This window comes from Odocoileus virginianus, chromosome 3, assembly GCF_023699985.2.
Source record: "Odocoileus virginianus isolate 20LAN1187 ecotype Illinois chromosome 3, Ovbor_1.2, whole genome shotgun sequence".
NCBI classification, from domain to species: domain Eukaryota; kingdom Metazoa; phylum Chordata; class Mammalia; order Artiodactyla; family Cervidae; genus Odocoileus; species Odocoileus virginianus.
The window spans coordinates 37,661,066-37,949,423 of NC_069676.1; the positions used below are offsets into that span (position 1 = coordinate 37,661,066).

The window sequence follows — 288,358 nt, forward strand, 5'->3', positions numbered from 1 at the left end:
TTACTTTACAGTATTGTAGTGGGTTTTGTCATACATTGACATGAATCAGCCATGGATTTACATGTATTCCCCATCCCAATTCCCCCTCTCACCTCCCTCCCGATCCCATCCCTCTGGGTCTTCCCAGTGCACCAGCCCCGAGCACTTGTCTCATGCATCCAACCTGGGCTGGTGATCTGTTTCACCCTTGATAATATGCATGTTTCGATGCTATTCTCTCGAAACATCCCACTCTCGCCTTGTCCCATAGAGTCCAAAAGTCTGTTCTGTACATCTGTCTCTTTTTCTGTTTTGCATATAGGGTTATCGTTACCATCTTTTAAAATTCCATATATATGCATTAGTATACTGTATTGGTCTTTATCTTTCTGGCTTACTTCACTCTGTATAATGGGCTCCAGTTTCATCCATCTCATTAGAACTGATTCAAATGAATTCTTTTTAATGGCTGTGTAATATTCCATGGTGTATATGTACCACAGCTTCCTTATCCATTTGTCTGCTGATGGGCATCTAGGGTGCTTCCATGTCCTGGCTATTATAAACAGTGCTGCGATGAACATTGGGGTGCACATATCTCTTTCAGATCTGGTTTCCTCAGTGTGTATGCCCAGAAGTGGGATTGCTGGGTCATGTGGCAGTTCTATTTGCAGTTTTTTAAGAAATCTCCACACTGTTCTCCATAGCAGCTGTACTAGTTTGCATTCCTACCAACAGTGTAAGAGGGTTCCCTTTTCTCCACACCCTCTCCAGCATTTATTGCTTGTAGACTTTTGGATAGCAGCCATCCTGACTGGCGTGTAATGCTACCTCATTGTGGTTCTGATTTGCATTTCTCTGCTAATGAGTGATGTTGAGCATCTTTTCATGTGTTTGTTAGCCATCTGTATGTCTTCTTTGGAGAAATGTCTGTTTAGTTCTTTGGCCCATTTTTTGATTGGGTCATTTATTTTTCTGGAATTGAGCTGCAGGAGTTGCTTATATATTTTTGATATTAATCCTCTGTCTGTTGCTTCATTTGCTATTATTTTCTCCCAATCTGTAAGGCTTGACATGTATTTTTTTATAGTAATTAGCAATGTTGAGCATCTCTTCACATGCTTTTTGGTTACCTGTATGTCTTCTTTGGAGAAATGTCTATTTAGATATTTTACCTATTTGTTGGTTGGGTATTTTATACATATATATATATATATATATATGTGTGTATATATATATATACATATATATGTATATATATATATATATATATTGAGTTTCATGAGCTGTTTGTATATTTTGGAGATTAATCTCTTGTCTGTCACTTTGTTTGCAAACATTTTTTACCATTCTATGGATTGTCTTTTTGTTTACTTTGCTGTATAAAAGCTTTTAATTAGGTCATATTTATGTATTTTTATTTTTATTTTCATTACTCTAGGATGTGGATCTGAAGAGATCTTGTTACAATTTGTTTCAAAGAGTGTTCTGCCTCTGTTTTTTCTAAAAGTTTTATAGTATCTGCACTTTCATTTGGGCCTTTAATCCATTTTGAGTTTGTTTTTGTGTATGGTGCTAGAGAATGTTCTAATTTCATTCTTTTACATGAAGCTGCTCAGGTTTCCCAGCACCACTTAGAAAGAGACTGTCTTTTCTCCACTGTATTTTCTTGCCTTCTTTGTTGTATATCATTGACCATAGGTGTGTATTGGTTTATTTCTGAGCTTTCTACTGAGCTCCACTGATCAAATGTCTTTTTTTTTTTTGGGTCAGTACTATACTGTTTTGATGACTATAGCTTTGTTGTGATAACATAGTCTGAAATCACAGAAAGTACTTCCTCCAACTTTACTTCTTTATTCTCAAGATTTATTTGGTATTTGGGATCTTTTGTGTCTCCATACAAATTTTTAAAAAATTTATTATATTTTTGTGAAAAATGCCATTGGCAATTTAATAGGACATCATTGAATCTGCTTTGGGATAATAGTCATTTTCACAATCTTGATTCTTCCAATTTAAGAATATGGTACATCTTTACATCTGTTTGTTTAATGTGCATTTACTTTCATCAGCATCTTACAGATTAAAGAGTATAGATCTTTTGTTTTCTTAGGTCAGTTTTTTCCTAGGATTCTTATTATTTTTGATGTGATATTAACTAGAATTGCTTTCTCAGTTTCTCTTCCTGAATTTTCATTGTTTAGTGTATAGAAAAGCAACAGATTTCAACATATTAATTTTGCATCCTGTGACTTTACCAAATTCATTGATGAACTGTAGTAGTGTTCTGGTAGCATTTTTAGTTTTTTCTATGTACAGTATTATGTCACCTGCAATCAATGACAGCATTACTTCTTTTCCAATGTGAAATCTTCTTATTTATATTTTTTTGTCTCTGATTGCCATGGCTAGGAATTCCAAAACTATATTGAATAAAAGTGGTAAGGGTGGACATACTTGTCGTGTTCCAGATATTAGAGGAAATGCTTACAGCTTTTCCCTGTTGAGTGTAATGTTAGCTATGGTTTGTCATATATGGTTTTTAATATGTTGTGGTATGTTCCCTTTATGCTCACTATTCAAATACCTTATGATTATTCAGTATAAGTGACAAATAGGTTCAAGGGATTAGACAAGATAGACAGAGTGCCTGAAGAACTAAGGACAGAAGTTCATAATATTGTACAGGAAGCTGTGATCAAAACCATCTCCAAAAAAAAAAAAGAAATGCAAATAGGAAAAATGGTTGTCTGAGGGGGTCTTGCAAATAGCTGAGAAAGGAAGAGACATGAAAGGTAAAGGAGAAAAGGAAAGATACAGCCATCTGAATGCAGAGTTCCAAAGAATATCAAGGAGAGATTAGAAAGCCTTCCTAAGTGAACAATGCAAATAGATAGGGGGAAAAAACAGAACGGGAAATACTAGAGATTTCTTCAAGAAAATTAGAGATACTAAGAGAATAGCTCATGCAATGATGGGCACAACAAAGGACAGAAATGGTATGAACCTAACAGAAGCAGAAGATATTAAGAAGAGGTGGCAAGAATACTGTGAAGAAGAATTATGCAAAGAAAGAGAAAAACTAAGCAAAAATCTTCATGACCCAGATAATCACAAAGGTATGATCATTCACCTAGAGCCAGAATGTGAAATCAAGTGGGCCTAGGGAAGTATCAGTACAAACAAAGCTAGTGGAGGTGATGGAATTCCAGCTGAGCTATTTTGAATCCTAAAAGATGATGCTGTGAAAGTGCTGCACTCAATTTTCCAGCAAATCTGGAACACTCAGCAGTGGCCACAGGACTGGAAAAGGTCAGTTTTCATTCCAATCACAAAGAAAGGCAATGTCAAAGAATGTTCAAACTATCACACAATTGCACTCGTCTTACACGCTAGCAAAGTAATGCTCAAATTCTCCAAGCCAGACTTCAACAGCACATGAACTGTGAACTTCCAGATGTTCAAGCTGGATTTAGAAAAGGCAGAGGAACCAGAGATCAAATTGCCAACATCCACTGGGTCACAGAAAAAGCAAGAGAGTTCCAGAAAAACATCTACTTTTGCTTTATTGACTACACCAAAGCCTTTGACTGTGTGGATCACAAAAAACTGTGGAAATATCTTCAAGAGATGGGAATACCAGACTACCTGACCTGCCTCCTGAGAAATCTGTATGCAGGTCAAGAAGCAACAGTTAGAACTGGACATGGAACAACAAACTGGCTCCAAATTGGGAAAGGAGTATGTCAAGGCTGTATATTGTCACCCTGCTTATTTAACTTCTATGCAGAGTACATCATGAGAAATGCTGGGCTCGATGAAGCATGAGCTGGAATCAAGATTGCCGGGAGAAATATAGATAACCTCAGATACGCAGATGACACCACCCTTAATGGCAGAAAGTGAAGAACCAAAACGCCTCTTGATGAAAGTGAAAGAGGAGAGTGAAAAAGTTGGCTTAAAACTCAACATTCAGAAAACTAAGGTCATGGCATCTGGTCCCATCACTTCATGACAAATAGATGGGGAACAGTAAAAACAGTGACAGGCTTTATTTATTTGGGCTGCAAAATCACTGCAGATGGTGACTGCAGCTATGAAATTAAAAGATGCTTGCTCCTTGGAAGAAAAGCTGTGACCAACCTAGACAGCATATTAAAAAGCAGAGACATTACTTTGCCAACAAAGGTCCATCTAGTGAAAGCTATGGTTTTTCCAGTAGTCAGGTATGGATGTGAGACTTGGACTATACAGAAGGCTGAGCACCAAAGAATTGATGCTTTTGAATTGTGGTGTTAGAGAAGACTCTTGAGAGTCCCTTGGACAGCAAGGAGATCCAACTAGTCAATCCTAAAGGGAATCAGTTCTGAATATTCATTGGAAGGACTGATGCTGAAGCTGAAACTCCAACACTCTGGCCACCTGATGTGAAGAACTGACTCATTTGAAAAGACCCTGATGCTGGGAAAGATTGAAGGTGGGAGGAGAAGGGGACGACCGAGAATGTGACGGTTGGATGGTCACCGACTTCATGGACATGAGTTTAAGTAGTCTCCCAGGGCTGGTAATGGACAGGGAAGCCTGATGTGCTGTAGTCCATGGGGTCGCAAACAGTTGGACACGACTGTGCGACTTAAATGAACGGAACTGTGTTGTCTAACAGGAACTAATGTGGAATTGTAGGTCATTTCTACTTCAGAGTAAATTTAAAAAATACTTGTAGAAAAGAATATGAGATTTGTGATTGCCAGAGGCAGAGAGTGTTGTGAAATGGAACTGAATCGAGGTAGTCAAAATGTATAAACTTCCAGTTATTAAGATAAATAAGCACTGGATGTAATGTACAACATGATTGAATTACTGTGCTGCATGTTATATATGAAAGCTGTTAAGAGAGTAAATCCTAAGAAATCTCATCACAAGGAAAAAAATTTCTATTTCTCATATTTGTATGTATATGAGATGACGAATGTTCACTAAACTTATAATGATAATCATTTCATGATATGTAATTCAAATCTTCTACTCTACACCTTAAACTTGTACTACAGTGCTGGATATCAATTATATTTCAATTAAGTTGGAAGAAAACGAACAAAATGATTTAAGGTGACAGCAAAACACATGACACAAAACTGTATGGTTTGCTAGTAGACTGTAGGTTTCCTAGAGCTTAAATTATACCAGTAACTGTAAGCTGTTAACTAGCAGCAATTTTGATTTATTTTTTGTATTAATTAAAGTCTATGATACTTGTATTTAAAGTAAAGCCATGGATTAAAATATAGGTTTAAATATATATAAAACTTTCCAAAGCAGAAGCCTTCAGGCTCACATACTCAGTAATTAATTCTGTCAAACCTTTTAAGAATAAGTTAGTCATTATCTCCAGAGATACTATTGAAATTTTCTAGGCTATTAAAAATGTTTCAAATGACAAAAAAATATGACTTTAGGGACTACAATGAATTGTTCTCCTTGGCCATCTTCTGTTAATAAGTATTTCCTGGTGGGGCATAGTATCCCAGAGGACAAATGCATGATCTCTCTCTGTAGTATGCAAAGCATCCACACCAGGAAAACTGATAAATTTTTAATAAGTTGTGTCTATTCTCTGAACACCACGTGAGGCAGAACATCTTTACATACTCCAAAGGTTGTGCTACTCTAAATATGCATTATTCTTAAGATAACATGCTTTTTAAATAGCTAATATTTCCTCAAAATTTAAATGTTACAATATCTGGAAGGATAACTGCTAAATATGTTTCATAGAATTCTGTTTGAACTATCATGTTGACCAAATAAGAATGCCCATGCTTTAAGAGTTGGATAAAGTGGGGGAGTTCATTTACTTGCTACCAAATTATAATCATAAGTTTATTACTTCAGAGCGATTTCTAAAGCATTTATAGTAGCTTATTTTAAGAGTCATAAATTTGGTTATAGTCTGTCGACTTAAAAATCTTTTTAAAATTAAACTTAAAAAGTATTTTAATCTTTCTTTAAAGCATAGAGATATTTTAATTTTCATTCTTTTTTTTTTTACAGAGGTGGCAACAGAAACATATAAAGATGAAACCATGAGTTCAAGGATCTTTAATGAGTTGGCAGCAGATAATTTTGGACTAACGTCACCACTAAGCAGGGAAAAGGTAACTGGGTAATGCATTTCTAAAGAAGAGATGTCAACTAGTTTGTAAGAGATTGACTACTGTGTGGCTTCCAAAAGTTCATTGGTTTGGTGTACTCATGAAAATGCAGGGTTCTTTCCCTGCTTTCTGGGCTTAAAATGTTATATTTTAAGTTACATTTCCTTAATAGTTGATACTCAGCATTAAAATTATATAGCGGCAAACTATCTCCTGGACAATACTTAAATTGGGGTTATAATAAGAATTAAATTTGTGTAGCCCAGCCCTTTCACAGTTCAATTTTTCTCCATTCTTTCATTTCACTTTAGGGAAAAGGGAAAATTAGTAAAAAGGGGAAAATGACCTACTATGATCAAACCAAATGAATAATGCAGGAACGGTGCAAGTCTCCTATGATAGAATGATAACTATGAACTCCACACTAGGCATCTCAGAAGCAATTATACATAAAATCTTTATATCAGAAACTTTATGGGTAAGTTTTGTAAGATTTTTCCAATACTCTTTACTCTCATAAGCAACATGTAAACATTTCACAATATCTAATCAGATAACCCCAATGCACATTTGATTGTAGTAAGCTATGCTTAGATCTACTGGTTTAGGGTTCACTCTATTGAGCAGTAGAAACATCTGTACTGCTACCTCTTTCCCCACATTCATGTGTGGTGTGTACTTCTGAACCAGAAAATATCACCCTAAGATTAAACTCTAAACATTGGCTTCATTCATGCCCGGTTTTGCTCATCTGACTAAGTGAATATCTCTAGCTCCAAAAGCTGCAAAGATGTATCATATAAGCCAGTTTCCCCACAATTGTATTTCTCTTACTCCTTGTATTCTTTCTCAGTGTTACTCTCTGTCTCTATCATTTGTCAGAATGCCACCTGCCACCGACTCTGTCTATATGTTCTTATTAAATTATCCTTTCTCTCTTCACCTCAGAGCAGAACACACGGATATGTATATATGAAATAGGTTTTGGTATACCACCATCGTGACACTGCTTTCCATCCGTGGTCTTGGAGTGTTTGAATGTAAATATCTGAGAGCTCTCCAAGGTATTAGCACAGCCTGGAAGGCTTGAAGCTAAAACTCAACACAGGGCAGTTTTCATCAAAATTAATCTCTTAGCAGAAAACAAAGTACTATGAATGAGACACTAAAGAGATGACTTAAAAGGTAGAGGTAGTTGCGTAGCCAATACACGTATGTCCATTTCTTGCATCTTAGCAAGAACCCAGGAGGCCAGCACAGTGTGAGGAGTTTGGGAGTACAAACACCTGGGCTCAGATTCTGGCTTTGCCACTAAAGTCTCCATGAACATGTTGCTTCTTCACTCTCAGTATCAATTTTCTCACCTTTGTTGATAAAAAAAAACACTTTGTTGATAGTAAAAACCACTAGTCTCATAGAATTAAACAGGTTCACAGAATGCACATACTCAGAACAGAGTTTGGTGTATGATGAGTCCTCTGTGTCTCACTCATTATGTACTCATGATTGAATTACTGACTTTCAGTGATACTTATAAAACATATTTTAATGCCTCATGGCAATATATCTTAGATGCATGGAAAAAACTGATGGTAATATCCTAACTTTATTTATAAAGACACTTAGTTCTAGGGACATAAAACCATTTCCCAAAGTTAGCCAGGTAGTCAGTGATCACCCTTAGAGAAAATGCCAAATCTCATGTTTTATCTAGTGAATTCCTAAGCAACTACACAGATTGTAGTCCTGTCCTGGAATCCTCTCAGAATTGATGCAACATAAACAGCCAAGACACTTTACTCTATTTCAAAAATGGTAACAGCAGGCAGAAACTTTCTGCAGCAAAGTATTGAGACCAGGTAATGCATTTTCTTTTGTAAGCGAGAAGCAGCTTCCAAACTTAACTATGAGAGGCCCGGTTCTCTGTATATTATGTAACAAGCATTTGTAGATAAATAGAAAACCCATTTGGAATTCTCTTATCAGAATGGCCTGTTTAGTAGTACCATGAGATAAGTTTGTTTTTATTTTCAAAGACATGAATTGCATCAAAGACAGTGGAAGGTAAAAGTCAGCAGACATTTACCTTTTCCTTCTTGTTGTTTTAGATCCCATTTCTATCACCTAGCCTCTGCTGAAGTCTTCAGAATAATTTCTTGACATTTCTATTCATAAAATGACCCATAAAATGGTTGTCATAGTTTGTAAAAATGCAGTATGGATTTCTAGTACCTGAATAGCCTAAGATCAATCAACAGCTGGTTGTAGCTTCTCTATCCCTCCGCTCTCTCCAGCTCTTGCACTTTAAGCTCCAGGCAATAATTTTCAGCAGTTACTGATGATACCAGTCTGTGTTTTTTCTTTTTTTTTAAAAAACTATTTAGACTGCTGCTTCTTGAAATAAACTTGTGCAACTCAAGAGCACTCTATAATCTTAGAAGCTCAACTCAAATATACTTTCTGAGATCTTTCTTTCATCTCCATTTTTTCTCCCCTCTATTAGTTATTGGAGAATGGAATAAGATTTGCTAAGTGTAGCTAAAACTTCTCATTGTGCTTACTTTTTGAGTACACTTGTGCTTCTACTAGCCAGCAAAATTTTGGATACAAAATTCATGCTTTTTAAAGTGTCCTATTCCCCTTATATAGCATAGGATGTAGTATATATACAATAAATTTTGGTGGATACATTAGTTGATATAATGTCTAAGAGAAATAGTTAATTTGTAGTTATTCACTTAACATGTATAAATACCTTAATACATGCTGTTAAAAGGATAAGAAAACTGGTCCTCAATGTGTTTATGACTGAATAGAGAAGAGTATAAAAATTAAGTATATATAGATTTGAAATTGATGAAAAAGAGGTGAAAACCTCAATCTTGATTCATTCTAAGTTGTTTTGTTTTCAAGGTAGATGGAAAATCTCTGATCAATAGACCAGGTATCATGGGATAATTGATGATATTACACACTGGTATTCTCTACTTTAGCCCCTTCCCTTTATTACAAAGTCTTCTTTCTGAATATTTAGATCTTTTTCTTTGTCATTTATTATATTATAACGTAACACTTGAATATGTATTATAAGTTCATTATTCTAGATCTTCTGTCTTTTATTTCATATATAATGAAGCATAATATATAATTATATATAATGGAATAAATAATAAAAATATATTACTATGTAAATATGTAAAAATATTTCATATATTAAATGATAAAAGATAGATATATTATTAGATAAGCCACAAGCTCTTCTTTTAAAATTTTATTTGAAAGTGAAAGTGTTAGTTACTCAGTCATGTTTGACTCTTTGTGACCATATGGACAATAGCCTCTGTCCATGGAATACTTCAGGCAAGAATACTGGAGTGGGTTGCCATTCCCATCTTCAGGAGATCTTCCCAATCCAGGGATCAAACCTCGGTGTCCCGTGTAGGAGGCAGATTGTTTACCATCTGAGCCACCAGGGAAGCCCAAGTTTTATTGATACATAATTATATATTCATTTTGACTTCACGATCATTTTTTGGAAACTATGCTAGATATGAAGTACATCAAGATAATAGACATCACATTCAATACTCTTTAATGCTAATAATGTGTAAGCATAGAAATACAGAGTTGTAGAAATGAATTGCAAAAGTGACTTCTGTAAAGATTCGCCAAAATGTTGATTAAATTGAGTCTTAAAGAATGTAAATATATCTAAGCAGATGTGGTATGAGTGAATACTATTAAAAACACAGTATGCAATAAAACTTAACAATGGAAAACCACATTCTAAGTTTGGAGAACTGAAGGTGTTTCCTTCTGAGGCTTGGAAGGAGGTGTCGAAAGCCACCATGTTTGGCTTAGGCATGATTATTGAGGGGCTGGTAAACTACATGAAGGACTTTTGACCTTGCATTTTAACACTCTCACCCATACATGAAATACAATATTTATTCACATCTTTATCCCCAACCAAAGCACTGCCATTCTAGATCCACTATCTCAAGCAGTCCTTACATTATCCCTGTAAATTAGAACTATTCGTCATCTCCATGTTGCAGTCAAGCAAACCAAAGCCCAGTGATATCTGGAGATTTATTCAAAAGGTATACAACTAAGATGTGAAAGACCAGGACTTAAACCTTTTATGCCTCTGAAATCCTTGACTTTTCATCATGCTCTATAGACTTCCATTAACACAAGGAGAGGCAATGATTGCATGTGTGTCTAAGCACAATAAATATGACTTTGGTGGTGTCTTGGTGGATTTTTAATGACACAAAAGAGAAAATTTGAAAACTTGTGCTGAAACAACATACTTAGTGGTAAAAGAGATATGGTTTAAAAAATAAAAAACTTGACAGGATTGTTTTTAAATAAATACTTTAGGACAAAAATTTAAGGTCTTAAAGTGTTACCCCTTTCAGTTGCATTTGTATTTTAAAAGAGACTTGAGGAGTGATAATGGTTAATTTGCCATAAGTTCTTGAAACATTCAGAGTTTTGACACTTGGCTGGGGATAGTGCTTATATTCATTCAGCTGTCCTAATCATATTATTATGCAATTTCCATAGTCATAAATGTTATATGTATGTGATTTATGAGTTTATATAGGATCTTATTATGAATGAGTAGCTGGTAACAATGTGTCATAGGTTGGGTGGGACTCTAGGTCAAAGTCTTTATGACAAGAAGGTCTTCAAAACAGTGGTTTTTAATTTTGTTCTTGAACATTGTAGAAATTATCAGTCTGATTTTTCCAGGCATCAACTGACTTGGAACTGAATTGATGCACACTGTTCTTAACTACTCAATCTTATTTCATTATGTGCACAACTTCAGTAATTTTAACTTCTTCCTATTCATTGGCTCAATATCCTAATGGTAGTCAAATCCTAATAATTTTTACTTCATGTTCTGAAGCATTTCTTGCATTCTATTGATATCAACTTCACTGTCTCTAATTGTGATTGTCTACACTGTTATTTTATGGACTTCCCAGGTAACACTAGTGGTAAAGAACCCGCTGCCAATGCAGGAGACACAAGAAATATAGATTTGAGCCCTGGGTCAGGAAGATCCCCTGGAGGAGGGCATGGCAACCCACTCCAGTTTTCTTGTCTGGAAAATCCCATGGACACAGGAGCCTGGCGGGCTATAGTCCATAGAGTCACAAAGAGTTGGACACTATTGAAGTGACTTAGCATAACACTGTTATTAGCTGCCTACATAGTTTCTGGACTAGGCTATCTTCTGTTTTAAATGATTCTACACTGTGCAGGCATACTTATCTTGCAAAGGAAAATTTAAAGCAAATCAAAATCCTCCTACAAAGCCTAGGCTATGCAGATAATGTGTATTGATATTGGTATCTTTGAAAAAGTGACTGAAATTTACCTTGTATCCTATTCTGTTATGTAGCATAGTCAATAAGCGATAATCATGCTTCAAGTCTTTAGTTCCTTTTTTCTATGCCATCCTATAATGTACTCTCCATTTCTATTCTCATTTCTTTGTAAAAAATAATTTTATTTATTTTTGGCTATGTTCAGTCTCTGTTTCTGTGTGAGCTTTACTCTCATTACGGAGAGTGGGGGCTATTCTCTAGTTGCAGATGGACTCAGTAGTTGCGGCTCCTGAGTGCTAGAGCACAGGCTCATTAGTTGCGGCGCATGGGCTCAGTTGCTCTATGGCATGTGTGATCATCCCAGATCAGGGATCAAATCCATATCTCCTGCATTGGCAGGTGGATTCTTTACCAGTGAGTCACTAGGAAAGCGCTCTATATTTATATCTTACCATCAAGACATGCTTTCCTCTTTGATTGTTCTCATCTTTTTGAGAGCACAGTTAATTCAATCTAAGCCTTGTCCTTTATAGATTCTTCTCTCTATTATACATTCTCATAAAGGCACTGCTGACACAGATAATAAGATACATATTCTCACATGTTTCATCATGGCCCTACCTTACTTAATCTATTTGGTTGGTTCTGAGAATGCACTTTGATGTTTATGATTCCTACATTTTCTACAAAATTCCATTACTTTTATATTGAAAAAAATGATATTGATGAAAAGGTGTTGAGAATTTCAACCTTGATGCATTTTAAAACTTTTGTTTTATCCTCAAGATAAATGGAAAATCTATGATCAAAAGGTCAGGCATGCCACTTCACAAGATAACCAATAATATCACACTCCAATATCCTCTACTTTGGCCCTTTCTCTTTACCTATATCCGAAGTCTTATTTCTCAATATCTAGATCTTAATTCCCTGGTGGCTCAGATGGTAAAAGTGTCTGCCTACAATGTGGGATACCCAGGTTTGATTCCTGGGTCGGGGAGATCCCTTGGAGAAGGAAATGGCAACCCACTCCTGTACTTTTGAAAAATCCCATGAACAGAGGAGCCTGGTAGGCTACAGTTCATGGGGTTGCAAAGAGTCAGACAGAACTGAACAACTTCATTTTCTTTCTTTCTTTCTAGATCTTAATTGCCAAGGGAATTGCTGTAAAATTCTTTCAGTTTCTGTTTAATGTGACTTCATCATTTTGGAGTGAATAATCAAAGCAATAGTAATGCAGTGGACCAATGAGAGCAGACTCCGTGGGTTCATCCTGGTAGGTTTTTCTGACCGACCTCAATTAGAGCTCACTCTCTTTGGGGTAATCTTGTTTCTTTACTTCATGACGCTCCTCGGCAACTCTACCATCATCCTTGTATCCCTCTTGGACTCTAAACTCCATTATCCCATGTACTTTTTCCTCTCCCATCTTTCCTTCCTGGACCTCTGCTTCACCAGCAGTATTATTCCTCAGCTTTTAGTCAACCTGGGGAGTTCAGATAAGTCTATCACATACGGTGGCTGTGTGGTCCAGCTCTATGTCTCCCTTGCCCTGGGATCCACGGAGTGTGTCCTTCTGGCTGTTATGTCCTATGACCGCTATGTTGCAGTCTGCCGTCCTCTACACTACGCCTTTGTCATGCACCCTCGGGTTTGTAACATCCTGGCCTCTATGGCATGGCTCAGTGGGGTGACGACCACCCTTATACAGTCCACCCTCACCCTACAACTCCCCTTTTGTGGGAATCGCAAAGTGGATCATTTCTTCTGTGAAGTTCCTGTGCTCATCAAGTTGGCTTGTGTGGACACCACTTTCAACCAGGCAGAGCTCTTTGTGGCTAGCGTCTTATTCTTGGTGGTGCCGTTGTCACTCATCTTGATGTCCTATGGGAACATTGCTCAAGCAGTTCTGAAGATAAAGTCAGCCATTGGACGCCGTAAAGCATTTAGGACCTGCTCCTCCCACCTGATGGTTGTCATCATCTTCTATGGAACCATTATCTTCATGTATCTGCAGCCAGCCAAGAGTAGATCCAAGGACCAGGGAAAGTTTGTGTCCCTCTTCTACACTGTGGTGACGCCCATGCTTAACCCCCTTATTTATACCCTGAGAAATAAGGAAGTCAAAGCAGCACTGAAAAAAATTCTGGGGAAAACTTTATGATTTAGTGAGGCATGGCTGTCAAAAGATATTTAAAAGAGCATTATTAGGACAGTAATTCAATGGATGATGGCTCAACAAATAATTCAGTTATGTTCATAACCCTATAAGTAAGTTTCCATAGAAAAATTTTAAACAAAGCTTGAAATTCTAAGTAGGACGAACTTCAGTCTGAATGCCCATTTCAAGACAGAACAGCTAGGTGACCCAAACAATTTGCATAACCTTTACATCAGCTATAAATATAAGCTGGAATGAATGATATTGAGCAGCTTAAATTAAAATTAGATTATTCTAGGTATTTTATTGCTTATAAAGTTTATTCATAAATTAATTTATTAGTCATAACTACATGGGTATTACACTTTTTCTTTTGCATGGATTGAAATATTTTGACAGATTACTCATGTCAGAAGGAACAAATCCTAAACATCCACAGTATTGTTCTTTCAGCTAACCATGGATTCCTGAATCCCTCAGGTTGTGATCCCATTATACACCAAGCTCATTATTGCTGTGCTTTCCTCCTGTTTGACAATTTTCTGACTTTTTAGTGTTCTCTTCCTAGTAGATTTTTAAGAATGGCAACTATGCTACGACTGGATCAAAGTTTAAAGTAAAATCTGTACAAAATCTGTACAGATTTGTGCTTCAATATATATATTCACTGTCTATATTTTCATGTTCAATTATGTATTTCACTTCTACACCTGGCTATATTAAAACAACCTCAGAATTAGTACATCAAAACTAATAAAAAAAACTCTCTGGTTTTTTGGTTATTTGTTACTATTCTCAATATCACAAAATGGAACATATATCATTCCAACTCTGTCTCCTATTTCATTTGCTGTTTGTAACTTATATACAATCTTGTGGATTTTACCTTTTAGTTATCTCTCTTGTCTATCCACTTCTTTCCATTTTAATTTTCTACCACAAGTGTACTTCTAAGATGGCCTCCTTACTAGGCAGAAGATATTTATTTAATGAACTAATCATGTTTTCCATTATGTATGTTATTAGGTACATGCAATTTTTAACTCCTCATGAAACTTATATTTGTCTTATCTCCTTTACGAAGTACATTTGTTATCAACAATTATTCAGGCATTGAGGACACAGATGTGAACAGAACAGCATCCACACTTGTAAAGGGTTTATATGCTAATCGTCCAACTCAGTCAATGATAGATTTTCACTGTGTGATGGTATCTCTTGTCAAACAATAGAAGTGAATGTTAGAGGGAGAAAAACCTCACTTTCATCAAATTGATTGTAAAATCAAATCTATCTCAATGTAATATTAATGGCTATGTGTTTTTTTATTTTTTTTGGATTTTTGGTATTAAGCTGATACAGTTGCAAAGCAACATTATCTAGGCAGTAGCACCTCACCTTGAAGAAGGAAGAATGAGTTAATACTGTTATTTGCTAAATCACAACTATTTTAATGTGTGTGTAAGAAAGGAAAGAATTCATGGGTAAATTTTAAAGGGTCTGACAGCTTATAATAGCCAAATAGTCTTCAAGTGGTATGCTTTTGGTGACAGAGAGGACATTTTTCTTTAAAATGATTAGAAGACTTACATGATATATACACAGATATAACAAGATATAACTGGAAATAGAATGCTTTCCACTATATTGAGGAAGCTGCAAGCATCTCTGAAATCCAAGTAAACTGGAGCTTAATAATAGAAAAATGAAATGGAAAACAAGCTTATGCAGCATAAGCCCTGGCAGGTTTTTTTCTTTTTTTTTTTTAACATAAATGCCTGACTTAAGGGTTGATTGCTGAGGCACCCGTTTCAGTGGTGAAGCCACTTCACAGATGGCTGTCTCTGACAAACTGTTGGCCATCTGACTTGATAAAGAGACAGGACACCTCCACCCAAGAAGGCTCTTTTGTTTCAGAGATCATAGGTCACTTCAACAACTGACCTTTTGGGCTGATAAGGACTTTTCCTCTTTTGGCTTTTTTCCTTTCTTTGAAGTACAGCTGATATACAATGTCATGTTAGTTTCAGCTGTACAGCATACTAATTCAATATATATATACATATGGATATATTTGAATATTTCTGTTTTATAAATAAATGCTTGTGTATCCTTTTTTTTTTCAGATTTCACATGGAAGTGATATTATATATTTGTCTTTCTCTGGTTTGGGCACTTTAAATTTCTACTCTCGTGTTTTAAGTTCACCTACAAAGAATGAACTTAAGAATTCCTAGGTTCCTACCCATGATTTCAATAAAGTCAGAACTCCAAGCCTGCTACTCTTCCCCCCAACCTTATGTGGTCCCATGTGTGCTGGGTAATTGTTAAATCTTGTAAATAATAAAGCTTTATTTTCCAAAGTTTCCTGAAAGTTATTGCTGAAGGGTGTCTTGCAAGTATATGAGAACTACAATTGTGTCCAGCCACAACATTGATTATTGATAGTCTGACATCAGCACAAAACAGCTTAATTGGCAGGATGTAGAATCTGGAGATTGTTGGTAAGCATGATCAGACTCAGAAGATCAAGGAAAAATCGGGACTCTTTGGTTTTGAATAAAAACAAAGCAGCAATTAATCTTTTTTCTACAGAACAACTAAAGTATTATATGAATAGAGAAGAGAAATAAGAATAGAATTATTCATTTGTCTGCTCAAAATGTAAAGTGGCATTTGACAATAGTGAGAACAGAGCAGTAAATAAATGCTTGACATTTGTTGTTCAATTGTAACTCATTCTATAGCCACCTCAATATTGTGGGCCAATTACTTTAGAGATCTGTTCTTAAGGTTATTTTTCTGAGAGGGTGTAATATTTCTGAAATCTCTGTAATTGCCAAATTAGTATTTTTCTATTGTCCATGCAAGCGTAATAAAAGGGTTCAGTTCAGTTCAGTCGCTCAGCCGTGTCCGAGTCTTTGCAACACCACGAACCACACCACACCAGGCCTCCCTGTCCATCACCAACTCCCGGAGTCCACACAAACCCATGTCCGTTAAGTCGGTGATGTCATCCAATCATCTCATCCTCTGCTGTCCCCTTCTCCTCCTGTCTTCAATCTTTCCCAACATCAGGGTCCTTTCAAATGAGTCAGCTCTTCACATCAGGAGGCCAAAGTATTGGAGTTTCAGCTTCAACATCAGTCCTTCCAATGAACGCCCAGGACTTATCTCCTTTAGGATGGACTGGTTGGATCTCCTTGCAGTCCAAGGGGCTCTCAAGAGTCTTCTCCAACACCACAGTTCAAAAGCATCAATTCTTCTGTGCTCAGCTTTCTTTATAGTCCAACTCTCACAATCATGACCACTGGAAAAACCATAACCTTGACTAGACAGACCTTTGTTGACAAAGTAATGTCTCTGCTTTTTAATATGCTGTCTAGGTTTCCTTTCCTTCCAAGGAGTAAGTGTCTTTTCATTGCCTGGTTGCAATCACCATCTGCACTGATTTTGGAGCCCCCCCAAATAAAGTCAGCCACTGTTTCCACTGTTTCCCCATCTATTTGCCATGAAGTGATGGGACCAGATGCCACGATCTTAGTTTTCTGAATGTTGAGCCTTAAGCCAACTTTTTCACTGTCCTCTTTCACTTTCATCAAGAAGCTCTTTAGTTCTTCTTTGCTTTCTGCCATAAGGGTGGTGTCATCTGCATATCTGAGGTTATTGATATTTCTCCTGGCAATCTTGATTCCAGCTTGGGCTTCTTCCAGTCCAGCATTTCTCATGATGTACTCTGCATATAAGTTAAATAAGCAGGGTGACAATATACAGCCTTGACACACTCCTTTCCCGATCTGGAACCAGTGTGTTGTTCCATGTCCAGTTCTAACTCTTGCTTCCTGACCTGCATACAGGTTTCTCAAGAGGCAGGTCAGGTGGTCTGGTAACCCCATCTCTTTCAGAATTTTCCACAGTTTATTGTGATCCACACAGTCAAAGGCTTTGGCATAGTCAATAAAGCAGAAATAGATGATTTTCTGGAACTCTATTGCTTTTCAATGATCCAGTGGATGTTGGCAATTTGATCTCTGGTTCCTCTGCCTTTTCTAAACCCAACTTGAACATCTGGAAGTTCATGGTGCATGTATTGCTGAAGCCTGGCTTGGAGAATTTTGAGCATTACTTTACTAGTGTGTGAGATGAGTGCAATTGTGCGGTAGTTTGAACATTCTTTGACATTGCCTTTCTTTGGGACTGGAATGAAAACTGACCTTTTCCAGTCCTGTGGCCACTGTTGAGTTTTCCAAATTTGCTGGCATACTGAGTGCAGCACTTTCACTACATCATCTTTCAGGAGGTGAAATAGGTCAACTGGAATTCCATCACCTCCACTAGCTTTGTTTGTAGTGTTGCTTCCTAAGGCCTACTTGACTTCACATTCCAGGATGTCTGGCTCTAGGTGAGTGTGAGTGATCATACCATCATGATTATCTGGGTTGTGAAGATCTTTTTTGTACAGTTTTTCCATGTATTCTTGCCACCTCTTCTAATATCTTCTGCTTCTGTTAGGTCCATACCATTTCTGTCCTTTATTGAGCCCATCTTTGTGAAATGTTCCCTTGGTATCTCTAATTTTCTTGAAGAGATCTCTAGTCTTTCCCATTCTATTGTTTTCCTCTATTTCTTTGCATTGATGGCTGAGGAAGGCTTTCTTTTTTTTTTTTCTTTTCCATTTATTTTTATTAGTTGGAGGCTAATTACTTTACAGTATTGCAGTGGTTTTTGCCATATATTGACATAAATCAGCCATGGATTTACATGTGTTCCTCATCCTGAACTCCCCTCCCACCTCCCTTCCCATCCCATCCCTCTGGGTCATCCCAGTGCGCCAGCCCTGAGCATTTGTCTCATGCATTCAACCTGGACTGGTGATCTGTTTCACACTTGATAATATACATGTTTCGATGCTGTTCTCTCAGATCATCCCACCCTCGCCTTCTCCCGCAGAGTCCAAAAGTCTGTTCTATACCTCTGTGTCTCTTTTTCTGTCTTGCATATAGGGTTATCATTACCATCTTTCTAAATTCCATATATATGTGTTAGTATACTGTATTGGTCTTTATCTTTCTGGCTTACTTCACTCTGTATAATGGGCTCCAATTTCATCCATCTCATTAGAACTGATTCAAATGTTTTCTTTTTAATGGCTGAGTAATATTCCATGGTGTACACGTCTCTCTTTCAGTTCTGGTTTCCTCGGTGTGTATGCCCAGGGGTGGGATTGCTGGGTTATATGGCAGTTCTATTTCCAGTTTTTAAGGAATCTCCACACTGTTCTCCATAGTGGCTGTACAAGTTTGCATTCCCACCAACAGTGTAAGAGGGTTCCCTTCTCTCCACACTGAGGAAGGCTTTCTTATCTCTCCTTGCTATTGTTTGGAACTCTGCATTCAAACGGGTATATCTTTCCTTTTCTCCTTTGCTTTTCGCTTCTCTTCTTTCCACAGCTACTTAGGATAAACTTAATTGGCAAATGTTTTGGAAAGTGCCAAGGTAAGTTCCCGGCGTTCGTGTTAGTTGCTCAGTTGTGAACTATTCTTTGTGACCCCACGGAATATAGTGTGCCAGGCTCCTCTGTCCATGGGATTCTCCAGGCAAGAATATTGGAGTGGGTAGCCATTTCCTTCTCCAAGGGATCTTCCCAACGCAGTGGTTGAATCTGGGTCTTCCACTTTGCAGGCAGATTCTTTACCTCTGAGCCATCAGGGAAGTTCCTGGTGTCTTACCACACAAACCCTTAGGTGATATTAACAAATGATGACCACAGGGCATTTTTTTCATGATCATATCCTGGGATCTTCTGTTATGGACATTTTAATGTGCAACACATTTTCCATAGAGGGAAAATGGTAATTTTCTTATCCTTCTGGGGACATTCTGAGGCCATATTAACAGTCTTTTTTTTCCCCCCTAGTATAAACCAACTCCTAAAGGAGGAAATAAGTCACTGGGGTTTTACCCTTTCAAGTTCATTCTTTTCAGAATTGGAATCAGCAGGGATCTCTCATTTTCTCCTGGCATGTTTCTATGCAAACCCCAGCATATAGTTTAGAAACTATTTACTTTTTCATTATTTGCAACTGGCATTTCCATATTGTACCAGAGACTGCATGAGAAGGAGAAACATCTTTCTGAGCTGTTGCAGAGAGATTCAGTTCCAGAGAAGTAGCTTTCTAGCTATTGTGATATTTCTTACTCATAACTGAGGGTCAAAACTCATTCGTATAGTAAACTCCCAAAGATAGTTTCAGTATTCTTGCATACTCTTCCAGGTTAGGAAGAAAGATTAGGTATTATCTTTGTGGGCATACTGACATTTGTTTAGTTGGTACTCAGTGACAGGACTTTACAACAGCCTGAATGCTTCCTTTTCTCGGAACCTCACATTTGGTTCCTAACTAGCACTGTCTTGAACAGTTCCTGAGGCTCTGGGACCTTAATCAGGAATACCTTTATATTTCCTCTCAAGACACAGGCACCTGGAAATACTGTGGACAAAGAAGTAACTCATGAAGCTAGAATGCATGCTCTCAGCCTGAAACAGGTATGTTGACAGATGGTACCTGCTGTGGTCATCATAGTCTGGTTGTATGTTTTACTGCATGTAAAGCAAGCTATGAAAACAAAGAAACTCATCTGGCTCAGATGGTAAAGAATCTGCCTGCAATGCAGGAGACCTGGGTTCACTCCCTGGGTTGGCAAGATCCCCTACAGCAGGGAATTCACTCCAGTATTCTTGCCTGGAGAATTCTGTGGCAGAGGAGGGCCTGGTGGGCTACAGTCCATGAGATCACAGAGTCAGACAAGATTTAGCAACTAACACTTTCACTTTCTTTTCAGAATTGAGAAGTCTCTGGATTTCTAATTGTACTTTCATGTTGTATTTGACTATTTCAAAAACATTTTTCCTCATAAAATTGACTGGGCTTCTTCCTTCCTCCCCGGCTCCTTTCCTTCCTTTCTTCTTCTTCCTTTTTTTTTTTTTTTTTTTTGATGCTCAATATCACCTCTGCTCAAAGACAGCAAAAAATGAGTTTAAAATAGATCATTCCTGATCTTTTTATATTCTTCAAAATGAAAAAATGACCTTTGACCCAAATATTTTTGCACTTGATATACATTTGTGAAGCACCTAGTCAAAGTCTGGAGACAATCTCATTGACCTAAAAGGGAATTAAGTCAGTATACACATTATCTGCTTAACCAACTGATATTACTTGTAAGTACAAATACATTTCCAGAAATTCATTTCTAAAAGATTAATATGTGCCTCATTTCTTCACTTACCACCCTGCTGCCCCTTTATTTAACAGCAATCTCAGTCTCCTAATTTCCTCTGGATTGACCCCATAGACAATTAAAATGCTTGTTTTTTATATCAGAATACTGCCCTCTCTCATGATACATCCCATTTCTCTTCTTTCTATTGAAAGGACATTTGAACCCAATTTTTAAAAAGTATTTTAGTTAGTGGACAGTATTTGTGATGGTTAGCCTAGAGTTATCCCTATCCTATGTGGATGAGAACGTCTTGTTTAGTATATTTACATATAAAATTTAATTTTTTTGTTTTTTGTCGTTGGATTTTAGAAATGTAAAAAGAGTTTACCAGAATTGAGTAGAAGATTGAATGAGTCATAGCAACTTTTATATACTGGAAAGTATTTTAAGGAGAATAATAGTTCATGGGCTAAAAAGTAGGACAAAATTTGAACTCACACCCTATAATCACAAAGTGAAATAATGGATGCCAGACTACTTTCAAAGAGAAAAAACTTTCAGTGTTAGAGAAGCACAATATGAGAGTTTAAAACATTTGTTAATACAGGTGGTATTTCTAATAACTCAATCAAGAGAAACAAATTGGGGATATACACTAGAGATGAAGTCTCAGCAGATAGCAGGTTCTTGAGGGATGGAGGAGCTCCAGATACATGTATGTCCGGCACAAAGAGGAGGAACTCCCTCAATGCTTATGTTATAGTCAGGATAGACTCTCTGTGATATGAAAACTAAAGTATAGAAAACTTCTGGATGAAAACATCCAGAGTTCTCCTGGAGGTACACCCAAGACAACGTGAATTATGAATATCTCATTTCCTGAGGATGAAAATACCCTGTAGATGGTTGTGTAAGGCAGATGGGTTGGGCTGCAGGTAACAACATTGATTGGGTGACAATTCAAGACAACACTGATTATGTCATTTTCTGAGGGTAGCACAGATAATCAGTGGTCTTAAAGGTGGTAGCATCTGTTGGAATACAAGAGCGCATTATCTTCAAGGGTTTAGAGAACTGTCCCATGGGATGCCCCTTGTCATGGTGGATTGGTTCAAAACAAAGGGACCAAGAGTGCCCATGTTAGGAGGCAGCTATCAAATCCAAAAGTTAGTTTCATACAATGATTTAAGGCCCATACCATAGCATGTGGGGAGCCCAAGGAAGAGTGGGTTGCACAGAAAGAAGAAACATAACTGCAGAGCAGACAGTCAATATTTGCACGGGAAGCTGGAGGGGATGTCTGGCTGAAACTTGAGAGATACTCCTTAGGTATTGGTGGAAGGAATGATTATTAGCATGATTTATTTAGCCCCGATTACACAGCCTGGTTCTTCACATGATATTGCTTGCATGCTCAGTCATGCCCTATTCTTTGTGACCCCATGTACTGTAGACTGACAGGCTCCTTTGTCCATGGAATTTTTCAGGTAAGAATACTGGAGTGGGTTGCCATTTTCTACTCCAGGGGATCTACCCAAACCAGGGATTGAACCCACATCTCCTATGTCTCCTGAATTGGCAGGCGGATTCTTTACCACTGAGCCACCTGGGAATCAGAAATGTGTCTTTGTTTACAAGTATATTTCCGCCTTAATTAAAAGCTTTAATGATGGTATTTTGCACAACAGATGATCAGCAGTTTTATAATAAAGCATAAAAATTGTTCACAATCTAGCCTCCATTTGCTGTTTTGTATGAAAATTCCTTTGTGAAATATAATTTAGGCAGCAACCGTTATACATTTTCCTGATGTTTTTCACATGATTCAGACAGTCCCTCTTTTAAAAACTACTGTTGATTCGAATCATTTGTTTTGTAGCTACAGGTTGTCTTAAATTCTTAGAGAGTGAGGAGGAGTACATTTTACTTCCCAAACATGTACCTTGTTTCTTGGAGAAATTCTTCTTCAAGTATATATGTTCTTCATGTAACTTTTGTCTCTTAGAGACCTTTACTTCATTGTTTTTCTTTGTCTTTGGTTTTTGTTGTTGTTGCATTTTATTTTGAAAAACATAAATCTTAGGCTTCCCTGGTAGCTCAGCTGGTAAAGAAAGGCACCTGCAATGCAGGAGATCCCAGTCTATTCCTGGGTCCAGAAGATCCGCTGGTGAAGGGACAGGCTACCCACTCCAGTATTCTTGGGCTTATCTGGTGGCTCAATTGGTAAAGAATCAGCCTGCAATGTGGGAGACCTGGGTTTGATCCCTGAGTTGGGGAGATCCCCTGGAGAAGGGAACAGCTTCCCAATCCAGTATTCTGGCCTGGAGAATTTCATGGACTGTAGAATTCATGGTAGAGAAGGAAATGGCAACCCACTCCAGTATTCTTGCCTGGAGAATCCCAGGGACAGAGGAGCCTGGTGGGCTGCTGTCTATGGGGTCACACAGAGTTGGACATGACTGAAGGGATTTAGCAGCAGCAGCAGCAGAGTCCATGGGGTCGCAAAGAGTCCAACTCGACTGAATAACTTTCACTTTCAAACACTAGGTTCCGTGTTTTATACTTCTTACATATTCATCATCTTTTGATGTATACAGTGATTTAGACTTGTCTTTTCCCAAATACAGCAGAATCATTTTGTCTTGTATTTTCCATCGTCCCACCCCAGCCCCCGGTGCTATTTTAGTGGTATTTTTAGAATATAAGAGGGAGTATTAAATGTTGGTAATTTAGAATTTGTATTCTGTCCTTCAATCATTTGATGGGAAAGTACAGAGAGAATCTTGAATGTTCACTCAAGATATATAGTTTTCAGTCATTTCTTCCCTTAATAAAATGTCTACTCTGGAACATGCCCAGCTCAACTTGATACTTGACCCTGTCACTCAATTATGAAACTAGCTAATCTTTCCAGCTATGGAGCCATCCCTTATATGGGCTATACTTTCAGTACGATATACATTTTCATGGCCCTCTATGTTTTATACTTTGTTTGTCCAAGATGAGACCTACATAGAATGTGCCTAGTGAAGAGAGTTTCACTCTCTGTTCATGTGATTTTGTTAAATTTCAACATATCAGGCACATAATATGTGGAATATATAATATAGGCTTATAAGCAATTCATAACTTTTATAACTGTTCCTGCTTAGAATAGTATTCATTTTCTATTTTCTGCCATTTGTGTTTAAGCTACTAGTTTTAAAGAGAGAAGTGGAAATACTGCATTCATGGTCAATATTTACATCTTAAAAATGTTTTTCACAACTTGTTTTGAAACTTTCATGTTTAGTAATGCACAATGTGTTCTTAATGAACAATAAAGATATTTTACTTGCTCAGAAAAATACTGTTACTTAATGAGTCCAAGTCAGTGATATCTATAATTGGAATTAATTGCTTCCTGTGAACAACAATGTACATTTGGAAGGTGTTTGGACACTGCTGCTGTTCCCTCTAAGTCCACTCACTCATGTTTATTGTGAAGTTTTTAAAGGTTCAGATGAAAGAAAATGCAAACTGAAGTAGTAATTGTTTACTATGCAAATAAAAAGTCAATGAATTGGAACATTGCCAGTGAAGTGAAAGGTAGACATTTTGCAGGGCACTGATCTGAAGTGATAGAGAACTAATAATAGTTAATACTGCATAATATCTACTAAAAATATTTGAAAAGGGATCATTTGCTTTAGTATTAAACATAAAGTTTATGGTATTTCCTACTGAGAAAAGATGAGAAAAAGATGAAACAGGTATGTCAGAGTGCTTCAATTTTGTAGTTACAAGACTGGGATAGAGTTCATAAAAATCAAGAAGAGGGCCATGTGTGGGTTTGATCCCTAGTTATGACATTACACAGAGAAGGCAATGGCAACCCACTCCAGGACTCTTGCCTGGAAAATCCCATGGACGGAGGAGTCTGGTAGGCTGCAGTCCATTGGGTTGCTAAGAGTCAGATACGACTGAGCAACTTCACCTTCACTTTTCACTTTCATGCATTGGAGAAGGAAATGGCAACCCACTCCAGTGTTCTTGCCTGGAAAAGCCCATGGACGGAGGAGCCTGGTGGGCTGCAGTCCATGGGGTCGCTAAGAGTCAGACACGACTAAGCGACTTCACTTTTCACTTTATGACATTACAATCCACTTTCCCAGCCTCATGCTTTTGATAAAGCCATGTTCAAATAGATAGCAGAGCCATATATGTTTGAGACATCTCTAATTTGAGGGAAGGTTGGTAAGTTCTGATCATTCATTTGGTAGTGATAGCTACTATCTACTAGTTGACTAAAGATATGTTAGTTTCCCTAGGGAAAAAGAAAGAGGTATAATACAGTGGATACAATATGAGTGAACTGCTGAATAATTTTTGAAAGGCTACTTTGTGCTGACCACTCTAAGGGTTAGAGACAGAAAAGTCATATTTTATACGACTCCTGGCCTCATGAATCTCACAAACTGTTGTGAGTAGATACATATACCACTTAGTCAAATGCAAAAATATATTTATCCATTATCAAGTTTCCCAGATAGTTAAAAACAAAGTTTTTTTTGGAGTGTATGGTAGTAAAGTATTCTTACTACCATAAGGATAATAAAGAATGTTTTATTTACCCTTAATAACTTGCTTTCAAAATATGAATTACATTTTGCACTCATACTTTGAGTCGAGAACAAATATGCACATGATTATAGGAAAAAGAAATAAGAAATCATGGCTAGCATTTCATTTCCTAGAGACTTCTTGGAGCCTGGAGGATCCTGGGACTCTGAAAAAAAGAGAATGAGCAATTTTTCAAAAGCACATAAACAAACACTAAGGGAAAGAAAAAGAAAGATAGGTAAGAGTATAGAATTAACTGGTTGATCATAAGAAATAGATTCATATGTTGCCTTAAATACTAAATACATATGCTCTTTTGACTGAGCATATAGCTCTGAGTAGTTGATTTTTAATTAATACCAGACTCATCTGGTAACATTACATAATGTTACAACTAATTTCCACTCTTTTGGGGTGATGAAAAATGGCCTTATTCTTACTTTATTGAAAGTTGCTTAAATAAACCTGCTTTTTTCTCTAGTTGAAATTAACTGAGTAACTGAGTTTCCCCTTCATGTGACTAGAGAGACATAAATATAAAGGGGGTACATTTGGTTGGATGGAAATGATAATAAAATTAATTTCCTAAAACAGATGATGGTGCTTCTTTTTTACAGCTTTATTGAGGTAGAACTGATATCTAAGTAAATTCACAATTTATTTAACATATGTAAGTTCATGTGTCTGGACATATGTGTGGATCCATGATACAGTCACCACAATCTAGGTAATACATTTATACGTCTTCTCTGAAAGTTTCCTTGTGTTCTTTTGCTTTTTGTGTGAATGTGTAGTAGGGACACATAACACGATTTACCCTGGTACCAAATGTTAAGTACATGATATAATACTGTTAATTATAAGCAATATGTTGGACAGCAGCTCTTTAGAACTTATATTGTATAGCTGCAATTTTTTAACCATTGAACACCTCCCTGTTTCCTCCTCCTCCCATCCTCTGGCCATCACCATTTTATGTTTCTATATGGCTGACTGTTTTAAATGCTACATATAAGAGGGGTGTTTGTCCATTTGTGTCTGACCTATTTTACATAGTATACTGTCCTCAAAGTACATCCATGTTGTTGCACATTGTAAGATTTGTTTCCTTTTTAAGGCTAAATAAATTCATCAATATTCTAATAATACTCCATTAATTAAAGTTGACTAAAACACCATAAGGGGCTTCCCAGGTGGCACTAGTGGTAAAGAATCTGCCTGCCAGTGCAGGAGGTATAAGACACACAGGACGCTCCCCTGGAGGAGGGCGTGGCAACCCCTCCAACATTCTTGCCTGGAGAATTCCCAAGGACAGAGGAGCCTGGCAGGCTACAGTCCATAGGGTCGCACAGAGTCAGACACAACGGAAAGGACTTAGCACGCATGCATGGAATATGCTGTATCTTCTTTATTTATTCATAATATTTTATCAATATGCTAATAATACTCCATTAGTTAAAGTTGAATAATAAATCATATCTTTCTTTATTTGACCATTATTAGATGGACACTTAGGTTGGCTGTTGTGACTAATGCTGCAATAAACACAGGAATGAAGTTATCACTTAAAGATCCAAATTTCAATTCTTTTGGGTGTATACCCAGAAGTGGGAATGTTGGACCGTATGATAGTTATAATATTTTGAGAAACATTGATTCTGTTTTTCATTCCTACTAATACTGTACAAGGATTCTAATTTCTCTATAATCTTTCCAACATTTGTTGTCATCTGTTTTTTTTTTTTTTTTTGATAACAGCCATCCTTACAGGTATGAGATGATATCTCATTGTGGGTTTATTTGCATTATCCTGATGATTAGTGATGTTGAACACTTTTTCATATGCCTACTGGACATTTGCATGTCTTGTTTTGAGAAATGTCTGTTCAAGTTCTTTGTTCATTTTTTAATTGGGTCATCTCTTTTGTTGTTGTAGACATTTGAATCTCTTACATATCTTGGATGTTATATGTATAATTTTATATATTTTCTCCCCTTCCAGAGATTTTTGCTTTTGTTGCCTGTGGTTTGGTCTTATATCTTTAAAATCATCACCAAGACCAATACCATCAAGGTTTTCCTCCATGTTTCTTCTAGGAGTTTCAGATTATACATTCAAATCTTTAATCTAAGTTGATTTATGTAGATGGTGTAAGTTAGGGGTTCAATTTTATTCTTTTGCATGTGGATATTCAGTTTTCCCCAAACTGCTTATTGAAGAGACTGCCCTTTCTACATTGTGTATTCCTGGTCTCTTTGTTGAAGATGACTTGTTTATATGCAAGCGTTTATCTCTAGGTTCTCTATCCTGCTCCATCGATCTACACGTTTACCTTTGTGCCAATACAATACTGTTTTAATTACTATAGCTTGATCATTTTAAAAAAATCTGTTCTTTTCTATCTTGCAGAGCATCAGAAGACACCTATACCATTGACAGAGTACACACTATTTATTTAGAATGCACACAATAGGAAAATAGATATACGTTATGAGGTCTTTTTTGCACGCTGACTCCTCAGTACCATCTTAGGAGCGGAGATGCTGGGTCACAAAGTACATGAATGTACGAGTTTACAAAATTTATCCATACTGGTTTTTCAAAGTTTCAGAGACCGTAATATTCAGTGCTGTCAAACTTTTTAAATTTTCCAACTGAATTTATATACACTGTCAAAACCACATATAACTTTGGGGAGAGATGACATTGTCATTTATCTGACCTTAGGTAATATATAATCCTTCTCAGCTATGACTCAGCTTTCTGGAACATACTTTGCACATGGGGATGGTGAAGAGCACCAATGAGGGAAACATAACAGGTTTTATCCTGTTAGGGTTTTCTGATTATCCTCAGTTACAGACGGCTCTCTTTGTGGTCATCTTGATCTTATATTTACTAACCATTTTGGGGAACACCACCATCATTCTGATATCTCATCTGGAACCCAAACTTCAGACACCGATGTATTTTTTCCTTTCTCATCTCTCTTTCCTGGACCTCTGCTTTACTAGCAGTGTTATTCCTCAGCTCCTGGTAAACTTGCAGGATCCCATGAAAACCATTACCTATGGTGGCTGCATGGTTCAGCTCTACGTCTCTCTTGCTCTTGGATCTACTGAGTGTGTCCTTCTGGCTGTGATGTCCTATGATCGCTATGTGGCCATCTGCCGTCCCCTCCACTATGCTCTCCTGATGCATCCTCACCTCTGCATGGCCCTGACATCTTTAGCGTGGCTTAGTGGGGTGGCCACCACCCTGGTACAGTCCACTCTCACCCTGCAGCTACCTTTATGTGGGCATCACCAAGTGGATCATTTTATCTGCGAAGTCCCTGTACTTATCAAGTTGGCTTGTGTGGACACCACCTTCAATGAGGCTGAGCTCTTTGTGGCTAGTATCCTCTTCCTTGTTGTGCCTATCTCCTTCATCCTCGTCTCCTATGGTTACATTACCCAAGCAGTTTTGAAGATCAAATCAGCTAGTGGGAGAAAGAAAGTTTTGGGGACCTGTTCCTCCCATGTGACAGTTGTCATCATGTTCTACGGAGCCATCATGTTCATGTACCTGCAGTCAGCCAAAAGTACATACAAAGATCAGGGAAAATTCGTCTCTCTCTTCTACACAGTGGTGACGCCCATGCTTAATCCTCTTATTTATACTCTGAGGAACAAAGAGGTCAAGGAAGCACTAAGAAAAGTTCTAGGGAAGATTCTGGTAATAAAGTTTACATGATTGTCAAAAAATTGTTTAAAGCACTACTATGATAAATACTGAATTTTTGTGGTTAAAGAAAATCACATAATGTTTTAAAACTATTTTTTCCCATTTCCTTTGATTAATTTCTTCTAAAACATTCTGTAATATACTATGGAATGTATGTGTCTAGTCCCAACCTTACAATTACAAAGTAGTAACATAAGTCCTTTGGCTCATGTCTTTCCCCCAAAATATATTATATATGCAGCATTTGAGGTTTAATTAGATATTTTATAAGAAATATATTTCTTGAAAATATTCAAGAAATATTTTAAATTAGCCATTTAAAAATTTTTGAATAATATATTCAATCTCTTACCCTTCATGTTTCTCTAGATAGATGTATGGCTTACTTTTTTGCAAGGCTGTATCTAAGATGGATGAACCATAGGCAAGCTGTCATAAAGCAAATTCTTTTACTTCACCTATACTCTATCCACTTAAAATGTGGTAGACATATACAGAGTTGCATAAACAGCTTGAAGACAAAAGCCACACATTAAAGGTGGAGAATAAAGCAGAAGCAGAAACTTGGTTTTATTATGTTGTAGTTGAACCAACTGAACCACTTTGAAATAACATCAGACTCTGATTCCTAAGAAAAAGCATATCCATGGACTATTCTACAGATTGCAAAGCCATATAAAGAAAAACATTATTGTTGTTAGTATAACCATGCACTTCTTAATGTGTTGTTGATTATTTCACTTTTTAAAATATACAATAATATACTTTCTTTCTTTACATTTAGACCCCTACAGTTCTATATATATAAACATATTTTTATAATTTGGAAACTCATTTTCCAGATGAAAGCTTATCAAAACTCCTTTTATTATTTATGCTACAACACTGATTTTTTTTACCTATAACTTCATTCTGAAAGATCTTTGCTTATAACATTCCTTTTCTGAAAATTAAGACTTTTGCACCTTGATTCTGAGAAATTTTGTACAAACACATAGCATTAAAATCTCACTGCACTGTAGCAAACATCAGGTTGTACAGCCTATAGTTGGCAAAAATACTCTACATTCCATAGATTTTGGAAAATTGTATCTCCATTTTTATTGCCTCAAGGCATTTTAAAAATTTCCTCTTTAGTTTCTTTGCTGATCCATTAATTGTTCAATAGAATGTTGTTTAATCTTCACATGTTCATGTTTTTTTCAGTTTTGTTTTCATAATTATTTCTAGTTTCATAGTGTTGTGGTCAGAAAAGATGTTTGATGTGATTTTAATCCTCTTAAATTTACTGAGACTTGTTTTGTGGCCTGACATGTAAACTACTATACAGTTTTTAGGTAAACTATTTTGTATATATTTATTAAGACAATCTGGTTAATATATAAAGTCAATATTTTCTTATTGATCTTCTCTTTGGATGATTAATTGATATAAGTGGGGTATTAATGTTCCCTACTATTATTGCTTCCCTAGTGGCTAAAGAATAAGAATTCATCTACAATGTGGGAGACCTGGGTGCGATCCCTGGGTTGGGAAGATCCCCTGGAGGAGGGCATGGCAACCACTCCAGTATTCTTGCCTGGAGAATCCCCATGGGGCAAAGAAGCCTGCTGGGGTATAGTCCATGGGATCACAAAGAGTCAGACACTACTGAGTGACTAAGCACACACAAACACTATTATTGCATTACTCTTAACTTTTCCCTTTATATCCATTAATATTTCTTTGCTTTATATATTCAGGTGCTCCTGTATTGGGAGAGTTAGTATTTATGAACATCACATCCATTTTTCAGATTGACCTCTTTATCATTATGTAATGCTATTCTTTGTCCTTTGCTACAGTCCTTGTTTTAAAGTCTATTTTGTCTGATATGAGTATTGCTACTCTAATTCTCTTTTAATTACATATGTGAATAACTTTTTCCATTCTTTCACTTTTAGTCTGCATATGTCTTTGTATTTAAAGTAAGTCCCTTATAGACTGCATATAAATGGATCTTTTAAAAAAATCTGTTCAGTCACCTTATGTCTTTTGATTAGAGCATTTAGTTCATTCATTTACATTTAAAGTGATTATTGAAAGGTGTGGACTTACTATCATTTTGTTACTTGTTTTCTGTGTGTTTGTTGTAGGTTTTTGTGTGTGGTTATCATGAGGTCCATATAAATCGACCTATATGTACAGCAGTTTAAGCATATAGTTGCTTAAGGTTGAATGCATTCCAAAAGCCCTACAGTTTTGCTCCTCTCCTCACTGTTTTTTGTTTTTAATAGCATATTTTACATCTTTTTATTTTGAATATACCTTAAGTACTTACTGCTGCCGCTGCTGCTGCTAAGTACTTACTAGTTACAGTTAATTTTACTATTTTTGCTTTTTAGTTTTGTAAGTGGCCAATCCACTGCCTTTACGATGTATTTTCCTTTACCAATGAGATTTTTCCTTTCATATATTTTCTTTTTTCTTATTATGGCCTTTCCTTTTATGTTGAAAGAAGAACCTTTAATATTTGTTGTAAGAGTGGTTAGTGATGATTAACTCCTTTAGCTTTTCCTTATCTGGAAAATTCCTGATCTCTCCTTCTATTTTATGATAACTTTGCTAAGTATTCTTTTTTTTTCCCTTTTAGTACATTAAGTATGTCTTGTCATTTCTGTCTGGCTTGCAAACTTTGTACTGAAAGACAGCTGGTAGCCTTATGAGAGTGCTCTTGTATGTTATTAGTTATTTTTCTCTTGCTTCCTTTAAATTTTTCTTTCTAACTTTCACCACTTTAACTGTGATATGTCTTGGTCAAGATCTCTTCGGGTTCATCTTGTTTGAGACTTTCTTACTTCCTGGACCTGAATGCTTGTTTTCTTTCCCATGTTAAAGGAGTTTTCAGCAACTGTTTCTTCCTTTTTTAAAATAAACTTTTATTGGAATACAGTGCTTTAAATTCAGTCATTGTTTCTTCAAATAAGTTTTCTGCTCCTTTCTCTCTATCTTTTCCTTTTTGTGAATATAAGTATGCCTGGTATTACCTCAGAGGTCCCTTAAACTATTTTTAAAATTCCTTTTTCTTTTTATTGTTCTGATTGGGTGATTTTCACTAGTTTGTCTTCCAGATCACTTATTCATTCTTCTGTGTTGTCTATTCTGCTATTGATTTCCTTTAAGGATTTATTTTTCATTTCATTTATTGTATTATGTAGCTCTGATTGATTTTTTAAAAATATTTTCTAACTCTTTGTTGAAGTTCTCAATTCTTCTCAGTTTGGTGAGCATCCTTATGATGATTACTTTGAACACTATCAAATAAATTATTTCCATTTCATGACAATCCCCCCCCCCTGGGGTTTTATTTTGTTCTTTTGTTTGGAACATAATTACTCTATCTTCTCATTTTGTTTGAATATCTGCAGTTTCATCCTATAAGTTAGGCAATATAGGTACTCGCCTGGTCTTAAAGTCATGATCTGGTGTAGGAGCATCCCCTATACATTGTGTATACTGGGCAGCTTTTCCAGATCACATAAGCTCTTAGGAGTTAATTTTTAATTAATGCTAATCACACTTAGTGTATTTCAATCATGTAATCTGATAATTATTTTTCACTATGGATGACGAATATCTTCTCCTTTAGTTGAATAAAACATTAAAATCTAATTAAAAACCTAAGTTTTGTGTCCGTAAATGGAATTATCCGAGTTTTCCCTTTCTGTAATGAAGAATACACTAATAGAAGGGGTTAACTTTAGCTGACCCTACTTCTACTCCTGCTTTATTGACTGTGCCAAAGACTTTGACTGTGTGGATCACAATAAACTGTGGAAAATTCCCAAAGAGACAGGAATACCAGACCACATGACCTGCCTCCTGAGAAATCGGTATGCAGGTCAAGAAGCAACTGGACACAGAATAACACACTGGTTCCAAATAGGGACAGGAGTACGTCAAGGCTGTATATTGTCACCCTGTTTATTTAACTTATATGCAGAGTGCATCATGAGAAAGGCTGGGCTGGAAGAAGCACAAGCTGGAATCAAGATATCTGGGAGAAATATCAATAAACTCAGATATGCAGATGACACCACCCTTATGGCAGAAAGTGAAGGAGAGCTAAAGAGCTTCTTGATGAAAGTGAAAGAGGAGAGTGAAAAAGTTGGCTTAAAACTCAGCATTCAGAAAACTAAGATCATGACACCTGGTCCCATCACTTCATGGGAAATAGACGGGGAAACAATGGAAACTGTGACACACTTTATCTTTTTGGGCTCCAAAATCACTGCAGATGGTGATTACAGCCATGAAATTAAAAGACGCTTACTCCTTGGAAGAAAAGCTATGGTCAACCTAGACAGCATATTAAAAAGCAGAGACATTTCTTTGCCAACAAAGATCTGTCTAGTCAAGGCTATGGTTTTTCCAGTGGTCATGTATGGATGTGACAGTTGGACTATAAAGAAAGCTGAGGGCTGAAGAATTGATGCTTTTGAATTGTGGTGTTGGTGAAGACTCTTGAGAGTCCCTTGGACTGCAAAGAGATTCAACCAGTCCATCCTAAAGGAGATCAGTCCTGGAGTTCATTGGAAGGGCTGATGTTGAAGCTGAAACTCCAGTACTTTGGCCACCTCATGCAAAGAGTTGACTCATTGGAAAAGACCCTGATGCTGGGAAGGATTGGGGGCAGGAGGAGAAGGGGACGACAGAGGATGAGATGGCTGGATGGCATCACTGACTCGATGGACATGGGTTTGGGTAGACTCCGGGAGTTGGTGATGGACAGGGAGGCCTGGCGTGCTGCGGTTCATGGGGTCTCAAAGAGTTGGACACAACTGAGCGACTGAACTGAACACATATATGTGTTAATATATGGTATTTGTTTTTACTTTTCTGACTAACTTCACTCCGTATAATAGTTCTAATGGCTCTAAGTTCATCCACCTCACTATAACCAACTCAAATTCCTTTTTATGACTGAGTAACATTCCACTGCATATATGTATAACATCTTCTTTATCTATTCACCTGTCAATGGACATCTAGGTTGTTCTGATTGCCTGGCTATTGTAAATAGTGCTGCAGTGAATATTGTGGGGTACATGTGTCTTTTTGACTTCCCTGGTGGTTCAGAAGGTAAAGCATCTCCTTACAATGCGGTAGACCTGGGTTTGATCCCTGGGTCTGGAAGATTCTCTGGAGAAGGAAATGGCAACCCACTTCAGTACTCTTTCCTGGAAAATCCCATGGATAGAGTAGCCTGGTAGGCTACAGTCCATGGAGTTGCAAAGAGTCGGACATGACTAAGCAGCTTCACTTTCTACACTTGATCTTAGCCAAAAGGCCAAGAAGCGATAGCTTCACTTTCAACTTCACTTTCTCACAGTATATGTCCAGTAGTGCGAGTGCTGAATCATATGATAGTTTTATATCTAGTCTCTTTTTTTTAAGGAATCTCCATTCTGTTCTCCATAGTGGCTGTACCAATTTACATTACCACCAGTGCAAGAGGGTTCCCTTATCTACACATCTTCTCCAGCATTTATCATTTGTAGATTTTTTGATGATGACCATTTCATTGTTGTGAAGTGATGCCTCATGGTAGTTTTGATTTGCACTTCTCTAATAGTGAATGATGTGGAGCATATTTTCATTTGTTTATTGGCCATCTGTATGTCTTCTTTGGAGAAATGTCTGTTTATATCTTCTCCCCATATTTTGATTGAATTGTTTGTTTTTCTGATATTAAGCTATATGAACTGTTTATATATTTTGAGATTAATCCCTTGTCAGTTCCTTTGTTTGCAGTTATTTTCTCCCATTCTGAGGGCTGCCTTTTCATCCTGTTTATAGTTTCCTCAATTGTGCAAAAGCTTTTAAGTTTAATTGTGGCTCAGACAGTAAAGAATCCACCTGCATTGTGGGAGGCCTAGGCCGGATCCCTGGGTTGGGACGATTCCCTGGAGAAGGAAATGGTAATCAGTCCTGTATTCGTGCCTGAAGCATCCCCATGGACAGAGGAACCTGGCGAGCTACAATCCATGAGGTCACAAAGAGTCAGACATGACTGAGTGACTAACCACAGCAAGCCCCACTTGTTTAGTTTTGTTTTCATTTCCACTGCTCAAGAGGTGGGTCAAAGAGGATACTGATGCAATTTATGTCAAAGAGTGCATTGCCTGTGTTGTCCTCTAAGAGTTTTATAGTTTCTGGTCTTAAAATTTAAGTCTTTAAACAATTTTGAATATGTTTTTGTGTATGGTATTAAGAAGTGTTCTAATTTCATTGTTTTACACATAGCTGTCCAGTTTTTCCTATACCATGTATTGAAAAGGCTGTCTTTTCTCCATTCTATATTCTTGCCTCCATTGTTAAAGATAACATGCCCATAGATGGATGGGTTTATCTCCCGGCTTTCTATCTTGTTCCCTTTGTCTAAATTTCTGTTTTTGTGCCAGTACCACACTGTCTTGATGACTGTAGCTTTGTAGCATAGTCTGAAGTCAGGAAGTTGATTCCTTCAGTTTTGTTTTTCTTTCTCAAGACTTCTTTGACTATTCAGGGTATTTTGTGTTTCCATATGAAATTGTAAAGTTTTTGTTTTGTTCTGTGAAAAATGTTACCTGGGTTATCTGGGTTCTGTAAAAAATGTTACCTGGTTATGTTACCATCATTATCTGAGTCATTAAGATGCTATTGTATAGTTCCCTTGTATATTCTTGCCACCTCTTCTTAATATCGTCTGCTTCTGTTAGGTCCATATCATTTCTGTCCTTTATTGTGCCCATATTTGCATGAAATGACCCTTGGTATCTCTAATTTTCTTGAAGAGATCTCTAGTCTTTCCCATTCTATTGTTTTCCTCTATTTCTTTGCATTGATCTTTAAGGAAGGCTTTCTTACCTCTCCTTGCTATTCTTTGGAACTCTGCATTCAGATGGGTGTAGCTTTCCTCTTCTTCTTTGACTTCAGCTTCTCTTCTTTTCTTAGCTATTTGTAAGGCCTCCTCAGACAGCCATTTTGCCTTTTGCATTTCTTTTTATTGGGGATGGTCTTGCTCCCTGTCTCCTGTACAATGTCACAAACCCACATTCATAGTTCTTCAGGATCTAATCCCTTGAATCTATTTGTCACCTCCACTGTATAATTGTAAGGGATTTGATTTAGGTCATAGCTGAATGGTCTAGTGGTTTTCCCTACTTTCTTCAGTTTAAATCTGAATTTGGCAATAAAGAGTTCATGATCTGAGTCACAGTCAGCTCCTGGTCTTCTTTTGGTGATTGTATAGAGCTTCTCCATCTTTGGCTGCAAAGAATATAATCAATCTGATTTCAGTATTGACCATCTGGTGATGTCCATGTGCAGAGTCTTCTCCTGTGTTGTTGGAAGAGGGTGTTTGCTATGACCAATGTGATCTCTTGGCAAAACTCTATTAGCCTTTTCCCTGCTTCATTTAGTACTCCAAGGCCAAATCTGTCTGTTACTCCAGGTATCTCTTGACTTCCCAATTTTGCAATGCAGTCCCCTATGATGAAAGGGACATCTTTTATTGGTGTTAGTTCTAGAAGGTCTCTTAGGTCTTCATAGAACCACTCAACTTCAGCTTCTTTGGCATTACTGGTTGGGCACAGACTTGGATTACTGTGATACTGAATGATTTGCCTTGGAAACAAACAGAGATCATTCTGTCATTTTTGAGATTGCACCCAAGTACTGCATTTTGGACTCTTGTTGACTATAAGGGCTACTCCATTTTTTCTCAGGGATTCTTGCCCACAGTAGTAGATAAAATGATCATCTGAATTAAACTTGCCCATTTTAGTCCATTTTAGTTCAATGATATCTAAAACATTGACATTCACTCTTGCCATCTTCCTTTTTGACCACTTGCAATTTACCTTGATTCATGGACTAACATTTCATGTTCCTATGCAATATTGTTCCTTACAGCATCCAACTTTACTTCCATCACCAGCCACACCCACAACTGGGCATCGTTTCCTCTTTGGCTCCGTCTCTTCATTCTTTCTGGAGTTATTGCTCCTCTTTTCTCCAGCAGCATATTGGGCAGCTGCCGACCTGAGGAGTTCATCTTTCAGTGTCCTCTTTATACTGTTCATTGGGTTCTCAAGGTAAGAATACTGAAGTGGTATATTACAGAAAATATAATCAATATTTTATAATAAAATTAAATTGAGTAAAATGTATATAAACTTTGAATCACTAGTGACATTGTATACCTGAAACTAATATGATAATGCAATTACTATACTTCAATTAAAAATAAATGTTTTGAGACTGAGATTTGAAAAATAGATTTTTTAAAAAAAATTCATAATCTCACAAAAATGTCAGATCTAGACATGTCTTCAGATGATCTTAATTTTAAAGTTATTAATACTTTGCAAGTTAATTTCAAAATTATTAATACTTAACAAGGACAGATGCTCAGAGAGCAAGTTATATGGTTCATTGAACCCAATATTCAGAAGGAAGAAAATTGCTCTATTGATCTCTCTTGCAATTGGGGGCATCCCTCATAGCTCAGTCAGTAAAGAATCTGCCTGCAATGCAGGAAACCTGGGTTCAATTCCTGGGTCTGGAAGATCCCCTGGAGAAGGAAATGGTAACCCACTCCAGTATTCTTGACTGGAGAATCCCATGGAGAGAGGAGCCTGGCAGTCTACAGTCCATGCGGTTGCAAGAAGGGGACATAACTTAGTGACTAAACCACCACCACTACCTCTTGTAATTGGAATAAAGAAAGAAAAATACCCAGAAGTAGGCTATTTTTATTTATTTATTTATTTTATACTGGGCAAGTCTGATAACTTCTATTTCCTTAAGAAATTATAAGGCCCCAAAACAATATTCAAGGAAGAAAGGAAAATCTCACAGTTGGGAACTAAGTGTATCCTGTCTCCCTGGATGATCCTCAGAATTAGGCAGTGCCTTGACTAATTGCCTGTTGGGGACACAGGTTTTCCCCAGAAGACTTTTAACTGTAAACAAGCCACGGCCTTTTTGTGATATTGCCAACTTCCCTTTTTAGGATCCCCTTCTGTCATAATTCTCATTACCACTAAAAATTTCCTCATGGTTGGCTTCTGTTGGAAATATGACTCTTTGATAGACACCATTTTGAAGCCTGTCATCTTGTGGTCAGGCTCTGGGTCAGACATGTAAACACACAACTAAGAAAATGCTGTGTAATGAACCTCCTGAAGATGTGAAAATTTCAAACAGAACAAAATAGCCATAACAGTAAGTAAGGACTGTCTGTTCAGTCTTAATTGAATACACTTGGATCTTGAATGGGTTTATAAAAGTTACTGAGGTAGCAAGTTTTTGGTTTCTATTATTGCTGGATTTGATCTATCAGTTAAATAACAATGGTTTCTGATGAGACAGAAAAGCTATCTGCACTCAGGTTTGCCTATCAAATAAGGGAATAGAGTAATTTATGCTATTCTTCGTAGGTATAAACCATTGTATTGACTTGTTTAGATGGCTAATATTTTTTGAGTTAATTGTGCTTTTACAGGAACACTATAGATGATTATGATGATAGACAACAGATAAATAGATATAGACACACTCAATTCCACATCAATACAACTCCACAGCTCAATTAGAGCACTTCAATTCAATGTAATTCAGCTTTCTGTAAAAATTTACTCATGTGAATTACCATAAGGAAACTTTCATTAAATAGGGAACCACTACAAGCTTTTCAACTCTGGAGCTCTCTGCCATTTTCGAAAAACGGCTTTAGTGGTGGAGAATCTGCCTGCCAATGCAGGAGATCCCAGAATCACAAATTTGATCCCTGGTTTGGGAAGATCCCCTGGAGGAGGAAATGGCAACCCACTCCAGTATTCTTGCCTGGAGAATTCCATGGACAGAGAAGTCTGGCAGGCTACAGTCCATGGGGTCACAAAGAATCAGAGATGACTGAGTGACTAAGCACACACAAATGCACAATTTAATCAAAACAAAGGGAGGGTTTGCTTTATTGATTGGATTTCATTGAGAAGAAATGTTATATTTTCTAGAGATCTATTTTTTCTTAATTCTAATGACATTATGGTCTCCTTTTTTTGTTTTTCCCTATAGGATGTAATTTATTTTACTGAAACTTGAAGGTCAGCAAGAATACAAATCTTCATGGGTAGAGGGCACTTGATTACACCTTAGACCAGGAACTTTACTCAGGAGAGCACTTCCAATCTGTTTTTTAAACACATGAACTGAGAAATCTACAATCACTGAAACTGAATTTTCACCAATAGTGCTGTGCTGAGTCAGTCAGTCACTCAGTCATGTCTGACTCTTTGCGGCCCTGTGGACTGTAGCCCACCAGGCTCCTCTGTCCGTGGGGATTCTCCAGGCAAGAATACCAGAGTGGGTTGCCATGCCCTCTTCTCAGGGGTCTTCCCACCCCAAGGACTGAGCCCAGTTCTCCCACACTGTAGGCAGGTTCTTTACTGTCTGAGCCACCAGGGAAGCCCGACAGAGTGGCCATGAAGGAACACAGCACATGGAAAATATGCTAGATCAGAAAACTTATGTCTTACACTGAATTTCTCCAAATGGAGACAGGACAGAATTATGATTTTTTAGACTGTCCCAAAGCTTTCTACAAGCAGGCAGTTGAGGTGATGAACAAAGGCTGAGTGGCACAATAGCACAGGTGACAGAGGAGCTGATTCTGGCTATGCAATATTCCATTACGTATATGTACCACATCTTCTTCATCCATCCCTCTGCTGATAGGTGTTATTCTTCAACCCTAAATTTAGGCAGTTACAAAACTTTGCCTAGCAGGCTTCATGGGAAAATCTGCCACCTCCACATGAGACTCGCTGCCTAGCCAATGCACTGCAATCTCTGAAAGGCTGCAGTCAGACTCAAGCTCCTGTGGCTAGTCATGTTCTTAGATACCTTGGTGTCTATGTCCCGGGCACCTTCATTGCCAGGTCTGTTTGTCTGAAGCTTTGGAAAGAGGCTTTCCTCCTGTGGCCTCCCCACTGGCTCAGTGGTAAAGAGCCTGCCTACCAATGCAGGAGGCACAGGAGATGCTGACTCTATCCCTAAGTTGGGAAGTTCCCCTGGAGAAGGAAATGGCAACCCACCCCAGTATTCTTGCCTGGAAAATCCCATAGACACAGGAGCCTGATGGACTATGGTCCATAGGGTCACAAAGAGTCAGACAGGACTGAGCAACTGAGCACTTCTTCAGGTACTTCTGCCAATGCCTCCTTGTAGGGGGAGAAGGGGAAAACTTTAAGACTTCTTCCACTCTGATTCAGTGCTCTATTTTTCCCTACCTTGTCCTTTTCTTCTCTCCCTCCCCTTGGTTTTAGGATCATGAAATTGCAGGAGCTACATTTTTTAGGGCACCCTCAACAGTGATGCCATTCCATAAAGGGACAAAAAACACGGAGGAGTAGGTGCTTTCTCCAGCTTTACACTCATGTTATCACTGTAAGTGGTTAAGGGCTTCCTGTCACTTTGTTTTGTCTCATTGGTTTTTGCTTTTTCCTATATATGCAGTTCAGCTCTCCCTCTCAGCTCAGCTTATCTGACTATAACTTATTTTTCTTATATTTTCTGTACAGAAATTTTTTTATTTTAAAAAGAATCAGACTGTGGGAAACAGGACACCTGAAAATGCATTCATTTCTTCATTAAGCTGTTATTGAATTATTATGCCTCAGACATCATAAAATTACATTAAATATCAGTAAAGCATGACCCTTCAGTTTAAGAAGTAGCTTATGATTGGGCAGGACTAAAATTAGGTCAGTAGAGTCTTATACTTTCTATTAATACGATAGAAGTACATTTAGAGTATAGCAGTGACACAAAATAAGTCTTGTCAGCATGGAGAGTGGAGGTGAGTCAGAGTCAAGGGGGAGTTTGTATATTACAGATCAGTGCCGAATTTTGAAAACCATGGAGATGATTTTCAGGTGATGGATGTTGGAGAGAATACTCTGGTAGAGGAATAAGAAAAGATATAGCTAACTGAAGACAGGAGATTGCAAATTGCTCAGCATGGCAGGGTAATGAATCAGCTTGTGGGGGCAGAGGCAGAGGCTAGGTAGGGCATAGACCAGCAGAAGGAAGACCTTGAGTACTTTGCATGTGGTATCCATTCCTCTGGTTGGTGGTTCATGCTTAGTTTGAATGAGAATTAAAGGCAAAGATCATGACACCCGGCTACACCTCATTTATTGATTCTTGTATCTGCTTATCACTTTTTTTCTTACCCAATCAATTCTACACAGTTAGATAAGATATTTTAAAACAGTCTTATTCAAAACTGTCAACATTTCTAGTCTCTTTGTCTGGATTTCAAAGTCTTTCACAATTTCAACTATAGAATACAATCTTGATTATTTCTCCTTTCACCCATATGCAATAGCTTGTTACTTTTGGAGTAAGTAAGCTGGAGAAGACTCTTGAGGGTCCCTTGGACTGCAAGGAGATTAACCAGTCCATCCTAAACGAGATCAGTCTTGGGTGTTCATTGGAAGGACTGATGCTGAAGCTGAAACTCCAATACTTTGGCCACCTGATGTGAAGAGCTGACTCATTGGAAAAGACCCTGATGCTGGGAAAGATTGAGGGCAGGAGGAGAAGGGGATGACAGAGGATGAGACGGTTGGATGGCATCACTGACTCAATGGATATGGGTTTGGGTGGGCTCCGGGAGTTGGTGATGGACAGGGAGGCCTGGAGTGCTGCGGTTCATGGAGTCGCAAAGAGTCGGACAAGACTGAGAGACTGAACTGAACTGAATTGTTACTTTAAGAAAATACAAGGAGAATCCCCCATTTTAAGGTCTCCTGCACAATTTGGCCCTGCTTCCAACTCCTTTCTTGCTTTTTGATTTATGTTTTTCTTAAAAAATAGCTTGTTTCTGCCTGCTTCTTGTGTTAATATCTGTATTTTCCATATTTTATTCTTTTGTCATGTTTAGCATAACAATTTTCAATTATAGAGACAAATAGACATTAGAAACTTCTATAAATGTCATCATGAGCTAACACTGGAAAATATTTTTTCTACCTCTTTTGGACTGAAGAAAAACACACCTGGCTCACACCTGGCTTGGGGTATATAAATAAACACACTAGAAACAATCACCTCATTTTAAGACTCTTATACTAAAATTTCACAATCAGTCAAGAAGAAAAACTTTGACCAAAGGCATGGTAGAGGAGAATGGAATGAAACATGTTTTGAAATGGGAGTCTTGGTAAGTTGGGCAAAAATCTATCAGAATGGGAAATACAGTCTGTCATTTTACACTTCTTGTTTTCTCATTCTGAAAGCAAATTATCATAGAATCATCTTATAATCCTTCTCTTATCCCCCTTTCCATAACAAAATCACTATTCAATTAATTTTGACATTTTCATTCAATTAATTTTCCTCCAACTAATTTTTATTAAACTGCTGTCATCTTTATTGAACTGCTGTCATTTCCAAGAGTTTTCAGTCCATTTGCATTACAAGGCCACTAGTTTATATGATAACTATAAAAATGTTCCTCACTGAACTCCCTGACAATAATTTTTCCACATCCATTTATAAATCATTACCAGGCCAATATTTCCAAAACAGAAATAGATAATATCATTCTCCTGTGTGCTCATAAGCCTCCAAAGACATTTCATTATTTGCACAATGAAGTTAATAACTACCTTGCTCAGAAATTTCTACAATTTGGCTTCAAATACTTTTTTTCTAGGCAAAACTTTAACATTCACTTTTTTGCTTCTTATAAAGGCAACTGAATTATCCACACATGTTCTACTTGTGTTTACCAAGTGATCTTGAAATTTCTTCACCTTTCACATAAACTCTTTTCATTTTTGCTTTTAATCTGTTTTATGATTTTATCATGTTGAAAGTTAAGGAGTTTTTCAAGGTTTATCTGACTCTTTCGAACAAGCTACATTTATAGAGCTAATATATTTAGCTCTTCATTAATAATGTATATTCTCGAGTATGATATTTTCTGCATTGAATATTAGGAAATTTTAGCCAGCTTGTTTATATAATGTTGCTTTAAAATATAACTAAAAAATACATTTTATTTTTGGCACTACAGTCATTGAATGAACATATATAATTTGATTTATATTATATAATTTGGCTCCTCAGACATACCTTTTTCATCCCCTCCTAGTTATTTCTGATGCTTTCTCACATGTCAAAAATTGATCTTATATTCCTTCCCATCCTAGTATTACCTATTTTTAAACATATTATTTTAGTTAGTTTTATACATAAAGACTCCTAGACTTCATATTTCAAAATGATATTTTTTCAAGTATTATTTTGCAAAATCTATTTGAAAATTATTTACTTATATCATACTTTTAAATTTATTTTAAAATTTGAATTGTTTATCACTTAACTATTCAATTTTCCTTTGTCTCTCTAGATATACAATTAAACCCAAGACTATCTTAACTTTCTCTGTTTAGGCAGTGACTCTGTTTAAGAGTGCCATCTCCATTTGTGCCTATGATAAAACCTGAATATCACATTTTGCATGCAGATTTTGTCAACAGTTAAAAACCATGATATGCTGTTCACTTTATTTTGAGAGACACTTAATTTCAGAAGTAAAGTAGATCATCACACATTTCTTGACATGCATACAAATATCCACTTTGAATGAATTTAATAATCAGTTTCCAGATAACCCCAAAGCTGAAAGCATTTATGATTTTTAAAGAAAAGTCACTGGACTGGAATGAAGTAACACGGATTAATGTTCCGAGTCAGTAACACATTGCTCAGTTGCTTCAGTCCTGTCCAACTCTTTGCAACACCATAGGATCTTCTCTGTCCATAGGATTTTCCTGGCAAGAACACTTGAATGGGTTGCCATTTCCTTCTCCATGGGATCTTCCCAACCCAGGGATCCAATCCGAGTCTCCTGTGTCTCCTGCACTGTAGACTGATTCTTTACCACTGAGCCACTAGGGAAGCCCAGTAACACATTGAGGATGAAAAATTAACAGGTTGGACAAGTCAGTCTTCTTAATCCTTTCAGCTCATACATTCTGTGATTCTGGGATGAGCTATTTCACCACTACTATTCAACATTGTTTTGGAAGTTTTGGCCACAGCAATTAGAGCAGAAAAAGAAGTAAAAGGAATCCAGATAGGAAAAGAAGAAGTCAAATGAATCTGTTTTTATTCCTCTTTTAGCAGGTGCAGTTCCCTCTAGAGGATGGAAAAAGCCAATGAGAGTTCTCTGATTGGTTTTGTCCTTCTAGGATTCTCAGACCACCCTCGCCTAGAGGCTGTGCTCTTTGTATTTGTCCTTTTGTTCTACCTCCTGACCCTTGTGGGAAATATCACCATTATCATCATCTCATACCTGGATCCTCCTCTTCATATCCCTATGTACTTTTTCCTCAGAAACCTCTCCCTTCTGGACATCTGCTTCACCACTAGCCTTGCACCTCAGACCCTAGTTAACCTGCAAGGACCAGAGAAAACCATCACTTATGGTGGTTGTGTGGTACAACTCTATATTTCTCTAGCACTGGGCTCAACCGAGTGTATCCTCCTGGTTGTGATGGCCTTGGATCGCTATGTTGCTGTTTGCAAACCTCTTCACTATGTGGTCATCATGAACCCACGGCTATGCCAGCAGCTGGCATTTATCTCCTGGCTCAGTGGTTTGGCCAATTCCTTGATTCACGCAACCTTTACTTTGCAGTTGCCCTTTTGTGGCAACCACAGGCTGGATCATTTTATTTGTGAAGTACCAGCTCTCCTTAAGTTGGCTTGTGTGGATACCACCATCAATGAGTTGGTGCTTTTTGTTGTTAGTATCCTGTTTCTCCTAATCCCCCCAGCACTCATCCTTATCTCCTATGGCTTCATAACTCAAGCAGTGCTGAGGCTCAAGTCAGTGGAGGCAAGGCACAAAGCCTTCAGCACCTGCTCTTCCCACCTTACAGTGGTGATCATTTTCTATGGCACCATAATTTACATGTACCTACAACCAAGCAACAGTTATGCTAAGGACCAAGGCAAGTTCATCTCGCTTTTCTATACCATGGTGACCCCCACCTTAAATCCTATTATTTACACTTTAAGAAACAAGGATGTGAAAGATGCTCTGAAGAAACTTCTCACAGGAAAACTGTGCTCTCTACAGACATGATGTGAAAGGAAGTGATCACAAGTCATGTAGTTACTCAGTTTCTACTTAGCCAAAACACTGTTCTCAGTTTTACACAAATTATTGTTCACTTGTTTTATCTATATAAGGAATCTCCTCTTCTTTTATATGTAAATAACAAAATGTATATATCTTTATTTGTTGAGTGCTTGAACCATGGGAAACAGAATTGTGCATGGGTATAAATTGTGACCTCACCACAGTCTGTACTTTACTTCTGACACTTATTCCCAAGGATTCAAAAAAAAAAAAAAAAAAAAAAGCAAACCATTAAGTATTTACCAACTATTCACTGAAAGTTAAGAAATTTTGAAAGACTTTTCTAAGACCACTTTCAAATAAAATTTATATTTTTAAAATAATTTTTATCAGTTAAAGTAATAAAGAAGTCTCAGTCAAAGATTATCCAATGAATCTTAGTACATCGAGAAAACATTACAGTTATGAAAAGTTGGGTCACTTTTGGTATAACTTTTTTCTTTTTTGCATTGTACGGATCCCACTCCATAAACAAAATATGATTCTGTATAGGCTACAGTAGTAATTCTGTAAATATATGTGTGTTTAAGTGTGTGTATGTGTGTTTGTGCTATACTAGTTGGAAGAGAACAGAGCAAATATGAAAGTATAATGATAAGTAGCAGAAAACAGATTAAATTTGATTGATAATTAATTCATTGTTCCAAGTACATTGTCTCATAAAGAGGGCAATGGGTTATCAAAGCTTTTCTGTTGTGTCATTTTCAACAAAGCAGTAAAATTTCTGACAAATCAATATTTTTTCCTTTTCAAAACAGGCATCAATGATGTGCAATACTATTCTACATTGAAATTTATAACTCTTATCATTTTATGTGGAGAATAAATCATTCCTTATAGCAAAAATGGGTAAGCTACCCATTAGAAATGGAAGTTTCTATTAATATGAAACTTCTAAAACTAGATTGGAGGCTTTCCAAGTGGTGATAGTGGTAAAGAACCCACCTGCCAATGCAGGAGATGCAGGTAAGAGGTGCAGGTTCGATCCCTGGGTTGGGAAGATCTCGTGGTGGAAGGCATGGCAACCCATTCCAGTATTCTTTGCTTGGAGAATCCCATGGACAGAGGAGCCTGGCAGGTTACAGACCATAGGGTGGCAAAGAGTCGGACATGACCGAAAAGACATATCATCAAAACTAGATTTCAGAAATATAAATATAAGCTATTTTCAACTAGATATAAAAAGATAATGTGGAACTTTGCACAATATCAGTAACTTAAATATGGAAAAAATGATTATAAAACTGAATGCTGGCAGATAAGTCAAAAGTAACTATGTGCAGAGTAAACAACTCTTGATTATGTGTGGTATAAATAAGAAGCAGCTTGAATAAACATTTTCTTTACCATGGAAAATTCAAGTTACAGAGTAGTATTTCACTTTATTTCTTAATGAAGTTAAAGTTGGTGTTATCTGTTGAATATGGCAAAGACTGAAAATGTTCCTTGGATAAGAGGTGGAGGATCAAAATTGACACAAATATTGTGTGTTGCAAGAAAATGAAAGGATTTGAATTAATAATGCATTTTCATTCTGGTTAATGAACAGACATTTATAAAGACAAGATTTTCAATACTATGATTGTGACTATGCTTCCAAACTAATGAAAATAAGAAAGTTTCTGGATTTGATTAAACCAATGTCACAGAATATTTATCTTTAGAAAATTAAGTTAAAGAGGAAGTTATATATTGACAGTACTTTTTTATTATATCAACTTTGCCTAGAGAAGAAAGGAAACAAAAAGGCATAGCTATGATCATAAGTGTCCTAGCTCAGGGATAACTTAAATATTTAATTATACTTAGCCAGATAATATGACCACAAATTTGAAAAATCACGTTTTAAGGTTGAGAATTTACCTTTTTAATCAGATAATTAGCATGTGGTATAAATAGCTTGCTTTCTGTGATTTAAAAAATAAGCCACATTTTGACAATATTTTCACTAATTGGGCTTTAAAATTATTTGACTATCTTATAAATATCATCCAAACAAAATTTAATCTTAGCATACTACAGAACATAATTAAGAACAACCAAATTAGTTTGCCAACATCTCTGAACAGACTATTTCCAACTTCAGGCATATGATTTAAATGTTTTATTGACTTGTAACTGATGAAATAGAAATAATAGCCTATATTGGGAAATCTCTCCCTCTTTATGGATTTTTTGATCAATCTAAATTTAAAAAGCCATTAATACTTGTTTCCATGTTCAGAAACCTATAAATTTAGAGTAATTTTTTAAAATTTAATAAGAAAAATATACAAAATGTTTAGCTTAAGCTATTTTTTAGCAGAATATTTTATTTAATTTTAATTTTATTGGAGTATAGTTGATATACAATGATGTGTTAGTTTCAAGTGTACAGCAAAGTAAGAGTTATACACATATATACCACTCTATTTTTGGATTTGATTCCCATATAGGCCATTAGAGAGCACTGATTGGAGTTTCCTGTGCTATACACTAGGTTCTTATTAGCTATCTATTTTAAATATAGTACTGTGTATATGTGTGTATATGTCAATATCAATCCCCAGTTGATCAGTACCCTCTTACCTTCTGGTAACCGTAAGTTTTGTTTTCTATATCTACTGTCTTTTTTTGTAGATAAGTTCATTTGTTACCTCCCTCCCCTTTTTAAAATTACACATGTACGTGATAGCATATGGTATTTGTCATTTTCTGTCTGACTTACTTCACTCAGCAGGACAATCTCTAAGTGTTACCACAAATGGCATTATTTCATTCTTTTTAATGACTGAGTAATATTCCATTGTATATACGTTCCACATCTTCTATCCATCCTTCTATTGATGGACATTTAGATTGATTCCACGTCCTTGCTGTTGTAAATAGTGCTGCAGCGAACATCAGGGTGCATGCAGCTTTCCAAATTATGGTTTTCTCTGAATATATGCCTAGAAGTGGGATTGTGGGATCATGTGATAGCTATATTTTAGATTTTTAAGAAACTTCCATATTGTTCTCCACAGTGGTTGTACCTACTTACATTCCTCCAACAGTGTGGAGGGTTCCCTTTTCTTCACACCCCCTTCAGAATTTACTATTTGTAGATATTTTGATAATGGTCATTCTGGCTGGTATGAAGTGATACATCATTGTAGTTTTGATTTATATTTCTCTAATGATTAGTGATGTTGAGCATATTTTCATGTCCTTTTTAGTCATTTGCATGTCCTCTCTGGAGATAAGTCTATTTAGATTTTCTATCCATTTTTTTATTGGGCCGTTTGTTTTGTATCCTGAATTGCATGATCTATTTGTATATTTTGGAGATTATTCCCTTATCAGTTACTCTGTTTGCAATTATTTTCTTCTATTTTGAGGGTTGTTTTTTCATCTTGTTGTTTATGGTTTACTTTGACTTCCCTGGTGGCTCAGAGGGTAAAGTGTCTGCCTGCAATGCTGGAGATCTGGGTTTGACCCCTGGGTTGGGAAAATCCCCTGGAGAAGGAAATGGCAACCCATTCCAGTATTCTTGCCTGGAGAATCCCATGGATGGAGAAGCCTGGTAGGCTACAGTCCATGGGGTCACAAAGAGTAGGACACAACTGACGACTTCACTTTCACTTTCTTTAATGGTTTACTTTGCTGTGCAAACCTTTTAAGTTTAATTAGGCCCCATTTATCTTTGTTTCTATGACTCTGGGACTTCCCTGGTGGTTCAGATGGTAATGAATTGGCCTGGAGTGTAGGAGAGCTGGGTTTTATCCCTGGGTCAGAAAGATCCCCTGGAGAAGGGAATAGCTACCCACTGCAGTATTCGTGCCTGGGAAATCCCATTGACAGAGAAGCCTGGTGGGGGTACAGTCCATGGGGACGCAAGAGTTGGACACGACTGAGTAACTAACCTTTCACTTTCACTTTTAACTATTTTTAGTTTTTGCCAGTCTAGGCAGTAGATCCTAAAATATCTTGCTGTGATTTAAGTCAAAGAGTGCTCTGCCTATGTTTTCCTCAGAATTTTATAGTGTGAGCCTTATATTTAGGTATTTAATGCATTTTATTTTTGTGTATGGTGCTAGAAAGTGTTCAAATTTCATTATTTTCCATGGAGCTGTTCAATTTTTCCAGCATCACTTATTGAAGAGACTGTCTTTTCTCCATTGTATATCCTTGCCTCCTTTGTCGTAGATTAGGTGACCATAGGTATATGGGTTTATCTCTGGGCTTTCTATCTATTCCTTTGATATATATTTGTTTTTGTGCCAGAACCATACTGTTTTGATGACTGTACACAGAAGTTTTGTGTAGCACAGGCAATAACACAATTAAAGTAATACAAAGGACTATTCAATTAATGTTTCTGGGGTGACTAATTATTCTTTGGAAATAGACTAGAGCCATGTGCCCACACCTTGCCTAAAATTGACTGGCATTTAAATAGGCAAATGTAATAACTAAGAAAACATAATAGACGAAGTGTGCTTTGAGTATGGTCAGGGGCAACTTTACATCACACATGTTATTTTTAAAAATTCTATTATGTGCCTTCATCATATTTTATTATTTGTTTGGCCTTAGAGCATTCTTTTTGTTTTTTTTTTAATAGCAACTGATCATCCTATTTATTTGGCTGTATTGGGTCTTAATTGAGCATGTGGGGTCCTTCACTGAGGCACGCAGACTCTCTGCTGGTATGTGGGCTCAGTGGTTGCAGCATGTGTGCTCTCTCATTGTGGATCATGGGCTTAGTTTCTCTGTGGCATGTGGGATCTTAGTTCCCTGACTAGGGTTTGAACCCAAGTCTGCTACATTTAACCACTGGACCATCAGGGAAGTCCCTCTTCATCATATTTTAATAATAAAGGGAAAAATCTTTACTTCCCTAGAGATGTGTTACCGTTTCAGTGTGTATGTAACTAAATATCTGTGTATTTAAAAAGTAATTTAGAGTAATTAAAAATAATATGCTTCCATTATGTTAGACACTTTTTACTTAGACTGTTAAAATGAAATTTTCAATTACTTTGTGTATGTTTAAACAAGTTTATTTTACTTTGCCCTAAGTGATAATTATGGAACAACAGAAAGTAAATTTATAGAGCCTATGTCAGAGACATGATATATATGCTATGTTCAAATTGTTCTTCAAGTGTGAATAAATTATGAGCTAGATCAATTCTTTACCTAGGCACACATACATCAAGCAAACCACGGGTTTTACAATATGCCCTCATGAAACATAGCCCCACAAAATACATTTGAGTGGTCAAACAAGTTTTAATAGTTCAAAACATCATACTGGCAGTCTAATTGTAAATTTTCTGTTAACAAGTTTGATGTCTTTTCTAAAAATAAATGGGCACTTAACAGGCTGAATGACTAATTCCTGGATAGTATGAGTTGCTTAATTTTTTGAGTTGCTGGAAATGTTGCCAGTAATTTAGCCCCAGGGAAATCTAAGCTATCCACTCTGGCTTGCCTAAGGTCTAGGGAATAAACTGTAGTCCACACTCTGGAATTGCAGATTTTTGGTCTTCTACTGATTTTAGTAGCAGAGTTTAAATAATAAAAGATCCTGATATGAAAGAGATGGGTAATTGATTTATTCACATTGATATCAGATGAGAAAGAAAATTTTCAGAATTTTTCCTACAGCATCCAACAGCTGATTGGAAAGAATCCTTGTGCGTTCATCTAAGGTCATGGTCTACCAGCTTGAGGAGTCTGAGTGAGTTGATTGTGAGACTGATTTCTTATAGCTTTCATATAGAGGTCTTTGCCCCTACTCTGCCTTATGCTTCCAACTCCTGTTCATAATTAACTTTCATCCTTAGAATTTTTTTTTTATCTGATCCATATCACCATCTTTGTCTTAGTACAGATTTCTGTTTTGTTTCTGTTGTTGTTGTCTCATCTTTGATTATTTTATTCTCATGATTTCTTTCTCTATCTACATGATAAATCAATGCAATGATTAACCATTAGAATGAACCATTCAGGAAGTACACCTTTATTCATTTTAATGTATAAACTTGTATCTTTAAGACTTAGTAGACCGTCTTTGGAGAGATTGTTGACATTTTGTGAGGAAGACACTTTAAACTTACTTATCTATGAAATCAAGTTTATTTTTAATTTTTTAAAACTATACTCTTTAAGAGTCTTTATTGGATATGTTACAATATTGTTTTTGTTTTATATTTTGGGTTTTTGGCCATGAAGCATGTGGAATCTCTGCTACCTGATCAGGGACTGAACTTGTACATTCTGCATGGGAAGGCAAAATCTTAACCACTGGACCACTTGGGAAGTACCAGAAATCAAGTTTAATAATACGTCTTTATTTACAGGTTGTTGTGATGAACACATGAGGTAATGCATTGCAAAACATTTAGAATTCATTCATGTACTGTTTATATGATACCATTTCTTAGTCAGTCATCCATTTTATTAGTTTTTTCAAAATAATTCTATAAATTGCTTAACCAAACTGATTTTACTGGTCTTGGTATATGTTGTGTATATGGAGAGTGGAGAAGAAGAGAACAAAGACACTAAAACACAAATACTAAACTAAATAGATGTTTAGGATTTTTTAATGAAGTAAATATGGAAGATAATGATATTTTTCTTTTCATAAGTGAATGTATTAATGGTAATATGTAAAGATAAAAAGATAGGTAAAATATTAAAAAAATAGACTAAATTAGAATCTGTATAAAAAATATAGAATAAGTGTGAGTAACACAAAGTGGAGTTTGAAATAAGACTAAAACTACAGATAATTGGAGTTGAGAATTGGTGGACAGTATGTCAGAAGTTCAGAGAAGGCAACAGCACCCCACTCCAGTACTCTTGCCTGGAAAATCCCGTGGACGGAGAAGCCTGGTAGGCTGCAGTCCATGGGGTCGCTAAGAGTTGGATATGACTGAGTGACTTCCCTTTCACTTTTCACTTTCATCCATTGGAGAAGGAAATGGCAACCCACTCCAGCGTTCTTGTCTGGAGAATCCCAGGGACGGGGGAGCCTGGTAGACTGCCGTCTATGGACACGTGTCCCAGAGTCGGACACGACTGAAGCGACTTAGCAGCAGCAGCAGCATGTCAGAAGTTAAGCTAAGGTAGCAACTAATAAAAGCAGAAAATCTTTGGACTTCCCAGGTGGTGCTAATGGTAAAGAACCTGCATGATAATGCAGGAGATGCAAGAAACATGAGTTTGATCCTTGGGTCGGGAAGATCCCCTGGGGTAGGAAATGACAACCCACTTCCAACATTCTTGTCTGGAAAATTCCATGGACAGAGGAGCCTGGAGGGCGACAGTCCAGAGGCCGCAAAGAGCCAGACACGACTCAGCACAATGAACCTTTAGTTTTGTTAGACATCTCTTCTAAAGATCTCAAAATATAGATGTACTTCTTTCAGTAACTGGATAAATATTTTATTAAATCTAGAAATGAGCACACCAAGAAACCAACTTTTGTGGAAGTTACATTAGGACCATTCTTTTTTTTTTTTTTTTCATTTATTTTTATTAGTTGGAGGCTAATTACTTTACAATATTGTAGTGGTTTTTGTCACATTAGGACCATTCTGGAAGGGGAAGGGCAGATGATCATTGATTTAGTTCAGTGAGTAGAGAAGTATGATTTTTTATTTTGCAATGTTATTCTGAAATGTATTCCCCTAAAGAGAACTGAATCTACATTTATAAAGCAAAAACTCACTGATTCAACTCCATCTTTATTCCAAATATTGATCAAGCACTTCCCAAGGTGTGATTTTATCCAACTCTTCCATACAAACCTGTCAAGCATATACTATTATTGTGTGACTCATATCTTTTGAGAATTTGACTAGTACAATATTTTGTCAAAGAATGCTTTGTCTTCAGGAAACACACACACACACACACAAATTAATGCTTTGAATTGGTGAACTAATTCAAGTTTACTTTTGATCAAATTAAATTGGTTAATTACCAAAAGAACATTCAAAAAACTGATTGGAAAGCCATTTTTTCCCTCTTTTTAAATCAGTACAGTTAGTTTTCCAAATCATTATTAAAGACACAATTGTGCCCTAAACAAAGTAACTACTCTTCTCTTAGATGTATTATTCTTTTTTAAGTCTAACAGGAAATCTTAATAATAAAAAATATTGTTTGAATATTCTTCTTTAGTTGAAACATTGAAGTTGCTTCTATAGATACATAGTAGAAACCTGGAATTATGTAATCAAGATGTTATTTATGCAATTTTAACAAGTCATGGTAACTTGGGTCTCCTTTAATACTTTTATTCATCTACAGATTATACAAATGCTAACTTCACATGTGTGTTATTTACAATTCCATTTCCATAACTCTGCATTCTTCCTCCACCTGGAATCTGGATGCTTTCATTCATTCAAAATTCTTCGATTCTTCATAAGCCAATTAAAAAATTTACTTCATCAACAACTCAGCTTAAAATGTTTTCTTTGGTATCTAAATTTCTGTGGGACCTGTTTCTGACAACTACATCCACTATATAAATATAGAGGTGTGTGTTAGTGACTACTGATTTTCAAGCCTCACAATGTATTTCAAAGGCATATATAAAATAATAACATATAACACAGTATACAATAACATAAAATATAACATTATATATTGCATAATACATAATATCTGATAATACATAACAATTACAGAGATTATATAATATATAATATGATAATATGTAATATTATGTAACAATATATTATATATAACAATATAATATATAATTACTTTATCTATACCTTTAAAAAGCACACGGTATATATATAGATTATGATATAATATTGGGTATTAATCATTGGAAATATTTTATTCAATAATTTTGTATACCTTTGTAAAACATTATGGGCACTTGAAAGGCAGAAATAATAATATATTTATTTTTATACTCCAATGATGTTTCCTAAATGTTTGAAATATTGAATATTTTTGTTCCTAAAAAAAAAATTAAAAAGACACTATGGTCCTGCAGATTACCTCATGCTCATATTTGACCTCAGGAATAATACTTTATTCACAATAAGCAAACCACAGCATAAAAACAGATGCTATGAAGAAAATAAATAGGAAGGAATGGATTAGCAGTGAGAATGATCATGCTAAGTGCCAAACATAGTTCCTGTCAAAGAACAGGAACATAGTAAGTTTGCAGAAATTAGTCAGTGAAAACATACGTTTTATACACAATTATAAATTCTTCTTTTTGGTCAGAATACATGGCTCTTTGTTTTTATTATCTTTTCTATAATCAGTCTTACCTGCTTTTGTATTGGTCATTCAAGAGAAATAGTAATATTATGGATATCTATATTACTTAATTGAGCTACTTATAATGAACAATGGGGGCAAGGTATACACACTATTTCTGCCTGATATGTGAAGAAATTTACAGAAAGGTGATGAAACTGGTCTAAAATCAGTCTACTGTAAGGACAGAACAACTATTAGTTCTATTACCAGTATGCATTAGATTCTTTAGTGATTCTTCATATGGTTTGCAAAGTTCATCAGCTTATTTCTTTGGATTCAACAACCACCAATATCAAAGTAAACCAGGTACAATGGTACACTCAGAATTTTGAGAAATAATTGACTTTAAACTTTTCTGTATTGGCCTGATTCCACAGGGCATATTAGAGCCTGGTAATAACCGTGCTGTCTGCTAGTCTGCATATACCGGTATTGGAACTGTCCCACGTGTTATGTGCTCAGTCACTCAGTCATCTCTGACTCTTTTGTGACTACATGGTCTATAGCCCGCAAAGCTCCTCAGTCCATGGAATTTTCCAAGCAAGAATACTGGAGTGCGTTGCCATTTCCTATTCCAGGGGATCTTCCTGGCCCAGGGATAGAACCAGGGTCTCCTGCATTGGCAGATTTTCTACAGAGCCATCAGGGAAACCCACTGTCTTGCATATAATGAAACACTCATTCCAGTGTTATGCAAACACAAGGATTCACCAAATTAATAAGGCCCCCTGGCCTATCAGGAACAAGTTCATCTTATTTGATGAATCATAATTTAAATCAATGCATTAGTGCCTGAAAATGGCTAGAATAGAAGTAAGCATATTTCAATGATATAAAAATACTTAGTTTTAAATCCAGACATCACTGGCCAAGAAAACAGCTTAATTATACTGTGATGCAAGTGACTGACACCAGATTTCTATCATCTGGATACGAAGTGATGGGAAGGAGTGATGAGTCAGGCAGAGGTCCAAGTGAAGGAAGGAGTCAGTTCCAGCAGAAAGCACAGTGGAAGCAAGCAGAAGTGCCAGAGGCAAGTTTTCTCTTTTCCTGTGGCTTCTCCTGGACATTCTGCTTGATTCTAACTCATTTAGAATCTGAGACTATCAGGTCAAAATGGAATCTCAATGTCATTGTGTCCAAACTCCTTCATTAGGAAAATGAGGAAACATTGAGCTTGATTACACAACTTCACTGACTCTCAAGACAAACTTAGGATATAGGCATAATTTTCTTAAATGTTGAGAAAACTATGCTTAGTGTTTAAGTAATGTGAATATTATTAGCTGTGCTGAAACCAGCCACCCTAAGGCCACACTTCTAAGGCATCCAAAGTACATTATTTCAATCACTCTCACTAAGTGCATATTAGAGTAAACCAGGAAAAGAAAAAAAGTGAAAGTGTTAGTTGCTCAGTCATGTCAACTCTATGCAAATCCATGGACTGTAGCCTGTCCTCTGTCCAGGCAACAATACTGGAGTGGGTAGCCATTCCCTTTTCTAGGGGATCCTTCCAAGCCAGGTAGCGAACCTGAGTCTCCCTCATTGTAGGGTAGATTCTTTTATCTTCTGAGCCACCATGGAAGCCCAAATCAGGAAAAGAACACTCTTACTCTAGCAACTCTTACAGCAGAGGTGGCTTGGATCATGCTGGAGGGCAGATAAAAGCTAATCCAAATAAGTCAGTTTTCTCTGTCTTTCTTTGAAAGACACCGTCACTTTCATGGAGATCAGGGAACCCTTCCTACACTTCTTGTCTTGGACCAGATGAGCAGTCCTTAGACATCCCAATCTTTCTTCCACAAAGATAAGTTGTAGTATGCTTTGTTTCTTATTAACCATTATAAGTTGAATTGTATCCCCTCCAAAATTCATATGTTGAAATCCTCACTCCAGTACTCCAATTGTGACTTAGTTTGGAGACTGGATCTTTAGAGACAGTTGAGTTAAAATGAGGTCATTGTGGTGGGCTCTAATGCAATATGACTTCTGTTTTTATAAGAAGGGGAAATTTGGATACAAAAATACCCAGAAGAAAGTCCACTGACATTCTCCAAAATTTATTCTTTTTCTCCTTCATGTCTTTATATCATAATAAAAATATTAGAAAAGCAAAATTCTTAAATTGGTTCTTGAAATAACTTTTAAAATATTTTATTATTTAAAAAGTAATATTATAATGGGCTTTCCAGGTGGCTGAGTGGTGCAGAATCCGTCTGCCAAGTAGTAGACACAGGTTTGATCCCTGGGTCTAGAAAATCCCTTGGAGAAGGAGATGGCAACCCAGTCCAGTATTCTTGCCTGGGAAATCCCACGGACAGAGGAGCCTGGTGGGTTGCAGTCCATGGGGTCACAAAGAGTTGGAAACTACTTAGCACCCAAACAACAATGAGAACAACAAAGATTATAATATTAACACCAATGTGTAATCATTCTAACTGTTGAAAAAAAAATTTTCTCATTCCCAGAGATAACCACACTTATTGCATATATGTTAGAGATTTTTTTAGGTCCTAAAAATCTTTTATACTAAGAGATATATTAAAAATTCATTTACTCTAATGACACAAAAATTATATTATGAACAATAAAAGTTGTAGAGGTGACAGATTTAATCAAAAGATAATTTAAATTGATGTTTAAAAAGTCAAAGTTTAATGGGTCCCAGATTGTTTTTATAGCACTGTTATTGGTTAAATACAAACGTTTTGGGGGATCGTTTCTTAGAGTAACTCTTTCCTTTTATTTGAACCACGTAGGCAAACAGGTTGTCTCTTCCTCAAGTCAAAGCTTTTTGCTCCATACTCACTTTCCTGTTCTACTTAAAATATTAGGTCCTGTGAAGATATTGATGACACCTTCCAGGTGCAGTGAGAGTGATGTACCATCAGACTCTCAAGTATCACAGGCAAAGTCAATCTTCAGTTCTGGTAAGTCCTAAAACAAGGCCAGTCGTGTGCCAATATTTCAGGGCACTGTCCCACATGCTCTTCCTGGAACATGACTTAAAATGTGACTTTAAAGATCATAGGATAGCAAGATTTCTACTGGAAGAGAAGACTCAGAAACAGGACACAGTCATGTATTTAGCAGAGACCACTAGGTTAAATCCAGGCCACAGTGCTGTTTGGAACATTAGTAAATGTTTTGCTAAACTCAAGTTTATTTCTACTAAAAGCTGTGAAAATTTGACATCACAGTAACTGAAATCTCATAGGGAAACCTGCAGCAATTCCAGCACTACAAGCTCTTGACCTGCTAAGATATTTATAGTACCTACTCAACCTTTGTGAGTGGTTCTGTTACAGCCATTTCAGTGCCCCCCACCCCTGCCAAAAACTCACAAACTGCACTGTACCTAGTGCAGCAAATTTATTAATAGTACTTGTTGAGTGGATAATTACTGAATGAATACAATTATTTCACCTTTTGCATTAGTTTTCACAACTTGTTATTATGCATGTATATAACCATAGTATCTGAAAAAATATGCTTATTTGTTCATTTATAATCTGTTATTGCTCAGACTTAACAGAGAAAGAGCAAAAGAAAAAAGAAAAAGTTAGTGGGATCCATGAAGTATGCAGAGAACCAGATTTACTTTTTACCATCTTTATGGACAAATCTGTGAGCGTGTGTTCTGCACTAACTATCACTAAGACCATATCCATCTTGAATATTCTCTGACTATTGCTTTTCATGATCTGGGAAGGAAATGACAAATGAGACAACTGTAACTGAATTTATTCTAAAGGGCTTCTCAGACGTGCCTGAACTGAGGCTCATTAGCACCGTCTTTTTCCTTTTCATCTATCTCTTTGCCATCCTGGGAAACAGCTCCATCATTGCAGCTGTGAGCCGAGACAGCCGCCTCCACATCCCCATGTATTTCTTCCTGAAGAATCTCTCTTTCTTGGACATGCGCTACACCACAGTCATCATCCCCAAGGCACTGATTAATTCACTCATGGGTTCAGAAGTCATTTCCTTTTGGGAATGTGTGGCTCAGCTCTTCTTATTTGTAACGCTATGTGCTTCTGAGTGCTTCCTGCTCACCTCTATGGCCTATGACCGTTGTTTGGCCATCTACAAGCCTCTCCTTTATGGTATCATTATGAGCAGAAAGCTGTGTACAGAGCTTGTTATGGTGGCCTGGTTCAGCGGAGCTCTCTATGCCATCTTTCATACCATCAACACCTTCTCCCTCCAGTTTTGTGGGCCTAATGTCATTGACCACTTTTTCTGTGACAGCTCCCCTATTATGAGACTCTCCTGCAGTGACTCCCACACCAACGAGGAAGTTGGATTTGTGGTGGGTGGGTGTACTATCCTTGGTGCCTTTGCCCTCACCATCATCTCCTATGTTCTCATCATTGCTACCATCGCTCGGACCCACTCTGCTGGTAGCCGTTGGAAGGCCTTTTCCACCTGCTCCTCTCATCTTACTACCATCACTCTATTTTATGTCACTGGGAGCATTGCTTACCTGAGACCTACTTCTCATTACTTCCCCCTTCAAGGACGGCTAGTGTCTGTATTTTACTCCATTCTAACACCTAGTCTTAATCCTGTTGTTTACTGTCTGAGAAACACAGACATGCAGGCGGCCCTAAAGAAACTATTTGTTCCACCCAAATAGGCATATTTTTCATATATTAAGCATATTTCTCTGAACATTAACCTAGATGAAAGTTTCTCGAAACACATAATCTAGTCAAGTGAATAGTGAAGAAATAGAAAATGTGAGCAGATTAATAACAAGTAGGGAGATTAAAGCAGTAATAAAAGGCCTTCCAACAAAGAAAAGCCTTATATCATTGGTTTCATTGGTGAAGTGTACCAAACACTTTAAGAATTAATGCCAACCCTTCTAAAATTCTTCTAAAAAAACTGATTATGGAATACTTGCAAACTAACTTTATGGGGCCAGAATTATCTTCACACCAAGGCCAAAGACACTACAAGAAAATAAAACTGTATGAACTTGGATGAACATAGATGCAAAAATCTTCAACAAAATACTAGTAAACCTAACTCATCAGCACATTAAAAGGACATAACCATGACCAAGTGAGATTTATCCTGGGATTCCAAGCAGCATATGCAAACCAATAAACATACTGCACTGCATTAACAGAAGCAAGAGTAAAATTGTATGATCATTTCTATAGATACAGGAAAAACATTTGACAAAATACAGTTTTTCATGATAAAAACTCTCAATAAACTGGGTATAGAGGGAACATATGTGAACATAATAAAGCCCATATATACCAAACCCACAGCTAACATCATACTCAATGATGAAAACCTGACACCTTTTCTTCTATGATTAGGAAGAAGACAAGGGTGCCCACTTTCACCTCCTCCCTCTTATTAAACACAGCACTAGAACTCCACCCAGAGGAAATAGGCAAGAAAAACAATATTTTATGTATACTTCATTACAATAAATAAATACATGAAAGAAAAAAACAACTACAAGAATTATTGTGATCCCAAAATAACCAATAGTTTCTGCTTCTCATGGATAATCTAAGCTATTTATGAATCTGAAATACTAATTATATATCCCCCACTATCCCTTTGAAACTCTATAAAGGAAGGAAAAAGGCAAATAATTGAATCAAGTTTACAGGAGAAAACTTCAGTTTTACAAGAGAATTGTGCTATAACTTCGTTTTGTTGATCTTATTATAATGAAGTAAACTTCTGCAAAAATTCTCTCCATTAGCTCTGTCATAATATAAATAGGCATTTACTTCTAACATTCAGTTCAGTTCAGTTCAGGTGCTCAGTCGTGTCCAACTCTTTGTGACCCCATGAACTGCAGCACGCCAGGCCTCCCTGTCCATCACCAACTGCCGGAGTTTACCCAAACTCATGTACATTGAGTCAGTGATGCCATCCAACCATCTCATCGTCTGTCATCCTCTTCTCCTCCTACCCTCAATCTTTCCCAGCATCAGGGTATTTCAAATGAGTCAGCTCTTCGCATCAGGTGGCCAAAGTATTGGAGTTTCAGCTTCAACATCAACATCAGTCCTTCCAATGAACACCCAGGACTGATCTCATTTAGGATGGACTGGCTGAATCTCCTTGCAGTCCAAGGGACTCTCAAGAGTCTTCTCCAACACCACAGTTCAAAAGCACCAATTCTTCAGCGCTCAGCTTTCTTTATAGTCCAACTCTCATATCCATACAAGACTACTGGAAAAACCATAGCCTTGACTAGACGGACCTTTGTTGACAAAGTAAAATGTCTCTGCTTTTTAATATGCTGTCTAGGTTGGTCATAACTTTCCTTCCAAGGAGTAAGCGTCTTTTAATTTCATGGCTGCAATCACCATCTGAACTGATTTGGAGCCCCCAAAAATAAAGTCAGCCACTGTTTCCACTGTTTCCCCATCTATTTCCCATGAAGTGATGGGACCAGATGCCACGATCTTTGTTTTCTGAATGTTGAGCTTTAAGCCAACTTTTTCACTCTCCTCTTCAACTTTCATCAAGAGGCTTTTTAGTTGTTCACTTTCTGCCATAAGGGTGGTGTCATCTGCATATCTGAGGTTATTGATATTTCTCCCAGCAATTTTTATTGCAGCTTATGCTTCCTCCAGCCCATTCTCATGATGTACTCTGCATATAAGTTAAATAAGCAAGGTAACAATATACAGCCTTGACATACTCCTTTTCCTATTTGGAAACAGTCTGCTGTTCCCTGTCCAGTTCTAACTGTTGCTTCCTGACCTGCATACAGATTTCTCAAGAGGCAGGTCAGGTGGTATGGTATTCCCATCTCTTGAAGAATTATCCACAGTTTATTGTGATCCATACAGTCAAAAGCTTTGGCATAGTCAATAAAGCAGAAATAGATATTTTTCTGGGACTCTCTTGCTTTTTCAATGAGCCAGCATATGCTGGCAATTTGATCTCTGGTTCTTCTGCCTTTTCTAAATCCAGCTTGAACATTTGGATGTTCATGATGCATGTATTGCTGAAGCCTGACTTGGAGAATTTTGAGCATCACTTTACTAGCATGTGAGATGAGTGCAATTGTGTGGTAGTTTGAGCATTCTTTGGCATTGCCTTTCTTTGGGATTGGAATGAAAACTGACCTTTTCAGTCCTGTGGCCTCTGGTGAGTCTTCCAAAATGCTGGCATATTGAGTGCAGCACTTTCACAGCATCGGCTTTTAGGATTTGAAATAACTCAACTGGAATTCCATCACCTCCACTAGCTTTGTTCATAGTGATGCTTCCTAAGGCCCACTTGACTTCACATTCCAGGATGTCTGGCTCTAGGTGAGTAATCACATCATCGTGACTCTCTGGGTCGTGAAGATCTATTTTGTACAATTCTTCTGTGTATTCTTGCCACCTCTCTTAATATCTTCTGTTTCTGTTAGGTCCATACCATTTCTGTCCTTTATTGAGCCCATCTTTGCATGAAAGATTCCCTTGGCACATGGTTATAGAGGTTGGTCCAGCTTCTGCTTGTACAAATATATCAAATAATACTTGCTATCAATAGTAAAATAGGTTTAAGGATTTGACCTAAATTGGCATAAGCCGTCTAAATGAAAATTTTGTGAAATCTTTAAGCAAGTAAGCTAGTTCTAGAATTCTATCCTAATGACTCCAACATGCACTTAACCATAATCAAAGGTATTTACTAAAGTATTTGGGTGAAATAATGAGAACTGGAAAGAATTTATATGCTCATTTACAGAAGTTTAAACAAATTATGACTCAGCTATACAGTTGATGAAGTGAAGTCGCTCAGTCGTGTCCGACTCTTTGCAAGTCCATGGACTGTAGCCCACCAGGTTCCTCCGTCCATGGAATTTTCCAGGCAAGAATACTGGAGTGGGTTGCCATTTCCTTCTCCAGGGGATCTTCCCAACCCAGGAATTGAACCCAGGTCTCCCACATTGCAGGCAGACACTTTAACCTCTGAGCCACCAGGGAAGTGTTATTCGCTCAGTCATGTCCCACTCTTTGGCGACTCCGTGGATTGTAACCTGCCAGGCTCCTCTGTCAACGGGATTCCGCAGGCAAGAATACTGGAGTGGGTTGCCATTCCCTTCTCCAGAGGATCTTCCAGACCCAGGGATCCAAACTGGGTCTTAAGCATTGCAGGCGGACTTTTTACCATCTGAGCCACCAGGGAAGCTGGCCAAGCGCGCACAGGGAGCTGGGCGCGGGTGGAGGGCGGCAGGGCGGCAGCAACCCACGAAGAGAGGAAGGGGGAGACGATCACTGGGGGCCGACTGACCCGCCTCACCGAGGAGGGCGCACCTAGCCACGCTTGGTCCACTCGAGGCGCAGAGCATCACAGCGGCGGCGTGGAGGAACGAGGGGGCGTCCTCCGTGGCAGGCACCCTGCCCCGGCGGCCCGGGAGCTGGTCAGGGGACACCCGCCTGTCGCGTCGGGACCTGCAGATGCGCTCTCGCTTTCTCCCGCACGGGGGCGGTCGGCGCGTGCACGCGGCCGGCCCGTGACCGCTGGCGGGGACCCAACCCGCGCTCGGGAGCGGCCGGAGTAGGGCGCTGTGGGGCATGGCGCTCCCTCTCGCCCAGCACTAAATGACGTCGGCGGACAAGCTTCGGCGTCGGGCAACGGAGCGGAGCCGCGGCGGCTCGCGAAGCGAACAGCACCGGGCGCGGCCCTGGGGGTCGGCGGACGGACTGACGGAGAAAGGGACCCACAGGGTGCAGCCAGATAGGCCGGCGTCGCGAAGACGTGGCGGCGGCGTAGAAGCGGCTGTTGGGTGGGGCTGCCGCGCGCCATCGCGAGGGGCCCTGAGACGTTCAAAACGAGTCGCCACCGGGAGTCGGCCGCCCCGGCACGCCACGGGGTCTCACCGCCAGAGGCCTCTAGCACAGGGGCGGTCCCGCGGCACCCAGGACGCCGACTGGCCTCCCCGGCCACCAGGGGAGCCCTTGCGGGTCTCTCGACCACCACCGCCAACACCCAAAGTCGCAGCCAGCGCGGGAGAAGGCTCTCAGTGCGCGTACCTGCGCCCTCACGCCCCTCACGCGCAACCCGGCGTCCCAGCGTTCCCAGCTTTGAACCGAGGGCCCTCCGCCCGGGGGCGCCACAGGCGACGGAGGCCGAGGGACGACATCCAGGTGAGGCGTGGCCGGTTCGGTCCCTGACAGCTGAAGGGGGCGCGGGCGGTCACCCGTGCGGGACAGGGCAAGGGCCAGCTGCGACAGGGAGGGGCGGCAAGCACTCACAGCCAGGGCCGTGGCTCAGGGGCACAGGCGCTGTCCAGGGAACAGAAAGACCGAGACACGGCCAGACCACCAGGAAAACGAGCGCGGGGTCCCACCGCCACACACACGAGGGCGCTTTGGCAACGCCTGGTAGGCCGGCCGGCCGCCGCCACCGCGCAGCTTCCCGCGACCCGGCTCCGCCGCCGGGGCGTCTTACCTGCGGCCCCAACGCGTGCCGCCGAGGGGCCCCGTCCACTCAAATCATCCGCCAGTCCTTGGCAGATCCGTATTCATCTAGTCCGACTCAAGACTCACGTCCTAGGGACAAGTTCTCCAGCGAGGCGGCCCAGCCCGTGCCCGCACACCAGCAGCGGCTGCGGCTCCTGGCGAGGGCAGGCTCTAGGGGCTTCTAACCGCCGCGGGACTGGGGAGCAAGGACCCGGCGTCCGCGTCCTGGGCTCACCACGGGGTTCGCTGCCCGCACACAGCGCACGCGCGGTCTCACTTGCCAGCCGCCCCGTGGGCCCAGCGGGACCCTCTCCCAGCTGGAAGTGGGGAGGCGTGGGCCCCAGATACTGTTGACAGATCTCTTAATTTAGGAATCACTTGATGGCAAATAAATGGGGGGTGTGTGTGGGATGGAAACAGTGACAGACTTTATTTTCTTGGGCTCCAAAATCACTGCAGATGGCGACTGCAGCCTTGAAATTAAAAGACGCCTGCTCCTCGGAAGAAAAGCTATGACCAATCTATTGAAAAGTAGAGACTTTACTTTGCGGGCAGAGGCCCATCTAGTCAAAGCTATGGTTTTTCCAGTAGTCTTGTATGGATGCGGAGAAGGCAATGGCAACCCACTCCAGAACTCTTGCCTGGAAAATCCCTTGGACGGAGGAGCTTGGTAGGCTGCAGTCCATGGGGTCGCTAAGAGTCGGACACGACTGAGCAACTTCACGTTCACTTTTCACTTTCATGCATTGGAGAAGGAAATGGCAACCCACTCCAGTGTTCTTGCCTGGAGAATCCAAGGGACGGGGGAGCCTGGTGGGCTGGTGTCTGTGGGGTCGCAGAGAGTCGGACACGACTGAAGTAACTTAGCAGCAGCAGCCATGTGTGGATGTGACAGTGGGACCATAAAAAAAGCTGAGCGCCAAAGAATTGATGCTTTCGAACTGTGGTGTTGGAGAAGACTCTTGAGAGTCCCTTGAACTGCAAGGAGATCAAAGCAGTCTATCCTAAAGGAAATCAGTCCTGAATATTCATTGGAAGGACTGATGTTGAGGCTGAGGTTCCAGTGCTTTGGCCCCTTGATGTGAAGAGCTGACCCATTAGAGAAGACCCTGATGCTGGGAAAGATTGAAGGCAGGAGGAGAAGGGGAGAGAGAGAGGATGAGATAGTTCATCACCAACTCCATGGACATGAGTTTGAGCAGGCTCCCGGAGTTGGTGGTGGACAGGGAAACCTGGCGTGCCGCAGTCCATGGGGGTCGCAAAGAGTCGAGCACAACTGAGTGACTCAACTGACTGACTGAACAGGCTTTACTGTTATTTCTTAACAGGGTATCCATCTCTGTTATCCAAAGATCTAAAAGATGAGGGTAACATAAATAAATTTAGGTTAAAATTTATTTTGTAAAGTACAACAGAAACCATGCGAAGGTCTAAAAAGAGATTACAGACCTTCTAAATAGTCAGTAAACAAGCTAAAGAAAAAAAGGAAGAAGCAAACAGAGAAGTCCATGTAACCAAATTACTCTGAGTAAATGGGAAAAGTCTATCTCCAAAAGAAAATAGCATAGAGCTAAAAGTAGTTGCTATTTCATAATAGCAGAATGGTTGAGTAGGCATGTGAATATCAGGTTAGATGGCAAAACTGACTTTTCCCTGTGTCATGTTTTATGTTTGTGTTTGATTTTCCCCCAACACTTTGTTTTGGAAAGTTACAAAGTTATACAAAAATTGAAATTGTATGATGAACATCTGTGTACCCTTCACCTGTATTCACTAAACACACATAGAGAATGAAAGTATGAGTTGCTCAGTTGTGTCCAACTATTTGTGACCCCATGGACTGTAGCCCTTCAGTCCTGTGGAATTCTCCAGGGAATACTGGAGTGGATAGTCATTCCCTTCTCCAGAGAATCTTCCCCACCCAAGGATCTAACCCAGGTCTCCAGCATTGCAGGTAGATTCTTTACCATTTGAGTCACCAGGGAAGCTGCCAAAACACATAATATGCACATATATTTTTTGAAATGTATGTATCTGAATTTTTAAAATTAAAACCATTCTAGAAAATTGAGTTTGCAGTTATAGGTTGAAATAAGTTTGAAATTCCATGCAATTTGAATCTCCAGTTCAGTTCAGTCACTCAGTCGTGTCCAACTCTGCGATCCCATGGACTGCAGCATGCTAGGCCTCCCTGTCCATTGTCAACTCCTGGAGTGTACCCAAACTCACATCCATTGAGTCGGTGATGCCATCCAACCATCTCATCCTCTTTTGTCCCCTTCTTCTCCTGCCTTCAATCTCTCCGAACATCAGGGTCTTCTCCAAGGATTCAGTCAGGTGGCCAAAGAATTGGAGTTTCAGCTTCATTATCAGTCCTTCCAATGAATATTCAGGACTGAATTCCTTTAGGATGGATTGGTTGGATCTCCATGCAGTCCAAGGGACTCTCAAGAGTCTTCTCCAACACCACAGTTCAAACACATGAATTCTTTAGCACTCAGCTTTTTGAGGTCCAACTCTCACATCCATACATGACTACTGGAAAAACCATAGCTTTGACTAAGACAGACCTTTGTTGGCAGAGTAATGTCTCTGCTTTCTAATATGCTGTCTAGGTTGGTCATAGCTTTTCTTCCAAGGAGCAAGCGTCTTCTAATTTCATGGCTGCAGTCACCATCTGCAGTGATTTTGGAGCCCCCCAAAATAAAGTCTGATCCTGTTTCCATTGTTTCCCCATCTATTTGCCATGAAGGGATGAGATCAGATGCCATGATCTTAGTTTTCTGAATGTTGAGCCTGAGGCCAAATGGTTATAATAAACAACTTTTCACCTGGGCAGTCTTAGCACCATAAAAAATATGTTTAATGCATACATGTATTATAAAACTTTATCTATCTTGAAAATGCAAAATATAGCAAGTAGATTGTGTAACCATGTTTTGCTGAAATGATTGATTACAGAAAAAATTCAGTAACACTAACTTCCTCACTTTTATCTGGCAGTTTAATTCCTGGAAAATATTTTATTTAATTGTATTCTAGACAATTATAAGGAACAAAATTTTCACTCTTATATATTGTAACTTCTTTTTCAACTTAGATTAAATTGGCTAATTATACATTAAGTGCTTGTTACTATTAATAAATGTCCATTATTATGAACAGGTGTCCATTTTTAGGTAGGTAATAGATGAGATCATGAAGAAGAAAAGTATATATTCTCCGTAGTCCTTATTATTGTTTTATCCTCCCTAAGGAAGAAGAGGGCACAATATAAACCATAGGATAAATTGCAGAATGCATGTTATATAGAGGTGGGTAAAAGTGTTAGTCACTCACTAGTGTCTGACTCTGCAACCCAGTGGACTGTAGCCTACCAGACTCCTCTGTCTGTGGAATTTTCCAGGCAAGAGTACTAGAGTAGGTTGCCATTCTCTTTTCCAGGAGATCTTCCCAATTCAGGGATTGAATCTGGGTCTCCTGCATTGCAGACAGATTCTTTACCCTCTGAGCTACTAGGGAAGTCCATAGACCTGAGTAGTTTACTTTAATTTACTGAGCTTGGGTGGCGGGTGGGTGGGGCATGTTAGATCATTTTACTTTCTTCTTAGTGAATGTTCATATATGTAATGAGTTTGCTGAAAAGGCTAGAAAGTAGTATGTTAAATTCTAGACTTTTAAACTAAGATTAAAAAATAGGATGTTTGTAAAAATGTTAATATGGTGAGAATATGTACACATGTTAAAAATTAGTTAAAACTAAATGCTAGATGGGTAAGATAAAGTGATAAATTTCACATATTTTAAAATAAGTAATTTTATAAAGGTTTTAAATTGTTAATTTCAGTCCTGAAAGTTGTGCATTCCCACACAAGTGTGTATCCAAAACTTCTCTATGGGAAATGCTGCTCTATCTAATCAATGTTTCTGACCCATAGACATGAATGTATGTTCTCTAGAAACCTAGGTCCCATGAGCCCTACAGGCAACAAAGATGTCACAAAGCAGATGAAACTTGGTAAAGGATATATTTTTAAAATTTATTTAGTTTATTAGCTGTCAGTTCATGAGTTAAAAATGGTTTTCGAACTTCTCTAGAAATTTATCTTTAACAAAAAATCCTGTTTAAATGTAATTTTTCTTTGATATTGATATATAACTTAATTATAATTATACATTTTCAATTATCTTAAGATGTAATAGTTTTAAATGATTATTCCTGCTTAATTAACTAATTTTCTTTTTCTCTATATAGTGGAATCATCAAATAACTGCTAAAGAAAAAAGCTTATACACTTGATTACACCATATGCAAATATAATAAGAAAGGTTGATTTCTGGGCAATTTCCAAGAAAGGGCTAGTTTTAAGCCACTCAGTTCTACTTCCAGTTCTCATTATTTGGCTGTTTATGATAAAAAACTGATTTTAACCTGGATTCTTCAAAAAAAACTCATATGCTTATATTTATACCAATTAATTTCACAAAGCAAGTGAGATTTTATTTTCTAAGAATTTCTTTGATTTTTTAATATACTGCTACCAATCTCTTGGGTTAATAAGAAATGTTATAGAACCTCTTCCTTAGCAATGTATTATTAAAAAAAATTATTTTCTAATCAGATGAGAAATACCTAAGCTTTAACTGTGTTTGATTTAAGATATGTATTGTTCGCATGAGTAAAAGTTTCTTCCCTTCATTAACAAATTCTGTATTCTATGTGCCAAGAACCTAAACTTGACTTAAAAGTGATAAAGTACAAAATTTAGGAAAAATCTTATATTTTAAAAGATGCATGTTTATTATGTTTCCTGATGTAGAACTACCTTATGTGTCTGTCAGGATGTTTTTGACTTATTTTTCATAATCCTCACTAAAAAAATTAGTCAAATTAATAAGTGTGGGTATAAAGAAAAATGAGTACTTAGCATAGAAGTTAATATCTCAAGATACTAATTTTCTTATAAAGTATCTTCAAAAGTTCCATAAATTGAATATTATTTTAAAACTATTAACCTTATTAAGGTGTAGACTGAAATTGAACAATGCAGTAAAATATTGAAAATTTGAGAATTTGAGAACTGACATGGTAGACGCTGTTGTTTTGATATTTTTCTTACTTATTAAACATCTTCTATTGATTGACTAACAGTATCCAGACACTGTAGTTATCATCAGAATTTTCTTTCCTAAATTTCATGATTTGAGAATTATTGAGAGTCTCTCTCTCTCTCTCTCTTTTTTTTTTTTTTCTCTCAAGCATGGTACAGATCTGGTGCAGCTTGTAGAAAGAGAAAAAACATCTCCCAAAGTTTCTCAAAGATTCTTATTTAAATATTGCATGGGAAAAAAAAAAACATGGCAGAAAGTAATTTCATTTCACATGTATAAAGAAATCATTGTGCATAAATTATATCATTTCTACTAATATATATTATCTCAGTAAGTAAATCATTAAGAATGTCCAGTAGACAAAACAAATGTTGAGAAAGGGGGAACCACTGAAAATGACTTTGCATTTTATTTTCTAATCAAGTTTTCTGTTACACATATGAAATGAAAATAGTTAATTTCAAAGTGACAAAAAAAAAGTGACAAAAAATCCAGAGGTATTGATTTGTAGACCTTCAAGTAAAATCATTTTTTTGTAAATATCATAAACACTATGATTATGTGGACTATTAATATCCATGCAATTAAAATTAGAAAATTAAAGAATAATTAGTATTGCCAGTATGTTCAAGCATATATAATTTTGGAACCCCATATTTCTTTAAATATTCATATACACATAGTGATTTATTTAAGTTTTAAGAAGAAAAAATATTATTAATGAATACATTTGTTTTGTGTTAGGCTCACATTCAGACACTCTTAGCCTGCATGCATGCTTCGTTGCTTCAGTCGTGTCCTACTCTCTATGGACTCTAACCCTCCAGGCTCCTCTGTTCAAGGGGATTCTCCAGGCAAGAATTCTGGAGTGGGTTGTCATGCTCTCCTCCAGCAGATGTTCTCCACCCAGGGATCAAACTCATATCTCTATGTCTTTGACATTGAGAGGCGAGTTCTTTACCACTAGTGCTACCTGGGAAACTCAGACCAGGTTTACTTTATACTATGTAGGCAAATTTAATTTTATTGAAGTATACTTTCTGTGGGCTTCCATTGTGGCTCAGCTGGTAAAGAATCACCTGCAATGCGGGAGACCTGGGTTTGATCCTTGGGTTGGGAAGATCCCCTGCAGAAGGGAAAGGCTACCCATTCCAGTATTTTGGCCTAGAGAATTCCATGGGCTGTATAGTCTATGGGATCACAAAGAGTCGGACACGACTGAGTGACTCACTTTCACTATACTGTCTGTGGAGAATACATGTTAATGTTGATATTTATGATTCTGAAGTTATGAACACATCTCCATATCTATTTTTTACTTATAGAAACACTTTGTCAGAGCAAATTAAATGGCATTCATTCCTTTGGGCTTCCCTGGTGGCTCAGGAGGTAAAAAATACGCCCACAATGCAGGAGGCCTTTGTTCATTCCTTTCCTCAACAGTTATTTGGATGAATGTTCATATACAATATGTTTTCAAGTTTCTAGCATTTATTAAAATGTATATACCAAGAAATAATACACTACATCTAACTGCAAGGTATTTTATACTGAGATTGTGCATAAAATTGTACACATTAAGATAATATAGGCAAAATAAGGTAAATGCCCAAGGAGGTGTGGGAAGCACGTCTTAGCTTCACTGAACTGTGAAATCCCAAACAGGTCCACAGTGGTTTAAAGGAAGGCAAATTTTGAATTTTTTTAAAAAAAAAAATTTTCTCAGAGGGCTTCCTTTTGAAAATGAACAGAGAATGAATCTTCAAGAATTATGAAAGCAGGAGATTTTTATGTAGTAGTTATAATAATCAAAGGACTTCCCCAGTGGTTCAGGGGTAAAGAATCCACCTGCAATACAGGAGCCATGAGAGATGTGGGTTTGATCCCTGGATCTGGAAGATCCCCTGGAGGCGGGTGTGGCAACTCATTCCAGTATTCTTGCCTGGGAACCCCATGGATAGAGGAGCCTGACGGGCTGCAGTCCATAGCATCTTAAAGAGTTGGGCTCGCCTGAATGCACACACATAATAATCAAAATCTCTAATTAAAATGTAATTTTAACATTACCCACAACTGCTCACCAACTATCATGTAAGAATTTCTCATTGCTTACCTCATTGGCTTTTTGCTTTAATCTGTTTTTGTTTGTTACATTTCTTCCAGAAAGACCATTGTAGACAGACGAGATGGATGCCTACAATCAAACCACAGTGACTCATTTTATCCTCATAGGGCTTTCTGATCGCCCCGAGGTGCGCTACCCTGTCTTTGTGGTCTTTACCATCATCTATCAAGTCACCGTGGGGGGAAATGGGGCCATTCTCTTGGCCATTGGAACTGAGAAAAAACTGCACACACCCATGTATTACTTTTTGGCAAATCTGTCGCTCTTAGACATATCCTGCCCATCAGTTACTGTCCCCAAGATGCTGGAGAACCTCTTGACTGAGAAGCACAGCATTTCCTATATTGGGTGTGCTTTGCAACTTTACTTTCTGGTGGCCCTTGTGGGAACTGAAGTCTTCCTTCTCTCTGTCATGGCTTATGACAGGTATGTGGCCATCTGTTTCCCTCTTCGTTACACCCTCATCATTACCAAGGTTCGCTGTGTTCAGCTAACTGCTGGGACTTGGGTAGCAGGGTTTCTCAATTCCCTCCTTCATACAGTGTCCACATTCCATCTTTCTTTCTGCAAGTCCACCCAAGTTAACCAGTACTACTGTGACATCCCACCAGTGCTGGTCCTCTCATGCTCATCCACTTATGTGGCAGAAATGCTTATTTTAGTGGAAGGAGGTATCTTGGGGATCAGCTCCTTTCTGGTTACTTTTGTCTCATACTTCTACATTGTATCTACCATCCTAAAGATTCAGTCCGCAGTGGGGAAGCATAAAGCCTTTTCCACATGTGCTTCCCACCTTCTGGTGGTTTGTTTATTTGGTGGCACGACAGTATTTACCTATGTACGCCCCTATTCCAGTCAACACTTCCCAGCAAGAGATAGACTCATCTCCATGTTATATGGAATTATTACTCCAATGTTAAACCCCATGATCTACAGCTTGAGAAATACAGAAATGAAAGGAGCACTCAGAAGGGTCTTATGTCATAAAGTATATTCACTGCAAGTATAATATTCAAAGCAAATGACTCAAAGCTCAATTTATGATGATTTCATAGAAATAATTCATAGAATAATTTTCAATTAAGGTGAGTGTATATGGAATGCAAACTTGTCTACACATAGAAATTTTTATACATATATATGTATAGCATTAGTTATGTCTATAAGTCACTATCTTCATGAACTAGAAACGTTAATTTTATCATCCAAAAGTTGATATTTCCTGAAAGGAAGCAGGGAACTGTTAACAATTACACTCATGTAACAGGTATAAACCGAACCTGTCTAAGTTAACTTAGATCTATTACCATATTCATACCTATATATTGTATTTTTATCTTTTTTGAATCTATATTTATGTATAAATGGTACCTATGCTTCTTTCTTTTATTCATAACTACTTATGACATTTATCCTTAGTGTTTTCATTTCATTCTTCCTCCTCTTCAATTGCAGCTTCCGCTTATTCTGTATTTCTCTGTTTCTCTGTGTTTTCCCATGAGCCTTTCCATTCTCAGTTCTGCCTGTGCCTTCTAGGAGTGCACTTAGTTTTTTCTGTCTCTTATTTAGATATTTAATTCAGCTCACTGTATTATTCTCATCTTAGCATCAACATGGTCATTTACATAGACACACAGACACACACACAATCACATCTATTAGCTACCTTGTATTTTATTATAAATTTTACTCTGCTACTTAGACTGAAATTCATGAAACTAGACTTTGCTTTGCCTTAAATTCCAGTGCTTTTATTCTGTTTGCCTAGAGAGCTATAGTTTCTGACTGTAGGTAGCACATCATTTTCAGTGCATTCCCTTTTCTTGTCACATGTAGAATAGGAGTATTTCCTACTGCTTTAAAATCAGAAGTCATGTATAATTTTCTTAGCAATTTTCCCTATCCTTGATAACCTGAGAGCTTTTGAAATTTAGTCTCCAGTCTGGTGATCACAATTAGTATGTCACAAAATCTCTGCATTTCTGATTCTCTTTTCACTCTGTCACATAAGTGTCTTCTAGCTTTCTCTTATCTGGATTCTTTCTATTAATCACTAAGTGATGTGATAGCATCACTAATAAGGTAGTCTTACATAACTCAAAAAACATGTATCACTTCCTCCTCTGGATTGTCATTGATTTCTTAGTCATTTTCAAAATTATGCCAAATACAGCCTGATTATTTGTATTTATGCCGCATGCAATAGAGTAAAACACATTGAGATAACATTGTTTGGAATTAATTACATTTTCTAAGATTCAGCAATAACCTGATATACATCTTCCACAATATACAAGTCTGTTAATATTTGTGGTGGGTCAACTATATGTTACTTAATTTTAGAACAAGTGAGAAAATTCATGCATACCTGAAGTAAGAAATGAAGTAATAAATTACTTAACCATTATAAATTTAAGGCTTGTTTTGTTTCTTATTCCTCATTTTATTCTATATCTCCAAGTTTACACGTGGTATGAAATAACAAAGTTTTCTTCATATAGCAACAGAATGCATAGGATTTGTTAAGATATTCATTTAAAATTGAATAAAACATTGAGAATTCAACAAGTTGTTCATTTTACAATCAGATAACCAAATATTTATTTTATATTTTGCCACTTACTTGAGCACAATATTGTTTAAAGATACTGGGGTTATATCTCTGTTAGTAAATCTGGAAATGATTTCTATCCTGTTGAAAACAATGGGTCTCTCATCAATTTGCCGTGAATCAGACTTTAACCAATAGTGGAAACAGTTGAAAATTTTTAAAAAGTGAAAAAAGTTCCAGAATTTTCTATGCTCATTTAACAAAAAATTGTAATTTGAGTTTCTTCTTATTAAGTGAAGAAAACAATGTTCTTAAAGTACAAGTAAAACCCTAGACTTTGTCTTTATATTCCTTTGTAATATTTTGGATGAATTGTATAGTACCCAAGATCTTAAAATTGCAAGATATTGAAACCAATAAGCAAGGTGTAAAGAAAACCTTCAGAATGGGAGAAAATAATAGCAAATTAAACAACTGATAAGGAATTAATTTCCAAAATATACAAGCAACTCATACAACTCAATACTAGAAAAACAACCCAATTCAAAAGTGGGGGAAAGACCTAAACAGACATTTCTCTAAAGAAGACATACAGATGGCTAACAAACACGTGAAAAGATGCTCAACATCACTCATTATTAGAGAAATGCAAATCAAAACTACAATGAGATATCATCTCATACCAGTCAGAATGGCCCTCATCAAAAAGTCTACAAACAATAAATGCTGGAGAAGGTGTGGAGAAAAGGGAACACTCTTGCACTGTCAGTGGGAATGTAAATTGATAGAGCCACTATGGAGGACGGTATGGAGATTCCTTAAAAAAACTAGGAATAAAACCACCATATGACCCAGCAATCCCACTCCTAGGCTTATATCCTGAGGAAACTAAAATTGAAAGAGACACATGTATCCCATCATTCATTGCAACACTGTTTACAATAGCTAGAACATGGAAGCAACCTAGATGTCCATCAACAGATGAATGGATACAGAAGTTGTGGTACATATGCACAATGGAATATTACTCAGCCATAAGAAGAAACGCATTTGAATTAGTTCTAATGAGGTGGATGAACATAGAACCTATTATACAGAGTGAAGTGAGTCAGAAAGAAAGATAAATACCATATTCTAACACATATATACAGAATCTAGAAAAATAGTATTGAAGAATTTATTTATAGGGCAACAATGGAGAAACAGACATAGAGAATAGACTTGTGGACATGAGGAGAGGGGAGGAGAGGGTGAGATGTATGGAAAGAATAACATGGAAATTTTCATTACCATGTGTGAAATAGATAGCCAATGGGAATTTGCTGTGTGGCTCAGGAAACTCAAACAGGGGCTCTGTATCAACCCAGAGGGGTGGGGCGGGGAGGGAGATGGGAGGGAGGTTCAAAAGGGAGGGGATATATGTATACCTGTGGCTGATTCATGTTGAGGTTTGACAGAAAACAACAAAATTCTGTAAAGCAATTATCGTTCCATAAAAAATAAATTAATTTTAAAAATATTGAAACTGGATGAAGTTACTGGATGACATTGCTCTCCCCTGCTTGGAAGTATTGGACTGTTTAAGTTTATGGCTGGCAATACTTTGATGAAGGCATATCTTTTCTCTTGAACATATATCACAGTTTCTTGTCCTTGAATAAAAGTAAGGGATGTATATAATTTTTAAATTCTCTCTCCTCTGTAAAAGTAAATTTAAGAAAATTTAAATTGTATCAAGCATCTTTTCTGACCAAAAGAACTGTTGAGATTATAAATCAACTATAAGAAAAAAAATGCAAAAAGAAAAAAGAAACCAAAAAACTCCAAAAAACCACAAAGGCTAAGCAATATGCTATTAAACAACCGGTGGATTACCAATATAGTCAAAGAGGAAGTCAAAAAAATATCTAGAGACAAAATGAAAACATGATGAGCCAAAACTTATGGGTTGCATCAAACATGTTCTAAGAGGGAAGTTGATAGCAGTACAACAAAAATACCAAATGAGCAATCAAATATTACACCTAAAGCAAATAGAAAAAGAAGAACAAACAAAATCCAAAGATAGTAGAAGGAAAGAGATCATAAAGATCAGAGCAGGAATAAATGAAATAGAGACTGAAAAGATCACTAAAACTAGAAGCTGGTTCTTTGAAAAGATAAAATTGATAAACCTACAGCCAAATTGATCAAGAAAAAATGGGAAAGGACTCAAATAAAATTAAAAATGAAGAAAGAAAAGTTACAACTGACACAGCAGAAATATAAAGACCATAAGAGACTACTGCAAACAGCCACATGCCAATAAAATGTATAACCTAAAAGAAAGCAAGAAATTCTTAGAAAGATAGAAACTTCTAAGACCAAACCAGTAAGAAGGAGAAAATATAAATTGACAAATTACAAGTACTGAAACTTAAATTGTGATTTTAAAACTTTCAACAAATAAGTCTAGGACCAGATGGTTTCACAGGTGAATTCTAATAAAAGTTTAGAGAAGAGTTAACACCTATCATTCTGAAACTCTCCTGAAAAATTGCAGAAGCAGCATTCCCAAGTTCATATTGTGAGGCCACCATCACCCTGGTGCCAAAATCAGATAAAGATAGCACAAAAAAGAAAATCTGGCCAATCTCATAATGAATATAGATGCAAAACTACTCAAAGTACTAGCAAACCAAATTCATAAAAAGATCACCATGATCAAATGCACAAATCAGTAAGTGTGACACACCGTGTTAACACACTGAAGAATAAAAAAAATCATCTCAACTGATGCAGAATAAGCTTTTGTAAAATTCAACATTCATTTATGATAAAAATTCTCCAGAAAGTGAGCGTAGAGGGAACATGCTCACGATCAACTGCTCAGTAATGCCTGACTCTGTGCACCCTATGGACTGTGGTCTGCCAGGCTTCGTTTTCTTTCTTTTTTTTTTCCCATTTATTTTTATTAGTTGGAGGCTAATTACTTTACATCATTGCAGTGGTTTTTGTCATACATTGAAATGAATTAGCCATGGATTTACATGCATTCCCCATCCCAGTCCCCCCTCCCACCTCCCTCTCCACCCGGTCCCTCTGGGTCTTCCCAGTGCACCAGGCCCAAGCACTTGTCTCATGCACCCAACCTGGGCTGGTGATCTGTTTCACCCTAGATAATATACATGTTTCGATGCTGTTCTCTTGAAACATCCCACTCTCGCCTTCTCCCAGAGTCCACAAGTCTGTTCTATACATCTGAGTCTCTTTTTCTGTTTTGCATATAGGGTTATCGTTACCATCTTTCTAAAGTCCATATATATGTGTTAGTATACTGTAATGGTCTTTATCTTTCTGGCTTACTTGGCGTTTTCCATGGAATTTTCCAGACAAGAATATTGGAGTGGGTTTCCATTTCCTACTCCAAGGGATCTTCCTGAGCCAGGGATTGTATCCTGCATTTCTTCCATTGGCAAGTGGATCTTTTACCACTGTGCCACTTGAGAAGCCCAGAGGGAACATACTTCAACGTAATAAAGTGGGTACAGTCTTCCCAAGTGGTACTAGCAGGAAAGAACCTGCCTGCCAATGCAGGAGACGTAGGAGAAGTGAGTTCAATCCCTGGTTCTGGAAGATCCCCTGAAAGAAGGCATGGCAATTCACTCCAGAATTCTTGCCTTGAGAATCCCATAGGCAGAGGAGCCTGGCAGGCTATAGTCCATAGGGTCGCACAGAGTCAGACACGACAGAAGTGACTTAACATGCATTCAGGCACATGACAACACCTCGCAGCTAACTTCATACTCAGTGGTGAAAGGCTGAAAGCATATCATCTCAGATCAGGAATAAAGCAAGGAGGTCCACTCTTACTTTTATTCAACATAGTTTTGGAAGTCCTAGCCATGGCAATTAGAAAAATAAATAAAAACAGTACAAATTGGTAAAGAAGTAAAACCATCACTATTTGCATATGACATGACATACGTTTTTGTTGTTGTTTAGTCACTCAGTCATGTCCTACTCTTTGCAACCCCATAGACTGCAACACGCCAGGTTTCCCTGTCCTTCACTATCTCCCAGAGCTTGCTAAAATCATGTTCATTGAGTCAGTGATGACATTCAACCATCTTGTCCTTTTATCATCCCCTTCTCCTCCTTCTTTCAGCCTTTCCCAACATCAGGGTCTTTTCCAGTGAGTTGGCTCTTCACATCAAGCAGCCAAAGTACTGGAGCCTCAGCCTTAGCATCAGTCCTTTCAATGAATATTCAGGACTAATTTCCTTTAGTATTGACTGGTTTGATATCCTTGCAGTCCAAGGGACTCACTCTCAAGAGTCTTCTCCAACAGCACAGTTTGAAAGCATTAGTTCTTCAGCACTCAGCCTTCTTTATGGCCCAACTCTCACATTCATACATGACTACTGGAAAAACCATAACTTTGACTAAACAGACCTTTGTTGGCAAAATAATGTCTCTGCTTTTTAATATGCTGTTGGAGAAGGAAATGGCAACCCACTCCAATACTCTTGCCTGGAAAATCCCACGGACAGAGGAGCTTGGTAGGCTACAGTCCATAGGGTCGCAAAGAGTTGGACATGATTGAGTGATTTATCTTTCTTTCTTTTCCTTCTAGGTTGATCATAACTTTTCCTCCAAGCTATGATCTTGCAGCAAGCATCTTTTGAGTACTGCAGTCACCACCTGCAGTGATTTTGGAGCCCAAGAAAATAAAGTCTGTCACTGTCCCCACTGTTTCCGCATCTATTTGCCATGAAGTGATGGGACCAGATGCCATGATCTTCGTTTTTTGAATGTTGAGTTTTAAGCCAGTTTTTTCACTCTCCTCTTTCACCTTCATCAAGAGGCTGTTTCGTTCCTCTTCACTTTCTACCATAAGGGTGGTGTCATCTGCATAACTGAGGTTATTGATATTTCTCCCAGCAATCTTGATTCCAGCTTGTGCTTCATCCAACCCAGCATTTTTTCATTATTTTTCCCTGTATTCTATTTAGTGGCAGTAATTTTCACCATTATGTCTTTCAGGTCACTTGTCCATTCTTCTGTGTCAATTATTCTGAAATTGATTTCTTCTGGTGTATTGTTCATCTTTATTTATTTGTTCCTTCGTTCTTCCAGAGCTTTGGTAAGCATTTCCTGCATCTTCTCTATTCCTTTTTTGAGATCTTGGATCATCTCTTCTATCATTATTCTGAATTCTTTTTCTGGAAAATTGCCTATCTCCACTTCATTTAGTTGTTTTATGGGAAGTTTATCTTGTCTCTTCATCTGGGACATGACCCTCTGCATTTTCATTTTGACTAACTTTCTGTGTAATGGTTTTCATTCTAGCAGCTGTGGGATTGTGGTTCTCTTCTGTCTGCCCTCAGGTGGATGAAGCTAAGGGGCTTGTGCAAGCTTCCTGATGGAAGGGATTTGTGGTGGGAAAAACTGGAACTTCCTTAGGCCCTAGTGGTAAGGGACACTTAAAACTTTAATCCAATTGTCAGTAAAACTTTAATCCAATTGTCTGTTGATAGGTGGGGTTAAGCTTTCTCCCTGTTCATTGTTTAACCTTATGCTACCCAGCTCCGGGGTCTATGGAATCTATGGTAGGGTTAGTGGTGGCCACCAAAAGGATTTATACCATGGGGCTGCTTCAAGGACTGCTGCTACCAGGGCCCCCATGCCTGTGGCAGGCCATTCTTAATCCATACCTCCACAGGAGACCCTCCAACACTAGCAGGTATGTCTGGTTTAGTCTCCTCTGGGGTTACTGCTCCTTTCTTTTGGGTCCTGATGTATGCAAGATTTTGTTTGTGCTCTTTCCCCCAGTCCTGCGGAAGTCCTATAATCAAATCCCACTGACCTTCAAAGTCAGATTCACTGGGAATTCCTAGTCTCTTTTCCAGATACCCAGCCTGGGAACCCTGATATGGGGCTCAGAACCTTCACAATAGTGGGAAAACTTCTTTGGTATTATTGTTCTCCAGTCTGCATTGCTCACCCAGTGTACCAGGATTTGATTTTATCATGTTTGTGCCCCTCCTACATTCTCATTGCAGTTTATTCATCGTCTTCGAACATGGAGTATTTTTTTTTTTTTAAGTGAGTTCCAGCATTCTCCTGTCGATGGTTGTTCAACATCTAGTTGAAATTTTGGAGCTCTTGCAGGAGAGATGAGTGCATGCTCTTCTACTCCACCATCTTGAATTGAGATCTGATTCGTGGCAATATTTTTATGGCTTCAACTCCTGGAATAATAGAAATAAGAATAACAGTAAACAAATAAGATGTAACTGAACTTGAAAGCTTTTGCACAGCAAAGGAAGTCATAAGCAAACAACAACAACAACAAAATGTCCTACAGAGGGAGAGAAAAAGTTTGCAAATGACGAGACTCTCAATAAATTAATCTCCAAAAGATACAAATAGCTCATGCAGTTATTTCACATATATATATGAAAACACACCAAGCAAAAAATGGTCAGAAAGTTTAAAAAGACATTTCTCCTAAAAGACATACAGATGGCCAAATGCACATGAAGAAATGCTCAACCACTAATTACTAGAGAAACTCAGATCAAAACTACAATGAAGTATCACCTCATAGTGATAAGAATGGCCAACATCAAAAGTATACAAATGATAAATGTTGCATAGAGTGTGGAGAAAAAAGAACCTTCCTACACTCTTGGTAGGAATGTAAATTGGTTCAATCACTGCAGAGAACAGTATGGATGTTCCTTAAAAATAAAAAAAAATTGAACTACCATATGAATCAGCAATTCTGGGCATATATCCACAGTAAAACATAATTCTAAAAGACTTATGCACCTCGATATTCACAGCAGCACTATTTACAATAGTCACAACACAGAAGCACCCTACATGCTGATCAATAGATTAATTGGTAAAGAAGACATAGTTTATGTATATACAATGGACTATTTATTACTCAGCCATAAGAAGAATGAAATAATATCATTTGCAGCAACACAGATGGACCTAGAGATTATCATACTAAGTGAAGTAAGCCAGACAAAGAAAAATATGATATATAAAAAAATTCATGCAAATGAACGTATTTTAAAAACAGAAATAGACTCACAGACATAGGAAGCAAACCTGTGGTTACCAAAGAAGAGGGGGAAGGGTAAATTAGGTGTTTGGAATTAGAGCATAAATAGGGCTTCCCTAGTGGCTCAGATGATAAAGAATCTGCCTGCAATGTGGGAGACCTGGGTTCGATCCCTGGGTTGGGAAGATCCCCTGGAGGAGGGCATGGCAACCCACTCCAGTATTCTTACTTGGACAGTTCTCATGGGCAGAGGAGTGTGGTGTGGGGTCGCAGAGATTCAGACATGACTGGGGGTCTAAGCATTGCACATATACAAAATAGATAACTAACAAGATTTTACTATACAGCACAGGGAACTATACTCAGTATTTTGTAGTAACTTATGATGGAAGAGAAAGTAAAAAAGAATTTTATGGTAGTTCTAACTTTAGAGTTTAAGGAAAGAGTTGGACATGACTGAACTACTGAGAACACACCCACAACAAGGAATCTCCATACTGTTCTCCATAGTGGCTGTACCAATTTACATTCCTACCATTAGGACTGCAGCTTGCTAGACTTCCCTGTCCTTTACTATCTCCTGGAGTTTGCTCAAACTCATATCCATTGAGTCAATGATGCCATCCAAACATCTCATCCTCTGCTGCCCGCTTTTCCTCCTGCTCTCAATCTTTTCAGGCATCAGGATCTTTTTCTAATTAGTTGACGCTTCACATCACATGGCCAAAGTATTGGAGCTTCAGCTTCAGCATCAGTCCTTCCAATGAATATTCAGGGTTGATTTCTTTTAGGATTGACTGGTTTGATTTCCTTGCAGTCAAAGGGACTCTCAACAGTCTTCTCCAGAACCACAGTTTGAAGGCATCAATTTAGAAATGCTCAGTCTTCTTTATAGTCCAATTCTCACATCCATACATGACTCTTGGGAAAACCATGACTTTGATTATATGGACCTTTGTTAGCAAAATGATATCTAGGCTTTTTAATACGCTGTCTAGGTTTGTTATTGCTATCATTCCAAAGAGCAAGGATATTATAGTTTTATGGCTGCAGTTGCTATCCACAGTGATTTTGGGGCCTGAGAAAATAAAATCTGTCACTGTTTCCTTTGTTTCCCCATCTATTTGCCATGAAGTCATGGGACTGGATATCATGGTCTTCATTTTTTGAATGTTGAGTTTCAAACCAGCTTTTTCACTCTCCTCTTTCACCTTCATCAAGAAGCTCTTTGATTCCTGTGCACTTTCTACATTAGAGTGGTGTCATCTGCATATCTGAGATTATTGATATTTCTCCTGACAATCTTTCTTTCAGCTTATGCCTCATCCAGCCCAGCATTTCACATGATATACTCTTCATATAAGTTAAATAAGTAGATTGACAATATACAGCCTTGACATACTGTTTTCCCAATTTTCAACTAGTTTGTTGTTCCATGATTCATTCTAACTGTTGTTTCTTGACCAGCATACAGGTTTCTCAGAAGGAAGGTAATGTGGTCCAATATTCCCATCTAAGAATTTTCCACACTTTATTGTGATCCACACAGTCAAAGGCCTTAGCATAGTCAATGAAATAGAAGTAGATGTTTTTCTGGAATTCTCTTACATTTTCATGATCCAATGGACACGGGCAATTTGATCTCTAGTTCCCCTGTCTTTTCTAAATCCAGCTTGTACATCTGTAAGTTCTCATAATTTTGAAGACTAACTTGAAGTATTTTGAGCATTATCTTGCTAGCATGTGAAATAAGTGTAACTATGCAATTGTTTGAACATTCTTTGGCATTGCCCTTCATTGGGATTGTAAAACTGACCTTTTCCTGTAGCCTGTGTTCTGTGGCCACCTCTGTGTCTTCCAAATTTGATGGCATATTGAGTGTGGTACTTTAACAGCAAATTCTTTTAGGATGCTGAAATTCTATCTTTTAGCTCAGCTGGAATTCCATCACCTCCACTAGCTTTGTTTGTAGTAATGCTTCCTAAGGCTCACTTAACTTCACACACCACCATGTTTGGCTCTAGATGAGTGATCACACCATTGTGGTTTTCCAGGTCATTAAGAACTTTTTGGTACAGTTCTTCTGTGTATTCTTGCTACCTCTTCTTAATATCTTCTGCTTCTGTTAGGGCCATAACATTTCTGTCCTATATTGTTCCCATCTTTGCATAAAATATTCCCTTGGAATCTTGAAATTTCTTCAAGAGATCTCTAGTTTTTGCCATTCTATTGTTTTCCTCTATTTCTTCACATTGTTCACTTAAGAAGGCTTTCTTATCTCTCCTTGCTATTCTCTGGAATTCTGCATTCAGGTGGGTATATCTTTCCTTTTCTCCTTTGCCTTTCACCTCTCTTCTTTTCTCAACCATTTTCCCTTATTGCATTTCTTTTCATGGGTATGGTTTTGATCACTGTATCCTGTACAATATTATGAACCTCCTCCATAGTTTTTCAGGAACTCTACCAGATCTAATCTCTTGAATCTATTTTCCACTTCCACTGTATAATCATAAGAGATTTGATTTAGGTCATACCTGAATGGTCTTCATTCCTTCTGGAGTTGTTTCTCCACTGATCTCCAGTAGCATATTGGGCACCTACTGACCTGGGGAGTTCATCTTTCAGTGTCCTATCCTTTTGCATTTTCATACTGTTCATGGGGTTCTCAAGGCAGAAATACTGAAGTGGTTTGCCATTCCCTTCTCCAGTGGATCACATTTTGTAAGAACTCTCCAGCATGACCTGTCTGTCTTGGGTGGCCCTACATGGCATGGCTCATAGTTTCATTGAGTTAGACAAGGCTGTGGTCCATGTGATTTAGATTGGTTAGTTTCCTGTGATTGTGATTTTCAGACTGTCTGCCCTGATGGAGGAGGATAAAAGGCTTATGGAAGCTTTCTGATGGGATAGACTGACTGAGGGGGGAAACTGGGTCTTGTTCTGATGGGCAGGCCATGCTCAGTAAACCTTTAATCCAATTTTCTGTTGATGGGTGGAGCTGTGTTCCCTCCCTGCTATTTACCTGGGACCAAACTAATGTGGAGGTAATGAAGATAAAGGTGACCTCCCTCAAAAGATCCCATGCATGTACTGCTACTCTCAGTGCCCCTAACCCTGCAGCAGGCCACCAGAGACTGCACTGGTCATAGCAAACACCCTCTTCCAATAACACAGGAGAAGACTCTACACATGGACATCACCAGAAGGTCAACACCAAAATAAGATTGATTATATTCTTTGCAACCAAAGAAGGAGAAGCTCTATACAGTCAGCAAAAGCAAGACTGGGATCAGTCAGTGGCTCAGATCATGAATTCCTTATTGCCAAATTCAGACTTAAATTGAGGAAAATAGGGAAAACCACTAAACCATTCAGCTATGACTTAAATAAAATCCCTAACAATTATACAGTGAAAGCGAGAAATAGATTTAAGGAACTATATCTGATAGACAAGAGTGATGAACTATGGATGGAGATTCATGACGTTGTACAGGAGATAGGGAGCAAGACCATCCCCAAGAAAAAGAAATGCAAAAAAGCAAAATGGCTGTCTGAGGAGGTCTTACAAATAGCTGTGAAAAGAAGAAAAGCAAAAAGCAAAGGAGAAAAGGAAAGATATACCCTTTTGAATGCAGAATTCCAAAGAATAGCAAGGAGAGATAAGAAAGCTTTTCTCAGTGATCAATGCAAAGAAACAGAGGAAAACAATAGAATGGGAAAGAATAGAGATCTCTTTGAGAAAATTAAAGATACCAAGGGAACATTTCATGCAAAGATGGGCTCATTAAAGGACAGAAATGATATGGACCTAACAGAAACAGAAGATATTAAGAAGAGGTGGCAAGAATACACAGTAAAACTGTACAAAAAAGAGCTTCATGACCCAGATAATCATGATGGTGTGATCACTCACCTAGAGCCAGACATCCTGGAATGTGAAGTCAAGTGGGTATTAGGAAACGTCACTACAAACAAAGCTAATGGAGGTGATGGAATTCCAGTTGAGCTACTTCAAATCCTAAAAGATGATTCTGTGAAAGTGCTGCACTCAATATGCCAGCATTTTGGAAAACTCAAGCAGTGGCCACAGGAGCAGAAAATGTCAGTTTTCATTCCAATCCCAAAGAAAGGCAATGCCAAAGAATGCTCAAACTACCACACAATTGCACTCATCTCACATGGCTAGTAAAGTGATGCTCAAAATTCTCCAAGTCAGGCTTCAACAATACATGAATCATGAACTTCCAGATGTTCAAGCTGGTTTTAGAAGAGGCAGAGGAACCAGAGATCAGATTGCCAACATCTGCTGGATCATCAAAAAAGCAAAAGAATTCCAGAGAATCATCTATTTCTGCTTTATTGACGATGCCAAAGCCTTTGACTGTATGGATCACAAAAAACAGTGGGAAATTCCGAAACAGATGGGAATACCAGACCACCTGACCTGCCTCTTGAGAAACCTTATGCAGGTCAGGAAGCAACAGTTAGAACTGAACAGTGAACAACAGACTGGTTCCAAATAGGAAAAGGAGTACATCAAGGCTGTATATTGTCACCCTGCTTATTTCACTTATATGCAGAGTACATCATGAGAAATGCTGGGCTGGAAGAAGCACAAGCTGGAATCAAGATTGCCAGGAGAAATATCAATAACCTCAGCTATGCAGATGACACCACCCTTATGGCAGAAAGTGAGGAAGAACTAAAGAGCCTCTTGATGAAAGTTGAAGAGGAGAGTGAAAAAGTTGGTTTAAAGCTCAACATTCAGAAAACTAAGATCATGGCATCTGGTCCCATCATTTCATGGCAAATCGATGAAGAAACAGTGGAAACAGTGGCTGATTTTATTTTTTTGGGCTCCAAAATCAGTGCAGATGGTGATTGCAGCCATGAAATGAAAAGACGCTTACTCCTTGGAAGGAAAGTTATGACCAACCTAGACAGCATATTAAAAAGCAGAGACGTTACTTTGCCAACAAAGGTCCGTCTAGTCAAGGCTATGGTTTTTCCAGTGGTCATGTATAGATGTGAGAGTTGAACTATGAAGAAAGCTGAGTGCCAAAGCATTGATTCTTTTGAACTGTGGTGCTGGAGAAGATTCTTGAGAGTCCCTTGGACTGCAAGGAGATTGAACCAGTACATCCTAAAGGAAATCAGTCCTGAATATACATAGGAAGGACTGATGTTGAAGCTGAAACTCCAATCCTCTGGCCACTTGATGTGAAGAGCTGACTGATTTGAAAAGACCCTGATGCTGGGAAAGATTGAGGGCAGGAGAAGGAGATGACAGAGGATGAGATGGTTGGATGACATCACTAACTCATTGGAGATGAGTTTGGGTAAACTCTGGGAGTTGGTGATGGACAGGAAGACCTGGCGTGCTGCAGTCAATGGGGTCGCAAAGAGTCAGACATGACTGAGCAAGTGAACGGAGCTGAACTGAATGGTCTAGTGGTTTCCCCTACTTTCTTCAATTTAAGTCTGAATTTTGCAATAATGAGTTCATGATCTGAGCTATAGTCAGCTCCCAGTGTTTTCTTTGCTGACTGTATAGAGCTTCTCCATCTCTGGCTGCAAAAAGTGTAATCAATCTGACTTGGTTTTGACCATCTGGTTATGTCCATGTGTAGAGTCATCTCTTGTGTTATTGGAAGAGGGTGTTTGCAATGACCTTTGTGTTCTCTTGGGAAACCTCTGTTAGCATTTGCCCTGCTTCATTTTGTACTCCAAGGCCATACTTGCCTGTTACTCAAGGTATCTCTTGCCTTCCTGCTCTTGCCTTCCAGTCCCTTATAATGCAAAGAACATTTTAGGGGCTTTAGTTGTAGAAGGTCTTGTAGGTTCTAATAGAACCATTCAACTTCAGCTTCTTAGAATTTAGTGGTTGGGGCATCAACTTGGATTACTGTGATATTTAATGGTTTGCCTTGGAAATGAACCGAGATCATTCTGTCTTTTTTGAGATTGAACCCAAGTACTGCATTATGGACTCTTGTTGATTATGAGGGTTACTCCATTTCTTCTAAGGTATTCTTGCCCACATTAGTAGATATAATGGCCATCTGAATTAAATTACCTCATTGCCATCCATTTTCATTTATTGATTTCTAAAATGTCAGTGTTCACTCTTGCAGTCTCCTATCTGACCATTGCCAATTTCCCTTGATTCATGGACCGAACATTCGAGGTTCCTATGCAATATTGTTTTTTACAACATCATACCTTACTTTCACCACCAGACTCCTCCAGAACTGGGAGTCATTTCTGCTTTGGCTCAGTTTGTTCATTCCTTCAGGAGCTATTTCTCTGCTCTTTTCCAGTAGTATATTGGACACCTCCTGACCCGTGGAGTTCATCTTTCAGTGTCATATCTTTTTACCTTTTCATACTGTTCATGGAGTTCTCAAGGCAAGAATGCTGATGTGGTTTGCCATATCCTTCTCCAGGGGATCAGGTTTTGACAATACTCTCCATCTCCATATGGGTGGCCATATATGGCATGGGCCATAATTTCATTAACTTCCACAATTCTGTGATCCATGTAATCATTTTGGTTAGTTTTCTGTGATTGTGGTTTTCATTCTGTCTGCCCTCTAATGGATGAGGACAAGAGGCTTGTGCAAGCTACCTGATGAGAAGGACTGACTGGGGGAAAACTGGGTCTTGCTCTGGTGGGCAAGTAAATGGTGCCCAGTAAATCTCTAAGCCAATTATCTGCTGATGGGTGGGACTATGTTCCCTCCCTATAATTTGGCCTAAGGGCAACCTATAGTAGGAGTAATGGCAACCTCATTCAAAAGGACTTATGCCAACATGCCACACCTCCCAGGACCACTACTGTCAGTGCCCCCACCACTATCACCCTTGCCACTATCAACCCACGCCTCTGCCAGAGACCCCAAACACAAGCAAGTCTGGCTCAGTCTCTTGTGGGGTCACTACTCCTTTCTCCTTGGTCTCCAAGGTTTTGTTTGTTTCCTCCAGGTGTCCATTGTTAGATTGGTAGTAATTTAGATTATGAAGAAGAGAAGTATATGCTCTCTATAGTCCTTATTATTGTTTTTTCTCCCTAAGGAAAAAGTGGGCATAATATAAACTATAAAGGAAATTGCAGTATGCACCTATGTAGGAGTGAGTAGCTTGCTTATATTTACTGAGCTTTTTTAAAGTTAGTTCATTTTACTTTCTTTTTAGTGAATGTTTGGATTTGTAATGAGCCCTCTGAAACTAAAAAGGCTCAAAAATTGTACATTAAATTCTAGACTTTTTAAGCTAAGATTAATAATTGGATGTTGAGAAAATGTATACATTTAAGAACATAGTTAAACTTGAATACCATGTAACATTAAGAGCAAAATTTCAAATATGATAGAATGAATGTCTCTATAAATACTTTAAATTAAGTCATAAAAGTTGTGCATACCCACATAAGTGTGCATCCAAACCCTCTGAATGTGAAAATCTAATCAGTGTTTCTGACTCATTTACCTGAAAGAACATTCTCTAGAACTGGGTCCATGAAACCATAAGGAACAAAGATGTCACAAAGCAGGTGGAGATATTATATGTAAAAAGAATTTTTTTCTTTATTATTTTGGCTATTACTTCATGCATTAAAAATAAAGGCTATAGAACTTATTATTTAGCAATATAGCTTTAACAAATATATTATTTTTCTTTGTAGTTGATATGCTAAATAATTTATAAATTTTGAATTTTCTTAAGAGCTAGCATTTTTCAGTGATTATTCCTGAATAATTAACCACTTTTTTTTTCCTCTGTATAGTTGAACCTTGAAGTGATTATTTGCTAAAGAAAAGAGCTTCATATATGATACAGTTGGTTTCACCATATGTAAAAGGGTAAGCCATATACAAATAATAATAAAGTTTGTTTTCTAAGAAATTTCCAAAGAAGACTAATCTTATGACATACATCTTAGTTCCTGTTCTCACTATGTTTGGCTGCTTATGACAAAAAAGTAATTTCAACCTGTATTCTCTTCGTGTACTCATATGCTTATATTTACACCAATTAACTTCACAAACCAGGTGATAGATCACACTTCATGAGAATTTCTTTCTTTTTATTAACCCAATCTCCTAGATTAATGCAAAATGTTACAGAACTTCATCCTCAGCAATATATTAATTAAATTTAAAAACTCATTTTTCTATTTAGATATCAAACACCTAAACTTTAAATATGTTTGATTTAAAAGGAGTGTATTGTTAAAATGAGCAAAAGTTTCCTTCCCAAATGAACAAATTCTGCGTTCTATATGCCAAGACCCTAAGCTTGACTTAACGTACTTAAACAATAAAGTGCAAAGTTTAGCAAAAATCTATTATGTTTTAATGGAGAAGGAAATGACAACCCACTCAAGTACTCTTGCCTGGAAAATCCCATGGATGGAGGAGCCTGGAGGGCTATAGTCCATGGGGTCACAAAGAGTCAGACACGACTGAGTGACTTCACTTCACTTCATTATGTTTTAAAAGATGTGTGTTGATTATGTATCCTTATGTAGAACTACCTTATGTGTTTGTCAGGATGATTTTGACTTATTTTTCATAATCCTTGCAAAAAATGAAACAAATTAGTGAGTATGGATATAAAGAAAAATGAGTACTTAGTATAGAAATTAATATTCACTATCTCAAAATATTTTCTTATAAAGTTCCTTCAAAAATTTATTGAAGTGACTATATTATTTTTAAAATATTAACTGTAGACTGAAATTGAACAGCACAATAGGCTACTGAAAATTTGAGAATTTGAGAAGTGACACATTAGATGTTTTTGTTTTGACATTTTAACTCATTCATTAAATGTCTTCTATAGATTGAAAATTATAGATACTTTGTGATTATCACAGTAATCTTATTTTCTAAATGTCATGATTTGAGAATTATTGATAAAAGTTTTTTTTTTCTCCCAAGCATGGTATAGTTCTGGTGTTGCTTGTAGAAAGAGTAAAAATATCTCCCAAAGTGTCTCAAAGATTTTTATTTAAACATTTCATGGGGAAAAGGTGGCTGAAATAAATTTCATTTAATGCATATAAATAAATCATTGTGTATAATAGTGCTATTTATATTAATATATTTTATTTCAGAAATAAATTAACAGCTTTCAGTTGGCACAATAAATGTGAAGGAGGGGGGCACCAAAAATGACTTTTTATTTTATTTTGTAATCACATTTTTCTATAATATATGCATATGATATTTTAAAAGTTTGCAAAGTGACAAAATCCACAGAGATATTGATTTGTAGATTTTCAATTAAAATAATTTTTGTAAATATCATAAACTGGATGATTATGTGGATTATTAAGATACATAGAAATGAAATTAGAAAATTAAATAAGAATTGGTATCACCAATGGGCTTCCCTGTGGCTCAGATGGTGAAGAATCTGCCTGCAATGCAGGAGACTTGGTATTAGCAGTATGTTCAAGCATATTTAACTTTTGCAACTTCATAATTCTTTAAATACTCAGACACATGGTCAACTATTTAAACTTTAAAAGGAAAAGAAATTGAATATTAATGAATGCATTTGTTTCTTTTTTGGGTGACAGTCAGACACTATCAACCAAGTCATATTTATATTTTATAGGCTAACTTAATCATATAAGGTATACTTTTTCTGGAAAATACATAGTTGCTTGTATTTAAACAACTACAACTTTGAAGTTACAAAAGTGTTTCCATATTTATTTCTTACTAATAGAAACATTTTGTCAGAGCAGGTAAAGCCTCACTCATTCTTTTATTCAAGAACTATTTAGATAAAAATTCTCATACAATACAAGTAAAACATTTATTCCTTTATTCACCAATAATTTAGATAAACATTTTTATATGATATATTTGAGGTTGGTAGCAGATATTAAATTTTACATACCAAGGAATAATATATAGCTTCTACCCTCAAAGAGTTTGTGTTGAGATAGTGTATAAAATTATACACATTGAGATAATACAAGGCAAAATAAGATAAATGCCCAAGGAGATGTGAGAAACAGAACTTTAGTGTTACTGAATTGTGAAATCTCAAGCATTCCTGAAGAATCTACAATGGTATTACTGAAGGCAAATTTTTAAAAGTATTCTTACTTTCTCAGAGGGATTCCTCTTGACAAGGATCCACTGAGGATAAATCTTTCAAGAATTATGAACACAGGAGATATATTTAACAGGATTTATAATAATGAAAATCTCTAATAAGATATGATTTTACATAATTCATGATCAACCTCACACCATGTGTTCTGCAAGAATTTCTCATTGTTTGCCTCTTTGACTTTTTGCTCTAATTCATCTTTGTTTGTTACATTACTTCCAGAAAGACCGATGTGAATTGAAGAGATGGGCATCTGCAATCAAACCACAGTGACTCATTTTATCCTCATGGGGCTTTCTGATCGCCCCGAGGTGCGCTACCCTCTCTTTGTGGTCTTTACCATCATCTATCAGGTCACCTTGGTGGGAAATGGAGTTATTCTCTTGGCCATTGGAACTGAGAAAAAACTGCACACACCCATGTATTACTTTTTGGCAAATCTGTCCCTCTTAGACATATTCTGCCCATCAGTTACTGTCCCCAAGATGCTGGAGAACCTCTTGACTGAGAAGCACAGCATTTCCTATATTGGGTGTGCTTTGCAACTTTACTTTCTGGTGGCCCTTGTGGGAACTGAAGTCTTCCTTCTCTCTGTCATGGCTTATGACAGGTATGTGGCCATCTGTTTCCCTCTTCGTTACACCCTCATCATTACCAAGGTTCGATGTGTTCAGCTAACTGCTGGGACTTGGGTAGCAGGGTTTCTCAATTCCCTTCTTCATACAGTGTCCACATTCCGCCTTTCTTTCTGCAAGTCCAACCAAGTTAACCAGTACTACTGTGACATCCCACCCGTGGTCGCTCTCTCATGCTCATCCACCTATGTGGCAGAAATGCTTATTTTGGTGGAAGCAGGCATACTGGGGAGCAGTGCCTTCCTGGTCATCTTTATCTCTTATTTCTACATCATATCTACCATCCTAAAGATCCAGTCAGCAGAAGGGAAGCGTAAAGCCTTTTCCACATGTGCTTCCCACCTTCTGGTGGTCTGTTTATTCGGTGGCACAACAATATTTACCTATGTACGTCCCTTTTCCAGTCAACACTTCCCAGCAAGAGACAGACTCATCTCCATGTTATATGGAATTATTACTCCAATGTTAAACCCCATGATCTATAGCATGAGAAACACAGAGGTGAAAGGAGCACTCAGAAGGCTCTTATATCAGAAAGTATGTTTACAGCAAGTCTAATGTTAAAAGGGAAGGACTCAGTGCTTATTTTAGAATGAATACATGGAATACTTTTTAATTGTTACATATGAAATGCCTACTTGCATATACTTAGAAAATTTCACACAGGTGCAAATACATATAATCTTATACTTCTCTATGGGGCTTCTCTGGTGGCTCATTTGGTAAAGAATCTGCCTGCAATGCAAAAGACCTGGGTTTGATCCCTGGGTCGGGAAGATCCCCTGCAGAAGGAAATGGCAACCCACTCCAATATTCTTGCTTGGGAAATCTCATGGACAGAGGAACCTGATGGGCTAGAGTCCATGGGGTCCCAAAAGTCAGACACGACCTAGCGACTTAACCCACCACCACCACCACCATGCTACTCTATATATGGATATCTCTTCCTTTATTCACAGGATCTTTAAGTTCATCTTCTAAAGTTTGACATTTTTGAGAGGAAGCAGAGAATTGTTAGTAATTTCATTAATATAAGAGATATAAATTGAAGTAGTCTTAACTTGGATTTATGGTCTTATCCATATCCATATACCTATATTATCTGTATGTTTGCATCTATTTCTAAATGATATTTATCTATAGATCTTCCTTACACTTCTTTACCTTATTTGATTGACTGCTTATGCTCTTACTCCCTTTTGTTTTCATTTCATTCTTCCTCTTCAACTTTTGCTTCTACCTACTCTATATTTCTCTGTTTCTCCCTTTTCTGGTAATCATATCCATTCTCAGTTCTGCTTGTCCTTGGTCACAGGAGTGCATTTAGTTCTGTGTCAGACATGACTGAGTGACTGAACTGAACTGAACAAATTTAGATCTCTAAATTTCAGCTTACTATATTACTATCATCATAGCCTCAACATGGTCAAAACTGAAAGAAATATCATTTAATACACACATGCACACACAAACACATCTTCTTGTCTTCTACCTTGTATTTTTATTGTCATTTTTCCCCCACTCCTCAAACTAAAATTCATGAAACTAGACTCTGCTTTGCCTTGAAGTGCAGCACTTCCATTCGGCTTGCTTAGAGAGGGATAGTCTCTGACTGTGGATGGGACACCACTCCATTCCCTCTCCTTGTCACATGTAGAGGTAAAATTATTTTCTCTATGTCTTAATACTTCAAAGTCAGAAGTCATGTTTAATTTTCTTAATAATCTTCTGGGCTTCCCCAGTGGTCCAGTGGCCAAGAATCTGCCTTGAAATGCAGGGGACATTGGTTCAATCACTGGTCTAGGAAGATCCCACATGCTGTGGAGCAACTAAGCCCATGCACCTCTAATACTGAGCCTGTGCTCTGGAGCCCAGGAGTCACAGCTACAGAGCCCATGTGCCACAACTACTGAAAACCATGTGCCCTAGAGCTTGTGGTCTGCAACAAGAGACATCATCTCAATGAGAAGCCCTCATACTGCAACTAGAGAAAGCCTGCAGTAGCAATGAAGACCCAGCACAGTCAACATAAAAATAACATAAAATAAATAAAAATAATTTTTTCCCTATCATGGACATCTCAATAGCTAAAAATTTAATCTTCAGTCTGGTGATCACAATTAATAAGTATATCCCCACTCTCTGCATTTCTGATTCTTCATTCTCTGGCATTCAGTATCTTCTCTCTTTCTCTTATCTGCATTCTACCTTTCCATTATCACTATGTGAGGTAGTCTTATATTACTCAAAAACATCTATCAGTTCCTCCTCTGGATTGTCATTGGTCTCTTGGTCATTTTCAAAATTATCCTTTAAATTATATTTCAGGCTATCAAATGATAAGCTGATCATTAGTACTTCTTGTTACATGAGTTAGAGTAAAATGCATTGAGATATCATGTTTTGGATTAATTACATTTTACAAAATTCAGAAAAGTCCTAATATACATCTTCTACAACATACAGGGCTATTCGTAGTTGGTGATGAGTCATTTATATGTCACTCAATTTTCAAAAGAGTGGGAAAACTTATGCATACCTGAAGAATAAAATGAAATAATAGCATTATTATTACAGACGTGAGATTTGTTGTTTTTATTACATTTTTTCTAAAGTTTGCATGTGGCATGAAAGAATCAAGTCTTCATCACATAAAAACAGAATACATGGGACATGTTAATGTAACACAATATAAAATTGAATAAAATAATAAAAGCTCAACAAACTGTTTGTTTTACATACCAGATACCAAAACATTTATTTTCTACTTCACCACTTATTTGAATGCAATATTCTTAAAGATACTGGGATTATATCTGTGTTAGTAAACTATTCTGAAATTTAATTCTGTCCTATTGAAAACAGTGGGTATTTCACCAAGTTTCCCATGAATCAGACCCTGGCAAATAATGGAAAATTTTTGTAATATTTTTTTAAAAAGGAAAAAAAAAATGTTCTAGAATTTTCTATGCTTATTTGTTTCAACATGAAATAATACAGTCTCTTCATATCAAGTGAAGAAAACTATTTTTAAAGTACAAACAAAATTGTCGACTTTGTATTCACTCTATAACATTTTGAGTGAAGTGTGCAGTACAAGATCTTAAAATCATGAAATATTTAAACAAGATGAAATTGCTAGATGACATGCTCTCCCCTTCTTGGAAATACAGAGCTGTTTAAATTTATGGCTGCTAATATTTTAATGAAGGTGTATCTCTTCTGTTGAACATATATTAAGGCTTGTTGTCCTTTAAAAGAATAAGGGATGAGTAATTAAAAAAATTTTTTTAATTCTTCTTTTCTCTAAAAATCACAGTCATCTGAGATGACCTAACCAAATCACTTGGCAGACTTCTGATCAGTTTCTAATGGGATATGGGTGAGATTTTAGCAGTAGTATAAATGTCTAGCTAAAATGTGAATATAAATGTATATACATATGCAAAGATGGGCTCAATAAAGGACAGAAATTGTATGGACGTAACAGAAGCAGAAGCTATTAAGAAGAGGTGGCAAGAATACACAGAAGAACTGTACAAAAAATATCTTCACGACCCAGATAGTCACGATGGTGTGATCACTCACCTAGAGCCAGAAATCCTGGAATGTGAAGTCAAGTGGGCCTTAGGAAATATCACTATGCAAAAAGCTAGTGGAGGTGATGGAATTCCAGTTGAGCTATTTGAAAGATGATGCTGTGAAAGTGTTGCACTCAACATGCCAGCAAATTTGGAACACTCAGCAGTGGCCACAGGACTGGAAAAAGTCAGTTTTCAATCCAATCGCAAAGAAAGGCAATACCAAAGAATGCTCAAACTACTGCACAGTTGCACTCATCTCACATGCTAGGAAACTAATGCTCAAAATTCTTCAAGCCAGGCTTCAGCAATACATGAACCATGGACATCCAGATGTTCAAGATGGTTTTGGAAAAGGCAGAGGAACCAGAGATCAAATTGCCTACATATGCTGGATCATCAAAAAAGCAAGAGAGTCCCAGAAAAACATCTATTTCTGCTTTATTGACGATGCCAAAGCCTTTGACTGTGGTGATCACAATAAACTGTGGAAAATTCTTCAAGAGATGGGAATACCAGAACACCTGACCTGCCTCTTGAGAAACCTGTATGCAGGTCAGGAAACAACAGTTAGAACTGGACAGGGAACAATAAACTGGTTCCAAATAGGAAAAGAAGTACATCAAGGCTCTATATTATCACCCTGCTTGTTTAACTTATACGCAGAGTACATCATGAGAAATGCTGGGCTGGAAGAAGCACAAGCTGGAATCAAGATTGTCGGGAGAAATATCAATAACCTCAGCTATGCAGATGACACCACCCTTATGGCAGAAAGTGAGGAAGAACTAAAGAGCCTCTTGATAAAAGTGAAAGAGGAGAGTGAAAAAGTTGGCTTAAAGCTCAACATTCAGAAAACTAAGATCATGGCAAACGGTCCCATCACTTCATGGGAAATAGATGGGGAAACAGTGGAAACAGTGTCAGACTTTATTTTTTTGAGCTCCAGAATCAGTGTAGATGGTGATTTCAGCCATGAAATGAAAAGACGCTTACTCCCTGGGAGGAAAGTTATGACCAACCTAGATAGCATATTAAAAAGCAGAGACATTACTTTGCCAACAAAGGTCCATCTAGTCAAGGCTATTGTTTTTCCAGTGATCATGTATGGATGTGAGAGTTGGACTATAAAGAAAGCTGAGCACCGAAGGATTGATGCTTTTGAACTGTGGTGTTGGAGAAGACTCTTGAGAGTCCCTTGGACTGCAAGGAGATCCAACCAGTCCATCCTAAAGGAGATCAGTCCTGAATATTCATTGGAAGGACTGATATTGAATCTGAAACTCCAATACTTTGGCCACCTGATGTGAAAAGCTGACTCATTTGAAAAGACCCTGATGCTGGGAAAGATTGAGGGTAGGAGGAGAAGGGGATGACGGAGGATGATACGGTTGGATGATATCACCGACTCAATGGACTTGAGTTTGGCTGAACTCCGGGCACTGGTGATGCACACGGAGGCCTGGTGTGCTGTGGTTCACAGGGTTGCAAAGAGTCGGACAGGACTGAGCGACTGAAGTGAACTGAACTGAACTACAATGAACAATGAACTTGGGGGTGCAGATATCCTACAAGATTCTGTTTTCATTTTCTTTAGATATATCCCAAAAGTGGAATGCCTGACTCGTATGGTAGTTCTATTTGTAACTTTTAAGGAACTTTCATACATTTTCCCACTATCTCTAACCAATTTGCATTCTCACCAACAGTGCACAGAGTTTATTTTTCTCCACGTCTTTGCCAATTACTGTTATTGCTTGTCTTTTCAGGGACAAGTGCATATTGAATATGTTTATGTTTTGCACTTATTAAATATCTGATGTTCAGTGGTGTTGATCACTTTTTCAGGTACCTGTTGCCATTAATATAACATCTTTGAGTAAAAAAGTGTATTCAGTTATTCTGCACTTTAAAAATATTAGATTGGTCTTATTGCTATCAAATATATGATTTGTTTATATATTTTGAATATTAACCCTTTATCAAATATATAATTTATGAATATTTTCTCTCATTCTTTAGGCTGATTATTCATTTTGTAGATTGTTTCTTTTGATGCATAAGGGAATCTTTCAGTTTGGTGTTGTCTGCTTTTTCATTTTTGCTTGTGTTGCTTGTACCATTGGTGTCATATCTTTGAATTTGCTGCAAAGACAAATGTAAAGAAGGTTTATTTCATATTTTTCCTTCTAGAAGTTTTAAGTTCTTATGTTTAAGTATTTAATTAATTACAAATTTATTTTAGTGAGTCTTATAAGATAGTTACCCAATTTCATTTCTCTGCATGTGGTTATCCATTTTTTTCAACACCATTAAGTATACTGTCCTTCTCTCATGGAGTACTCTTGTTGTTGTTGTTTAGTCATTAAGTCATGTGTGACTCTTATGACCTCATGGACTGTGGCCCACCAGGTTTCTCTGTCCATGGGATTTTCCAGGTAAGGATGCTGGAATGGGTTGCCATTTCCTTCTCCAGGGGATCCTCTCAAACCAGGGATTGAACTCACATCTCCTGAATTGGCAGGCAGGTTCTTTACCACTCTTGGTGCCCTCCTAAATATTAGTTGAGCATATTTATGAGAGTTTATTGTGGACTCACTTTTGTTCCATTGGTCAATGTGCCTATTTTTATGCCAGTATGCTGCTGTTTTCATTACTGTAAATTAACAGTATACTTGCAATCTGGATGTGTGATATCCCTAGTTTTGTTCTTCTTTCTCAGGATTACTTTGACTATGCAAGTTCTTTTTTGGCTCATTAGACATTTCAGAATTATTTATTCTATTTCTGTGAAAAAGGATATTGGGATTTTAATAGAGATTGCATTGAATATTTAGATGAATTTGGGTCATATAGATAATTTAACAGTATTAATTTTTCCAATCCATGAGCACAATATATCTTTCTGTTTGCATCTTCAGATTCTTTCATCAAGGTCTTATATAATTTTCACTAGAGATCTTTTACCTCTTTGGTAAATGTATATGTCAGTATGTTGTTTATTTTGATGCTACTCATGAATGGCATTATTTTCCTTATTTAATTTTCAGATTTTCTTCTAGTGTACAGAAGTGCAACTGGTTTTTGTACATTGGCAACACACTCTAGTACTCTTGCCTGGAAAATCCCATGGATGGAGGAGTGTGGTAGGCGATAGTCCATGGAGTTGCAAAGAGTCGGACATGACTGAGCAATTTCACTTTTTCACTTTTTTTAGTTTTTTATAGTTTTTCTGAATTTATTGATTTGTTCTGGAAACTTATTGCAGGGATTATTCAGGATTTTATAGAAGCAATATTATATCATCTACTAACAAAGATAACTTTTTTTCTTATTTCTTGTTTGTATACCTTTTTTTTTTTTTCCCCCTCATCTTATTATTCTAGCCAGGACTTCTAATACTATGCTGGATAGGGATGGTGGCAGTGTGCACATTTATCTTGTTTCTGATCTTAAAGAAAAAGTAAGTTTTCAACCTTTCACTAATGAGTGTAATGTTGTCTGTAAGACTGTAACATAAAACTTTCATTGTGTTGAGGTATGTCACTAGGGGTATCACACATTCTGATTGCAAGTGATACTGTAAACTATAGTAATCAAAACAGCAGGGGTCCATAAAAATAGACATATCAACCAATGGAACAGAATTGAGAGCCCAGAATAAACTCTCATATACAAGCTCAACTAATACTTAAGAGGGTACTGAGAGTGGTAAAGAATCCACCTGCCAAGGCAGGAGATGCAATTTCAATTCCTGGTTTGGAAAGATGCCGTGGAGAAGGAAATGGCAACCCATTCCAGTATTCTTGCCTCAGAAATCCCATAGACAGAGGAGTCTGGTGGGCTACAGTTCATGAAGTCACAAAAGAGTCAGACAGGACTCTTTGGGAGTGTTTTTGTGATGAAAAAAAAATGTATTTTGTCAAATATATTTTCTGCATCTATTGAGATGATCATATGATTTTCTTTCATTCTATTAATGTGGCATAGCACATTTTTTATTGACTTGTGTATTTTGACTCATCATTGAATCCCAGATATACATCCACTTAATCATGAATGAATCATTTTAATGTGCTGTTGAATTCAATAAGTCAATTTTGGAGGGAGATTTTTTAAATCTATATTCATCTTGGATATTGGCCTATATATTTTTTTCTGTAGTGTCCTTATCTGGCTTTAGTGTTAGGGTTATGTTTGCTTCTTAAAGTTAGTTTGGCAGGTTTTCTCTCCTTAAAAATTTTTGTTGTTGTTGTTGTTTGGTCACTCGGTCGTGTCCATCTCTTTGGGACCCCATGGACTGCAGCATGCCAGGCTTCCCTGTCCTTCACTATTTCCTGGAGTTTGCTCAAATTTGTGTTTATTGAGTTGGTGATTCCATCAAACCATGCTATCCTCTGCCACCCCCTTCTCCTGCCTTCAATCTTTTCCCAGAATCAGTGTCTTTTCCAATGAGTCAGCTCTTTGCATCAGGTGGCCAAAGTATTGGAGCTTCAGCATCAGTCCTCTCAAAGAATATTCAGAGTTGATAGGAACTCTCTAGAGTCTTCTCCAGCATCACAGTTTTGGAAGATTTTAAAAGCATTAATGCTTTAAATGTAGGATTCACCAGTAAAATCATCTGGTTCTGGGATTTTCTATGTTGGGGGAGTGGTTATTTAAGATTAAAACTTAATATAATGACATATATAAATGAGCTAAACATTTTAAACATAATCTTTATTGAGATATACTTTACAGACCAAAATTTTCACCCTTTTAAAATATTTCAATGATTTTGAGTAAAGTTACAAAGCTCTGCAAACATTCTCACTATTTTTATTACAATATTTTTGTTACTCCAAAAAGATCTCCCATGCTTATTTAAATTATCTTACCATCCTTGTACAAAATCAGTTGAACATAAATTTAAGGGTTTACATCAGTTTGCAATTCTATTTCATTGACCTATAAATCTACTCTCAGGCCAATGACAAAGTCTTCTTTTTTCCCTCAAATATTTTGAGATTAATTGAGACACTGTTCTGCACAAATTTAAGGTGTACAGCTTAATGATTTGACTTTCACATATCATTAAATGATTACAACAATAATTTCAGTAAATATCTATCATCCATATAGATGCAAGATTAAATAAATAAAGGAAATGTTATTTGTCCTGAGAACTTAAGATTTAGTCTCAATAACTTTCATATATAACATAGAGCAGTGGTAATTAATTATATTTGTCACACTGTACATTACTGCTCTGGTATGTATTTATCTTATTACTGAAGCATTGTAACTTTTGACTACCTTCATTCAATTTCCCCTCTCTCCACTTCCTGCTTTCGGCAACTTTTTCTATGAGTCTACTTACTTGCTTGTTTTTGAAGATCTGTGTTTGTTCATGATGCGCACATAGTGATACAGTATTACTATACATTTCAAAGTGACCACCACTGTAATTCTAATTATCATTTGTCACCATATAAAGATATAATTTCATTGTTGACTATATTCCTCACAGCTCATACATGTAACTCACTTACTTTGTAACTGAAGGTTTGTACTTCTTAATCTACTTCATCTGTTTACAGATGTATCCCACCTCCTCCTCTCTGACAATCAGCTATTTATTTTTTATATCTATGACTTTGTTTCTGTTATGCTTGTTTATTTGTTTGTTCTTTAGAGTCTGCATATAAGTGAAATTGTATGTTTTCCATTTTTTGTCTGATTTATTTCACCTGGAGTAACACCCTCTAAGTCCACCCATGTTTTCACAGATGACAAAGTTTTTTTCTTTTTTGCAGTTGAATAACACTTCACCATATGGATCTTCTTTAGCCATATGCTTATCAATAGATACTTAGATTGCTTCTATAGCTTGTCTATAGTAAAAAATGCTGCAAATGGGGGTTTATACATATTTTAAAACTGTGTGTGTGTGCTCAGTGGTGTCCAGTTCTTTGCAGCTCCATGGACTGTAGTCCTGCAAGGTCCTCTGTCCATGGTATTTTCCAGGCAAGAATACTAGAGTGGGCTGCCAAGCCCTCCTCCAGGGGATCTTCCCGACCCAGGGATCAAGCTCTCATCTCTTGCATCTCCTGCATTGGCAGGAATATTTTTTACTACTAGCACCTCCTGGGAAGCCAGGAGGATGGGGACGATACCCTGGGATAGGAAATTGAAATCCACTCCAATATTCTTGCCTGGAAAATCCCATGGACAGAGGAGTCTGGCAGACTACGGTCACAAAAAATTAGACATGACTGAGACACAGCATATGGTAGTTCTTTTTTTAAATTTTGTGAGATGCCTCTATACTCTTTGAAACAGTGACTGCAGAATTTACATTCCCTTCAATGGTTCACAGGGCTTCCTTTTTTCCACATGCTTATCATTATTTGTTATTTGCTGTCTTTTTGATAATAGACAGTCTAACAGGTGTTGGGTGATATCTCATCATTGTTTTGGTTTATATTTACCTGATGATTAAGGATGTAAGCATCTTTTTATTTGCATGTTGGTCACCAATACATATTCATTGGGAAAATGTCTATGAAGTTCCTTTGTTCAATTTTAATTGAATTGTTTGTGTTTTTTTGTTTGTTTGTTTTGGTTTGATGTTGAATTGTGTGAGTTTTTTGTATATTTTAAATATTGAGTCCTTGTCAGATACATTGTTAACATCTTCAGTTCAATAAGTGTCCTTACCAGCTTCTTGATGGTTTTCCTTTTTACCATGAAAAGGTTTTTAGTTTGATGTGACATGAAAGTCACTCAGTTGTGTCTAACTCTTGATGACCTCATGGACTATACAGTCCATGCAATTCTCCAGGTCAGAATACTGGAGTGGATAGCCTTTCCCTTCTCTGGGTTTAGTTTGATGTAAGCATATGAAATTTTTTTTTGAACTTTGTTCCCCTAGACATAGAACAACAGACTGGTTCCAAATAGGAAAAGGAGTAAGTCAAGGCTGTATATTGTCACCCTGCTTATTTCACTTATATGCAGAGTACATCATGAGAAATGCTGGACTGGAAGAAGCACAAGCTGGAATCAAGATTTCCAGGAGAAATATCAATAACCTCAGATATGCAGATGACACCACCCTTATGGCAGAAAGTGAAGAGGAACTAAGAAGCCTCTTGATGAAAGTGAAAGAGGAGAGTGAAAATGTTGGCTTAAAGCTTAACATTCATAAAACTAAGATCATAGCATCTGGTCTCATCATTCCATGGGAAATAGATGGGGAAACAGTGAGAACAGTGACTGACTTTATTTTTTGGGGCTCCAAAATCACTGAAGATGGTGATCGCAGCCATGAAATTAAAAGATGCTTACTCCTTGGAAGGAAAGTTATGACCAACCTAGATGGCATATTAAAAAGCAGAGACATTACTTTGCCAACAAAGGTTTGTCTAGTCAAGGCTATGGTTTTTCCAGTAGTCATGTATGGATGTGGGAGTTGGACTATAAAGAAAGCTGAGCGCTGAAGAATTGATGCTTTTGAACTGTGATGTTGGAGAAGACTCTTGAGAGTCCCTTGGACTGCAAGGAGATCCAACCAGTCCATCCTATAGGAGATCAGTCGTGGGTATTCATTGGAAGGACTGATGCTGAAGCTGAAACTCCAACACTTTGGCCACCTCATGCGAAGAGTTGACTCATTGGAAAAGACCCTGATGCTGGGAGGGACTGGGGGAAGGAGGAGAAGGGGACAACAGAGGATGAGATGGTTGAATGGCATCACCGACTCATGGACATGAGTTTGAGTAAACTCCGGGAGTTGGTGTTGGACAGGGAGGCCTGGCGTGCTGTGATTCATGGAGTCATAGAGTCAGACATGACTGAGCGACTGAACTAAACTGAACTGATCCTGGCCTCAGGAGATATACCTTAAAAAAAAATTACTAAGTCCAATGTTTTCTTCTAGAAATTTTATGGTTTCAGGCCTTCCGCTTATGTATTATTCAATTTTGAGTTTATTTTTGTATGCAGCACAAGATGAGAGTCCAGTTTAATTCTTTTGCATGTTGCTGTCTAGTTTTCTCAATACTATTGTTTTTAATATTAATTTTCTTTTAAATTTTATTTTATTTTTAATTGGAGGATAGTTACTTTTTGTTATGGTTTCTATCATACACCAACATGAGTCAACCACAGGCACACATATGTTCCCTTTCCTCCCACATCCCTCCCATCCCATACCTTTAGGTTGTCCCAGAGCATGGGCTTTGGGTTCCCTATATCATACACTAAATCCCCAATGTCTTATCTGTTTTACATATGGTAATGTATATGTTCCAATACTACTGTCTCAAGTCATCCCACCCTCTTTGACCCCCACTGTGGCCAAAAGTCTGTTTTTCACATCTGTGTCTCCTTTGCTGCCCTGCAAGGAAGATCATCAGTACCATCTTTCTAGATTTCATATATATACATTAATATATAATATTTGTGGGACTTCTCTGGTGGTTCATATGGTAAAGAATTTGCCTGCAATTCAAGACACCTGAGTTTGGTCCCTGGACCAGGAAGATCCCCTGGAGAAGGGAATTGCAACCCACTCAGTAATCTTACCAGGAGAATTGCATGGATAGAAGAGCCTAGCAAGTTCATGGGTCTGCAAAGAGTTGGACACAGCTAAGCAACTAACACACATACACATATAATACTTGTTTTTTTCTTTCTGACTTACTTCACTCTGTATGAAAGGCTCTAGGTTCATACACCTCACTAGAATTGACTTAAAGGTGTTCATTTTTACAGCTAAGTATTATTCCATTTTGTATACATACCACAACTTCTTTATCCATTCATCTGTTGATGAACATCTAGGTTGTTTCTATGTCCTGGCTATTTTAAATAGTGCTTCAGTGAACACTGGGGTACATATATCTTTTTCAATTATGATTTTTTGAGGGTATATGCCCAGTAGTAGATTACTTGGTTATATGGTAATTTCATTCCTAGTTTTTTAAAAAGAATCTCCATACTGTTCTCCATAGTGGCTGTTGCAATTTGCATTCCTACCAACAGTGCAATATGGTTCCCTTTGCTCCACACCCTCTCTAGCATTTATTGTTTGTAGACATTTAGATGATGTCCATTCTGACTAGTGTGAGGTGTTACCTCATTGTGGTTTTATTTTATATTTATATATTTATATTATTATATTTATATATAATATATTTGTATTATAAATATAAATATAATATATTTATATTATAATAATGAGTGATGTTGAGCATCTTTTCATGTGTTTATTAGCCATCTGTATGTCTTCTTTGGAGAAATGTCTGTTTAGGTTTTCTGACCACTTTTTGTTTGGTTGTTTGTTTTTCTGGTATTAAGATGCATGTGCTGCATGTATATTCTGGAGATTATATCCTTTGTCAGTTATTTCATTTGCTATTATTTTCTCCTATTCTGAGGATTGTCTTTTCACCTTGTCTGTAGTATTCTTCTTTGTGCAAAAGCTTTTAAATTTAATTAGGTGTCATCTATCTATTTTTTAAAAATATCCATTACTCTAGGAGGTGGGCCATAGAGGATCTTGCTGTGACTTATATCAAAGAGTATTTTGTCTATGTTTTCCTCTAATAGTTGAAAAGTTTCTAGTATTACATTTAAGTCTTTAAACCATTTTGAGTTTATTTTTGTGTATGATGTTAGGCAGTGTTCTTTTTATTTTTATTTTTTAATTAAAAAAAATTTTTTTTCCATTTATTTTTATTAGTTGGAGGCTAATTACTTTACATCATTACAGTAGTTTTTGTTATACATTGAAATGAATTAGCCATGGATTTACATGTATTCCCCATCCCAGTCCCCCCTCCCACCTCCATCTCCACCCGATCCCTCTGGGTCTTCCCAGTGCACCAGGCCCGAGCACTTGTCTCATGCACCCAACCTGGGCTGGTGATCTGTTTCACCCTAGATAATATACATGATTCGATGCTGTTCTCTTGAAACATCCCACCCTCGCCTTCTCCCAGAGTCCACAAGTCTGTTCTATACATCTGAGTCTCTTTTTCTGTTTTGCATATAGGGTTATCGTTACCATCTTTCTAAAGTCCATATATATGTGTTAGTATACTGTAATGGTCTTTATCTTTCTGGCTTACTTCGCTCTGTATAATGGGCTCCAGTTTCATCCATCTCATTAGAACTGATTCAAATGAATTCTTTTTAATGGCTGAGTAATATTCCATGGTGTATATGTACCACAGCTTCCTCATCCATTCGTCTGCTAATGGGCATCTGGGTTGCTTCCATGTCCTGGCTATTATAAACAGTGCTGCGATGAACATTGGGGTGCACGTGTCTCTTTCAGATCTGGTTTCCTTGGTGTGTATGCCCAGAAGTGGGATTGCTGGGTCATATGGCAGTTCTATTTCCAGCTTTTTAAGAAATCTCCACACTGTTTTCCATAGTGGCTGTACTAATTTGCATTCCCACCAACAGTGTAAGAGGGTTCCCTTTTCTCCACACCCTCTCCAGCATTTATTGCTTGTAGACTTTTGGATAGCAGCCATCCTGACTGGCGTATAATGGTATCTCATTGTGATTTTGATTTGCATTTCTCTGATAATGAGTGATGTGGAGCATCTTTTCATGTGTTTGTTAGCCATCTGTATGGATTAAAGATCTAAATGTAAGATCAGAAACTATAAAACTCCTAGAGGAGAACATAGGCAAAACACTCTCCAACATAAATCACAGCAGGATCCTCTATGACCCACATCCCAGAATTTTAGAAATAAAAGCAAAAATAAACAAATAGGACCTAATGAAACTTAAAAGCTTTTGCACAACAAAGGAAACTATAAGCAAGGTGAAAAGACAGCCCTCAGATTGGGAGAAAATAATAGCAAACGAAGCAACAGACAAAGGATTAATCTCAAAAATATACAAGCAACTCCTCCAGCTCAACTCCAGAAAAATAAATGACCCAATCAAAAAATGGGCCAAAGAACTCAACAGACATTTCTCCAAGGAAGACATAGGCAGTGTTCTAATTTCATTTTTTATGAGTAGCTGAAATTGAAAAACATTTCATTTTTTCCTCAACATTACTTATTGAAGAGACTGTCTTTTTTCCACTGCATATTCTTTCCTCCTTTGTCAAAGATAAGGTTCTCATCGGTGTGTGGGTTTATCTCTGAGCTTTCTATCTTGTTTCCTTGGTCATTATTGCTGTGTATGCCTGTATCATACTGTCTTGATGACTGTGGCTTTGTAGTATAGTCTGACGTCAGGAAGTGTGATTCCTCCAGCTCCATTCTTTTTTAAGAGTGCTTTGGCTATTCAGGGTCTTTTGTGCTTCCATATGAATTGTGAAATTTTTTGTTCTAGTTCTGTGAAAAATACTATTTGTAGTTTGATAAGGATTCATTGAGTCTGTAGATTGCTATGAGTAGTATAGTCATTTTCACAGTATTGATTCTTCCAACCCAAGAACATGGTCTGTCTCTCCATCTGTTTGTGTCATCTTTGATTTCTTTCGTCAGTGCCTTATAGTTTTCTGCATATAGGTCTTTGTCTCTTTAGGCAGGTTTAGCCCCGAGTATTATATTCTTGCAATATAATTGAGTGGGATTCCCTTCTTAATTTCTCTTTCTGATTTTTCATTGTTAGTGTGTAAGAATGAAAGAGGTTTCTGTGTATTAATTTTATAAATTGAGATTTTCCTATATTTATTGATTAGTAATTTTCTGGTGGCATCTTTAAGGTTTTCTGTGTGTAGTATCATGTTGTCTGTAGTAAGAATTTTACTTATTCTCTTCCAATCTGGATTCCTTTTATTACTTTTTTTCTCTGATTGCTGTGGTTAGGATTACAAAATTATACTGAATAATATTGGAGAAAATGGGCACCCTTGTCCTGTTCTTGATCTTAGAGGAAACTCTTTCAGTCTTTCACCACTGAGGATGTTTTCTGTGGGTTTGTTGTATATGGCCTTTATTAAGCTGAGGTATGTTTCTTCTATGCCAACTTTCTGGAAAGTTTTTTTTTCTATTATTATAAATGAATGTTAAATATTGTCAAAAATTTTCTCTGCAACTACTGAGGTGATCATATGGCTTTTGTCATTCAGTTTGTTAGTATGGTATATCAACATTGTGTATATTGAAGAATTCTTTCATTCCTGGAATAAAGCCCACTTGATCAAGCTGTATAATCCTTTTAATGTGCTGTTGGATTCTGTTTGCTAGAATTTTGCTGAGGATTTTTGCATCTATATTCATCAGTGATATTGGCCTGTAAGTTTCTTTGTCTAGTTTTGGTATCAAGGTGATAGTAGCCTCATAGAATGAGTTTGGGAGTTTTCTGTGCAATTTTCTGGAAGAGTTTGAGCAGGATAGGTGTTAGCTCTTCTCTAAACTTTCAGTATAATTTGCCTATGAAGCCATCTGGCCCAGGGCTTTTGTTTATTGGAAGATTTTTGACAATAATTTTGATTTCTGTGCTTGTGATTGACTTGTTTATATTTTCTATTTCTTCCTGGTTCATTTTTGGAAGGTTATACATTTCTGAGACTTTGTCTATTTGTTATAGATTGTCCATTGCATTAATGTATAGTTGTCTGTAGTAGTCACACAACTTTTTGTATATCAGTGGTTTTGTTTGTAATTTCTCCTTTTTCATTTCTGATTTAACTGATTTGGGTGTTTTCTCTCTTTTGCCTGATGAGTCTGGCTAAAGTTTTATCAATTTTGTTTATCTTTTCAAAGAAGTAATTCTTACTTTTTTTTAATCTAAAATATTGTTTTATTCTTTAATGGTAAAAAGCCATTAATATTCAAATGAAAATGATCACATTGAAAAACTTATGTAAGAAACGGCTTCCAAGGTTATTCAAGTAGCAGTGAGAGGGAAGGAAAAATGCTTCAATAGTCCATTGACTTTCTTCAAAATATTACTTGACAGAATACAATTCAGTTCAGTGGCTATGACAGTTCATATAATTTTTCATTGTTTTCTTGAGACACAAAAGTTCACCATTGCAATGTGTTTGTGGTTTTTAAAATATATTTATTTATTTTTAATTAATTGATGATTGGTTTACAATATTGGTTTGATTTCTGTCATACATCAATATGAATTAACCTTCAGTGTACCTATGTCCCCTCTCTCTTGAATCTCCTTCCCACCTCCCACCCATTCCCACCCCTCTAGGTTATTACAGAGCCCCAGTTTGATTTCCTTGAGTCATACAGCAAATTCCCATTGGCTCTCTATTTACATATGTTAGTGTATATGCATCCATGCTACTCTCTCCATTTATCTCACCCTCTCCCTGTTCTCCTCCACCCTTGTCCATAAGTCTGTTCTCTATGTCTGCATCTCCATTGCTGCTCTGAGAATAGATTCATCAGTACCATCCTTCTAGGTTCCATATAAGATAAGATAAGTCAGTTGCTCAGTCATGTCCGACTCTGCGACCCCATGGACTGTAGCCTGCCAGGCTCTTCCATCCATGGAATTTTCCAGGCAAGAATATTGGAGTGTGTTGCCATTTCCTTCTCCAGGGGATCTTCCTGACCCAGGGATTGAACCCAGGCTTCCAGCATTGCAGGCAGACTCTTTAGCATCTGAGCCACCAGGGATGCATTAATATATAATATTTGTTTTTCTCTTTCTGACTTACTTCACTCTGTATAATAGGCTCTAGGTTCATCCACCTCATTAGACTGACTCAAATGTATTCCTTTTTATGCCTAAGTAGTATTCCATTGTATATATGTACCATGGCTTCTTTATCCATTCATCTGTCAAAGGACATCTAGGTTGCTTCCATGCCCTCGCTATTGTAAATAGTGCTGCAATGTGTTGTAGTGTTTTCAAATGATCAGTCAAGTGTTACTTCTCAGTTAAAAAGGCCACTGGTAGATTCCTTGGGTTGGAAAAGGTGTTCCTTCACTGCAGGAAAATCAACTCCCAAGAAAAGAAAACTAGTCTGTGCAAAGCCTCTCACAACTCATTTTTCTCCAGGTTGTCCAGATCCACATCACTCAGATCAATGTCTTGTTCCATAGGAAGCTCACCATACTTGCCTTCCCAGGGCTTCCTGGTGCTGATGGCAGGGAAAGCCCCAATGATTTTCTATTGTCCTTTCATCTCTATTTCATTTATTTCTCTCTGATCTTTATGAGTTCTTTGGGAACTTCTACTAAATTTGGGTTTGTTTTTTTCTAGTTTCTTTAGGTGTAAGTTTAGGTTATTTGAGATTTTTCTTGTTTCCTGAAGTAAGCATATATTGCTATATATTTCCTTCTTAGAACTGCTTTTGCTACATTCCACAGATTCTAAATCATTGTGTTTGTGTCTGTATTTCCCTCCAGGTTTTTTTTTTTTTTAATTTCTTCTTTGATGTCCGCAGTGACCCATTTGTTGTTTAGCAGCATATCGTTTGCCTTCATGGGTCTGTGTTTTCTGAAGATTTTTTTTTTTTTTTTTTTGGTAATTGATTTCTAGTATCATAGTGTTGTGTTCAGAAAAGATTCTTAATACTATTTCAATTTTCTTAAATTTACAGAGACTTAATTTGTGGCTTAGCATGTGGCCTACTCTGTGCTCTTCAAAAGAATGTGTATTCTGCTGCTACCAGATAGGGTGTTGTACATATAGTTTTAAAGTCTTTCTAAGTGTCATTTAAGACCAGTGCTTCTTTATTGATTTTCTGTCTGGATGATATGTCCATTGATGTATGAGGTGTTAAAATGTCTTGTTATATTTCTGTCACTCTCAATTTCTACCTTTATGTCCACAAATATTTGTCTTATGTATTTAGGTATTCCTATATTTTGGCTGTGTAAATATTATAATTTTTTAATCCTCTTATTTGATTAATAATTGTGTAATATCCTTTTCTTATCTTGTAATCATCTTTATTTTAAAGCCTAATTTGTCTGATATAACTATTGCTATCCTCTGTTTTATTTCCACTTTCATGGCACAGCTTTTTCCATTCCCTTGCTCTCACTGTGTGTGTGTCTTTGGATTATAAGTGAGTCTCTGGTAGGCAGAATAGAAATGGGTCTTATTTTTGTATTCATTCAGCCACTTTATGTTTTTTATTGGATCGTTTATTCCAATTATATTTAAAGTAATTATTGATGTGTGTGTTCTTATTGCCATTAGTAATAGCTTTGCAGTTGTGTCTGTAATTCTTTTTTGTTCCTTTCTTCATCTTTTGTTCCTTTCTCTTGTAATTTGACAGATATCTTTAGTGTTATATTTCAATTCATTTTCTTTGTGCATTCCTACTACAACCAGACATGGAACAATGGACTGGTTCAAAACTGGGAAAGGAGTACATTGAGACTGTATACTGTCACCTGCTTATTTAACTTCTATGCAGAGTACATCATGCAAAATGCTGGGCTATATGAATCACAAGCTGGAATCAAGACTGCCAGGAGATATAGCAACCTCAGACATTCAGATGATACCACTATAACAGCAGAAAGCAAAGAGAAACTAAAGAGCCTCTTGATGAGGGTGAAAGAGGAGAGTGATGAAAAAAACCAAGATCAGGGCATCCAGTCCCATCACTTTATGGCAAATAGAAGGGAAACTGGAAACAGTGATGCACTTTATTTTGGGGGGCTCCAATTTTAAAATAGGTGCTGCCAAAGCAAACACTACTTGAGCTCCAAAATCACTGTGAATGGTGACTATAGCCATGAAATTAAAAGTTCATGCTTGCTCCTTGGAAGAAAAGCTATGAAAAATTTAGACAGCATATTAAAGAGCTGAGACATCACTTTACTGACAACAGTCTATCAAAACTGTGATTTTTCCACTAGTCATGTACGGATATGAGGGTTGAACCATAGAGAAGACTGATTGCCAAAGAATTAATGTTTTTGTATGTGGGGCCAGAGAAGACTTGAGAGTCCCTTGGGCAGCAAAGAGATCAAACCATCAATCTTAATGGAAATCAACCCTGTATATTCAATGGAAGAATTGATGCTGAAACTGAAATTTCAACACTTTGGCCACCTGATGTGAAGAGCTGAAACTTGGAAAAAACCTTGATGCTTCCAAAGACTGAAGGCAAGAGAAGAGGTGACAGAGGATTAGATGGTTGGATTGCGTCACTGATTCAATGGACATGAGTTTGAGCAAACTTCAGAAAATAGTGAAGGATAGGGAAGCCTGGTACGCTGCAGTCCATGGGATTGCAAGGAATCAGACTTGACTTAGCAAGGGAAAAACAGCAACAATCACAATCTTTGGGTTGTGATTATCATGAGTTTCATATAAAGATATATAGAGGCATTTATATATGGTTGTTTAGTTGCTTAGGGCTTCCCTGGTAGCTCAACTGGTAAAGAATCCACCTGCAATGCAGGAGACCTCTATACTCCAAGATCCCTAGAGAAGGGACAGCCTACCCACTCCAGTATTCTTGGGCTTCCTTGGAGGCTTAGATGGCAATGAATCCACCTGCAGTGCAGGAGACCTAGGTTCGATTCTTGGGTTGGGAAGATGCCCTGGAGGAGGGCATGGCAACCCACTCCAATATTCTTGCCTGGAGAATCCCAAAGGACAGAGAAGCCTGGCGGGCTACAGTCCATGGGGTTGCAAAGAGTCAGACATGGCTGAGCAACTAAGCACAGCACAGTATTTGCAGCTGCTGCTTCTTCTTTTTTTTTCTAGGTACTTTACATTTGTTACATTTTTTAAAATTTATTTTTTATTGAAGGATGATTGATTTATAGATTTTTTTTTGTTTTCTGTCAAACCTCAACAGAAATCAGCCATAGATGTACATATATCCCCTCTCTTTTGAAACTCCCTCCCATCTCCTTATTCACCATCCAACCCCTCTAAATTGATACAAAACCCCTCTTCTGAGCCATATGGAAAATTCCCATTGGCTTTCTATTTTACATATGGCAATGTAAGTTTCCATGTTACTCTTTCCATACATCTCACCCTCTACCCCCTCCCACTATGTCTATAAGTCTGTTCTCTATGTCTGTTTCTCAATTGTTCCCTGTAAATAAATTCTTCAGTACCATTTTTTTTAAATATTTGGTGTATATGCATTAGAATATGATATTTATCTTTCTCTTTCTGACTTTCATCACTCTATATAATAGGTTCTAGGTTCATCTACCTCATTAGAACTGATTAAAATGTGTTCCTTTTTATAGGTGAGTAATAGTCCATTTTATATATATACCACAACTTCTGTATCCATTCATCTGTTGATGGACATCTAGGTGGCTTCCAAGTTCTAGCTATTGTAAATAGTGCTGCAATGAACATTGGGATACATGTGTCTTTTTCAGTTTTGGTTTCCTCAGAATATATGCCTAGGAGTGGGATTGTTAGGTCATATGGTGGTTTTATTCCTAGTTTTTTAAGGAATCCCCATATCATCTTGCATAGTGACTGTACAAATTTACATTCCTACCAACAAGGCAGGAGTGTTTCCTTTTCTCCACACCCTCTCCAGCACTTATTGTTTGTAGACTTTTTGATGATGCCAATTCTGACTGGTGTGAGGTGATATCTCAATGTAGTTTTGATTTGCATTTCTCTAATAATAAGCGATGTTGAGCATCTTTTCATGTGTTTGTCAGCCATCTGTATGTCTTCTTTGGGCAAATGTCTCTTTAGGTCTCTTTCCCACTTTTTGACTGGGTTTTTGTTTTTCTGGTATTGAGTTGTATGAACTGTTTGTATATTTTTGAAATTAATCCTTTGTCAGTTGTTTCATTTGCCATTATTTTCTTTCATTCTGAGGGCTGTCTTTTCACCTAACTTTTACTTTCCCTTTCTGTGCAAAAGCTTTCAAATTTAGTCAGGTCTCACTTGTTTACTTTTGTTTTTACTTCCATTACTCTAGGAGGTGGGTCTTAGAGGATCTTGCTTTGATTTATGTCATAGAATGGTCTGCCTATGTTTTCCTCTGAGAGTTCTATAGTTTCTGGTCTTACATTTAGGTCTTTAATCCATTTTGAGTTTATCTTTGTGTATGATGTTAGGAAGTGTTCTAATTCTTTTACATGAAGCTGTCCAGTTTTCCCAGCACCATTTATTGAGGAGGCTGTCTTTGCCCCATTGTATATTCTTGCTTCCTTTGGCAAAAAATAAGGTATCCATAAGTGCATGGGTTTATTTCTGGGCTTTCTATCTTGTTCTATTGGTCTATATTTTTGTTTCTGTGCCAGTATCATACTGTCTTGATGACTGTAGTTTTGTAGTATAATCTGAAGTCAGGAAGGATAATTCCTCCAGCTCCATTCTTCTTACTCAAGACTGCTTTGGCTATTAGGGGTCTTTTGTGTTTCCATATGAATTGTGAAAATTTTTGTTCTATTGCTAATTTGATAGGGATCACATTGAATCTGTTGATTGTGTTTGGTAGTATATACATTTATATAGTATATGTATATATGGGTATATAGTATATGTATATATGTATGTATATATATGTATATAGTACATACATATATACATTTTCACAATATTGATTCTTCCTACCCAGGAACATGGAATATCTCTCCAGCTGTTTATGTCTTTGATTTCTTTCATTAGTGTCATATTTTTTTGGTGTACAGTTCTTTTATCTCCTTAGGTAGGTTTATTCCTAGATATTTAATTCTTTTTGTTGCAAGGTGAATGGGATTGATTCCTTAACTTCTCTTTCTGATTTTTCATTGTTATTATATAGAAATGCAAGGGATTTCTGCATATTGATTTTATATCCTGAAACTTTGCTAAATTCACTGATTAGCTCTAGTAATTTTCTGATACTATCTGTAGGGGTTTCTATGTACAACCTCATGACATCTGCAAACAGTGAGAGCTTTACTTCTTTTTTTTTTCCTATTTGGATTCCTTTTATTTCTTTTTGTTCTCTGATTGCTGTGGCTAGGACTTTCAGAACTATGTTGAATTATAGTGGTGAAAATGGACACCCTTGCCTTATTCCTGATCCTAGGGGAAATGCTTTCAGTTTTTCACTATGGAGAATAATGTTTGCTGTAGGCTTATCATCTATGGCCTTTACTATGTTGAGGTAGTTTCCTTCTATGCCCATTTTTTGAAGAGTTTAATCATAAATGGGTGTTGAAATTTGTCAAAGGCTTTTTCTGTATCTATTGAGATTATCCTATGGTTTTTATCTTTCAATTTGTTAATATGGTTTATCACATTGACTGATTTGCATATACTGAAGAATCCTTGCATCCCTGGAATACACCCAACTTGATCATGGTGTTTGAGCTTTTTGATGTGTTGCTGAATTCTGTTTGCTAAAAATTTTTTGAGGATTTTTGCATCCATGTTCATCAGAGATATTGGCCTGTAGTTTTCTTTTTTGATGTTTTCTTTGTCTGGTTTCAGTATCTGGAGACAGTGGCTTTATAGAATGAGTTTGGAAGTATTCCTTCTTTTGCAATTTTTTGAAAGAGTTTTAGAAGTTCAGGTATTAGTCTTCTCTAAATGTTTGAAAACATTCTCCTGTGAAGTCATCTGGTCCTGGACTTTTGGTTTTAGGGAGATTTTTGATCACAGCTTCAATTTCAGTGCTTGTAATTGGATTGTTCATAATTTCTATTTCTTCATGGTTCAGTCTTGGAAGATTGAACTTTTTTAAGAACCTGTCTGTTTCTTTCAGGCTATCTATTTTATTGCCATATAGTTGTTCATAATAATCTCTTATAATCCTTTGTATTTCTGCATTGTCTGTTGTAACCTCTCATTTTTCATTTCTAATTTTGTTGATTTGATTTCTCTCTCTTTTTTTCTTGATAAGTCTGGCTAAAGGTTTCTGCTGAAAGATCAGCTGTTAAGCTTATGGGGTTTCCCTTGTATGTTACTTGTTGCTTCTCCCTTGATGCTTTTAATATTCTTTCTTTGTGTTTAGTCTTTGTTAGTTTGATCAGTATGTGTCTTGGCAAGTTTCTTCTTGGGTTTACCCTGTATGGGGCTCTTTTTGCCTCTTGGAATTGATTGACTATTTCCTTTCCCATGTTGGAGAAATGTTCAACTATAATCTCTTCAAAAAATTTCTCATACTCTTTCTTTTCCTCTTCTTTTTCTGGGACTCATATAATTCAAATGTTGGTGTGTTTGATATTGTCCCAGAGGTCTCTGAGATTATCCTCAGTTATTTTCTTTTTTTTTTTTACTTTATTCTGCTCTTCAGAAGTTATTTCCACCATTTTATCTTCCAACTCACTGATTCATTCTTCTGCTTCAGATATTCTGCTGTTGATTCCTTCTAGAGTATTTTTAATTTTAGTAATTTTGTTGTTTGTCTCTTCATGTTTATTCTTTATTTCTTCTATGTGCTTGTTAATTGATTCTTGTATTTTCTCCATTTTGTTTTCAAGGTTTTTCATCATCTTTACTATCATTATTCTGAATTCTTCTTTAGGTAGTTTGCCTATTTCTTCTTCATTTATTTGGACTTCTGTGTTTCCAGTTTGTTCCTTCATTTGTGTACTATTTCTATGCCTTTTCATTATTTTTTTTTTAACTGATTGAGTTTGAGGCCTTTCCCCCCCCAGGCTTCAAGGTTGAATCCTTTCTTCCTTTTGGTTTCTACCCTCCTCTTGAGAAACCTATATGAAGGTCAGGATGCAACAGTTAGAACTGGACATATAACAACAGACTAGTTCCACATAGGAAAAGGAGTACGTCAAGGCTGTATACTGTCACCCTGCTTATTTAACTTATATGCAGAGTACATCATGAGAAACGCTGGGCTGGAAGAAGCACAAGCTGGAATCAAGATTGCCAGGAGAAATATCAATAACCTCAGATATGCAGATGACACCACCCTTGTGGCAGAAAGTGAAGAGGAACTAAAAAGCCTCTTGATGAAAGTGAAAGAGGAGAGTGAAAATGTTGGCTTAAAGCTCAACATTCAGAAAATTAAGATCATGGCAACCGGTCCCATGACTTCATGGGAAATAGATGGGGAAACAGTGGAAACAGTGTCAGACTTTATTTTTGGGGGCTTCAAAATCACTGCAAAAGACCCTGATGCTGGGAGGGACTGGGGGCAGGAGGAGAAGGGGACGATAGAGGATGAGATAGCTGGATGGCATCACCAACTCGATGGACATGCGTTTGAGTAAAGTCCAGGAGTTGGTGATGGACAGGGAGGCCTGGCGTGATGCGATTCATGGGGTTGCAAAGAGTCGGACACGACCGAGTAACTGAACTGAACTGAAGGTTGGTCCAGTGGTTGTATAAGCTTCGTATAGGATGAGATTTGTACTGAGTTTTTTTTTTTTTTTTGCTTGTTTTTCCTCTGATGGGCAAGGCTGAGTGAGGTGGTAATCCTGTCTGCTGATAATTGGGTTTGTATTTTTGTTTTGTTTGTTGTTTAGATGAGGCATCATGCACAGGGTGCTACTGATGTTTGGATGATGCTGGGTCTTGTATTCAAGTGGTTTCTTTTGTGTGAGTTCTCACTTTTTGATACTCTCTAGGGTTAGTTCTCTGGTAGTCTCTGGTCTTGGAGTCAGTGCTCCAATTCCATAGGCTCAGAGCTTGATCTCTTGTCAAGAATGAAGATTCCACAAGTGGTTTGTTATGGCATTAAGTGAGATTAAAATAAATATCCAAAAATGAGAAACCAAAGATGAACCCCAGACAAATGGCAGTTGCAAAGTCAGGCAAATAATAACTAAAATAATGGAATATACACCCATGAGCAAAGTGAAAACAGTCCAACAAAAATAAAGTACAGTAGATTGATCCGGTGAACAAAGGAAATAAAAAATTATGTTTACCAGTTAAGAACAAAACTAACTAAAGCACCAACCAGAAAACAAAACTAAAGCAAGGTGCCAAGTGGGGAATAAAGCAATCAAGACTAAAAAATATGTTGAGAGGAAAAGGAAAGAAAGAATAGATATGCAAAGTTAAATGGAGGTAGATGAAGAAGATTTATATATATTAAAGACTAAGTGCAGGTGGAAAAGAACAGTAGGAAACTCAAAGGAATACATGTAGAAAAATATAATAGGTTTAAAAAGTTAAAAATTGAAATTATAAAAAAAAATTAAAAAAATGGAAGAAGAAAGAAAAAAGAAAAAAAAAAAAAAGGAAAACTCCACAGAACTGCCAAAGCCCAACATAGAGGCAGAGGTTTATAACAATAATAAAAAATGTGACTGAATATACAGATATGCATATACACCCATAAGCAAAATCAAAACAGTCCAACAAAAATAAAGTACAATAGATTGACCCAGCAAACAAAGGAAACCAAAAATTATATCTACCAGAATAAAACTAACTAAAGCACAAACTGGAAAACAAAACTAAAGCAAGGTGCCAATTGGGGAATTAAGTAGTGAAAATAAAACTATCAAATATGTTGAGAGGAAAGGACAGAAAGAAAAGAAAGAATAGATATGCCAAGTTAAGTACAGGTAGATAAAGAAGATTTATATATGTTATATGTTACATGAAGACATATATGTTATATAACATATGTTATATGTTATATAGCATATGTTATATGTTATATGAATGTTATATGAAGATTTATGTATGTTATATATGTTATATGTTAAAGAAGATTTATATATATGTTAAAGATTAACTGCAAGGGGAAAAGAACAAGAGGAAAAGCAAATAAAGGAATAAATGTAGAAAAAATAATAATAGGTTAAAAAAATTTTAAATTAAAATTAAAAAAGAGTGAAAAGAAAAGAAAAAAAAAAGGAAAACGCCCCAGAACTGCAAAAGCCCAACATAGAGGCAGAGGTTTATAACCACAATAAAAAAATGTGATTGAAGGAAAAAAAAAACCTCAAAAGCTTAATTGGATTTCATAGTGCCAATAAAATCAACAACTACAAAAGGTGGGGAAGAAAAAAAGAGTCTAAAAGATTCTACAGAACAAGTTAAAAAATAAGAATAATAAGTGTTTTTCTCGAGTCACTGCTGTCAGAGTCCTTTCCCTCACTGGGAGTCGTATTTCACCTCACCTGCCTAGGATGCCCTCCAACACTGTGCTGATCTCTGGACCTGCTGTGGGGGCAGCTCATTTTAATTTGGTTCTACTCCTGTGTGTTCTTGACTTCAATGTCCACAGCTACCAGAACTACTGCATTTTCTTTTGTGGGAGCTCTCAATGACCTTTGATATATTCTGTAGACACAGAGTCTGCCTAGTTGATGGTGTATTTCATCTGCAGCTTGTACTGCTGGTGGGAAGGTTTTGGGTCTTCTTCCTTAGCTACACGGGTTTCAATTGTGGTTTTATTTTCACCTCTACATGTGGGTCGTCCACTGGGGTTTGTTCCTGAGGCTGCCCTGGAGGACTTGGGTCTGCTCCTGTGAGGGCCAGGTGTGGAGGTGGTGCAGCTGCTTGGGTCACAGGGGTTCTGGCAGCACCAGGTTCTCAGGGGAGTTGGCAGCTAGGGCAGCAGGGAATATAGTGCTCAAGAAGGGTATGGCTGGAGAAGACAATTGCAGCCCACGCCAGTGTTCTTGCCTGGAGAATCCCAGGGACGGGGGAGCCTGCTGAGCCGCCGTCTATGGGGTTGCACAGAATCGGACACGACTGAAGTGACTTAGCAGCAGCAGCAGGAGCAGCAGAAGGGTATGGCAACCAGTAGTGGCCCATATGCTCCAGTATTCTTGCCTGGAGAACCCCCTCCCTGACGGAGAAGCCTGGAGGCCACCGTCTACAGGGTCAGAAAGAGTCGGACACTACCAAAGAGACCCTGTGCGCAGAGACGCAAGGCTTTTTTTGCCTGTGGCAGCTTTGCCCCAGTGAGAGTTGAGTGTGAAGGTGGCATGGCTGCTTGGCGCCTGGCAGTGCCAAGTGTGCAGGAACACAGACTGCTTCTGCCACAGAAGTCATGGCCCTATCAGAGTCTTTTGTCGAGCCTTTTGTAGCTGGCAGTCAGAAGGTTTCTTTGGGCAGTCTTTCTCCATAGCTCCACCCATTCAGGCACTTAGGGGGCTCCCTTGCCTGGGGGCCTTCTCTGTTAGAGGCCCCCAGGCTGGGGTCCTACTTTGTAGTTCAGTGCATCAGTCACTTAAAGGAGCACCCTGGGTGGGATCCTACTCTGTAGTTCAGTGCATCAGGCATTTGATGGGCCAGCCTCCCTGTTGTTCAGCTGCCAACGCTGGCCTGTGGGGAGAGAGAGGCTGTGGTGATGGCTCCACCCCTTACTTGTGACTCAGCAGTATCGCCTTGCTTCCATGGCTGCCTACCTTTCCTCCAGTGGCATTTCCCACCGCAATCTCCTCCCTCACCTCCCCTGATCCATCTCTCCGCAGTCAACAGCAGCCCTCACCCTGGGATTGCTCTACAATCCCTAAACTCCAGCTCTCAGCTGCTGCACCTTCCAGTGGACCATCATTCCTGTCCAGAATATGTATGGCTGAGGCAAAGACTGTCTGATTCTCATTCTATTTAGGCTGCCACAGATCAGCTGTTTAACCCTCAGCCTTAAATGTTTCTCCTCTGACTCAGTTGCCCCGATGTGGGATTCATACCCCTGCTTCAGTTTCCCCACCCAGCGAGGGCAGGTCCAGGCCTACTAACACTTTTGTTTTTCCCCCTAGTTCCTTCATTTTACCAAGTTTTGCATGGTCCTATATATTTTTTCCCCCCACTGGTCAGGTACTCCTGTACTCTCTCAGCTGGTGTTCTGCAAGCACTTCTGTGTCTGAAGGTGTATTCCTGATATATCTGTGGAAAGAGATGTACTCCACGTCCACCTGCTCCTCTGCCATCTTGTTCTTCTTTGGCTTATTTCTTAATTTCAAACAAACACATTTTAACAACTCAACATTTGTACTTTTCTCTACTCACAATTCTGACATCTTATTTTACAATTTATTTCGCAACTTTTATTCAACAAAGTACCACAGGTCCTAGAGATATCAATCAGACAAGTATAAGAAGTGAAAGGTTTATAAATCAGAAAAGAAGAGGTAATATTGTTATTGTATATTTGTTGTTGTTTTATTGATAAGTCATGTCCGATTCTCTATATGTAGAAAATCCTAGACTCCACATAAAGATGATCAGAATTGATAAATGAATTCAGCAGTGTAGCAGGATGTAAGATTAATATATAGATATCTGTTGTATATTGTTAGTTCTTTACACTAACAATGAGGTATCAGAAAGAGAAAGTTAAAAAAATTAAAATCACATCAAATAATATAATTAGGAATATACTTAATTAAGGAGGTGAAGCATACTGAGAAATATACTGAGAAATATAAAATATTAGTAAAGGTGATTGAAAATTATTCAAGGAAATGAAAAGATATCCCATTCTCTTGAATTGGAAGGACTATTATAGTTAAAGCAGCCCTGCTATTCCAGTCTACAGATTAAAATCTTGAGGGGAAAGCAATCTTGAGGGAAAAACAACAGTGCTGGAAACAAAACTCTTCCTGATTTCAGACAACACTACAAGGCTATAGTAATCAAAACATTGTGATATTGTCATGAAAACAGAAATATGGATCAAAGGAATGGAATAGAGAGCTCAGAAATAAATCCACACATTTACAGTCAATTAATCTTCATTCAATGATGCAAGAAAGTACAGTGGAGAAAAGGCAGTTTATTCAGCAAGTGGTATTTGGAAAGCTGGACAGTTTGCATGTAAATGAATGAAGTTAAACAGTCCCTCATACCACATAAAAATAAACTAAAAATAGCTCAAAAGTTTAAATATAAGACATGCTACCATAAAGCTTCTAAAAGAGTATTTTGGCAAAATATTCCCTGATATAAATGATAGCAATATTTTCTTAGGTCAGTCTCCCAGGGCAAAAGAAATAAAAGCAAAAATAAGTAAATGAGACCGAAGTTATAAGCTTTTGAACAACAATGTGCATGCTCTGTTACAGTCATGTCACAGTCTTTCGAGTATTGTTTCCACCTGGCCACTGGTGCAGGCCCACTGAGGTTAGGTCTCAGTACTGCAGTAGTCATGCTCCTGAATTTTCTGTGGGAACTATGGAGGCAGCTTAAGCTTTGGTCTGGCCCTACTCCCATGTGAAAGTGCTCACAGAGCCCATAGCTGCTAATGCCAGATCTGCCTCAGCTACAAGAACACTTGTCTTTCTGGATATTTTGCAGGTGCTGAATTTAGGATGCCACCAGTGGAGGAATAACTCCACAGTTCATGCAGCTGTGAGGAATGATTTTGGCTCTTATTTCTTAGTCACATAGCTGCTGGGGCTCAGTTGTGGTTTCAGACCCTTCTCTGGCTGAATTCCTACTGGGGGGAGCTATTTGTACTCTCCCAGGACAGTAGGATGGGTCCTGGTACCCACTGGCAGATTTTCTATTTACAGAATTTCCAGCCCTCCTGAACAGTAGGGCAAGCCCTAGCACCCAGTGACAGGTTTTGCAGTAGCAAGAGCTATCTGCACCCTCCTGGCCACTAGGGCAGGTTCTGGCACTCACTGATGGATTTTCCAGCTGCAGAAGCTTTCTGTGCCCTTCTGGGGCAGCAGGGTGTGTCCCATCACCTACTGGTGGGTTTCTCAGTAGTGAGAGCTATGTGTGTTCTCCCAGGACTGCAGGTCATATTCTAACATCCTCCGAAGGAGCTCCTTGTCACGGAAGCTATTCACACCCTCCCAGGATAGCATGGGCAGGTCCTGGGGCCCCCTGGCATAATTCCCAGTAGCTAGATCTATTCACACCTCTCTGGATCAACAGGGCAGAACCTGGGTCCCACTGAAGGAATTGCTAGTGGCTGGATCTGTCTGTGCCCTTCTGGGTCAGCAAGGGTGAGGTCTGGCATCTGTCTCTGGCCTGGAAGAGGTGGCCAGAGTCTGCCTCTGGAGCCAAAGATGGCAGTGGTGTGTTGTGCCCACCCCCAGAACTTCTGTAGATGATGTCCTGTTGCCTGGGAGCCCTCACCCAGAAAGAGTTCTTATGCTGCTCCAACCCATCTCCTCATGTGCTTCTTAATAGTGGTGCCTTATCCATCTGGGCAAGGAGATCCAACCAGTCCATCCTAAAGGAGATCAGTCCTGGGTGTTCATTGGAAGGACTGATGCTGAAGCTGAAACTCCAATACTTTGGCCACCTCATGCAAAGAGCTGACTCATTGGAAAAGACCCTGATGTTGGGAGGGATTGAGGACAGGAGGAGAAGGGGATGACAGAGGATGAGATGGCTGGATGGCATCACCGACTTGATGGACATGAGTTTGAGTAAACTCTGGGAGTTGGTGATGGACAGGGAAGCTTGGCGTGCTGTGATTCATGGGGTCGCAAAGAGTCGGACATGGCTGAGCGACTGAACTGACTGATCCATCTGGTGGGCCCAGGCTTCTTCCTAGTACACTTTCAACTGGAATGGTCCAACCTCTTCAGGCTGTTTTTACACCTAACCCTGGTACTCTCCCTAGGACTAGGCTTCAGAGCGAGCTTCAGCACTGCACTCCCACCTTAATGACTGAAAAGTGTCTCAGGTTGAGGAGTGCAGGGTTGAGGTACCGACACCCGGTGCAGGTTACTTTCTATTTTACCTTTCACAGACTGGTTGCTGCTATCACCTTTTAGGTTCTGAGACTCCCCGTCCATCCAGTCTAATTTCTCTGCTGGTAAAGAGCCTCCCCAAGGTGAAGGAAATATTCCTCCTTCACAGCCCCCTCCCTGGGGCACAAACGCTGTTCTGATTCCTTTTTTCTTTTTCTTTTTTTCCTACCCAGTTACATGGAGGTTTTCTTTTCTTTTTTAAGACATCTGAGGTCATCTGTTGGCAAAATAGCTGCTTTGTGTTAATTGTTCCCCAGTGGCACTAGTGGCAAAGAGCCCACCTGCCAATGCAGGTAGATGTAAGAGATGCAGTTTCGATCCCTGGGTTGGGAAGATCCCCTGGAGGAGGAAATGACAACCCATTCCAATATTCTTTCCTGGAGAATCCCATGGACAGAGGACCCTGGCAGGCTGCAATCCATAGGATGGCACAGAGTCAGACATGACTGAAGCAACTTAGCATGCATGCATGTGAATAGTCCCACTTGTAGATGTATTTTCAATGTTTCCTACTACTCCAGCATCTTGATCTTGACTCCTTGATTTTTTATTTATATCTTTAATTGTAGATGATCTTTTCCAGTAGGTTTGGTATTTTTTTATTGCTGGTTGTTCTATAATTTGTTGCAATTTTGGTGTGCCTATGAGGGGAAGTGAGCTCAGGGTCTTTCTACTCTGCCCTCTTGGCTATCTCTCTTTTTGATGGCGTCTTTATGATTTTCTTTATATAGTATCATGTTATCTGCACATGGACACTGTTTTACTTCTTCAAAAATCTGGATTCCTTTTATTTCATTTTATTATATGACAATGGTTATATATGACCTACATATGACTTATGATTTATTATATGACTGTGGTTAGAACTTCCAATGTGATGTTGAATAAAAATGAGAGTGAACTAAAAGTTTTCATTATAGACCAATGTTGAATTTTTTCATAAGTTTTTTTCTGCATCTATTTATAATGATCGTGTGATTTTTGTTCTTCAGTTTGTTAATGTGCTGTATTGCTTTAATTGATATGTGGACATTGAGTCAACCTTGGACTTCCCTGGTGGCTCAGATGGTAACTAAAATACCTGCAATGCAGGAGACCTGGATTTGATACCTGGGTTGGGAAGATACCCTGAAGAAGGGAGTGGCAGTCCACTTCAGTATTCTTGCCTGGAAAATTCCATGGACAGAGGAGCCTGGTGGGCTATGGTCCATGGATTCACAGAATTGGACACAACTGAGCAAGTAGCACTTTGCATCCTTGGGCTAAACATTATTTGTTCATAGTGTTTTCTCCTTTCAGTGTATTGTTGAATTTGGTTTAGCAATAATTTGTTTAGGATTTTTGCATCTATGCCTATCAGTGATTTTGGCCTATAATTGTCTTCTTTGTGTGTGTATAGTATCTTTGTTTTTGGTATCAGCATGATGCTGGCCTTGTAAAATCAGTTTAAAAGTGTTTCTTTTTCTGCCATTTTTTGAATAGTTTGAAAGGGATAAATGTTAGCTCTTGTTTAAATGTTTGTGGAATTCATCTGTGAAGTCATCTGTTCCTAGGCTTTTTTTTGTTGAGAGCACTTTTATTACTGATTCAATTTCATTATTGATAATTGATCTGGCCATATTTTCTATTTCTTCCTTGTTAGGTCTTGGGAGATTGTGCATTTATAGGAATTTGTCCATTTTTTCTGGATTGTACATTTTATGGGCGTATAATTGTTCATTATAATCCCATGAGCCTTTGTGTTTCTGTGTTGTCAGTTGTAATCTCTTCTTTCATTTCTGAATAAAGCCAATAATAATGATGAAAAAAGACAGAGAAAAAATTACCAAATACCAGAATAAGAAAAAGAATATTACTGTATAACCTATAGTCATCCAAAAGATAATTAATGGATATGATTTTTAAAAACTGACAATAAAATTGACAATTTAGATAACACAGATAAAATTTTCAAAGAGCACAACTTAAAAAATTTGCAAAAGAAGAAATAGGTAATTTGAATCCTCTGATATTCATATAAAATATTGAACCTATTATATTTTGAGCCCTGATGGCTTTCTTCATGAGTTATTCCTTGATTAAGAAAATATATATATACCAATCTTACACACATTGAGAATATGAAAAAGACAACATAATCTCCAACTTCTTCAGTAAACACAGTCTTTGCTTATTGAAATATAGTAAATTTGTAATACATTAGTTTCAGGTGTACTACAGTATGAGTTGACACTTGCACATATTATGAAATGAACAATTCTTGATATCTGTGCTTAACAAGAATTTTTAAGAAAGAAAAATTATACTGTAATATCACTGAAGAGCATAAATGCAAAAATTAACCACCCATTCACTGGCAATAGTGAATTAGGGGGAAAAATGAGAACGTTTTTCCTCTCTTACTAGTTCCTACCTTTCAACTTGACCTATGTGGTCTATCTTGTATATTAAATCCTTGTCAGAAATATCATTTGCAAATGTTTTCTCCTATTCTATGGAGATCCTTTCCCATAATCAAACTGATGGCAATACTTTCAAGACAACAATAAGGAAACTAATAAAAACCACAATGTCCTCAACACAATTAAGAAATAAAAATAAGGTTATGAAGATTGTACCCTAACATATGTATTGTTCTGTATACAAACAATGTTATGTATCGACTTTCCTGTTGGCTCAGATGATAAAGTGTCTGCCATCAATGTGGGAGACCTGGGTTCGATCCCCTGGAGAAGGAAATGGCAACCCACTCTAGCACTCTTGCCTGGAAAATCCCATGGACAGAGGAGCCTGGCAGGCTACAGTCCACGGGGTCGCAAAGAGGCGGACATGGCTGAGTGACTTCACTTTCTTTCATGTATTGTTTTAGTAATTAAAAAATACAGATTCATTTTGTTTAATAATGAAAGGTAACTTGCACACATACACATATTATGTATTCTATTTGCTTGTAGCTCCATACTACATATTATAAAACACGGTTGTATTGAAAAATATCCAGGAATTATATGAAAAAATAAGACTAATAGGAAACACACGGCACAAAGATTAACCATAGAGCAATACTAGCTTAAGAAGAATGGTACTGGTATCAAAGCTTCAAGTCAGAAAAATAGAGCAGATAGCCAAATGTCAACATATGAACATTTCATATATGTCAAATGAAGCATATTTTAATAAAGTTTTGCTTATTTTGCCACATATACATAAGATAACTACATTGTACATTTTCAATTTATATAATCTCATGTGTTATATCTCAGGAAAGCTGGAAAAAAACAAGAAAGCCATATTATTTAAATCTTGCTGTATATACCTCAAGTTCCCTTTTCCCAAATAGCTACAGTTTACCTTGGGATCCTGAGAAAAACTGTCATTATATGGTTGGCATTACAAGTGAAAAGAGACACATTTGCCATGACACTGATAACATCTGTACTCTTCACTCCAAAATAAATTACATTTAAACAAAATTTTAAGTGTAGATATTAACATCATAAAAGAGCTAAAATAAAAAGTAATGATATTTATAAAATATTAGGGGCAGAAGCACCTGTCTAAATATTGGCATTTGTTGATACTAAAACTTGAACTCTGAGGGCCATTTCTAACTTAATTCTTAGAGGAGCTTGTTAAGATTGGATTTATGTATAAAGAAAGCTTCCCTGGTGGCTCAGATGTTAAAGAATCTGCCTGCAATGTAAGAGACTTGGGTTCAATGCCTGAGTTGGGAAGATCCCCTGGAAGAGGGCATGGAACCCACTCCAGTTTTCTTGCCTGGAGAATCCCCATGGACAGAGGAACCTGGCAGGCTACACTCCCTGGGCTTGCAAAGAGTCAGACGCGATTGAGTGATGCAGTTTCCCAGGCAGTGCTAGTGGTAAAGAACCAGCCTGACATGCAGGAGACTTTTGAGAGGGGTTCTATCCCTTGGTCAGGACAATCCCCTGGAGAAAGGCATGGCAACCCACTCCAGTATTCTTGCCTGTAGAATCCCATGGACAGAGGTGCTGGGCGGGCTACAGTCCATGGGGTCACAAAGAGTCAGACATGACTGAAGTGACTTAGAGTATGTATAAAAAGTTCCCTATTGAATACCTCTAGACAGAATCTTATGGTGTCCAGAGGAATACTGCTGCTGCTGCTGCTAAGTCGCTTCAGTTGTGTCCGACTCTGTGTGACTCCATAGAGGGCAGCCCACCAGGCTCTTCTGTCCCTGGGATTCAGGAAAAATTGAAACATTGTTTATCCGTCAGTTCAGTCCTGTCTGACTCTTTGCAACCCCATGGACTGCAGCACACCAGGCTTTCCTGTCCATCACCAACTCCCGGAGCTAACTCAAACTCATGTCCCTCCAGTCGGTGTGCCATCCAACCATCTCATCCTCTGTTATCCTCCTCTCCTCCTGCCTTCAATCTTTCTCAACATCAGGGTCTTTCCAACGAGTCAGTTCTTTGCATCAGGTGGCCAAAGTATTGGAGTTTCAGCTTCAGCATCAGTCCTTCCAATGAATATTCAGGTCTGATTTCCGTTAGGATTGACTGTTTTGATCTCCTTGCAGTTCAAGGGACTCTCAAGAGCCTTCTCCAAAGACTCCAAATTGATGTTCAAAAGCATATTCTTTAGTGCTCAGCTCTCTTTATAGTTCAACTCTCACATCCATACATGACTACTGGAAAAACTATAGCTTTGACTAGGTGGACTTTTGTTGGCAAAGTAATGTCTCTGCTTTTTAATATGCTGTATAGGTTGGTCATAGCTTTTCTTCCAAGGAGCAAGTGTCTTTTAATTTCATGGCTGCAGTCACCATCTATAGTGATTTTGGAGCCCCCCAAAATAAAGTCTGTCACTGTTTCCACTGTTTCCCCATCTATTTGCCATGAAGTGATGGGCCCAGATGCCATGATCTTAGCTTTCTGAATGTTGAGTTTTAAGCCAACTTTTTCACTCTCTTTTTTCACTTTCACCAAGAGTCTCCTTATTTCTTCTTTGCTTTCTTCCATAAGGGTGGTGTCATCTGCATAGCTGAAGTTATTGACATTTCTCCCAGCAATCTTGATTCCAGCTTGTGATTCATCCAGCCTGGCATTTCACATGATGTACTCTGCCTAGAAGTTAAATAAGCAGAGTGACAGTATACAGCCTTGACATACTCCTTTCCCAATTCAGAACTGGTCTGTTGTTCCATGTCCAGGTCTAACTGTTGCTTCTTGACCTGCCTGCAGGTTTCTCAGGAGGCAGGTAAGGTGGTCTGGTATTCCTATCTCTTGAAGAATTTTCACAGTTTGTTGTGATCCACAAAGTAAAAGGCTTTGGCATAGTCAATAAAGTAGAAGTGGATGTTTTCCTGGAACTCTTTTGCTTTTTTGATGATCCAACATATGTTAGCAATTTGATCTCTGCTTCCTCTGCCTTTTCAAAATCCAGCTTGAACATCTGGAAGTTCACGTTTCATGTACTGTTGAAGCCTGGCTTGGAGAATTTTGAGCATTATTTTTCTAGTGTGTGAAATGAGTGCAACTGTGAGATAGTTTGAGCATTCTTTGGCATTGCCTTTCTTTGAGATTGGAATAAAAACTGACCTTTTCCAGTCCTGTGGCCACTGCTCAGTTTTCCAAATTTTCTGGCATATTGAGTGCAGCACTTTCACAGCATCATCTTTGAGGATTTGAAACAACTGTACTGGATTTCCATCACCTCCACTAGCTTTGCTTGTAGTGATCCTTCCTAAGGCCCATTTGACTTCACATTCCAGGATTTCTGGCTCTAGGTGAGTGATCACACCACTGTGGTTATCTGGGTCATAAAGATATTTTTTGTATAGCTCTTCTGTGTTTTATTGCCACTTCTTCTTAATATCTTCTGCTTCTGTTAGGTCCATACCAACTTTGCCCTTTATTGTGCTCATCTTTGCATGAAATATTCACTTGGTATCTCTAATTTTTTTGAGGAGATCTCTAGTTTTTGTCATTCTATAGTTTTCCTCTATTTCTTTGCATTGATTACTGAGGAAGGCTTTCTTATCTCTCCTTTATATTCTTTGGAACTCTGCATTCAGGTGGGTATATCTTTCCTTTTCTCCTTTGCCTTTAGCTTCTCTTCTTTTCTCAGCTATTTTTAAGGTCTCCTCAGTCAACCATTTTGCCTTTTTGCATTTCTTTTTCTTGGGGATGGTCTTGATCACTGCCTCCTGTACAATATCATGAACCTCTGTCCATAGTTCTTCAGGTACTCTGTCTATATTTTTTCAAGAGAAAGTTTAAATATTCCATTTTGTACACATTCAGTTTGTCAGACTTGTCCTATGCTAGGGAATTAAGGGCATTCATTTTTGTTCATAAAAATTCTACCTCAACAATATCATTGGTGGTAATGCTGTACTTTTAGATGATAGTATCTAAGTGAAAGTGAAGTTCACTCAGTTGTGTCCAACTCTTTGTGATCCCATGGACTACACATCCATGGAATTCTCCAGGCCAGAATACTGGAGTGGGTAGCCTTTCCCTTCTCCAGGAGATCTTCCCAACCCAGGGATTGAACCCAAGTTTCCCACATTTCAGGCAGATTCTTAACCAGCTGAGCCACAAGGCAAGCCCAAGAACACTGGAGTAGGTAGCCTATCCCTTCTCCAGCAGACCTTCCCAATGTAGGAATTGAACTGGGGTTTCCTACATTGCAGGCGGATTCTTTCCAACTGAGCTATGAGGGAAGCAAGAGTATCTAAATTCCATAATTTTGAAACATGAAGACAAGAGTACTGTCATTTTGGGAAAGGATGAGGGGATGGCCTTGGGCAAGTGGGCTTGACAAACCTGGTAACATAAAGAACCTAAAAGCATGGGTTTCTGAGATAATAACCAGTTATTCACAAGAGTAAATGGTTAGCTCTCCTTCTGTTGCAATGTTGTATGGATGTACATAATTTCCAATGAAGAAAAGTGGGACTATGAATCTTCCACCTAGCAGAACCATCCAATTCCCAGTGAAAGATACATATAAAGGCCTTATGTACATTCCTATTTTTACAGTACAAACTGATCAGGCATCCTGTGGTCCCCTTCCTCACACTGTGTTTAAAACTCTTTCCCTGAAATTCTACCAGAGTTGATACCCTTTTTCTCCTTCTATCTTGTGCACAAGCTATCTTTTTTAATAAAAAAGTTTTGCTTTCCTAAGAATCTTGTGGGAGTGATATTTATTTCTATTATGCTGTACAAAATTTGAAGAATTTTCTTCATTTGGGATCTCTCATAGGTGAGAACACAGAATCTTCACTAAAATGCTTGAGAGTAAATTTTTCATGAGCATAATCTTTTTCTGAAATTGCAATCAAATATGATTCAGTAAATAATCCTCCTGCAATACAGGACACACAAGAGAGGAGGGTTCAATCCCTGAATCAGGGAGATTCCCTAGAGTAGGAAATGGCACCCTACTCCAGTATTCTTGCCTGGGAAATCCTACGGACAGAGGAGCCTGGCAGGCTACAGCCCATAGGGTCACCAAGAGTTGGACACAGCTGAGCATGTTTTGGATGGATAGATAGATGGATAGATGGATGTTTTGGATGGATGGATGGGAAGTATATTTGAGACTATGAGATATGATTAACATGGAGTTGTCTGGCAACACATGATTTATTAATTAATCAGAAATACAATAAGTGCTTACTTTTATTATTTTTCCACTGGTTCTCAGGCTCTTCTTCATCTTTGCATTCACTCAGTCTGGCTTCATATGAGCTTGCTGGGGATTTAGTTAAATCAATCTTTTGTAGGAGTAGTCATATAACAATGCCTACATACCTGTATCATCAAACCCCATTCAGTATCATGTGACCTTAGTTAGAGGAACTGAAGAACCTTTTGATGAAAATGAAAAAGGACAATGAAAAAGCTGGCTTGAAACTCAAGATTCAAAAAACAAAGATAATGGCATCTGGTCCCATCACTTCGTGGCAAATAGATGGGGAAACAAGGGAAACAGTGACAGACTTATTTTCTTCGTCTGAAAAATCACTGCAGATGGTAACTGCAGCCATGAAATTAAAAGATGCTTGCTCCTTAGAAGAAAAGTTATAACCAACTTAGACAGCATATTAAAAAGCAGAGACATTACTTTGCCAACAAAAGTCCATCTAGTCAACTGAAGAAGAAGTGAAGTGAAGTCGCCCAGTCATGTCTGACTCTTTGTGACCCCATGGACTGTATCTTAACAGGATCCTCCGTCCATGGGATTTTCCAGGCAAGAATACTGGAGTGGGTTGCCATTTCCTTCTCCAGGGGATCTTCCTGACCCAGGGATCAAACTTGGGTCTCCTGCATTGTAGGCAGACACTTTACCATCTGAGCCACCAGGGAAGTCCATCTAGTCAAAGCTATGGCTTTTCCAGTAGTCATGTATGGATGTGAGAGTTGGACCATAAAGAAAACTGAGCACCAAAGAACTGATGCTTTTGAACTGCGGTGTTGGAGAAGACTCTTGAGAGTCCCGTGGACTGCAAGGAGATTCAACCTGTCAATACTAAAGGAAATCAGACCTGAATATTCATTGGAAGGACTGATGCTGAAGCTGAAGTTCCAATTTTGAAGCAAGATTGAAGGCTGGAGGAGAAAGTGATGACAAAGGATGAGATGGTTGGATGGCATCACCGATTCGATGGACATGAGCTTGAGTGAGCTCCGGGAGTTGGTGACGGACAGGGAAGCCTGGCCTGCTGTAGTCTATGGGGTCGCAAAGAGTTGGACATGACTAGAAGACTGAACAACAACAGTCTTTAATAAGATATGTATCTGGAGAAAGCAATAATTTGAAAAGATACATGTGTCCAGTGAACTAATCTTAGTTCTGAGTGTAAACCTATGAAAATATATAAATTAATATAATATATAAATTTATAAACTTTAAGTTATATATAAATGATCTTATATATAAATATGCAAATAAATTTAAAATGTAAACATATTCCTGTACGTCCTATATATCTTATCCTGAGTGATTTCAAATGGTGTGAGGCAAGAAAGCCCCCTTGCCTATCTCTTCATAATGGCTCTTTGTAAGTCTGTGCTCTTTACTTTTAATGAAGTAAGATCTTGTGTAAGATCTTCCTTAAGCAATGTCTTAGATCAGGTGGGGAGAAGTAAGCAGCTTGGCTGGGGGAGAAAATATCACATTTTATAAATAAGAAATTTAAAAAATACATCATGGAAAACAGATCTCGGAAGTATGCTTATTAACATGTACCTAAAATGGAAGGGCAAACCTAAGATATCGAATTTTAGTTAAAAATATTTAAACACTATGCACTAAGTCTATCCACATAAGGAACAGTTGTTTCATTTCAATCATAATCTTAAAAATGCATATAAGATTTTTAAATGTATTTAACTTTTTCAAAGGAAATATGTGAGGACAAATGAATATAATCACTTCTACAAAACAGTGGAAAGAGAAACTCCTAGATGGACTTTCAATAACTACAAGGAAAATTTTGTGTTGCAACTGTTAAAAAGTGGTGAAAATTTTGTGTTGCAACCAACAGTGGTGCTGGTGGTTTAATTGCTAAGTCGTGTCTGCCTCTGGTGACCCATGCACTGTAGCCTGCCCGGCTCCGCACTCCATGGTATTTTCCAGGCAAGGATACTGGAGAGAGCTGCCATTTCTTTCTCCAGTTAAAAAGTTAACATAAATAATTCATCATGTGCACTGATTGGCCAGTCGTTAAATTCCAGTTGTATTCATGATAATCAGTTATTTAAATATTTTAGTTTATGTCTAGTAGAACTTTTTTGTTTGTTTGGAGGTAGTGTGTAGGAAGAGGATATGAAAAATGTGTGGCATATGAGTAGCTTATAAAATCAAAATTGTCTTTCTAGTGCTTGTTGGGTTGATGCATACTAGCATCTTTTCTTCTGAAGCTTGTCTGTTAAAGGAAGACTCAATGATATATTGATTTTCAAAGGTAAATTCAGGAGCATGTGATAAAAACAGCAACTAAAGCAAAGAACTTTTGTTTGAGAACAAATAAAAAGCCAGAATTACCAAATATTTTCAATTCAAAGTGTGATCGCTTTGTTTTGATGGAGATGCTTCACAGAGAGCTCCCTTGTGGTGGTTTGGTTTTATTAACTTGATAATCACTTGGTGTCCCAGTGAGACTATTTATTAAAAAGAGGTCATGTTAAATGCATAGGAGATGAACAAAGATTTATTTAAATCACTGTCTCAGAACTTTGTTTTTTTTTAAAGGCTTTAAAGCAGACTTGTTTTCATTATTTAAGAACTTCCTGGAATTGCGAGTCCTGCCAGTTAAACTCGAACTGTGCCAAGGGACCTTGCTCTGGACCATGCCAAGGGACTTGTTAGAGTGTTACAATGTAACAATTAAAAAGTTATAGTAAAATAGAGGAAATTGCAAACACTTATATCTGTAGTTTGGATCCCAGGAGAAGAAGAGCTTGTTTAAACATCCCTTGGGTTTCTGATTCAGTTCCCCCTGCACTCTAGATATTAATGAAGCCTCAAGTTCACTTAAGGGAAACTTGGCAACAGTGAAATCAAAGAGAAACTTTGAGAAAAAGTTTTAGGTTTCTCTGGGATCAGAAAGATTCTTCGTGCACAATGTATGAATCATTTGCCTATCCTTAAGCATCTGTGTTTACAGGTGTATTGGGAGTTGTAGGATAACAGTGTACTCTTTTATTTGCAGTAGCAGAACAGCAGAAGGAATTGGTGCCTGTGGGCTTGTTTAATTCCAATGCCAATGTTTCATGAAGCTTTTCTATTTCCTAGAATAAATTAATCATTCCAAGTACAAACTCTTTTCCCTGACATGCCACTTATTTCATATCTTGAAGGCATAACTCCAGACTCGTAACTTAGCTTTATTTTATTATTTTTACTATGTCACAGCATTTATGGTAAAACTGTCACTGGGTTAAAAATATAAGTGGATATTTTATTGGGTGTGGAGACACACGCTGTTCAGCTCTCTTACTTCCCAAGAGTTCTTCGATTGTTTAAATCTTACACAAAAGTTTCACTTATTCATAGAGCCCAATAACTGAGGCTAGACTATTAAAAAGCAAAAAATTATGAATGGTATCAATATGGTAAAACATTTAGTCATCAGTGAAAAATACAAAAATTATTGGGTAGACTGGATTGGCTTATTTTAGTCACAGCATTTCAATTTCAACCTTCTTATAAAAAATAAAAGTATTATTATCTTGGAGAAATTCTGGGATAAAGAAAGCTCCATGAGCTTTCTCACCCTCCTGCTTCTTTGATGAATCTCCAGTGCAAAACTAGTTTTATTATTTTCTACTTAGTGTTCTAGCTTCCCAAATAGCTTAACCACATCTTTTAAACTGAAACATGCCATAGCCTTCCCACATTCTCTGTACTCCCATGTTTTTCTTAACCTGATTTTAGCAAGGTATTTCAATCCTATAAATGTTTAAGATAATAATATAATTATCATTACTATATCATTATACAACAGATGTTAATGCTTCAAATATTTAATTATCATTTGGAAAATCATAAAACTTTCAAACACACTACATGGTGCATTCTTTGTGTATCTTATTAAAGATTGTAAAAATCCATAGCTGTTGTTGTCATCCATTATTCATTTGCTTGCCTCATTCTCTCCACATCGTAACAGCTTTCCATATTTCTTATCATTGTTTGTTTGTTTTATATGGGCAAATATCTCATTATTATCTTCTAATAAGCTAAATTGCTCTTTGTCTAATATTGATTATAGAATGTCTTTTTTGTTTTATTTTTTTAGTTGAGTAAATATATTTTGTTTCCAAGATTTCTCATTTTGTTTATTTTATATTCACTTATCTTCCTTTTGCCCTTCCTGATTTGTTTCATAATTTCCTGCTCTTTTAAAATAAAAGTTATGCTCTTTTCATTAAATTTAAAGTGGATATTTTAAGTGTATGTGTGGGGAGACTGTACTTATCCAAAATATATCAGTAAATTCTAACTATAACAGGTTCCTACTATATTAGTTCCTACTAATATATTAGTTTTTCTTAATATTAGGCTTAACAATGTGGAGATTCTCTCTCCTTTGTAACATGAACACACATATGCACACACACATCTGTCTAGCAGCTGGGTAACTCTCACAAGTAGCCATCTGGGATTCCAACTGAGAACTGCTTCCTGTGATTAATTATTGTAATTTTGCACCCCATTCAGGTATTGTGGATACGACAGGTCCAGAGCCAGAGGCATTTTGTCTCACCTCTTTAGCATCAATACTGAGCCTTTCTCCTCAAATTCCCAACCACGAGTTTAATGGGAATAACAAAACATCCCATTAAAAGGGTAAGCACCGACAGCAGCTTGACTGCTTTGGATTATCCCTTTAAAGAGGCCAGAAATCCATGTCCTCTGGCTTCACATCAAAGGTCTTATTCCAGTCCATCATTTCTTGCATGAACTCTTTATCTTCTTTATCCCTGGGAAACTACTACTGTCTCGTAGTGACAGAGCCTGTGATTAAGCCCCACACACTCTGCACTATGTCACCTGCTTCAAATCTTCGGATATATTCTGAACTTCCTGTCAGAGGAAAGTTTTGTTTTACTGTGTAAATATACATATATCTGATATGCATATTATATGTCTTTGGGATATGTTAGGAGCAGTTTTTAACGTCCTTATGTAAGTTGATCCAAATGTATTCACTTTTTTTTTTCTGTCACATCTACAGTGATATATCCTCTGTTATTTATTTATTTATCTTCTTGTTTTGGAGTCCATCAGCATGGTATTAAATGTATCATTATTTTGATAGGAATAAATTAATATTTTATTGCTATTTAAGTTTCTGTCTAAGGATTAATTATGGAATAAATCATCTCTTCATATATTTTTATACATTGGACTACCCATTGCTTTGAATGTTCTAATTAACTGCTGATTTCTGGTCTATTCTAACAGAAGCATTATTGAGTGTTTACTCTTTTAAATGACTCTCAGAACAGAATTCATGGGCCATTTGCTTATTAGAAGCATGTCAGAGTTTGCAAATGTATTGGGAGTAGAATGACAATAATGTACTTGTTAATGTGATGCAGTAGAATAACAAAATGAGGTCTCCTTGGTGGTTTTGTGCTATTTTTGACACTTCTAAAAGTAAAATTATTTTAATTCATATTATAAAATATATTGCATACACAAGGGAATACATTCTGTTAACATTTATACATTTAAAATGAAAGAAAGTAACCTGTGGTCACCACACATTTAGGAAATGTACATCAGCAATGAGTTCAAACTCCTGGTGGTTGCCTCCTATCTTCCTCAGAGAACTACAACATCCTCAATTTTATTTTAGTCAATTCCTTTTCTTTACAATTTTATCATAAATATTTGTGTCTTCAAATGTGTGTTTATCTTTTGAGCTTTATATTCAGAGACTCATACTGCAAGTGTTGTTTGTCTTTTTTAACTAAAAGTTTGGCCTTGGAGATTTATTCATGCAGGTGCTGATGGTTGTAAACCACTTAAAAAATAACTGATATATAGCAATACTTTTTAAAACATAACTTTTTCTGTTTTTTTCCCTCCAATTTTGTGCTATTGCGAGTAACATTTCCATGAATTCAGTTTTGAACTAGTCCGTTGTTCTATGCCTGGTTCTAACTGATGCTTCTTGAACTGCATACAGGTTTCTCAGGAAACAAGTAAAGTGGTCTGGTACTCCCATCTGTTGAAGAATTTCCCACAGTTTGTTGTCATCCACACATTCAAAGTCTTCAGCATAGTCAGTGAAACAGAAGTGGATATGCTCTGGGACTCCCTTGCTTTCTCCATGATCCAAAGAATGTTGGCAATTTGATCTCTAGTTCTGCTGCCTCTTCAAAACCCAGCTTGCCCACCTGGAAGTTCTCAGTTCACCTACTACTGAAGACTAGCATGAAGGATTTTGAGCATAATCTTGCTAGCATGTGAAATGAGCTCAATTGTATGGTAGTTTGAACATTCTTTGGCATCACGCTCCTTTGAAATTGGAATGAAAATTGACCTTTTCCAGTCCTGTGGCCACTGCTGAGTTTTCCAAATTGCAGACACACAGATACACACACACACACACACACACACACACACACACACACACACACATTACATGTTTGATAATATTTGTTATCTTTGATGCTTTGAAATTTATTGAGAAAAAAAGAGAAACTTATTGAGATTCATTTCATGGTAAAATATATGATGCATTTTAAAATTGTTTTATATTTGTTTGTAAAGAAACTCTACTCTCTTTCTGGAGAGGGCTATATGTGAAGTGAAATGAAGTAAAGTTAAAGCCGCTCAGTCATGTCTGACTCTTTGCTACTCCATGGACATCCATGGAATTCTCTAGTCCAGTATATTAGAGTGGGTAGCCTTTCCCTTCTCCAGCGGATCTTCCCAACTCAGGGATCGAAACCAGGTCTCCTCCATTGCAGGCAGATTCTTTAACAACTGAGCTATCCGGTGAACCCAGAGAGGGCTATATATAAGAGTATATATACTGTTCTAGTTCAATGTTTCTATGTTCAAGCTTATTCAATTATTTATATGTTTGACATTTCTACACCTGGTGTATTGCTGGCTCATTTATTTTGTTAGGTTTATGTGATTTGTAGATGATTTACCTCTTTTTATTTTTCCGTTAGATAATGCCTTTTCTCTAGAGGTTCATTTTAAAGTTCACTTGTCATTATAAAAGGAACAGCAAGAAGGTGAGAGAACTCAAATCAGCGTTATGTGTATTAATTAGCCAAAGTCTGAGGAAAGAAAAGTGGCAGACTAATCGGTTCTGTCAAATAGAAAAATTTTTTTAAAACATTAAAATATTAAGATGATTAATCAGCATACAGGTTTACTCTGGGAGAAGGAAATGGCAACCCACTCTGGTATTCTTGCCTGGAGAATCTCATGGACAGAGGAACCTGGCGGGCTTCAGTCCATGAGGTGTCAAAGAAAGGGACACAACTGAAATGACTTGGCACTCATGCACACTCTGTTGTTAGCAATGAACTTCTACTTAACCATGTAATTGCTTCACAGTGTCAGTTGGTGTTAGTATACAATCATCACTGGTAGGAAAAATCATTAAAATTAATCTTTTAGAACAAAGAGACCATTCTTAAATTTTATCACATCATAACTTATTTTTTTTACAGTTAACAGATTCATGCAATTTAAAAAGATGTATAGGAATGACACTTCATATTTGGATGCAGCCTTTGAGGTTTCTTATATGAAAGCAAAAAAAAAAAAAAGAAAGAAACAAAATTTTATAAGAGAACTACTTGTTTTTGTGATATTGATAAACATGACTGAAACAAATAAAGGAAGAAAGAAGATGAGAAACTGAACTTTCTCAAATGTCAATGTATACTTGCAAAGTAACAGGAAAAAAATGATAAAGGTTTAGAAAAATAAATTTAATAACAAATTAATCACCAGAGGAGATCTTTTATAATATTATCTGATATTTGTAAATGCTATTTTAAATAAAGAAATATTCAAAGGTAATTTTTGTGAGTGAAGGAAATATAAATCACTGAAGATATATTCTTAAGAAGAAATTCAGTCACAAAAAGAAAAAAATGTATAGAAAAATACATAATATTAACCATTATTTAAACAGCTACCTTTAGTGGATTATTACTAGTACTTTAAATTCCCTGTATCAAAGCTAAATTATACAGCAGATATCTGCAGAACAAAACTTCAAAATTAGTAAGTGGCTAATTTTTATGAAGAAAAAATGTTTATTTGCTTTTTATTTAGTTGAAATACAGTTGATGAAATATACTACATTAGTTTCAGGTGTACTGCATAATGATTTTACACTTTCATAGGATTTCCCTGGTGGCTCAGATGGTAAAGCGTCTGCCTACAATGAGGGAGACCTGGGTTCAATCCCTGAGTCAGGAAGATCCCCTGGAGAAGGAAATGGCAACCCACTCCAGTACTATTGCCTGGACTATCCCGTGGATGGAGGAGCCTTGTAGCCTACAGTGCATGTGGTTGCAAAGAGTCGGACATGACTGAGCGACTTCACTTTTCACTTTCTTTTTTCTCATTTGACATAATCATCATAAAAGTGTATTAACCATCTGTACCCAAGCAAAGCTATTACAATATTATTGATCATATTTCTTATACTGTTATATCCCTATGACTTATTTATTTAATAACTAGAGGTTTGGATCTCTTAATTTCCTTCAACTATTTTGCCCACCCTCAAACTACCCTCCATTCTGGTAACTAGCCCTTTTGTTCTATGTATTAACAAGTCTGTTTTCATTTGTTTCTTCTTGTCCACATGTGAGATCACGTGGTATTTTCTTTCTCTGTCAGACTTATTTCACTTAGCATAATAACCTCTAGCTCCATTCATATTTCAGAAACTGGTAAATTTCATTTTTTATGTCTGAGTAATATTTTGCTATATATATAGTGAAACATATACACACACACATATAGTGAAAATATATATTTCACTATATATATACATGCATATATTTCACCATATATATGGCTTTCCTGGTGGCTCAAACAGTAAAGAATCTGTCTGCAATGCAGGAGATTTAAGTTCAATTTCTGGGTCAGGAAGATACCCTGGAGAAGACAATAGCTACTCACTCCAGTTTTCTTGCCTGGAGAATTCCATGGACAGAGGAGCTTGAAGGGCTACAGTCCATGGGATCTCAAAGTGTTGGACATGACTGAACAACTAACACTTTCACTCTCACTTCACGCATATGTTTATATTTTCTTCACTCACTCATCTATTAATGGATGCTTAAGTCACTTCCATATCTTGGCTATTATAAACAATGCTCCAATAAACATAGAGGTGCATATGCCTTTTCAAATTAGTGCTTTTTCCTTCTTTGGATAAATACCCAGAAGTAGAATTGTTGGGTTGTACAGTAGTTCTATTTTTTTTTAATGGAAAAACCTCCATACAATGTTCTATCATGTTTGTATCATTTTACAATTCCACCAACAGTGCGTGAGTTTTCCTTTACTCGATATCCTCACCAACACTTGTTATGTATTATGTGTTATCTTTTTGAAAATAGCCCTTCTGACCAGTCTTGAAGGATATTTCATTGTGAGTTTAATTTGCATTTCCTGATGATTATGGAGTTTTCTTGGTGGCTCAGATGGTAAACAGTCCGCCTGCAATGTAGGAGACCCAGGTTCGATGCCTGGGTTGGGAAGATCACCTGGAGAAGGGAGTGGCTACCCACTCCAGTATTCTTGCTTGGAGAATTCCAAGGATAGAGGAGCCTGGAGGTCTACAGTTCAAGGGGTTGCAGAGTCTGACATGACTGAATGACTAACAAACTAATGATAGTGATGTTGAGCATCTTTTCATGTGTCTGTTGTCCATCTATATGGCTTTCTTGGAAAAATGTATTCAGGTTTTTAATCTATTTTTTCATTCAGATTGTTTTTTGAAATTGAGTTGTATGAGTTCATTATATATTTTAATATGAATCCCTTATCAGATATATAAGTTGCAAATATATTCTCCCATTTAATGAGTTTCCTTTGCTTTGTTGGTGGTTTCTTGGCTTGCAAAGGATTTTTAGGTTCAGGCAGGTTCATTGTTTTACTCTCATTTTCATTGCCCTTGCCTGAGGAGACACTAAATCATCTGTCAAAGAATGTACTACCTATATTTTCTTCTGAGTTTTATAGTTTCAGTCTTACATTTAAGTCTTTAATCTACTTTGAGATGATTGCTGTATATGGTGCAAGAAAGTTGTCCAATTTAATTCTTTTGTATGTAGCTGTCCACTTTCCCATAATCAAGAGTGTTTCCAATAAACAGTCTATTGAAAAGACTGTCTTGTCTCCACTGAGTATTCTTACCCTCCTTCTCATTAATTGATTGAACAAATAAGTGTGGATTTATTCCTGGGCTCTGTATTCTACTCTATCCATCTATCCCATCTATCCATTTTTGTGTCAGTATTACACAATTTTTGATTACTACTATGCTGTATAATTTAAAATCAGGGAGCATATACCTTTAATTTTATTATTTCTCAATATTTCTTTGGTTACTCAGCATCCTTTGTGTCTAAATACAAATTTTAAGATTATTTGTACCAGTTATGTGAAATTGTCATTAGTATTTATAAACAGATTATAATAAACCTGTAGATTGCTTAGAGTAGTATGGAAATTTTAACAATATTTATGCTTATAATCCATGACCTTGGTATACCTTTACATTTGCATCTTCTTCAAGTTTTTTTAATCAATGTCTTTTCAATCTCAGAGAAGAGGTCTTTCATCTCCTTGGTTAAATTTATCATTTTATTATTTTGGATGAAATTGTAAAATGGATTGTTTTATTAATTTCTCTTTCTTAAAATTCATGATTAGGGTATAAAATTACAGCAGATTTTTGTATACTGATTTTGTATCCTGCAACATTACTACATTTATTAGTTCTGATTTTTTTGTGTGTGGAGTTTTTAGGATTTTCTATATATAGTATTATGTCATCTGCAAATAGTAGCAGATTTCCCTTTCATTCCAGTTTGCTTGCATTTCATCTCTTTTTCAGTTCTGATTGTTGTGGCTAGGATTTCCAATACTTTGTTGAATAAAAGTGACTAAAGAATGCATCCTTCTCTTGTTTTGGATCTTAGAGGAGATGCTTTCAGCTTTTCACTCTTGAGTATGATGTTGGCTGTAGGTCTGTCATACATAGACTTTATTATGCTAAGGTATTTTTTTATACCCATGTTGCTAGACATTTTTAAATCATAAATGGATGTTAAATTTAGTCATAAACTTTTTCTGTATCTATTAAGATGATCATATAATTTTACAATAAATTTTTATTGGAGTATAGTTACTTTACAATGTTGTGTTAGTTTCTACTGATCATATAATTTTTTTATTTTTCAAATTTTTAATGTGATGTGTCACATTGATGGATTGATTTGCAGTTATTAAACTTTCCTTGCATCCCTGGGATATGTTCCCCTTGAACATTGTGTATGATCCTTTTAATATATTGTTGAATTTGGGTTGCTAGTATTTTGTTGAGGATTTTTACATCTATGTTCATTATTGATATTGACCTTTAATCTTTTATTGTTTCTTGGGTTTTGATAGCAGGTTGTTGCTGGCCTTATAAAATAAGTTCAAAATTATTCCTTCTTCTCTATTTTTTGGGAATAGTCTGAAAAGGATAGATGTTAAATATTTTTAAGTGTTTAGTAAAACTTTACTGTGGAGTTGTCTGATCCTGGATTTTGTTTGTTTTTACTACTGACTCAATTTCATTACTAATAATCGGTCTGCCCTTTTCTACTTTCTGATACAGACTTAGGAATAGAAGATTTATAGGAATTCATCCATTTCATCTATGTTGTTCACTTTATTGATGTGTAATTGTTCATAGTAATCTTACATGAATTTTTGTATTTTTTTAATGTTAGCTGCAACTTCTATTTATTTTACTAATTTGGGACCTTATAAATATACATATATATTTTTTATTAAAGTATCATTGACTTACATTGTTTCAGGTGCACAGCTAGGTGATTCAATTATACAAATACACATATATTATTGTTGAAATTATTTTCCACCATAGGTTATTACAAGATATTGACCAAAGTTCACTATGCTGTGCAGGAAACCTTGTTGCTTGTTGCATATCTATTTTTTAATTAAAAATCTAGCATTCTATTCATACTAAGTGAAATAAGTGGAATCAAAATATCATAATAGTTTTAGTTAGGCAAAAATTCATGTTTTCTAAAATATATACATTATCTACATTTATAATATGTATACAAAATCCATATCTACTACAATACATATATATTATACATATACTAAACTACACTTGATAAAGGCTTGAGAAAGAACATCAGTAAAAGAGAGAAGAGATGGAGAAATTGGACAACATAAACTAAACAAAATGTAAGCCCTGAATATGAAATAGAAAAAGTGAAACAAACTAGATAAAAGTAAAAGATTATCATATAGCCCAGTGTTTTTTAAACATGACTGTTCATTAGAAACTTATCTGGAGCTCTGGAGAAAAAAAAGCAATACCTGAGAATTTGTATTTTTCAAAAAATTTCAAGATAATTCTGATATGCATCTGGATTTTTAAAAGTGATTACAGGCTTTTCTATTAGATCCTAGTATTGCCAATAGAGAGCTCTATTATTTTTCTGTGGACCAATTATAATACAATGGTATTGAGTAATAGTTACCTAACACAACAGTAAAAGATGTTTAACAGTTTTCACAATCAATAGCAAGACAAAAAATAAAAGATAGTTACAATTACAAGCCATAATGGAAACATGATTAATTAACAATATGAAAATATACAATTTGGGGAGAGTCAAGCAGAGTGATGTGTTAAGTGAAATGCATACAAGTACATGTCTGCATACACCCAGTCAATCTATGTCTTTTGGTTGTTGTATTTAATCCATTTACATTTAAGATAATTATCAATATATGTGATCCCATTACCATTTTCTTAACTATTTTGGGTTTTTTTCTGTAGGTCTTTTCCTTATCTTGTGTTTCCTTCCTAGAAACATTCCTTTAGCATTTGTTGTAAAGCTGGTTTGGTGGTGCTGAATTCTCTTAACTTTTGCTTGCCTGGAAAGCTTTTGATTTCTCCATCAAATTTGAAGGAGAGTCTTATTGGGTACAGTATTTTTGGTTGGAGTTTCTTCCTTTTCAACACTTTAAATATATCATGCCATTCCCTGCTGGTTTGTCGAGTTTCTGTTGAGAAAGTAGTTGATAATCTGTTGGGAGTTCCCTTGTGTGTTATTTGTCATTTTTCTCTTGTTGCTTTTAATATTTTATCTCTGTCTTTAATTTTTGTCAGTTTGATTACTATGTGTATTGGTGTGTTCCTCCTTGGGTTTATCGTGTCTGGGACTCTCTGTGTTTCCTGGACTTGGTTGACTATTTCCTTTCCCATGTTGAGGAATTTTTCAGCTATTATCTCTTCAAATATTTTCTCAGGTCCTTTCTCTTTCTATTCTCCTTCTGGAACCTATATAATGTGAAGGCTGGTGAGTTTAATGTTGTCCCAGTGGTCCCTTAGGCTGTCTTCATTTCTTTTCATTCTTTTTTCTATATTCTGTTCTGCAGCAGAGATTTCTACCATTCTGTCCTCTAGGTCATTTATCCATTCTTCTGCCTCAGTTATTCTGCTATTGATTCCTTCTAGTGTATTATTCATCTCTGTTTGTTTGTTCTTTAGTTCTGCTACATCTTTGGTAAACATTTCTTGCATCTTTTCAATCTTTGCCCTCATTCTTTTCCCAAGATCCTGAATTATCTTCACTATCATTATTCTGAATTTTTTTCTGGAAGATTGCCTATCTCCACTTCATTTAGTTGTGTTTTCTGGGATCTTATCCTGTCGCTTCATCTGGGACATACTGTCTGCTTTTTCATTGTGATTAACTTTCCGTAATATGGTTTTAGTTTTAGCTTCTGTGAGACTGTGCATCTTGCTTCTTCTGTCTGCCCTCTGATGGATGAGACTAATAGACTTGTGTAAGCTTCTTAATTGGAGGGACTGGCAATGGGGAAAACTGGGTCTTACTCTGGTGGGCAGGGCCTTGCTCAATAAAGCTTTAATCCAACGATCTGCTGATGGGTGGGATTTCACTCCCTTTCTGGCAGTTGTTTGGCGTGAGGTGGCCCAGCCCTGGGCTCTGGGGCTTGATGGTAGGGTTAATGGTGAATTCCAACAGGGCTTACAAAAGGGGGACCTTCCAGAGCCCCCGTCCCTATGGTGAGACCCTGCTGACCCATGCTTCCATAGGAGGCCCTCCAACACTAGCAGGTAGTTTCATCTCAGTCTCCTGTGGGGTCACTGCTCCTCTCCTCTGCATCTTGATGTGCACAAAATTTTGTTTGTGCCCTCCAAGACCAGAGACTTCCTTTTACCCACTCCTCTAAGAGGCCTATTATCAAATCCCATTGACCCTCAAGGCAAGATTCTCTGGGGTCCCAGTCCCTTTGTTGGATCCCAAGGCTGGAAAGTCTGACATGGCGTTCAGTACCTTCACAATAGTGTGAGAATTTCTTTGGTAGTATTGTTCTCCAGTCTATGGGCCTTCCACCCAGTGGGTATGGGATTTGGTTTTACTGTGATTGAGCCCCTCCTACTGTCTTGATGTGGCTTCTTCTTTGTCTTTGGACGTGAGGTATCTTATTTCAGTGGGTTGTCTGCTCTATAAGTGGCCCCTATGTGGGCTGCATGGGTCCTTCTGTTTTGATGGGGTCAACTATTATGGATGCACTGGTAGGCAAGACAGGGCACTGGACTGGTTGGCCTCTAGGTTCTGATTTTTTGTGGTGACTGCCATCCCACTGATTTGTGGGGCCAGGTCCTTAAGTGACTGACTACAGGGCCTGGAGTGGCCGAGGCTGAAGCTGGTGCACTTATGGGTGGGTAATTTTCTCAGACTAATAGGCTAGAGAGGGGACTCCCAAATGATGCTTGCCAGGGCCAGTGTCCCTGATGCAGAACCTCTTCCTCAAAATATCTATTGCTGGCATCTCCAGCCCCAGGGTGAGTTTCAGTTGCCACCTCCTGCTCTGAGCTGCTCTTCAAGATCAGCTCTTTTCAAACTGCTGTCTCTGTGCTACCACATGTAAATGTCTTCACACGTCTTTTAAGATTAGAATCTCAGTTTTGTAAGGTCTCCCAGCTCCCCTGTATGCAAGTCAGATGTTCTGGAGACTCTTCTTCTTGATATATAACACCTAGGCTGGTGAACCTGATGTCGGGAGAGACCCTCATTTCGGAGAAAAGCTCTGAAGTTTTGAGTATCCTTCTGTTTGTGGATCATCTACCAAAGGGTGTGGCTTTTGTGATTACCATGTCTTCACTCCTCCTACCACTCTTTTGTGCTTCCTTTCTTGTATCTTTAGCTGTAAAAAATACCTATTGTTAGCCTTCAGGTTCTCATAGATAGTTGCTCTGTAAACAGTTTTAATTTTGCTGTGCCTGTGGACAGAGGTGTGTTCAGGGTCTTCATACTCCACTATCTTGGCCAGACATCAAGAAAAATACATTTAAAGTAAAATGGAAATTTTGAAAATATAGTATGAAATACAAAAGTTTGTTTTTTTAGCACATAAAAATAAACAAATTTCAGGGGGAAAATGTCTGACACAGATAGTAGACATGTTTCTTTTTCTTGCTACAGTTGCAAACCTTCCCGCCAATTTTCAAGAACAGTACAATGTGCCTAGTTTCTATAGCTTATGTATATAACATATTTTGTTTTATAGTGCCTTCACCTTGTTGTTGTTTAGTCACCTGGTCATGTCCTACTCATTTTGACCCCATAGACTGCAGCACGCCAGGCTTCCCTGTCCCTCACTATCTCCCAAAGTTTGCCCAAGTTCATGTCAATTGGATTGGTGATGCCATCCAGCCATCTCATCCTCTGATGTCCTCTTCTTCTTCTGCCCTCACTCTTTCCCAGCATCAGGGTCTTTTCCAATGAGTCAGCTGTTCACATCAGATGACCAAAATATCAGAGCTTCAGCTTCAACATCAGTCCTTCCAACCAGTATTCAGGGTTGATTTCCCTTAAGATTGACTGGTTTGATCTCCTTGCTGCCCAAGGGACTTTTAGGAGTCTTCTCCAGCACCACGGTTCGAAGGCTTTCTCTACAGTCCAGCTCTCACAACCAAGGTTATGGGAAAACCATAGCCTTGACTATACAGACCCTTGTCAGCAGAGTTATGTCTCTGCTTTTCAACACACTGTCTAGGTTTGTCATAGATTTCCTGCCAAGAAGTGACCATCATCTGATTTCATGACTGCAGTCACCATCCACAGAGATTTTAGAGTCCAAGAAGAGGAGATCTGTCACTGTTTCCACGTTTTCCCCTTCTATTTGCCATGAAGTAATGGGGCCGGATACCATGATCTTAGTAATTTTAATATTTAGTCTTAAGCAGCTCTTTCACTCTTCACCTTCACTCTCATAAAGAGGCTCTTTAGTTCCTCCTTGCTTCCTGCTATTAGAGTACTATCCCCACATATCTGAAGTTGTTAATGTCTCTCCCACCTATCTTGATTACAGCTTGTAACTCTTCCAGCCTGGCATTTCTCATGATGCACTCAGCATGTAAGTTAAACAAACAGATAACTGCTGTGGTACTCCTTCCTCAAATTTGAACCAACTAATTGCTCCATACAGGGTTCTAACTGTTGCTTCTTGATTCGGATACAGGTTTCTCAGGAGACATGTAAAATGGTCAGATATTCCCATCTGTTTAAGAGCTTTCCACTGTTTGTTATGATCCACACAGTCAAAGGCTTTAGCATAGTCAATGAAACAGAGGTAGAAGCTTTTCTGGAATTCCCTTGCTTTCTCTATGATGCAGTGAATGTTGGCAACTTGTTCCTCTGCCTTTTCTAAACCTGGCTTGGACACCTGCAAGTTCTTGTTCACAAAATGCTGAAGCCTAGGGTGCAAGACTTTAAGCATGCCCTTACTAGCGTGGGAGATGAGTGTAATTGTCCGATGGTTAGAACATTCTTTAGTACTACCCTTCTTGGGAACTGGGGTGAGGACTGACCTTTTCCAGTCCTGTAGCTATTGCTGGGTCTTCCAGATTTGCTGGCATGCAATGTCTTAATGACATCATCCTTTAGGGTTTTGAATAGCTCTACTATAATTCCATCACATCCACTAGCTTTATTAAAAACAGTGCTTCCTATGTCTCACTTGATTTCACACTACAGAATGTCTGGCTCTGGGTGACTGACCACATCATCATAGTAATCCAGTTCATTAAGTTCTTTTTTGTACAGTTACTCTGTGCACTCTTTCCATCTCTCTTGATCTCTTCAGCATCTACTAGGTCTCTACAGTTTCTGTCCTTTTTTGTGCCTATCTTTGGATGAAATGTTCCCTTGATAGTTTCATTTTTCCTGAAGAAGTCTCTAGTCTTTCCGCTTCTGTTGTTTTCTTTCTAGTTTTATGCACTGTTCATTGCAAAAGGCTTCCTTGTCTCTCCTTGCTATTCTTTGGAACTCTGTCTTTAGTTGGATGTACCTTTCCCTTTCTCCCTTGCTTTTTGCTTCTTGTTGTTCTTCAGCTACTTGTAAAGCCTCCTCAGATAACCACTTTGCCTTCTCTCTTATCTTTTTCTTTAGGATGGTTTTGTTCTCTGCCTCCTTTACAATACCTGCTTTCTTTAGTTTAAGTCTTAATTTTTCTATGAGAAGCTGAGGATCTGATCCACAGTCAGCTCCAGTCACGTTTTTGTTGATTGTATACAGCTTCTCCATCTTCAGCTACAGAGAATGTAACCTGCTTCATTTTGTTCTCCAAGGCCAGTTTTGCCTGTTACTCCAGGTATCTCTTGACTTCCTACTTTTGCATTCCAATCCCAAAGATGAATGAAACATCTTTTTTGTGGTAATTCTAGGAGGTCTTCTGGGTCTTCATAGAACTGGTAAACTTCAGCTTCTTTGGTGTTGGTAGGGATATAGACTTGAATCACTGTGATGTTGAATGGTTTGCCTTGGAAACAAATGAAGATCATTCTGTAATTTTTGAGGTTGCATCAAAGTACTGCATTTTGGACTCTCTTGTTGATTATGGGGGCTACTTAATTTCTATAGGATTTTTGCCCACAGGAGTCGACATAATGGTCATCTGAAATAAATTCACCCATTCCCATCCATTTTAGTTCACTGATTCCTAAGTTATTTTATTTTTACTGTCTCCTGCTTGATTGAATCCAATTTACTTTGATTCATGGCCCTAACATTCCAGGTTCCTATGCATTACTGTTCTTTGCAGTATCGGATTTTACTTTCATCATCAGACACTTCCATATCTGAGCATTGTTTCTGCTTTGGCCTAGCTGCTTCCTTCTTTCTAGGGCTGTTAGTAGTTCTTCCCTGCTCTTCCGCAGTAGCATATTGGACATCTTCTGACCTGGGGGACTCATTTTTCGATGCCATATTTTTTTTGTCCTTTCATACAGTTCATGAGGTTCTCACAGAAAGTATACTAGGGTGGTTTGCCAATCCCTTCTCCATTGGATCACATTTTGTCAGAACTCTCTGCTATGACCTGTCCATCTTGGGTCACCCTACATGACATGGCCCATAGCGTCATTGAGTTATGCAAGCCCCTTTGCCATAACAAGACAGTGATCTGTGAAGTGGATTGCTTCACCTACTTCCTTTACATATTTCATATTGTTTAATATATACATTTCTTATATATGCATAGATTATATGTATATATAGATTTTCAAATATGTGAGGAAATTGGCCTTCACCTATTTCTTCACATATTTCATATTGTTTAATCTAAACATATTTTCCAATGTATTGGTGAATCAGCTTATGTTTGTATATAAAAAATAGCACTATTTCAGCAAAAAATTCACACTTCCTAAATATTATTTTCTAATATCCAGAGTTTATATTTTTGTTATTGACATGTTAGTTTTGATAAACTGTGTTTATCTGAATTGAGATAAAATAAGGATTAATTTTTGCAATTGACTAATAAGGCTACTGAACCTTATTTGTTTTATTTGTTGTTTATTTATTTATAATCTTGCAATTTTCTTGTTGTAGAAACTGAATAGTTCATAGTGAAGAGTTTCCTATAGTATGGATTTTACTGGATGCATATTCATGGTGTTATCTTCCTATAATTCTACTATTAGTATAAATTGATTGCTAGATATAAAGGATTGATTAAACTGTCTATTTTTCAAGGTAATGTACAATGATAGCTGTCTCTATTTTAGGGTTATCAGTTGCCTTCTCTTATTATTACCTACATGGATGCTGTCATTAGAGTTTTCAAACTGATATTTAATTATGTCTTCCTTCTTCATTTATTAATTGAAATCCTTCTTGAAGACTACTCCCTCACCATACATAAGTTAAACTAATTGTCCTGATGTGCAAATTGGATAGATATAAAATCAATTCTTTTTATTTTATTTACCATTTTTTAATACAGAGTTTGCATTTTAAAAACAAGTGTGAACATTCATTTGTTTTAGAAAGAAACTAATAATATAGAGATAAAATAAGAATAGATGCTTGAAAGTTGTTTACCATTATGTAGTTTCAAAGTGATGCAACATATGATCTCTATAATCTCATGTATGTATACTTAACACAATTAGAAAAAAACTACTCTAACTTGTTTTTAAATTGACCCTCCAAATAGACAACATATGTTTATTACTCATTTTAAATAAAACATGCCTACAACATCTACAGACTTACTGTAAAATCCTAACCATGTTCTGTAATGCATGTAGAGAAGTGCAATATATTATTTTTTACAAGCTACATGCATATTGCTATAATTATAGACATACATTGAAAAAATATCCAATTTGGTAAGTATAGCCAGTAATGGATTTGTTCCAGTTTGATATGTGTGGTGAGATTGTTTATCACACCTGGACTTGAGTCAGCTCATCCACACTCAGCGAAGTCAATCTATGCCACTGCTTTTGATGAATGAAATTGCAGCACGTACTGCAGGGCACCAAGCAAGAACAGGTAGCTCATGTTCTACAGACCAGGTATTGCTGATGGTTTTCAAGGAAAGGTTTTTAAAGACAATGTGAGGGAATGGGGTGTAGGTGCCTGAGCAGCATGTGCTCAGTTCCTAAATTTGTTGGCATCAAAGTGAAGTTTAAGCATCACCAACTGTCTGTTTTCACCTTGTCTGGGATCTGTGTGCTTGAAGTCAGCAATTTTTACCTGGTGGTGGTCTGATTCCTGTAAAAACAACTTGGACTCTATATCTTTCAAGGAACAGGGGATTTGGTAACTCTTCTATGTGGCTGATTTAAAGTCTAAATCATTTTTGGTTTCCTTGCCCAACAGCAGCTCTGTTTTCACATCTTCAGATTTTCTAATCAATAATTCTTAAGTCAGCCCTTTGAGACTCAGGAAAGAAATGGGAGACTAAATAAAAAACCTTTTACCTCAGGACAGGGATACAAGGGCTTGTATGCAAATTCCCTCTTCCTTCAATATTCCTCAATCTTAAGGAGAATGGGTTTGGGACAAGAAAGTGAATAGTGTTTTGGATAGATAGGCTAATCATAAACTCAGCAGAGGAACTTGATTTTAGAGAGACCTGGTTTCAAGGTGTCATTTTTAGCTCTGGTAGTCACTGTATGGAAATATTACAGCACAGTACAAAAAAATCCAGGTCATCAATTATGAATATTAAATAATGTTTCAAAAATATTGAAATATATTTACTCATATTGCCTTTACTAAAATATTATCATCAAGGTCAAATAATTTTGTTGTGTATTGGTGTTAAAGCCTATTAAAGGATTATTCACTGTATCTTTAACTTATAAGTTTATATTATAAAATATAAACAAATACTAATAATAGTAATTGCAACTGGTGACTGCAGCCATGAAATTAAAAGATGCTTGCTCCTTGGGAAAAGCTACGACAAACCCAGACAGCATTTTAAAATGTAGAGACGATACTTTGTCTGCAAAGGTCTTTATAGTCAAAGCTATGGCTTTCTAGTAGTCATGAATGGATGTGAGAGTTGAACCACAAAGAAAGTTGAGTGCTGAAGAATAAATGCTTTTGAACTGTGATGTTGGAGAAGACTCTCGAGAGACCCTTGGGCTGCAAGGAGACCCAACCAATCAATTCTAAAGGAAATCAGTCCTGAATATTCACTGGAAGGACTGATGCTTAAGCTGAAATGCCAATACTTTGGCCACGTGATGCGAAGAGCTGACTCATTTGAAAAGACCCTGATGCTGGGAAAGATTGAGGGCAGGAGGAAAAGGGGATGACAGAGGAAGAGATGGTTGGATGGCATCACTGACTCGATGGACATGAGTCTGAGCAAGCTCCAGGAAATAGTGAAGGACAGGGAGGCCTGGCATGCTGCAGTCCATGAGGTCACAAAGAGTCAGACACGACTGAGGGACTGAACAACAACAATAATAGCTAAAATATTAAAGAATATAATATTTAAGGCAAAGTTTTAAACTACAACCAATGGAATTAAAACTTTATAATGGTTTTAGTTTTGTTTTTCTCTTTCCCAATCCAACTTTATTCCACCATTAAGTTTGTGATCTCAAATCTGTATTCATAATATTTTTGTTGACAGACATTAATAGTAACTGACATAATATGCATACTCCCTTCTGCTTCTCCCATATGTTAACTCCAAATTTGTTTGATGCCAAGTGTCTTGTTTTCAAATTTGTTCTTCCAATCAGGGGTTATAGCTTGAGAATGTGAATTAGTATAGATGTGGTCAAAATAATGTTAAGTAATTATTAATTTAAAAGATCATGATATACACTTCAAGTATCTTGCAATTTTATTTGCCAGTTATACTCAATAAAGCTGAAAAAAGGAGTTAAATAATATCAGATCAAGACTCCTTTGCCCTCTCATGTCTTCATCTTTAACCTTCAATCTGCCTGGATCTTGAGTGGGATGTCTGGTAATACAGAAGCCATTCATGTCCCCAGGGGAAATGAAGTTGAAAGGAAGAGGAAGAAAATGAGAGAAGCCTAGGTTTTTGCTGGTATCAATGAGTAGCTACAACACTATTGACTGTTTAACCCCAACTTCTGTTGCATGAGGTTTAAGTTTCATGTCGAAGAATTGAAGTAGTATTCTTTATTATTTGCAGCTCAACATATTATAAATTTAGCAAGGATTTGTCCTACAACTACATTTCATTGGGAGAGCCAGTGAAATCTAAAATAACTTACTTGAGGTCTAGAGTCAGAGTGACTGCCTCATTACCACAGTGATCTTAGTAAACTAGTACAGATCATTGTAAGATATTCATTATATGCTACTTCAAATACTAGGTTCAGTCAGGGACAAATTCATTATACACACTACTTCTCCCATTGGAGTAGGAAATGGTAACCCACTCCAGTATTCTTGGAATATATTCTGTTATTTCTGGAAAATTCCATGGACAGAGGAGCCTGGTGGGCTACAGTCCATAGGGTAGCAAATGGTGGGATGTGACTCAGCAGAGTGCAGCAATTCTCCCCATAGCACACTCACGCATCAACTAATAAATGGTCCAAAATATACAAAATATTCAAATCACTTATTTCCTTACTTTTAAACCTAAAATGATCAGTATGTTCATGATTTAAGGTGAATCTTTGCCCTGGAAAGGAGTATAGCATATTGTGCAAGAAATATGGAGAAGATTCAGTTTCAGCTTCACTAAGTTTATAGTCCCTTGTAAATAACAAATACAAATAGTCTAGACAACTAGTTATACACAGAGTCAAGTTTCTTTTATGTTATATGAAGCATAATAATGGGTAAAATTACAGTGGGTAGTAAGTATAAGTAAGTGTAAGGGATAAAATAGAGAATCACACAAGATAATCTGAAATACATTGATGTCATATTCTTATATATACATATTAAAAAATAAAATGCAATATTGAGAAAGAATAATGTGGAAGCCAAAGCAAAATAAGATCTGAGAGGTGGAAGTTCAGAATCAATATATATTTTAAAAATTTCCAATTGAAGTAAAAAATCTGAATAAAATACATTTTAATGATTTATATAGCTCTTACTATTTCAAACTAGTCTTATAACTACCTAATTTCAGAAAAGGGCTTTCCAGTTGGCTCAGTGGTAAAATATCCAAGAAATGCAGTTTCAGTCCCTGGTTTGTGAAGATCTCCTGGAGAAGGAAACAGCAACCCACTCCAGTATACTTGCCTGGGAAATCCCATGGACAGAGGAGCCTGGCAGGCTACAGTCCATGGAGTCACAGAGTCAGACATGACTTAGTGACTAAATAGCAGCAGTAGCAGTAATTTCAGAAAAAAGATCACATTCAGAAAAGTATTTGACATTTACTCTCTATAAAAGATGACTTGCTTCATCAAGGAACAGAACATAATGAAGAAGGTCATGTAAAAATTTTAAGGAAGTGAGAAAAACAAATACTGCCTCTGAGAGCTGTCTGCTGAGCTTTTCTGGCTGAACAGGTTATAATGTTCTGTTCATTCTCAAGAAAAAAAAAATCACAGAACATTTTAGCATTAGAAAAAGTCATTATGAGGGAGTAAAAAGTAACAAGACCACTTGATTGATATGTGGCATAGGTGAAAATAACAATCTCCTGGAGGAGGGCATGGCCTCCCACTCCAGTACTCCTGCCTGGAGAATTCCATGGACACAGGACCCTGGTAGCCTACAATCTATGGGATCTTACAGAGTTGGATACAACTGAGCAAATCCACTTTGTACTAATGTCTATTTTCTCTGCCTCCCAGGTACCATTTCCTTTGCTTCATGACACTACTCAATCTAGGGGAAATTCCCCTTTCTTGATTCTTTACCAAATATCCAACACAATACCAAATAAATACCTTCCAGGACCCACTTCGGAGAAGGCAATGGCAACCCACTCCAGCACTCTTGCCTGGAGACTCCCAGGGGCGGGAGCCTGGTGGACTGCAATCTATGGGGTCACACAGAGTCAGACATGACTGACGTGATTTAGCAGCAGCAGCAGCAGGACCCACTTACTGACATATAATATACTGTCTCCATGAAATACACCTGACCTGTTCACTTAGACATGTGTTCATGGTAATTTTAAGCTAGAAGTCATTGAGAGGAGTCTTTCTACTGCTGTCTTTTAGATATTAGTTTATTTAGAATTTGACATTAGATTCTCTATACAAGAACACGAAATGTAATATGTTTTTCCTGTATATATGGAGTAAAATACCTAAAGCAGGCAAGAGTGACCTGAACTATCTTATTTCAGAATAGTACAAAAAAAAGTCTGCATTAAATTAATATTTTGCAGTGAAGCCTTGATTATAACTTTCATTTCAAGGAAAAACTATTGCCTGTGTCAGACAATACCTTACTGTGATAAAATATATTTTATTATTACATAAGATGATGGCATGATTAGATCCACAGAATAATTAATTTTATAATATTAGAAGTAAAGATTTTTGTGATGTGTATGTGATGTGAGGTGTGCGATACATATATAAGCATTCAGTTCAGTACAGTTCAGTCAGTCATGTCCAACTCATTGTGACCCCATGGACTGCAGTCTGTCATGGAGTTTACTCAAACTCATGTCCATTGAGTCGGTGATGCCATTCAACCATCTCATCCTCTGTCATCCCCTTTTCCTCCTGCCTTCAATCTTTCTCAGCATCAGGGTCTTTTCCAAGGAGTCAGTTCTTCCCATCAGGTGGCCAAAGTATTGGAGTTTCAGCTTCAGCATCAATCCTTCCAATGAATATTCAGGACTGATCTCCTTCAGGATGGACTGGTTGGATCTCCTTGCAGTCCAACGGACTCTCAAGAGTCTTCTCCAACACCACAGTTCAAAAGCATCAATTCTTTGACACTCAGTTTTCTTTATAGTCCAACTCTCATATCCATACATGACTACTGGAAAGACTATAACTTTGACTAGATGGACCTTTGTTGGCAAAGTAATGTCTCTGCTTTTTAATATGCCATCTAGATTGGTCATAACTTTTCTTCCAAGGAGCAAGCATCTTTTAATTTCATGGCTGCAGTCACCATTTGCAGTGATTTTGAAGCCCCCAAAAATAAAATCAGTCACTGTTTCTGTTGTTTCCCCATCTATTTGCCATGAAGTGATGGGACTGGATGCCATGATCTTAGTTTCCTGAATGTTGTTTTAAGCCAACTTTTTCACCCTCCTCTTTCACTTTCACTTTCATCAAGAGGCTCTTTGGTTCTTCTTTGCTTTCTGTCATAAGTGTCGTGTCATTGGAATATCTGAGGTTATTGATATTTCTCCTGGCAATCTTGATTCCAGCTTGTGCTGCATCCAGTCTGGTATTTCACATGATGTACTCTGCATATAAGTTAAATAAGCAGGAGCTGTGACAATATACAGCCTTGATGTACTCCTTTCTTGATTTGGAATCAGTCTGTTGTTCCATGTCCAGTTCTAACTGTTGCTTCTTGACCTGCATACAGATTTCTCAGGAGGTAGGTCAGGTGGTCTGGTATTCCCACCTCGTGAGGAATTTTCCACAGTTTGTTGTGATCTACACAGTCAAAGACTTTGGCATAGTCAGTAAAGTAGAAGTAGATGTTTTTCTGGCACTCTCTTGCTTTTTTGATGATCCAACAGATGTTGACAATTTGATCTCTGATTCCTCTGCCTTTTCTAATCCAGCTTGAACATCTGGAATTTCATGGTTCATGTTCTGTTGAAGCCTGGCTTTGAGAATTTTGAGCATTACTTTGCTAGCGTGTTAGATGAGTGCAATTGTGTGGTAGTTTGAGCATTCTTTGGCATTGTCTTTCTTTAGGATTAGAATGAAAACTGACCTTTTCCAGTATAAGCTTTAGCATGTACATATAAAAATAGAAGCTACATATCAGTTCAGTTCAGCCCCTCAGTCATGTCTGACTCTGCGTGACCCCGTGGACTGCAGTGTGACAGGCTTCGTGTCCATCACCAATTCCTGGAGCTTGCTCAAACTCATGTCCATCGAGTCATTGATGCCATCCAACCATCTCATCCTCTGTCATCCCCCTCTCCTCCTGACTTCAATCTTTCCAAGCATCAGGGAAAGGATTTCTCACTCTAGATATCATTAAAAATATTTGTGATTCTTAGAAGATATGAAAATATTATTATTCACAGGAGACTGGAATTTGATTTCAATCTTCACGGGTGACTCAAAGGGTTCAAAATTTCAGTGGAAGAAGTAACTGCAGATGTCAAAATAAGGAGAAAAATAAAAATAAGAGTGGAGCCCAAAATGTGACTGAATTGCTATAATATTATATTAAAATTTAAATAAATGAAGAATTATTTATTATGGATGAGCAGACAGTAGTTTCTTGAGATGAACTCTACTCCTGGTGAAGATGCTGTAAAAAACTGTTAAACTGACAACAAAGCATATACATATTACATAAGCTTAGCTAATATAGTAGTGGCAGGATCTGAGAGGATCAACCCCAAATGAAAGAAATTCTATTGTGAGCAAAATATTATAAAGAACATTTCATGCCACAGAAAAATCAGTAATGACACGAAGACTCAAGTGATTCAGCAAACTTTATTTTTGTTTCATTTTAAGAAATTGCCACCACTACCCTAACCTTCAGCAACTACCATCCTTATCACTCAGCAGCCGTTAACATCAAGGCAAAGTCATCCACCACCAAAAAAAGATTATCATTTGCTGGAGGTTCAGAAGATGATTAGCATTTTTTAGCAACAAAATGTTTTACATAAGGGAGGTATACTGTTTCTTTTAGGCCATACTGATGCACATGTAATAGACTATAATGTAGTAAAAATGCAAATTTTATTTGCTCTGTGAAATTAAAAAAAAAAGGTTTGACTTGCGTCATGTGATATTTGTTTCATTGTGGTGGTCTGAAACCAAACACACTACCTGTGAGGTATGCCGGTATTGTCTACAGGCATAGCACTCTGAATGTGCCTGATCTTGTCTGATCCCGGAAACTAAGCTGGTTAACACTTGGATGGGAGACCACTTGGGAATATCGGGTGCTATAGGCTTTTTCATTCTATCCTTGGACTTTCCTAGTGTCTCAGATGGTAAAGAGTCTGCAAAGCAGGAGACCTGGGTTCAATTCCTGGGTGAGGAAGACACCCTGGAGAAAGAAATGGCAACCCATTCCGATATTCTTGCCTGGAGAATTCCGTGGACAGAGGAGCCTGCGGGCTACAGTCCATGGGGTCGCAAGCACCAGACCAGTACTGAGGAATTAAAGGATCATCAGCTAAAGTTAGATTTCAGACAGACCTGTAAAGCAACTCTCAAGTTCCATGATACATCATCAGTTAGTACAAACAGGAAGAGATATAAGCCTATATTTCTGACAAGAAAGTGTTATCTACTTTATTATCCAGCAGGAAAACAGAAAACTTTTCTCCACCCAGTAAGAGACCAGCCAGTCAGAGACTACAGCAGCCCAGCCAATGAGAAGCATCCATACTTTGACCTCCTAGCTTCCTGCAATGGACTAACTGGTTATTATAGAACTGCCAGTTTCTCTTTTTCTTTACTTGTTGTGCTGTGCTAGGTTGCTTCAGTCATGTCTGACTCATTGTGATGCTATGAACTGTAGCCCACCAGGCTCCTCTGTCCATGGGATTCTCCAGGCAAGACTATTGGACTGGGTTGCCATTGCTTTCTCCAGGGGATCTACCCAACCTGGGGATTGAGCTCATGTCTCTTATGTCTCCTGCATTGGCAGGTGGGTTCTTTACCACTGCTGTTGCTGCTGTTACTGCTGCTGCTAAGTCTCTTCAGTCGTGTCTGACTCTGTGCAACCCCATAGACCGCAGCCCAGCACTAGCACCACCTAAAAGCATGTTTTCTTTCATTGTTCTCCGGATTTGCCTATGGTCCACTGTTGTTTGCGTACTCTGAATTGCAGTTCCTCCAGGTCTTCTTGAGTAGACTTGCTTTTGCTGGTAAAATAACTGCTATTATATTGTTAAGTTTAACATTTAGAAAGATGTTGACATAAATGTCTATATATGAAAATAAGTATTCTTATATTTATTTAATTTATTAATAAATAAATATTTTATATTTACTTTATTAATTAAATATTCATATATATATATATATTTAGACATGTAGTATATGTCTATATAGGCTTCCCAGGTGGCACTAGTGGTAAAAAACCTGCCTGTTAATGTAGGAGACATAAGAGGTGAAGGTTCAGTCCCTGAGTAGGAAAGATCCCCAGGCGTCGGGCAAGGCAATCCACTCCAGTGTTCTTGCCTGGAGAGTCCCATGAGCAGAGGAGCCTGGTGGGCTACTGTCCATAGGGCTGCAAAGACATGGACACAATTGAAGTGACTAACACACTTATGTCTATATATATGCATATATATAGCGAGAGATATGTGAGGCTGTATCTATGTTGTTGTCGTTGCTCAGTCACTGTTGATCGACTTTTTGTGACTCCACATACCGAGGCATGTCAGGCTTCCCTGGCCTTCAGTATATCTGGGAGTTTGCCCAAACTCATGTCCATCACATCACAAATGTTAAAGTGAAAAGTGTGGAATTGTGGAGACAATGAGAATTCTAGGAACAAGGTAGGATTAAGAGAAACACTATGATTACACTATAATTTACTGAGATTAGTTTGGAAAGTTTTCATGAAATAGAATGCTTCAGGAACCTATAGAATGATCAGTCAGTACAGTTAAATTAGAATAAGTGTATTTTTATTTTATTTTATTTTTTTGCTGCACTGGGTCTTAGCTGAGGCACACAAGATCTTTGTTGTCACATGCAGGCTCTTAGTTGTGGCATGAGGGATCCAGTTCCCGGACCAGAGATCAAACCTGGGCCTCCTGCATTGGGAATATGGAGTCTTAATGACTAGGCCACCAAGCAAGTCCTGGGACTATGTGTAGTTTAGAAATGAAGATCTAAGGAAGTGACTTACTATGAGATGAGACATTCTTGTGTTAAGAGGGAATGGAAAAATTGGGGAATGAGGTAAATATGAAAGGTAAGTAAAATCTAAGATGTAGAAAATGATTCTAGAGAGTTGACATTCTCCTTTGAAACTACTAATGTTTCAGGAATGCAAATACTTTCCTAATCCCTGCCTGCATGTCCTTGTTTCGGAAACTGTACACAATTGGGTTTAATGTAGGGGTCACAAGAGTATAGAGTGCAGCTACCACCTTGTCCCTTTCAAATGTGTAGCTGGAAGCCGGGCGTATATAGGTGTAGATTACAGGAGAATAATAAAGAGACACCACTATGAGATGGGATGAGCATGTTGAGAAGGCCTTTCTCTTCCCTTCTGTAGTTCGGATGCGAAGAATGGCAGCAATGATAAAACAGTAGGAGATGCAGGTGAGGGTGAAGTCACCTACAGCCAGAGTAATATCAGCAACATACACCATCACTTCGTTGATTCTCACTGGGCTGCAGGACAAAGCTAGCAGTGGGGGTATCTCACAGAAGAAGTGGTCAATGGTATTTGATCCACAGAAGGTCAGCCTTAGGATGAGACCTGTGTGTACCCAGGAGTTGATTACTGCAATAGCCATGACAATGCTGAGCAAGGCCACACACATATAGTGGTTCATAATAGCACTGTAGCGTAGAGGGAAGCAGATGGCCACATATCGGTCATAGGCCATAGTGGTGAAGAGAACCATCTCAGCACCCAGGGACCATGTGAAAAAGAAGAGTTGGGACATGCAGCCTCCATATGAGATGGTCTTTCTTGATGTTAGCATGGTTGCAAGTATTTTTGGTATTATGCTTGTTGTGCAGATGATGTCCACAATAGCCAGGGCCAGAAGGAGGACATACATGGGTGTATGCAAGATAGTGTTATAGACTATGGCAATGACAATGAGCATATTGCCAAGGAAAGCCACGAAGTAGATGAAGAGAAAGATGATGAAGAGAAGTCCCTCGAGTTCAGGTTTTTGAGTGAGGCCTAGGATCATGAATTCAGTTACAATGCTGTTATTCATGTTGCTTTTGTGATTAAATGGTAGACAGTGCAGAGAGTAAGCAACTGTGAATTAAAGGTGTCTGGGTGCTGCTATTAGAAGACTGTGTGTGTATGTGTGAATTTAGTGATTTGATTACAAAATCTACTATTCTCCTGATGAATGCCATTTTCTGATATATGTTCTTCCATGACTCTATTAAAAGGAATCCTGTAATTGAAAAGAAAAAGATTTTTTAAAAACTCTTTAAATTTCAAAATTGTCATATTAGTTAAAGTTTGTCTTTGCATAATTTACATTCATATATATGCATATAAACACAATGGAAATATGACGTAGTTACATAATATCTCACTAATTTTGTAAATAACATGTTATCTTCCCTGAAACATGTATAAATAGGCAGGAATATCTAACTATAATAGAAGCTGACAGGGATAATTGTAGTGGAAACATTCAGGAGAAAAATACAAAGAGAATATCCTGAGGCTGGATAGTCATGGGACCAATGATTAACTAATTGGATCCAAGGACTAAGTAATTTAGTCAGATGCCTATCTTGCTATTTTGTTTCTTTAGTTTGACAAGCACAATTTTAAAACTGAGTGAATTTTCTTCTCGTGCTGTCTTAGAAAGGCAAGAGGATTTGATTAAAATTAGAAAGTTGAGGATTATGTCTCTACTGGGGCTTCCCTGGTAGCTCAGTGGGTAAAGAATCTGCCTGCAATGCAGGAGATACCGGTTTGATTCCTGGGTCAGGAAGATCCCCTGGAGAAGGATAGGCTACCTTCCCCAGTATTCTTGGTCTTCCCTGGTGGCTCAAGAGGGTTTGATTAAAATTAGAAGGCTGAAGATTACCTCTCTATTACATTGCAGTTGTTAATTGACCACTTAACTTTCATAACTTCAGATTTGTTTTCTTCAAAATTGGTACAAATTCTGACAAGTATTAGATATCTTACAGACAGAATGTAACTTTCTTGAGGATAATCAAAGAAAGAGGCAGCTAAATTTTTTTTTTTCCTAAAAACTGTCACTAGGTACATAATGAAAATCCTTGTTATATTCTTAAAACCTCTCCAGTATTTGGTCAACTCTTCTATTTTTTGCTTATTTATTTGGGTAATTTTTTTATTGATGTATAGTTGATTTACAATTAATTCCTGTTGTACAGAAAAGTGATTTAGTTATATATTCCTCTTATATTCTCTTCCATATGGTTTATCACAGGATATTGAATATAGTTCCCTGCACTATACATTAGGACCTTGTTTATCTATTCTATATGTAATAGTTTGCATCTGTTAACCTCAAACTCACAGTCCACCCCTTCTCCCCTCCCCCTTGGCAACCAACCACAAGTAAGTTCTCTATATTTGCAAGTCTCTTTGTTTTCTAGATAGGTTCATTTGTTTCATATTTCAAATTCTACAAATAAGTGATATTGTACGGTATCCGTATTTCTCTTTCTGTGTTACTTCACTTACTATGATAATCTCTAAATGCACTCATGTTTTGCAAATGGTACTAGTTCATTCTTTTCATGGCCGAATAGTATTCTATTGTATATATGTGCTACATTTTCAAAAAACTAAAAATAGGGTTGTCATATGATTCAACAATCCTATTACTGGACATGTATATGGTCAAAACTATAATTCAAAAAGATATATGCACCCTTATGTTCACCGCAGCTGTATTCACAATAGCCAAGACATGGGAACAACTTAAATGTCCATCAACAAGTGAATGGATTTAGAGATCCAGTTAGATTTTTTATGCATAGTCAGTTATTTACATGACTTCATAGCCATCAGGACTACTATGATCTGGCAAATATAGTAAAAATATTCAATGTAATTGTGAATATGTTCCAAACTTTATTTTTCATCAGTGTGCTTTGATTTTTCAAAGATTATATTGTCTTTCTGGTGCCTAAACAGAGGCATAAATAAAAATCACCTTTGAAGTCAAATCCAGTCTGATTTGATTCTATAGGCCCTGAAAACTTCGATTAATAATTTGATAAATTTAAGCAAATACTAGATATATGTGTGGTTGTTCAGACTGGAGGAAAAAAATAAAGCTTTTGTTTAATCTATAACTCACTTTGAGAATCCCAAGCTTTCTTTCTTTTTTTTTCTATAGTGAAGGTATTAACATCTACCATTACTTGGATCTATGATATATAACAGGTTCTGTGTTATATTCTCTGAAAATATGTCCTTTTACCTTCATAACAACTTTGGGACTTTAATGTTACCATCTTTTAATAGTTGATAAAGAAAGAATGCACTGGATATAAAGCAAGAGAAGCTATAATTTCATATTTCATAAGTGGAAAAGCCAGGATTCAAACATAGGTTGTCTGACTCTAAAGAAATTGCTCTTAATCTCTCTTCAATGAACTTTCAGGAAAAACAAGATTAATATAGCAAACATATGCAGAGACTGGGCTTCCCTGGTAGCTCAGCTGGTAAAGAATCCATCTGCAATGCAGGAGACCCCAGGTTAGTTCCTGGGTTGGGAAGATCTCCTGGAGAAGGTAGAGTGTACCCACTCTAGTATTAATGGTTTATCCCAGGACCTTAGGATAAACAATAAGGTCCAATGTATAGCACAGGGAACTATGTTCAATATCCTGTGATAAACTACAATGGAAGAGAATGAATATAAGAGGAATATATAACTGAATCACTTTTCTGTGGAACAGAAATTAACATAACATTGTAAATCAACTACATATCAATAAAAAATTACCCAAATAAATAAGCAAAAATTAGAAGAGTTGACAAAATACTGGAGAGGTTTTGAGGAAGAATATAACAAGGATTTCCATTATATACCTAGTGGCTGTTTTTAGGGGAAAAAAAAAATTTCTAGCTGCCTCTTTCCTTGATTATACTCCAGAAAGTTACTTTCTGTCTGTAAGATATCTAGTATTTGTCTGATACCACCAATTTTGAAGAAAACAAATCTGAAGTTATAGAAATTAAGTGGTCAATTAACAACTGCAATGTAATAGAGATGTAATCCTCATGGAATACCTACTCCTGTATTTATTGGCTTGAATGGTAAAGAATCTACCTGCAATGTAGGAGACCTGGGTTCAATCCCTGGGTTGGGAAGATCCCCTGGAGGAGGGCATAGCAACCCACCCCTATATTCTCACCTGGAGAATCCCCATGGGCTAGTCTATGAGGTCTCAAAGAGTCAGACATGACTGAGTGTTTAAGCACACATGCAAAGATTAAATTATATAAAAAAATAGAAGGAACATGGATTTTTTTTCTAAATGAGATATGACTTGAAATAAGACAATATAGATGAGATAACTGATATTTTAAATTAAGTTCAAATACTTTTTAACATTTGAAAGATCTGATATTAAAATAAATTATATAAACTGATCTTTTAAAATGTTGAATATTAAACATATTTTCAAATGATATTGATGTCCTGTACTGTTCATTCTGTCTGAATCAGAATTCTGATTCAAAGCTTCTTGACATGAAACTATGACATCTGATGTCTTTCAGCCTACATGATCTCACCCACAGAAATAAGGACCCAAATATAAACTGAACCTTCCATGATGAAGAAAAAAACAATTCCGTGTTCACTTGGATGACTGTTATTTAACAATAGACATGTTATTGTTACTTATCAATTCTCCCAAAGTTGGGCATGAGGGAGAGCTCCCAGTCAAAAGTTATAAAACCAAGTTTCAAAAAATGCTAATTTTCCAAAATCATAGGGATGTACACTTCTGACTCACTTTCTCTGAGTTAAGAGCAAAAGTGGTGGTGAAGAGAAATCTGAGATGCTTTTTTTCAATCTCTTGAAATGGCCCATCCCCTTCACAGTAATGGTGGCATTGATGGGATTATATTCTCAATACTGGTCCTGGGAGTTGGGATGATTATTATGTGTATAGGAAAACAAACCCCAAAATAGGAACATGACACAATTCACTGTGAGAAGAGGGTATCTGTTGACTATAAAAGCTTTGTTCAGAATGTCCACTATTGGCCCAGAGTGTAGATATATATTGTATTCAATCCACAGGTGTCCAAACAATTGTAAATCTTTTCTACTGAAATTCTGCAGTCGAAATTGGCCTGGCTTGGATGTTACCTTTGATCCCTCCCAGGAAAAGCCACAGTATCCAGCACAAGAAAGGCTGCCTATACCAATAGGGAAGTCTATTTCCCCAGGTCTTATAAATTAAAAACCATTATCTCTTGGCCATGTCCCTTTCTGTTCCTCTCATCTGGAATTATCTATTTTGCTTTAGTTATGATGTTGACTCTGACTCAAATTTTCTACTGATTTAAATTTTTAGGTAAAAAAAAACCTGTGAAATTTTGTTAGTATTAATATATAGGGGTTAAATCTTGACCCTGGAACTTTCTGTCTATAATCTTTCATTTTTAATGTACATTCTTTGCCTCTTGGTCTATCCTCATTTGTTAAATGGAATATAAGAACAGTGATAAACTCACTGAGTTGCTTTGAAGAAATAAAAGAAATGCAAATAATTACCCCAATTTAGTTTTCAATTAAAGGTAATAATATTATTTCTTAGAGTCCAAAACTCATGTCATTTTAAAAAGTCATGGTTTTACATAGTGGTTCATTTTGTTAATAATGAGACAGATTTTAACATTTAATAAGGCTCTAAATATTCTATGTAGCACTGCAGTAATCATAATGTTATTAAATTTAATTATAATCATATAGAAAAATGCAGTGTATGTTCTCAATTATCTTGGAGTTAATGGTAAAATAAACAAGTTAATGGTAAAATAAGACCATCACCTATCATGCATTGAGATCATGGGAAAATTATTAGAAGAATAGAACCATTTTAAATACTAACATAGTACACTTATTTTGAGCTTGGATAGGATTGTTGAAAGACTAAGCAAAAATATAAATGTGGTATTGTCTTTGAAAGGTAAGGGATTTTCAAGGAGTATGAAGAAAAAGGAAAGAAACTGGAGAGGAAAAAAATTCTAAGCTAATTCCAACACTAAAATTGCAAACTTTAGGAGGTGTGATGAACACAGTGTGTCCAGGAAATGGCATGCAGTCTTGTGACAGATTTGTGTGCCTAGAGGTATTGCTGTTCTATGCGAAGTATAACAAGATAAGACATCCCAATCGTCATACTTCAAGAAAAAAATTGTGTTTCAGTAGGCAATAAGGGAGAAACTAGAAGTTCCTGAGAGTGGCAGTAATATGTGATGTGCCCCAATATTAGAGAGATAAGCCTGAAGACAGCATGAAACATAAATTCAGAGGGAGACATTAAGTAGCCCATTTTGAGCTGAGATTGTTTACAAGCACCAATTGGTTGGTAGGGCAATATCAATTAATTAAACATTAGGATTTGTTTGTGATAGTTAGCAAATTAGCATTTAATTTACATAGTAGATAAAACTATGTATAATTTAGACAAGTCAGTTTTAGTTACTTTGCAAAATGTAGGCATATTGTCAAATAAACCATGGCCAACCCTTGCTAGAGGAAGAGAATTGAGGTCAGGTTGTATTGTCTATTGTCTTTACTGACTCAATTCAGAACATTGAATAGCTGCTTATATTGATTTTTTATTTATGTGCCATGTCCTTTAAAAAAAAATCCTGAGAACAGTATAAAGAGTTAAAAACAGTAATGAACCTATCTTACATATGAGATATTTGGTAAGTTTCGGTTTAAGTTTAGTTGCTCAGTCGTGTCCGACCCCATGGACTGCAGCACACCAGGCCTCCCTGTCTATCATCAAGTACCGGAGTCTACCCAAATCCATGCCCATTGAGTCGGTGATGCCATCCAGCCATCTCATCCTCTGTCGTCCCCTTCTCCTCCTGCCCCCAATCCCTCCCAGCATCAGGGTCTTTTCAAATGAGTCAGCTCTTCACATCAGGTGGCCAAAGTACTGGAGTTTCAGCTTCAACATCAGTCCTTCCAGTGAACACCCAGGACTGATTTCCTTTAGGATGAACTGGTTGGATCTCCTTGCAGTCCAAGGGACTCTCAAGAGTCTTCTCCAACACCACAGTTCAAAAGCATCAATTCTATGTATGGCAAAAACCACTACAATATTATAAAGTAATTAGCCTCCAACTAATAAAAATAATTAAAAAAGTTAAAAAAAAAAAAAAGCATCAATTCTCGGCACTCAGCTTTCTTTATAGTCCAACTCTCACATCCATACATGAACAGTATGAAGAGTTGTTTGGTAAAGTTTGGTAGAATTAACAAACTGTTCATTCGCACACCCATCAGACATTGGTGACTTGGAGATCTGAATCCAGGTAGTCTAATGACAAAACTCATCTACATGGCTATCTGTAAGTCAATGTTATACTGATGCAATGTCTATAGCATGATTTATTCTCCTGCATCATGCATTGCACCATCATAACCACCACTACTGTTTTGAAATATCTTCAATTGTATTGTTAGCATAATAAACATACACAGGCTTTTAAAATGTATACCATGTATAAGGCAAGCTGCTAGGAACTCACCACAGCAGCCACTGTGTTTTATGGGACTAAAGTAATACAATTTTCTCTATGGTCTCACAATCTTGAATAACTTCTGTTGGACAATTTCATTCAAGCAAACTCACCATTAAACAGGGTTAAGTCAAAGATGCTTCTAGTTCAAACTTTTTCAAGGAATATATTGCATTCTCTTTTATTTAGTACTTAACTGCTAAAGTATTGGAAGAAAGGTGAAAGTGGCTATTTCTGCTTTCTAGGTTTTGAAGTGATCAAAGAAAAACAGAAATGCAATATCTGAGTGTCTGAGAGTCAAATACAGTGTAAAACTATAAAAGGTGGTAGAGTTTAGGACAATGTATCAGTAATCTTGTTTAGCTTGCCCCTGTTTTGCCTCTGAAAGTTTTCTGCCTTGGAAGCCCCTCAGTTTTGAGGAAACTGTGTTGGTTTGTTACCTTAGTACACCTAAAGGCAATGCAATACCTGTTCCTGAGACTCTTAGCCACATATAAACTCCCAAAGTACTTTATTTATTCTAGTGTGGGAAGAGATAACTTTGAAAATTTATATTTGAACTCATCACTCTTCCTTTCAAGAGTCCATGCTTATATATAATAGGATATACATACTGAAGTTCTTATATAGGTTATACTTTTGAGAGATATTTGAAGCAGCTGAGAGCATACAATGAAATACATTGTATCATTCTGATACAATGAGAATTTTTGCAAGCTCCTTTTAAGTTATTTTGGTAATTAAGCCTTGTGCTAGTTGAAGAAAGGAGATATTCTAAAAAGATTTCCAAACATTTAAGTATTCCTACTTAATGTAGCAGTGTACTAAACTAAATTTAGTTGACTCTGTTCTAAACTTCAATTTGTCCATATTTGATATGAAAGAAAAATTTAGCAAAGCAGGCAGACAATGTAATTATATATATCATCAAATAAATATTCCCTGTTTTGAACTGAATTTCAGTCTGTGGACAAATTTTTTCTAGCCTTGTGACCAGAAAGAACTCAAGATGTTACTTAATTCATATGTCCTTACCAAGTTTATAATTTTTGGTAGCTGTGAAAGTTAGATAGAATGTCCAGAAATACTCACTTGACTTCTCTGTAGGGTATTGCCATTTTCAAACAGCGATTTGTGTTAAATCACTAAAAACAAGCAAACAAAAAAACTGAAGATAAAAACAATAGCCCTTATCAGTTTGTTGTCAGCAGTCTTCTTTTATATTTTCTAAAGTATCATTTCCATTATACCTGAGATGAATTTAAAAAAAATGTTTTCCTGACTCAAGAATAAAGGTGCCCAGGGAACAGCATCTTGGACTGAGTTTCTGACAGTTAGGTTAAAGTAGACCTCAGAGGAACAATTAAAACAACCCTGCACTGATAACTAATTACAAGGTGGAATGACTTGATCTTTCTGTGTCTTCACTTCTCTATAAGACCAAGTGGCATCCTGAGATATTAGCCTTATAGAGTAGGAAATCTGAGTAACTAGAGACACTCAGAATGCTTAAAAGAGATTCAAAGAACAAATGAATAGACATGGTTATAAAAGTACTTTCATCTGCCTGGAGGATCATTCTCTCGCCAATAGAAAATAAATAGAGGAAAGAGTGGCAGGCAATGCATTCCAAGACAAAGATGAAAACAAAGACTGTAGAAGTGAAGTTAGTACTTACACTATTAGGGCTTCCCCATGGCTCAGATGGTAGAGAATCTGCCTGCAGTGCAGAAGACCCAGGTTCAATCCCTGGGTCCGGAAGATGCCCTAGAGAAGGGCATGGCAACCCACTCCAGTATTCTTGCCTGCAGAATTCCATGAACAGAAAAACATGACGAGCTACAGTCCATGGGGTGGCAAAGAGTTGGACATGACTGCGGGACTAACACTTACACGCTTAAGAAGAATAAACCATAAGATGAAATTTGATCTTCAGTTAACGGATGTAACAAGTTCTTTAACTAAATTTCTTTCTGAATTGAGTTGTTTTAAAACCATTCTTTTCATTCTTTTGGCGTTGTTTTTGCATATCCATGCAAAATAACATCATCTCTGTTCCTCTAACTATCTGCATAGTTTGAAATGTCCACTGGAATTAAAACATAAATTTTCATGTGTACCATATAGGCTTCTTTCCTCTATTTGTTTATCTCAGAGACAAAGTACATGAGTGAACAGTTCTCATATACTGCCAGACAATGATATAAATACTTGTAAAATATTTATCATAAACATAACAATCCTAAACAGTTGTTAAGTATATCAGACTCTCAAAGAGAGTATGAAATAAACAAGAATTTGTAGTAGTCTTATGGGCAAGTAGAAACTAAACAAGCTTTAAAAAATATTTACTGTCGAACAACAGAATTACTTGGCTTTAGTAACATTTTTAACATGTAAAATAACCTACCTCCTTCTGTAATGATAAAAAAATTTGCTGATATATTGCTATGAACTAATATATTAATAAATACATTAATGTAAAAAACTAATAAAAGAAAAAATACACAAGTTCTAGCTGATATAATAACTGGACAATAAGTGAGAAAAATCTAAAATAAATGTGTGTATGAAGGATGGAATGGAGGGTACTTAGTTAAAAAAAATAAAACACTTGAACTGGTCATTGTCTCTTGGCTCCAAACTCATTCCTTCCCCTTGGCTTCAGGATGCTAGACTGGGCTGACCCTGCAACCACATTGCTGGTCTGCTTCAACCGTGTTAACTCTGCTATTAGAGGGCAATAGAGTTTTCCTTAGGAGCTCAGCTGGAGACCCCAGTTCGATTCCTGGGTCAGGAAGTCTCTGGAGAAGGGAAAGGCTACCCATTCTAGTATTCTGGCCTAGAGAATTCCATGGAGTGTATAGTTCTTGGGGTCACAAAGAGTTGGCACAACTGAGTGAATTTCACTTTCACTTTAGAGGGCAATAATGGAGACTATAAAGTCAAACACTCAGGAAAACAAGTTGTGTCCTTGCCTGTTTGCTTCCATTATGGTCTTTCTGTTTGCTGAAAGTGCTGTCACTTCTGTCTTTGGTTTAAAATACCATACATACCACTTAAAGCTAAACTACTATGTGCACAAGGTCCTTGTCTCATGGTATCTTTGTTGTGGAAGAGGCTATTATGACAACTCCTCTTTAGGTCAAAATGTCTCTTACCTTACTGCATGTGTATTCTGTAAGATAACTGCACCTGCTTACTTTTTGTTATGTAGTTTTGGATGGTAAATTATTAAATAAATTTTATCTTAATATGGCTTCATTTTCACTTCTGATTTATATTTCATAACATCATTTTTTGAAGTATAAATTCTGTACTATATTATATGTTACAGATGTACAGCATAGTGATTCACCATTTGTAAAGGTTTTACTCTATTTATAATTATTCAATATATACTTGCACTATTTTATACCATTCTCTTTCTGGTAGTTGATAGTGCATGGAAATGCAATAGAGCTCTGTGTGTTAATTTTGTATCCTGCAATTTTAGAAGATTTATTGATCAGCTCTGGTAGTTTTCTGAGGGTATATTATTTTCTATTTATTGTATCATGTCATCTGCAAACAATGACAATATTAAGCTCTTCCTTTCCAACTTGAATTCCTTTTATTTTTTTTTCTCCTCTGATTGCTGTGACTAGGATTTCCAAAATTATGTCATTCAACATAATTGTAATCAAAATTGGTAACAGTCTCTGTCTGGCTCCTCATCTTAGGGGAAATGCTTTCAGCTTTTTCTGTTGAGTATTGAAAGTTTGTTGCTGAACGATGAGACGCGGGATTCTTGGCCTCCGGAGGAGACAAATTCAATCCGGGGCCGGAGACGAATTCAATCTGGGCCAGAGACGAGGCTGGATCGCTCAGAGCTTTTGTGTAATAAAGTTTTATTAAAGTATAAAGGAGATAGAGAAAGCTTCCGACATAGGCATCAGAAGGGGGCAAGAGAGTACCCCCCTCCTAGTCTTTAGCTGTATGTTATATAGTCACTCACAGTATGTTAATGAAAAGAAAGGAGTGTCATAAAATTTAGAATGGCACCAGATAATTCATCCCTGGCCATAAAATGATTGACTTGAATCTTGTAGAAGGGCAGAATACCAACAAATAGTTCTATTTACATAGATTAGGGGAACAATACCTGAGTAAGTAAGTTAGGCCGTTTGGCGGAACCAACTTGAAGATAGAGTCTGGGGTTCATTAACATATCTTAAGACAACATTTCCATAAGAAAAAGAAATGTATTGGTTAACTCAAGGTTTGAGAGTAGTTAGCTTTAGGTGAGACCAGGTGTCATGGCAACACAGCAGGTTAAGAGAAACCTCCTTTTAAATTTGTATAGAGAAGGAAAAACATATCGCTGGTTTGTTTCTTCCTGCCGCTTAAGAGAGATAAAAATGTCTGGCACGCACAGCCTCTTTCCTCCATTTGGAGACCCCTGGCCTTCCTGCCTGTTACCCTCTCAGTATGATGTCAGTTATAGATTTGTTGTGTATGGCCTATATTATGTTGAGGTATATTCCCTCTGCCCACTTTCTGGAGAGTTTTTATTATAAATTGATATTGAATTTTGTCAAAAGATTTTTCTGCATCTATTGAGATGGTCATTAGTTTTTATTATAATTCTTCAGTGGTATTTCACAATTATTGAAAAATTCTTGCATCACTGAGATAAAGTCCACATATTCATGATGTATGAGTCTTTTCATGTATTGTTGGGTTTGGCTTACTAATGTTTTGTTGTGGTTTTGGTATCTATTTTTATCAATGATACTGGCCTATAATTTTTTGTGTGATATCTTTTGTTTTGGTATCAGGGTGATGTTGGTTTCAAAGAATTACTTCAGAAGTATTCCTTCATCTACAATTTTTTTGAATAGTTTGAGAAAGATTGGTGTTAATATGCCTTGAAATGTCTAGTAGAATTCACCTGTGGAGCCTTCTGGTCCTAGACTTTTATTTTGGGGAATTTTTTAAACTACTGATTCAATTTACTTGCAGGTAATTAGTCAGATTATATTTTCTATATCTTCTTGATTCACTCTTTGGAGATTGTACCTTTTTCAGAATTTGCTCATTTCTTCTAGATGAGAAATTTATTTGTGGTTACTTGCTTATTGTAGTCTTTTATGACCCTTTGTATTTCTCTGGTGTCAGTTGTATAATAACTTCTTTTTAATTTCTGATTTTATTGATTTGGGCCCTCTTTCTTTTTTATTGATGAGTCTGTCTAAAGGTTTATCAGTTTTATCTTTTCAAAAAATCAGCTTTCAGTTTCATTGATCTTTTCTATTTTTTTCTATTATTTTTTCTCTATTTCATTTAATTGCTTTAATTTTTATGATTTCTTTCCTTCTTTGAACTTTGGGTTTTGTTTGTTCTTTATTCTTTACACCTGAGGTAAGTTTGTAGTGCTACAAACTTTCCTCCTGGGACTGCTTTTGCTGTATTTCATTGGTTTTAGTTCATCATGGTTTCATTTTCATTTGTCAGTAATTATATTTTGGCTTCCACTTTGATTTCTTCAGTGATCCTTTGATTATTTAGTATCATACTATTTAGCTAATTTTTTTCTTTTTTTCCCTTGTGCTTATTACTAGTCCCTCCCTTATTACTAGTCTCATTGTGTTGTGGTCAGAAAAGATGATTGGTATGATTTCAATTTTCTTAAATTTCCTGAGGCATATTTTGTGGCTACCGCATTATCTGTCCTGGGAAGTGTTTCATGTGTACCTGAAAAGAAAACAATGCATATGATTCTACTATCAGATGAAATGCTTTCTCTCTCTCTATGTATGTGTGTGTGTGTGTGTGTGTGTGTGTGTGTGTGTTAGTCGCTGAGTCATGTCCTACTCTTTGTGGCCATATGGACTGTAGCCTGCAAGGCTCCTCAGTCTGTGGATTCTCCAGGCAAGTGTACTGGAGTGGTTTCCATGCCCTCCTCCAGGGGATCTTCCCAACCCAGGGATTGAACCCAGGTCTCCTGAATTGCAGGCAAGTTCTTTACCTTCTGAGACACCAGGGAAGGCCATATATACTTACAGCATACAAAATAGACATTAAAATAAAGACTGTTTAAAAAACAAATAAGAGCACTACATAATGATAAAGGGATCAGTTCAAGAAGAACTGGTGTAAACATATGCACCCAACCTGCTGCTACTGCTTGCTTCAGTTGTTTCTGATTCTTTGTGACCCTGTGTACTATAGCGCTCCAGCCTCATCCATCCATGGCATGCTGTAGGCAAGAATACTGGAGTGTGTTACCACGCCCTCCTCCAGGGGATTTTCCTGACCCAGGGATCAAACCCAGGTCTCCTGCATTGTGGGAAGATTCTTTACTGCACCCAACACATGAGCACCTAAATATACAAGGCAAAAATAAGTGATATATATAAATTAAGTCTACTTGCCCTAATATGTTGTTTAAGACCAGTGTTTTCTTACTGATTTTGTGTCTGAGTTGTTGTTCGGTTTCTCAGTTGTGTCTGACTCTTTGTGATCAGGCTTTGCTGTCCTTCATCATCTCCCAGAGCTTGCTCAAACTCATGTCCATTGAGTCAGTGATGACATCCAACCATTTTATCCTCTGTAATTCCTTTCTCCTCCTGCCTTCAGTCTTTCCCAGCACTGTCTGGGTAATCTGTCCATCGATGTAAGTGGGGTATTAAAGTCCCCTACTATTATTGTGTTACTGTCAACTTCTCCTTTTATGCTTGCTAATATTTGCCTAATATACTTAGGTGCTCATATGTTGGGTGCATATATATTTACACTTGTTATAGCTTCTTCTTGAATCGATCCTTTATCATTGTGTAGTGCCCTTAGTTTGTGTTTTATATTAGTCTCTATTTTAATGCCTGTTTTATTTGATGTAACTATTGCTACTCCAGCTACATTTTGATTTCTATTTGATTTATATTTTTCTATCCATTGTCAGTCTGTGTGCTTCTCTAAATCTGAACTGAGTCTCTTGTAGGCAGCATTTTGTCCATTTATGTTTAAAATAATTATCAATATGTATTTATTGCCATTTTGTTAATTATTTTGTTTGTTTTCCTAGGTGTTTTTTGCCTCCCTCTTTTTCTGTCTTGTGATTTGTTGATTATCTTCGGTGATATGTTTGGATTTCTTTTTCTTTTTGTGTATGTCTATTATACAGTTTTGGTATGGCATTAACATAAGTTTTTTGTATAGCAATCTATATATATGTGCATGTATATAGGTGTGTGTGTTTTATGCTGCTGATCTCTTAATATCAAATTATTTTAAATTTGTTTTTCTTTTTTTATTATTTTTATTTTTTTCCATTTATTTTTATTTATATTGGATCATATTTGATTACAATGTTTTGTATTAGCTTCAGGTGTACTGCAGAGTGTTTCAGTTATACATATACATGTATCTACTCTTTTTCAAGTTCTTTTCCCATTTAGGTTATTCTAGAGTATTTAGCAGAGTTCTGTGTGCTATAAAGTAGGTCTTTTTTGGTTATTTATTTTAAATATAGCAGTACATACATACCAATTCCAATCTGTCACCCTATCCCTTCCCCCACAGTAACCATACATTTGTTTTCTAAGTCTGTGAATCTGTTTCTGCTTTGTAAATAATGTATTTTGTATCATTTTTTTGCATATAAGCAAAATCATATATTTGTCTTTCTCTGTGTGACTTAGTTTACTTAGTATGATAATCCCATGTCCATCCAGATTGCTGAAAATGGCTTATTGCATTATTTTTAATGACTGAGTATTATTTCATTGTATACATGTACCACATCTTCATTATCCAATCATCTGTCAATGGATGTTAGTTTACTTCCATGTCTTGGCTGTTGTAAACTGTGTTTCAATTAATATTGCGATGCATGTATCCTTTTAAACTGGAGAAGGAAATGGCAACCCACTCCAGTATCCTTGCCTGGAAAATCTCATGGACAGAGGAGCCTGGTGGGCTGCAGTCCATGGGGTTACAAAGAGTCGGGCACGACTGAGCTACTAACACTTACACTTATCCTTTTAAACCATGTTTTTCTCCAAATATGTGCCCACTAGTGGGATTGCTGAATCATGCATGTTTGCATGCATGCTCAGTCACTTCAGTTGTGTCTGACTGTTTGTGACCCTACAGACTGTAGCCCACCAGGCTCCTCTGTTCATGGGATGCTCCAGGCAAGAATACTGGAGTGGGTTGGTTTGACCTCCTCCAGGGGATCTCCCCAACCTGGGGATTGAACTGGTGTCTGCCTGCATCTCCTGCATTGCAGGTGGATTCTTTACCCACTGAGCCACCTGGGAAGCCCTTACTATATCATAGGGTAGCTCAATGTGTAGTCTCTTAAGGAATCTCCATACTGTTCTCTCTGTTACATTGCTATCAAGAATGTAGGAGGGTATGCTTTTCTCCATACCCTCTCCAGCATCAAATGTATTTTAAAAATCTTGCATTTGTGCTCTTCTCCACCCACAATTACTGTTTCTGATACCATATTTTACATCAATTTCTTTTTGCATTCCTTAACTTCTTGATGTGGATATTGATGATTTTTACTACTTTTGTCTTTTAACTTCCCTACTAACTTTGTGATTTCCTACCTTCACTATATGTTTGCTCCTACCAATAAACTTTTTCATTTTATAATTTTTTTTTTGTTTCTTGTTGTTTTTTCTTTTTGGTCTAAAGAATTTTCTTTAGCATACATTGTATACGTGGTTTGGTGGTGCTGAACTCTTTTAGCTTTTGCATGTCTGTAAAACTTATTATGTCTCCACCACATTTTAGAAGAGTCTTCTTATGTAGAGTATTCTTGATTTTTGGTTTTCCCTTTTCATCACTTGAAATATGTCATGCCATTCCCTTCTGGTATATAGGTTTTCTGTTGAAAAACTAGCTGATAGCATTATGAAAATTTCTTTGATGTTATATTTTGACTTTTCCCTTGTTGTTTCTGATATTCTCTCTTTATGTTCAATTTTTCATTTAATTTTCAATATGTATTTGTGAAATCTTTGGATTTATTCCCTATGGTACTTTCTGCTTTGCCTAGGAAAACTGACAATTACCAGTCCTGTGGCCACTGCTGAGTTTTACAAATTTGCTGGCACATTGAGTGCAACGCTTCAACAGAATCATCTTTTAGGACTTGAAATAGCTCAACTGGAATGCCATCAACTCCACTAGCTTTGCTGGTAGTGATGCTTCCTAAGGCCCACTTGACTTTGCATTCCAGGATGTCTGGCTCTAGGTGAGTGATCACACCATTGTGGTTATCTGGGTCATGAAGATCTTTTTTGTACAGTTCTTCTGTGTTTTCTTGCCACCTCTTTTTAATATCTTCTGTTTCTGTTAGGTCTATACAATTTCTGTCCTTATTGTGCCCATCTTTTCATGAAATGTTCCCTTGGTATCTCTAATTTTCTTGAAGAGATCTCTAGTCTCCTTTTTTCCTTTGCCTTTAGTTCCTCTTTTTTTCTCAGCTATTGTAAGGCCTCCTCACACAACCATTTTGCCTTTTTGCATTTCTTTTTCTTGGGGATTGTTTGAGAATGGCCTCCTGTACAATTTTACGAACCACTGTTCATAGTTGTCCAGGCACTCTGTCTATCAGATCCAATCTCTTGAATCTGTTTGTCACCTCCACTGTATAATTTTAAGGGATTTGATTTAGATCATACCTGAATGGTCTAGTGGTTTTCCATACTTTCTTCAATTTAAGTCTGAATTTTGCAATAAGGGGTTCATGATCTGAGCCACAGACAACTCCCAGTCTTGTTTTTGCTGACTGTATAGAGTTTCTCCGTCTTCAGCTGCAAAGAATATAATCAATCTGATTTCAGTATTGATCATATGGTGATGTCCATGTGTAGACATGGACATCTTTTGTGTTGTTGAAAGAGGGTGTTTGCTATGACCAGTACATTCTCTTGGCAAAACTGTTAGCCTTTGCCCTGCTTCATGTAACTTGCCTGTTACTCTAGGTATCTCTTGACTTCCTACCATTGCAATCAGTCCGCTATGATGAAAAGGACATCTTTTTATGATATTAGTTCTAGAAGGTCTTGTAGATTAGTCACAGCTATGGTTTTTCCAATAGTCAAGTGCAGATATGGGAGTTGGACCATAAAGAAGGCTAAATTATGAAGAATTGATGCTTTTGAACTATTGTGCTGGAGAAGACTCTTAAGGGTCCCTTGGACAGCAAGAAGGTCAAACCAGTCAATCCTAAAGAAATCAAACCTCAATATTTATTGGAAGGACTGATGCTGAAGTCCAAACACTTGGTCAATTTGAAATAATTCAGCTGGAATTTCATCACCTCCACTAGCTTTGTTCATAGCGATATTTCCTAAGATTTGTTTGACTTCACACTCCAGGATGTCTGGCTCTAGGTGAGTGATCACCATCATCATTATCCCAACCATTAAGATCTTTTAGTTCTTCTGTGTATTCTTACCACCTCTTCTTAATACCTTCTGCTTCTGTTAGGTCCATACCATTTCTGTCCTTTATTGTACCTATCTTTGAATGAAATGTTCCTTTGGTATCTCTAATTTTCTTAAACCTTAAGCAAATATTTAAAGAGCTGCAGTTTTTTTTTTTGTAGATTCCTTAAAATTTTTATGGACATAATTTGTGAATAAAAAGCTTTACTTCATCTTCTATATATTTTTATTTATTTTTCTTGACTCATTTCACTGCTAGAATATTCATTATAATGCTATGTGGAAGTGGAAGAAAATAATAAATTCTTACTCCAGATCTGCAGAATAAAGTTTAAAAAGGAATTCTGGAAAATTCACAAACATGTGGAAATTAAACATCAAGCTGCATAACAACAAATAAACTAAAAAAAGAAACAATAAATGGAAAATCAAAAACATATTGAGATAAAGTAGGAAGCACAATGTACTGATAAAGCAAAAAGAGTTCTAATAAATCATTTTAAAGCAGTAAATTTCTCAACTCTGAGGGCTACCCTGTTGGTTTGTGGTTAAGAATCTGCCTTGCAATGCAAGGGGTGCAGGTTTGGTCCCTGGTAAGGGTACTAAGATCCCACATTCCACAGAACAATTAAGCCCCCTTGCCACAGCTACTAAGCCTATGCACCACAACAAAAGATCCCACATGATGCGACAAAGATCCTGCATGCCATAACTAAGACTCAACACAAGCAAATAAGTAAATATATTTTTAGAATATCACAAACAAAAAAAAAAAATAAAACTCAGTGAACTAGAAAAAGATCAAACTACACAAAAAATTAGAAGAAAGGAAATTACAATGATTATGGTAGAGATAAAATACAAGAAAGGCAAAAGAAAAGGTCAACAGGTCAAGGAAATAGTTTTTTGAAAGGATAAACAAATTTGATGAAAATGTAGCTAGATTAACTAAGAAAAAAAAAGAAAAAAGACTCAAATAAATAAAAAAAATAATAGAGATGACATTGCAAATGATACCACAGGAATACAGGATCATACAAGATTACAGAAATATAGGATCATAATGTGAAAAATTATGTGCTGACAAATTAGATAAACTAAAAGAAAGGAACAACTTCATACACGCATTCCACCTACCAAGACAGACCATTGAAACAGAAAATCTAAATTGTTCAATATCAAGTAAAGATATTTATCAACATCCTTTTGAATGTTGGATACATTCAATATATACTGAAATTTTTGTCTTGAAGTATTTCATAACAAAGGAAGGTTAATGAACAGATGGATTCATGGGGGAATTCAAACAAATATTTAAAGAAAAATTAACCTGGGTTATTTTCAAGATTTTTCAAAAAATTAGGGAGGACCACTTTCATTTTATGGGCCAAGCACTAGATATCTCATCAAGAAAATTAGAGATACTGAGAGAACACTTCATGCAAAGATGGACTTAATAAAGGACAGAAATGGTATGGACCTAACAGAAGCAGAAGAAGCAGAAAGAATATACAAAAAGCGTCTTAATGATCTGGATACCAAGATGATGTGGTCACCCACCTAGACCCAGACATTCTGGAGTATGAAGTCAAGTGGGCCTTAGAAAGCACACTGCAAACAAAACTAGTGGAGATGATGAAATTTCAGCTGAGCTATTTCAAATTCTACAAGATGATGCTATTAAAATGCTGCACTCAATATGTCAGTGAATTGGAAAACTCAGCATTGACCACAGGACTAGAAAAGGTCAGTTTTCATTTCAGTCCTAAAGATGGACAATGTCAAAGAATGTTCCAGCCTTGTTAGTGTGTGAAATGAGTGTACCATTCAATTACTAGCAAGGTAATGCTCAAAATCCTTCAAGCTTCAAAAGTACATGAACTGAGAAATTTGAGATGAGCCACCTGGATTTAGAAAATGCAGAGGAACCAGGATTAAACTGCCAACATCCACTGGAATATGGGCTTGTCTGATGGCTCAGATGGTAAAGAATCTGCCTGCAATACAGGACACCTGGGTTTGATCCCTGGGTTGGAAAGATCCCCTGGAGGAGGGAATGGAAATCCACTCCAGTAAAATTTCCTGGAGAATTTTCAAGGACAGAGTAGCCTGGCAGGCTACAGTCCATGGGGTCACAAAGAGTTGGACACCACTGAGTGACCAAGCACACATTGGATCATAGAGAAAGATCACATAAAAACATGTACTTCTGTTTCACTGACTACACTAAAGTCATTGACTGTGTGGATCACAACAAATTGTGGAAAATTCTTAAATAGATGGGAATACTGGACCACCTTACCTATCTCCTGAGAAACCCGTATACAGGTCAAGAAGCAACAGTTAGGACCAGACATGGAACAACAAACTGGTTCAAAATTGGGAAAGGAATATATCAAGGCTGTATATCATCACCCTGCTAATTTAACTTATATGCAGAGTACATCATGCAAAGTACTGGGCTGGATAAATCACAAGCAGAAATGAAGATTGCCGGGAGAAATATCAAGAACCTCAAATATGCAGACGGCATCACTCTAATGACAGAAATTGAAGAGGAACTAAAGAGTCTCTTGATAAAGATGAAAGAAAAGAATGAAAAAGCTGGCTTAAAACTCAACATTCAAAAAGCTAAGATAATGGCATCTGGTCCCATCACTTCATTGCAAATAGATGGGAAAACAATGGAAACAATGACAGACTTTATTTTCTTGGGCTCCAAAATCACTATGGATGGTAACTGCAGTCATGAGATTAAAAGATGCTTACTCGATGAAAGGAAAGCTATGACAAACCTAGACAGCATATTTAAAAGCACAGATATCACTTTGCCAACAAAGGTCCATATAGTCAAAGCTATGGTTTTTCCAGTAGTCATGTATGGTTGTGAGATTTGGACCATAAATAAGGCTGAGCAATCAAGAACAGATATTTTCAAATTATGTTGCTGGAGAAGACTCTTGAGAGTCTCTTGGACAGCAAGGAAATCTGTTCAATTGTTCAGTCGTGTCCGACTCTTTGCAACCCCATGGACTGCAGCACACCAGGCTTCCCTGTCCATCACCAACTCCTGGAGCTTACTCAAACTCATGTCCATGCTGTTAAAATGCTTCACTCAATATGTCAGTGAATTGGAAAATTCAGCATTGACCATAGGACTAGAAAAGATCAGTTTTCATTTCATTCCATCCAACCATCTCATCCTCTGTCATCCCCTTCTCCACCTGCCCACAATCTTTCCTAGCATCAGGGTCTTTTCAAATGAGTCAGTTCTTTGCATCAGGTGACCAAAATATTGGAGTCCCAGTTTCAGCATCAGGCTTCTAATGAACATTCAGGGTTGATTTCCTTTAGGATGGACTGGTTGGATCTCCTTGCAGTCGAAGGGACTCTCAAGAGTCTTCTCCAAAACAACAGTTCAAAAGCATCAATTCTTCGGCACTCAGCTTTCTTCATAGTCCAACTCTCACATCCATACATGACCTCTGGGAAAACCATAGCTTTGACTAGGTGGACATTTGTTGGCAAAGTAATATCTCTTCTCTTTAATATGTTGTCCAGGTTGGTCAGAACTTTCTCTCAAGGAGCAAGCATCTTTTAATTCCATGGCTGCAAGGAGATCAGACCAGTCAATACTAAAGGAAATCAGCCCTGAATATTTATTGGAAGGACTGATGCTAAAGTTGAAACTACAGTACTTTGGGAAGAGCTGTCTCATTGGAAAAGAGATTGATACTGGGAAAGGTTAAAGGCAGGAGGAGAAGGGGATGACAGAGGATGAGATGGTTGGATGGCATCACTGACTCTGTGGACATGAGTTTAAGCAAACTCCAGGTGATGGTGAAGGACAGTGAAGCCTGACCTGCTATAGCTCACAGGGTCGCAAAGAGCTAGACATGACTTAGCAACTGAAAACAACAATATGTAGGAGCAGAAAGTTTTTTCTTCTTCCCTTCTAGGCTCTTTGGCTGGTCTAATAATTAAATTGACAAAAAACATATTAACGAGAGAAATAAACAAGTTTTTTTAATATACATGAGCCCCATAAAATATAAGAATCCAAAGGGCAGCCAACAACACCTTAAAAAGGAGTAAGGTCTGGGGATACCAGGTGATCTCCAGGGTTCATAGGAAGGCAGAGAAGATGTTTGGAAAACAAAGATTGCCTGTTATGTGGAAAATTTCTTAGGTAAAAAGGTATTTCTGATCAATAGCTTTCTTCCTGGTACAAGTTCTGTCTCCAATGTAAATTTAAGCAAATGAGAGAGTAGTACAGAGCTTTCCTGAATCTGTTTTATTCCCTTTAGCTCAAAATACTCCTCAGGTTAAAGTGGCATATTTTAGAGTGACAAATTCTGCTTCCCATAATATACATTATTTTTTATACTTTGAAACAGGAGGGAAGGGGCAGGGCACAACCTTTGAAAGAGTAGCATAGCCCAAGGACACAACATAAACTGATTAGAATCAAATGGGTCCAAGATGGCAGACTAGTCAAATTCAAATAGACCTTGATCTTCAATGTGCCCTCATTGTAACACATCAGCAAGCTGAATGACACACCCAGAGGCACCATGACAGTTGCAAGGCTATCAAAGACCAAAAAATGGGTGGTGGTCCAGTTTTTGGAAATCTCTGCCTCTTCCCCAAAATAGTTGAAATAATCCTGTCACTCACTACCCTATGAAATTCGGTTCGGTTCCTATGAAATTACCCGACCCTTAAAAGCTTAACACACCACATTTCAAGGTCAAACTTATCCTCTGTGATGTCCCACGCTCTGTCTGCAATTCAATTGTGTAAGATAATTTGTAAGCTTGCAAGTGAATAATATAAATAATATTTTATGGTTATGTGAATAATAATTTAGGATTCAGGGAATATTTCTGTAGATAAGCCATGACATGTGTTTTGCTGACTTATAGATTGCCAGATATCTGCAGCAAGATGGTTTTATTAAGGATCAGTAAATAATTGCAGTTCAGTGTCTGCAACTATGGCAAGCCATGTGCAAGTTCCCAGACAGCAAAAGAAAGAATGCTTTTACAGTGGGAAAAAATATGGGGAGTGCTATAGTAGACATAGTTCATGATATTTCTTTGGGTGAAAACTTTGCCAGGAAATAAGAAGAGTCTTTCTTCTTCTTGTTGGGTTCTGTTACTGTCTCAAGGCATGAGAGTTCTGCCTTCTGATATCCTAACTCTCTTTAATTGACTTTTCTGCTGCTGCTGCTTCTTCTTCTTCTTCTTCTTTTTTTTTTTTAAGTTTTCCTTCTTCCTTTAGTTCTGTTGTAGTTCAATCAACCAAAGACCACTAGGTAAGCACATGTAATCCTGCAAAGTCAGGTTTTTCAAATTACTGCATGAATAGAGGCTACAAATGATAGGGGTTGTGTGGTATGTCATTGCACAAAATAAAAAGGAAGAGTTATTATAGATTTGGGGAAAGGAAGAGGTTAACATGGAATTTAAATGAGGAGGGTTTTATAGACTTGTGCCTATAAAACAAGTCTCCATGAAAGGGTCAACTTCATGTCTAGACTGTAAACAGGGTTCAAAAGTTATTTTGCTTGGAACTACAAAGTTACCTTACATGAGGAATTTTGTGTCCAGAAACTTATCTGAACCTCTGAGTTTGTGCTGGAAAGTTAGATTTTCTGTCCTTATCAGAAGGTACTTCCAGTAGGGTGGCATACTTCATTCTTACCTGTATAATTTAAAACAGAAAAATCTTTGAAAGCCTGATTTTTAACAAGAAAATTTCTCAGTGAGAGATTCTAATCACTCAAAGAAGGAAGTTTTTATAATACTTTATAAATACACCTACTTATTTATGAGTGAAATTGTTATATTTGCAGCTGGCCTTTTCTTTTCCAGCTATTTTAGTGTGATGAATAGCTAGGGAAATTTTTAATTTTCTTATTTTGAGTTCATTTTTAATTTCCTGTTACATTATGCTTTATATTATTTACTTTTTTAAGTTAAGGTGATTTATGTAATTAAATTCTGCTTTATTTGTTTTAAAAGGTTTTTTTTCAGTTTTTTATTTTTTTAACAAATTCTTTCTTTGCATCTTCTCGGAGCTCTCAGTGAGACAAAGTACCCAGATTAACATATTAAAATCTAAGGAAATATTGTGATTCTAGGGCAAGTGATTTTATAATTTAGCTTTTTAAATTAAATGATTTTACAATTTAGCTTTTTCAATCAAATGATTAAAAATAATCCCAAATCACCCATTTTATTTTTAATTGAAGTGTATTTGATTTATCATATTATGTTAGTTCCAGGTGTGCAGTGTCATGATTCAATATTTTTGCAGATCATACTTCTTACTCAGTGGCTCAGACGGTAAAGAATCTGCCTGCAGTGCAGGAGACCTGGGTTTAATCCCTGGGTCAGGAAGATCCCCTGAAGACGAAAATGGCAAACCACTCCAGTATTCTTGCCTGGAGAATCCCATGCATAGAGGAGCATGGGGGGCTATAGCTCATGGGGTCACAAAGAGTCAGACTCGACTGAGCAGCTAACACTACTACCCTACTCCATTATAAGTCGTTACAAGATAATGGCTATATTTTCCTGTTTTATTCAGTATATCCTTGCTGCTTATCTATTTAATACATTGGAGTTTGTGTCCATTAATCCTATACCCCTAATTTGTCCCTCCCCTCTTTTTCTCACCTTTGGTAACCACAGTTTTATTTTTCAATATGTGAGTCTTTCTGATTACATAGCAAGACTGTTTGCTCAGTGGCATTCAACTCCTTGTGGTCCCATGGACTGTAGCCTGCCAGGCTCCTCTGTCCATGGCAAGAATACTAAAGTGGGTTGCCATTTGCTTCTCCAGGGGATCTTCTCAACCCAATGATCAAATCCACTTTTCTCATGTCTCCCCCATTGGCAGACATTCTTTACCCCTAGGACCACCTGTTTACATATACATTCATTTGTATTATCTTTTAGATTCCATATATGAGTGATACCACCCCATCTGTTTAGAAAGATCTAACAGAAGATTATGTCTTCTTGAGCTAACCATAAGTACCCAAGAGAATTTACATGTTACCTTTCCCCAGAAGGTTCATGACCACTTAAGAATTTACTTAATAGCAAGTTGTTTTTAGTGTGGAACTCATTAGGAGGAAGAGTGAGATGGAGAAAATATAAAACACTAAAGGACAGTTAAATGTAACTAAGACACTACAGAATTAGAAAGAAATAGAAAAGGAAATATAAGAATTTCAACTGAGAACAAGTTTAAAGGACTATGGGAAATTAAGTTAATCAAAAGTAATGACTATTAAAATAAAAAATGTACAATAAAATGAGATTTTTAAAAAATAGAGGGGAATAGAGAGACCAGCTAAAATTAAATACAATCTTTTTAAATAAGACAAAATTGTGTAATAAAAAACACAGAAAATATAAAGTTGAAAGACAATTTATGGCAGAAAGAATTGGAACTGGGTAAGTAAACAAGGTTGTTCCGTATTCATTATGCTCCAGTCAATTTGTTGCCACAAATTTTTGCTTTGTAATATACCCTTTATAGCATTTAATAAATACCTCAAATCTCCTATGGTTCAGAAACAACATAAGTGTATTTTTGTTAAAATATTGCATGCTTGTAGAAGAAAAGTCTTATGTATGTAAAGTCACTTTTCAAATGTAAAAAATTAAAATCACTTTTAAAATCAGTTAGTAAATTGTTAATAATTTAATATTTTCCTGATAAAAGATCCAACTGTTATTTAATTTTGAATAATAAATAGGTTATTTAAAGCCATTAAATCAAAATACTAATATCTCTAATTTTTTAAAAACTCTGAAGTCATCTGCATAAAGTCCCAAGTAGGTCATCTTAGAATTAATACTAAAATTACTCAAATATAGAGCAATACATACTATATTTTAAAATGTAGGGTGTGATCATCACATACTTTAAGAAAATACTATTAATTTATTGTGTCTGACCAATTCAGCAATATAACTGAAAGTAAAACTTGAAAATGCCATTTCATAACATGGTAATAGATATTCTATGTATGCTTTAATTTTCAGTTATCAAATTAATTGTTAAATTTGGAAAATGATAAATATGATTATTTTGTTTACATTATTTTTACATTTTTCACTTCAGTTCAGTTTAGTCATTCAATCGTGTCTGACTCTTTGTGACACCATGGACTGCAATGGGCCAGGCTTCCCTGTACATCACCAACTCCAGGAGCTTGCTCAAACTCATGTTCATCAAGTTGGTGAAAAAACCATAACTTATACTAATAGATTTTATTTTTTTTACTAATAGATTTTAGAAATAGCTTTGATCTATTTCCATTTTACATACCCAGTAGTTACTCGTATCTGAATATGAATTAAAATAGCATTCTTTTGCATTTTCCAGTCAAATGTCTATCTTTAACATGTCTTTGAAAGCAGCAGGTCCAAAGTGCTGTGGCTCTGGGACTGAACCTGTAGAAGTGATAATCACAGCACCTCTGTAGACAGCTTCCCTAACTTCTTTGTGTTTCAGTTTTCTCATCTGTAAAACTAGTAAGATAACAATAAAACAAAATAATAGTATTTACAAAGATCATATTAGACAGTTGGCTGAAAGTGAAAGTTGTGTCCAACTCCTTGCTACCCCATGGGCTATACAGTCCTTGGAATTCTCCAGGGCAGAATACTGGAGTGGGTAGCCTTTCCCTTCTCCAGGGGATCATCCCAACTCAGAGATCAAACCCAGGTCTCCTGCATTGCAGGTGGATTCTTAAACAGCTGAGACACAAGGGAAGCCCAAGAATACTGGAATGGGTAGTCTATCCCTCCTCCAGGGGATCTTCCCAACCCAGGAATCAAACCCGGGTCTCCTGCATTGCAGGTGGATTCTTCACCAACTGAGCTATGAGGGAAGCCCAGACAGTTGGCTAGTGACTGTCAAATAACCATTCACTGTGTGTTAGCTACTATTAACTATTATTATGAGTTTATGGTTACCTGGTGAGTCCTTGACTACTTTTTAAAGAAAAACAGCTGAATAATACCAAAGACATCCATAGGTATTTTGAACTAAAAATATTGTTAACTCTTGTTAGTTGGCTGCAAGTGATACAGATGTTGGAACATATTACTTCAAGAAATTCGTGAAAACCATTATTTAGCATTTATTGTTCATGAACATCTCATTGTACTCTTTATTTCTCTGTCTAACCCCTCAATGTCTAAGCTAAGATATATTTTTCTTTACTAGGATAATTAAATAAGTAATAAACTAGGGCCATTACTACTCAACCAAGTAAACCTTGGGAAAGTCATGTCATCTCCTGATCTTTACTTTATTTACAAAATTGAAAGGAAACTAGTTCCTTCCTCAACAGAATAGGATCCCCAAGCAGCAGTGATACTTTCTGGAAATTTTTGTGAAATGCAGAAATCACAGCCCCCACCACAGGTGACTGATTTGGAATCCTTTGTGCAATTAACTGCCACTCAGGTGTAGGTTCTAGTGACCTGAATGTTTGACAGTTATAGCTTTCCAATTGATCTTCTAATTTATAAGCTCCATCTTCAAAGTATTTAAAAATAAGCTACAAGTATAGAAAAAGAAAAAAAAAACCTAGTTTCAAAATGATTGTCTGCTTTTCAGCTTGTTCATTCACTTCCAAATAAGTGTAGCAAGGATGAGGAGTCTGTCATGCTACATTTTCTGAGATTGCAGAGTTGGACATGACGTGGCAACTGAATAATAATCCTAGATGCAGGAAGAAATTGCCTTAAGTGCATTGTTTAATATGGAATTTTTTTGATGTGAATAATGTAACAAATTTAAACATGAAATGATTAAGATTGGAGAAGACAATAATTTGAAACTATTTTCAAAATTCTTACAGTTTGTTTCTGGACATTATTTTTGAGTTCAGAGCATATATATTAAAAGATCAATTCAGAAACTATAACTGTCAGATATGAAAGTGTCTAGAACCTACATTTGAGAGGCCTATTTCTCAACAAAGATAAAGAACATGATTTCATTTAAGGACTGTGCAGAAAGAGTGTAGTAACGAAGTATTGAACTGAGTCTGCATGAAGTGCTCAGCCCTTCGTGTGTTTAAATGTAATCTGTGACCTGGTCAGAACAGGAATGATTGAAGCAGCAAGACTGGATTTGAATCTTGAATCTGAAGTGCAACCATAGATGAAATCTTAGCAAAATTCCTAAAATTATTTGCACTGTCTGTTAATTTGTTATAATAAAACAACTCTCTACTTAATTAAATTAACCTATACTAAAATCACTGCAGATGGTGATTTCAGCCATGAAATTAAAAGATGCTTACTCCTTGGAAGGAAAGTTATGACCAACCTAGAAAGCATATTAAAAAGCAGAGCCATTACTTTGCCAACAAAGTCCGTCTAGTCAAGGCTATGGTTTTTCTAGTGGTAATGTATGGATGTGAGTGTTGGACTGTGAAGAAAGCTGAGCACTGAAGAATTGATGCTTTTGAACTGTGGTGTTGGAGAAGACTCTTGAGAGTCCCTTGGACTGCAAGGAGATCCAATCAGTCCATCCTAAAGGAGATCAGTCCTGGGTGTTCATTGGAAGGACTGATGCTGAAGTTGAAACTCCCAATACTTTGGCCACCTCATATGAAGAGCTGACTCACTGGAAAAGACCCTGATGCTGGGAGGGATTGGGGGCAGGAGGAGAAGGGGAAGACAGAGGATGAGATGGCTGGATGGCATCACTGACTCGATAGGCATGGGTTTGGGTAAACTCCAGGAGTTGGTGATGGACAGGGAGGCCTGGCATGCTGCGATTCATGGGGTCGCAAAGAGTCAGACACGACTGAGCCACTGAACTGACTGACTGACTGACTGAATCATGCATAGCTCCAACCACAGAGCAGGCATTCAACAGATGTTAGCTTGTCAGTATGCATTCAAGTACCGAAGCACTCTCATGAATGCATTTCTTTTTATTTTTCTAGAACTGCGTGATTGAGTCAAAGACCTTGGTGTGGGGGTCTGTTTTTCTATGAACACAGACAATGAAACTCTCCCCCAGGACTTTCTCCTACTGGGCTTTCCTGGGTCCCAGATCCTTCAGCTCTCTCTTTTCATGCTTTTTTTGGTTATGTACATCCTCACAGTTGGTGGTAACATGGCTATATTGATATTGGTGAGTACCTCCCACCAGCTACACACACCCATGTACTTCTTTCTGAGCAATCTCTCTTTCCTGGAGATTTGGTATACCACAGCTGCAGTCCCCAAAGCCCTGGCCATTCTACTGGGGAGAAGCCAAAGCATATCATTTACCAGCTGTCTTTTGCAGATGTACCTTGTTTTCTCATTGGGCTGCACAGAGTACTTCCTCCTGGCAGCCATGGCTTATGACCGTTATTTGGCCATCTGCTATCCTCTACACTATGGGACTATCATGACAGCCTCCTCTCAATGCAGCTGGCTCTGGGCTCCTGGGCCTGTGGTTTCCTGGCCATTGCAGTTCCCACAGCCCTCATCAGCAGCCTGACCTTCTGTGGGCCCCGCACTATCAACCACTTCTTTTGTGACATTGCACCTTGGATTGCCCTGGCCTGTACCAGCACACGGCTGGTGGAACTTGTAAGCTTTGTGATTGCTTTTGTGGTCATCCTAAGTTCTTGCCTTATCACCCTTGTCTCCTATGTCTACATCATCAGCACCATCTTCAGGATTCCCTCAGCCCAGGGCAGAAGCAAAGCCTTCTCCACGTGCTCCTCGCATCTTACAGTGGTGCTCATCTGGTATGGCTCTACAATCTTCCTTCATGTTCGCACCTCCATTAAAGAGGCTTTGAATCTCACCAAAGCTGTTCATGTCTTGAACACTGTGGTAACTCCAGTTCTTAATCCTTTCATCTACACTCTCCGTAACAAGGAAGTAAGAGAAACTCTGCTAAAAAAATGTAAGGGAAAATAAACTGCTTCCAAAAAAACAGACCTCTGTCAATTGTCTCCATATCTGTCCAGGGGTTCCAAGTGAGAATATGAAAAAAAAGGCAAATCTTTCTTGATGTAAGGAGAGGGGGGAAGAAAAACAGAAAAAAAAATCAATCAAAACAAATTTAAAAACCTATATATACTTGTGCTACTTTCTCATATATGATAGGAATGGAAGTTCTTGGTATAAGCAGAGTGGGCTTTTTTAAGAAAAAAATCTTCATATACTGAATTAGGTTTATCCTTGGATTTCATTTATAAAATGAGGTGTAATAGTCAATGAGAAAGGTGTTTTACTTTAAATTCTTGTTCCTTTAAAAATAGCTTTGAAGAAATATGTGAAAAGTGAAAACTTTTAAAACGTATGTTTGTGAAATAGGAAAAGGTTAAATAAATAGAAGGCTAATTGAAATCATAGTGTGCAATTATTTCAACACACTATTTTTTGGATAAAATATAGTAAAATATGTATATAAAAAAGTTGATAATTATAATGTGAGACCTTTGTTTAACAAGGATAGTGAACAAAAACATTCTAATAAGCAAGTGATGTTAAAAGTTAAAGGTCAAACAAAACTGCAGGAGGGCTTGGAAAAAGCAATAAATGTTTCTTACGTAGCAAAATGCTAGTCTTGAAAAGAAAAATGCTAATGGATTCTGTTAGTTAGATACACAAAGCTTCAAGGGAAAATGACTATAGAAAAAATGATTATAATAGTTATTTGATTTTCCTTCAAATGACTCCAAGATATTTATTTTCAACCATTAACACAGATGAAACATTAAGTTTCAAAAGGTATGTCTATGTTGAAAGTTTACTTCTTAAATCACCATAATTCAACAGTGTACACCTGATCTGCTGCCATTATTTATTTACTGTGAGCATGAATTTCAAATCCATGAAACCCCTAAACTCTAAAAACTCACAAAGGATCACAAGAAAAATTTTGGAGGTGATGAGTGTGTGAAGTACCCTGGTGTGCATTGGCAGGTGGCATCTTTACCACCGAGCCACTTGGGAAGTCTAATGGTGTCCTGGGTGTGTGCATACATCCAAGCTGATCAATATGTATATAGTAAATGTATATCTTTTTGTAAATCAATTGTACTTCCATAGGAGTTCCCAGGTGGCGATAGTGGTAGAGTTGCTGGTAAGGTGGTAGAGTCACAGGGTTGATCCCTGGGTTGGGAAGATCCCTTGGAGGAGGGTATGGCAATCCACTCCAGTATTCTTGCCTGGAGAAACCCATGGACAGAGGAGCCATTCAGGCTATAGTCCATAGGGTCCCACAGAGTCAGACATGACTGAAGAGACAGCATGCAATCATGCAGAGCTAAAAAAAATAAATTTCTAATCCTGTTTTTGAGGATTTCCAAAAATCAAAATTTCTAGTAAGAGTCAAATTGTTATTTTCTGGGACAAATAGCCTTCCTGCTTTGATGAGTGTGCCCCAACTTAAAAAAAAAAAAAAGCAGTTGTGGTATAGTTAATTGTAGTGAAGGTTATCTTCAACGTCTCACTCTCTTCTGGTGCACACCTCATTATATCAAAACCAAGGAAATAGTGTTCAACTTTTAATGTGGATAAATGAATGAGTCAGTTGAGCACAATACTGCATACAAGATTTAATGTTACGTGAAGAAAATAACTAAGAATGAACAGGGTAACTTGGGTATTCCTCCAATGTTGATTTAAAAACAGCTTAAGTATTATTTGCATGATATATTATCAAGCAATTATACCTCATTTCTGGATATTTGATTTAGTTTTCTTTTTCAAATCAATAATTTATAAAAATTCAATTAAAGGAAAAAATACATTTCTATTCAGAATTATGCCATGGAGGTAAATTATTGGAAGTATGAAATCACTGCTAAAGATTTTTTGAGTCTTTCAATTTATTTTGACAAACTTCTTTTTAATAAAGATAGTATTAATGGATATAACTTCAAGTTTGAGAAATCTGTTTCACAGCACTCTAATTTATTGAATAATAATTTGGGGGTTTCTTTTTTCATTTAAAAAAATCTTTCATCTATAAACATTTTTAGCATCATTAATTAAAAAAAAAATTTATCTGTAGGGGTTTAGATCAAGCCTCCCTAAGACGTTACCACTAAGGCATGTGGATTATTTTGAGCTAAAGTCAATGGAGACCCTGTGGGATCAAGATAAATTACTGTCCCTTTCTTAATCACTTAGAAGAATTTAATTTGGGAACTTTTTCAAGAAAAAGAATTATTATCAGAGATAAATTTTATCTAAATGATTCCATCTATTATTGTTTGTTGTTAAGTTGCTCAGTAGTGTCCGACTCTTTTGTGACCCCCTGGACTATAGCCCACTAGGCCCATCTGTCCATGGAATTCTCCAGGCAAGAATACTGGAGTGAGTTGCCATGTCCTTCTCCAGGGAATCTTCCCAACCCAGGGATTGAAGTTGCATCTCCTGAAAGTCTCCTGCATTGTAGGCAGATTCTTTATCTCTGAGCACCCAGGTTCCACCTATATGGCAGGGCAAATATTTAATTATCAGACTACTGTTTTTCTTTTTATTGACCTATGAATGACCCTCTTGTACTTGAAAACCTGAAGGCCCAGTTTCATTTCTTAGCTCAAGATAGACTGTAAACCTCATTTTATCTTTCTGTTTTTGAATCTCTCATGTAAATAGGCTCTCTGAAAACTTCATGTATGTGGAGTTCCCATACATATGAATTAGTATTTGCTTTTCACTGGTTTATCTGCCTCATGTTAATTCTTAAACCAGCCAGAGGAATTTAGAAACTTCTTTTTCTTTAACATTTGGCTTAAGTCAGCAGAATAAACTTCCCTAGGCTTGTGTGCCGCTGATAGATTCTGGGACACTTGAGAAGTGCTGGCAGAAGATAAAGGTCTTTGTCACATTAGTTCTTAGGATCTCTATCTGCTGCAGGGTCTATTGGAAGAAAGAGTGACAAGTTTTTTTTAATTTTTTTCCTCCTCTCATTCTAAATTTGGAATAGCAGGAGAAAATGTTGTGGAGCTATTTTCTTGAGTTTAGCAATTTTAGTAAATTTGGCAGAATATGCTTGACTTTATTAATTTATTTCTTCCTAGATATGATCACTACTTTTCTTTGTCTTTGGATTTTGTGCTGTTTGTCATAAGAAGGAAAAACTATAGTGTATGAATACCCTATCAGCCTGATGTTCAAGTCACTATCACAAACTGGTGAATTTCAGATGTTTTTATTACATCTTCTTTTATGTCCTATAAGTTTGGATTTTGGGTCAATGAGAGTATTCCCTCTGGTATCCACTATCCACCACCATAAAATGCACTTACTAGAATGTTTGACCTGGTGGCTTGCAAATGAACTGGTGTTTCAAGAAGCTTCATCCAGCCATACAAGATTTCAGAGGCACCTATCAGGGAACCTAATCTATAGGTGACTTTGTGCTCACAAACTTTTTATTTATTTATTTATTTTTTAATTTATTTATTTTAACTTGAGGTTAATTACTTTACAATATTGTAGTGTTTTTTGCCATACATTGACATGAATCAGCCGTAGGTTTACATGTGTTCCCCATCCTGAACCCCCCTCCCACCTCCCTTCCCATCCCATCCCACTGGGGCATCCCAGTGCACCAGCCCTGAGCATCCTGTCTCATGCATCAAACCTGCACTGATGATCTGTTTCACACTTGATAATATACATGTTTCAATGCTATTCTCTCAGGTCATTCCACCCCTGCCTTCTCCCATAGAGTCCAAAAGACTGTTCTTTACATCTGTGTCTCTTTTACTGTCTCGCATATAGGGTTATCGTTACCATATTTCTAAATTCCATATATATGTGTTAGTATACTGTATTGGTGTATTGGTGTTTTTCTTATTGACTTGCTTCACTCTGTATAATAAGTTCCAGTTCCATCCATCTCATTAGAACTGATTCAAATGTTTCCTTTTTAATGGCTGAGTAATATTCCATGGTGTATATGTACCACAGCTTCCTTATCCATTCATCTGCTGATGGGCATCTAAGTTGCTTCCATGTCCTGGCTATTATAAACAGTGCTGTGATGAACATTGGGGTACACGTGTCTCTTTCAATTCTGGTTTCCTTGGTGTGTATGCCCAGCAGTGGGATTGCTGGGTCATATGGCAGTTCTATTTCCAGTTTTTTAGGAATCTCCACACTGTTCTCCATAGTGGCTGTACTAGTTTGCATTCCCACCAACAGTGTGAGAGGGTTCCCTTTTCTCCAAACCCTCTCTAGCATTTATTGTTTGTAGATTTTTGGATAGCAATCATTCTGACCGGTGTGAGATAGTACCTCATTGTGGTTTTGATTTGCATTTCTCTGATAATGAGTGATGTTGAGCATCTTTTGCTCACAAACTTTAAGAAAAAAAAAATTGTTTCTGTGTAAAAAAGAGCCCTCCCTAGTGGCTCAGATGGTAAAAAATCTGCCTGCAATGCTGGAGATCTGGGTAACAAAGTCTTAGTTTCTTGGACTTTGGGAGTGAAATCATTGGATCCTAGGGACTGCATTATCTGTCTCCTCTCCAGGAATATCCCTTGCATCCATTTTAAAGATTCATTCTAAGCCTGTGAAGTTACCTATGGGTCTTTCTTTTTTTGCTACTTAAACTTTTTATTTTGTATTGAGGTTTTGCCAATTAACAATATTGTGATGATAGTTTCAGATGAACAGTGCAGGCACTCAACCATACACATACATGTATTCAGCCTCCCCCAAACCTCCCTCCTACCCTATGAGTCTTTTTTAAAAGGCTTATTAGATTTGTCATTTTGGGGATTAATATACTAATGGAAATTCTACTTTTCAATGAACAGACAATGGATATTTTTAATTGGAAAAACTTCTTTATGAGAACAAAAAGCTAGAGAGCTCTTGTTCCAAGGATCTGCCTTATTGATATTAATGGGAGAATCAAATTAAAAAGAAAAATAAACTAAGAATAATGACTAATTGCTGGTATTCCCTTAAAAAGATGTAAGGATAAAAATTAGAACAGAAAGAGCAGTTCATTCATCACCATTTCTGGTAGCATTCAGATCTTAAAACAAAAAATAAATAAACACACACATTGGAGGTACAACTGCTCTTTACCAAACCAAAAAGAAAAAAAGAAAGAGAGAGAGAAAAAAAAAGTTCTCTTTCTTAAATCCAGGGAGATTCCTGAAGGTTTTTTTTAATAAATAGATTGCACTCTGACATTAATAGTTTAGGAAAAGAATTTAAAAAAAAAGATTGGAATGAATAAGGCAGACACTGATGGGACTTAAAAAAGGCTTTAATCCAGCACTGTCAAATGATCATGAATTCCTTATTGTCAAATTCAGAATTAAATTGAATAAAGTAGGGAAAACCACTAGGCCATTCATGTATGACCTAAATAAAAATCCTTATAATTATCCAGTGGAAGTGGCAAACAGATTCAAGGGATTACATCTGATAGAGAGTGCCTGAAGAACTATGGACAAAAGTTTGTAACATTGTATAGGACACAGTGATTAAAACCACTCCAAGAAAAAGAAATGCAAAAAGGCAAAATGGTTGTCTGAGGAAGCTTTCCAAATAGCTGAGAAGAGAAGCAAAAGGCAAAGGAGAAACAGGAAGATATATCCATCTGAGTGCAAGTTCCACAGACTAGCAAGGAGAGATAAGAAAGCCTTCCGCAGTGGTCAGTGCAAAGAAATAGAAGAAAACAATAGAATGGGAAGACTAGAGATCGCTTCAAGAAAATTAGAGATACCAAGGGGACATTTCAAGCAAAGATGGGCACAATAAAGGGCAGAAATGATATGGGCCTAACAGAAGCAGAGGATATTAAGAAGAGGTGACAAGAATACACAGGAGAACTATACAAAAAAAGATCTTCATGACCCAGGTAACCACAATGGTGTGAACACTCACCTAGAGCCAGACCTCTTGGAGTGGGAAGAGGAGTGGACCTTAGGAAGCATCACTACAAAAATGGCTAGTGGAGGGGATGGAATTCCAGCTGAGCTATTTTAAATCCTAAAAGATGATGCCGTTAAAGTGCTGCACTCAACATGCCAGCTAATTTGGAAAACTCAGCAGTGGCCACAGGACTGGAAAAGGTCAGTTTTCATTCCAATTCCAAAGAAAGACAGCCAAAGAATGTTCAAGCTACCACACAGTTTCACTCATTTCTCATGCTAGCAAAGTAATGCTCATAATTCTCCAAGCCAGGCTTCAGCAGCACGTGGACTATGAGCTTCCAGATGTTCCAGCTGGATTTAGAAAAGGAAGAGAAACCAGAGATCAAATTGCCAACATCCATTGGATCATTGAAAAAGCAAGAGAATTCAAGAAAATCACCTATTTCTGCTTCATTGACTATGCTAATGTCTTTGACTGTGTGGATCACTACAAACTGTGAAAAATTCTTCAAGAGATGGGACTACCAGACCCCTTTACCTGCCTTCTTGGAAACCTGTATGCTGGTCAAGAAGAAACAGTTAGAACTGGACATGAAACAACAGACTGGTTCCATACAGGCAAAGGAGTACGTCAAGGCTGTATATTGTCATCATTATTTAACGTCTATGCAGACTACATCATGTGAAATGCTGGGCTGGATGAAGCACAAGATGGAATCAAGATTGACAGGAGAAATATCAATAACCTCAGATATGCAGATGACATTACCCTAATGGCAGAATGCAAAGAACTAAAGAGCTTCTTGATAAAAGTGAAAGAGGAGATTGAAAAAGCTGGCTTAAAACTTAATATTCAAAAAATGAAGATCATGGATCCGGCAAACAGATGGGGAAACAGTGGAAACAGTGATAGACTTTATTATCTTGGGCTCCAAAATAACTGTGGACAGTGATTGCAAGCATGAAATTAAAAGAAACTTGCTCTTTGGAATAAAAGCAATGACAAACCGTGACAGGATATTAAAAAGCAGAGACATTACTTTGCCTAAAAAAGTATGTATAGTAAAAACTATGGTTTTTCCAGTAATCATGTACAGGTGTTAGAGCTGGATAATAAAAAATGGCTGAGCACCAGGGAATTGATGCCTTCAAACTGTGGTGCTGGAGAGGAATCGAGCGTCCCTTGGACAGTAAATAGATCAAACTCTTCAATTCTAAAGGAAATCAAACCTGAATTTCCATTGGAAGGGCTGATGATGAAGCTGAAGCTCCAATACTTTGGCCATCTTTGGCCATGGGAAGAGCCATCTTTTTGGAAAAGACCCTGATGCTGGGAAAAATTGAAGGCAGGAGGAGAAGGGGATGACAGAGGAGGAGATGATTGGATGACATCCCTGTTTCAATGGACATGAATTTGAGCAAATTCTGGGAGATGGGGATGAACAGTAAAGTCTGGCATGCTTCAGTCCATAGGTAGCAAAATGTTGGACATGACTAAATGACTGAACAACAAGATATATATCTGGAGAAAGCAGTAATTTTAAAAGATACATGTATCCTGATGTTCATTGCAGCTATTTACAGTATTCAAGACATGGAAGCAACTTAAATATCCATCAACAGATGAATGGATAAAGAAAGAGTAATATATATATACATATATATGTGAATATTACTCAGACATAAAAAAGGATGAAACAATAAAAATTGTAGCAATGTGGAAGGACCCAGATATTATAATATTAAGTAAAGTAAAACAGGCAGAGAAAGACAAATACATGATATCAATTACATGTGAAATTGAAAAGAAAAAATATACACAAGTAAACTTTCTCCAAATCAGAAAAAGAAACACAAAGGAAGCAAACTTATGGTTACCAAAGGGGAAGGTGGGGTTGGGGAAAAGATAGATAAATTTGGAGGCTGGGATTAATCTATCTATCTATCTATATACAACTGAATTGTTGTTCTATATATCTGAAACTTACATGATATTTTAAATCAACTATATTTCAGTAAAAAATGTTTACATGATAAAATTAGAATGTTTATAGTAGTAAAATATGTATACAAATGGAATCCAAAATCAATGCCATTTATGTGATGTTATGGTTTGAATAGTGTTTTAAAATTTTATATGTTGAACTTGTAATCCCCAGATCATCATGATATGACTGTACTTGGAGACAGGAATTTTAAGGTGCAATTAAATTAAAAAGTGTTATCAGGGTGGCCTAATATTAATACAATCTGACCACTGTTTCTAAAAGAATAGGAGATTAGGACACTGAGAGACACCAGGGGGATTTATACAGAGTTGAAAGAGTTGGAGAGATGGTAATCATGTGTTAGACAAGGGGAGAGGACTCAGAGGAAATCAGCTTTGCTTACACCTTGATTTTGGATTTCTAGCTTACAGAACTGAGAAAATGTCTGTTGTTTAAGTCATCCAGTCTATGGTAGTTTCTTATGGCAATGCTAGCAAACTAAAACAGGATCAGATGACATAGTGAAGAATTTATTGATGGATTTAACAAAACATGTTCATAACAACTTGTATTTAAATTGTAAACATCACTGATAAAATTTTAGACTAACTGTTAAGATGGAGAAATATATGACCCTTAATGCTGACTATACTCAATATTGTGTCCATGACAATGTTCTCTACATGGATCTAGATTAAAGTCTATCAAAATTATTCCAAGTAATTTGGAAATTGATAAGCTGATTCAAAAGTTATATAATGACTTACTTTACTTAGTATGACACTCTCTAGGTCCATCCATGTTGCAGCAAATGGCATTGTTTCATTCATTATATCGGCTGATTAATATTCTATTTCATATATGTACCATATCTTCTTTATCCCTTCCTCTGTCAGTGGCCATTTAGGTTGCTTCCATATCTTCAGTTCGGTTCAGTCACTTGGTCGTGTCCAACTCTTTGTGACCCCATGAACCGTAGCACACCAGGCCTCCCTGTCCATCACCAACTCCTGGAGTCCACCCAAATCAATGTCCATTGAGTCAGTGATGCCATCCAACATCTCATCCTCTGTCTTCTTCTCCTCCTGCCCTCAATCTTTCCCAGCATCAGGGTCTTTTCAAATGAGTCAGCTCTTCCCATCACGTGGCCAAAGTACTGGAGTTTCAGCTTCAACATCAGTCCCTCCAATGAACACCTAGGACTGATCTTTAGGATGGACTGGTTGGATCTCCTTGCAGTTCAAGGGACTCTCAAGAGTCTTCTCCAACAACACAGTTCAAAAGCATCAATTCTTCTACACTCAGCTTTTTTTATATTCCAACTCTCACATCCATACAGGAGTACTGGGAAAACCATATCCTTGACTAGATGGACCTTTGTTGACAAAGTAATGTCTCTGCTTTTCAATATGTTCTCTAGGTTGATCATAACTTTCCTTCCAAGGAGTAAGCGTCTTTTTATTTCAAGGCTGCAGTCACCATCTGCACTGATTTTGGAGCCCAGAAAAATAAAGTCAGCCACTGTTTCCACTGTTTCCCCATCTATTTGCCATGAAGTGATGGGACCAGATGCCATGATCTGAGTTTTCTGAATGTTGAGCTTTAAGCCAACTTTTTCACTCTCCTCTTTCACTTTCATCAAGAGGCTCTTTATTTCCTCTTCACTTTCTGCCATAAGGGCATTGTCATCTGCATAGCTGAGGTTATTGATATTTCTCCCGGAAATCTTGATTCCAGCTTGTGCTTCCTCCAGCCCAGCGTTTCTCATGATGTACTCTGCATATAAATTAAATAAGCAGGGTGACAACATACAGCCTTGACTTACTCCTTTTCCTGTTTGGAACCAGTCTGTTGTTCCATGTCCAGTTCTAATTGTTGCTTCCTGACCTGCATACAGGTTTCTCAAGAGGCAGGTCAGGTGGCCTGGTATTCCCATCTCTTAAAGAATTTTCCTCCTGGTTCAGTTTTGGAAAGTTATACTTCTCTAAGAACTTGTCCATTTCTTCCAAGTTGTCCATTTTATTGGCATAGAGCTGCTGGTAGTAGTCTCTTATGATCCTTTGTATTTCAGTGTTGTCTGTCGTGATCTCTCAATTTTCATTTCTAATTGTGTTAATTTGGTTCTTCTCCCTTTGTTTCTTAATGAGTCTTGCTAATGGTTTGTCAATTTTGTTTATTTTTTCAAAAAACCAGCTTTTAGCTTTGTTAATTTTTGCTATGATCTCTTTAGTTTCTTTTGCATTTATTTCTGCCCTAATTTTTAAGATTTCTTTCCTTCTACTAACCCTGGGGTTCTTCATTTCTTCCTCCTCTAGTTGCTTTAGGTGTAGAGTTAGGTTATTTATTTGACTTTTTTCTTGTTTCTTGAGGTAGGCCTGTAATGCTATGAATCTTCCCCTTAGCACTGCTTTTACAGTGTCCCATAGGTTTTGGGTTGTTGTGTTTTCATTTTCATTCATTTCTATGCATATTTTGATTTCTTTCTTGATTTCTTCTATGATTTGTTGGTTATTCAGAAGCGTGTTGTTTAGCCTCCATATGTTTGAATTTTTAATAATTTTTTTCCTGTAATTGAGATCTAATCTTACTGCACTGTGGTCAGAAAAGATGACTGGAATGATTTCAATCTTTTCGAATTTACCAAGACTAGATTTATGGCCCAGGATGTGATCTATTCTGGAGAAGGTTCCGTGTGCACTTGAGAAAAAGGTGAAGTTGATTGTTTTGGGGTGAAACGTCCTATAGATGTCAATTAGGTCTAGCTGGTCCATTGTGTCCATTAAAGTTTGTGTTTCCTTGTTCATTTTCTGTTTAGTTGATCTATCCATAGTTGTGAGTGAGGTATTAAAGTCTCCTACTATTATTGTGTTACTATGAATTTCCTCTTTCATACTCGTTAGCGTTTGCCTTATATATTGCGGTGCTCCTATGTTGGGTGCATATATATTTATAATTGTTATATCTTCTTCTTGGATTGATCCTTTGATCATTATGTAGTGTCCATCTTTGTCTCTTTTCACAGACTTAATTTGAAAGTCTATTTTATCTGATATTAGTATTGCGACTCCAGAATTTTAGAAATAAAAGCAAAAATAAACAAATGGGACCTAATGAAACTTAAAAGCTCTTGCACAACAAAGGAAACTATAAGCAAGGTGAAAAGACAGCCCTCAGATTGGGAGAAAATAATAGCAAACGAAGCAACAGACAAAGGATTAATCTCAAAAATATACAAGCAACTCCTCCAGCTCAACTCCAGAAAAGTAAATGACCCAATCAGAAAATGGACCAAAGAACTCAACAGACATTTCTCCAAGGAAGACATACAGATGGCAAAAAAACACATGAAAAGATGCTCAACATCACTCATTATCAGAGAAATGCAAATCAAAACCACAATGAGGTACCATTATACGCCAGTCAGGATGGCTGCTATCCAAAAGTCTACAAGCAATAAATGCTGGAGAGGGTGTGGAGAAAAGGGAACCCTCTTACATTGTTGGTGGGAATGCAAATTAGTACAGCCACTATGGAAAACAGTGTGGAGATTTCTTAAAAAGCTGGAAATAGAACTGCCATATGACCCAGCAATCCCACTTCTGGGCATACACACCAAGGAAACCAGATCTGCAAGAGACACGTGCACCCCAATGTTCATCACAGCACTGTTTATAATAGCCAGGACATGGAAGTAACCCAGATGCCCATCAGCAGACGAATGGATGAGGAAGCTGTGGTACATATACACCATGGAATATTACTCATCTATTAAAAAGAATTCATTTGAATCAGTCCTTTCCCAATTTTGAATCAGCCCGTTGTTCCACGTCCAGTTAACTGCTGCTTCTTGACCTGCATACAGGTTTCTCAGGAGGCAGGTAATATGGTCTAGTACTCCCATCTCTTTAAGAATATTCCACAGTTTGTTTTGACCCACACAGTCAAAGGCTTTAGTGTAGTCAATGAAGCAGAAATAGAGGTTTTTTTTTTTTTTTAATACCTTGCTTTTTCTATGATCCAGCATATGTTGGCAACTGCTGAAGTTTTTTTTAATAAAGAAGAAATGAGGAAAGAATGGATATAGAAAGCTCTTGATGATACTCATGCAATGTCATTCTAGATCAGCTTTGTTTTGGTTTGTTGATCTCCTGAACAGAGCAATAGTCACATCATTTCTAGTGGCTAATGGCCTTAGATTAATGCATAGTATTCTTGAGATCTCAATTTGCAGAACTCAGGTTCAAGTTTGAGGTTTTTACTAGATAATCATTTACTTAAACTAGACTTGTTCAGGTATTATGAATGCCAACCACTCATCACTATTACGATAATGATAATAATGACTAAGGTAATACAGTTTGAATTTGGTGTTTTTTGTGATTTAGAGATATATCTAAGATTTTATATTTAAATTGATCTATGAGAAACTTTTGAAATGTAGGCAATTAAAAAAATAATTTTCACAAAGATTTGAGGAGTCATTAACTTGAGAGCTTATAATATTTTTTAAGTTTATTTTTAATTGAAGGATGATTGCTTTACAGTATTGGTTTGATTTCTGCCATACATCATATGAATTAGCCATTGGTATATATATATATCACTTCCTTCTTTAACCTCCCTCCCACCTCCCATTCTTTCCACCCCTCTAGGTTGTCACAGAGGTCCAGTTTGAGTTCCCTGAGTCATACGCAAATTTCCATTGGGCTATATATTTTACATATGATAGTGCACATGAGTCCATGCTACTCTCTCTATTCATCACACCCTCTCCTTCAACTCCCCACCCCACACTCTTGCCCATAAGTGTGTTCTCTATGTCAGTGTTTCCATTGCTGAGCTGCAAAAAGGCTCATCAGTACCATCTTTCTAGATTCCATATATATGAGTTAATATATGGTATTTATTTTCTCTGACACTTCACTCTGTATTCTAGGCTCTAGGTTCATCCACCTCATTAGAACTGATTCAAATACATTCATTTTTATAGCTAAGTGAGAGCTGATAACATTTTATTAAAGCCTCCACCAAAGCAAGATTTGGAAAAAAAAAAAAAAGAACTCTTCTAGAATAAAGAAAATACTAGAGATCTGTATAGTTTTATCTCTAAAGCAAATTGAGAAGTGATGAGATTTGCTCATTTGTCTGTGTTTGTACTCAATAAATCCAGTCTAGTCCCGATTCTTTCAGAATTTTGTTAGCTAAAAATAATGGCAAGTGACAAAGCTTACCAGTTGTTTTGAAATTTCTCTTTTATGTTAACTGAATACATTGTCTTCTGTCTTCTCCAAGAAGTAAATTTTTATCGTCCTTGAAATACAAACTTGTCAACATAATTTTACCTAGACAATTTTACTTCTTTCTTTTACAGTGAAGATTTATTCTCTTAAGAAAAACTCCCTAACCTCAAACAGATAGGTGATTAAGTAAATAGAGTGATTGTGGGTAATGTGGGTTTGTGTGAGTGACTGATTGTGAAGTGAATCAGGTCTTTCTAATTTTGTTAACACTTTCTTTTCTAATTTTTATTTTCTATTACAATTGCATTTCTAAGTATGTCTTATAACATATCCTTTATTTCTCTCATTTATCTATTTTTCTCTTCATTAAAGTGAAAAGTGAAAGTGCTAGTCTCTCAGTCCTGCCCAACTCTTATCGGCCCTGTCGACTTGTCACATAAGGTCTAAAAGCCTAGCCGGCCAGGCTCCTCTGTTCATGGAATTCTCTAGGCAAAAATACTGGAGTGGGTAGCCGCTTCCTTCTTCAGGGGATTTTCCTCACTCAGGGATCAAACCCAGGTCTCCTGCATTGCAGGCAGATTCTTTACCATCTAAACCACCAGGGAAGCTATGGAGATGATTAAACTGATTATTATATATGTCATTACTTTTACAACACTGAACTTTGCACTAATACTGAATTTCCAACTATTATTGCTGCATTCTCAATTGTGTCTTGCTTACAAACATACATTTGAGGTTAAAACATCTGTTTACACACACACAAAAGTTCTATAATATACTGACATAAAATATTTAAATGAATTGGCAATACAGAAATTTGAATTGCCATTTAGTGCTGTATAGTGTAAATCAATCTCATTATAGGTATACAATTTTGATATGCAATAAAACTTCATTAATTTATATGTGCTGTTTAACAACAGAGATAATATCACCACTTTTTCTCAATTGAAGAAAGCTCTCACTGTATAGCCAGTCTTTACTCATTAGAAACTGATAAAACAGGTAAACTTCAGAAAATTATGTCTTGAAGAGCTTTCAAAAAGTTAAATGTGCATTCTGCCCCCCCAAAAAAAAAAAAAAAGCTTCAAAGAAATCTGTTAACGTTACTAAATTTATGTATTCCATAGCAAGTGTGGTAGAGACAAGAAAATGGACACCTACACAGTGATGATGGAATTTTTTCTGGTAGAATTCTCGGACATCAGAGAGATCTGGGTTCTCCAGGCTTTTCTGTTTGTGCTGATTCACTTGGCAGCTCTCATAGGGAATATTCTCATTATTGTCCTAATCACCTTGGACCAGTGTCTTCACACGCCCGTGTACTTCCTGAAAAAATTATCCTTCTTTGATCTCTGTCTTATTTCCATCATAGTCCCCAAATCCATTGTCAAGTCTTTTACCAGCAACAGTACTATTTCTTTCCCAGGATGTGTGTTGCAGGTCTTTTTGGTAATTCACTTTACAGGGTCTGAAGTATTTATCCTCACAGTCATGTCCTATGATGGATATGTGGCCATCTGCCACCCATTGCACTATGACATTTTCATGAATGGGGAAGTCTGTGTGCAGCTGCTTCTTGGTTGCTGGGAGGAATCTTTGGAGGCTTATACTCAGCTGGCACATTCTCTTTATCTTTCTGTGGTTCCAAAAGAGTACTTCAGTTTTTTTTTGTGATGTTGAAAGGTTGCTGCTAATCCATGAAAGACGCTGGGATTCTTGGCCTCTGGAGGAGAGGAATTCAATCCGGGGCCAGTGATGAGACTTGATTGCTCAGAGCTTTTGTGTAACAAAATTTTATTAAAGTATAAAAGAGACAGAGAAAGTTTCTGACATAGACATCAGAAGGGGGTAGAAAAAGTGCCCCCTCTGCTAGTCTTCAGTTGGATGTTATACAGTTACTAGCAGTCTGCTAATTGGAGAAAGGAAATATCTCAAAACTCAGACTGGCACCAGGCCCCTCACCCACAAGGTGCATTTTGAGATAACATTGGCACAAGGTGAGTTGTCCTGGGTCATAAAGCGATTGACCTGAATTTGGAAGAAAGGCAGGTTTCCAAGCAAAGACAGTCTTGTTAACATAGCTTAAGAGAACATCTGCATGAGTAAACCATACTGGTTTGTCAAGTCGGTTCTGAGTCTTAGGCAGAACCAACTTGAAGACAGTTCAGTTCAGTTGCTCAGTTGTGTCCAACTATTTGTGACCGCATGGGCTGCAGCACACCAGGCTTCCCTGTTCATCACCAACTCCCGGAGCTTGCTCAAACTTATGTCCATCTAGTCGGTGATGTCATCCAACCATCTCATCCTCCATCATCCCCTTCTCCTCCTGCCTTCTTTCCAAGCGTCAGGGTCTTTTCCAATAAGTTAGTTCTTCGCATCAGGTGGCCAAAGTGTTGGAGTTTCAGCTTCAGCATCAGTCGACTGATTTCCTTTAGAATTGACTGGTTTGATTTTCTTGCAGTCCAAGAGACTCTCAAGAGTCTTCTCCAACACCACAGTTCAAAAGCATCAATTATTCGGTGCTCAGCTTTCTTTACAGTCCAACTCTCACATCCGTACATGACTACTGGAAAAACCATAACTTTGACTATACTGATCCTTGTTGGTAAAGTGGTGTCTCTGCTTTTTAACATGCTGTCTAGGTTTGTCATAGCTTTTCTTCCAAGGATCAAGGGTCTTTTAATTTTGTGGCTATATCACCATCTGCAGTGATTTTGGAGCCCAAGAAAATAAAGTGTCTCACTGTTTCCATTGTTTCCCCATATATTTGTCATGAAGTGATGGACCAGATGCCATGATCTTCGTTTTTTGACTGGTGTTTTAAGCCAGCTTTTTCACTCTCCTCTTTCACTTTCATCAAGAGGCTCTTTAGTTCTTCTTCACTTTCTGCCTTAAGGGTTGTGTCATCTGCGTATCTGAGGTTATTGATAGTACTCCTGGCAACCATGATTCCAGCTTGTGCTTCATCCATGGCATTTCACATGATATACTCTGCATAGAAGTTAAATAAGCAAGATGATAATATAGAGCCTTGATGTACTCCTTTCCCAATTTGAAACCAGTCCGTTGTTCCATGTCTGGTTCTAACTATTGCTTCTTGACCTGTCTACAGATTTCTCAGGAGGCGGGTCAGGTGGTCTAGTTTTCCCATCTCTTGAAGAATTTTGGTGTGATCCACACAAGCAAAGGCTTTAGTGTAGTCAATGAAGCAAAAGTATATATTTTTCTGGAATTCTCTTGCTTTTTCTATGGTCCAATGGATGTTAGCAATTTGATCTCTGGTTATTCTGCCTTTTCTAAATCCAGTTTGAACATCTGGAAGTTCATGGTTCACGTACTGTTTAAGCCTGGCTTGGAGAATTTTAAGCATCACTTTGTAGTGTGTAAGATGAGTGCAATTGTTCAGTAGTCTGAACATTCTTTGGTATTGCCTTTCTTTAGGATTGGAACGAAAACTGACTTTTCCAGTCCTGTGGCCACTGCTGAGTTTTCCAAATTAGCTGGCATATTGAGTGCAACACTTTAACAGCATCATCTTTTAGGATTTGAAAACAGGTGCACAAATTATATAAAATTATGTTATACGTGATAGTGAAAACAGACTTAAAACCAAATATTGATTCATCATAACCTTTAAGAATACACTATTAGATAAAAGCAGGAAAGCATGTGAAACACTGTTGCACGTAAAAAGTGATTCTGTGAACCATGCTTTGTGAATGTAAGTGGATGCACCATCAATGTAGAGAGAAACATGCAATTAAAAATATAAACAAAGAAAAAAATATCTATGTACAGTCACAGGATGTGACTTCCCTGGTAGCTCAGTGGAAAAGAATTCTCTTGCAATGCAAGATATCACCTGAAGTGCAGAACATGAGTATTGCATCACTGGGTCAGGAAGATCCCCTGGAGAAGAAAATAGCAACCCAGTCCTGTATTCTTGCCTGGAAGATCCCATGGGCAGAGGAGCCTGGCGAGCTACAGTGGGTTCAGAAAGAGTTGGACACCACTTAGTGACTAAACCACTATCACAGTCACAGAATATGTACTGGGGGACACACTCCCACACTTGCACCTCCTGTGGTCCCTGGGTATAAAAGTGGAAGTGAGGCAAGTCTTATTTAATTTAGTTTTTCTACATTGCTTGGTATTTTAAGTAATTAAAATTTGAATATATACTAGTGTTAAAAATACAAAACATAGCAGAACTAAAGGGAAATGAAACAGCATCCATGTCTTAATATGCATTCCTGAATTTAAATTTTAATGCTTCAATTCAGATGTTCTATTTTCCATTAAAATCTCAGTATTATCACTCATCAATAAATAAAAAGGCACAGTTTGAATGAATTCATAGAGTTGTTGTGATATGCTCATAGCAGAAAGTCTGTAGCAAAAGGTAAATCACACTTCTAAATGATCCTAAGTCCAGGGATTTAAAGTTGCCCTCCTGTCCCTCAAGAAATATGTTCTCTCTCATCAGAACCCTTGATCATTTCTTCTAGATAATTTCTGTTCCAATTATATAAATATAATCTCATGTGAAATATAAGATTATTAACCTTGAACCAATGCCAGAGGCTGAAGGTAAAGCTTAAAACCCACCAATCATATAGGAATAGTAGAGGTATTTAAACACTTTTGGTCATGCAACAGGCAGTTATTCTTGAACAAAAGTGTATTTAGGTGACAGACACCAATGACTAATACTTGGTTTACGTGTTCTTAGAAGGAACTAATACAAGATAGAATACATGTGCCCCATCCTAAGGTGGTTATTAGGATGTTTTCTTCTCACTTTATATCTGAATGCCAGGTTTAATGAATGGAAAGAAAACTCTATTAATTTTGATAAATTTGAAGGGTATATTTACTCAAGTGATTTTCTTCTTCTGCCCCCCAGAAAGATATTGCATTTTTGTCATCTGCATCGTGGAAGAAATTTACACCAGTTGGTAAGAAAATTATTCAAACAATTTGTTTCAAGAACTGAGATGATTAGAGGATATTCTGATGATTCTAGTTCTTTCTATATGCCCAGACCATACCACACACGTTTTGTTTGAAAGAAAGCTAGTGTCAATGAGAGACTCATTTTATGGACACAGACAAGGTCACTGTTACCGTGGTACTTTGTCAGAATTAAGCTGACGGACTACCATATCAGGAATAGATCTTAGTAAATAGTTCTGAAAATGTCAATATTGATGTCCTATAATTTTATTGGGCTTCCTAGGTGGCACTAGTATTAAAGAATTTGCCTGCCTATGCCAGAGACATAAGAGACATGAGTTTGATCCCTGGGTTGAGTAGATCCCCTGGAGGAGGGCATGGCAACCCACTCCAGTATTCTTGCTTGAAGAATCCCATGGACAAAAGAGCCTGGCAGGCTGTAGTCCACAGGGTCACACAGAGTTGGGCACAATGAAGTGACTTAGCACGCATGTATGCATACTTCTATTATGAATATTTCTATCTAATATCAGTGAGAAAGTTAGTATCACAGTGTAATACTAATGTATGATTCTCACATGTTTTTCCTGAAATCTATTCTGCCTCATCTTTGATTTCATTTGACAACCTTACACATGGTTGTCTTTTTAATTTCATTTTATTTTCTGTATTTTATTTTGTTTACTTTGTACTATTTTCTTGTGGTCTGGAGCAGTATTTGCCAAATAACTTCTGGAGCAAGAAAGTGAAATTTTGTTTTCCATTTTGGCTGTACCAGTAAAATATGTTAGCTGCTTGGTACACAGATTTGTCTCAAAGATTTTAGACCTGTCTGCCATGTATCTAAAGCATGAAATATAATAAAACTTTTTCTGTCCTTTAAAGAACCAAAAGATAGCATTTCATTTTATTTTTATCCTTTTCTAAACCTTGCTTAATGTCAATCATATTTCCATCTACTCTCTGTTAATATAAGAAAGGATATCACTGCATTTTCCCAGTGTTACTCTCATGAACTATGCCTAGGGCCATGTCATATCAAGAGTTTTAATAAAAGTGAATGTTACCATATCTGAATGAATGAGTTACTAGTATAATCTTTATTTTTACAGATAAGAATCAGCATGACTGAGAAATTAACCAACGCTACCATCGTAACAGAATTTTTGCTCATGGGATTCACTGATGACCAGGTGCTACAAGGACTTTATGTTCCATTCTTCTTCCTGAGTTACCTGACAGCACTGATGGGGAACCTCCTCATTATTATTCTCACCACCACTGACCAGCGTCTCCAGTCACCTATGTATTTCTTCCTAAAGAATTTGTCCTTGATTGATATCTGCTGCATCTCTGTCACTGTGCCCAAATCCATCATAAACTCTCTGACCAAAAGCCATTCCATCTCTTTCCTGGGATGTGCGTCACAAATTTTTCTTTTCATTTTTTTGGCTGGCACAGAGTATGCCCTCCTTATAGTGATGTCTTACGACCGCTATGCTGCCATCTGCCATCCTCTGTACTATGAGACAATCATGAATAGAGGCACCTGTCTGCAGATGGTGACAGCAGCGTGGGCTAGTGGGTGTGTCTATGGATCCATGCATGTTGCAGGTACATTCTCTGTGCATTTCTGTGGGCCTTACATAGTGCATCAGTTCTTCTGTGATATTCCTTCAGTGCTCACACTTGCTTGTTCAGGAGAGCAAATTCTAGAATATGCATTTATTGTCGCTAGCTGTACTTTCGTTTCTGTATGCTTTCTTTTTCTGATTGCCTCTTATATTTACATTTTCTCAGCTGTCCTGAGGATTCCATCTGCACAAGGCAGGTTCAAAACTTTCTCTACCTGTGTACCCCATCTCACTGTAGTGATATTGTTTGTCTTTTCTGGTATTGCCAGTTATTTAGGGACTAATTCTAAGTCTGCATCATCACTGAATCTCTTCATGTCTGTATTATACTCTGTATTACCTCCCAGCCTGAACCCTTTTATCTATAGTCTGAGGAACAAGGACATGAAGGCAGCCTTAGGCAAAATACTAGGTAGTAAAATGTTGCCAAAGACATGAGGATCCTGCTGACCTTAAATCATACGGCATACACAATAAATAAAGAAAATAGAATCAGTTTTTGAGAATTAAGTATATCAACATTATTGTATTCTCTATCTCTCCTGCCATAACTATATCACATTTACATATTCTGCATTCAAATTCATATTCTATGATTTTTATTTTATTTTTGTGAAGTTTAGGGTGGTCTGGGAAACACGAAACATATTGAATGTATTCCATTACTTGTGTGCATGCTTCTTCAGTAGCCTCAGTTGTATCTGACTTTTTACAACCCTATGGACTACAGTCCATCAGGCTCTTCTGTCCATGGGCTTCTCCACAATACTGGAGTGGATTGTCATGCCCTCCTCCAGGGAATCTTCTCAACTCAGGGATCGAACCCAAGTCTCGTGGCTCTCCTGCATTGTAAGCAGATTCTTTACCCACTAAAACACCTGGGAAATCCATTCCATTACTTATTTCATATCAAAAGATTCTGTTTGTGCTATTCTGATGGTTGCATTTGTTTTGTTAATGTAATCACACACTATTTCTTTACATGATTATATTTTTCTCCAAAATTTAGACATTGTATCTTGTTTCCTAGCACTGTATTTTACTACTTTACTCTAGATGTTATGAGTAAAGATAATCTTAATTTTTCTTATCATAATGATTTTTCTTCTTTGATAAGTTTAGAATAAAGAAGAATTTCACCCATTTAAGCTTCTGTTTAAAACCGATGCATTAGAGATATAAAATTATTAAGTAGCTATAAGCAAGAATCAGTCATAAAGAATCTTATGGATAGTGAGAGCAAATAATACATCTTTCATTACATATTCTTGACTAAAATGGAAAGTTAGCAAAAAAATGTTTAATTGATTACCACATATCATAAGCTTTTCACACTTAAGATGGTTTTTATTTTATCATCCTACTTTTCTTTGTTTTGTCATACATTTTTTATTTTCTAAATATTACTTGTTATCTCCATGGATAACTAAAATTATCTGTATTTTTTGGTTCTCTTTTCTCTCCCTCCACTCTTATCACTTCCTTACTTATGTCCTTTATCACCTCTATCTTATTATTTGTTTCCCATTATCACAATCTCTCGATATTTTAAAGTCTTTTCTTTCTATCTCAACTTTAGAACAAGGTAAACCTCAATGTATGGATGTGAGAGTTGGACTATAAAGAAAGCGGAATGCACTGAAGAATTGATGCTTTTGAACTGTGGTGTTGGAGAAGACTCTTGAGAGTCCCTTGGACTGCAAGGACATCCAACCAGTCCATCCTAGGGGAGATCAGTCCTGGGTATTCATTGGAAGGACTGATGTTGAAGCTGAAACTCCAATACTTTGGCCACCTGATGCTGGTAAAGATTGAGGGCAGGAGTGGAAGGGGACAGCAGAGGATGAAATGGTTGTATGGCATCATCGACTCGATGGGCGTGGGTTTGGGTATTCTCTGGGAGTTGGTGATGGACAGGGAGGCCTAGCGTGCTGTGGTTCATGGGGTCGCAAAGAGTTGGACACGACTGAGTGACTGAACTGAACTGAACTGAAACCTCAATATGTGTGCTTCATAAACTGAACTAAGATCTCAAAAAGGGCTTGTATTGCACCTTGAGTATGTTTCTCCCAACAAAACCCAATGTCCATTCATTTCTGTACATTTCAGTAAATCTCTTTTCTTTATGTCACATAGCTGTCTATTTTAACATGTCACACAGCTGTGCTTGCTTAATTGCTCAGTAGTGCTGGGCTCTTTGTGACTCCATGAAATGCAGCCCACCAGGATCCTCTGTCCATGGGGATGATCCATGCAAGAATACTATAGTGGGTAGCCTACCCTTTACATATAGTGTATTTTATGAGTATTTTATTTGGAATAAAAATAGGTTTTTAATTTTTAATTAAAGAAATAAATGTTTTACTGAAGAAAATAAATGTTATCTTTTCAATATTGAAAAGCAAATGCATGAAAAATAAATAATGGCCTTTTCAAGGATAGGAAGACTAACTTGTACCAGTGCTGTCTAATAGAACATAATGGAAAATGTATTTGTAAAATTAATTTATGTAAACAAATATACAAAAAATATAATTCTGGTATATTATTCATGCAAAATATACATTAAATATTTTATTTTGTTGATATCAAACCTTTCAAATTCAGCATATATTTGCATTTATAGCACATGTTGATTTGGACCAATCACATTTCAAGGGATTAGTAACCATATGTGGGTGGTACCTGCTATATTAGACAACACAGTCTGAGGCATCAACATAGATATGAGTTGAAATTCAATAAATATTAATAATTAATAATTTTTTCCCTTATTTGATCATATAGAAGTTATGTTAATTCATTTTATTTTATTGTAACCTATAATGATGTGCATGTGAATCTGAGGTAAGTGTGCATAAATATTTACTCACATTTTTAAAGCATACATTATTTTCAGCTAGATTGACCACCTAAAATAAAAGAGTTATGATATTGTCAGTAATAGTTTTCTGATGTATCTCAGAATCTCAGAAAAATAGTCTACCCAGAAGTACCCAATATTTATGAGCTGATTTGGACTAGACTGATGCTCCATCATGCTTAACATAATGGTGTTACAATGCTCCATGAATCTATCCAGTAAGGAACTGTCCTTACGTATACTATTTTCAAAACATTAGCAATTATTTAGGTCATAAAGCTCTCATAAATAGCTGTAAAAAGTTTCATTGAAATGATCAAATATGTGTGTGTGTGTCTGTGAATATATATTCATGTGTTTGCTACATGTGTGTACATTTATTCACATAGAAACTTCAAAATTTACCTGGAAATATAAATTAGAAAGCTATAAATTGTCTATATACTGCATATGTATATAAAAAACTAAAATGGAAAATTCCATAATTTATTATTAGTTATTGAACTCTCACTCAGATATCCTACTTTAAATATAACTTTTCCTCATTTCAAACTCTAATGATATATAAATTTATTGCTAATTTAGGAAAATATGTGACATTCCATGAGATATGTGTTTTAGCTTCCTGTAATCTCAAAATTAAGATGAGACTAGGGTACCCTGTTCAGCAAGCAGGGACAGACGATTCATCATTCAGGTGCAACCACAATCAAAGATGGAGATTAGAGTGTACCTCAATTTGGAAAGACAAAGAGGGAGCACTGAATTCAGTGTTGTGTTTAAGGGGAGAAGAGGATATTGGTAATTGAGCACTGATAGTGAATGAAGAGTGGCCACTGACTCCAATGAACCTTTAGGGAATGGCCTGAGAAGTAGGGTTTTATTGAAGTGTGCAAAGGCAATAGATACTACTGATCAGGGAGTGTCTATGAATAGCCAGAGAGACAGTAGTGAGCATCCCAGGGGCCAGAGACAAAGTTATTTCATTTATAAAGTGGAAAACTGTATTTGGCTCTTTTTTCCATCAAAGACTACTGCTACATGTGTTTGCATTTTACCTTCTAACTTTCATGTTTCATAAATGCTTAAAAACTCATCTCATTTTCTGTTTTACATTGCATGTTATATAACATTATCTGACCTTTTTCTAGATAACTAGTTTATTCTTCATCAACCATCAACTTTATGTTTAATGTCTATGAATATAAAATTTATTTATTGAAGTTCTTTTTATCAGCATTTTAAATGTTTGTGTTCATATAAATGATCTATTTATAGATTTATTTTCTTATTCTTTTATGTCTTTAATCACTTAGAGAGTATGTAGGCTTTCTGTGTCTGGAGATGATGACATTGCTCTTAATGGCTTCATGGTGAGGAACTAAGGCTTACTGTATGTGCTATGTGTAAGTGGAAATACTGTGGAAATATTTGGATGCTGTATATGCATGCAATCCTTTTACTTCAATAATCCTAGCTGTTTTTATGTTTATTTTTTATTCCTTGCATCTTTAAGAGATTGTACATCTTAAACCCTAGGAGTGAGTGAATGAGTGATAATTGCTCAAGGAAGCAGGCTTGAATTTCAAAATTTTGTGACTGACATAAATTTCAACACAGATCTCAGACACCAAGTATGTTTTGACATTGCTTCTTCAATTGCTCAGCATGATTCTTCTGATAGTCAAATGATAATAAACTTTCAGATTGACTCTCTAATTTTCTGAATCAATTGGTTATAATTTTTACTTTATTTGTGTTCCTACAGTGGTTGTTACAATAGCAATTATAACAAAAAGAAATGGGGTACTTCTGAATAAAGAATTGAATGTTTATATCAGTTGAAAATATGGACTTTTATATATAAAATTAAAAATATGTGTTGAAGATTAATAAAATGTATTTGAATGTTCTAGATAAAATGATACATTGTCCCTATTTACATGATTGATGTATGTGAGACTGATAAAGATATGAATTTATATTTAATCAGAAACATGAAACTAGGAGAAACAGCCCTTTACAGAAGAAGGGAATTATTCTCTCATGCAAAATTTTCTTGTATGAAAAATATATAATTACATTTTACTGGGAAGAGAAATGACTATGCAATAAACAATAAAAGATAAGTAGTTTAATTATTTAGACAACAATGAAGTTTACTTTATTCCAGATTCCCCTTAAAATCAGAGAAATTGAAAAATAGAATATGATAAATTAGGCTAAAAGTATGATGAGAAGAAAAATTTGAATGACATTCCCCACATATTACAGTGTAGAATAACTTTCTAGGGAAAAATAACAATGAAGAACAGAATATTATTTTCACATACAGAGAGAAAATATATGTTTATTTAAAAGTTAAATAAAATTTTCAAACTACCTTCTAGGTAAAATATTTTAAAAATATTTCTATAATGTAAATAACATAATTCATTTGTAAATAGACAATCCATCTTAGAGCTCATGTGGTTCATTGTCTGTCGAAAGTCAGGGAGGATATTCACAAGCAGTGGGATAAGTAAGAAAATGCTTAGGAGGATTGTACAACAAAGTGGTGTCTGGATTTTAGGGCATTATAGGTAAACACTCTTTCATTTACTCACAACAAATTTAGAATTTAGAAATCAGATCCATGGAGAGCAAAGTTCAGCCTTATTACTAATAAAATGAAAGGTGGAGGATATGGTAGTGCCATGGGACTAATTGGGTTATGACTTTCTCTGAACTAATTAACACATTATCATAGATTTTGGAAAAAGGAAACAGTGAAGTTACATTTGGATTTTGTTGTTGTTGTTTAGTCCCTTCGTCATATCTGACTCTTTGTAACCATATGGACTGTAGCTTGCCAGGCTCTTCTGTCCTTGGGATTTCTCAGGCAAGAACATCGGAGTGGGTTTCCATTTCCTTCTCCAGGGGATCTTCCCAACCTAGAGATTGAACCCGTGTCTCCTACATTGGCAGGCGGATTCTTTGCCACTGAGCCCTAGGAAAGTCTGAATCTAGAGAGCAGAAAAACAGACCCAGAATTAGTGTGAAGAGAGATGAAACAGAAGAAATCCCTAGTGCTAACAGCTTTCTCCATATATCGTATGAACAAATCAAACATTTTAATAGATGTTGTTATCTATTAGGTATTTCTTTCTGCCTTCTAGAGGAATACATGCATGCAAGCTAAGTCGCTTCAGCACCATCCGACTCTTTGCAGCCCTATGGACTGTAGCCTGCCAGGCTCCTCTGTCCGTGGGGGTTCTCCAGGCAAGAATACTGGAGTGGGCCACCATGCCTTCCTCCAGAGGATCTGATTGACCCAGGGATCGATTCTGCGTCTCTTATGTCTCCTGCATTGGCAGGCAGATCTTTACCACTAGCACCACTGAGAAGTCCTCTAGAAGAACAAGGCATGATAAGAATTTCAAAGGCTATTGTATAAAGGTCAATTCTTTCTCTTGAAGCATAAGGCAAGATAATAATAAATTCTTCCCACCCTTCCCCTGAACAACGATTATTCCAGTTATCTGTCCTTGACTATAGGAGTCTTGCTACCTGGAACACCAGGGCTACTTATCCCATGAAAAAAAATCAGCCTTCTTTCTATCAGGCTCTCTTGCTATCACCTGATGAGGAAAACTGACTCACTGGAGAAGACCTTGATGCTGGGAAAGATTGAAGGCAGGAGGAGAAGGGGATGTCAGAGGATGAGATGGTTGGATGGCATCACCGACTAGATGGACATGAATTTGAGCAAACTCCAGGAGTTGGTGATGGACAGGGAAGCCTGGTGTGCTGCAGTCCACAGGGTCTGAAAGTTGTACACAACTAAGTGACTGAACTGAACTGAACTTGCTATCGCATTCATGAGGCTGCTCTCCAATTTTACTGCTGTCCTTCTGGGTGTCTTTCAAAGACAACCAGTTGAATAAAGACAGCTTAAAAATTGAAATGACTATCACTTATACTAATGTCAAGTATTCAGTCCACCAAAAGTTGAATATTTATTCAGCATAGTACTCAAATTCTTAATATTATCCAGAGTAATGATCCTAAATTTTTGCAATGAGGTTGCATGTCTTAAAATATTCAACTGAACTCACAGGAGAGTCACAGCCAATATAAACCTTTTGTATATTTCTGAGGGAGAAAGAAAATAAAGCATAAAATTTTATTTTTAATTTCTTCTCTTTGCAACAATTATACTGAAGGAAACTGTGGTCTTGCTAGAGGTAAACATTACCAATAGATTTTAGAAAGGGTGAATACAAGTCCCAAGGACTAGCTCACTGGCAGCATAATAAACTAAAAGCTAATAAACAATCTAGATATAAAATTCATTGGCTATTTTTTTTTCTAGAATTGCTAAAATAAAAGTAGAGGGGAATGCTGAGAGAATCTTCTTGCTGGATGAAGTTTGCATTTTGGCTGATCTGAGCTAGAGCTGTTAGTCTTGGAGTTGGTACCAAAGGGAAATATTAGGCTGAAATAACAGATAGCTAAGAAATTAGAGATTTTCAGGAAAATTGAAAGTTATAAAGGGAGACAGTAAAGGAATTCATCCCAGTGGGATAAAAATATGTAAATGGTTATTAAGAATAGAAGGTGTAAAGTGGACAATTTTGGAATCAAAATGAGAATCTTAACGTGGTCATTCAGGAGTTGTGAAAATTGATGAGAACCCTCAGTAGCCCCTGAAACATTGAATAGCCAACAACAACTTTGTTTTATTTACCTAGTTTGGAGAAATATGATATAGAAGTCAAATACAACAATAAAAATCTTGACCTCAAAATGACTGGGATGATAATATCATGACCTAATCATTATAAAGTGACAAAAAGGTCAATGTCCCTTAGTCTGATATTGGGTAGGAACCTAAAAATATATGCATATATGAGGATAAAATGGCCAAAGATGGAGAATAGTCATGTCTTGTACTTTTTGATAATCGAAATGTTTCTTGTCTAAAATAGGTGGTCATAGACTCAGAAAGGGCTAGCTTACACATTTTCCTGAGAGAGAAAAGGACTGAATTGTATTCGGTGAAATTATGGCTGAAAACTCTCCAAACATGAAGAAGGAAACAGATATACCAGGCCAGAAGCATAGAGGATCCCAAACAAGATAAAACCAAACAGATCCACACCAAGATTATAATAATTAAAATAAAAAAAAATAGAAGGGAGCATTTTAAAGGCAGCAAAAGAGAAACAAAGAGTCATATACAAGGAAACGCCTATAAAGGGTCAGCTGCTTTCTCTGCAGAAACTTTGTATGACATGATATAGTAAAAATGCTAAAAGGGGAAAAAACAAAACAAAACAAGCCAACCTTACAACCTAAGATATTCTACTAAGCAGGATTATTGTTTAGAATAACAGGAAAGATAAAGAACATTTCAGACAAGGAAACACTAAAATAATTCATCAATACTAAATGTACTCTAAAATAAATGTTAAAAGAAGGAAAAGGAGTAAGAATATATAGGAGAGAAAAAATCAAAATAGGCAAGCAGGTATATATTAATAGTTAGGATCCAAGATTACTGAAATAAGCCAGTGTGTAGATTAAAGAAAAATAATTATAAAAGCAAAATATCTGCAATAAACATTTAAGGGAAAAGCATAAAGACTTAAAATATAGCATCAAAACCCACAAAAGTTGTAAGAGGAAAGTGAAAATTGTTATAATTTTAAAATATGCTTGAATATAAAGACTATCATTTTAAAATAGGTAGAAATAATTATGGATCAATACATATGACACACATACAAATCACAAACCTCTAATAGATAAAGAAAGACAAATAAGGAAACAAAAAGCCCAAACATAAAACTGAAGCAAATCATCAAACCACAATGAAAGAAACAAAAGAAAAAACAAAGAACAACAAAAGCAACTGGAAAGCAATTAATAAAATGGCAATAAGAACATACCTATTGGAGGAGCCAAGATGGCAGAGGACTAGGACGGTGAGACCACTTTCTCCCCTACAAATTCAACGAAAGAACAATTCAACGCAGAGCAAACTTCACAAAACAACTTCTGATCGCTAGCTGAGGACATCAGGTGCCCAGAAAAGCAGCCCATTGTCTTCGAAAGGAGAGAGAAGAAATCCAGTTCCATGCACCAGAACACCAACTCAAGCTTCCCTAACCAGGAAACCTTGACAAGCCAATCATCCAACCCCACCCGCTGGATGAAACCTCCACAATAAAAATGAACCACAGACCTCCAGACTACAGAAAGCCCACTCCAGACACAGCAATCTAAACAAGATGAAAAGGCAGAGAAATACCAAACAGGTAAAGGAACATGAAAAAAGCCCACCAAGTCAACAAAAGAGGGGGAGATAGGGAATCTACCTGAAAAAGAATTTAGAATAATGATAATAAAAATGATCCAAAAATCTTGAAAACAAAATGGAGTTACAGAGAAACAGCCTGGAGACAAAGATTGAGAAGACGCAAGAAATGTTTAATAAAGACCTAGAAGAAATAAAAAAGAGTCAATTAAAAATGAATAATGAAATAAATGAGATCAAAAACACTCTGGAGGGAACCATGAGTAGAATAACGGAGACAGAAGGTAGGATAAGCGAGGTAGAAGATAAAATGATGGAAATAATGAAGCAGAGAGGAAAAAAGAAAAAAGAATCAAAAGAAATGAGGACAACCTCAGGGACCTCTGGGACAATGTGAAACGCCCCAACATTCGAGTCACAGGAGTCCCAGAAGAAGAAGACAAAAAGAAAGGCCATGAGAAGATACTCGAGGAGATAATAGCTGAAAACTTCCCTAAAATGGGGAAGGAAATAGCCAACCAAGTCCAAGAAACCCAGAGAGTCCCAAACAGGATAAACTCAAGGCGAAACACCCCAAGACACATATTAATCAAATTAACAAAGATCAAATACAAAGAACAAATATTAAAAGCAGCAAGGGAGAAACAACAAATAACACACAAAGGGATTCCCATAAGGATAAGAGCTGATCTATCAATAGAAACCCTTCAGGCCAGAAGGGAATGGCAGGACATACTTAAAGTAATGAAAGAGAATAACCTACAACCTAGATTACTGTACCCAGCAAGGATCTCATTTAGATATGAAGGAGAATTCAAAAGCTTTACAGAGAAGCAAAAGCTGAGAGAATTCAGCACTACCAAACCGGCTCTTCAACAAATGCTAAAGGATCTTCTCTAGACAGGAAACACAGAAAGGTTGTATAAACGTGAACCCCAAACAACAAAGTAAATGGCAATGGGACCATACCTATCACTAATTACCTTAAATGTAAATGGGTTGAATGCCCCAACCAAAAGACAAAGCCTGGCTGAATGGATACAGAAACAAGACCCCTATATATGCTGTCTACAAGAGACCCACCTCAAAACAAGAGACACATACAGACTAAAAGTGAAGAGCTGGAAAAAATATTTCACACAAACGGAGAACAAAAGAAAGCAGGAGTCGCAATACTCATATCAGATAAAATAGACTTTCAAATAAAGGCTGTGAAAAGAGACAAAGAAGGACACTACATAATGATCAAAGGATCAATCCAAGAAGAAGATATAACAATTATAAATATATATGCACCCAACATAGGAGCACTGCAATATGTAAGGCAAACACTAACGAGTATGAAAGAGGAAATTAATAGCAACACAATAATAGTGGGAGACTTTAATACCCCACTCACAACTATGGATAGATCAACTATACAGAAAATGAACAAGGAAACACAAACTTTAAATGACACAATGGACCAGCTAGACCTAATTGACATCTATAGGACATTTCACCCCAAAACAATCAACTTCACCATTTTCTCAAGTGCATACGGAACCTTCTTCAGAAAAGATCACATCCTGGGCCATAAATCTAGTCTTGGTAAATTCAAAAAAATTGAAATCATTCCAGTCATCTTTTCTGACCACAGTGTGGTAAGATTAGATCTCAATTACAGGAAAAAAAAATTGTTAAAAATTCAAACATATGGAGGCTAAATAACACGCTTCTGAATAACCAACAAATCATAGAAGAAATCAAAAAGGAAATCAAAATATGCATAGAAATGAATGAAAATGAAAACACAACAACCCAAAACCTATGGGACACTGTAAAAGCAGTGCTAAGGGGAAGGTTCATAGCGTTACAGGCTTACATCAAGAAACAAGAAAAAAGTCAAATAAATAACCTAACTCTACACCTAAAGCAACTAGAGAAGGAAGAAATAAAGAACCCCAGGGTTAGTAGAAGGAAAGAAATCTTAAAAATTAGGGCAGAAATAAATGCAAAAGAAACTAAAGAGACCATAGCAAAAATCAACAAAGCTAAAAGCTGGTTTTTTTGAAAAAATAAACAAAATTGACAAACCATTAGCAAGACTCATTAAGAAACAGAGGGAGAAGAACCAAATTAACACAATTAGAAATGAAAATTGAGAGATCACGACAGACAACACTGAAATACAAAGGATCCTAAGAGACTACTACCAGCAGCTCTATGCCAATAAAATGGACAACTTGGAAGAAATGGACAAGTTCTTAGAGAAGTATAACTTTCCAAAACTGAACCAGGAAGAAATAGAAGATCTTAACAAACCCATCACAAGCAAGGAAATAGAAACTGTAATCAGAAATCTTCCAGCAAACAAAAGCCCAGACCAGACAGCTTCACAGCTGAATTCTACCAAAACTTTAGAGAAGAGCTAACACCTATCTTACTCAAACTCATCCAGAAAATTGCAGAAGGTAAACTTCCAAACTCATTCTATGAGGCCACTATCACCCTAATTCCAAAACCAGACAAAGATGCCACACAAAAAGAAAACTACAGGCCAATATCACTGATGAACATAGATGCAAAAATCCTTAACAAAATTCTAGCAAACAGAATCCAACAACATATTAAAAAAATCATACACCATGACCAAGTGGGCTTTATCCCAGGAATGCAAGGATTCTTTAATATCCACAAATCAATCAATGTAATATACCACATTAACAAATTGAAAGATAAAAACCATATGATTATCTCAATAGATGCAGAGAAAGCCTTTGACAAGATTCAACACCCATTTATGATTAAAACTCTCCAGTAAGCAGGAATAGAAGGAACATACCTCAACATAGTAAAAGTTATATATGACAAAGCCACAGCAAGCATTACCCTCAATGGTGAAAAATTGAAAGCATTTCCCCTAAAATCAGGAACAAGACAAGGGTGCCCACTCTCACCACCTACTATTCAACATAGTTTTGGAAGTGTTGACCACAGCAATCAGAGCAGAAAAAGAAGTAAAAGGAATCCAGATAGGAAAAGAAGAAGTGAAACTCTCTCTGTTTGCAGATGACATGATCCTCTACATAGAAAACCCTAAAGACTCTACCAGAAAATTACTAGAGCTAATCAACGAATATAGTAAAGTTGCAGGATAAAAAATTAACACACAGAAATCCCTTGCATTCCTATACACTAACAATGAGAAAACAGAAAGAGAAATTAAGGAAACAATACCATTCACCATTGCAACAAAAAGAATAAAATACTTAGGAATATATCTACCTAAAAAAACAAAAGACCTATACATATAAAACTATAAAACACTGATGAAAGAAATCAAAGAGGACACAAACAGATGGAGAAATATACCGTGTTCATGGATTGGAAGAATCAATATTGTCAAAATGGCTATTCTACCCAAAGCAATCTTTAGATTCACTGCAATCCCTATCAAGCTACCAACGGTATTTTTCACAGAACTAGAACAAATAATTTCACAGTTTGTATGGAAATACAAAAAATCTGGAATAGCCAAAGTAATCCTGAGAAAGAAGAATGGAACTGGAGGAATCAACCTGCCTGACTTCAGGCTCTACTACAAAGCCACAGTCATCAAGACAGTATGGTACTGGCACAAAGACAGAAATATAGATCAATGGAACAGAATAGAAAGCCCAGAGATAAATCCACAAACCTATGGACACCTTATCTTCGACAAAGGAGGCAATGATATATAATGAAAAAAAGACAACCTCTTTAACAAGTGGTGCTGGGAAAACTGGTCAACCTCCTGTAAAAGAATGAAACTAGAACACTTTCTAAAGCCATACTCAAAAATAAACTCAAAATGGATTAAAGATCTAAATGTAAGACCAGAAACTATCAAACTCCTAGAGGAGAACATAGGCAAAACACTCTCCGACATAAATCACGGCAGGATCCTCTATGAACCACCTCCCAGAATATTGGAAATAAAGGCAAAAATAAACAAATGAGACCTAATGAAACTTAAAAGCTTTTGCACAACAAAGGAAACTATAAGCAAGATGAAAAGACAGCCCTCAGATTGGGAGAAAATAATAGCAAACGAAGCAACAGGCAAAGCATTAATCTCAAAAATATACAAGCAACTCCTCCAGCTCAACTCCAGAAAAATAAATGACCCAATCAAAAACTGGGCCAAAGAACTAAACAGACATTTCTCCAAGGAAGACATACAGATGGCTAAGAAAGACATGAAAAGATGCTCAACATCACTCATCATTGGAGAAATGCAAATCAAAACCACAATAAGGTACCATTATACGCCAGTCAGGATGGCTGCTATCCAAAAGTCTACAAGCAATAAATGCTAGAGAGGGTGTGGAGAAAAGGGACCCCTCTTACACTGTTGGTGGGAATGCAAACTAGTACAGCCACTATGGAGAACAGTGTGGAGATTCCTTAAAAAACTGGAAATAGAACTGCCATATGACCCAGCAATCCCACTTCTGGGCATACACACCGAGGAAACCAGATCTGAAAGAGACACGTGTACCCCAATGTTCATCGCAGCACTGTTTATAATAGCCAGGACATGGAAGCAACCTAGATACCCATCAGCAGACGAATGGATAAGGAAGCTGTGGTACATCTACACCATGGAATATTACTCAGCCATTAAAAAGAATTCATTTGAATCAGTTCTAATGAGATGAATGAAACTGGAGCCTATTATACAGAGTGAAGTAAGCCAGAAAGATAGACCATTACAGCACACTAACACATATATATGGAATTTAGAAAGATGGTGATGATAACCCTATATGCAAAACAGAAAAAGAGACTCAGATGTACACAACAGACTTTTGGACTCTGTGGGAGAAGGCGAGGGTGGGATGTTTTGAGAGAACAGCATCAAAACATGTATATTATCTATAGTGAAACAGATCAGCAGCCCAGGTTGGATGCATGAGACAAGTGCTCGGGGCTGGTGCACTGGGAAGACCCAGAGGGCTTGGGTAGAGAGGGAGGTGGGAGGGGGGGATCGGGATTGGGAATACATGTAAATCCATGGCTGATTCATGTTAATGTATGACAAAACCCAGTACAATATTGTAAAGTAATTAGCTGCCAGCTAATAAAAATAAATGAAAAAAAAAAGAACATACCTATCAATAATTATTCTAAATGTCAGTGAATTAAATGCTATGACCAAAAGATATAGGATGACTCAATGGATTGAATAGCAAGACCCTTCAGTAAGCCTACAAGAAACTCACTTTAGGGCTTAAGACACACTCAGAAAGTGAAAGTGGAGGATGAAAAAAGACATTTCATGCAAATAGAAATGACAAAAAAAAAAAAAAAATCTGGCAGTATCAATTGCTTACATTAGACAAAAACTTTAAATGAACTCTAACAAAAGGCAATGATGGGCACTACATAATGACAAGAGGTTTAGTAAAGGTGATCCAACATCTTGGAAATAGAATAGAGGCATAGATTGAGATGATACAAGGAATGTTTAACAAGAACCTAGAAGAACTAAAGTACAAAAACACAGTGATAAACAACACAATAACTGAAATGAAAAATGTACCAGAAGGAATCAATAGTAGGATAACTGAGGCAGAAGAATGGATAAGTGAGTTGGAAGATAGAGTGGTGGAAAAAACCGCCATGGATCAGAATAAAGAAAAAATAATGAAAGGAAATAAGGATGGTCTCAGAGACCTCAGAGACCACATTAAATAGACAAATATTTGAATTATAGGGGTCCTAGAAGAAGAGAAAGAAGAAGGATCTGAGAAAATATTTGAAGAGATTATAGTCAAAACTTCCCTAGCGTGGGCAAGGAAATAGTCAATCAAGTCTAGGAGGTGCAGAGAGTCCCATATAGAATAAACCCAAGGAGAAACATGATAAGATGTATGTAATCAAACTAACAAAATTCAAATACAAAGAGAAATAGTAAAAGGAGCAAGGGAAAAGCAACAAACAACATACAAGACAATTGCCATAAAGTTATCAACTGACTGTTCCACAGAAGTTCTCTAGGCCAGAAAGGAATGTCAGGATATATTTAAGGTGATGAAAGAGAAAAACCTAGAACCAATATCACTCTATCCAGCAACTGTCATTCAGATTCAACACAGAAACTGAAAGCTTTAGAGATGAACAAATGCTAGAGAATTCAGAACCATTAAACTGGCTTTACAACAACTGCTAAAGGGATTTATCCATGCAAGAAACACAATAGAAGAATATGAAAGAGGATGGGAAGAAAACAGACCTACAAAAACAAATCCAAAACAATTAAGAAAATGGCAATAGAAACATGAATATTGATCATTACCTTAAATGTAAATGGATTAAATGCTCTAACAAAAAGACATGGACTGGCTGAATGAATACAAAGTAAGACCCATATGTATTTTTAAGTTTTAACAAGCTCAGAAATATAAGTGTTAAATCTTCTTGCACCACTGGCTATATTTGTTTATTGACTAGTGAACATAGAAATATATTTTTATCCTCCTAAGCTAGTGGTTCTGCTGGTAAACCAGAACAGAAGGATTTTGGAGGAGCAGAGAGAATAGAATAACTTCCCAGGTGGCTCAGTGCAAAGAACCTGCCTGCTAGTGCAGAAGGCACAGGAGACACAAGTTCGATCCCTGGGTGGGGAAGTTCCCATGGAGAAGGATCAATGCACTCCAGTATTATTTCCTGAAAAATTCCATGGGGAGGAGAGTCTTGCAGACTGTAGTCCATAGGGTCGCAAAGAGCTGGAGGTGAATGAGCATGCACAGCCTTATGCTGTCTACAAGAGATTTACATTAGACTTAGGGACATGTACAGACTGAAAGTGAGAGATTAAAATATATATTCCTTGCAAATGGAAATCAGAAGAAAGTTGGAGTAACAAAACTCAGGTCAGACAAAATAGACTTTTAAAAAAGACTGTTATGAGCAAAAAGAACCCTACATAATGATAAAGGGATCAATCCAAGAAGAATTATAAAGATTTATGCAGCCAACATTAGAAGCACCTCAATATATAAGGAAAATGCCAATAGCCATGAAAGGGGAATCTAACAGTGACATAATAAAATGGAGACTTTAACACTCCACTTACACTAGTGCACAGATGATCCAGACAGAAGATTGATAATGAGACACAAACTTTAAATGATGCCTTAGACCAGATAGGCTTAATTGATATCTATAGAGCATTCAATCTGAAAGCAGTAGAATACACAATCTTCTCAAGTGCACATGGAAGGTTCTCTAGGATAGATCACATCTTGGGTCATAAATCAATCCTCAGTAAATTTAAGAAAAAGTTCAGACGTTCTTTTCTTGGGTTTGTCCAGTTTACTAGTAAACCCACTGAAGTCATTCCCTACTTCTATTGTGGGGTTTTTAATTTCTATCATTTTTTAAAAAACATTGTTTCTTAGAATTTCCATCTATCTGCTTAGAATGAAATTTTACATTTTGTTCATTGCTTTTTCCATTAGAGCCCTTGCCATATCAATTATAGTTGTTTTAAATTTCCCCTTCTGAACATTCCAGCATGTAATGACGTTTGATTTTGATGCTAGCTCTGTGGCTTTACATGTTTGCCTTTTGGTAGGCCTTGAAATTTTTTTTTTCCCTTTTCATATATTTACATGATATACTGGGTAAAATGGATGGCAGGAAATAGCACTTAAGCTGTGAGAGAAGGCAGCTATTTTATCATCCTATGTTTAGGCCTTACTCTTAGCCAATGTTTCTTGGTTGTGAACTTCAGAATTCATAGTTCTTCTCAGCTCCCATTGGTTACATGAGACAGAATTGCTAATGTGGTCTGGATTTTTGTATTTGACCAGTCCATAGTCAAATAGTTGTCATGTCCAAATTGGACATGACTGAGTGTCTTAACTGACAGATACATGATAACTTAGAAAAGTTTTTGAAGGGTAATTGATATGTCAAGTATATGAACATTTCAGTTTTCAATAGATTCCACTCAGTTTCCAAAAAATATTTGCAAATGTCTACTGTTACCATAAGGCAAGTGTTTTCCATTAACCCATATCTCTAACTGCTGAAAACTTTAATAATCTATTACTATTTCAGACTTTCAACACTAGAAATAAAATTCCATTGTTATTTTAAATTACAGACCCCTGATGTTAGATAATTTAGTATTTATATTTGCAAAGTACATTCATTCATAAATAAAATGTATAAAAATGTTTTATTTATTTGTGCTTATTCTTCTATTTAATATTAGTTTTGAATTATAGGGTCATATTAATATTTATGATATATATTAATTATTTATTGAGGCATACTCATATTATGCACATACATTTACTATATATCCAATGTTTAGAGTGTTTTTCCATAGGCCTGAAATGTTTATGGTATAACTTAAAATCTATGATACAAATATAGAAAACAACAACAAAATAAGAAAATGTTGGATAATTTTCTTTTAAAATTGGAAGCATGAGGTTGAGGACAATATTTGTGCTCAATATGTAACAGTTTGTTGGAGGTTGTAAGCAATGAAATTAGGCAGGGAAAGGGGATTAAAGGTAATTAAATTGAAAAAAATAACAGATTCATTCTTGAAATGATATATTTGTTGCAAAACAAAAGTCTAAATTATCTATTATCAAATTTAAAGAAATAAGTGAATCTATTAAAGTGGCTGTATGCAATAACAATATCAAAAATTCAATGGCAGAAAAAATTAGATGTACTAGATCCAGCTTCAACCTGGCAGATGCCCCCAACTTTTTTCTTTATACAGATTTTAAATAAAAGTCTACAGTATTTCCTCCCAAATTTCTGAATCTGAAGTCATATTTCCATTACATGAATATTTTTGATAGAATGTGAAGTAACTGGGGACTGAGAACAAAGTTCAGTTCAGTTCAGTCACTCAGTCATGTCCGACTCTTTGCGACCCCATGAACTGCAGCATGCCAGGCCTCCCTGTCCATCAGCAACTCCTGGAGTTCACCCAAACCCATGTTCATTGTGTCTGTGATGCCATCCAACCATCTCATCCTTTGTCGTCCCCTTCTCCTCCTGCCCTCAATCTTTCCCAGCATCAGGGTCTTTTCAAATGAGTCAGCTCTTTACATCAGGTGGCCAAAGTATTGGAGTTTCAGCTTCAACATCAGTCCTTCCAATGAACACCCAGGACTAATCTCCCCTAGGATGGACTGGTTGGATCTCCTTGAAGTCCAAGGGACTCTCAAGAGTCTTCTCCAACACCACAGTTCAAAAGCATCAATTCTTCGGTGCTCAGCTTTCTTTATAGTCCAACTCTCACATCCATACATGACTCCTGGAAAAACCATAGCCTTGACTAGACAGGCCTTTGTTGGCAAAGTAATTTTTTTTTATCAACCTATAAATCCCATCTGCAAAGGGCAGAGAAAAAACTTCAGCCTGCCTGCTCCTTTTCACTGTGGTGACATTATTCCTCTTTTCTGGGATTATTACATAGCTATAAATTTAAATCTTCATCTTAATGTATTGATACTGTTTTACACAGTTTAACCCCCACCATGAATCTTCTCTTATTTAGACTCAGAAATTGATACTTGCAGAAGGCCTTGGGGGAAGTTATAGCTAGGAAATGTACAGAACATTTCTCTTATTTGAATATGTAAAACTTCATTAAAATAAATAATTTCATTTATAAATATTATTTCAAAAGAGATCTTCTATTTTTCTTTACTAGTACACAACATTCAGTAATTTGTTCCTAAAAGATAGCCAAGTCAAAACTGTACTTTCTTTCTTGTGTGGTGAGCTATTGCTAAAAATCTGTGTTTTTTAAAATGATATTCCATGGTCTACCTAGGCTATTTTTCATTTTTAAATTGTTTTTACTACTTTGACTGTATTTCTTCAAATGATCTTTATTCTAAATCTCTAATTCTTTTTCTATTTGGTTAAGTCTGTTATTTGAGCTTTTTATTAAATTCTTCAGTTCAGTCATTGTATTCTTCAGCTCTGATACTTATGGTTTTAATGTTTTTATTTCTCTGTTGAGTTTTTATTTTGTTCATGTATTTTCCAGTTTTACTTAATTTGTCTATCTGGAGTTGCTTTTGTAGTTCAAATAAATTTCTTTTAGAGGAATATTCTGAATTCTTTATCAGACAATTTAAAAATACCAATTTTATTCAGTTGGTTATTAGGAATATATTAACTTCCTTTCAGGGTTCATATTTTCTTTATTATTTTATCCTTATGACCTTGCATTGTTATATGCATATATATATTTGAGGAAAGAGGCCCCTATACAGTTTTTGCAGACTAGCTTTAGTAATGAAATACCCTCACCAGTCATCCTGTCCAGAGATTTTGGATAGTTATCTGGTTGTGTCTGTAAGTGGACTTTCTTCTAGGGCCCTGAGTTTTGTAGGTTTGTGCCTGGCTCAGCACATAATATAGCTGTTTCTTTGATCCTTAATTTCTGGCTAGTGCCTGACTCCACAGGGGCAGCCTTGGAGCCTGAGATCAACAAGGATATTCTTGGTGCTGAACTTTGCATTTACGGGCCTGTTGTATAGTATCCAGCATCAGGACTGGATGCTGGGTATGCAAGGACTGACCGAGAAATGGGGACCACTGGGATTGGCATGGTATCCATTCTACAGATTGATGAAAGGGATTGTTAGCTTTGGTTGATGAAAACTGATCTGCAGGTGGGAGCTTTGTAAGCCAGCTTGGTAAAGGAAAAAAGGACAGAAGGAGTATTTGAAAAAAAAATACTACAACACTTGTCATATTTAATGAAATACACGTATTTATATAGTAAAGAATCCCAAAGACAAGAAGACAATCTTAAAAGCAAGAAGAAAAAAAATCTTGTTTTGCACTAGAGCAATATCTTAAAATTATCAGCAGATTTTTAAGAAGAAACACTGCAGATCAGTCAGAAGAAAGGGTCTCTGTATTTTTAAGCATACTGAAAAAGAAGAAAACAAACAAAAAAAAATAACCACTTGTATCTGGCAAAACAGTCCATTAGACTTAGAGAAGAAATAAAAAGTTTTGTAGATAAGCAAAAGCTGAAGAATTTTATCACCACTAAGTTCTCTTTACAGGAAAACTATAAAGTGTCAGACTTCAAGCTGAAATAATGATGAGTCAACACACAATATAGTATGTTTTTTACCCTGAGAATGGTGGAATAAAGTTGACTTCAGGTTTTTTTTTTAAGTTTCCATAATTCAATAAAGAGTGATCAAGATGGCAAGATGGCAGAGTAGGATGTGAAGCCCACCTCCTCCCTCAAATACATCAGTAATACATCTATGCATGGAACAGTTCTTACAGAACACCCACTCAAGCTAGCAGAAGACCTCAGACTTCTGAAAGGGCAGAAAGGATCTTCATGTAACCATGTTGCTTTTCAGTCACTCAGTTGTGTCTGACTCTGCAATCCCATGGACAGCAGCATGCCAGGCTTCGCTGTCTTTCACCATCTCCTGGAGCATGCACAAACACATATCCATTGAGTCAGTGATGCCATCCAACCATCTCATGCTCTGTCATCCCCGTCTCCTGCCTTCAATCTTTCCCAGCATCAGAGTCTTTTCTAATGAGTCAGGTCTTCACGTCAGACGGTCAAAGTACTAGGGCTTCAGCTTCAGCATCAGTCCTTTCAGGAAATATTCAGGATTGATTTCCATTAGGATTGACTGGTTTAATCTCCTTGGTATGATCACATAACAGAAAATAAGAAGAGAGACAGATAGAAATAGGATGTGACCCATACCTCTGGAAAGTCCCCTCATTGATGATGAGATTAATCAAGGTGGAGGGGGAGATTTGGAGCCTCGCAGGATACTCAGGAACCAATCTGCAGAATAAAGAGAGACCTGAACAGAAGGTCTATGCTACCACCCTGTGTTTCCCAACTTCAGATGTACATCCACTGATGTAGACAAGGGCTAGGTGCTGTAGCTTGGGCTTTAGAGATCAGACCCAGGGAGATGACTGAGGATTGGCTGACAGAGACAGCCTGATGGGGCTGGAATGTGGTGTGCCCACAGCCACTTGACTCCTGGAGTCTGGATCTGCCATACAGGTGCGGCACCACTGTTGAAGGGCCTATGAATGGAGAGGTAGGTCCCAACATACAAGCCTCTTTCTCCATACACATAATCTCAGCCAACAGAGCACCCTCTCCATAGGCTCCAGTAGCAGGTGTAAGCAGCTATCATCTCTGTCATAACTGCAGGCTCCAGGAGTGGGTGATGGTTGTTGCCACTGCACCCACAGTCTCAAGGAGCAGGTGCAGGCAGCCACCACCATTACTATCATGATAATCACAGGCTTTGGGAGTGGGGACAAGCAGCCACAACCACTGCCACTGATGCTGCATGTTCCAGGGTAGGTCACCAGATGCTGCTACCAAAGCAAGCTCTGGGAGCAGGCACCAGCATGGCATCTTCACAGCTCCTATTACAGGGATGATTTTCAGCACATGCTGAAGAAAGAGGCAGAAGGTATCCACAGTAAAAACAACCCTAGCACCAAAAATATTAAGCCAACTAGAGCTACACAGGATACTCTCACATAAGAAGTAGCCCTCCAAGACCGTAGTAGATAATTGTTTCTCTTAAGCGCATGGAGGAAAAACATAAGAAAAATGAAGAAGCAGATGGATGACTCCCAGCTAAAAGATCAAGAGGATTCCCCTGAAACAACAAACAAAACAAACCTCTTAAGTCTAACTGACACCATGTTCGAAAAGGAGATAATGAAAATAATGAAGGAATTAAGAAAAGCTGTCAACAAAAAATGCAGTTTACCATAAAAATGAACTAGAAATGATAAAGATGAGCCTATTAAAATTAGAGAACTCACTTGCCAAGATGAAAACTGAACTAAAGACAACGAATAACAGAATTTATAATACAAAAGAAACAAATAAGTGATCTGGAAGACAGAAAAAATGGAAATTATCCAATGAGAACAGCAAACAAAAAGCCAAATAAAAAATGAAAGCAATATAAAAAAACCTACAGGATAAAATAAAGCATGCCAATCTATGTGTAACAAGGATTCCAGAAGGAGGAGAAACAAGAAAGGTGATCAAAAATGTATTTGAAGAAATTATGGCTGAAACTTCCCAAACCTGAAGAAGGAAACGGATATCCAGGTATAGGAAGCACAAGAGGTACCAAACAAGATAAATCTACACTGAGACATAATTAAAATTGTGAAATTTAAGTTAAGAGAGGACTCCAAAGGCAAGAGATAAACAAAGAATTAATTACAAAGTAACCCCCTAAAGGCTATCAGTTGATTTCTCTACAGAAACGTTGCAGGCAAGAAGAAAATGGAAAAATATATCCAAAGTCTTAAAAAGGAAAAATCTGAAAATTAAAATATTCTATACAATAATATTATTATTTGGAATAAAAGGAGAGATAATTTCTCAGACAAGAAAGAAATGAAAGAATATAGCAATACTAACCTACTCTAAGAGAAATATTGGAAAGTCTATAAATAGTAAGATGCTATAGGAATGAGAAAAATCACATTCAGAAAGTAAATCACTTAAATAGGCCAGTATAGATTAAAAAGGGGAAAAAAATTTACAAATTTGGGTGAAAGTATTGATTATTACAATGAACAGCAAAAGGATAAAAATGAAGATATAAAGGAGGAATTCAAAGTCATAAAATGTGGAGGAGGAGAGATTAAGAAAATGTAGATAGTTGTTTTTTTCTTAGAATGTGTTTGAGCCTGTATGTGTCAGTTTAAAGCAAGTAGGTATAAGAAGGGGTTAACATACATGAAAAACTGGGTAACCACTAATCAAAAACATACAGTAGATTCACAAAAAACAAAAATAAGAGAACAAAAGCATTTAATAAAAAAAAATCTTCAAACCACAAAAGGAAAAACAAGCAAAAAAAGAACAAAAGAAGAAACAAAGAAGCAACTGGTAAACAAGGTTTAAAATGCCAGTAAATACTTGTTTATCAATAATTACCTTAAATTTCAATGGAGTAAATGTTCCAACCAAAAGACATAGAGGGACAGATTGGATAAAACAAACCGTTAAGAAAAAAATCCAAGAATCTACAATATGCTGCCCACAAGAGACCCATTTCTCCAAAGGACATACATAGATTGAAAGTGAAGAGATGGAAAAAGATATTTCACGCAAATGAAATCAACAGAAAGCTGGAGTAGCAATACTCAGAGCAAACTCTGAAACAAAGGACATGAAGAAAGATAAAGAAGAACACTATATAATGATGAAAAGATGAATATGAAGAGAGATATTGCTCTCACCAATGTACATGCACCTAATATGGATGTGTGCCTACATACATGCTAAGTCACTTCAGTTGTGTCTGTCTCTTTGCAACCCCATGGACTGTAGTCCACCAGGCTCCTCTGTCCATGGTATTCTCCAGGCAAGAATACTGAAGTAGGCACCCATTCTCTTCTCCAGCATCTAATATAGGAGCACCCAAATACATAAAGTAAATACTAACAGACACAAAGGGAGAAGCTGAAAAAACTGTAAGATACTTTAATACTCCAGTCGCATCAATGAACAGATTCATTCTAGACAGAAAATCAGTAAGGCAACAGAGACTCTAAATGAAACCATAAAACAGTTAGACTTAATCAGTACATTTCATCCAAACCCAAAAAATGCATGTTCTTTTCAAATACAATGGAATATTCTCTAGGATTGACTATATGCTAGGGCACAATATAAGTCTCAAAAAATTTAAGTGTATGGAATTTATTTTAAGCATATTTTCTGATGATAATGACCCTGTGAATCTACTGTATGTTTTTGATTAGTGGTTACCCAGTTTTTCATGTATGTTAACCCCTTCTTATACCTACTTGCTTTAGACTGATACATATGGGCTCAAACACATACTAAAAAATAAAAATAAAAAAACTATCTACATCAGAAATAAACCACAGGAAAAAAATGAGTGGAAAAAAAAACAAAACAATTGCCTGAAAACAAAACAATATGCTACTAAAAAACCAATGGGTCGACAATGAATGGAAACCCATTCCAGTATTCTTGTCTAGAAAACTCATGGACAGAAGAGCATAGTGTGCCACAGTCCATGGGGTTGCAAATGGTTGAACACAATTGAGCATGCACAATGATGAAATCAAAGAGGAAATTTAAAAATAGCTAGAGACACATGATAGTGAAAACAGAACCACATAAAATCTATGTGATGCAGCAAATCTTCCCCTTAAAGGGAAATTCTTAGTAATATAAGCTGACCTCAACAAACAAACAAAAAACCTCAAATAAACAACCTAACCTCCCACCTAAAAAACTAAAGGACAAACAAAACCTAAAGTCAGCAAAACAAAGGAAATAATGGATATCAGGAAGGAAATGAAATAGAGATAAAAATAATAGAAGAAATGAATAAAACCAATAGCTTGTTATTTGAAAGGGTAAACAGAATTGTCAAACCACTGGCCAGGCTCGAAAGGACAAAAAGGGAGTGAATATAAAGAAACAAAGTAAGGGGAAAAAGGGAGAAATAATGACCAATATAATGAAAATACTAAAAGAAGAGAATATTAAGAATGACTATATGCCAATAAATGTAACAATCTAGAAGATATGGACAAGTTTCTAGCAGCATAGAGACCACCAAAATTGAATCAAGAAGAAATAGGTAATTTGAGACAGACTGATGTCTAGAAGTGAAATAGAATCTGTAATAATAATAATTAAAAAAAAAAAAAAAAACCTCCCTACAAACAAAAGCCCAGGACCAGATGCCTTCACAGGTGAATGCTACCAAACATACAAAGAAGAACTTATACTGATCCTTCTCTAAATCTTCCAAAAGCTGAAGAGGAGAGAACACTCCCAAAGACATTCTACAAAAGGAACATCATCCTGATACCAAAGTCAGACAGATATCATCAAAATAGAAAACTGCAGACCAATATCTTTAATGAACATGCAGCAAAATCTCAACTATTAGCAAACTGAATCCAACATCACATAAAAAAGGTCATACACCACAACCAAGTGGAATTCATCCAAAGTTCACAAGGATGGTTCAATATATGCAACTCAGTCAATGGGATTCACCACATCAACATGATTATCTAAATAGATGTAAAAGAAGCATCTGATAAAATTCAACATCCATTCATGATAAAAATCCTTACCAAAGTGGGTATAGAGGAAACATAACTCTAGTACAATAAAACTAATTTATGACAGTCATAACCAATTTAATACTCAATGGGGAAGTGTTAAAATCTGCATCACTAAAATCTAGTACAAGACCACAGTGTCCATCACTGTGGATGACAAGTGTCCAATGTCTTCACTTCTATTCAACATTGTATTAGAAATTCTAGTACAACAATCAGATAAGAAAATTAAAAAAAAAAATCTAAATAGAAAGGAGGTGAAATTGTCATCATATGCAGATAACGTGGTACTTTTTATAGAAAACATTAAAGACTCCACACAAAATCACTAGAACTAGTAATAAATAAATTGAGAAAGGTAACAGGATGCAAAATTAACACAGAGAAATCTGTTGCATTTCTTTACACTAACAATGAGATAGAAAAAGGGGAATATAAAAGGAAAATATCTTTTAAGATCATACCAAAAAATAAAAACCTGACCAAGAAAGTGAAATATTTGTGTACTGTAACTATAAAACATTAACAAAGGAAACTGAGGATGATTCAAAGAAATGGAGAGCTATCCCAAGTTCTTGGATTGCAAGAATTAATTGTTAAAATGATCACACTACTCATAGCAATCTACAGATTTAGTGTGACCCCTATCAAATTATCCATGTCAGTTTTCACAGAACCAGAAAAAATGATCCTAAAATTTATATGAAACCATTAAAGACCCAAAATTACCAAAATAATCCTAAGGGAAAAATAACAAAGTAGGCGGCATAACTCATCCAGAATATTGCCACAAAAACAGACATATGGATCAGTGGAGCAGAATAGAGAGATCAAAAATAAAATCACAACTTCAAAAAAGGATGTAAGAATATAAAATGGCAGAAAGACTGTCTCTTCAGCAAATGGTGCTGGAAAAGTTGGAAACGATATTGGAAAAGTTGCATGTAAATCAATGAAGTTAGAACACACCCTCTCATCATACATTAAACTAAACTCAAAACCTATAAAATATTTATTCCCTTTATGTTTTACAAAATTTTATCAAATATTCTTACTTTTACAATAAAATTAAATATTATTGACTTTATTTTTTACTTTTTCTCTTTTTACATTGACTCAGGTTTGTGTTTTGCTATATGCTGTTACACTGTTTTATAAAGAGTGCATGTATGCTAAGTCACTTTAGTTGTGTCCTACTCTTTGCAACCCCATGGTCTGTAGCCACCCCCCAGGCTCCTCTGTCCAAGGAATTCTCCAGGCAAGAATACTGGAGTGGGTAGCCATTCCCTTCTCCAGGGGATCTTCCCAACCCAGGGATGGAATCTGGGTCTCCTGTACTGCAGGCAGAATTTTTACCATCTGACCCACCAGGGAAGTCAATAGCAAATGTGATACATATTAACAAGTATACTGCTTTTCAGTGAAATCACACTTGTTCCAGTTTTTGAAAGTAAGACCAAAGAAGTTACAAACATATAAATATGAGATCATTGACACAATGGACATGAGTTTGGGCGAACTCCAGGAGATAGTGAAGGACAAGGTAGACTGGTGTACTGCAGTCCATGCGGTCACAAAGAGTTGGACACAACTTAGAAACTGAACAACAACCACCAAAATAAACCGAGATGAAGATAAGTGAATGGAACAGGCAAGCTTCTTTATATATTATTAGATTGTAGTTGAATTAAGTAACAAATTCTTTCTTTTATGAACGACTCAAAGCCACCCATAGCTTCTGGCTTGCTCTAATTAAAAAAAATAATAATAATCAGGCAGAAACTTGGGATAAGTGGTATGATAAAAGGAGGAAGACTTGGGTATGCACTCTGCCAAAGAACTGTATTTAGAAAGATTACCCCCATACATAGAATAAGAAAATATCCCTTTTTTTAGCTGAAAGCACTGGAGAAACAGCAGCCACATAAATATCTCCATGGCTTTTCCCTTCCTATCTAAAAGCAGGTCATAATATTTTCCTTTGGATGGTATCTACCAGTCCCAGGAAGAGAAAAAAACTCTTATCAATGGAATCTGGGAGTTAATATCAAAATGAAACTGTAAAACAAACCTATCCAAACACCACTGCTCTGCAACTTAGTGTCCCTTATCCTAACATCTTTCTCTTGTCACATTGCCACAGCTTATGATTCTTTTTTAAAAGTTATATATGATTTGGGGCCTAACAACTTCTGCGTTCTGTTGGCATGAAGAAAAATGCACAATATAAGAGATATGAGTTTAATATTTATGCAAGGTTTTACTTATGACTGTATCCTCAGAGATATTCTTTCAATAACTCTGAGAAGACATATCTAAAGCTATAAGGGAGAAGATGGTGTGTGTTTATGACTATACATATATAAATGTATGTGATTATATATGTATATGATTTTTGGCTAAAGAATGAATGTAATCAAGCATACATCTTGGTAAAAGTTTACTGCTAGACACAAGAAGCAGATACCACAGTTTATCAGTTTAGTGCCTTCTCTATATTAAGGAAAGATGCAAAAATCTGGCTTCATTAAAATTCTTTCAGAGATATAAATCTAACCATCTTAGTGGTATATTTTTTTCAAAGCACAAAGTGCCTTATACTTCTTCTCAGGGTGCACTGGAGGTCAGCAACTAATGACTTAATCAGTTTAGAACTGGATGGGGAGTATCATTCTTTGTTTGACATTTGTTTTCCTTTTGGAGACACTTAAGCGCATGTAAAAAAAGTTAGAACAAAACAGCCATGATTTTATCTTGTGTTATTTTCCTTTTTTTAGTTCAATACTTAGGCTTAACTATAGGACAGAAGTGTATAGAATGAACTTTTTACTCCCTGCAGAAAAGTGGTATACAGAAATACTTGTCTAATGACACAAAACATTTCACTGTTATTGTGAGAATTTGCATGTTGCTCTATTATTCTGATGGCCAAAGAAGGGTTAGAAAACTTGTTGAAGTATGACATACATTTTTCATTTATATAAACCAGTGATTGTGACAATAGTTTCCATGAAAGTGTAAGATAAACAAAATGAAAACTAGGCATTCAGAAAAAAAATCTTGTAGCTTTAATATATACAGAAAATACGTAAAAATTTAAACTAAGAAAAATTTCAGGCATCGGCATGTGCAAGCAACTCTTGATTTAATTATATAATCTTTCCATTAAAAATAGATTGTTGAATACTTTGATTGCCTAAAAGAGTGCTGCTAATGATTTAATCTGCATATCAGTCAGCTGGGGATCTTGTTGCAATGAATAGTCTTATTCAAGAGGCTGTGGTTAGATCTGTATTTCTTAACAGGTTCCCAGGTTACTCTGATACTTCTAGCGTACTAAGTACAGAAAAAGAAGGCAAGCAGTAGGCAATCAGGTAGAGACCACTTGTCGTGAAAAATTTTATAGACTATTAGTCTTTCAGCACTCCTGTCATCCTTTGTGTTACTAAACTATATCAGAATTATTAAAAATTGTGAAGCATCTCTATTAACACAGAAAGATGAACATAATAATAGAAACATATTTTCTTCCCCACTTTCCACTTTTCTGTTGCTCCAAAATGCACTAGTACATGCTGAAATGATTATCTGCTTGAATATTTTATAAAAACCTAAGAAATTTATTTTATCAGGTTAGCTATTCAATACTTGTATTTTCCAATTCTAAATCTTTCCTTCCTTCATGTTACCTTTCTTAATATTGAAAATTATGTAAAATATCTAAAAATCTTAAATTATCTAATATTTTCTTGATTTATTTCTAAAGAAATTCTCTATATGTGTTTACATCTATATGTAAACATTCATGTTTAAGAATAGTGTTTGGCTCATTATATTTATTTAACAAATGTTTATTGATCAAACTATTTTAAAGTATAAAATGATATATTTATGATAGACAACCACATGGAGTAACACTGCCTTAGAAACAATTTTTGGCTTGTATTAATAGTTACTATTAAGGTGTAGATTTTTTAAAAATTTGCCAAACAATTGCATAGAACTAACCAGCCAATTTTCCCACTGTAAGTGCTTGTGAGTAGGAACTTCGTGTATTTATCTCCTTATCACTATAGCTTTGCAACAAGGTATTCTTAAACACTAGTTACTAAATATCTATTTCAGTTGAATTCAAACCAAAATGTGAAGTGCAAAAATATCCACATTAGGTATCATCAATTTTATAATATAATTTTCAATATTTACTCTTTGCATATGTAATGTGATAATCCATTCTAGCTTTTTCATATTAATTGATCTCTCAAACCTCCTGGGTATGTCTGGCCAAGAACAATCTCTTTCTTTCCAGAAATTTTCTGAAGGCTTTCTTCACATCTTTGTTTCTTAGGGTGTATACAAGAGGATTTAAAAGTGGGGTGACCACACAATAGAATACTGAGACTGCTTTACCCATGGTAGAATTGTGCTTGGCTGGAGGGCGAACATAGGCAAAGATAATGGTGCCGTAATAGATGGTAACTACAGTGAGGTGGGAGGCGCAGGTGGAGAAAGTTTTCTTCCGAGCCTCTCGGGAAGATAGCTTGATAATTGTGACCACAATGTGTCCATAGGAAGACATAGTGAGAAGAAAAGAACTTAGAATCACAACAGAGGTACATGTGTAACCCAAGGCCTCCACCAAGAATGTGTCTGAGCAGGAGAGTTGAAAAATTGGCTCTGAGTCACAGAAGAAATGATTGATCTTTTGAGAGCCACAGAAATTTAAATAAGAGACAAGCACAGTAGGTAGAACAGGGGCAATGAAGCCCCCAATCCAAGATCCAACTGAAAACTGCAGGCATACCTGGAGACTCATGAGGAATGCGTACCTTAGAGGGCTGCAGATGGCCAGGTATCGATCATAGGCCATCACAGCCAACAGGATGCACTCTGTGGCCCCCATAGAGAAAAAAAAGTAGTATTGGGTTATACAACCAGCAACGGAGATGGTAACAACCTGTGAGAGACAAGTGGCCAGCAATTTAGGCACTGTGGCTGTTGTGTACCAGATCTCCAGAAATGACAAATTTCCTAAGAAAATATACATGGGTGTTTGAAGTGTGGAATCCATGAGAACAATGAAGATGATGAGGGTGTTTCCCATGAGAGAGAGCAGATATACAGTGAGAAACATCACAAATAATGCAAGCCTCAGATAGAGAACACCAGAAAATCCCAGAAAAATAAACTCTGTCACTCTTGTTTGATTTGCCACATTCATATCTCATTGTCTCTAACCTGGAATGAAATAGCAAAGCCAAAATATGAACAAGAAAGTAATATTATATTTTTCTTTCTTTCATGATAATAATGCATCCTTAAGAAAAATTAAAAATTAATGATGGGAAAAACATAATTGGCGTCTTCAATTTGACATGATTTAGTTTATTTGATTTCGGAAATAAATCAGAAAGAACAGTAGTCTAATAATCCACTTTACAAATGAAGAAACTAAAGAAGCAAATTATTTTTCTAGTTGTATAGTTTTAAGTGGTGGGGCACGTATTGTACCGGGTAGGTTGTTTTAGTAAAGCACAGTTGGGATAAAATATTAACTATGGCTATTCAAAGATAATAACATTTCCCCATCTCTGAGGACTTCATATAGTAAACATTAGAAGATAGTGAAGAAATCAACAACATGCAAATCCGAGGCCAATGGTTGGAGGTGGTCAGTCTCAGAATAGAACTCCTGGGCCATACAAGTGTCCATATGAAGACAAAGTACTGGCTACATTTTTACACTTATGAACTCTGTTATATGCTGTCAATTGGGGTTTGGTGGGAGACTGGTAAATGAACAATTCTGTTTCCAGAACACAAAACAAAGAGCAGGAATTTCAACACCTATGGAAAAGCATTTGTTCATACTGTTTTAGGTGTTCTAACCTTAGCTTGTTTATTTCAAAAACCATTGCATTCACAAATTCTCATGCATTGTTTAAAAATAGTTTAAAAAATTATTAAAATCACACATTGTTTTGCTGAAAGTTTTCACTTTCATCTCAGGTTCAAAGGATTTGTTAACAAAATAAGCCACTCATTATATAGAAATAAATAATACAAATATTTATTAGAGAATTATCTAGCTTACTTTCAACATACTAACATTAAAAGAAGGAGAAATAGAGCAGAGGATTCATCACCACACCACACTGGGTTTTGACCAACATCCAGACTTAAACAGCACTGGGAAGTCCTGTGTCACAGCACATCTGGAGTCCCAACTGGAATAAGATTACAGGCAGTGTGTCTGCTACATGGGTGAGGCTTCAAAGATTGCAGCTTGGGGTTCCGGCTTATAATACCAGGATTCAAACTGATACCATCATCAATCTGTGACCAAATTGCAAGCCTGGTTTCATTTTAAAGCTGGTGGTTCGTCATGTAAAACTTAGAACATTGCTAAACTTAGGGCTTGGTTTGCCAGGCCCCCTCCAGGGGCTCAACAATCTCAAGATTCCTCCCCCATTTTATCTAAGGTGCTGCAAGTCTTGCACTCACAGCAGGCAGTCACTCAGTCATTCCCAGTCAGGGCGGTGTCCAGGCTGGTTAGAAGAAAGGCCAGAGGCCTGCTCTGCTTTGTCTCTGAAGCCCAAACAAGATTGTCTATTTAATCTCCCTAACAACACATCCATTCATCTTTCAATGTCCCTAGTGTTTGTTTCCATAAGTTGGCTATGGTAAAGAACACTTACTATGAGATATATCTACCTAACAAATGTTTAAATATACAATACAGTATTTATGACTATACTTAAACCTTTATGTTCTTACAATTTTTTTTTAAAAGGAAATTTTGTTTTTAGAGAAACAATGTTTTTCAATAGTTATATTTTTATATACACGTGCTTTAGTACCAAAATATACAGATGATAAATGCAGATTATGATAAAAAATTGAATACCAATAATACAAATGTTCTTATATATGTAAAACATATTTTATAGTGTTTAAAGAAGTTCTGGTGGTGAAAATACAGATAATATAGATCACAATGAAAACAACAGCTGAATGTAACATGACAGCAATATGGTTCATATCTAGAGATTTCTGCATTAAACCTTTATGAACATTTTGAATCATAAATCTTTATATAGAAATGTGTATAGGGTTTATGCCACAGTATTTATGTTCTCTGTGGTGTACTGTTGATAAAGTACCCTTTCTCAAGATAAAAAAAAAGCTTTTAGTTAGACCTTGTTAAATGGCTAAGTTAGGTTAGTATGGTCAAGGGATAGTTTAAGAGTCTTACCCAACCTTCAGTTTTAGTTTCCCAAAAAGTTTAATCTTTTTTTGCCATTTTCATCTGATTAACAAAAATAAAATTGTACTTTTTGAAGGTGTAACACTATTTTGAAAAATATGAGTAACAATTGACCTATAATTTATAATTTGAGGAAACCATTTAGAGAAAAGAACTGGGACAGACTTTTAAAAATATATTTGCTGAGTCTGATTCTCTGATTCCAGAAGAAAAATATTAAAATATATATTATTCGTGTCCAGACCAAGTGTCCAAAGTATATCTTATTGCCATTATCTATATAGTCAATGGCATGGTACTTAGTCATGCTAAAAGATATCAATCATTATTTCTCCTAGCATTATTATCTCTATTCTAGTACTAACAAGAAAAGGAAAACAATTTGGAAAGAATATAAATAGAGTTTTGACAAGAAAATCAGATCAGTGCCATACCCCAAAGCAAATACCTTTTCTTTTTCTGAAAGATATCACAGTTATTTTAGTCTGCCTTTAGAAAATCAGGGTTATACACTCTCTAGCTATGTATAATCTTAGCAAAAACTTGATATAGAAAAATATAATTTTAAGTTATTTAGCATTTTTATACAAATTAAATATTTAAATATAAGGAGAAATATATTATTTATTTAAAGTTTTCATTTATAAGATACATGCTAAATGAATTTCTGAGGTTGATTATTGCCTCAGATTACAGAAATAATGAAATTGCAAAAGCACTGCTATGTTACTCTCTAGACAAGTGAGAAATAACACAGATTATATCTTGCCAGGTATACTCACATCCAATATTTTGTTTGATTAGTTTTCAGGAATGGAATATTATTAATTGTGTATTCCTCAAATGTTCCTTTTCAACATAGCTATGAACTAGAGCACACTATTTTCAATTATTTTGTAAGGGAAATAAGCAAAGGGATCTCCTCCCTGCTGTCATTCGACATGGCACATCCCTATGCTTTAGATAAATGCAAAATTCCTTTTGTGTTTTTCTCCCCTCAGTTTATTTTTCCCTGTGGCAGGATGTAGGGAAAAGCACGGTCAGAGATTCCCCTGTGAGAAGTATTGCGACTTCATCAGTCTTAAGCCTTGGAGATATATCTTCTACTTTGGGAATTTCACAACTATCTTCTGAGGGCTTTCCCAGGGTCAGGGTCAGAATACTCTTCCCTAGAGGCCAAAGGAAGAACAAAGCAATTGCGGTAGCATTAGAAGTATCTCCACAGGAACTGAAGAAATAATCTACTAAGTGGCTTCATTAACTAACACTATCCTTCAAAATATAGTTTCAGAATTGTGTCTCTTGATATTTCGGCCACCGCAAAAGATCAATTCAGTTCAGTCGCTCAGTCGTATCTGACTCTATGACCCCATGCACTGCCTCGCGCCCACACATGGAAGATACTATTCTCTAATATGAATAGGAAAAACTAGGTTAGCATTGAGAACTCTTTATTTACAATAGAAAATTACACAACCAGTGACACAAACAAAAACAGCAGCAACACTGACTTTAACTCTTCTAAAAAGCCTTTACTGGCTGTATATGAATAATAAAGCTGACCAGTATAATAGGTATAAATATTGTGTCATTTTTCAGAGGTTTGTATTACAGAATTTTTCTGTGTGTTTTTTTCTTCTTTTTTTATAACTGTTGAATTCAAATAGATTTTTGTCAAAATATTAGCTAAATACAAACTACAGTGATTTAAAACAAGCACATGTATTGACCACACAAAATTTTTTTAAAGTAAAAAAATAAATTAGAATATTACCTAAACAAATGTTCTACTGCTGCTGCTAAGTCACTTCAGTGGTGTCCAGCTCTGTGCAACCCCATGGACAACAGCCCACCAGGCTCCTCTGTCCACAGGATTCTCTAGGCAAGAATCCCCCAAGGAGTGGGTTGCCATCTCCTTCTCACAATGTTCTACTAGAGCCTTCAAAAATTGAAAGAAAATCAGAAAGCCCTGGAAACTGGGAGAAAATAATCTCTGAGTTACCATGTTATAATAGGATGATGTCTAATGTTTAAAAAAAAAATAATAAAGAATACAAAGCAGAAAAAAAAAAAACCCTAAAGGAAAAAAAAAAATTCAGATAACATTCGTAGCAAAGCCCAGTATTTGAAATACCTAATGAGATAGGGTTGCAAAGAGTTGGACATGACTGAAGTGACTTAGCACACACACACTGAGATTTTAAAAGAACTACCTAAAACTATGCTAAAATTGCTAAACCAAACTCTGGGAAAAATAAAGGAAAATCTGTAAAATAAAAGATAAATATGAAAAAGGATGAAAAATTATGAAAGTGAATAAAAAAAACATAGATTTGAACAGAATGACTAAATGAAAAATTTAGCAGAACAATTCAAGAGCAGGTTTAAGTAGGTACAGTAGCAGAGCATGAAGATAGGCAAACGTTAAGTGAATCTGAAAAACTGAATTAAATAAAAATTTAGAATAATTGGAGCTTAAGAAAACTCTGGAATACTATCTAGTGGCCCAGATTATACTTTATATGTATCTAATAAGGATAAAAGACAGAGAAAATGGCAAAATAAATAAATAAATACTTGGGGAAAAAGAGGACATAATTTCTTATATTTGATGAAATATATGAATCTAAAAACACAAGAAATTTAGGTATTTGAGCAAGACACAACCAAAGAGATTCACAAGACACACTTTAATCAAGTGCAGAAAGACAAAGACTGATTCCAGAAAGCCACAAGTGAGAAGTGAATTGTCACCTACAAGGGATTCTCTGTAAGATTAACAATCAAATTTTCACAAAAAATCATGGAGGATGGAAGGCAATTGAATAACGTTTTTTCAAACGTTGAAAGAGAAAACCTGTCAAACTAGAATTTCATATCCTGTAATACTGGCTTTAAAAATGAGGAAGAAATTAAGACATCCTAAATAAATAAAAGTTGAGAGATTTTATTACTACTAGACTTGTTACATGAAAAGCCAAAGTGAATTTTCTGATTGAACTGAAAGGAAATTGGACATAAATAAATACAGTGCAGAGAAATTTGAAAAATATAAAAAAGTCACATACCTGTGCACATGAATAAAAGAAACATGACCACTACTGTGTTTTTAGTGACCAATTGCAATTTTTATTTTCTACATATTTTCAAAGAAAAATGCTAAAAAATGAATTAACAGTTTTATCCACACAATATACAAAAATGTAGTTTGAAACAATAATAGCAAAAAAGTGAATGTGGAAATGTATAGAAGTAGAATATTTAATATTGAAATTAATTTTGCATAAATTCAAATTTGAATGCTATAATATTTAATGAGAAACTTAACCTCCAAATTAGCAACAAAGGAAATATCAATAAAATATATACAAAAGAAATTAAAAAGGATATTAATTCAGTTTTCTAAAAAAATTAAACATAAATAAAAGCAGTTTTGAAGAGAGGAATTATAAGAGAGTGGACTAAACATACTAAAAAAGAGCAATTGGCATATATAAGTCTTTTTATCAATTATTACATTGTATATTGATGGCAAACTAGATGTCAACAGACAAGATGAAACAGTATTTTTTAAATTATCCTTTTATATGTTATATATAAAGCATTTATTTTAGATGCAAAATTACAAATAGGATGAAAGTAAAATGATAGAAAATGTATTTCATACAAAAAGGAATCAAAACAGAATTGAACTCTTTAAATTAATTTTGATAATTAAAAGACAAATATGTTAAAAGAACAAAAGTCTTTATATGTTAATAAACTATCAATTCAAAAAGAAACTGCAACAATTATATACATATTTCTGCTACAAAAGAAAACCTTAAGCTAAATGACACAAACTTGGACAGAAAGAAGAAATAGACAATTCTGCACTGTAAGTGGGGACTTCATTACCTCACTTTTAATGGTACAATAGATAGAGAATTTCAACAACAACAACAAAGAACAATAAAAATTAGAGGGGTCATACAGCTCAATACATCATCTAGATATAACTAAAATATATAGAACAATCTAACAATAGAAATTAACATTCTTTTCAAGTGCACACAGAAAAATCTCTGAAATGGACCATATGGTAGATTACAAAATAAGTCTCAATAAATTGAAAACATATTAATATTGTACATATACCTTCTTCAATCACAATTAAATAAATCTGAAAATAAATTACAAAGGTAAATTAGAAAATTCACATTATAAATAACCATGGGTCAAATAGGATTACATTAAAAAGATAAAATATTTAGAGATGAATGAATAAAAACAAAGCATATCTAAACTTTTGAGATGTAGTAGAGGCAGTTCTTAGAAGAAAATTTATATCTATTAATGCCTACGGTAAAATGAAGAATGTTCTCAAATCAACACTGCAATTTAAATTTTTGCAAAAATAGAATAAGAAGGAAATGAGCCCAAGGCTATTAAAAACCCAAGGAAGAGCATATTAAATGGTAGAAAATAAGAAAACAATGTAAAATAATCTAGAGAATTAATAAAACCAAAAGTTGTCTCTTTGAAAAGATAAAATGAATAAATTTTCAGTTAACCTGAGTAAGAGAGAAGCCACATATATATGAAATTCAGAAGTCAAAATGATAGCATCAATACTATCCTTGGAAATCAGCACAATTCTATAAAGCAGTCAGTTATCCTTCAATTAAAAAGCAAATAAATGTTTATAAGAGAATACTACAAACGATTTTATGGATGGATCAATAGTCTTCATGAAATGAAGAAATTTCTAAAGCACCAAAATTAACTCAATTTTTAAGGAAAAATATTATGATTATGGCAAGTAAAGAGATTAATTCAATATTCAAAATTTAAATCAAATTAAAATACAGTACTAGATAGTTTTACTGATGAATTCTAGAAAGTATTTGCCAAAAAATAAGTTAACATCACTTATTCTCAAGTACACTCAAGGATGTCTGACTCTAGGTGAATAATCACACCATTGTGGTTATCTGGGTCTTTAAATCTTTCTTGTATAGATCTTCTGTGCATTCTTGCCATCTATTCTTAATATCTTCTGCTTCTGTTAGGTCCATACTGTTTCTATCTTTTATTGGGCCCATCTTTGCATGAAATGCAAACCACAGACTGAAACCATAATTACATAAAACTAACCAATCTAATCACATGGACCACAGTCTTGTATAACTCAATGAAACTAAGCCATGATGTGTAGGGCCACCCAAGATGGCTGGGTCATGTTGGAGAGTTCTGGCAAAATGTGGTCCACTGGAGAAGGGAATGCAAACCACTTCTGTATTCTTGCCTTGAGAATCCCATGAACAGTATGAAAAGGCAAAAAGATAGGACACTGAAAGATGAATTCCCTAGGTCGGTAGGTACCCAATATGCTACTGGAGATCAGTGGAGAAATAACTCCAGAAAGAATGAAGAGATGGAGCCAAAGCAAAAACAACACCCAGTTGTGGGTATGACTGGTGATGGAAGCAAGGTCTGATGATGTAAAGAGCAATATTGCATAGGAACCTAGAATGTTAGGTCCACGAATCAAGGCAAATTGGAAGTGGTCAAACAGGAGATGGCAAGAGTGAATGTTAACATTTTAGGAATCAGGGAACTAAAATGGACTGGAATGGGTGAATTTAAATCAGATGACCATTATATCTACTACTGTGAGCAAGAATCCCTTAGAAGAAATGGAGTAGCCAGCATAGTCAACAAAAGAATCCAAAATGCAGTACTTGGATGCAATCTCAAAAATAACAGAATGATCTCTATTCATCTCCAAGGCAAACCACTCAATATCATGGTAATCCAAGTCTATGACCCAACCAGTAATGCTGAAGAAGCTGAAGCTGAATGGTTCTATGAAGACTTATAAGACCTTTTAGAACTAACACCCCAAACAGATGATATTTTCATTATAGGGGATTGGAATGCAAAAGTAGGAAGTAAAAAAAATACCTGGAATAACAGGCAAATTTGGCCTTGGACTACAGAACAAAGCAGGACAAAGTCTAATAGATTTGCCAACAGAATGTACGGTCATAGCAAACGCCCTTTTCCAACAACACAAGAGAAGACTTTACACATGACATGATTTTGGTCAACAACAAAATCAGATTGATTATATTCTTTGCAGCCAAAGATGGAGAAGCTTTATATAGTCAGCAAAAACAAGACCAGGAGCTGATTATGGCTCAGATCTAGAGCTCCTTATTGCCAAATTCAGACCTAAACTTAAGAAAACAGGAACATCCCATAAACCATTCAGGTATGACCTAAATCAAATGCCTAATGATTATACAGTGGAAGTGAGAAATAGATTTAAGGGACTAGATCTGATAGACACAATGCCTGATGAACTATGGACAGAGGTTAGTGACATTGTACAGGAAACAAGGATCAAGACCACCTCCAAGAAAAAGAAATGTAAAAAAGTAAAATGGCTGTCTGAGGAGGCTTTACAAATAGCTGCAAAAAGAAGAGAAGTGAAAAACAAAGGAGAAAAGGAATGATATACCCATTTGAATACAGAGTTCCGAAGAATAGCAAGGAGAGATAATAATTTTCCTAAGTGATCAGTGCAAAGAAATAGATGAAAACAAAAGAATGGGAAAGACTAGAGATCTCTTCAAGACAATTGGAGATACCAAGGGAACATTTCATGCAAAGATGGGCTCAATAAAGGACATAAATGATATGGACCTAACAGAAGCAGAAGATATTCTGTGCAGCAAGAACACACAGAAGAACTATACAAAAATGATCTTCATGAACCAGATAATCAGGATGATGTGATCACTCACCTAGAGCCAGACATCCGGGAATGCCAAGTCAAGTGGGCCGTAGGAAGCATCACTATGAACAAAGCTAGTGGAGGTATGGAATTCCAGTTGAGCTATTTCAAATCCTAACAGCATCAGAACATGTATATTATCTAGGGTGAAACAGATCACCAGCCCAGGTTGGATGCATGAGACAAGTGCTCTGGCCTGGTGCACTGGGGAGACCCAGAGGAATTGGGTGGAGAGGGAGGTGGGAGGGGAAATCGGGATGGGGAATACATGTAAATCCACAGCTGATTCATGTCAATGTATGACAAAAACCACTACAATATTGTAAAGTAATTAGCCTCCAACTAATAAAAATAAATGGGGAAAAAAATCCTAAAAGATGATGCTGTGAAAATGCTGCACTCAAACATGTCAGCAAATTTGGAAAACTCAGCAGTGGCCACAGGACTGGAAAAGTTCAGTCTTCATTCCAATCCCAAAGTAAGGCAATGCCAAAGAATACTCAGACTAACACACAATTGCACTCATCTCCCATACTATGAAAGCAATGCTCAAAATTCTTCAAGCCAGGCGTCAACAATATGTAAACCATGAACTTCCAGATGTTCAAGGTGGTTTTAGAAAGAGCAGAGGAATCAGATATCAAATTTCCAACATCCTCTGGATTATCAAAAAAACAAGAGAGTTCCAGAAAAACATCTATTCCTGCTTTATTGACTATGCCAAAGCCTTTGACTGTGTGGATCACAACAAACTGCGGAAAATTCTGAAACAGATGGGGATACCAGACAACATGACCTGCCTCTTGAGAAATCTGTATGCAGGTCAGGAAGCAACAGTTAGAACTGGACATGGAAAAACAGACTGGTTCCAAATAGGAGAAGGAGTACGTCAAGGCTGTATATTGTCACCCTGCTTATTTAACTTAAATGCAGAGTACATCATGAAGAACGCAGGGCTGGATGAAGCGCAAGCTGGAATCAAGATTGCCGGGAGGAATATCAACAATCTCAGCTATGCAGATGACATTGCCCTTATGGCAGAGGGTGAAGAAGAACTAAAGAGCCTCTTGATGAAAGTGAAAGAAGAGAGTGAAAAAATTGGCTTAAAGCTCAACATTCAGAAAACTAAGATCATGGCATCAGGTGCCATCACTTCATGGCAGATAGATGGGAAAACAGTGGAAACAGTGGCAGACTTTATTTTTTGGGGCTCCAAAATCAGTGCAGATGGTGACTGCAACCATGAAATTAAAAGAGGCTTAGTCCTTGGAAGGAAATTTATGATCAACCTAGACAGCATATTGAAAAGCAGAGATATTACTTTGTCAACAAAGTTCCATCTAGTCAAGGTTATGGTTTTTCCAGTAGTCATGTATGGATATGAGAGTTGGACTATAAAGAAAGCTGAATGCCGACAAATTGATCCTTTTGAAATGTGGTGATGAAGAAGACTCTTGAGAGTTCCTTGGACTGCAAGGAGATCAAACAAGTCAATCTTAAAGGAAATCAATCCTGAATATTCATTGGAAAGAATGATGCTGAAGATGAAGCTCCAATACTTTGGCTGCCTGGTGTGAAGAACTGACTTATTGGAAAAGATCCCAGTGATGGGAAAGATTGAAGGCAAGAGGAGAAGGGGATGACAGAAGATGAGATTGTTGGATGGCATCACCGACTCAATGGACATGAGCTTGAGCAAGCTCCAGGAATTGGTGATGCACAGGGAAGCCTGGTTTGCTGTAGTCCATGGGTCACAAAGAGTCAGCCACAACTAAACGACTGAACTGAATCCTCAAGCATTTCCAAAAATTACAAATAAACCAACACTCTCCAACTCATTTTATGAAACTAGCATTACCTTATTTTAAAAGCCAGTTAAAGACATTACAAGAAAAAAAATTCAAAGCAACATCTGTAATGAATATGGAAGCAGAGACTCAAGTTTGATCCCTGGGTCAGGAAGATCTGCTGGAGTAGGAAACGGCATCCCACTCTAGTATTATTGCCTGGAAAATTCCACGGGCAGAGGAGCCTGGCAGTCTGCAGTCCATGGAATAACAAAGAGTAGGACATGACTAAGTATGTATGCAAGCAAAACTCCTCAGCCTAATATTCCTAAATTGAAACAAAATCTTCCACACAATGTTAGCAAACTGAGTCTGAAAGCAATATGACCAGGTAGGAATTTTTTTTTTTTAAAGTGAGTATAGTTTAATATAAGGAAGTAAATTAACACAATAATTCTCCACATAAAAAATGGGCAGAGATAAATCACATGATACAAAAAAATGCAGCAAATATTCAACACAATCCATTTTTTTAAATGCTGAAAGTGAAAAGTGAAAGTGAAGCCGCTCAGTCGTGTCCGACTCTTCGCGATCCCATGGACTGTAGCCTACCAGGCATCTCTGTCCATGGGATTTTCCAGGCAAGAGTACTGGATGGGGTGCCATTGCCTTCTCCGACTACAAAACTAGGAATAGATGGCAATATTTTGATTATGATAAAGGACATTTATGAAAACTCATAGTTAACATCATAATTAATGATGAAAGAACAAATCTTTCAGCCTTTTTCTTTACTAACTCACATTTGCTCCTGGTATGACTTATTCTTGTCTCATAGACTCTGGTAGAAAAGGATAGCTGAAAGTTGTTTGGTGCTCCTCTGAAGCACTCAACTCTGCCACAGGTTTGAGTATCTGACACTTTATTCTATTTAGATGTTTAAGAGTAACCTCAAGCATAAGATGGGCTTCCCACGTGGTGCTAGTGGTAAAGAACCTGCCTACCTTGCAGGAAACATAAGAGACATGGGTTCAATCCCAGAGTTGGGAAGATCCCTTGGAGAAAGGCACACAACTGAGTCCAGTATTCTTGCCTGGAGAATCCCATGGACAGAAGAGCCTGGCATGCTACAGTTCATAGGGTTGCAAAGAATCAGACATGACTCAGGTGACTTAGCAGACATGCATGCAAGCATAATATGATCAAAGTCAAATCCCTTTATTTCACATGATACAGATTTGACCTTCCCTACCATTCTCAGAAAGCACAACTGAATCCTTGCTTAACATACCCTTAGGACTCCTTCTTGTTTCTCACATCATTTTCATTTCTCAAAATACATGGTAAGAGGAGGATATGCAGAAATTTTCTACCCAGTTGAAACCATCTGCCGCAGATTGGGAGTGCTTGAACCCATGTTCTGTGACTTGAACCTGACCAAAATTCTGCTTGGGACTTGAACCCACCTGGACAGACTAGAACCCATCCAAAACCCACAATCTTCCAAAGGAAATCACAGACCTAGTAAATTTAGGACCTAATGAAGCTCAGGATTTTGATGTCTCATCACAGAAAAATTTCAGTGAGAGACAAAGTAATAGGTAAACAGTGATTTTATTCAGAAATAAACACACTCCACAGGGTATGGGCATCCTAAAGGGTGAGTGCGGCTGACATGAAATATAACATGGTTAGTTTCTATGGACAGGGTAATTTCATAGGCTGGTGAGTGAGAGGATTATTCCAACTATTTGGAGGAAGTGGTAGAGATTTCCAGGAATTGGGTAGTGAAGGTGATGCAATTCCAGGTAAGCTATTTCAAATCCTAAAAGATGATGCTGTTAAAGTGCCACAGTCACTATACCAGCAAATCTGGAAAACTCAACAGTGGCCACAAGGACTGGAAAATGTCAGTTTTGATTCCAATCCCAAAGAAGGGCAATGCCAAAGAATGTTCAAATTACTGCACAGTTGTACTCAATTCAGATGTTAGCAAGTTATTGCTCAAAATCCTTTAAGCTAGGCTTCAACAGTATGTGAACTGAGAACTTCCAGATGTACAAGATGAACTTAGAAAATGTATAGGAACCAGAGATCAAACTGGCAACATCCACTGGAACATAGAAAAAGTAAGAGAATTCCAGAAAAACATCTACTTCTGCTTCATTGACTATGCTAAAGCCTTTGACTGTGTGGATCACAACAAACTGTGGAAAATTCTTAAAGATAAAGAATATCAGACAACCTGACCTGCCTCCTGAGAAATCTGTATGCAGGTCAAGAAGCAACATTTAGAACTGGACACGGAACAACAGACTGGTTCCAAACTGGGAAAGGAGTACATCACGCTGTATATTGTCACCCTGCTTATTTAACTTACATGCGGAGTACATTATGCAAAATGCCAGGCTGGATGAAGCTCAATCTGGAATAAAGTTTCCTGGGAGCAATATCAATAACCTCAAATAGGATGAGGTTGATGACATCACCTTAATGGTGGCATAAACTGAAGAGGAACTAAAGAGCTTCCTGATGAAGGTAAAAAAAGAGTGTGAAAAAGCTGGCTTAAAACTCAACATTCAAAAAACTAAGATCATAGCCTCCAGTTCCATCACTTCATGGCAAATAGATGGGAAAACAATGACAGACTTTATTTTCTTAGGCTTCAAAATCAGTGCAGACAGTGATTGTATCCATGAAACTAAAAGACACTTGCCCCTTGAAAGAAAAATTGCGATCGACCTAGACAGCATATTAAAAAGCAGAGACATCACTGTGCCAACCAAGGTCCATGTAGTCAAAGCTATGGTTTTTCCAGTCGACATGTACGAATGTGAGAGTTGGACCATAAAGAAGGCTAAACATCTAAGAACTGATGCTTTAGAACTGTGCTACTGGAGAAGACTCTTGAGAGTCCCTTGGACCACAAAGAGATCAAACCAGCCAATCCTAAAGGCAATCCACCCTGAATGTTCACTGAAAGGACCAATGCTGAAGTTGAAGCTCCAATACTTTGGCCACCTGGTGCAAAGAGCCAACTCATCGGAAAAGGCTCTGATGCTGGGAAAGATTGAAGGCAGGAGGAGAAGAGGATGACAGAGGATGAGATAGTTGGATGGCATCACTGACTCAATGGACATGAGTTTGAGCAAATCCCATGAGATAATTAAGAACAGGGAAGACTGTCATGCTGCAGTCCATGGGGTTACAAACAGTTGGACATGACTGAGTGACTGAACAACAACTAACACTCTTTGGTCTTTTGATAGTGCCTTGGAACTGCAGGAAGTGAGGATGAACTAAAAAACCTCTTGATGAAAGTGAAAGAGGAGAGTGAAAAAGTTGGCTTAACACTCAACATTCAGAAAACTAAGATGATGCCATCTAGTCCCATCACTTCATGGCAAATAGATGGGGAAACAGTGGAGACAGTGTCAGACTTTATTTTTCTGGGCTCCATAATCAGTGCAGATGGTGATTGCAGCCATGAAATTAAAGGACGCTTACTCCTTGGAAGGAAAGTTATGACCAACCTAGACAGCATATTAAAAAGCAGAGACATTACTTTGCCAACAAAGGTCCATCTGGTCAAGGCTATGGTTTTTCCAGTGGTCAAGTATGGATGTGAGAGTTGGACTGTAAAGAAAGCTGAGCACCAAAAAAATAGATGCTTTTGAGCTATGGTGTTGGAGAAGACTCTTGAGAGTCCCTTGGACTGCAAGGAGATCCAACCAGTCCATCCTAAAGGAGATCAATCCTAGGTGTCCATTGGAAGGACTGATGCTGAAGCTGAAACTCCAGTATTTTGGCCACCTCATGCAAAGAGTTGACTCATTGGAAAAGACCTGATGCTGGGAAGGATTGAGGGCAAGAGGAGAAAGGGACGACAGAGGATGAGATGGCTGGATGGCATCACCAACTAGATGGGCATGAATTTGAGATACTCTGGGAGTTAGTGATGGACAAGGAGGCCTGGTGTGCTGCTATTCATGGGGTCGCAAAATGTCAGACACGAGTGAGCAACTGAACCGAACTGAACTGAACTGGAACTGTCATGGAGACTCTGGGTGTGTCATTTAGTTTGCTGATTGAGGATCAAGGTCTAGCTGAAATTGACTTGTCTGCCATCTTGGACCCATTTAATTCTAATCATTTTATGTTGTGTCCTCAGGCTATGTCATTCTTTCAAAAGTTGTGCCCTACCCCCTTCCCTCCTGTTGCACAATCACTATAGTCCAAGCATCTCTCTAGCCCTTATGTTTCAGCAATGGCTTCATTACTATTTTCCTGATTCCCCTATTTCTATCTAGTCTGTTTCAACAAAGCAGCTATATCCTTCATAAATATATTACTTTTTGCCAAACCACTTTTCTCTTCAAAATGTATCACAAATGTCTCAGTTTAATAAAGTTGATATTGAGTGATGTCAGTATCATGATGCTATATGTTGTTCCATTCTTCTCTCCCTTTTGATTAACAGCTATTTGAATATCTCTAATCACATAAAATTCCTCTGCACATTTACACAGAAGCTTTTTACTCATCTGTTCATCTGCAAGTAGGCAAATAGTGTCTGTTGGAGCTGTAGAACCAAGAGAATGAGAAGGCCAGGTCCATTCCTATTCACTGCCATTAGAAATATGGAAACCTGGAAATCACAGAAGTGAGTGCATTCTCACCAGCGATAGAGAATTTGTGAAAGTTTAGTCTGCTTAACAGGAAAAACTGGCATACCACCAGAAAAGAAAAGGATGGGTATAGATGAACATACAGAAAAGAACATTGTCAATGGCATCCCTTTCCTGAGGGTGATAATGCAAGGGGCTAACTGGTTGGGCTTTTGGTGGTGCCTGGCAACAGCAAGGTTGTACCTGATAGGGGAGATAGAAAGTGGTGACTTCTCCCATTGAGGATGTGAAAGGTAAAAGTGTTGAGTGGCTGCTCAACTTGCCAGTTGTGCAAGATGTGAAAAGAGGGACATATTTCTCTCCAGCAATATATGGATTCCTGAAGAGGAAGTTGTATGAATGGGGGGAGAGGAAAGGAAGGAGGTAGATAAGAATTTTATAGGGCATTGAAGGATATGTTTCCTCCTGCCTGTTCAGGGACATCAGCAATATATGTCCCTTATAAACATATTTTAAATAAAGTCATCATATTTCTACTTTAAAATATATAAGAAAGGAGAGAAATAATGTAACATATGAGACTAGAAAATAAAATATACAAAGCTGAAGTTGTTTTTATTTTAAAAATTTAAAATATTTACAAATATGTATTGAAAATAGTGATTACCAAAAGAATAACTAGAAAAGGGAGAATATTCAGAAAAGAAGTATTAATTTAGAAACAGTTAAATCAATAAAATTGATAGTAAATAGATGAGGTGACAGAGATTGTGTTTGTTGCTATTTTTATTTTAATATTGAGGAGTCAGTAATATTTTACAGATGTTAACCAAGAACAAAAACTAAAGAAATGATAAAATACAGATTTACTTACCAAGTGGATTAGAATCAGATTTAAAAAACAGCTCCAAGTTATTACAATGAAAGCACATTTGAAAAAAACAAAACAAAAAATTTATGAAAAGCTTGAAGAATAAGGCTGTGGAGTTAATTATACATAGTCATAGCAATAAAAGTAAATAGAGTCAATGTATCAATGTACATAAATATGTACTGTTGTTGCTTGTTGCATGTTGAAATAGTTTACATTATTGATGATCTTAGGATTGATTGAAATATTACATACAAAACAATCCTGCTTGTAACACTGTTTCTAAAAAAAAAAGAAAAAAAAATAAACCAAAATAGTGGTTTTCAGAGATTTAATGTCTAACAGTAAGGGTACAGGTAAAGTAAATTATAACAGGTTATTATATTATGCCACAAAAAAGAAAACTGCAGACCAATATCACTGATGAACATAGATGAAAAAAATCCTTAACAAAATTCTAGCAAACTGAAACCAAGAACACATTAAAAAGATCATGCATCATGACCAAGTGGGGTTTATCCCAGGGATGCAAGGATTATTCATTATTTGCAAATCAATCAATGTGATACACCACATTAACAAATCGAAAGATAAAAACCATATGATTATATCAATAGATGCAGAGAAAGACTTTGACAAAATTCAACACCCATTTATGATAAAAACTCTACAGAAAGCAAGCATAAAAGAAAGATACCTAAACATAGTAAAAGCCGTATATGATAAACCCACAGCAAACATTATCCTCAATGGTGAAAAATTGAAAGCATTTACCCTAAAGTCAGGAACAAGACAAGGGTGCCCACTCTTACCACTACTATTCAACATAGTTTTGGAAGTTTTAGCCACAGCAATCAGAGAAGAAAAAGAAATTAAAGGAATCCAGATTGGAAAAGAAGAAGGAAAACTCTCCCTGTATGCAGAAGACTTGATCCTCTACATAGAAAACCCTAAAGACACCACCAGAAAATTACTAAAGTTAATCAATGAATATAGTAATGTTGAAGGATATAAAATTAATACACAGAAATCCCTTGCATTCCTATACACTAATACTGAGAAAACAGAAAGAGAAATTAAGGAAACAATCCCATTCACCATTATGATGAAAGAATAAAATACTTAGGAATAAATTCACCTAACGAAACAAAAGACCTATATATAGAAAACTATAAAACACTGAGGAAAGAGATCAAAGATGACACAAATAGATGGAGAAATATACCATGTTCATGGATCAGAAAAAAATCAATAGAGTGAAAATGAGTATACTAACCAAAGCAATCTATAGATTCAATGCAATTGCTATCGAGCTACCAATGGCATTTCTCACAGAACTAGAATAAGTAATTTCACAATTTGTATGGAAACACAGAAAACTGAAAAGCCAAAGCAATCTTGAGAAAAAGGAATGCAACTGGAGGAATCAACCTGCCTGACTTCAGGCTCTATACAAAGCTACAGTCATCAGGACAGTATGGTATTGCCACAAAGACAGAAACATAGATCAATGGAACAAAATAGAAAGCCCAGAGATAAACCCACACACCTATGGACACCCTATATTTCACAAAGGAGGCAAAAATATATAACAGAGAAAAGACAATCTCTTTAGCAAGTGGTGCTGGGAAAACTGGTCAACCATCTGCAAAAGACTGAAGCTAGAACACTTTCTAACACCATATACAAAAATAAATTTAAAATGGATTAAAGATCTAAATGTAAGACCAGAAACTATAAAACTCCTAGAGGAAAACTTAGGCAGAACACTCTCTGAAATAAATGACAGCAAATTTCTCTACTACCTACCTTACAGGGTAATGGAAATAAAAGCAAAAATAAACAAATGGGACCTAATTAAGATAAAAAGCTTTTGCACAATGAAGGAAATGATAAGCAAGGTGAAAAGACAGCCTTCAGATTGGGAGAAAATAATAGCAAATGAAGCAACTGACAAAGAATTAACCTCAAAAATATACAAGCAGCTCATGGAGCTCAATACCAGAAAAGTAAACGACCCAATCAAACAATGGGCCAAAGAAATAAACAGACGTTTCTCCAAAGAAAACATACATATGGCTAACAAACACATGAAAAGATGCTCAACATAACTCATTATCAGGAAAATGCAAATCAAAACCACAATGAAATGCCATCTCATGCCAGTCAGAATGGCTGCTATCAAAAAATATACAAACAATAAATGCTGGAGAGGATGTGGAGAAAAGGGAACCCTCTTACACTGTTGGTGGGAATGCAAACTAGTAGAGCCACTATGGGGAACAGTGTGGAGATTCCCTAAAAAACTGGAAATAGAATTGCCATACAACCCAGGAATCCCACTGCTGGGCATACACACTGAGGAAACCAGAATTGAAAGAGATATGTGTACCCCAATGTTCATTGCAGCATGCTTTACAATAGCTAGGACATGGAAGCAACCTAGATGTCCATCGACAGACGAGTGGATAAGAAAACTGTGGTACATATACACAATGGAATATCACTCAGCTATTAAAAAGAATGCATTTGAATCAGTTCTAATGAGATGGATGAAACTGGAGCCTATTATACAGAGTGAAGTAAGTTAGAAGAGCATCAATAAAGCATATTAATGCATATATATATACATATATATATATAATTTAGAAAGATGTTAAAGATGACCCCATATATGAGACAGCAAAAGAGACACATATGTAAAGAACAGATTTTGGACTCTGTGGGAGAAGGTGAGAGTGGGATGATTTGAGAGAATAGCATTGAAACATGTATATTACCATATGTGAAATAGATGATGAGTCCAAGATTGATGCATGAAACCAGGCACTCAAAGCTGGTGCACTGGGACAACCCAGAGGGATGGGATGGGAAGAGAGATTGGAGGGGGGTTCAGGACCAGGAGACACATGTACACCTCTGTTGATTTATGGCAAAAACCCTCATACCTTCCCTCATAGCTCAGTTGGTAAAGGATCCGCCTGCAATGGAGGAGACCCTGGTTCAATCCCTGGGTCGGGAAGATCCACTGGTGAAGGGATAGGCTACCCACTCCAGTATTCGTGGTCTTCCACTGTGGCTCAGTTGGTAAAGAATCTGCCTGCAATGCAGGAGACCTGGGTTTGACCTGGGTTGGTAAGATTCCCTGGAAAAGGGAAAGACTACCCACTCCAGTATTCTGGCCTGGAGAATTCCATGGACTGTATAGTCCATGGGGTCACAGAGTCAGACATGACTGAGCGACTTTCACTTCACTTCATTTCATGGCAAAAACCACCACAATATTGTAAAGTAATTAGCCTCCAATTAAATATATTAGTTTTTAAAAATGGAATTATGTTGATATTTACATGAAAACATTCTGAAATTATGTGCAATACATAGTAGAAGATAATTACTTTGCTTTTGTTTTCAATATAAAAGTTTTATTAAGATATAATTCACATATTATACAATATACTATTTAAACTCTACAATTCCATGAATTTTAGTATATTCAGAGAATTGTGCCACCATCATCATGATCTAATTTTGGAATACTTTCATCACTTAGAAAAGAAACTCTCTACTCCAAAAAAGTCATGATTTTCTTACCTCCATCCTTGGCAACTACTAACCCAATTTCTTTACCTGTAAATTTACCTATTTTGGACACTTCATATAAACAGAATCAAGCAATATGTGGCATTTTGAATCAGAATTTTTTCACTGAGTATAATATTTTCATACCCAGAGGGATGGAGTGGAGAGGAAGGTGGGATGGGGGTTCAGGATGGGGGGACACATATACACCTGTGGCTGATTCATGTTGATGTACAGCAAAAACAATCACAATATTGTAAAGTAATTATCTTCCAATTAAAATTAATTGATTAAAAAGTATGTTCTTGATTTATTTAAAATGATTGTATGAGTCTGATTATAATTTTTGCATTTTGTATTTAAAAAAAAAACTTAAAAAATGCATACTCAGAAAAGATATACAAATATATACCATTTCTAAATACCAGGGGAATATACACAACTAAAGCAAAATTAGCTGCTATCAAAAGCATATAGAAGCTACAACACAGAAATTGTTTCATTCCATGGCTCAAATTGCTTTCACTTGCCAGAAATATATTAATATATTTCACAATTAATTTAATTAAAAACAATCAAGTCCTCATAAACTTCAGCACTTTTAGTAAATCATAATGATATCTTAGTAATTGTTTATCCCTACAATATGTTTAAGTGTGCACCATGACATATAATCCAAAAATTATTAGAAATAAGAAAAAATATATTTTATATTTAATATATTTTGTTTTCCCAATATATGTAAATAAATGTGAGCTTTCAAATGGGAAAAAATGGTTAAATTATGTTTATTCTTAGAAGATTATGATTGCCTGCCTGGAAAACTATAAATACACTAAAGCAATAATTTAGTAGTCAGCTGTTAGTATACCTATGTTAATAAAGTAATTGCAACCTACATATAATTAGATTAGATAGCTAATATCTATGGACTATAGTGGAGGAATTGATAAATTGACAGATTAATAAATTACTAGTTAACTTGCTTGGAAAATGAACTAAAAGTATTGTAAAATGCTGCTATAAAAATTATAGCTGCTAAATGCTGCTAAAAAAATTAATACTTCTGAATGAGGTGGACAAAAGAATGACGGCTTAAAAAAAAAACTAGAAAGGTATATTTTGGACTTTTTAAAAATAATGTGGCTTAAAAACTTGGGAGAGCAAGACCCCCAAAGAAACCAGAATCTAACTGGTTTAAAAAAACCTTGGGCAAATATCATTACAGGAAAAAATGAAAAAAAAAAAAAAAGCAGAGGAAAATTGTTCTTATGTCTGAGAAGCATGAGCCTGATGAATTCTAAATTTCCTAATATACAGAAAGCTTAAAGAAAGCAATAAAGACCAATAAAACAGGAAAAAGTTATAAAAAGCGCTGACAAAAAGTTAAGACAAATGGCTCATACACATTTTAAAACTGTGCAGCCTAACATATTCACCTTAAAATTATTAAGGATTTTATTCATCATGTCATAATGTTAAAGAAAGACGACGTTGGATAAAAAACTGAAATAATCTGTCTCTTGGGATTTTGTCACAGCTCTAGTGATGAATGATGTAGCTCTTCTAAAGTCTCTTTCTCGCCAAGGACTTTTTTTTTTTTTTTTATTTGAGTGTATTCTCAGGGTGCTTACTTACGCAATTGAAGGAAAATCACCTTAAAAAGTGAAGAAGCATGGGCAGGAATCCTGTTACACTGTGTCTGGGAAATTTTTGTATAAAATTATATTCTGCAGCTGAAAAAAATCCAGTGAAGTTCATGCTATTCTTGCTCTGAACCTGTGTCCACAGGTGCTCTGAACCTCTTAGTTCACTTTGCAACCCTAGTTAGATATCTATACTTCTGTAAGTATTCATTTTTCTTGTTTTTAATGTGTGTATAGTATTCTGTTTTGAAGTTCAGAAGAGGTAACTTGAGTGAAATAGACAGACTGAGAGTATTATGAACATTAGCTGTTACTGTTATGCTCTGGAAGTCCATAAAAAGAGATAGAAAGGAGAAGACCCCAATAAACCAATCCTCTGTTAGTCACTGTATCCCATTTTTTGGAGGAATAGGGAAGCACTGTGATATGAGGTTGGTTTTCATAAATAGAGGCACCATGCAGAGGAAGAAGGTTAAAGTAATCACCTCTGCAAAAGTGTTTAAGGATGACAACTGGGGATAAAACAAGTCTGAGTGTTACCACAGCATGTAGTATTCAAGTATGTAAAGTTTAGGAGTGAGGCCCTTGTGTTCAAATCCTGCTTCTACATTGTGTCATGTGGGATTGGTTTCTTAGCTCACCACAGGTCTGTGTCTGTATAATGGGTATATAAGATGGGTTGCTTGAGCATGGATATGTCCTCAGCTGCGCTTAGTCCCTCAGTTGCTCAGTTGCCTGACTCTCTGCGACCCCATGGACTGTAGCCTGCCAGCTTCCTCTGTCCATGTGATTTTACAAGCAAGAATACTGCAGTGGTTTGCCATGCCCTCCTCCAGGAGATCTTCCCAATCCAGGGATTGAACCAGGGTCTCCTGCATTGCAGGATTCTTTACCAGCTGAGCTACCAGGGAAGCCTGAGCATTGATATAAGTCATATTATATAACATGGAACCGTCTTAGAATGTATCTGGTGCAGGCAAGTGCTCAAGAACTCACATTCTCAACAGCACTTTTCACAAACTGTTAATCATTCTTTTTTTTTATTTTATTTTATTATTTTTGTCTGTGTTGAGTCTTCATTGCTACATGCAGGCTTTCTCTAGTTATGGTGTGCAGAAGCTACCTTTGTTGCAGACTATGGGCTCTAGGGGCTTCCCAGGTGGTGCTAGTGGTAAAGAACCCATTTGCCAAGACAAGAGATGTAAGAGACGTGGGTTCTATCCCTGGGTTGGGAAGATACCCTGGAAGATACCCACTCGAGTATTGATACCTAGAGAATCCTCTGGGCAGAGGAACCTGGTGGGCTACATTCCATAGGGTTGCAATGAGTTGGACATGACTGAAGTGACTTGGCACATACGAGTGGGCTCTAGGCACACAGGCTTCAGTAGTTGCAGCGCATGGACTCAATAGCTGTGGCACATGGGCTTGGTTGCTCCTCGGCATGGGATCTTCCTGGACAAGAGATAGAACCCGTGTTTCCTGGATTCTTAACCACTGGACCTCCACGGAAGTCCTGTTAAACATTCTTCCCTTAGACTAGCCTGCCAAAATGCATGCCTTCGCAGGCCCACTTATTCTGAAGAAAGTAAAATACCAACCTGTTATATAGGGTGGGGGAGGGTAATGCTGAATAAATTCTCCTTCACAGGTACGTGGATTTGACTTCTGAGCTATAAAACAAAAAGGTGAGCAATTCAGATGAAAATTATTTATGGGCCTAGAGATATTTTAACCCACTCCAGTGTTCTTGCCTGGAGAATGCCAGGGACGGCGGAGCCTGGTGGGCTGCCGTCTATGGGGTCGCACAGAGTCGGACACGACTGAAGCGAGTTAGCAGCAGCAGCAGCAGCAAAGATATTTTAAGAACTTTATCAAAATATAAGAAATTTTTATTGCATTCCAACACAAATTTGTTTTAACTGACTGCCTGAATCATTAAAATAAAAAAAAAAAATTCCTAATATTCTGGCTTGGTCAGTGACAATTAAGTGTTTGGGGATTATTTCCACATGTTCTGCTGTGAGTCTTCCTGTTGGGGCAGATCTAAGGAAAGGAAGAGAGGCCAGTGCCAGTTCCAGTCTGACCTCAGACACTGAAGTCAGGGTGAATCAGGCCATTGGAAGTCTGATGGTCTTTCAAGGGACAAAAGATGGCTTTTTTCAACTCTACAAAACCTTCCTGGTGCACTGGGAAGACCCAGAGGAATCGGGTGGAGAGGGAGGTGGGAGGGGGGATTGGGATGGGGAATACATGTAACCATGGCTGATTCATGTCAGTGTATGACAAAACCCACTGAAATGTTGTGAAGTAATTAGCCTCCAACTAATAAAAATACATGAAAAAGAAAAAAAAAAAACCTCCAACAATGCAATAACAATGCAAGGACTTTCTTTATACCAGTGAAACAAATTTTATTTTCTTTCATAATTAATAAAAATACATACAACTATTTTATGCTGAAACATTAAGCAAATTGTTCATCCTCTCGGATATAAGGATGCTTTCTTGCAGACTTTTTCTTCCTTGTCTTTAAGAAGCAGGAATGTTTGCTATAGCACTGCAATTCAGAACATAGACAAGGTGAGCCACAGTGGGAAAGAGGCACAAAGTGATGCAGGCACAGACATGCACATTCTACCTCTTGCTTGGTTTAGAAGCAAGGGTGGAATAATTCATAGCCTCATCTGTGTCTAGAATTTTATTCTCACCTCTCATTCATTCAGTAACACATTCAAAGCTTCCACACATCTTTCTCACATTTGTTTTGTGCTTTTTCTTTCCATTTCAGACCTATTTCATTCCAGAACTTATTTTAATAACCATATGTGTACTATTAAAATAATACACTCACTTTTTTTGCTTCCTCAAAAATAATCTTTTATTAAAAAATTGCTAAACATGAAGAACTGTTGAATTCTTGGAAATGCCATCTTTACTCTACCACCCTCTTTAAACCCTCAAGTGCCCTTTGTAGTCAGAGTTGACATAAAGCTGAACCACTCGTTTCTACATCACATCTTATGCACACACCTTTGCTACATGTGATTCTACATACACATTCCTTAAGCTGCCTAGTCTTGTTCCTGACTTGCTCACACTTTTTCCTGTTTTTGAAGACGGAATATTCTTTTTCCTTCCTAAACACTGTCAATATTCCAAGGGCAAATCACTTCATTTCCCACATTTCTTCATCCAGTCCACAGTGACTCCCTTAGAATTCCTGGAATATTTAGTGTCTACCCTCTTTTGCTTCAATAAATACCATCTTACAAGTTTATTATAGTTGTAGAGTAGGAAACTATTATGTTCTCATTTGTCATTTAATTAAAATGTAAATGCAGAGTAAGTTTGAGATAAATTTTTTTCTGGATCTCTAGAGGAAAGTTGGCGTTATTGCTTAGAGCTTATTTTGATTGCTAAAACAACCAAATTAAGCTTGAAGATGGATGAGAAGAAAAGCAAAAGTAATTTTGAGGAACAACTACTTTTTCTTGTTTTATTGAGACAAAATTGACATATAACATTTGGTAAATTTAAGGTAGATTAGGTAGTGATATATATATATATATATATACACACATATATATATATAAATGATTACCACAATAAGGTTAGTTAACGTATGATCATTTTATATAATTTTGTTTGCTTTGTCTTATTTTTGCTTTTTTTATGGTGAGAACTTCTAAAATTTACTCTCTCAGTAACTTTCAAATATAAATATGTAAAATAGTATTCTTAACTATAGTCTACCATGCTATTCCCATGATCTTACTCATCTTATAACTAGAAGTTTATATTCTTTGACCTTGTTTACCCTTTTCCTCACATCCCACCTCCTCCAACTTTGCAAAACATCAATCTGTTTTCTATTTCTATAATTGTTTTTTTTTTTCACCTTTAAGTGAGATCATAAACTACATTTATGAAAGGGAAAAAAATCCTGCCAGTAAGGCAGAGAAAAAAATGTCATGAACCAAGATATTCTAAACCAGTGGCTCTCAAAAGCTATAGTGTAGATCAGACAGCTCGTTTGATCTCATCCCAGAGTTTCTGATTCAGCAGGTCTGCGTTGTTTCCCAAGAATCTCAATTTCTGACAATTTCCCAAGTCATGCTTCTGTTGATGGGCAAGGAACACATTTTGTGAACCACAAGTTCAGTTGATAGAGAAGATTTGGTAAAATAAATAAATAAATAAAGGTTTGTTATAAATCCCAAGGTGAGTTCACAGAAAGAAAGTAAGGCTCACCTTAATCTTGGATAATAGTAATAATAGAATGGTATTTGTAAAATATCTTAGTTTTTGTTTGCTGGTTGATTGGCTAATTTCATGACATATATTAGGGGGGTTTAGGGAGGATGTAGGTATATATAATTGGAAGGTAGCATGCATCAACCATGCTTTTAGGAGGTAAGAATTTGGTGTAGGAAAAATTACAATGATACTCAAATAAATAGAAGATAATGAGAGAATGTTTTCCAGGAGAGAACTATGCAGGGTACTGTATTACTGAAATTGATTTTGAAAAGTTAAATTCAACTTATTATTCAAAGTTTTAATATTTCCATGTCACACAGTGAGTTACTTTGTATTTTCATTGCTTTGTGATTATATCTAATGATTTGAAGTAGAATGCAAGTTTTCAGAATTTTTCCCATAGAGCTTATACACTTACAAATAATCAACATTAGCATTTTGGATGAATTTGTGTGTGGTTGTCTGAATAATGGAATTCAAAATGCATGAGAGAGAGAGAGAAAAAAATAGAGAGTGAACCCTTGGGGCAGAAAAATAAGAGAAAAAGGAAAAAAAAGACTTTAAGATCAGTAATATAGTGTATGAAAAATAAGTTGTTGCAATCACTGAGTTAAGTAAACAGTTATTAGATTAGGAATTCAACATGCTAGGCAAAAATCCTGGATCTACTTAAGATGGCCTCACAATGGAATTTTGCATAAATTATCTCTTCTGAATGACAGTAATAAATACACAAATTTAAAGTTTTACTAAAGGGCATGGAGTGTCAAGGGCTTCCCCAGTGGTGACTCAGCTGTGAAGAATCCTCCTGCAATGCAGAAGCTGCAGGAGCCGTGGGTTCTACCCCTGGGTGGAAACAATAATAATAATAATAATAATGATAATCAGACAAGAAAGCTTACTTTGGAATTTGAGTCAACCAATGCTTAGATAATCAATTCATTAAAAAGCAAGTGAGTGACTAAGCTTAAATTTGTGTTTAAGACTGATTGATAAAAATCCACTGCCTTTCTCACTACATATTGTAAAATAAAGTATGTAAAATTTCACTTGAGTGAGATACAGAAAATAGGCCTTAATCCACATAAAATTATGAAGTAGATGATTTGAACTGGACTGGCACCCCATTCAGTCATACTGCTATGTGATCACTGTGGTAAAATAAGCTCACTGGAACCTGCTATCAGTCTCATGAAGTCTCAAATATTCTCACAAACATGGATGTGAGTGGGAGAAAAGGAAGTTAAAATAGAACAAACCCTCTCGAACTGAGTCTCAAGTTGTTTACTTTTGTTCTTTTTCTTTCAGAGAAAGTCAGTGATTAAAAGTCAAAGAAATGTACAACTTTACCTCTAGGAGCACATTTTTTCTTATGGGATTCAGTGATATTCGGGAGATTCAGATCTTTCATGCTGTGCTCTTTTTGCTAATTTACCTGGCAGCCCTGCTTGGGAATCTTCTTATCATCACACTCACCACCAAGGATCATTGCCTCCACACACCAATGTACTTCTTCCTGAAGAACTTATCCTTTCTGGATGTTGGCCTCATTTCCATCCCTGTCCCCAAATCCATCATGAACTCTCTGACTAATGACAACACCATTTCATTCCTTGGATGTGTTTCACAGGTATTTTTCTTTTTCCTCTTAGCCACGACAGAAGTAGCGCTCCTCACAGTCATGTCCTATGACCGCTATATTGCCATCTGCCACCCACTCAGGTATGACATTATCATGAGCCATGGAGCCTGTGTGCAGATGGCTGCCTCTTCATGGCTCAGTGGAAGTCTCAATGCAATTTTGCACACAGCTCTTACCTTTTCCACACCCATGTGTGGATCTCCTGAAGTACATCAGTTCTTCTGTGATGTCCCACAACTGCTCTCTCTGGCTTGTTCATTTAACACTGGGGAATTAGTAGTCATTGGGCTCAGCCTAGTGCTAGATTTTGGCTGTTTTGTGTTTATTGATATATCTTACATTCACATCTTCTCCACTGTGCGAAGGATACCCTCCAGAGAAGGCAGATCCAAAGCTTTCTCCACATGCTTGCCACACCTCATTGTTGTGACTTTGTTTCTCTCTTCTGGGTACTTTGCCTACTTACGCCCATTACCCAAATCTCCATCACTTTTGGATTTGTTAATTTCGGTATTCTATACTATGGTGCCACCCACCATGAACCCCCTTATCTACAGCCTGAGAAATAAGGATATGAAGATGGCACTAAGGAAACTGAAAATAATTGGATATTTTCAATCAAATTAGAAGAATTAATTTCACATCCATCATGATCTTTTAATTCACTGACATAATTATCTGAGACATTGATGGCACATTCTGACAGTAATATTAAATGTGTAGAGTAAGATTATCATGGAAAATTTGGTTTTACTTATTGAAGTGGTACTAATAGGCATGATGCCTGTCCAGACCAAATGTATGACAAAACCAATAGGGTTCTAACTGAAATTGTAAAGATAAATTTTTGTAAAGCATTAATTGCTCAGACCAACTACGACATTGATTAAAAAGACAGTTTGCTTCAGTCACTCAGTCGTGTCCGACTCTTTGCAATCCCCCGGACTGCAGCACGCCAGGCTTCCCTGTCCATCTCCAACTCCGGGAGCTTGCTCAAACTCAGGCCCATCGAGTCAGTGATGCCATCCAACCATCTCATTGTCTGTCATCCCCTTTTCCTCCTGCCTTCAGTCTTTCCCAGCATCAGGGTCTTTCCCAATGAGTCAGTCTTTCGCATCAAGTGGCCAAAGTATTGGAGTTTCAGCTTCAGCATCAGTCCTTCCAATGATATATATATATATATATAATTTCAGGACCTTTAGGATTGACTGGTTTGATCTCCTTGCAGTCCAAGGGACTGTCAAGAGTCTTCTCCAACACTACAATTCAAAAGCATCAATTCTTCAGCACTCAGCTTTCTTTATAGTCTAACTCTCACATCCAAACATGACTACTGGAAAAACTATAGCTTTGACTAGTGGATCTTTGTTGGCAAAATAATGTCTCTGCTTTTTAATATGCTGTCTAGGTTGATCATAGCTTTTCTTCTAAGGAGCAGGCATCTTTTAATTTCATGGCTGCAGTCACCATCTGCAGTGATTTTGCCCCCCACCCCCTGCCAAATAAAGTCTCTCACTGTTCCACTGTTTCCCCATCTATTTGCCATGAAGTGATGGGACTGGATGCTATGATCTTAGTTTTCTGAATGTTGAATTTTAAGCCAACTATTTCACTCTTCTCTTTCACTTTCATCAAGAGACTCTAGTTTTTCTTCACTTTCTGCCATAAGGGTGGTATGATCTGCATATCTGAGATTATTGATCTTTCTCCTGGTAATGTTGATTCCAGCTTGTGTTTCATCCAGCCCAGGATTTCTCATGATGTACTCTGCATATAAGTTAAATAAGCAGGGTGACAACATACAGCCTTGACATATTCCTTTCCCAATTTGGAGTCAGTCTATTGTTCCATGTTCATTTCTAACTGTTGCTTCTTGACCTGCATATAGATTTCTCAGGAGGTAGGTCAGGTGGTCTGGTATTCCCATCTCTTTCAGAAATTTCCACAGCTTATTGTGATCCACACAGTCAAACTTTGGCATAGTCAATAAAGCAGAAATAGATGTTTTTCTGGAACTCTCTTGCCCTCATAATCAACAAAAGAGTAAAAAATGCAGTATTTTGGTGCAAACTCAAAAATACAAAATGATCTCAGTCTGTTACCAAGGCAAGCCATCCAACACAGTAATCCAATTCTATGCCCATACCACTGATGCTGATGAAGCTGAAGCTGATCAGTTCTATGAAGACATAGAAGACCTTCTAGAACTAACACCAAAAAAGGATGTTACATTCATCATTGGGGACTGGAATATAAAAGTAGGAAGTTAAGAGAGACCTGAAGTAACAGGCAAGTTTGGCCTTGGAGAACAAAATGAAGCAGGGTGAAACCTAACTGAATTCTGTCCAGAGAATGCACTGCTTATAGCAGATACCCATTTTCAACAACACAAGTGATGGCTTTACACATGGACATCACCAAATGGTCAACACCAAAATCAAATTGATTACATTTTCTGTCGCCAAAGATGGAGAAGTTGTATGTAGTCAGCAAAAATAAGACCTAGGGCTGACTGTGGCTCAGATCTTCACCTTCTCATAGTAAAATTCAGACTTAAACTAAAGAAAGCAGGGAAAACCACTAGGCCAGCCAGGTACAACTTAAATCAAATCTCCTATGCATGTGCAGTGGAGGTAATAAATAGATTCAAAGGAGTAGATCTAGTTAACAGTGTGCCTGAAGAACTGTGGACAGAGGTCCATAATATAGCACAGAAAGCAGCAAAACAAAATCATGCCAAAGAAAAACAAAAGCAAAAAGACAAAGTGGTTATCTGAGGAGGCTTCACGAACAGCTGAAGAAAGAGAAGTCAAAGCAACGGATAAAGGGAAAGGTACAATGAACTAAACACAGAGAACCAAAGAATAACGCAGAGAGACAAGAGGCTTTCATCAATGAACAGTGCATAAAAGGAGAATAAAACAACACAAGGGGAGACACTAGAGATCTCTTCAGAAAATTGGAAATATCAAGGGAACATTTCACCCAAAGATAGCCACAATAAAGGACAGAAACAGTAGAGACCTAGTTGACACTGAAGAGATCAGGAAGAGATGGAAAGAATACACAGAAGAACTGTACAAAAAACATCTTAATGAGCTGGGTTACTACAATGCTGTGATTAGTCACCCAGAGCCAGACATTCTGAAGTGCGAAGTCAAGTGGGCCTTAGGAAGCATTGCTGTTAATAACACTAGTGGATGTGATGGAATTCTAGTAGAGCTATTCAAAACCCTAAAGGATGATGTCATTAAGACATTGCATTCAACATGTCAGCCAATCTGGAAGACCCAGCAATGACCATAGGACTGGAAAAGGTTAATCCTCATCCCAGTTCCCAAGGAGGACAGTAATAAATAATGTGGTAACCATCAGGCGATTGCACTCATCTCTCATGCTAGTAAGGTCATATTTAAAATCTTGCACCCCAGGCTTCAGCATTATGTGAACCAAGAACTTTCAGATGTTCAAGCTGCATTTAGAAAAGGCAGAGGAACCAGAGATTAAATTGTCAACATTCACTGGATCATAGAGAAAGCTAGGGAATTCCAGAAAAACATCTACCTCTGTTTTATCAACTATGCTAAAGCCTCTGACTGTGTGGATCATAACAAACTGCAGAAAGCTCATAAAGAAATGAGAAAACCAGACCATCTTACTTGTCTCTAGATAAACCTGTATGCAGGTCAAGAAGCAACAGTGAGAACCTTGTGTGGAACAACTGATTGGTTCAAGATTGAGAAAGGAGTATGGCAGGGCTGTCTGCTGTCACCCATTTGTTTAACCTATATGCTGAGCACATCATGAGAAATGCCAGGCTAGATAAGTTACAAGCTGGAATTAAGATAGGCAGGAGAAACACCAACAACCTCAGATATGCTGATGATACCACTCTAACGGCAGAAAGCAAGAGGAACTAAAGAGCCTCTTGATGAGGGTGAAGGTGGAGAGTGAAAAAGCCAGCTTTAAAGTAAATATTAAAAAAACAAGATCATGGCATCTGGTCCCATTACTTCATGGCAAATAAAGAGGGAAAACATGGAAGTAGTGACAGATTTCCTCTTCCTAGGCTGTAAGATCACTGCAGATGGTGACTGAAGCCATGAAATCAGAAGACGATTGCTTCTTGGCAGGAAAGCTATAACAAACCTAGACAGTGTGTTGAAAAGCAGAGGCATTACTCTGCCAACCAAGGTCTATATAGTCAAGGCTATGTTCTTCCCAGTGGTCATTATCGTTGTGAGAGCTGGATCATAAAGAAAGTAGAATGCCAAAGAATTGATGCCTTTGAATTGTGGTGCTGGAGGAGACTTCTAAAAGTCCCTTGGACAGCGAGGAGATCAAATCAGTCAATCTTAAGGGAAATTAACCCTGAATACTCATTGGAAGGACTGGTGCTGAAGCTGAAGCTCCAGTATTTTGGTCATCTGATGAGAACTGTCAACTCATTGGAAAAGACCCTAATGCTGGAAAAGATTGAGGGCAGAAAGATAAGGGGGCATCAGATGTTGAGATGGCTGTCTGGCATCACTGATGCAATGGACTTGAACTTGGGTGGACTTTGGGAGATGGTGAGGGACAGGGAGGCTTGGTATGCTGCAGTCCATGGTGTCACAAAGAGTCTGACACAACTGGGTGACTGAACAACAATGATAATGAAAACATTAATTGCTCAGACCAACTTAAGATATTGATTAAAAATGCAGTGGAAAAATAAAAAAAATATTTTTAAGAAAATTAATTATAGTTATCTAAATCATGACAATAAGTTATATGTGCAAGAATAATCAGACAAAACAAACAGATTAGGAAAGAGAAATTTATTAAATTTCAGAACTGCTTAAACTGATCAAAATTTATCAAAAATTAACCAGAAAACATTATTTAAAAGAGTCATGAAAAAGGCCACGAAAAGTAGCCTTTACATACGTTTAACTGACAAGTGAACTCATATACAGCATATATAAAATATTTCTAAAAAATACAAGGAAAAGACTGACAAAACAACTAAAAGGGTCAAATGATTTGAAGAATCGTCTTAAAAATCACTGCAGATGGTGATTGCAGCCATGAGATTAAAAGATGCTTACTCCTTGGAAAGTAAGTTATGATCAACCTAGACAGCATATTAAAAGCAGAGACATTAGTTTGTCAACAAATGTCCATCTAGTTAAGGCTATGGTTTTTCCAGTAGTCATGTATGGATGTGAGAGTAGGACTATAAAGAAAGCTGAGCACGAAGAATTGATGCTTTTGAACTGTGGTGTTGGAGAAGATTCTTGAGAGTCCCTTGGACTGCAAAGAGATCCAACCAGTCCATCCTAAAGGAGATCAGTCAGTCCTGGGTGTTCATTGGAAGGACTGATGTTGAAGCTGAAACTCCAATACTTTGGCCATCTGATGTGAAGAGATGACACATTTGAAAGACCCTGATGCTGGGAAAGATTGAGGGCAGGAAGATAAGGGGACGACAGAGGATGAGATGGTTGGATGGCATCACCGACTCAATGGACATGGGTTTGGGTGGACTCTGGGAGTTGGTGATGGACAGGGAGGCCTGGCATGCTGTGGTTCATGGAGTAACAGCTATTGCTGCTAAGTCACTTCAGTCGTGTCCAACTCTGTGCAACCACATAATCAGCAGCCCACTAGGCTCCTCCATCCATGGGATTCTCCAGGCAAGAGTACTGGAGTGGGGTGCCATTGCCTTCTCCGTATGTGATTATACTTAACTACTAATAATACTATGTTTCTAATAATCATTCCCTATACTTGCTCTTCCTGAGGAAATAACTTATTTAACTCTACATCTCATCAGTTTAACCTAGGACTTGAAAATTTATATGTATTAATTTTTATGCCTTAAAATTATTAAATCAATAAGTGGATCAAGTATTATACACTCAATTTTTTTTTTTACTGTTTTCATGTTTGTTTGATTTATTTTTGTTACTCAACTGAAAGTAAAGTTCTTATAATTAAAATATCTTCCCTGCAGCCAGGTAACATAAAGTTTAATGTGTTTGTGCTTGAATAACTTTGATTTACTTTGATTTTTACCATTGCTATTATCATGTATAAAACTTGATGTACTATGTTCATGAATGTACATTCTCTGACCATGCTATATAATCTCCTTAAAGTGAAATATTGGTTCCATTCATTAGTTTTTCTTACCAAAGAGAATACCCAGAAGATGGCTAACAAGTTAACATTGAAAATATATAGAGAGATCATGAAGGTATATTTTCTTATTTGCCTCTTCATGTTATGCTATATCTCTCTCTAGTTAGATTAAAATTACCCATGTGGATCTGAGGAAGATGTGTAGCTGAATGGCACTATGTTCTATTCCCTGGAGAAGATAGCCTATTGTATCACTGAAGCTATTGACAAAGATGAGAAAGTTTTTCTGGAGGCCGACAAGAAATAGATTGCCAGACTAACACAGATTTCAAGATACAAAATGAAACTGTGTAGCTATGAGAATCTATAAACTACAATAACTCAAATTGTTATTTTAAGATTAATGTTCTTATAAACATGAAATAAATAGTGAATAAATCAGTAAAAGTATGTCTGGCAAGTTTGCTCATATTAGAACCCTTCAGAGCACGACACCTTGTCAAGTCAATTGGCATTATGACTCTGAATTTTTATCACTTATTTCTTAGGATAAAGAGCATATCATGAAATTAACTATGCTTGTTTTTTTTTTTTCTTCTTTTTTTTTTTTGCGTTTATGTTACTCAAACGTGTAAACTGATACCACTTGATTCAAGCCAGGTTATTTCTCCTCATGATGGCTCTCTATCTCCATTTGAACACATAGTTGTAAACTAATTGTCAAATTGTTATTTCACAAGGGGGATAAACAGGGACACTTGATAGAGATCATATTAAATCTGTTGATTGCTATGGGTAGTATGGCCATTTTAACAAGACTTATTCTAATCCAAGAGCGTGGGATATCTTTTGGCTTCTTTGAATTATTTTTTATTTTCTTTAACAATGTTTTATAGTTTCAGTGTATATCTTTCACCTTCCTTACTAGGTTTATTCCTAGTTTGTTTTTGCTTTTTATGAGCCAATTTTAAATGGGACTTTTAAAAAACAAATTCTCTCTCTGATACTTTATTGTTAAAGAAATGTAACATATTTCTGTGTATGACTCTTATATCCAACACACATATATGCACATATATTCACAAACACTTTTGATTATTTTAAGCAAACTTTTTACAGCTAGTTATGAGCAAAGCTTTATGATTTATATAAATATTAATATTTTTGAAAATACTATTATATATAAAGACAATCCCTTACTGGATAGATACATAGAGCATTATGACACCATCATATGAAACATCAGTCTAGGTTTTAAATTTAGAATAGCTCTGGAGAGGAAAATCTGGAGAAATCTGTCATACATCAGAAAATTATTACTGACAACATTGAAAGACTTTCAGTTTATGTTTCAACATAGCTCAGAATAATATGCATTTTAAAGCATGAGTCAACATTTAAATATGCATAACTCACTTCCTATACATGACATTATAAGTTACATTCTAATAAAAATAATTGGCATTATTTCTACATAATCAAGTAAGTTACAACAAAATAAGTATTTATGGAATTGTAACTGAGATCTATCCTGTGGTCTAGAACTGTGCTTCCTAATACAGCCGGCACAACACACATGAGGCTACAAAGCACTTGATACTGAATTGACATGTACTATAAATGTAAATACACACAGAATTTTAAAGGCTAAATATGAAATACAGATAATATTTACTATATATTTTTGCATGCATTCTACACTGGAATGATAATATTCAACTTATAGTTGTTTAAAAATTAATTTGAAATGCTAAATTTACTTGTTTATTTTTTCTAAGAGGCTGGAAGAAAATTTGGAATTACATATGCATTTTGTATGATGGACTATTGGACAGCAGTGGCAGAAGCAGAAAGAAAGATAATGCTCTTATCTTTGAAAAGGCCACCATCTATTATTACATTTTGTGCATAAATTTTTATAATACAGTATTGCAAACATAATGTTGATTTTCTTAAACATCTACTCTCAATAAAAAATATATTTTATTTCACAGTGTATACTCATCAATATACTTAATTTGTTAAAAGAGAAAACTATTTTTAAAAAGGAGAAATCTATTTGGCATAAACAAAAACAGAAATTTAAAAGAATGTAAACTATTAAATGGGTGCTGAGTTTGGGGGAAGATGTATATACAACATGAAATACAAGCCCTTTTTCATATCTCAGTTCAGTTGACTAAGGTAAGCAAAATTCAGCTCTTTCTAATAAGTTTAAAATAGAAAGAAAAGCATTAAAAACATAAAGAGAGACTATAAAAATGGGAAGAAAAGGATAAAATAGAGCTAACAAAAAAGAAGTAAGAGAATGAGATAAGAATGGATGGAGAGAAAAGGGGAGCACAAATATAAACATTGAGTTTTAAGTTTAGTATTTATATTTGTTCTCCCCTTTTGTTTTACACTGTTGGGAGAGAAAACTGGTACAGCCACTGTGGAGAATTCCTTAAAAAACTAGGGAATAGAACTGCCATACAACCCAGTAATCCCACTGCTATGCATAGATCCCAAGGAAACCGAGAATTGAAAGAGACGAATGTACCCCAAAGTTCATTGCAGCACTATTTACAATAGCTAGGACAGGGAAGCAACCTAGATGAATAGGTAAGGAAGTGTGGTACAGAGACACAGTGGAATATTACTCAACCAAAAAAAGGAACACATTTGAGTCAGTTCTAATGAGGTGGATGAACCTGGAGCCTATTTGTCAGAAAGAGAAAGACAAATACTGTATATTAATGCATATATATGAAATTTAGAAAGGCAATACCGATGATCCTACATGCACAGCAACAAAAAAGGCACAGACATAAAGAACTGACTTTCAGACTCAGTGGGAGAAGGTGAGGGTGGAATCATTTCAGAGAATAGCACTGAAACATGTGTATTACCATATGCAAACTAGATGACCACTGTGAATTTGATGCATGAAGCAGGGCACACAGTCAATGCTCTGGGAAAACCCAGAGGGACAGGGTGGGGAGAGAGGTGGGAGAAGGGTTCAGGATGGGAGGGACACGTATACCTGTGGCTGATTCGTGTTATGTATGCAAAAATCATCCCAATATTTTAATTATCCTCCAATTAAAATAAATAAATTAATTATATATATATATATATATATATATATATAAATACCCTAAGAAAAGGCATCTATGAAAATAGTAAATGATATTTAGAGAATTAAAAATATTTAAGTTAAACAAAAGTAGGGATGATAAAATAAAACAAAATTTCTCATGGTTGGCTGGAAAAAAAAATAAACTGTTTTTGCTAAAGTTTCATTTTAATCAGAAATGTATAGTAAGTGACGCATCATTTGCTATTGCAATCCATTAGATTCTTCTTTGTGACTGATTCTTGATTATTGCTACTTAATAATTTTCTATTTTTAATGAATATATTTAAACAGAAGTTTTTAAAAATTCTTTTTTACTCTATGTTTCTAACAGAAGAAAAAGCATTTTGATAAAATAAAATTACATTTTCTTCATAACTTCTAGAATAAAATTATAAAATACAATGCTAGGAAACAAAACATGGTGTGTAAATTTTGGAGAAATAATATAATCATGTAAAGAAATTGTGATGATATTAACAAAAGAAATGAAACCATAAGAATAACTCAAACAGAATCTTTTGATATGAAATTAATGATGGAATGCATTCAATACACATTGTGCTTCCTAGACAGTCCTTAACTTCACACAAAAAATATAAAACTCATCGGATATAGATTGCAGAATATGTGCATTTGGTGTATCTATAGCAGGAGAGATGGCAAATATGGTATCTATTAAGATCTAGCTCTCAATAAATGATTTCACTTACTTTATTTAATGTATGTACCATACAATTTAAAGTCAGCAGGATACTTATACATTTAGTAACAATTTACCACCCAGTATTTTGCCTAAGGCTGCCTTCATATCCTTGTTCCTCAGACTATAGATGAGAGGGTTCAGGCTGGGAGGTAATACAGAGTATAATACAGACATGAAGAGATTCAGTGATGATGCAGACTTAGAATTAGTCCCTAAATAATTGGCAATACCAGAAAAGAGAAACAATATCACTACAGTGAGGTGTGGTACACAGGTAGAAAAAGTTTTGAACCTGCCTTGGGCAGATTGAATCTTCAAGACAGCTGAAAAAATGTAAACATAAGAGGCAATCAGGAAAAGAAAGCATACAAAAGCAAAAGTAAAGCTAGCAATGACAAATGCATATTCTAGAATTTGCTCTCCTGAACAAGCAAGTGTGAGCACTGAAGGAATGTCACAGAAGAACTGATGCACTATATAGGGCCCACAGAAATGCACAGAGAATGTACCTGCAACATGAATGGATCCATAGACACACCCACTAGCCCACGCTGCTGTCACCATCTGCAGACAGGTGCCTCTATTCATGACTGTCTCATAGTACAGAGGATGGCAGATGGCAGCATAGCGGTCATAAGACATCACTATAAGGAGGGCATACTCTGTGCCAGCCAAAAAAATGAAAAGAAAAATTTGTGAGGCACATCCCAGGAAAGAGATGGAATGGCTTTTGGTCAGAGTGTTTATGATGGATTTGGGCACAGTGACAGAGATGTAGCAGATATCAATCAAGGACAAATTCTTTAGGAAGAAATACATGGGTGACTGGAGACGCCAGTCAGTGGTGGTGAGAATAATAATGAGGAGGTTCCCCATCAGTGCTGTCAGGTAAATCAGGAAAGAAGAATGGAACATAGAGTCCTTGTAGCACCTGGTTATCAGTGAATCCCATGAGCAAAAATTCTGTTACGATGGTAGCGTTGGTTAATTTCTCAGTCATGCTGATTCTTATTTGTAAAAATAAAGATTATACTAGTAATTAGTTCATTTAGATATTGTAACATTCATCTTTACTTAACTTTTGATAAGGCTTGATCCTTAGTGAGGCATAGCTCATCAGAATAACTCTGAAAATATATCATATAGATTTCCCATCTTATAATATTAACAGGTAGAAATAAGATTGATATTAAGGAGAGCTTAGAAGAGGTGGAAAGTGAAATGAAATGCTGCTGTTGTCTACTTGTCTACAGAACAGAAGAATTTTATATTTCATGTTTCAGGTATATAGCAGACAGATGTAAATCCTTTAGAACATATCTGTCTGTCAAGCAGCTAACACACTTTGCAGTTTTCTCAACAACTGATGCAAGTTTCTTTCATAGATGCAGATGACAATATTGCAACATCTTCCTGAGGTCAGAAGAAGAAAAGCACTTGAATAATATACCCTTCAAATGTATCAAAATTAATAGAGACTTTTCTTCCCATTCATTAGACTTGCTAATCAGACATGGAATAAAAAGAGAATATCCCAATAACCATGGTGTGATGTGGTCCATTTTTCTCTTCCATTTTGCATGTGTTCCTTTAAATGTGTAAGGAAAGGATAGTCATTGGTATCTGTTATCAAAAAACACTTTTATTCAAGAATAGCTGCCTGCTTCATGACCAAGGTGCTTAATTAGCTGTACAATTTGTGTATGACTGCTGTTTTAAGCTTTACCTTCAGCCTCTGCCATTGGTTTAAGTTTAGTGATCTTACTTTTCACATGAGGTTACAGTTATATAATTGTGGTAGGAATTAACTAAGAGAAATGACCGAGGATTCTAATGAGAGATAGCATTTATTCCCCAAGGGATCAGAAGACAACCTTAAACCTAGAAATTAAGATTTAGGACCACTAGGGCTTAGGACCACTTAAAAGGGTAATTTACTTACAATTACTGGTTTTCTGTTGTAAGAATATAACAACTTTATGAATACATTCAAGTTGTGTTTTCTATTTATTAATGTATTACAACATAAATATTTCTGTGTAAAATAGAATATTTGAATTCAAATACTGAAAATGTTTTTTTATTTTCATTTGGTCATGGTTTTTTCATTTTTTTGACACTATTATATATTCAAATGTTATTTATGTAATATACCAAGCGATGTAATAGACAATTTAAAGTAAAACTTGCCTAACTACCACATTTCTTCCCAGGGACTGTGGAAGGTACAAGAGTGGAAGTCTTTCCTCCAATTTTAAGTAGCTCTGTTTCTGGTTTTATTCATATAACAATGTTCAACTAAGCTGAAAATTCTGATTGGTTTACATTCACTCTTAGAGTTTACAAATAAACCATGATTTCACAACATTCTCAGGACAGTCACACAAAATAACACATTCTACTATTATTCCAAGAAGTGTAAAGTATCTGTACTTAACAAGAGGTTGCACAAATCTTATAATTTGATTCTGAGCATTATTTTTTATCTTGTTTATTAAATTTTTATTAGTGAGCTTCAGAGTTGACCCATCAGATGAATGTCAAATCATTATGGTCAGTAGTCATTCAGGAATTAAGAATGTTTAAAGATGATAATGAGAATATTTTCATACAAGTCCTGGTACAGAAAAGAACCTCAGTAGGAATGCTTTCTTTAGTCAGAAATAAATTACAATGAGACAATACTGCAAAGATTCTGGACATGCCAATTTTTTTCTTTTTCTCTCTTAAATTCCTCCTTCATTCTTGTTTTCCTTTTAGTTTTTCTTTATTTCTTTCAACTTTTTTTTAGTCTCTTCTTCTCCATTTTAAATATAGATTTATTTTTTCTTCCATTAGTGCTACTTGACATTCTGTTTCTCAAACTGATGAAATAAAATTTGTACTTAAGCCAGGAGAAGAAAAATTAAACATAAAATTTTCTCCCTAATGTGCAATCTGTATCTGCACTATACATTAACCTGAGCTCCTCAAAGAGGGGAGTATCTTGGTCATCCTTAGACATCAGTTTTCCCCCTTTTTTTCTGACACTAGCAAGGTAATTACTTATAAGGATAGTGCTCTTCCTCAGCTTTGCCAGGGTTTTTTCTGACTTGCTGCTCACTTAGTATGTGCTTGTGTGCGTGTGTGCTAAGTCACTTCAGTTGTGTCCAATTCTTTGCAACCCTATGGACTGTGGCCCAGCTGGCTCCTCTGTCCATGGGATTCTCCAGGCAAGAATACTGGAGTGAGTTGCCATGCCTTCCTCCAGGGGATCTTTCCAACCCAGGGATTGAACCTGCGTCTCCTGCAGCTCTTGCATTTCAGGCAGATTCTTTACTGTTGAGCCACTGGGGAAGTCCTTGGATGTGCTTAGCTGCACTATTTGTTCCTGGTGAACTTTATGTGAAATATCCGTATGTCCTTTTATATGATCCTTTGTCTCAAAAATCTATGTGACTGTGTCTTCAACTTCTGATGGATGGGATGCTTCTCAGAACTATCTGAGAGTTTCTCTGCTGGGTTATAATCCTTAGCTGACTGGAATAAATTTCCTTTTTCCTTCTTAACTTGATTATTAACTGAATTTTTTGACTTTTTTTTTTTTGTACAGTCAGCAGAATATCAGAATACTCACCAGAGGATACTTGGAGTCTACCCTGAACCAGTGCTTGGTACTAGCATGGCCCTTTGGGCCCCACCCACTTACTGGTATTCCTTAGGTGCTTTGGTGATTTCACCTGCTATCCGGACATCACTGCTTTAGATGACACCTGGATTTTACTTGAACTGTTTTACTTGTTAGTTGGATGCCTAAGATATATTGTACTGCTATATTTCAAAGTAGAGATCTAGGGAGAGCTTTGGAGTGAACTGGCTTAGCTCACCTTTTAAAATTTTGGTTTAAATTGAAAAGATTATGTATATATGATCTGAACAAACCCTTTGCTAGTAAAATGAGAGACCAAGCCTACCCATCTCTGACAAAAAAGGGCACTTGCTCATTTTGGCCATAAGGTGTTGTCAGATAACTATGAACCTAGTAGAAATGTTGGTGCATCAGTCCTGCGAGATCCCACTACAATCATTAAGTAAATTCTGCTCACTGGGGTGGGGTACAATAATACTGATAAACTAGTGGCCCAAGCACCCATAGCAGTTTATGCTGGAGCCAGAAACTGAGACTTATGCGAGAGTCAAACAGATCCAAGGGTAACTCCTTGGGGAGCTAAACTTACAAGCAGCATATATTCTATATATCACACTGCACTGAGAAAATTCATATCTGATCTGGTCATATCTGAATCAGGCTACCAAATTGATAAAGAGAAACTTCACCTCAAAGGCTGAACAGTTCCCAGATGGGTAGTCACTCACTTAAACCCAACTGGCTTTATGTACATTTAAAATGAAGTTTTGGAATAGGGGTGACAGTGGCCTCGTAGAATGAGTTTGGGATTGTCCTTTCCTCTGAAGCCATTTGCAGTTCTTTGAGAAGGATAGGTATTAGCTCTTCTCTAAATGTTTGACAGGCTTTGCTGTGAAGCCAATACGTGCAATCACGTATCCTAACTCTTAAATGGACAGGATGAAACTCTTTTGACATTCCAAAACTGTAGAGAAAGGTGGTTTAATAAAACATCTTTTTTTTTCAAAATTATGACTTTGAGAGAACAAAAAAACTCCTGGGAAAAATCTGACATTTTAACTTCCATCATATCTTTGAAATGCAAACACAGTCTACATCACCTGAAAATGCAACCCTGGTTCAATTAATGAGACCTAAAACAGAAAGCAAGAAGGGAAAAGAGGCCTTTTTAAACTCAGGCAGAAACAGAGATCTCTGTGTCCATTAGGATGAATACACATCTGTGTGTACATTATAACTATAATATATATTCCTACTTTCAGATGGTGTTATCAAAATTAATTGTAAATGACTTAAAAGTAAGCACATACAAATAAAATATTTCTAAAATAACTTCAACTAGCCCAATTTTTTAAGGAGGATCTAGGACTAAACTTTAATGAATAAAAATAAATTTAAATTGATGGTTTAATTAACATCAACTAGTCATCAACTTTATAACATACTTTTCTTGTATCTAGGTTAACTGAAAGTTAATAAGCACATGTTATCTGTGCTAAAATTTCCCAACAAGAAAATTAACTTGGTATCATGATATTTTTATAAATTTATGAAGTAGAGATAAGTGGGATAAAATCTTCTGGGTAAGATTTTTAAAGAAAGTTATATTTTATGGTATGTCTTCCTACAAATACTATCTCCAGATTTTTAGAAATTTGAAGCATTGGAGTTCAGCTATATTAGGTTAAGTAATGGAAATTTTTTGAATGTAGAGATTATATTTAATAAAATACTAAAGCATCAACTTATATGCAGAGTAGTTCATGAGAAATGCTGAGCTGGATGAAGCACAAGCTTGAAAAAAGATTGCCGGGAGAAGTATCAATAATCTCAGATATGCAGATGACACCACCCATATGGCAGGGAGTGAAGAAGAGCTAAAGAGTCTCTTGATGAAAGTGAAAGAGGACAGTGAAAAAGTTGGCTTAAAGCTCAACATTCAGAAAACTAAGATCATGGCATCTGGTCCCATCACTTCATGGCAAATAGATGGGGAAGCAATGGAAACAGTGACAGATTTGATTTTTGGGGCTGCAAAATCACTGCAGATGGTGACTGCAGCCATGAAATTAAAAGACACTTGCTCCTTGGAAGAAAAGTTATGACCAACCCAGACAGCATATTAAAAAGCAGACACATTACTTTGCTAACAATAGTCTGCCTATTCAAAGCTATGGTTTTTCCAGTAGTCAGGTATGGATGTGAGAGCTTACATATTGTGTTTCTGTGGCAATAATGTAAGTTTAAAAGATGATACAGAAAATAAAGCATTCAATAAGTAAATGATACAGTGATTATTTTACCCTAATGGTTGTGATATTCATATTAGAGATACTTCTATTATTAATGTTTTAAATATTTCTTAAAATTTTATTTAATATATAATAGCTCTTAAGAAGTGTCATTTTTCAGGTGACATATCCTTTATGGGAAATTTAATTTAATTTAATTTTATTTTATTTAGCCACCTTATAAATATTTCCTCTTTAGTAAGGGTGGTAGGGGCTTCTCAGGTGGCTCAGTGTTAAAAGAATCTGCCTGCCAATTCAGGAGACACAGAAAACACAGTATATGCTGGCTTGATACCTTAGTCAAGAAGATCCCCTAAAGAAGGAAATGGCAACCCACTCCAGAATCCCATGGACAGAGGAGTCTGGCAAGCTACAGTCCATGGGGTTTTAAGAGTTGGACATGACTGAGTGACTAGGCACACATATTATTTTTTTTGTTATTAATTCTTCCTAAATGAGAAAACTGATTACAATATACAATATTGTTTGGAGCTTGTCTACTTGCAAGCGTCTCTCTTAAGTGCATGATGAAGAACAGTAGAGTAGGTTGGATAACTTTTAATTCTACAAAATATGGGCCAAATTTGGGGGAACCAGAAACTACCTTAAGATCCTGAATTTCCTAAATAGATTATTCAATCTTTAAAAAGGAATATCCACTTAATTGTAGATTAGGGAAACACACTACAATGTAGGAGGGCTAGAAAGAGTGTCCAATACTAAGGGAATTTTAAAATATAAAATCTCCTATGAACATATAATAACAAAAAGTCCTCTGAATCCTGGCATCAAACATCCTTCAGGATACTTAATTGCAAAGTTAAAACAATCAACAGTACACTGTATATATTATACTCTATTTTTGTACAGAAAATATTCTAAATTTCTATTTATTTTGTATGTCTTCTGCCCACACCCAGCCACAAAGAATATCCAGATTTTTCTAAGTAAGCACTGCATTTATGTACAAAAAATCACTTTATTGTTTACCTATACAAGCAAAGGAAAATATAGGTAGATGATAAAATTGAAGCATTGCAATTTCTAAATATTTACTTTCTTTTATAGCTTTGAATTTTTAGACATGTGACATAATTCATTCTTAGATGTAAAATAAAATAGCATGAATTAAATGCCATGACCTTATAATCATATGGAGTATGTAAAATTGTAACTCAGCAAAGTTTGAGTAAAAGGTGCCTGATGATTGGAAGAACTTGAGTTACAGAACCTTGAGTTTTTTCAGTGAGTTCAGGGAGGGCCTCTGCCATAGGAGGGTGATGTCTTAGGGGAGATCTTAAAAGAAAAGCAGCATACTCTGATTGCTGAAGGGAGAGCCCCGTGGAGTGAGTAACATCCTTCATGACAAGTAGGGGGAAATTCATGTTGAGTGTATGGTGATAAGACAATCTAGTAATGCTTCAACTTTGACAAAAGAAGGAACAAGAAAATAAGACAGAACTGGACCATGCAATATTTCTAGATCAGGATGAGTAGTCTTTATGTTCTTAAAACAGAAAAATACTCTTACCTGTTTTAGAAACAAAAGAAACATGTTCTTATTAACACTGTCAAATGTCCATTCTGATTGTGTCATGTGGGTATCATTGGATGTTGTCTTGAGGGGAAGGGTCAGATCCTTGTGGGGAATAACACTGGTATCTAAATATGCACAATATGTAGCTCAAATTCTGATATTGTCTAAGGAAATGAAAATATATTGATATATTTGAAAAGAATTTGGTAGAAAAAATGAGAATTTTGATGGATTGGCTATGAATAGTGATGGATTAGGGGATGGCAGTGAAAATCCAAATGTGCCAGACTTTCCACCTTAAATAACAAGGAACCATTACTTGATATAGTTGTGGGTTTTTTCCCATGAAAATAATGGAATGAAGTAGACTTCAGTTTTCTGTATTTAATTTCAGAATTCAAACCTCTTTCATAAGGAAACAGTCAGTGAGCAGATAGATCAGATAGATATTTTACACAGAATTCAGTACAATAGTATTTGGAAGGAATACACAAATACAGATTTAATATTCAAAATATAAATTGCAATATTTATTTCAGTATATTCATAACATAGAGAAAAGTACAACCAGAAAAAATATTTATAAACAATTTCCTAAATGAGGAAGTTGCTTAAATACTTATAAAAATTACCTTTATATACATTGTCATTTTAATTCACAGAACTACATGTATTGATAAGTGTTAGAGAACAAACTATAAATAAACACTATTCTCTCTATAAAATATTTAATTCCTTTGCATCTTGTGAAATTTTATCAAATACCTTTCTAGTTTTATAATCTAAATAAATACTATTTTACTTTCATTTTAACTTTTTCTTGTGGGTTTGCATTTTGTTTTATGTTTATACTGCTTTATAAAGATCACCAGCAGGAAAAATTCTAAAATATATGATAATAAGTTTTAATGTACCCTGCCAAAAAGAAATGTGGTACTTATCACATACAAAGTTTGCCCTTTTCCAGTTTTGGAAAGTAAGGTCAAAATGTGACAAAAATATAAAAACAAGATGAAGATGAATAAATGAGACAGGCAAACTTATCTGTGTATCTTTAATTGTAGTTGGAGTAGATAACAGACTTTTTCCTTTTGGAATGACTCAAAATCACCCACAGTTCCTGGCTTGACCTTGATAAAAACAAAGAAAAATAAATAAAATAGTCAGTTTTGGGATAAGCAGTGTGACAAAAGTTTGAAGACTTCGATATATTTTCTGTCAAAGAACTGGTCGGAAGATCACTACCAGTAACAGAATAAGAAAAAGTCTTTGTCCATTTGTGAGGATGTAAGAGAATGCCACACCAAAAATGCTGCTTTGGCATAATGACTGTTTTGAGCTGAAAGCACTTGAGAAATAGCAGATTCAGAAAGGGCTTTATGGTTTTTCCTTTCTACCTATAATCAAGACATAACATTTCCTTTTGGAAGCTGCCCACTCTGATGCAGGAAAAGAATAGCATTCTTATCACTGAAAGCTGGGCTTTGACAACAAAATGAACCTGTAAAACAAATCTAGTAAAATACATTTTATTGTTCTTTAGTTTCTCCATGAATTTCTTAGTCACACTCCCATGACTTCATGCTCCTAGCCCAGGAATCTTCGTCTTGTCACATCCACAAAACTTACCATTATTTGATTAAAAAAAAATTACATAAACTTCTGGGTTTAATGACTTCTGGTTTCTGTTTTCTTAAAGAAAAATGACTAATATAATGGTTGTAAATTCAATTTTTAGGCCTTTAGCCTGGGGCATAGCCTCTCACTAGCTTTAGGAAGAGGTAGGGGATAAGCCAGTATATAAAACTTTTTGCTAGGAAATACATGCCTCCAAGTATACATCTTGGTAAGAGATTACTGTGACACACAAATAACAGATATCTCAGTAAGTTATTTCAGTGTTTTTCTGTGTGTGGGACAATGCAAAAAGGTGGGTTTATTAAAACACTTCCTGAGATATACATCTAACTAAGGAGCATGCTATGTCAAAACATGAAATGACTCATCTTTATTTTCGTTCTAAATTCCTCTTATTGTGCAATGTCATCAGCAACTTCAGTAGCTAATGATTTAACCCTTCTAAAATTGCATAATGAGCAACATTATTTGTTTTGTTTTATGTTTCTTTTCTTTAAAAGATACCGATGTGCTGGTAAAAAATTAAAACAGTGTATCTGCTTCTACCCCATGAATCTGTCCTGCTAGTTTAATACATAGGCTTAACCACAGAACCTCAAAGTTTAAAATATCCTTTTTCTTACCCTGAAGAATGGCATACAGAAATACCTGTGTGAAGATACAAAATGTTTCCCTGTTATTGTGAAAATTAGAGTCCCTTGGACTGCAAGTAGATCAAACTAGTTAATCTTAAAGGAAATCAGCCCTGAATATTCATTAGATGAACTGATGCTGAAGCTGAAGCTCTGATACTTTGGTCACCTGGTGTGAAGAGCTGTCTCATTGGGAAAGACCCTGATGCTGGGAAAGATTGAAGGCAAAAGGAGAAGATGATGACAGAGGATGAGATGTTTATGCACCAAGTCCAAGTTCACTCTGCTTGCCTCACGAGAAGCCAATGAATCCGAGAGACAAGGTGTTGAGGCAAGGAAGAGACTTTAATCAAGGAGCCAGCAGACCGGTTAGATGGCAGACTAGCACCTCAAAATAACCATCTTATTGGGGTCTGGATGCCAGGTTATTTTATAGACCAGGGAGAAAGAAGCAATGAGGAACTAAAGCCAAAACGCAGAACAGAGAGGGAGATGCTGTGGGAAAGTAAAGTGAAAGGGTCTTCAGTCTTTCAAAACATCTCCAAGGGAATGTCCAGCCTTCAGAAGGGGTGTGATAGTCTCTTCTATTCACAGGTGGGCAGGGGCAACCTATCTCTCCATGAACTGAACAAAGGCACTTTAGTTTACAGTCAAGCAAAGGGCCAGGGTCTCCAGGCAAGCCACTGAGTACGATTATAATAATAAAAGGAAGTCGAAAAAACAGTTTCCAACATGCAGTCAGAATTGACTTCCTCCTTGTAACAGTTAGATAGCATCACCGACTCAATGGACATGAATCTGAGCAAACTCTGGGAGATAGTGAAGGACAGGGAAGCCTTGTGTGCTGCAATCCATGGAAGAGTCGGACTTGACTGAGTGATTGAATAACAAAAATAGAATATTTCCCTGTTATTGTTATAACTGTATACGCTTTTGATATTCTGTTGGAAAAGGAAGGGTTAAAAATGCTGATGGATAGCATACATTTTTCATTTACATGTACAGGTAATTTTGACAATAGTTTCCATGGATATGTATTGCATTAAAAATAAAAACTCATTGGGAATTCATGCAAACAGCTTGTTTTAATTATGTACCAGAAAATGACATATCAAAATTTAAAATTAATAAAGGAAAAAGAAAACAAGCATTGTCATGTGTGAGAAAATTTTGAATAGATTTTTTTTTTTTAAGATTTTTTTAAAAACTTGACTGCTTAAAATAGCTCTTCTAGTGATTTCATTTGCAAATCAGTCAACTGGGGAATCTTGTTTCAGTGCATAGTCTCATTCAAGGGACTGAGGTTGGATTTGGCTTTCTACAAAGTCCCAGATTACTCTGATGCTTCTATGCCACTGACCACACTCTAAATAGCAAAATTTTCAAAGGCAATCTGGTAAAGAAAGTGAAGTGAAAGTGTTAATCTCTTACTTGTGTCCGACTCTTTGTGATCCCATGGACTGTAGCCTGTCAGGCTCCTCTGTCCTTGGAACTCTCCAGGCAAAAATATTGGAGTGAGTATCCATTCTCTTCTCCAGGGGATCTTCCCAACCCAGGAATTGAACCGGGGTCTCCTGAATTGCAGGAAGATTCTTTACCATCTGAGCCACCAGGGAAGTCCCCAGGTAAAGAACACTTATCCTATAAAGCTTTGATAGAATTCTTCCAGCACTCCTGTAATCCTTTTTGTTATTAAACTATTTTGAA

General features: G+C 36.8%; 11 protein-coding genes and 1 long non-coding RNA gene across 15 annotated transcripts; 9 read left to right on the plus strand and 3 right to left on the minus strand.

Annotated features, from left to right (window-relative positions):
* Positions 1–12,713: 12,713 nt before the first annotated feature.
* On the plus strand, positions 12,714–13,643 carry LOC110124465 (olfactory receptor 2G2-like). Its single transcript, XM_020873010.2, has one exon. It carries the CDS (start codon positions 12,714–12,716, stop codon positions 13,641–13,643), a length of 930 nt encoding a protein of 309 aa, XP_020728669.2.
* A 14,605-nt stretch (positions 13,644–28,248) lies between these two features.
* Positions 28,249–29,202, plus strand: LOC110124464 (olfactory receptor 2G2-like). The gene has a single exon (XM_020873009.2). It carries the CDS (start codon positions 28,249–28,251, stop codon positions 29,200–29,202), a length of 954 nt encoding a protein of 317 aa, XP_020728668.2.
* Positions 29,203–44,437: 15,235 nt separating this feature from the next.
* LOC110124463 (olfactory receptor 2G3) lies at positions 44,438–45,382 on the plus strand. The gene has a single exon (XM_020873006.2). It carries the CDS (start codon positions 44,438–44,440, stop codon positions 45,380–45,382), a length of 945 nt encoding a protein of 314 aa, XP_020728665.2.
* Positions 45,383–58,424: 13,042 nt separating this feature from the next.
* On the plus strand, positions 58,425–59,348 carry LOC110124459 (olfactory receptor 5AR1-like). Its single transcript, XM_070465216.1, has one exon. The coding sequence runs from the start codon at positions 58,425–58,427 to the stop codon at positions 59,346–59,348; it is 924 nt and encodes a 307-aa protein (XP_070321317.1).
* Positions 59,349–63,047: 3,699 nt separating this feature from the next.
* Positions 63,048–212,647, plus strand: LOC110124466 (olfactory receptor 14A16-like). 4 transcript variants are annotated; one of them, XR_011486827.1, is made up of 4 exons: positions 63,049–63,840; positions 88,790–88,865; positions 91,357–91,445; positions 207,491–207,540. XR_011486827.1 is itself a non-coding variant. In XM_070465215.1 (3 exons), exon 3 carries the CDS (start codon positions 91,380–91,382, stop codon positions 92,325–92,327), a length of 948 nt encoding a protein of 315 aa, XP_070321316.1. In that variant the 5' UTR covers positions 71,731–71,818; positions 88,790–88,865; positions 91,357–91,379; the 3' UTR covers positions 92,328–96,672. The 4 variants fall into 4 exon arrangements, 3 of the variants coding, with proteins under 3 accessions (XP_020728670.2, XP_070321316.1, XP_070321315.1); XM_070465215.1 differs by lacking the exons at positions 63,049–63,840; positions 207,491–207,540 and adding an exon at positions 71,731–71,818 and having other exon boundaries at positions 91,357–96,672; XM_070465214.1 differs by lacking the exons at positions 63,049–63,840; positions 88,790–88,865 and adding an exon at positions 208,653–212,647 and having other exon boundaries at positions 91,364–91,445; positions 207,491–207,542.
* Positions 71,454–75,280, plus strand: LOC139029582 (olfactory receptor 5V1-like). The gene has a single exon (XM_070465213.1). The coding sequence runs from the start codon at positions 71,454–71,456 to the stop codon at positions 72,399–72,401; it is 948 nt and encodes a 315-aa protein (XP_070321314.1). The 3' UTR covers positions 72,402–75,280.
* On the plus strand, positions 77,322–81,057 carry LOC110124467 (uncharacterized). The gene is made up of 3 exons (XR_011484771.1): positions 77,322–79,068; positions 79,275–79,397; positions 80,032–81,057. It is a non-coding gene; the product is annotated as an uncharacterized lncRNA (long non-coding RNA).
* Positions 159,568–160,491, minus strand: OR13G1 (olfactory receptor family 13 subfamily G member 1). Its single transcript, XM_020869673.2, has one exon. The coding sequence runs from the start codon at positions 160,489–160,491 to the stop codon at positions 159,568–159,570; it is 924 nt and encodes a 307-aa protein (XP_020725332.2).
* OR6F1 (olfactory receptor family 6 subfamily F member 1) lies at positions 188,486–189,411 on the plus strand. The gene is given in 2 exon segments (XM_020914306.2): positions 188,486–188,891; positions 188,894–189,411. Coding segments are annotated over 2 exon segments (924 nt in total).
* A 26,122-nt stretch (positions 212,648–238,769) lies between the features above and the next one.
* On the minus strand, positions 238,770–239,729 carry LOC110151068 (olfactory receptor 6F1-like). The gene has a single exon (XM_020914308.2). The coding sequence runs from the start codon at positions 239,727–239,729 to the stop codon at positions 238,770–238,772; it is 960 nt and encodes a 319-aa protein (XP_020769967.2).
* A 26,940-nt stretch (positions 239,730–266,669) lies between these two features.
* LOC110151061 (olfactory receptor 14A16-like) lies at positions 266,670–269,970 on the plus strand. The gene is made up of 2 exons (XM_070459012.1): positions 266,670–267,571; positions 269,940–269,970. The coding sequence occupies exons 1-2, from the start codon at positions 266,670–266,672 to the stop codon at positions 269,968–269,970; spliced, it is 933 nt and encodes a 310-aa protein (XP_070315113.1).
* A 7,006-nt stretch (positions 269,971–276,976) lies between these two features.
* On the minus strand, positions 276,977–277,925 carry LOC139032244 (olfactory receptor 14A16-like). The gene is given in 2 exon segments (XM_070459016.1): positions 276,977–277,825; positions 277,827–277,925. Coding segments are annotated over 2 exon segments (948 nt in total).
* Between the last annotated feature and the right edge of the window lie 10,433 nt (positions 277,926–288,358).

Coding starts and splice junctions, on each gene's coding strand:
- LOC110124465 (XM_020873010.2), top strand. CDS start 12,714: ATGCAGTGGACCAATGAGAGCAGACTCCGTGGGTTCATCCTGGTAGGT.
- LOC110124464 (XM_020873009.2), top strand. CDS start 28,249: ATGGGGATGGTGAAGAGCACCAATGAGGGAAACATAACAGGTTTTATC.
- LOC110124463 (XM_020873006.2), top strand. CDS start 44,438: ATGGAAAAAGCCAATGAGAGTTCTCTGATTGGTTTTGTCCTTCTAGGA.
- LOC110124459 (XM_070465216.1), top strand. CDS start 58,425: ATGACAAATGAGACAACTGTAACTGAATTTATTCTAAAGGGCTTCTCA.
- LOC139029582 (XM_070465213.1), top strand. CDS start 71,454: ATGGATGCCTACAATCAAACCACAGTGACTCATTTTATCCTCATAGGG.
- LOC110124466 (XM_070465215.1), top strand. CDS start 91,380: ATGGGCATCTGCAATCAAACCACAGTGACTCATTTTATCCTCATGGGG.
- OR13G1 (XM_020869673.2), bottom strand. CDS start 160,491: ATGAATAACAGCATTGTAACTGAATTCATGATCCTAGGCCTCACTCAA.
- LOC110151068 (XM_020914308.2), bottom strand. CDS start 239,729: ATGAATGTGGCAAATCAAACAAGAGTGACAGAGTTTATTTTTCTGGGA.
- LOC110151061 (XM_070459012.1), top strand. CDS start 266,670: ATGTACAACTTTACCTCTAGGAGCACATTTTTTCTTATGGGATTCAGT. Junction 267,572..269,939: donor AAGATGGCACTAAGGAAACT/GAAAATAATTGG, acceptor CAGAAAATTGGA/AATATCAAGGGAACATTTCA.